This window comes from Aquarana catesbeiana, linkage group LG01 (assembly GCF_042186555.1).
Source record: "Aquarana catesbeiana isolate 2022-GZ linkage group LG01, ASM4218655v1, whole genome shotgun sequence".
NCBI classification, from domain to species: domain Eukaryota; kingdom Metazoa; phylum Chordata; class Amphibia; order Anura; family Ranidae; genus Aquarana; species Aquarana catesbeiana.
In genome coordinates, this window is record NC_133324.1 from 550363735 (window position 1) to 550652092 (window position 288358).

Here is a 288358-nt window from a genome sequence, read left to right on the forward strand (position 1 = left end):
CGGAAGCGTCGTCAAACGTCACTTCCGCCCAATGCTCTTAAAGGGGAATTTTTATTTCTTAATGACATTTTTATTATTGCATTTTAGTGTAAATATGAGATCTGAGATCTTTTGGACCCCATAGCTCACATTTAAGAGGTCCTGTCACTTTTTTTTCTATTACAAGGGATGTTTACATGGAAAAGGAATAAAAGTGACCAAAAAAATTCGTTTTTTAAAAGGACAGTGTCAAAATAAAAAATAAAAAGTAAAATAAATAAGAAGCGAAAGCATACACAAGTCGCGCCCGCATATGAAAGCGGTGTTTAAACCACACATGTGCGGTATCGCCGCTATTGTTAGAGTGAGAGCAATAATTCTAGCCCTTCTCTAACTCAAAACTGGTAACCTGTAGAATTTTTTAAACGTCGCCTATGGAGATTTTTAAGGGTAAATGTTTGTCGCCATTCCACGATTGGGTGCAACTTTGAAGCATGACATTGAGTATCAATTTACTCAGCCCAACATTATCTTTCACAATACAGAAAAAAATCTTTTTTTTTGTATTCTTTCCAAAATAAGCGCGCTTGTAAGACCGCTGCGCAAATACGATGTGACAGAAAGCATTGCAACTACTGCCATTTTATACTCTAGGGTGTTTGAAAAAAAAAAAAAAAAAATTATAATATAATAAATAAAATAACCCTCTTACTGAAGGTAGGTGCTAGACTAGTTTTTTTTGTAGCTCAGGGTCCAAGTACAGGTAAATTTAGCCAGGCCTGTGATTTAGGCTGGGCCTGGTTGTTTTGGTTTGGGACTGGGAGTGTTTGGTGTAGTGGGGGGGTGTGGCCACCTGTTCTGACTCAGAAGCGCCTCCTCTGATTTCAGACAGATTGTTCTGGAAGAGAGGTTGGACCTGAGGTTTGAGTGACAGGCAGCTCATGTGAGGAGCTGTGACCAATTACCCTTTGGTGTTGGCAGGGGGCAGGCCTCCCATATAAGCTGAGCTCACATGCTGCCAGGGAGGAGTTCTGGAGAGCAGGAAAAGACAGAATGGAGTGTTGAGCTGCTGTTCCGGCCATACCCACATGGGAGGAACCGCTAGGAGGGAGTCCTAAGTAAAGATCTTAATTTCCGAAGTGGTGTCAAGTTGCTGTGACCGGGGAACACGGGACTTGTATGCTGGAGAAGATCAGTCCGGAAGTAGCAGCAGCAAAGCGGAGGAGAGTTGATCAGCGTTCTGTGACCGGGGACACAGAACTATCATTTTGGAGAAAGGTCAGTGTGAGAGTAACAAAAGAGGAGAAGCTATCGAGAGTAGCGCAGAATGCTGTGGCCAGGGAACGCAGCATTGACAGTTGTGGACTGGCTGGAAAGAGTAGTCCGCTCATTACCATGTGTCAGGCCGTCGGGGGGAGGTACCGTGAATCTCTAATCTGGTTAAGCGCATTGGTAATACCTTCCAAAAGACTGTGTGGCTGTCTGATTCGTTGAGCCATCGGGGAGAGGCTGTGTAGGCCTCTGGCTCCTTGATTCCTGGAGGCAATAACATTATGGTCTGCAAGGTGGAATTATTCAGAGTGATTCTTTCTTGTCCCAATGGAAGTGAAGAAATAGTATTTCAGTAGTTTTGCAGTGAAGGATTTGTACAAGAAAAGAAGGAGCAACAGTTTGCAGAGAAGTTATTCAAAGGAAGGAGACTGGGGGTGCAAGGTGTGCATCCATTCCTGCAAGGCCAGGGCCACTGAATAATGTCTTACAATGTGAAAAATGCTATGGGCATCTCATATCGTCCTTTATCCCACCCAAGTTGTATTCTGCAGTAAACATAACAAAACTGCGCAAATGACTGTTCATTGTCTTAACTGATAGATGGGGGTCTGGCAGCAGGGTGATTGGCGGATTGCTAGTAACCAAGTGGTGACCATACCGCTATACATTTTAACTTGTAAACACAGAGTCTGAAAAATAGGCCCTGTCTAAGTGGTAAAAACTGCGTACGCTTGTAGAATGGTGACAAACTATGGTACTTAAAAATCTCCACAGGTGACGTTTTAAGCGCCTTTTACGGGTTACTTGTTTAGGGTTACACAGAGGAGGCCTAGTGCTAGAAATATCATCAAATTTTAATAATTTCAGTAATTCAATTCAAAAAGTGAAACTCCTTATATATAGATGCGTTACACACAGTCATATTTCAAGCATCCCTTTTAATTTTGATGATTATGGCTTACAGCTAAAGAAAACCCAAAGTTCAGTATCTCAGAAAATCAGATTATTACATAATACAAAAACTCTAAGCTGCTTTTTTTTCGAAACCAGTTTAGCAGCATTTAATATTTGGTTCATTGGGCAGAAATTGAATTAATTCTGGCTATTAAAATGAATAAACGCTAAACGTGCCTAGCGTTTAGGTGCATCAAGCATGTTGTCTTACTGAAAAGTATGTCCATATACAGTATAGTATGCACTCAATACTTGGTCGGGGCTCCTTTTGCATCAATTACTGCATCAATGCTGTGTGGCATGGAGGCAATCAGCCTGTGGCTCTGCTGAGGTGTTATGGAAGCCCAGGTTTCTTTGATAGTAGCCTTCAGCTCATCTTCCTCTTGACAATACCCCACAGATTCTCTATGGGGTTTAGGTCAGGTGAGTTTGCTAGCCAATCAAGCACAGTGATATCATTAATCCAGTGATTCTCACCTCCTGTCCTCGGGACCCACTAACAGGCCAGGTTTTATGTATTACCTTGGGGAGATGCAAACTAGAATACTGCAATCACTGAGCAGCAAATGATATCACCTGTGATTGTATTTCAGTTATCCTGCAAACCTGGCCTGTTAGTGGGCCCTGAGGACAGGCGTTGAGAACCACTGGGTTAATCCAAGTATTGGTACTTTTGGCAGCGTGGGCAGGTGCCAAGTCCTGCTGGAAAATGAAATCAACATTTCCGTAAAGGTGTTTTTTTTATTTTTTAATTGGTCGTGTGTAAAATTTGAATTTTCTGAGTTTTGGGTTTTCACTAGCTGTAAGCTATAATCATCCAAATTAAAAGAACTAAATGTTTGAAATTTATCACTTTGTGTGTAACACATATATATACACAATGAGTGTCATTTTTTGAATTGAATTACTGAAATAAATGAACTTTTTGATGATATTCTAAATTTGATGAGATGCACCTGTAATAGAAAAATAAGGATGGAAGGTCCTCATTATAGAAAGATCTGGGGTCAAAAAGACCAAAAAAGTCTCTTCTTTTTAGTCCTCATGCACACGGACGTTTTTACAGCTGCTTTTTTGAGCTTTTTTGCAGCTTAAAAAGGCCTGTCTATGTTAGTCTATGGCTTCATGCCCACCTAGGCGTTTTTGAGCTGCAAGTGGCATAGGCGTTTTTAAGCTGTAAAAAAAACCCAGGACCAGTGGGTTCTGAGAGACGTTTTTCAGCTGTAAAAATGCTCTAACGCTGAAAAACGCTCAAAAACGTCATTCACCAACGTTTTTTAGCGTTTTTTGATCCATTGAAAAAAAAAAAAAATGTGAAAAAAAAAAAACGCGGAAAAACGCTCAAACGCTAAAAAAACGCTATTGCAAAAACGCTGAGAAAAGTTAAAAAAAATCACTGCAAAGATACTGGCGTTTTCATAACGTTTTTTTTAACAGCCTGTGTGCATGAGGGCTAAAAGCAATGTATATTATATGCACTCCAAAGACATGCTGGTAGGTTAATTGGATCCTGTCTAAATTGTCCCTAATATGTGTATGTATGAATGTGAGTTAGGGACCTTAGATTGTAAGCTCCTTGAGGGTAGGGACTGATGTGAATGTACAATGTAAAGCGCTGCATACATTGACAGCGCTATATAAGTACCAATAATAATAATAATAATTATTGTGATCTACAAGTGGATATGGTTATGGGTTATCTCGTCCTGACAGTCTCAGAGGACATGTACTGTGAAGATATTTCTGTACTTACATTGATACCTCTCATGTACACTGTCCTGCTTTTTGTTTGGTGTGTTATATTGATAAAATCTGTAATGTTAAATCCTATTTTATCAACTTTTTTTTTTTTTAAGACGAATGCTCTGCTGTGTTGTATGTATTGTAGACAGACAGCTTGGGCTGATTTTCCTGTCACCAGTATAATCTCTCCTATCTGGTTGTGCTGGTGGGGAGATCAATCCAGGTTGCACCTCTAAACCCATAGCGTGCCTTATTGCCATGTCCATGGGGGCACAGCATACCTTTAATGGCAGACTGGAGATGGGGTTATTAATATTGCATTGCTGTCATTCCGAATACAATGACATTGCCGCTCTGGTAAGCGTATTACAAAGTCGGCACAGTACACTGGCATGACCTGACCCTCTCATACCTGCAGGCACCAATGTCACCTTCACCCAGAAGTCGGGGGACACAGGCTACCCCCGAGTCCTACCGACACCCCACCCCCACCGGGAGGTCACCCCACACTCACCTTGATGAGCGGGGACACTTGCACGGGAGGAACCATCTTCTCTCCACCAATAACACCGCTCACACAGCACACCGGGGAGAGCAGGAAGGAGCCTGACGTCACCGGAAGTGTCTGCAAAGCCCTTCCTATGTGCCAAGGTTAACAGAGCACGTGACTGGGAGAGTGGGAGGGGGAGTGGTGGGCGTTTGGTGTAAACCTGTCACAGAGTAGTGGGAGTGTAATAATGCCTTCTTCATCCGCTTTCCCCTGATAGAAACCACTGCCCTGATACAGGATTTGTTCGTTTTTGAATACATGTTAAAGTCTGCATTTTGGGCTATGAAATGACATAAAGTGGATCTGAAAGCAGCACTTAACTTTCTTCTAAAAATGTATTTTCATTTTCTCCATCGGCTCATCAACCCCCCACAGTTATTACCTTTTACATAGCTCCCAACTGTCCCTGATTTCAAGGGACTGTCCCTGATTTGGAGCAATGTCCCTCTGTCCTCCTAATTTCTCCCTCATTTTGGTCTGATCTATATAGTTGTATATAAAATGCACTTTTTATCTTTCAAAAAGTGTTTCCCAGTGCTAAACCTTTCATCCGATTTCTAAATTGCTGCATTTATAAATTTAGTAGTAGTGGTAAATAAAAAGCAATCGATACGATTTAGAGATCGTATTAGTAAAATGCCCTGTATACAAGATAGCCCCTTATATAAAAAAAATATGCATTTATTGTACGCTTCGATGAAAGCATACATGGGCTTACACATATGTGTTTATAACCAGTGTCTCGATTCTAATTTATTTTATTAGTTCATTTTATATACTTCTTTCACTAAGAAAGTATGCTTAATTAGCATGTGTATGCTTATCTTTTATTTTTATTTTTATTCCTATTTATATGTATATTTATATCTCTTTCCTTGGTGTATATGTATTGGCCTCTGTGTCTACATATAGAGATACCCCAGCTATAGCTACACCTGAAATAATGTGCATAATAATATGAGTGGTTTTTAATAACCTTGTATAATGTATCGGTTGTGTACACAAGGACTGGTCCTGTTACCATACTGGAGTCTAAGTGTGCGCACCTTTGCACATATATACGGAAGTTTCTGCTATTAAGCTTTTATTATTTATTATATATTTGTGTGTGTGTGTGTGTGTGTGTGTGTATATATATATATATATATATATACACATACATACATACATACATACATTTTTTACTACTACTATTTTTTACCAATATGTTTTATTATTATTATTATTATAGTGCACCTCTTGCTCATCTTTTTATACATGTGTCCATTAGTCTATCTAGCTATAGGTATATTCCTATTGCTAGCCACTATCGCTGATAGAGTATATTCAATCAAATCCCCAATCCAATTTAATTTAATCTTATCAATTTGTCATGTGTCCATTTTCACCAACACGTGCGTGCACACTCCGAGTGCATGTATACTTTGTGCCATAAAAGTACAGGCTATAACTTTAGTGCTATAATGCAAGTTCTAAGTAACTGCTACAAACCACATTGCATAAAGGGCCCATAGTTGTAGAAGCAGATGCATACATGCCTTTGCTATATATATATATATATATATATATATATATATATATATATATATATAAAACATTTACATATAGGTCTGACCACGCTCCCTCTTTCTCTCTTTTCTATAATATTAGTATTAATATTTTTATTTTAATAATTTTATTTTTATAATGCTATGTGCATTCAATATCAGGTTACTAAATATATAACTAATTACATTCAAATAAATTAAATAGATGAATCTACTTCCCCCCCCCCCCCCAAGAGGCACTTCAGTGAGCTAGTTGTCCCTTATGTTATTCCCCTAATACATTGCCTCGACGCTCCTGTCCAGCTTTGCCCTCTACCTTTTTCTCTGATAAAATAGCGGCTACTGTTTACCATTGGACATCAATCCCACGCGCCAATGGACGCACGGGAAATTACGTCATGATCGCACTTCCGCCCAGTGGACCGCAACCAGGAAGGGATGGCGCGGCATGCGTTCCACCCGCCAAGACAGTGCATCGGGACATAGGATTGGATGGAGGCTGTCGGCTATGGACGCCGGAGCAGCGGTGGTTCCCGCAGGGGGGCCTTTTGAGAGGATGAGAGCAGTGGCTTTTCTTTTCTACTACTCGGTATGTCTTCTGATATGTGGTGGTTCTTAATTATTACTGTTTGGTATGCCAAGGCTAGTAGGATGTGCGGTGTTCCCTGGCGGATCCTAGTCAGCTCGCCGCAGGATGCATGCACTCCTAATGTGCGCTTGTCAAATCAAATTAATAAAATATAAATCCAATTGATTATCATTTTTTAACAATATGGCTAAGGTCCACCCCCCCTTTGTAGAACCTCCCACCAATTAGGGGAGGGGTCCCAGTATTAAAGTGGTTTCCAGATAGACACATGTATAAATAGCTGCAAGAGACTAGCCCTGATAAGGCTCTGATGAAGAAGGGACACCTTCGAAACGCGTTAGCCAGCGGTGGTTCGTACGTCCTCTTCCTAGGACCTGGAGACCGCTACCAGTGGACCAATTGCCTTGTGACTGTATATAGTGCGATTTTTATTTTATTTTTTTTCTTCCTACCTTTTGTGAGTAGATTTTAATCTTGTTTTTATTAATAAACTTACCTTAGGATAATGCACTAGGCTGGTGCGCTCTCTTTTTTTCTTATCATTAGCTCCCAACTGTCCCTGATTTCAAGGGACTGTCCCTGATTTGGAGCGATGTCCCTCTTTTTTCCTCATTTATCCCTCATTTTGATCTGATCTATATAGTATATAAAATGCACTTTTTATCTTTCAAAAAGTGTTTCTCAGTGCTAAACCTTTCATCCAATTTCTAAATTGCTGCATTTATAAATTTTAAAAGCCAATATAAAGGAATAGTAGTGGTAAATAAAAAGCCCTTGTGGATTTAATTAACTTTTTTTTGGGGGGTTAATTCTCCTTCAAGGGGGTGTGGCAGGGGGCGTGTCCTATGCCTACATACATTTGTTAGTAGGTGTCCCTCATTCCCATCTCAAAATGTTGGGAAGTCCGTCTTTCGTTCCACTTGACCCTCCTTTCTAGCCTGTAAGCTCTAAGGAGCAGGGCCCTCTGATTCCTCCTGTATTGTATTGTATTATAACTGTACTGTCTGCCCTCATGTTGTAAAGCGCCACACACACTGCTGGCGCTATATAAATAATATTCCTATAGCGTATGCTAAAAAAAAGAAAAAAAAAATGCTGTGCACCGCTAAAGTGTTCGGGTTTGGGTTGAAGAAAAAGTGGCAACCCTATTCCTGCACACAGGATCGGGTTGGCTGTTGTAAGCTGAGTTGCATACGCACAACTCCATTTACATGTCTGTGTTCCGTCAGAATAGACGACCTGTCAGATTAGGTAGCGGAAGTGACGTTCCGTCAGCTGAGTACTTAGTGCTCATGCCCAGGTTTGCTAAACAGACAGCACACCTGCAGTCATAAAGGCGACATCTTACTACACCCAGCTACTTCTTGAATTTCAAAGTCCGGGGCTTAGAAATCCCCCGCAGCTTAATCTCCAAACAGCACCTCGTCAGGAGGTATGTTTAGGAGCATTTTAATTGGTTGGTACCGTCACATGGGCTGTGCCGACCAATCAAAACCCACGTAGCCCGTCCTGTCACTGCTGGCGAAGAGAGAAAGCCGCAGGAATGTCAGATCCCCTGAGCAGCACAATGGCGATACGAGCTGTCAGTGCGGGGGATCACCAGACTCCAGGTTAGCGGGACGGGGGGGGGGTCAAGTGTAGGTTCACTTTACAGATTTTCTGTAAAGGTGAACTTACACTTTAATGTTACATTTTGAAAGAAGCTGGACGCCAGCAGTAGGAAGGTGGTGGAGTCCATGTTGTGGGAAGGGGTGTACCACTGCTCAGCGCTAAACCTTTAGGCTTTGAAAATGTAACATGAAAACAGCATGACAGATCTTAATATACTATATTGATTTATATATGCCCACTTTATTTGATAAATGACTGAAATTCAAGAAGTAGCTGGGTGTAATAAGATGTCCACTGGTGCCTTAGGACTGCAGGTGTTCTGTCAGATTAGCAAACCTGGGCATGCACAGTAAGTATTCAGTGACGGAACGTCACTTCCATTACCTAATCTGATGGGTTGTCTATTCTGATGGAACACCGGAGATCGCTGTTAGCACGCAGGTGAGGGTTTTTTTTTTTTGTTTTGTTTTGCAGAAAAGACAATGCATGTCACTTCTTCAATGAACAGCTGCCTGCTTGCAATGAATAACAGCAAAACTTTAGTTCCACTTTAAGGGCTCCTTCTCACGGGCAGTTGGGAGGTTGCGGTTGAGCTGCACTTTTACCCCTGACTTCCCCCCACTTAGTTGAAGGACACATGTGGCTGCAATGCTTTGATGCAAGGTTGCAGCAGGAATGATGCCACCTGCCAAATGCAAACTATTCAAGTGAATGGGGCCACTCTATAACCACCCCACAAAAACATGCAATGCATGTGGTTGTGGCATGCTTGTGCAGGCTGAAGGAGGTTAACGCAGGCTGTGAGGAGGCAGTACAATGCCTCTTTAATGCCTGTCAAATGCTCTCTGAAGAGCGATCTAAACAGATCAAAGTTGGTGTGAATGAGTCCTAAAGCTGAATACACACTATACAATATTTGTTGTTCGATTTAGATTTATCTTCAACTATGTAGTGCAAGGGCCTGCCTGATTGCATACAAATTGAAAGTGTTTAGGTTTGACCTCATATTATATGATTTTGGTAAATCTAAAGGAAAAAATCTAAAGAAAATTGTATAGTGTGTATTCAGTTTAAGGCTTGGTTTACACCAATGTGTTTTTTAGTGCTTTTTGCAGAAACACACTACAGTCTATTTAAAATGCTTTCCTATTGGACACATTTACTTCTATGCTTTTTTCAGTTGCTGCATTTTTGGAAAGGGTCAGTGACTTTTTTAAATGCAAAACGGTGCGTTTTTGGTTAGACTTAAATGGAGAAGCTGCAGTAAAGCATGTTGTGTGTTTTTTGCTGCAATTTTACCACAATTTGTGTTTTTTAATCAGCCCAACAAATTGGCCCCCAAAAAATTAAACCATAAAAAATGCAAAATGCATCAAAAAATGCGTATGCAAAAACACACTGCAGAACGTGTTGACCAGGCCTAAAACCCCCAGAACGTTATACTTTGAAAACACAGGTCCTGCAGAATAAAAAGAAGGTTGTTGCAATTTATGTTGTGCGACATTTGTGCAACGGTTTTGTGTAGCACCCTCTGGTGTGCTACTAGCGGTAGTAAAGGCAAATTTATCTGGCCCAGGGATAAATCTGAGGCATGGAATCATCTGTACCATGTGATTACATTTGACCAATTACAGCTAATCACAACAAAACAAACTGAATGATTCAGTTTCATTCAGTAAAATGCTTGCTTATAACAATGTAATTCACTGTTATAAGCAATCATAATGTGTAAAAAAAAAAAAAAACTTCCCTTAAAGTAGTACAATGTTACTATGGTAACATTATACTGTGTTAAAAAAAAGAAAAGAATGTAATTTTTTTGTACTGTCACGCTTCAGTGTCCTTGATCACTGCAACATTTGTTATGATAACACTGTACTGCACTGGTGACAGTATGTAATAATCATTTTTGAAATTTAATTCTCAAAAAAATGTGAAAAAATGTACAACTTCAAAAAACCCGCCATGCCTCCTACTAAATACCTTGGACTGCCTACTTTCCAAAAAGGGGTAATTTGGGAAGTATTTCTACTGTCCTGGCATTTTTAGAGCCTCAAGAACACAAGAGATCGGCCATCAGTACATCAGGATTGATCAATTTTCAGATATATACCATAGTTACATAGTAGGTGAGGTTGAAAAAAGACACAAGTCCATCAAGTCCAACTTATGTGTGTGATTATATGTCAGTATTACATTGTATATCCCTGTATGTTGCGGTCGTTCAGGTGCTTATCTAATAGTTTTTTGAAACTATTGATGCTCCCCGCTGAGACCACCGCCTGTGGAAGGGAATTCCACATCCTTGTCACTCTTACAGTAAAGAACCCTCTACGCAGCTTAAGGTTAAACCTCCTTTCTTTTAATTTTAATGAGTGACCACGTTTCTTGTTAAACTCCCTTCCGCAAAAAAAGTTTTATCCCTATTGTGGGGTTACCAGTACAGTATTTGTAAATTGAAATCATATTCCCTCTCAAGCATCTCTTTTCCAGAGAGAATAAGTTCAGTGCTCGCAACCTTTCCTCATAACTAATATCCTCCAGACCCTTTATTAGTTTTGTTGCCCTTCTTTGTACTTTCTCCATTTCCAGTACATCCTGAGGACTGGTGCCCAGAACTGAACAGCATACTCTAGGTGTGGCTGGACCAGAGTCTTGTAGAGCGGGAGAATTATCGTTTTATCCCTGGAGTTAATCCTCTTTTTTAATGTATGCCAATATTCCGTTTGCTTTGTTAGTTATGGACTCTACAGACTAAATAATATACACAGTTTTGTGTTGTTTTCACCAAAGAAATGTAACAGAATACATTTTGGGCCAAATTTTTGAACAATTATTTATTTGCAAAATTTTATAACCGGAACAAAGAAAGATGCGTTTTTTTTAATTTTCAGGTTTTCTTTGGTTCATTTAGCAAACCCAGTGGCGATTAAATACCACCAAAATAAAGCTCTAGTTGTGTGACCAAAATGCTAAAAATTTTGTTTGGGTACAATGTAGCATGACCTTACAATTGTCATTCAAAATGTGACAGCTCTGAAAGCTGAAAATTGGCCTGGGCAGGAAGGGGGTAAGAGTGCCCGGTATTGAAGTGGTTAACAGTCGCACACATGTAAAAGTTCAAAGCTATGTGTAGCCACTCCTTAGCTTTAGAGTTGAGCAGATCAGAAGCAAAATACTTTACTGGCTTATCAGAGCAGATTTTAGACACCTGGGGGGGAATAACCGTCTCAACTGGAGAGCTGACTGCAAGCATTTCAATTTCCTTTTATAAGCTGTGTGGAAAAGAATGAAAGATAGAAGCTGATTGGTTGCTATGGTCAACAACAGTTGATACAGAATTTCTCTTAGACGCTTTTTATTCCCTTTACTCCACTCCCCCCTTGTATCTGTTGTAAAGATGCAAGATTTGGGGTGGGCATAAACATCCAGCATGTTTCTCTGTTTCCTAGGACTGCACAATCCTTCCGGTGGGATCCCAAGAACAATAAGGATCCCAAATCTTGTTGAAAGACGCTCCGGTACAGTGCAAGAGTGCGTTTTTACAAGAATTGGGATATTCAGCTCTCTAAAGTTCTCATTGAAAGGATTGTGACATGACCCCCTCCAACATGGAGGCCAAGCATAAGTATATTTTCAAAATTTCCTCCATTTTTTTTTTTTAACCACTTCCCATCCAGGCCAATTCTGACATTTCTCTCCTACATGTAAAATTCATAATTTTTTGCTGGAAATATGCGATACCTCACGTGTGGTTTGAACACTGTTTTCATATGTGGGTGGGACGTACGTATGCATTCGCTTCTGCGTGCGAGCACATGGGGACAGGGGCGCTTTAAATTTTTTTTTTTTAATTTTTATTGTTAATTTTTTTAAAGTGTCAAAGGAAAAATAAAATTTTTTTTGATCACTTTTTATTCCTATTACAAGGAATGTAAACATCCCTTGTAATAGGAATATGGCATGATCGGTCCTATTTACAGTGAGATGTGGGATCAATAAGACCCCACATCTCACCTCTAGGCTGGGAAGCCTGAAATAAAAAAAAATTTAAAAAAATTAACGATCACGGCTTCTCAGCCGAGGTGGCGCCATTCGTTTGAATGCAGAGGCCCGGCCTCCGAACGATCATAGAGACTCCAACGACCATCTGGTCCGCCGGAAATCTCTATGATCACCATCCGGGGTCCCAGGATCCTGTCTCAGACTCACCGATGGAAGCAGTGAGTCGGTAGTAAGAACGATCAAGCGGCGGAACAGCCGTTATGATCTTTCTTATGGTGTAGGGAATCGCCGGCACTAAAAGATGATATCTGAATGACGTCTGTAGCTGCAGGCATCATTCAGATATACCCCCGCAAAGTCAAGGACATCCCTGGACGTACCTCGAGCGGGAAGTGGTTACAACAGGTATAATGCAGCATGTTGGCATGGGAGTGGGAGCCTTATGTAATTGGTGGAACTTTGCATTTCAGTCAAAGTCACTCTTCATAAAAGTATTAAATGTCAGCATATAATTTTTCAATCAGAGGGTCTAGAGAAAAAAAATGTGGGTTTTGCAATTTTTTGTGTCACACGGTATTTACGCAATGTTTTTGGAAAAAATACACTTTAAAGAATTTTAATGCACAAAAACACAATATGATACCCAACTGTTTGGTAAAATATAAAAGATATCATGCCAAATAAATTGATATCAAACTCGCTTTATAATTGCATGTCTATGAAATGGCAACAAGCTACATAAATTATATTATCCATAGGCGACGCTTTAAAAGCCTTTACAGGTTACCACTTTAGATTTACACAGGTCTGGTGCTAGAAGTATTGTTCTTGATCTGATGTTCATGGTGTTACCCCACGTGTGGTGCTATCGCTGTTTAAGTATGACACGAGACCGACTCTTCGCCTTTGTGTCTGAGCACAGGGGACTGGGGCACTTTACTTTTTTCTTTTACACTGTACCTTTACATTTTTTTAGATGACTTATTGCTATCACACGGAATTGTAAACATCCCTTGTGATAGCAATAGACAGTGACAGGTCATATTTAGCGAGACATCTGGGGTCCATTAGGCCCAAATGTCTCCTCTGTCCTTAAAAACTTTGAATCACTAACGGTTTGTTTACAACTGGTGAAGCTGTAATTGACGAAATATTAATTGCTTCCGGTTTCGTAGACCACAGAGGTGATTGGTGCCCATTCCGGAACTGCCAGCTACAATCCTGGGCTCCCCGCTGGGATGGGAGAACCCTCTCCACTGCTTGTAAAAGCAATCCAGAAGCTATTTAGCCGCTAGTATTGCTTTTACAAGAAAGTTCTCCATCAGCTGAAAAAACAGTACCAGGATGATGCCTGTGGTTGCAGGCATCATCCTGGTATAACCACTTAAAATCAGGCGAAGTACAAGTACATCGCCTGGCGCTAAGTGGTTAGAGTGCTTTTTAAAAAAAAAATAAATAAATAAAATTCTGCTTGCATCGCTTCCTGTAGAGCATATCCCAGCATGCATTGGCTTGCTGCATCACAGAATAGGCATGTATTATCAGTCTGGACCACTCCTCCCTCATTACTATACTACCACTTGTTTTATCCTACCCACTTTCTGTACAAACTGATTGTACAATCTCCTTTAGACCCTTTTCACACTGAGGCGGTTTTCAAGCATTTTAGCGCTAGAAATAGCGACTGTAAAGCGCTTGAAAACCACCTCCTATTAATTTTAGTGCGACTAAAGCGAGTGCCGCTTTACCGCTAAGGACCGTCGCGTCCAGTGTGAAAGCAGCCTTAGATCTACCAAGGGCTTGCCTGATTTGGTACAAATTGAATAAATTGTTTAGGTGGTTCATCCTATTCCATAGTTTTAGTAAATCTAAAAAGATTTTACAATCGGATTGCATAGTCATACCTCCCAACTTTTAAAACTTCAGAATGAGGGACACTGGAGGAGTGAAAAGACCCGCGGCGTACTACGTCGCAGTAAATTGTGGGCGTAGTCAAGCGCCTAGCTGTGGGAGGGGCTTAAGGGATGTGGATAAACAAAACCTGTGCTTCCTTGTACCTATAAAATATGCTTTGATTGCTTTTTGTCAGAGCCAGAACTTAATTAAGTCAGGGACTGCATAGCAGAAGTATGGACATAATACAGAAGATGGTCAGAGACTGCAGACATGATACAGGAGACTGTCAAGAGACTGCAGACATGATGATAGAGGAGACTAGGGTTGTTCCGATACCGAGCATTTGCATGAGTACTTGTACTTGCACAAATGCTCCCGATGCCCAATCCGATACCTGAGAATGAGGCGGCATTGCTTGCCACCGGAAGTCAGTGGGCGGAGAGGGCAGAGCGGAGAGCGAGTCCTCAACAGGCTGGCAGCAGTGGAACTAGGTAAGCTGGCCGGAGCAGGGGTGCAGGACGCAGCCGCATGTTCCGTCATGTTCATCAGAATTGGTGACCGGAGCCATGGGCATTCGCAGAACTTTTTTCAGGGGGGGGGGGCATCATTTTAAGGTCATCCATGCTCCGCCCCTTTTTGACAATTTAATGAATAGGAGGGGCTTTATCATTATCACATAAAGCGTGATAACCCTCCCCCCGTGATGTACCTGGTTTTGCTGTGGCGATCTGAGCCACATACAAAACCATGCAAAATATGCTGTGACCACGCGAACAAGCGAAGGTATAAACAAACATACAGTCAGATCAATTACAACAAAAAAAACTACACCTGCATGGTGCAGCATTGGCTTAAGCCAGTGGAGATCTTAAATTCTGGGCATTCCGGGACTCAGGGACAGGGTCCAATTTGCAGGATTGTCCTGGCAAATCAGAGATGATTGGGTGGTATGCATAGTGTATGGCCTTTTTTTTTTTTTTATAGAAGTACATAGGACAGAGTGGATGGAGGTAGGGTTCCCACATGTCCCGGATTGCCCGAGACAATCCTGCAATTAGCAGGTCTGTCCCGCCATAGCGCTGGCACTCGCTCTGCTCCACCTGAGACCTGAGACTCTGGCCACTGGTTGCCTAGCAACCAGTGACCTCACAGCCGCAACTCTGTCCAGCATGCAAAGTGGAGAAGTTAACTTTCTCCTCCTCCGCGCCTAACACTTTCCAGTCTCCACCATGCCGAACAGAACACCTGCACTGCAGTCTGGGTTAGGATCTCCGTGGCTCTGCCCCTGGCTGTATCCCTGCCTGATACCACAGAGCGGGTCGAAGCCACCTCCCCCTCCTCGGCTGTTTACATGTACACAGGAGCCGGAGGAGGGACACTGATCTGAGGTCTGTTGTTAAGCTTATATTATTTTATGTCTCTAGATGGACTGAGGACAGTGATCAGGAAAAAGGTAAAAACCGCCCCCCCAGCACATTTTCAACCTCCACCTCTCTACTAGCACAAGTGGAAGAGGAGGGGGTCAGTACTGGGGGGGGGTCTGTACTGAGGGAGAGGGGTCTGTAGTGGGGGGGGGGGTCTATACTGAGGGGGGTCTGTACGTACTGGGGGGGTCTATATTAAGGGGAGTACATACTGAGGGAGGTCTATACTTAGTGGAGAGGGGGGGTACGTACTGAGGGAGGGGGGTCTATACTTAGTGGAGAGGGGGGTAAGTACTGAGGGAGGGGGTTTTGTACCTAGTGGAGAGGGGGGTACGTACACTAAGGGAGGGGGGTCAGTACGTAGTGGGAGGGTGGTCTACCCATCAACCCCGAGACTACATTCAACACCACAACCCCCCCCGGTCCTTGGCAAAATGTGGTCACCCTAGATGGAGGTAGTCAGCTGTCAGGCCCCGTTCACATCTTGGCATAGCAGGAACTCACGTTCCCACACACTTTTTTGGGGTGACGTTTTGAAGCGTTTCTGATAGTCATGAATAGGTCAGCCCATTCACTTGAATGGGCTGCCCTACAAGCAACAAGCACCCCAAAGAAACTTCAAAACTTTTTTTTGGAGCGGAGCGTGATGTGTTTTTTACTGCGCCCTTTGGTGCATTTGCCTGCTACCCACACTTGGGGTGCCATTAACATTTAATGACCATGCAAACATGATGCACATTTGCAGCACACATTTCTGAAATGCACAGCAAAGCATGCGTTTTCTGTGCAGTTTGCCATGCGTTTGAAAAAGCGTAGATGTGAATGGAGCCTTATTGTTCTTTTATAAACACACCAATTTCACATTCAGGCCCCATTCACACCTAGCGCAGTGGGGGTGCATATTTTTGGCTCATTCTTTTCCACAACACGCATAGGGCAGCCCATTGATTTCAATGCACTGCCCTATACGTGGAAAAATGGCTCATGGAACATTTTGGCGTGTTGCAGTTTGAACATTTTTTTTTACTGTGCGGTTTGCTGCGTTTGCTGCTTGTTTCTTCACATGGCAAAACGTGTGTTTGATTCTGTGTTTGGGGTGCCATTAACAATTAATGGCACCAAAAAGCACAATATCTTCATTTTGGGTGTATAAGAACGGTGTAAGGAAGAACCAGCCCTTCTACTGGTTCTTTGGTCCTGAATACCAAATTCAAGTTGGCCAATGGATGAGTTTTCACCAGGATACTGAGGCTGAGGTAATGCCTGGTGTAGGACAAATAAAAAGCTTTTTCTTTTCTGCAAAAGAGGTACATTAATGGTATATTGGTACATAGGGGAGCTGGAATTTAGAAGGAAAAAAAAAAGGTGAACTTCGCCTTTAGTTTCTAGATAAAAGCACAAATTTTGGTTAATATAAGGTTGATGAAAATATAACTGCTTCACCAGCTTGGAGGATAGGCATATTAGGTAAATATATCTCTGTTCTCCCTCACCCCTAGACAAAAACGAGCAGCTAACCCATGCAGTGGGGCTGTGCCCAAAAATGTTTTAATTCCTAGAATTCATCCTTAACCACTTCAATACTGGGCACTTATTCCCTTTCTCCCTTTAAGTGTGGACGCACTTTGAATGACAATTGCGCGGTCATGCAACACGGTACCCAAACTACATTTTTACTATTTTGTTCATACAACTAGAGCTTTCCTTTGGTGGTATTTAATCACCACTGGGTTATTTTAATTTCATGCTAAATGAAAAAAAAAAATACAATTTAAAAAACAAAAAAACCTCAAACGAGTTTATCTTTATTTCTGTTATAAACCTTTGCAAACGAATTGTTCTTCATAAATGTAGGCCAAAATGTATTTTGCTACATTTCTTTGGTGAAAATAACCCAAATCAGTGTATATTATTTTGTTTGTAGCAAAGTTATACAAACTATGGTATATATCTGAAAATTGATCAGTCCTGATGTACCGATGACCAAAACTAAGGATATGTGGCTGAGATGGTAAGCCAAGGTGAGGAAAGCCAAGAGCTGGACAGACCCACAATGGTTGCAAGAACTCCCACTGATAGGAGTAACTGCTCCACTAAGTATATGGTAGGCTAGCAAAAACAAAATAAGACTTGTAGCTTCCTGTCACATCTGAGAGTATGTGTAGGTCAGTGGGTCCCAGCAGCAAGCACCAGCAGTGTGGTACTATCTCAGCCACATATCCTTAGTTTTGCACCGCAAGTCAACACCTGCACATATCCTTAGTTTTGCACCGCAGGTCAACACCTGTACAGGCATTTTCCACACTGCCGTCGCCCTCTGTCCTGGGTAGTAAACAGCTCAGCCATAACATGTATGCTCTTGATGACAAAAAGCCTATGAAGAAGGACATTTGAGTCTGAAACATGTCAGGCATCATCCATAACAGCTGCGTGTATCAACTCCTCATTAATTAAGAGGGCAATTACTACTATGTATACAATTTTTTGATTTTAATGTTTCTATTGATAATTAGTTTCTCAATAAAATTTATTAATTTTTAAATACTTTCCTGGTCTGTCTTCACAATCCTGAGGGGTTATGCTGTGCCTTGTGCACTAGGCCTTTTTCTTCATTGGTATATGTAACAGTTTTTTCTCGAATCTGGTTCATTCAGTGTCTTCTGTTGTGATTAGCTGTGATTGTCCACAGCTAAGATCACATGGTACAGATGGGCTGTGATTGGCCCTGTCTGTACCATGTGATCACTGTGACCAATCACAGCTAGCAACACAATTGTATACAATGGATGGCATGAAAGGAAGCCATCCATTGTTTACAACTGGCATGTGATCTGCTGTGATTGGTCACAGCCATCACATGGTACTGGCAGTGGGCCGGTACAGTGATCAGTCATTGGCTGTGTCTGGTGGACACAGCTAGTGACAGGCTGCGCGGCCCTGCGAGAAGCACGTTCTTGGAGGATGCCATATGACGCCCTCCCAGAACAACAGTGCTCCCGCCTGGCTGTCATTTTGCTATAGGCTGAGAAGGAAGGTGTTAAACAAAAATCTCTCTCATTTTTCTGTATAACATATAGAACAAAACAATACTTGGAGAAAAAGTGTTTTAATTATGTACACAATGCAACAGTAATGATTACATATTTACTGGGACTGAAACATTTACATCTGGTAAATCTTAGAAAAACAAATGTGTGAAGTAAATCCATCAATAAATTTGCTTGAGTTCCTTGTTTTGATTGTAAACAGTATTGTTACTACTCACCACCAGGCAAGTCCACTGGTTTGGTCTCATTGACAGTATGGATAATGCCCTAAACACATGATGTCCATGGAATGCACTTACATGACAGAGAAAGGTGCATGTCAACAAAAATAATTAACTTTGTGGCTCTCCTAATTCTACACTCCTATGTACAATTATGCTGTATTTAGAAGAACAGTTTAAAACCATAATAGAAGAGACTAAAACAAAGCAGTTTCCACTCTGAAGTCCGTAGTTTAAAAAAGAGCTCGTGATCCTTGATTTTCAAATTCTGACCAGGCATCCTTTAATTCCATGAAAATCATTTTAGCATAATGTTCATAGGGTTTTCCAGTGGCCTAAAAAGAAATAACAAATAATGTGAATAAATACAAAACAATGTATCTGTTTTGTTACTAAAGGAATGACAAGCTACATTACTGCAGTTTTTAAATCACATCATGGTTGTTTTCTCTGTATAATTTTTAAGCTCTGAATAGTGCACGGAATATTAAAACTTTTCTGGTAGAATAATTTTTATTAAAAACTCAGGGGAAATAGAATGCAGGGGTCACCCACGCAGGGGGCCATGTATAAATTACATTCATTAATTTATTTCACGTACTTATATAGCACCATCAATTTACATATATATTATGCATTCACATCAGTCCCATAGTAGTTACTATGTGGGTTATAGACCACCTTCAGGTGATGGACACTGGCACACCCTAAACAGGAAGTTGCCTCCCTATATAACCCCTCCCATACTGGAAACACCTCAGTTTTTGTAGCAAAGCAATATACATATACCGCAGAAGAAGAGGGGCGGGACCTCTGTGTCCCATGATGTACTCCAAGAAAAGGATTTTACAAGTAAGTTGTTATAAAAATTCGATTTTCTTTATCGTACATCACGGGACAAAGAGCACCATAGTAATTACTATGTGGGACGTCCCATAGCAATGCTATTTGAGGGGAGGGAGACACAACCCGTTTGGCGCCAACAGACTTGAGGACTTATACTGCTGCCTGCAGCACACTACGCCCAAAGGCGATATCCTCATGCCCTTTTTTACATCCACTTGATAAAATCTGGTGAATGTATGGACTGCAGACCAAGTTGCGGCCTTGCAGATCTGAGCCATGGAGGCTTGTGATGCACTGCCCCAGAAGCACTAACCGCTCTAGTAGAGTGCACTTTGACATGAAAAGGTGACATTTTACCTTTAGGCCTGAATTATAACTTGTCGAATCCACTTAGCAAGAGCGGATTTCGATGCTGCCTGTCCCTTCCTAGGACCCTCTGGCAGCATAATAAAACATCAGTCTTTGAGACCTGAGCAGTCGTCATTAAATAGACCTTGACCTTCTCACTACATTAAGACAATGTAGTGAGTTCTCTACCCTAGAACCTGGTTTTGGAAAAAAACGATGGTAGGACAATATCTTGGTTTAGGTGAAAACCTAAAACCACCTTTAAAAATTAAATATGGCTTCTTTACAGGAAAGAGCAGCCAACTCTGATACCCTTTTGCAGAAGGTATAGCAACCCGAAACACTATTTCCCTTGTCAGAAGGACCAAGGGAGTAAGCTGTTATGGTTCAAAGGACTGTTTTTGCAATACCGACAAAAAACTAAGTTCAAGTCCCAAGGGTTCAATTGTGGTCTAAATGGCGGAATAAGCCGTATAAAAACCCTGGACCAAAGAATGCGAAGCAAGCGGTCTTTGAAAGAAGACCGATAAAGCCCAGACTTGCCCCTTAATAGTACCCAAGGTCAGCTTCATTTGTACTTGTAGGAAAAAAACAAGAATTCTACCTATGTTAGATTTCCGAGGGTGCCAACCCTTTGATTCACACCAGGAAACATAAGCCCTCCAGAGTCTATGATATATGACTCTGGAAGCTGGCTTCATTAATGAAGGTAGAAATAACTGACTCTGAGAGACTACGTCCCTTCAGAATGTGGGCTTCAAATAGCCAAACCGTCAAACTTAGAGTTTGTAAGATAGGATGGAATATCAGCCCCTGTGAGAGTAGGTCTGGCTGTAGTGGAAGGGACCATGGATCCTCCACCGCCAACTTTACTATTTCTGCATACCAGGACCTTCTAGGCCATGCTGAGGCTACAAGAATTACCGGCTTTCTTTCCAGCTTGATCCTGCAAAGAAGCAGTGGCAGCAACTGAATAGGGGAGAAAAGCCCAACAGTGAAAACTGACACAATGGGGTCACCACGCATCTGTCTTGCATGCGAGTGGATCACTTGTCCTTGACATAAAGTTGACCAACTACATGTTGAACCTGGACGCCAAAAGACCTAAGTCCGGGATCCCCCATCTTTGGCATATAGCCAGAAAGATTTTGGGGTGAAGAGACAATTCCCCTGTGAACAACTGCTGGCGACTCATGTAGTCTGCCTGACAATTCTTTATTGCCGATAGGCAAGCTAGAATATGGTCCACCACTCTCAGAACTGCGTGACCCTTGGCGATTGATGTAGGCCACAGCTGTGGCATTGTCGGATTGGATCCTGACAGGACAATCCCGTAACCTGAATGTTCAGGGCTTTAGAGCCAGATGCGCTGCCCGAATCTCTAGGATATTGATGGGCAAGGCTTTTTCGGTTCTGGACCACTGTCCCTGGACAGTTGTCTTTTCCAGTACTGCTCCCCAACCTAAAAAGGTTGGCATCTGTCAATACCACTTTCCAGGTAACTGGTATAAAGGTTTTTCCCTTCTGCAGATTCCCGGATACCGAGCACCAACTGAGGCTCTGGAACACCTTTGGGGACAGCGGCATTGGCAAATCTAGAGCTTGAACCGTTTAGTTCTAAGCAGACAGGATACTTTTTGTAAAAGTCTCGAATGGAACTGGGCATAGGGAACCGCTTCGAATAAAGCCACCATCTTTCCTAACAACCTTATGCAAAGGCGAATGGAGGGATCTCTTTTTGACCTGACCATCTGCACCAGCTCTCTTATGGCGTTGATCTTTGCCTGAGGCAATAACACCTTTTTCTGGGCTGTGTCTATGATCAGACCCAAGTACTCCAGCCTATTCAGCGGTTTTAAGGAAGACTTCTCTAGTTTGAGAATTTAACCCAGATTTTTCAGGTATTTAATTGTAACGCGCACGCTTTGCTCCAAACGAGCCACCGACTGGTCTATTAGCAATAGATCGTCTAGGTACACCAAGACTGTTATGCCCTTAACCTGGCTAGAGGTGGGGCCAGAACTCTTGTAAACACCCGGGGTGCTGTACCTAGCCCGAAGGGCAAGGCTACAGACTGAAAATGCTGCTGTTCTACCTTGAACCGCAGAAACCCTTGGTGAGAGGGAAATATAGGGACAAGCAAATATGCATCCCTGATGTCGATAGACACCAGAAGTTCTCCTTCTTGTAGGATAGAAACCACTGACCTGATCAATTCCATGCAAAAGGAGTGGATCTTCAGGAACTGCGGGAACTGATTTAGATTCTTTAGATCTAGAATGGGTCTGACATCTCCATTCAGTTTTGGTACCGTAAAGAGGTTTGACTAAAACCCCAAACCTTGCTCTTCTGTGGAAATTTGTATGCTTTTCCCTGGAACTTTGGGAACATTTGACCTCAGAAAAAACGAGACGGTGAAAACTCCTGAAATTCTAGTTTGTACCCTAGAGACACGGTGGAGATGTCCCATCTGTCCAGAATTTCCTCTTGCCAGATTTCTGAGTACTGCAGAAGTCTTCCCCCCACTCTGGAGGGGGGGGGGGGGTCACTTCATAATGAGGCTTTAGAATTCTGTTTTGCAGGTTTCCGCCCCCAGGATTTCTTTTGTGCCTGGGCCTGACCCTGAGGTTTTCCTCTAGAGTCTGACGGCGGAGGCCGTGGCCACTGCCTAGAGGCGGATGTCCCTGGCATAGGAGAAAGTCTGCTTAAATGAAGGGCGTGTATTCTGGTAAAAGAGTACTTTCCCACTGAAAATCATTTGGATGTATTTGTCCAAATCATCCCCCAAATAGCCAATCCCCATGAAAGAAAAAGCAGTCAGGAGCTTTTTGCATGGTGCTCCGGTTTAACCACAGGATTCTACGCATGTGTACTAGCACAAGCGAAAGGCGGGATGCCTGGAGAATAGAATCTTTAACGGCGTCTATGGCAAACATAATGCTCTTCTTGGTAGTTCGGCCAAGTCCCGGGCTTATTGTGCAGGAACCTCTTTAAGGGCCTGTCTAAACTGATCCTTTAGGGATTGACAGATGCCTATTGCAGTGACTGCGGACTGAGTAACCGCACCTGCTAAAGACAAAGAGGATTTTAACAGGAATTTCCAACCTTTTATCTGTTGGATCCTTAAGCATTTGTGCATTGTCTACTGACAAGTTAAACTTTTATTCACACTGAAAATCGCAGCGTCAACTGCTGGTATAATCCATTTTTTTGGTGAATTTCTCCTTCATGGGATAGAGAACTGAGAATCTATTTGGAGGGAGAAAATGCTTAAAAACGCGTGCAAAGGCTGTGAGGGTTTTAAGGAACCCAAGGAAGAAACCAAACTTTCATGCTACCCCTAATGGAGTCAGCTGAAAGTGGAATGAACCAGCAATTTCTCAGATTGCGAGGCTGAAAAGGGTTCATCTACCGTTGTTTCCTTCGCAGAGGAGTAATCGGTTTGTCTTTCCTCCTGATCGCCTGAGGGTAACACCTCATCCTCTACCCACCAATCTCCTTGCAAATAGTCTAAGGTGCGGGAGGGGGATTAACACGCTTCCTATCTATTTGGATGGGGGATGCGATTAAAGCCGCTAATCTTCCCTTTAGGCCCTACGGGGCGGAGGAAAAGGCATCTTTAGTCACGTATACAGGGATACAGGGGCTGAGATGTGAGAAGCAGCTGCCCCACCAATTTGTTCCAATGACTCACCGTGACTTGCCCCAAATGGTATTTCAGGCGAGATGCAGTGTGGAGGTACGACTGGAGTTCCCAGCGCCTGGGAGTGAAATCTTTGGTACCTTTTATGAGGTTTTTGTGGTGTCTTTTTTGGCAAAGTCCTAAGCACAAAGAGCAGAGGAACTATTTAAATGCACAAATCGCTGAACAATAGTCTGACAGAATAATGCCGCTACACAAGTTCAGTCTAGTGCTGGGAAAAAATGTCCTTCCATATTAGGAATGCCTGTTTTTGCACCCTTACATGCCCCACCGCTCCTGTGTCCCGAGTCTAGCCAGCTTGCTTTCTCCTTGCTGCACAGCAGAGAAACAGCTCCAAGTAATATCTCCTCTCTATGCTGCGCCTAGGCCCCGCTTCCTCCGTACAACCCGCCCCCCTTTCATTTGAATTTTCAAATGTTCCTGCGCGCACACAGGCGGCCTTCGGGTCCCGCAGACCCAACACGAGGGGGGGGGCGGGGGGAGTGGCAGATCTCTTACCTGCAAGAGAAATCCCCACTGTGCAAGCTGCTGCTGCCACACATGGACTGACACTGAGCTGAAGTAAAGACAACAGATAAAATATGTGCATATACTCCCTCTAGTGGAGGATTTAAGGCATGACAACATTTTTCCCTTAAGGAAGAAAAATCATAGGTGGACTTTTTCAGTTGCTAGGCTTCTTACCCTACCTTATCTTTGCCACAGGATACTGCTGAAGTCAGACAGATCCAAACTTCACCTATCACAGTGGGCTGTGTTTAGCAAACCTTCAAGGACCGGGTCCCTTTTTATCGGGGTTCCACTCCCTTGGACCTGTAAAAGCACCCCGCCAGGAAAAACTTTAGGTAATGTAGCATGGCCAAAGCCCTGGGTCCCGGGGTCCAGCCCTGTGAAGAGAGGCGTTACAGGCAAAACCTCGTGCTTGGGATACAAGGCCCAGGTGCCAGCCACTTTGGCCTCAATGGCACTTTGGATGGATTTGGTCTATGGAGGCTATTTTAATCCAGCAAGGATCCCTCCTGGAGCTCCTCAGAGCACATCTTCACTCGTGACCAACACCTCAGACACTGGCGAAAAAACTGAGGTGTTATATGGGAGGGGTTATATAGGGAGGCAACTTCCTGTTTAGGGTGTGCCAGTGTCCATCACCTGAAGGTGGTCTATAACCCACATAGTAATTACTATGGTGCTCTGTGTCCTGTGATGTACAATAAAGAAAAAGGTGGGTGCATGCATGGCAGTATAATGAACAATGTTTTAAAGATTGAACAATATGTGCACAAAGCAGGGTCGTCGCCCCGAACAACTGGCTGGGTCAAAATACTCAGGCATAAGACTGTGAGGAGAATGTTAAGAAGCCAGGAAGGGAGAGCGGGAAGAGAGGGATACAGAGTAGGAAAAGGAGAAAGAAGAGAAGAAAATTAAAAAAAAAATAAAATGAAACTCAACAAACTCATATTAAACACTATAGGTACCAGGTTTAATAGGATAAATTTGCATTGAGACAGATTTATGGTGCACAGGGGATACCCTTTTCCAAGGTCCTCTGTATATCCACCTTGTGTGGGTAAAAAAAAGACATAGCACACCAGAAAGTATATCGTTGTCCAGATATCTTTTTTTGTCACAATAAAAAGGTTCTTAGAGTGGTTCTTCGCCCCGGTTTAAAAAAAACAAAAAAAAAAAAAAAAAAAAACAAAACAAAAACACAACAACAAATACTGTAGATGCAGACGTTTAATAAAAGGACACCCTGCGCCGGCATGTTTACGGTGGGCAGCTGGACCTCTACATTGGAGACGAATGGTTAGTCCCACATGGGTATCTGATGGGGCTGGGTGCGATAAGGGTGGAGTTGGCTTTCAAAGGAGCCAGTTCACATATGCAGGCCGGTTGCGGTGCATAGTAAAAAGGGGTCCTGTGCCTTTTTCAGTCCAGTTCAGGTGTGATTTAAGTGTCAAATTTGCGCATGAATCACTGAATGAAAACTGGACTCTGCACTGAAACCAGCCCCACATATAGGTGAACCCAGCCTTAAGCAGGTAATTGGCCCTCAGGCTACAGTTTTTTTTTTTTTTTGTATGCATGGACTACTCTAAAGACCTCCGATAGCCAGTATGGGATCCAAATAGTTTTCTATATTACTCTCCTGAACATCTGTGCACTGTATGCTCTGTTTTGGAATGTTGCGAGGTGGCGGTCTATAATCTCAAGAAGAGGGGCAGGGGATGGGAGGGGGGATATTCTATGGGGGCTGGATTTTCCTGCATCTGTTTTTGTTTGTATTGTACGGTTTTACAGTTGTGCTCATAAGTTTACATACCCTGGCAGAATTTATGATTTCTTGGCCATTTTTCAGAGAATATGAATAACACAAAAACTTTTCTTTCACTCATGGTCAGTGTTTGGCTGAAGCCATTTATTATTAATCAACTGTGTTTACTCTTTTTAAATCCTAATGGCAACAAACTACTCAAATGACCCTGATCAAAAGTTTACATACCCTGGTGATTTTGGCCTGATAACATGCTCACAAGTTGACACAAAGGGGTTTGAATGGCTATTAAAGGTAGTAATTCACTAATTGTGTGACATATCGCTCCACATGCTGTAGAAGCGCACCAATCATGAACCAAGCCTCCAAACCAGCTTATTTCTATACAGAGAGCATAACAGCCACACAGTATACATCCTGTTGTAAGCCACCACATTCTGCTACACCTGGAGGTACCGCTATTGACTGTGCTGTTCAATTTGGATCATAGATCACACTGCCAGTGCCATACATATACTCAGGTTTCTTTTACCCCTGCTCAGGTTCTTATCCCCCCCCCCCTTCCTCCCTCTAGGCTCGAGCTTCCAGGGGGCTGGTACATGTTTGCTCCACATAGACAACTGCATTGCAAATAGACAACTGATTGAGCCGAGTTAATGCCACATGTTCCAATTCACCTGGCGTCCCGATGTTTTATGTATTATGTTATATGTTTTATGTTGTACATAGTTCCTGCATGCTGTTGAAGAATTTGGCCTGTCCTAACAGACAAGCTGAATAAATGTTTGCACGCCCTTTATGTTTTTAAACTATTTGTATTACAATAAAGTATTTATACCTTTTATACTGTGCCCTGCACCTCTGTCACTAAGGTAGCCCCCTCTTTTCTCTCCCCCCGGGGAACTTTTTGCCTTTATGCTTTAGGGCGGAGTGAGTGCTTAAAACTAGACTGAGGTGTATGAACATAATGTGTTTTTTTGAATTAAGCCTTTTTTAACAATATTTTTCTGCATGTCAGAGCCAGCTGTCCAATGTACATGCACGAGCTGCAATTTGTGAATGGTCTCGCAGCCTTCTGGGACCTGTAATGTGTCCTAGAGGGTTGCAGGCAAGGAAAAGGGGGAGAAGAACAGTCAGTGCCATTCTGGGTGAAGTTCTGCTTTAAGAACAGTCAGTGCCATTCAGGGTTATATGAAGGTCATTGTGGCCTAAGCATATATTTGCAAATGTGTGCAAACAAAATAACGATTATTTAATTGGTTAAAGTTTTAAAACAACAAATTATTCTTGAATATCTGTATGCAGTGGTAAATATAAGTAACCAGCTACATAAGGAAAGAAAGAAAAAAAAAGAATGTATAAAAAGACCTAATACACTGTTGTGCAGATTTTCAGGCAGGACTATATATATATATATATATATATATATATACATATACATATATACACGTTCAAAGGGTGAGGTGCACAACGGTTTAACACAGTCATAAGTTCTCAGGCACTTACACACTAGTGTGTTGCACTGTATATACTGACATGTGTAAATGGTGTACTGAGCTGTATGCTCTATTTTTGGATCTCCGATCGAAGATTTTTAGATCGGCCAATCTATTTTTAGATCCTGGTCTCAACTAGTCAATCCATTTTTAGATTGCCAATGTATTTTTTAGATCCTGATCTCAACTTGTCGATCTATTTTCAGATCATGGATCTATTTTTTGATTGCCAATCTAATATACATCTTTTTATATTAAAGCAGTAGCATTTTTAAATATAAATGCACAATACTGGTAAACATCTACTGTAATTTATTTGTAATGCCTTAATTTACCTCCAGTCTATTAGCCTTCAGCTTCTCTGGGTTCAGATGCTAATCTTCCCTACACAAAACCCTTAAGGTGATTGTAACTTTTGGATTTTTTTTTTTTTTAAACATATTATACTTACCAACTCTGTGCAATGGTTTTGCACAGAGCAGCCCAACCCTCTTATTCTGGGGTCCCCTGCAACAACCACTGCAAAAACGGTTGTTAATTTACATGAGTTTACCTCCATTCAGGTCAGCTTAAAAACAGAACAGGATGGAGACTTTTTCCTGTTTAAAAAAATGGACCTGAACAGAGGCAGATGTAAAATGGATGATCATCTGTTTGCCCATAGGAATGCATTGCTGTCCATTTTTCATCTGTCAATGGACGAGTGAAAAACGGACAAATGAAGCGCCTATGTGCAAGGGGCCTTAGGCAAGAGGTGAAGAAAAAAATAAATAAAAAATTGGGCAGAAGATGAAGTTCATATTTACAGACACTGAGAAGAGGTTATTTTCAACAGGCAGCCTTTGGGCTAAAAGGAGTACACCTCAGATCCTGTGTGGCAGGCGGAGAACAATGCTGGAGGAAACTGTGCCTCCCTGGATGGCCAGAAAGCCGGTAATCTCACAGAGTGGGAGAGATTTACTAAAACTGGTGCACACAAAATCTGGTGCAACTTTGCATAGTAACCAGTTAGCTTCTAACATCAGCTTGTTCAATTAAGCTTTGACAATAAAACCTGGAAGTGGATTGGTTTCTATGCAGAGCTGCACCAGATTCTGTGTGCACCAGTTTTAGTAAATCTCCCCCAGTAGGTTTTGATAACTTTATGGGACCTGTCCAACTGGGGATGGGTCCTCCTTCCTTGGCATTTCTGCAGCGTCCTTGGAGTCCTTCCCTTGTTCTGTCTATCAGGCAAAAGCTCTTAGTTTTACTGCAAAGATTCCTGCCCCTTACAAAGTGATGCTTTGCTGAATTTGGGAAGTCAATAGTTTTCTTAGGCATGTGGAGTCCTTCACACTGGCGATGACCTTTCTCTGGGCCCTGAGATCAGTTTAATTCTCTGTGCCCTCTTTAGTCATGTTGGCAGGTTTCCCTACTGCTATGGGGCTCATCCTCATCCACTTGAGATTTTGGTCTTAGTCCTTCAGACAGCTCTTGGGCTGCAGACAGTTCCTAGTTCTCTTGTCGGGCCTGTTAGCGATTTTTGCCGACTACGTTTGGATGTCCAGACTGTCACGGAACGTCCCACACTCCACTTGAGTGCTTCCGTCATATACCACTTCCTCCCAGTCTGTATACAGATATCCCAACCTCTCTGAGCACAACACAAGGCGACACTTGCTTGTTGCTACCAAGAACTGACTTTATTCAGAACCAGAATACAGTCTTATATACACAGGAGAAGATTACTCTAACAATACAAACATAACCTAATTAACATGAGCTAATTATCTAATCCTTTATACAGCCTAGGTGACTGAGACATGACCTTTCGCCCAGACTTGTGGTCACCGAGCTTCACACAGTTATATCAACACAATGGCAGTCGTCCCGTCTCGTACATTGTATAGAGGACAATGTCATTAGCTCATTCAATTAACATAAACACAGGTTGATGACACCAGCATCTCCTCACAGGATGTGTCCCAACAGAATGAATCCATTGAAAATCCAGGGCCCATAATCAAAAGGCAACAGGCTTGCATACAGTCCTCTCCAACAGCCTCTGTCCCGGCTAGGTCTGTGACATTTCTCCCCTTTTGGCAGGAGACTAACACAGGAGGAGACCCCAGACGGGTTGACTCCGAAGTTAGTCCATAGTTCCAGTCCTCTACTGCCTGTACCCACACAGTACCCCAAACAAATTGTTCCAAACAGGGTATTACTCACCCAGCCAACCTCTGCCTCTCTCAGAGAACATATCTGCCGCTGGGGAGAGGCCTGGACTGGCTCTTGTCCCTGGAATCCTTTCTGCCGCTGGAGAGAAGACAGGGTTGTCTGGGCTCACTCTGTCATGCTGTTGGGGATCGGGGCCCACTGCCCAGCATCCCTGGGGTATACAGGTGGAGACTGAAGTCCCATCCACCTTCACAGGAAATCCATCCTCTGTTAGTTAAGGGCAGAGTCCAGCAGTCCTCGGCCCTGTTGCCAGCCCTTCTGCTGGAAACCCCACACCATCTGTTCCGGCTAACTGTTGGAGAGGGAGGCTGACTGCTCCGCCTCCCTGGAACTCTGTAGTTGTTGCCGGTGCTGGGCAGAGGTTGGTAGCACTCTGCCCTGTTGCCAGCACTTCTGCTGGGGACTCCGCATCCTCTGCTCCAGCTAACTGTTGGGGCAGGAGGTTGGCTTCCTCCACTCCCAAACTGTGTAGCTGCCATTGGGGAGGTGAGCCGGCTGCTTCCTTTTCCATTCCCTCATCTGGCTGCTGGGACGACATGTCGATGGTACTGTCTCCCAGGTACACGGATCTTTGCTGGGGAGGAAAGCCCACTTCCTACACCCTGGCCAACTGTTGGGGAGGGACAACACACACCTCCTCTCCCTTCTCCCCCTGTATCTGCTGCTGGGAAGTGATTGCCATCTTCTCAGCCTGAGCCTCCACAATTGCTGTAGGTGTGGGGCAGAGGTCTTGGACCCTCTGTCCGGTTGCCAGCACTTCTGCTGGGGGTTTGCCAGGTGGTTCCTCCTCTACAGAAACGTCTATTAAATCCCCAGTCTCTGGAATTGGTAAAAGTGTGGGACAGAGGTCTTGGACCCTCTGTTCAGTTACCAGATCTTCAGCTGGAGAAGTTTGTTTTAACTCCATAGATGCTGCTGGCAGAAAATCACATGTCCCTGTCAGTGTTGTGGGAGAAAGGCCGACTACCTCTTCTCTCAGGAAGGCTGAAGCCACTGTTGGTGCTGGGCAGAACACAGTGAACTTTGGCCCTGATAGCAGCTCTTCTGCTGGAGGCTCATCAGGTTGTTCTTCCTCAGCAGAAAAGTCTATCAAATCCCCTGTCTCTGCAACTGATGTCTGGGGATAGAGGTTCACCATCTCCTGTCCATGGAACCCAGAAGATGCTATCATTTCTGGGCAGAGGTTAGCAGAGCTCTGCCCTGTTGTCAGCACTTCAGGTTTGGGGACGGCAATCTCCGGATTTTCCACTGCCGATTCTCTGGCATGCTGCTGAACTTGTTCTAGCAGTTTCCTGTATGCCCTTTCCAGATGCTGTTCCTTCCTTAGCAAATGGTCCAGATCAGGTTTGAGCTCTGAGACCCCTGCAAGACCGAGCATAGACTCTCTATAGTCTCTCAGGTCCTCAAGGTCAGGTTCCCCTTCATCGCCAAACATAAAAAGATCTGTAAGATTCTCCCACAGCAATCCAGGGCCGCCAAAGTCATATCCCTCCGGAGAGCATTCTGTTGTCTCCCCTAAATATCCCTCCTCTGCGTGCCATTGCAGAGCCCGATAACGATTGTCCAGCTCTATCTCCTGCTGGACCAACCTGTCCAACTCAGTCACCCATTGCTCCTGGGGCTGCTCTCCCAGGAATGCCATCTGCAATGCCCGTTGGTCACTGGCCCGTTTGCTCTTGGGTTGGAAAGCACTTGCCCTGTTTTATACCAGCGAGACGGAGGGCTGCAATCCAGAGCTCCACCCGAATTTGCTGCCTGAGCTCCAGGTATTCATCCTCAGACACAGTCCTGGTGTATGTTGAAAGGATGATCCGCAGCAGCCCCGGGAATTCTGATGGCAGGTCCATATCTCCGCTGGGGTGACTGAAGTCTGCTATGCTGATCTTGGATCCAGTTGGAGGTTTGGATGTCCCAGACTTCAGGAAGCTTTCCCGCTGCTTGCCACCAATGTCACGGAACGTCCCTCACTCCGCTTGAGTGCTTCTGTCTGTATACCGCTTCCTAAGTTCTGGAACACAAGTCCAATGGATCTGGCTATAGGAACCCCCAAGAACTAGACAACACCAGTCTTGGAGTACATCAGGACTAACTTTTTTTTAGAATCAAAATTACAAGACTTTATATGCTGTTGGAACCTCCTCTAACAATACAACTGTAACCTAATTAACATGAGCTAATTATCTAATCCTTTATACAGCCTAGGTGACTGAGACATGACCTTTCGCCCAGACTTGTGGTCACCGAGCTTCACACAGTTATATCAACACAATGGCAGTCGTCCCATCTCCTACATTGTATAGAGGACAATGTCATTAGCTCATTCAATTAATATAAACACAGGTTGATGACACCAGCATCTCCTCACAGGATGTGTCCCAACAGAATGAATCCATTGAAAATCCAGGGCCCATAATCAAAAGGCAACAGGCTTGCATACAGTCCTCTCCAACAGCCTCTGTCCCGGCTAGGTCTGTGACACAGACAATATCTGAATTCCTGTGTTCCTCAATAAATGAGAGAGAAAAAGGATTTTAGTACTTACAGAAAAATCCTTTTCTTCGAGTTCATTGAGGATCACTGGTTCCACACCTCCTTTTTATGTTCATACTGCTACTATAAACTGATTACTATAAACTAAGGCATGCTGGTTAGAGAAGGGGATTATCCTGAGGCTGGGCTACATTTTTTTTTTTTGGTTGTTTGGTTGCCAGTGTCCAACCATCCTGTAGGTGGCAGTAAAACCCGACAGTATCTGAATACCAGCTGCCGATCACTAACTGACGCAGAAGTGACTATAGTGGTTGGCAGATGGAACAAAAGTACCCAGTGGGGGACCAGACAGCAGACATACCTAGAAGTGTGTTGAATGCAGATTTTTCAGTAAGCTTAGCTCTGCAACAGTGAAAATCAGTGGCACTGTAATGGAATTGGTAAGTATAAACTGTTTTAAAAATGTTTCATCTGGTAACATTTCACCTGTGTAGAAAAGTCATGGCAATCTGGCAAATCATGTGCATTCTTTTAAATTATTAATCTGCGGCACCACTAGGAAACAGGGTCAACTCCCGGATTAAGATGCTACCAAAAAAGATGCAGCAGAACAAATTATTTTGATGCAGAAAGCTTTTCAATTACATTTGTAATAACAGTCCAAGATCTTACCTTATCAGGATGAACCACAAGCACTGCTTTCCTATAATATTTTTTCACTTGATCAGGGGTTACCAGCTCAGCCATGTTGACAGGCTTCCACTTTGTTTCTCCTTCCCAAAGTACAGTGTGAAGGGTAGATATCAAAGCTCTTATATTCCTTTCTTTACCTTCTATCCAGTCTAAAATCTACAAAGTAAAATAAGGGTTTTAATCTCTGCACAGCCAAAAAAAATCACTTGGCAGGTCTTTTCCCTCCAAATCTCAAAATGCATCACATAAACTCAATTCAAACATTTTTTCTCATAGTAGAATAATTATAGTATTTCTTTAAGAAGTTTTGTGAATTGCATGTAAATGTTGTTGCCAGTGGATGCTTGAATTGTACTTATACAGTCCAACACTGCTATTATCATATGGAAATCAGTTCATAGAGTATAAAGATCACAAAAGAAAAAAAAAAAAAAAAGGGGGAAGCGAGCATCACCAGCAGCCTTACCATGAACAAAAGCCTACTACTGCCCACTTTAAACCTCCTACAGTTGTCAGTGGTATTAATTAATTTGTTTGATAAATCCTTTACATTACTATACCAGGCTGGTGCACTCTTCTGTATGTATTATTTCAAACTAAAAGCAATATTTCAATAAACACTAGGAGTGTCAAAACATCTATATGAAAGTTTGAGGTTAAAGAAGTGAACGTTCTTGCACTCTAAATTAGGTCAGATACTAGTCTCTTAACTGGTTCTGTGCATTCTTAGTTTTTTCTGTTGTACATGGCACTATGTACTGTACAGTCTTTGCCAGTCATTCATATGTAACATTCTCCTGTTCATTAGTAGCTGGGCATAAACCCTTTGGAGCTCATCCGCTTTTAGCAAAGGACAATGTCAGCTCTTAAAACAACGTATGAGGTTTTAAACAATCACTGCCACGTGAATGTCAAAAATAAAGAGATTCTGTACTTCCTGCAAGAACCTTCCCTTCAGTCGTTAATTGTGGCAAACAGCAGACCGCTCTATATGTCCTGCCACTAGGAGGTTGGACACTAAAAGCAGGCTTGGACCCTGCTACTGATCATAACTCCCATGCACAGGCAACTGGCCTCAGGAGTAACCAGCAGTCAAAAGGTAGATTGAGGCAACCACACACCTAACACCGGAAATAGGCCTAACCACTATGAAAAGTAATTCTGGGCGAGATCTGTTTACCTATGAACTACTAAAGAAAAAGATTTTAGGACAAGTACAAAGATCCATTTTTTCCCTTAGCATTCGCTGGAGTAAGAATTATAGGGCATACACACGGTCGGACTTTGTTCGGACATTCCGACAACAAAATCCTAGGATTTTTTCCGACGGATGTTGGCTCAAACTTGTCTTGCATACACACGGTCACACAAAGTTGTCGGAAAATCCGATCGTTCTGAACATGGTGACGTAAAACACGTACGTCGGGACTATAAACGGGGCAGTGGCCAATAGCTTTCATCTCTTTATTTATTCTGAGCATGCGTGGCACTTTGTCCGTCGGATTTGTGTACACACGATCGGAATTTCCGACAACGGATTTTGTTGTCGGAAAATTTTATCTCCTGCTCTCCAACTTTGTGTGTCGGAAAATGCGATGGAAAATGTCCGATGGAGCCCACACACGGTCGGAATTTCCGACAACACGCTCCGATCGGACATTTTCCATCGGAAAATCCGACCGTGTGTACGGGGCATTAGACTGAGACATCCAAAAGCAATCCCACATAGGGATTGAAAATATGTCATACCTTAAAGTACTAGGGTCCAGCTGATCACACAGCCGTCAGACCTTCTGAGCAATGGAGGCCTTGGATGTCACTATCATTTCCACATGATAGAACATGAATGAAAGAAAGAGTGAATGTATGGAACAAAGTTCTAAGCCAATACAGTCAACAAGGATAAAGCAAGGTAGGACTGATCTGACACACATAAAGTAAATAAATTGATAGCTCACTGTGTGCTCCCAGCATAGAGCCCGAGCTGTAGAGGACAGCTTTCTGTCCCCACTAATGATTGGTGGCTAGCCGGACCACCATAATAACCAATCACACAGTGATCACATCACGGCTGGTGCAAGGATTTTTGACACCCTAGGTGAAACCTCATTTTCCCCCCAATTGGCTCCGCCAGTCACTGAGATTTTTGCGGCACCTCTTCATCTATTTCTTCAGCCGTAGTCCACAGGCCTGGACCTGCACATCTGGGCCCGGCCTGAAGACAAATGGTGGCGGCACCGGCTCGCTTCCTCACGGCAGCTGTGGTCCACAGGCAAGGGCAGTATACAGACAGGCAGTGTAACTGCCTGTCTGTACGAGCAGACAGATCAGATACACTGACAATACTTTACAGGCTCCTAGTTAAAATAATATTAAATGCACATTTTTTTAACCGCAAAAAGATCTGCATTTTTTTTTTTTTTTTTTACAAAGGTGGACTTGAACCGCCACACCTCAAATCACCCCAATCCCTGTATTTTCAAGTCTCAGATCACCACAATTCTTCCACCTTCACACCTCAGATCACCCCATCACTGTATCACTCTGAACACATGTTCCCCTCTGTGCACACCCCCCCCCCGCACCTCTGTTCCCCTATGTACCCCTCAAATCCCCCCCCCCCCCCACACACACATCGGTTCCCCCTGCACATCTGTTCCCCCCCCATATTGATTCCTCTCTGTACCCCCCCCTGCACACGTGTCCCCCCCCCCACACACGTTCCTCTCTGTACTCCCCTGCACATCTGCCCCCCACACATCAGTTCCTCTCTGTACCCCCCCCGCACATCTGCCCTCCACACATCAGTTCCTCTCTGTACCGCCTGCACATCTGTCCCCCACACACACACATCAGTTCCTCTCTGTACCCCCCTACACATCTGTCCCCCCAAACACACGTTGGTTCCTCTCTTGTACCCCCCTGCACACGTGTCCCCCCCCACACAGTTCCTCTCTGTAACCCCTTACACATCTGTCCCCCCCCCCCACCACACACACCAGTTTCTCTGTACCCCCCTGCACATCTGTCCCCCCCCCCCTCCCCAACACACATTGATTCCTCTCTGTACCCCCCTGCACATCTGTTCCCCACCCTCCCACACATATGGGTTCCTCTCTGTACCCCCTGCACGTGTGTCGTTGCCTCCCCCCCACGCAGTTCCTCTCTGTACCCCCCCCCCTGCACATCTGTCCCCTCCCCCACACAATCAGTTTCTCTGTACCCCCCTGCACATCTGTCCCCCTCCACACACATCAGTTCCTCTCTGTACCCCCTGCACATGTGTTCCTGTCTCCCCACACACATCTGCCCCCCCTCTGTACACAGTGCAATGCACTATAATCTTGACAGCAGAATAAAGGGTTTTATTTCATGTGGATGGGTGCAGGCTACAGCACCGAGCATGCTGCCTGTGCTTCCATTATACCTGAGCCAGTGGCGGCGATGGCTTCACCTCCAGGAGAGCGGCACTGCTGCTGCCCATCCTCCCGCAACAGATCCCAGACCGTCCAGGAGGAGGGGGAGTTGATAACGCAGAAAGCCTGTAGTTACATGCAGGGCTTCCCTCTTATCCGCTTGGCCGGTTCCATCAATCATGCAGCACAGCACTTCCGGCCGGCTGCTCCTTGTCCCGGCTCTCTCCCCTCATCTTCTCACTGCTGCAGCTAGGGCGGCACTGCAGGCTGGGAAAAAGAGTTGTCCGGGATGTCTTCACAGGCGCAACCGCCCCCCCTAGCCTGGCAGCTGGCGCCTTAAGGCATGTATTTAAAAAATGCTGGTTCTGCAGGTATTTTTATAATCCAAATCCCCAGCGAGTGGCTGGGGATCCGGATTTTGCGGGGGATCTGAAAAACGCCCAACAAGCAAAATCCCATTCAGTTCAATGGCGCCTGTTCACATCTGAGCGTTTTGCCACCTGAAGCAAAACGCCTGAAAAACGCAAATAAGAACATGAGCTTCTTTGGGGCAGATTACAGGCGTTTTTCTGCCTTTTACATTGATGACCTGATCAAAACCGCGGTAAAAACGCGCGACTTTGAAACGTTCAGGTGTGAGTGCAGCCTCAAGATTAAAAAGAAGAAGAAGAAAAAAAAAACAAAAAACAAAACACACTTTAAAATGTTCTACTTTTTATGCCTACTTTCAGTTTCAGTGGATCAATTTCTCGTGTCAATTCTTGTCTCCTCATTTCAGCAATAGTTCTGGGACCCTTCTTGTCAGTTCTAGCTGAAAACCCTTGGGTAGAAAGCAGGTCTCCAAAATCACTTTCTGAAACTTTTGGTTTTGGCCCTGAAATGAAATACAGTATTATGTATAAATTATAAATATGCGCAGACGTGTTAAACCTCCTCTCCCTTTTGAACAGCAGGTATCTTACCAAAACCTGGAGCCCTGATGCCCCTTTCTTCTCTGCCTCCAATAACACTGATATTTACACCGTAGTTAGGTTTGATGTTAATGCCAGTTTTAGGTTGGGACTGCCAAGAGTTACTTGTGGTTTGAGGCTTTGGAGACGGTCTGGGGGTGCTTTTTTGAAAAGACTTTTCACTGGATTGTGAAGAAGACTGGGACGATGATCCTGATAACAAGAAAATTAATTATACTAACATTTACTAGTGTTAAAATACATTTTGTATACGTAGTATTACTAAGTCAGACCTCCCACTTAAAAGTACAACTAAAAGGTAAAACTTTTTTTTTTTCAGTTTTGGATAGATTGGAGAGGGATTACAACACCTGTCTGTTTTTTTAATTCCTGTCTGTGCCCTTGTTAAAGGAGATTCACTCCCTCCATTTGTACTGTTTACCATTATCATTGAAAAAGTGAAGTAAAAGAAAATCCCACATTTTAAGTTGTCCCCAGAGAAGTAATAGAGGGGAAATCTTCCAATGGGGACACTAACTCTGGTGACCCGAGAGTCCCCAAGAAATTCAAATTTAATTTACAGGGATTTCCTCTCTTTTCCTGTTTGGCTACACCTACAGGTCAGTTTTCTTCCCAAGCCTGTGCATAGACAGTGAAAAGAGTAACCGGGGTGGGGCAGCTGCTCTAATAAGGTGGTAAGGGGTGTTCTTCGTCACCCACCAGAACAGGCTGACAGGAAAGAGAAGACAGCGCCAGCCTTGTAATCACTCCCAGCAGGTACAGCAGTCACAGTAGGCGGGCGATGGCATGTTAATTGGGCAGACTGATCCTGGAGAGGGCGAGTTTCTCCCAGTGAGATGGGCTGGGCCAGACACAGTGGAGCAGTGGATCGGCTTCTTCAATACCAGCATAGTATTCGGGCTCAACCTTGAGGTAGGCTTTTCTCCCTCCCCAATCTGCTCCTCGTTGCAGCAATCTGTGTGGCTCAGGCTGGCACTGTCCTGGGTGCCTGGAACCCTTCTCCAACAGGAGAATGTGGCACGGCATGCTCGACTCAGTCCTGATGTGTATTTCTCTTATGTTCAGCTACATTCCTCATTCCAGGCTGTGTCTCCAGAGTGCCTTCTGCTGGAGGGACAGCTCATTTCTACAGGTTTTCTTTTTTTTATATATATATATTTTAACAGTCATTTTTGCCTACAAATTACTCCTGGGCTATGCAAGACTTGAATTTTATAATAATCTCTTAGACCGGGTAACAACTCAGCATGATTTTAAAGCCAAACTTCAGGAAGAGTTAACATTCTAACCTTGCGGTGGAACTGCACCCACACTGCCAGTTTCTGCTGGGGCTGCTCTCTGCAGAGGCTGTTCTCTGGAAATTACATGAAAATGGCCATGTGTGAACCTAGTCTTATTGCCCTGCATAATATACTTTATGATTTAAAATACTTGCCTTGCCTTAATACTTGCTGCGCGTCCTCTCTCCTACTGGGTGCAGTGTGGAAATTTTAGTTTGCTTCACCTGCCAGCTGCCCGTAGCTAGTGAGGGGAAGTGGGGAATACATACCCCCTACCCCCCAATTTAGTGGCGGTTCAGTACAGCTCAAATTTCAATGCTGTGTGATGGCCTTCATGCTGTGCCACATTACATTATGTGCGCAACGTGAAGGAGGCAGCAAAATGCATCTTCGCCTATGTAGACAAAAATCATTGTACCGGCCCTGCACTCAGCTTATTTTTTTCCCTGAACTGTTTCTCTACCTATCTGAAGAACAGCTGGTTCCCTTGTCAACACTTTGCTTGTTTTCTCCCCATCTGACGATCTGTTTGTTTATGCAGCTCTCCTCTTATTGTTCCAGCATGCAGTATCATAGCTCTGTTATTCTGCTGCACTACTTGAAGCTGTAAGCATCCTGAGTTGCTAAGCAAGGACACTGCAGACTTTGGCAGAGCAGCTGGCAGGGAAACAAGCAGAGTGGCAGGTGGATGCTGCATTGTGGGTGCTGATAGGGGAGCAGAGAACTTGCCTGTCATCTATGAAGCAGTACGATAGCCCTTCTAAGGATACAAACTAGTAGAGAAGCAGCTGAGGGCAGAGTAATAAAGCTTGCGATGGTGCTGGGCCGGGAGAAGCTGCCTATACTGCTGCTCTCAGTCTATGCAGACAAGGTGATGTTAGCATTTTCTAGTTTTAATCTCAATGGGTTGGTCAGGTGACCAGTCGTCCTGAAAGGAAGGGGGTCGCCTTCACAGGAAATGGGGTTGAAAAAAAAAAAAAAAAACACAAGTGTGAAAGATATGCAAAGCTCTAACTAAATATCAAATAAGTATTTTGCCTGGAGTTCAGCTTTAATGATTACAAAGCTGCATTCATTTATGTCTTTTATATCTAATTGAAGTACAGCTTTAATCTAAAACGTGGTAACTTGTTCCGGTCTTATAAATAATGCAGTCATTACTAGATCTCAGGTGCCAAAGTTCACCTTTTTTACCATTTACTACCAAACCTCTGTAAAGGAATAAATGGTGTAACCAAAAGGTTTTCTGAAGCATAATCCAAATCATTACCTTTAGTCTGGAAAGAACCAAGATTGTCAAGATCAGCAAATGGGTCAAGACTTGAGGACTTTGCCTGATTAAAGGATGAGCTTGAAGATGTACTCATTTGACTGGCTGGCGTCAAGACAGGACCTACATATTATACAAAAAAAGTCATAACTTTGAGGAGAGATCAGTAAAAAACAAAGTTCATTAGCATTTTTGATGTTTACGAATGCAAGTCTGAAACATATTAAAGCATTTTATAGTACTGTATAGCGCAGAAAAATACCAGTTGTGCCTACTAGAAAATCAACGAGTCATCAGCTTTGCCCAGTTCTCATCTTATAGAGTAAAGAATACCTCCTCCTATGTTATGCAGGTGTGTGTGTGTGTGTGTGTGTGTGTGTGTGTGTGTGTGTGGGGGGGGGGGGTGTTTTGTAGTCCGTCAGAGAACTCAGGCAGAGCTTAGAATGCTGTTTGAGATTTCAATGCAACAGAGGAGGCATTGTCAGATCACTACAGGAAGTTAGGAGCCAAAGGGATTTCTGGCCAGATCAACAGGCACTTTTTTTTTCCCAGTGTTTTTTTATGAGGCAAAACATAAAAAAATGTGCATGCCTTGAATGGATATACTGAATATATGTTTGTTAATTTGTCCAGACATACATTAAGCTCTCATACGACCTAGTTTATTTAAAGTGCACCTTCAAATGCTGGTTTACTGGGTTTTGGAAGAAAGAGATTGTTGGTTTTATTAGTCTCTTCCCATGAATTCCATCCTCCCAGAAGATCTGGATTGCTTGCAGATGAAACCATTTTTAATGGAGGTGTTGGTAAATGATCTGAAGGCAAAAATACAAAAATAAAAAAACACATATTTGCAACACAGAAATTTAAATAATTACAAAAAAAGGTGACTAACTATATAGGCCTAGGAAGTTTTCGATGATGGACTTTACAAGGCACAATACTAACTGCATAGTTTTGTATCACAGAGATTAGAATACTTAGTAGTGAGAAACCAAAGGGCACTCTCCAAGGATTAATATTATATTGTGAAATATGAAAGGCGGTGTGTTGTGATTCAACTCAGCTCTACATGTTACGCATACTCAAAAATGCTTCTTCAGGAGGTTAGGGCATATTCTATGAATAGAAAGTCAACAATAAATTTGTAACATCTAATCATAAAAACACAATAATGTTAATACAGTAATAATATTAATTTGCTGTTCAGCTTCCCCAGACCACATTGTACCAGGTACCACAGGTCTAAGCCCACAGAAGGACATTAGGACTATGGGAACAGGCATAACTAATTAGAGTATTGTTATCTATAACAGATAGTGTATACATGATTTGACACTATATACACACACACATACATAATATATATATATATATATATATATATATATATATATATATATATATACACACACACACACACACACACACACACAGTATCTCACAAAAGTGAGTACACCCCTCACATTTTTGTAAATATTTTATTATATCTTTTCATGTGACGACACTGAAGAAATTACACTTTGCTACAATGTAAAGTAGTGAGTGTACAGCTTGTATAACAGTGTAAATTTGCTGTCCCCTCAAAATAACTTAACACACAGCCATTAATGTCACAACCACTAGCAACAAAAGTGAGCACACACTGTCCAAATTTCCAAATTGGGCCCAAAGTGCCAATATTTTGTGTGGCCACCATTATTTTCCAGCACTGCCTTAACCCATGACGACATCACGGAACTGGTGGATGTTAGAGACCTTGCGCTCCTCCACCTTCTGTTTGAGGATACCCCACAGGTGCTCAATAGGGTTTATTTCTGGAGACATGCTTGGCCAGTCCATCACCTTTACCCTCATCTTTTTTAGCAACGCAGTGGTCAACTTGGAGGTGTGTTTGGGGTTGTTATTATGTTGGAATACTGCCCTGCAGCCCAGTCTCCGAAGGGAGGGGATCATGCTCTGCTTCAGTATGTCACAGTACATGTTGGCATTCATGGTTCCCTCAATGAATTGTAGCTCCTCAGTGCTGGCAGCACTCATGCAGCCCCAGACCATGACACTCCCACCACCATGCTTAACTGTAAGCAATACACACTTGTTTCTGTACTCCTCATCTGGTTGCCACCACACACTCTTGACACCATCTGAACCAAATAAGTTTATCTTGGTCTCAAACCACAGGACATGGTTCCAGCAATCCTTGACCTTAGTCTGCTTGTCTTCAGCAAATTGCGGGCTTTCTTGAGCATCATCTTTAGAAGAAGCTTCCTTCTGGGACGACAGCCTTGCAGACAAATTTGATGCAGTGTGCAGCGTATGGTCTGAGCACTGACAGGCTGACTCCCCCCACCCGTTCAACCTCTGCAGCAATGCTGGCAGCACTCATATGTCTATTTCCCAAAGACAACGTCTGGATATGATACTGAGCATGTGCACTCAACTTCTTTGGTCGACCATGGGCAGGCCTGTTCGAGTGTAACCTGTCCTGTTAAACCGCTGTATGGTCTTGGCCACCGTGCTGCAGCTCAGTTTCAGGGTCTTTGCAATATTCCTATAGCCTAGGCCAGTGATGGCAAACCTTGGCACCCCAGATGTTTTGGAACTACATTTCCCATGATGCTCATGCACTCTGCAGTGTAGTTGAGCCTCATGGGAAACGTAGTTCCAAAACATTTGGGGTGCCAAGGTTCACCATCACTGGCCTAGGCCATCTTTATGTAGAGTAACAATTCTTTTTTTCAGATCCTCAGAGAGTTCTTTGCCATGAGGTGCCATGTTGGACTTCCAGTGACCAGAATGAGAGCGTGAGAGCGATAACACCAAATTTAACACACCTGCTCCCCATTCACACCTGAGACCTTGTAACAATAATGAGTCACATGACACCGGGGAGGGAAAATGGCTAATTGGGCCCAAGTTGGACATTTTCACGTAGGGGTGTACTTACTTTTGTTGCCAGTGGTTTAGACATTAATGGCTGTGTGTTGTTATTTTGAGGGGACAGCACATTTACACTGTTATACAAGCTGTACACTCACTATTTTACATTGTAGAAAAATGTCATTTCTTCAGTGTTGTCCACATGAAAAGATAGAATAAAATATTTATATATTCAAAAAATATAAACAAAAGGACAAAGTTCACGGCACAGCCAGAGATGCAGGGATATTTCATCAAATGAATTCCAAGCTAGTCTGTATATATGAAGAGATTTTTAGGGATATATAATCGGTATTAATAAGGGCAACAATGTACGCAAAGTTGATCCTGTCATTACAATAATCTCTAAATAGAGGCAGGGCAGGCTTACCTGTGAGGTAACGATCACACAAAAAACGTATGGTGATTGAGGGTTAATTCCATAGCCAGCAAGGAAAACCTATTGAGGATATTTCTGAAAAACTTGTATGATAATTCTGGAAATGCAAGGGGTGTCCCCCCCAACCCCCCCCCCACTAGTCATACATCTCCATTATTCATCAATTTTTATTCCCATGCTGAACCTATTTGGACAGGTATAAAGCAGACATTGAAGCAATTGATCAGAAATGCCTTTGGTCAACAAACAAAATCCCCTTAAAGAATCCCTTCTCAAGCTAGCACGTACCATCAAGGTGAAAATCCACTGCAGAGCTCCGCTCCACAAAACGTGGTAAGAGGTGGCTGTATGAGAGGCCAAAACGGGCGTCCCTTTGTATGCCTGTCCCGGTCGTAACATTAGAGCGGCGTGGCCGGAAATGATACACAGCGACCCGGCCATAAGCCACTGCGCATGCGATTGACAGCAGAGCTGCCTCGCTGTGACCATTAGATGGCAGTAGGGCAACATGACACCAAGCTAAATGAGGTAGAGCACATAGAAAACAGAGGGGGCCAATGTATGCCCTCCTCCAGATGCTAAAAGCACTGCAGAATGCCACTCAGAAAGAGGGTAGGTCAAATGGCGCTTTGCGGCCCCCCATAGTCACAGGAGTAATGCCCAAACCTGCAACCGGGACCCATAAGGGCCAGGAGCAATCAGGAAGCTGGACAGCAAACAATACCAATACAGCAAACAATAGAGTAGGAATACCAATATATTCCTTATATAACCTATAATATAGAAAAACAGCATAAGCAAAATATATCTTAATGCCTTATGATTTTTTTCTCTTGATGCTAATAGTTGTGTCATAATCGGACACAGTATGTAAAAAAGGAAGAAGAGAGAAAGAAGAGGAAAAGAACTGGGGAAATGATCGATCAGTTTGTAGTCCACCTGGATCTAGGTTACAAACCTGGCCACTAATAAAAAGAGAATTACAGCCGCAAATTATGAGATGTATAGTAGAATAGAATTATTCATCATGGATCTATAAAAAAGGGTTTGTACAACTGAGTCTTATTAATTCCAGGGGCACGAGTGGCATCTAATCGTTCGATCCATAGGGTTTCTTTTTGCAGAATGATTTTATCCCAGTTTTCCCCTTGGGGTTTTTTTGGGACTACAGCTAATGCAATAAAGGAAACACATGACGTGTCAAACCTATGATCCTGATCTAGATGTCTGCTTACCGGAGTAAGCATCTTGCCAGAGCTCTGATGAATTTCGCTTGCCGATAGAAACGAGTCAGCTACACGCCCCTGTTTTTACAGTGTCCACCACGGACTTCTCACCCCTTTATCTCCCACCATCCCTGCCCTGGGAGCAGCTGTCTCTATGAGAGCATGGGTAGCCGCACTGCCTATTGATGTCTGCAGCCTAAAAACAACTAGCACTCTCCATGGATGAATTGATCTCATAACTTGATAAATGAGTTTATTTTGGGTCCATTGGCTTTCAAGGAGATAATCTATCTGGGATTATCAAGTCCTCACACACACCTGAGCACCAGCGTATAGTGGATGTGAACTAAAGCCTCCTCTTGGAATCTCATCACGTGGACTTTCCTTTCAGCGCTGTACGGCCAGTGTGTGGTTTCGCTTGTTAGCTGAGCAGTCCGGTCCCTGTGAAATCGCTGACTACTGCTGCAAGGACCGGTAAGCTTGTGCTGAGACCCCTATCTAGTGGGCTTCATCTTTAGTGCTGTACGGCCGGTGAGTGAATCTGCTTGTGAGCGGAGCGGTCTGGTCCTGTTGAAACCGGCAACCAGCCATGCACGGACCAGTAAGCTCCTTAACACCAGATCCTGTCTGGATGTTCTGAGCTGGAGCCCCCGAAGGGATATCTGACTGTGGGTGTTTAACATACACTTACCTTTGTACCTGAGTATGTGTTTCAGCTATGTTAATGAAGTTAGCTTCCATTGAAGCCTCCATACACAGATTGTGACAGAGGAAGGAGTTTTACCTCCCTAGTCACTTGCTATTTCAACCAACATATTTCTATATTTAATAGTGCTGCTGCATCAGGTATATTTACCGTCCTTAATTGCTCTCATATCAGGGGACCTCTACTATCATTCAGGGCTACTCCTACAGCCCCCTGCTCATTTCTTTGTCTGCTCCCCTTGAGATTTTTTTTTTTTTTAATCAGGGCAGGCTCTATACTACCTGGTGTATCAACTACATTGCTTTCTATGAACTGTTGACCTTTATTTAACTTATTATAGCCAATCATTGCATTAATTTTCTTCAGTTTGTAGTATTAGCTTTGTATGGTGGATAAATGCATGTATGACTGAGGGGTGTTGTCCGTGGTGATCACCTGTTTATGATAACGCTATCATTAATTTTATATTTACGGTGGAGGTATTGATATCTCATATTTATTGTGGGTGTAATTTTTTGTTCTTGTGTTTTTTCTAATAAAGAATCGTTTATTATATTACGTGGGTGTTCCTCCCTGAAGAATCCTTTTCCAGCCCTTTGGGCTTCTTTCCTGGTCTCTTCCCGTCCCTGGAATTTTGTTTATACTTTGGTTTGATTCAGAGGAACTTGCTTTATTAGCCTTATTATCATGATTTAATTATTTGGGCTATAGGCAATAGACCCCTTATCCCTGGGTGGCTTTAGTGTTCATATTTTTATTTCTGATCAGATATTGCTACACTCCCCTTCCACTGGATTATCCATACAGACGGTACCTCCTTGTCGAGTCATCGTTTTTTTCCAGGTACAGGGAGTTGCCATGGGCAAATGTTGTGCCCCGGCATACACCAATCTGTATCTGTAGGGGTGGGAAAGAAATATTTTTTCAGATGAAACGTTATCTATATTTACTGACCAAGTGCTGTGTTGGATGCGATACAGCGACAATATTTTCCTTATCTGGACTGACACACAAAACCAATTGACCGCCTTTTTGGAGGCATTAAACCAGAACTCGTTTAACCTCAAATTTACCGTTAGTTCTGATGTCCAAGAAGTTACGTTTTGGGATTTAATAATTTTTAAGGATCAGGAAGGCTGCCTAGCAACCAGCCTTTTCCACAAGGAGACTGCTGTAAATACCCTGCTGCATGCAGCCAGCGCACATCCATCATCATTAATCCGTAGTATCCCTTATGCGCAATATATCAGACTTTGCCGCAACTGTACACACCTAGCTGATTTTAACTCTGAAACCAATCTATTGCGAACCTCTTGGGTAGGGGTTACAGCAAATCACTTTTGCACAAAGTCTAAAATAAGGCATTGCAACAGGCAAGAAACACCCTGCTTTATCAAAACAAAAAACCCGAATCTAAATCTACATTAAAGATAGTCACACAATTTTCATCACAACACCTTGAGGTTAGAAACATACTTGCTAACCATTGGCATTTATTGCATCAGGATCCCATTGTGAGGAAACACGTGGGTGTGGGACCCGAACTAACATTTAGATTGGTATCCAGCCAGTAACGTGACAGATTGGTATCCAGCCAGTAACGTGACAGATTGGTATCCAGCCATTATTCTCCAATCCCCATCTCCATGAACAAAAGTATGGGCATCCACAAAAGTGGGAATTGCAACTTTTGCTCATGAGTTTGCCCTGGTACCAGGTTCACCCTTCCCAATGGGGAACAATTCTGTCCTATATTCAGGGCAGATTGCAGTACACAGGGGGTTGTCTAATGTCCTGTATATGCTGGGTTTTCTACATTGGTAAAACGGCCCAACAATTCTGGCAACGAATCAAAGATCATGTCTACTATTCAACTAATGGCAAGATGCTTACTCCCGTAAGCAGACAACTAGATCTAGCATAGGTTTGACACGTCATGTGTCTCCTTTACTGCCTTAGCTGTAATCCCAAACCCCCCCCCCAGGGGGAAACTGGAATAAAATCATTCTGCAAAAAGAAACCCTATGGATCGAAAGATTAGATGCCACTCATGCTCCTGGAATTAATAAGACTCGGTCGTACAAACCCTTTTTTATAGATCCATGATGAATAATTCCGTTATAAGAATCTACTATACATCTCATAATTTGCGACTGTAATTCTCTTTTTGTTAGTGGGCATGTAATAGAAATCCAGGTGGACTACAAACTGATTGATCATTTCCCCAGTTCTTTCTCTCTTCTTCATTTTTTATACATACTGTGTCCGATTATGACGCTATATATATATGACTATTAGCCTCAAAAGGAAAGAATTCCTAAGACATTAAGATATATTTTGCCTATGTTGTTTTTCTATATTATAGGTTATATAAGAAATATATTGGTATTGCTACTCTATTATTATTTGCTGTGTTGGTATTGTTTGCTGTCCAGCTTCCTGATTGCACCTGGCCCTTATGGGTCCCGGTCGCAGGTTTGGGCATTACTACTGTGACTATGGGAGGCCACAAAGCGCTGTTTGACCTAGCCTCTCTCTGAGTGGCAGTCTGCGGTGCTTTTAGCATCTGGAGGAGGGCATACATTTGCCCCCTTCTGTTTTCTATGTGCTCTGCGTCATTTAGCTTGGTGTCATTTTGCTCTGCTGCCATCTAATGATCACGGTGCAGCAGCTCTGGTGTCAAGCGCATGAGCAGTGGCTTACGGCCGGGTCGCTGTGCATCATTTCTGGCCATACCGCTCTGACGTCACGACCGGGATAGGCATACAAAGGGACACCCGTTTTGGCGTCTCATACAGCCACCTCTTACCATGTTTTGTGGCTGCAACACAGCGGAGCTCTGCAGTGGATTTTCACCTTGATGGTACGTGCTAGCTTGAGAAGGGATTCTTTAAGGGGATTTTGCTTGTTGATCAAAGGCATCTCTGATCAATTGCTTCAATGTCTGCTTTATACCTGTCCGAATAGGTTCAGCATGGGAATAAATATTGATGAACAATGGAGATGTATGACTAGTGGGGGGGGGGGGGGGGGGGGGGGGGGGGGGCCTTGCATTTCCAGAATTATCATACAATTTTTCAAAAATATCCTTAATAGTTTCTTTCCTTGCTGGCTATGGAATTAACCCTCAATCAGCATAAGTTTTTTGTGTGATCGTTACCTCACAGATAAGCCAGCCCTGCCTCTATTTAGAGATTATTGAAATGACAGGATCAACTTTGCATACATTGTTGCCCTTATTAATACCGATTATATATCCCTAAAAATCTCTTCATATATACAGACTAGCTTGGAATTCATTTGATGAGATATCCCTGCATCTGGCTGTGCCGTGGACTTTGTCCTTTGTTTATATTTTTTGACTACAATAATGCAAGTTATCTCTCTTACACACACACACACACACACACACACACACACACACACATATATATATATATATATATACACACACACACACATGCACACATAGTGCCAAATCATATACACACTATCTGTTATAGATAACAATACAATGTTTTGCCTGTTCCCATAGTCCCAATGTCCTTCTGTGAGCTTGGACCTGAGGTACCTGGTACAATGTGGTCTGGGAAAGCTGAACAGCAAATTAATATTATTACTGTATTAACATTATTGTGTTTTATGATTATAGGTTACAAATTTATTGTTGATTTTCTATTCATAGAATATGCCCCAAGCCCCTGAAGCGTAATACGTAGAGCAGAGCTGAATCACGACACACCACCTTTCATATTTCACGATAACATATTAATACTTGGAGTGCCCTTTGGTTTCTCACTACCAAGTATTCTAATGTCTGTGATACATAGGTGGTGTGTTGCATGTTTCAAGGCACAATTGTGGATAGTCAATGCTTTTAAAACTGTTTCACATGTGTTTTTGTAAATAAAATGTATATACTTTTTTACAAAACTATATAGTTAGTTTTGTGCCTATAAAGTCCATCATCCAAAATTTTCCAATACAAATATATCGGGACGTGGCATATGTTTACTTATTCTCCGTATCCACAGTACCACTCTGTGATGATGCAAATCTAATTTATCTATAGGCCTAGGAAACTCCCAAAATATAGGAACCAGCACAAAAATTGTAAGAGCAACAACCCAACTCTCACCCTTCAGTGTCCATAAGTACAGGTCTCACCTCCCTTTGCAGCAGCCATATTTATCATTAACCCACATTGTCACCAACAAACAGAAGGAAAACAGCGCTGTGTACTCCTCCCTCTTGTAGAACAGCCTTTGCTGTGTTTCATGAAAGGAGTTGACTTCAAGCCACATGATGCAGAATGCAGGTAAAACCAGGTCATGCTTTAAGCAAGTAGGTATAAATGGGAAAAGCTTATGGGCAACATGTCCTCAAGGGATCCCCCCCCCCCCAAGTCTCATATATGATAGGTAAGATTTTTTTTTAATATGGATCAATAAAGTAATTTTAGTGTATCTTTCTGGCATTTTAACGATATTGTTCGGAACAATAAAATTTGTATAAAGTTTAAAACTATTTAGCATACACAGCTGCTTATGTATATCCATAAATCCTGAAATAAAGCTTTTAGATTTTTTGTTACTGGCCAGAACCCCAAAAGAGTTAAATACATTTACAGGACATTTTCTAAACTCTCCTAGAAGCCTTACTCCTGACAGCAGAGGTTTGGCAAAAAAACACACCTGAAGCTTGTAAAAGTGTGTAATGCGTTTACCTACGTCAAGCGTTTGGGTGTTGCTTAATTTCGCTGGCCAGTATAAATAATTTTTTTTGGCCACTGAAATTATTAATGCTTAAGCACTAAACGTGCCTAGTGTCAACAAGTGTTTAGACACGTTTGCAAGTGTCAAGAGTTTTCCTGCTGTTCCTGGACACACTGGCAGTGTTTTTTTTTTAACCTGCCTCTGCCTATGTGTGCATGGACACATAGGCTAACATGCAGGGGAGCTTAGAGGCAGGAAAAAAAAAAAAAAAAAAACGCCAGACGCCTCTAGGAGCAGTTGTAAAAACATCCAGTGTGCATGAGGCCTAAAGTGTACAGTGTTCATAGGACTCACTGTCTATGACTCTTACCTAGGTTTAAGAAGTCCACACTGGAGGTAGAGGTTGGAGCATTTTTTTCAGAAGGATATACATTAGGAGTGGAAGCAGAGTGTGGGCTCAAGAAACAATCAAATAGCTCAGGACCTCCTGACTTGCTTTCTGATGTATTTATGCCAAATGGGTCAAATAGATCTGTTAACAAAAAACATAATCCATCTACATTTCACACAGAACCCAAAAAAAACATGAATGTAAAATTATTATCCAGAAACCGTTAACATGCCAAATGAATAAATGATTTCCTTATTGCAAAGCTAGATTTTGAAATTTGCTGCTTTAATAAAACTACTGCAAGAAATCATAGTGCAGTTAACTTATACCAGTCATGTAGCAGCAGGGCTGTAGATAACAATTCCCCAAACATGTTTAGTATTTAAAGTGGATGTAAACCCGATTCATGAAATTTGAGCTGGACACAGATGTCTGCAGTGTTTTCTCCTCTCTCTTCAAAGCACTAAGTCCTGTGGCTTTCTCCTGCTCCGATCTTCTGCTATCAGCCTGATAACTTCTGACAATTTCTCAGTAACAGGAGATAAAACCAGCCTGAATTTTGTGTCGGGGAGGTTGCTATAAATAGATTAGCAGACAGCTAAACCAGGGGTAGGCAACCTGGGGCCCTCCAGCTGTTGCAGAACTACAAGTCCCATCATGCCTCTCGGAGTAATTGTAACTGCCAGACTTGCAATGCCTCATGGGAAATGTAGTTCCACAACAGCTGGAGGGCCCAAGGTTGCCTACTCCTGAGCTAAACTATTCACAGAACAGCTCTGAGAGTCTCTGCCTATGAGGAGAGGGAGTGTGTGCCTTTTCTCCAATCAGCTGTCTTGGCCTTGTGCCCAGACTTCACTCCCAGTGGTGAACAGGAAGAGAAAATCTATGTATTATCTGAGGCTGTAAACTTCACTGGGTATATGTGAGGGTTTACATCCACTTTAACCTCTTGCCAACCAGCCGCCGCAGTTATACTGTGGCAAGTTGGCTCGGCTGCGCAAATCACTGTCCGTTGGTTTGTGCAAGAGGTTCTATGGACGCGCGCGCCGATTGACCAGTTGCAAAAATTGAAGGCCAAAACCCAGCTACATCTAATCAGATGCAGCGGATGTTAAAAGGTATCCTGACAGCTAGCAGGCAAGCCTGTCAAAATACAATAGGCACAGCAGAAGGTTTGTCCATCCATGCTCTATATAGGAAGGCTGAAAAAAAAAAAAAAAAAAAAAGCTAATTAATCTCTCAGGTAGTACATACTGAATATGTTGATTACCTGGTGCAGTTTCCAACTAGTTTCAGTAGGCTGTGATAATGAAGTCTAACTGAATGTAAACACTTGCATACAAGTCTTACAGATGGCAGATTAAAAAAAAAAAAATCTACCTATGTATTCATTACATAAAAACAAAAACAAAAAAAACACAAATAGTACACTTACATATGACTAGTATAAACACCTGAATCTTTTTACATTACCTTAGCTCTTACGTTTACATTATAAAGATGCTTCAAGAAGAGAATGCATGGGGTTCAACTCATCACTGTGCTGCTGTCATTTTTCCTTATACATAGATAGCTACCAAAACCAGGAGTGTGGTTGTTGAACATGGAGTGTATGGAATTTTATCTAACTGATCTCTTCCACATGCATATATAAAAGATCGCATTAAAAAGACTACAAACATAATGCTGCTGCATACCAGAAGTAGAATTTGAGGCGTTGAATAAGGAACCAGACTCAGCTGAGGTTTGTTTGCTGAAGAAATAGTCCTCTCCAGATCCTAGTAAGTTATCAGTTTGGATGTCAGTTTTTAAATCATCCTTGAACAAATTGTCAGAGAAAAGATTGTCTAGTAAAACTGCATTGCTGGATGAACCCTTCATTTCTCCAGGGACAGTACTGGTTTCTGCAGTTACAGGGCCTGAATGAAGTCCCAACAAATCTGCTTCTTCTTCTTCTGGCTCTGGAAGCTGTGTATTAATGTCAGCCTCCAACATATCGTTAGTGTTTTCTTCATTTACTACATTGTCTAATCCTCGTTCTTCACTTTCCAGTGCGCTGTGCACTTGGGAAAACTCAAAGAACTCCTCATCAGAGGGTTCACTTTTGTTATCACTTGTGCCTTCTTCATGTTCCCCTCTAGAAGAACGCTCCTGGGCTTCAATGTGAACATCCCGTCCTTCCATTTGATCTGAAACAATAGTCCAAATAAAAGTTTTTTTTAAGACTTACAGCAAAATATACAAACGCAATGCTCCAATTATAAAATCCAAATATGAAATTCCATCAGTTCTATGAAAATTATAGTTTGTGTTGGGGTTACACTCCCTGGAATTATGCATATCCAGTAGAACACAGTTGAATTACTACAAGATGAATTATAAAAAAAAAAAAAAATACATCTTTTAAGATTCACACTTACATAGGTGGATGCAGCATTGGTTCAATGCTGCATCTGTCCCCCGGCGCCTCTACACTGAGAACCGAGTGATCTAACACCGCCGATCATTCAGTTCTCACAGCTCCATGAGCAGAGAGCTGCAGACTGACAGGCTCGCTGAGAGCCTGAGCCGGGTGTTGATCCAGGGATCTAGTGGATCCCGACTCCGTGGTCGTGACGACGTGGAGCCTGGACTGACTTTTGTGACATCGGCTGAGAGTGGACTTCAGCCTGCTCTCTGCTGAAAACAGGTCATGGAAGTGCAAAACAATCTGCACTGCTGTGAACCACAGGAGAAGTTCAGAACAAAGCAAGCTTTGGCTATACTTGTCCTTTAAAATTACCTACTTTCCTGCAGGGATATAAAAGGTGATCTAACAGGTCTACTATTAGGAATGCAAAGGTTTACACAGAACCTGTAAATGTACCATGCGCAAGGCGAAATTAAAGCCAACCGACATGTCCTGTGCTCTGTACTCCAAAAAATGGGTTCTCAAGTAAAAAGTCCTTTTATTTTTAATCTAGAGAAAAGTAGCTTGAAGCACCTCACGGCTGAAACTGGGTGTCAGCACGGACCTGAACATCCATCTGGTAAAACTTCACAAATGTGATAACAGAAGACCAGATGGCGGCCTTACAAATTTGAGAAACGGATGTCCATCACCGAAAAAAGCCCAAGAGAAACCAACTGAACAAATCAAGGGGGCCTTAAAAAGGGAAAGCAGGGTTCCTATTCTTTAAAGGTGTAAATCTTAGCGATAACCTGTCTAATCTGCCTAGAGCTAGTGGAACAAGATGCAGGACAGCCTCCTGTGAGAGTCCACAGGCAAGATGAGCAGAGAACCCGAAGTTTAGATGGAAGCCATGGCCCAGAGATATACTTGTACTGTGCATACTACAGTGCGTATAGAAAATAAATCACCCCCTTTAACCACTTGCTTACTGGGCACTTAAACCTTTCCTGCCCAGACCAATTTTCAGCTTTCAGCGCCATCACTCTTTAAATGACAGTTGAGCAGTCATGCTACAGTTTACCCAAATGAAATTTTTATAATTTTTTCACACAGATAGAGCTTTCTTTTGGTGGTATTTAATTGCCGCTGTTTTTTAATTTTTTTGCTAAATAAAAAAAGCAAAAACAAAACTGTTTCATAGTTTGTTATAAAATTTTGAAAATGGGTAATTTTTCACTGATGTGCACTGATAGGTGGCACTCATAAGGCGGCACTAATGGGCACTGATAGGTGGCACTGATAGGTAACACTGATAGGCAGCACTGATGGGCTTGGATTGGCAGCACTGGTGGACATTGATGGGTGGCACTGGTGGGTACTGATGGGTGGCACAGTGGGCACTGGCTGACAGCTGATCACATGGTAAGGGGCTGGGATCGACCCCTTACTTGGATCTGTGATCAGCCGAGTCTCATACTCGTTGATCACAGAGCGCGCGACCCGCAGCGTCGCGCAGACAGCGCTTACTCGGGAGGACGTCCATGGACGCCCTCCCGGCAATTAACGCCCATGCTGCAGTCGTTTTTTGGCTATAGCGCGGGCGGCAAGTAGTTAAAATAATCACAGTTTGTTGCTTTGCAGCCTGAGATGAAGAGAGACACACTTTTTGTTTAATCCAGCTGTATTTACTAGTGCAATTTAGAACATCCAAGTGGAAGATAGAACACCAACATGTCAGAAAAAAATATTTACAAATAGAAATGAGTTGGAAAAAGGATCACCCACCCTTATGTCAGTATTTTGTTGGACCACATTTTGCTTTATTAAAGCCTTTAGTCCGTTGGGATATGTCTCTACTAATTTTGCTCATCTAGACTGGCAATATTTCCCCACTCTTCTTTGCAGAACTGCTCAAGTTCAGGTAAAATTGATGCTGACCATTTGCAGCCTTCAAGTCCTTCCACAGATTTTCAATGGGGGTTTAATTCTGGGCTCTGACTAGGCCATGCAAGAACATCCACATTTTTCTCCTTCAAACTACTGTGTGGCTTTGGGTCATTGTCATGTTGGAAGGTAAACCTCCTTCCCATCAACAACTTTCTGGCAGAGGGAAGATCATCTGACCATAACACCTTTTTCCATGTGGCCTCGATTCTTCAAGGTGCATTTAAGGTGGTCAGGTGAGACTAAAATTGAATTATTTGGCTTCAACACCAAATGATATGTCTGGCAGAAATCCAATACAGCTCATCATTCAAATAACACCATTCCTACAGTAAAGCATGGAGGTAGTAATATCCTGTTATGGGGGTGTTTCTCTGCAGCAGGGACTGGAGCACTTGCCAGTATGGCCTGGACATGGCTGACTGAGGACATACAGTGGGGACGGAAAGTATTAAGACCCTCTTAAATTTTTTACTCTGTTATACTGCAGTCATTTGCTAAAATCATTTAAGTTCATTTTTTTCCTCATTAATGTACACACAGCACCCCATATTGACAGAAAAACACAGAATTGTTGACATTTTTGCAGATTTATTAAAAAAGAAAAACTGAAATATCACATGGTCCTAAGTATTCAGACTCTTTGCTGTGACACTCAGGTGCTGTCCATTTCTTCTGATCATCCTTGAGATGGTTCTACACCTTCATTTGAGTCCAGCTGTGTTTGATTATACTGATTAGGACTTGATTAGGAAAGACACACCTGTCTATATAAGACCTTACAGCTCACAGTGCATGTCAGAGCAAATGGGAATCATGAGGTCAAAAGGAACTGCCTGAAGAGCTCAGAGACAGAATGGTGGCAAGGCACAGATCTGCCCAAGGTTACAAAAAAATTTCTGCTGCACTTAAGGTTCCTAAGAGCACAGTGGCCTCCATAATCCCTAAATGAAAGACGTTTGGGACGACCAGAACCCTTCCTAGACCTGGCCGTCTGGCCAAACTGAGCTATCGGGGGAGAAGAGCCTTGGTGAGAGAGGTAAAGAAGAACCCAAAGATCACTGGCTGAGCTCCAGAGATGCAGTCTGGAGATGGGAGAAAGTTGTAGAAAGTCAACCATCACAGCAGCCCTCCACCAGTCAGGGCTTTATGGCAGAGTGGCCCGACGGAAGCCTCTACTTAGTGCAAGACACATGAAAGCCAGCATGGAGTTTGCTAAAAAACACACCTGAAGGACTCCAAAATGGTGAGAGATAAGATTCTTCGGTAGGATGAGACCAAGATAGAACTTTTTGGCATTAATTCTAAGCGGTATGTGTGGAGAAAACCAGGCACTGCTCATCACCTGTCCAATACAGTCCCAACAGTGAAGCATGGTGGTGGCAGAATCATGCTGTGGGGGTGTTTTTCAGGACAGGACGACTGGTTGCAATCGAGGGAAAGATGAATGCGGCCAAGTACAGGGATATCCTGGACGAAAACCTTCTCCAGAGTGCTCAGGACCTCAGATTGGGCTGAAGGTTTACCTTCCAACAAGACAATGACCCTAAGCACACAGTTAAAATAACGAAGGAGTGGCTTCACAACAACTCCGTGACTTTCTTGAATGGCCCCATCCAGAGCCCTGACTTAAACCCAATTGAGCATCTCTGGAGAGACCTAAAAATGGTTGTCCACCAACGTTTACCATCCAACCTGAAAGAACTGGAGAGGATCTGCAAGGAGAAATGGCAGAGGATCCTCAAATCCAGGTGTGAAAAACTTGTTGCATCTTTCCCAAAAATATTCATGGCTGTATTAGATCAAAAGAGTGCTTCTACTAAATACTGAGCAAAGGGTCTGAATACTTAGGACCATGTGATATTTCAGTTTTTCTTTTTTAATAAATCTGCAAAAATGTCAACGATTCTGTGTTTTTCTGTCAATATGGGGTGCTGTGTGTACATTAATGATGAAAAAAATGAACTTGACTTTAACAAATGGCTGCAATATAACAGAGTGAAAAATTTAAGGGGGACTGAATACTTTCCATCCCCACTGTACATCTACAGAGCTCCCGGTCCTCTCCCGATATACCCCGGCCTGATACATTACTTTTGCTATGTCATGCCCTCAACTAAGAGGAAGGTGAAGGGCAACACTAAAGCAGCCAAATTGGCTATATCTGGAGGGGAAATAGCCCATTACTTCACACAGCCCCAGGCGGACTCCCCTACGCTCAAGATGGCGGAGCCATGCGGCCCGATACGCGAGGACTGGCACTCTCTCGACCATCCTGCCACCTCTGTGGAGTCGGACTTGTTTACAGACACTTCAGCGGCCCTGCACTCGGGAGCAGGTCCCTCGCCCCACCCTTTTACCTTGAGTGTGGATGCAGAGCTGCGGGCGCTCCTCCATGCCCTTTCGACCAAGACGGACATAGAGTCTCTAACTGATCGCTTAGAAGCACAACGCCGTAGAGACCTCCTGGTAGTCAAGAAGGATGTACAGTCCCTCTCTTTCCAGCTCACCTCTGGGGAATCATCGCAGCAACCGGTGACCACCCTGGAATCCCTTCAGGATACCCATGTCAGTGACCCTGCAGCTTCACATGGAGGACAGGAGCTGGTGTAATACCTCCGGCTGCGGGGTCTACCCGAGGTGACGGGACCTGAAGACCTGGCGGTGACGGCGGTGGCCATTTTCCGCAGATAAGATGATACCTTGATTATAGGACGTGGATCTTGACAGGATCCACAGAGCCCTGGGTCGGTCAGGACCCGCCGATCCTGACCGACCGCGGGATGTGATCTGTAGAATCCACCACTACAGGCATAAAGAGTTCACCGCCCGCAAAGCGTGGGAAGCTTGAGACATCGAGTTTGATGGGGCGGTTGTCAAAATCCTGCCCGATCTTTCAAAAGCTACCCTGCACAGACGTGCCTTGCTCTGCCCGGGCCTGGAGCTGTCCCGCAGACTTGGCGCTATGTACAGGTGGGGGTTCCCCCTCTTTGTACATTTCAGGAAGAATCAACGATCTTTCACCCTCCACACCCCTGGTGACCTCCCGGCTCTTTCTGTTTTTAAAGGCGGATCCTATTACAGTTCCCAATTGGCTGCTGTTTCTCCTACAGCCTTCGGGCCAACCAGGCTCGGAGGCACCTCTGAGAAATCCTCATTCACGGGCACACCGATCCAGATGGAGATCAAGGCTGCACTCCCCGGAGGAGCCACGCGAGTCCTGAAGGGGCTATTGCTGCTCTCTGTGCACCTTACACTTGCTAACCAAGGTAACTGCCATCACAATACTTGGTGACACATATTCTGTTTTGGAGTGCCGCAGAGCCCTGCTATTAGACGTCATTGGCGGCGGGTAAGTGCCGGTGCACCGGAAGTGCTGCAACGGCTTATGTAGCAATGTTTTTGGTGGGCTGGATTCCCAAATATTTTTGCCTTCCTCGGGAAGGTGTATCTCATTCACATCTCTTTACCAGTGAGGAACTTACTCGCCAGAACTTTTTGCAGTCGCTGCCCGGAAGTCGCTGACATATTGCTCACTCCCCTATACCCTTAAGCTCAGCGGGGTTCTTAGTGCCTCAATGTTTTTTTGACTGTCCCAGTCGCTTTATCTCACTACAGCTGTATTGCAGGATATGATGACTTTCACACTCTCGCCTTGTTACTGATCCTTTGATAATTTTGATTATATGTTGTAATGCAGGGGTTAATTTTCAGAATAGGCATACAGAGATTTTAGCCATCCCACCATGCATGTGTGGCTACTGGGGAAATGGGACGGACTCCAGTTGTTCCTCCTTCTCCCCCCTGGTTGCTTGAGGAGGGAGAGGAGTGCATCTCCTGTGATGGTGTGGAGGGTGATCTCACCCCCCCAATATAGCTACCACCGGGGGGAGGTGGACGGGCCTGCCTTGTCCCCGATATGCTGTACTATGCATCGGCCCCTATGACTGGCGTCAGGATGACCGGAGCTACCGCCCTCCTTCTCATGGTGATGTTCCATGCTGGGGCTACGAGCAGGACCATCAGAGGGTTATTACTGTATCTTCTTTCACATATGCATAGTATTCAGGTGATGCCACTCTGTGATGCCTCCTAGGACGATATACCCCTCGTTTCATCCCTAATGCTATGATACTGATATACCTTTATATGCATTACAATGTCCTCACTAGCTATTGAGACAATGATAGCTCACAGAAAGCCTTCTGTCTTGTCTATTGCATTTTGCAGGGTTAGATGCCGGCTGGGAGTTGTGCGGTGTCTGTGCTTCGCCCCCGGGAGACCGAAATCCCCCTCTCTCCTCGAGGTGGTGGTCTGTTGAGGGGGAGGCGCAGACGTTGTTAACCCCTGCTCTGTTGTGTTCCTTGCTATTACCTCCTCAGATACTGTTTTACTGTTAATGCCGTATGCATACCCGTTTTATGTTAACTCATCTTGGCTGGGGTGGTTGGGGTGGTCTGGGGATGCTCTCCCGAAGCCTGATCTGACTGCTCCCCCACATAGGCCATAGCAAGCTTAGTCGACGATAGTCGGGGAGTGTGGTTTTTTGTTTTTGTTCAGCAATTTGCGGCTGCCAATTTTTAGTATTAAGGAATAGTGAGCGACAAACTTTACCTCCGTCCTTCACTCCTCTTGCCTTTTTTAAAATTTTTTAATTTTTTTTATTTTACACCTTCAACTTTTCTTTCTCCCCCACCAGCAATGGATCAACTAAAGATCATCTCCCTAAATGCAAAGGGTCTCAATACACCTGAAAAGAGAAGAATGGTGTTGCATGATCTGGAGAGCTCTCGTGCTGATATAGCATTTATTTAAGAGACCCACTTCAGGGATGACAAATTACCAATACTGAAAAATAGACACTACCCCCTGACCTATCACTCTACTAACAGATCCGCTAAATCTAAGGGGGTTTCTATCCTACTATCTAGTACACTCCCATGGACCTGTCGTGGGACTATGCTGATCTCTTCGGCGGAGACTTTAAATGTTCCACTGACCCCTGCAGTTGATACCTCTTCGAGCTCTTCCTCTATCCCCCCAGGCTCCCACAGACGAATCACGCAAGCCCTACATAAAGCCCAACTGATTAACTCGGGGGAAAGAGACTACACGTTCTACTCATCCCCTCAAAGTCTACACAAGAATTGATTTCTTCATGATCCCACACAATCAACTGCATGCTGTAAGAGAAACCTCCATTGGGTCGATAACGTGGTCGGACCATGCCCCTATCTCATTGACCTATGCCCTGTCAGAGATTGCTTCCCCGGTGACATGCCTATGGTGACCCAATGAAAGCCTTCTACAGGTGCCAGAAATTCTGGCAGAGATCACTAGAGAATTGACATTATACTTTCTGACGAATATTACACCAGACAGTGAACCGGGGATAGTGTGGGAGACTCACAAAGCTTTGGTCAGGGGTATATTCATTAAGCACGGTGCCCAAATCCAACGGAAAAGAGGGAAACAGTTGACTGTGCAACTTTCCAAGCTTCATGTTCTGGAATCCCAACACAAACATAACCCCTCCCAGACCCTAGACAACAAACTTAACTCTCTAAGAAGTCAGGGGCCTCACATGTTGAACCTGCTCAATGACCTTGGAACATCAGTGGTCCTCCCCAGAGACACATTGTGGGCGTATATCTCCGTCATCCATAAAGAAGGAAAGGACCCGTCCTCGTGCGCCAGTTATAGGCCCATTTCTCTCCTGAATATTGACCTTAAATTGTTCACCAAGATCATCTCGACCCATTTAGCACAACACTTACAAGACTTAGTCCACTTGGACCAAGTGGGTTTTGTCCCCACCAGGGAGGCAAGGGATAACACGACTAAAGTTCTCAACCTTCTCCATGTTGCCAGTTCAACCCGCACGCCATGTGTTTTTCTTAGTACAGACGCGGAGAAAGCGCTTGATCGGGTGAATTGGCAATATATGTTCTCGGTCCTTCGACACCTTGGCCTAGGGAACACTATCATTAATATCACTGGATCACAAGACTTTACTCCAATCCTACAGCTCAAGTTAAGACCAACAGAGTCCTGTCCGAACCTTTCCCCATTACGAATGGGACCAGACAGGGGTGCCAGCTTTCCTCCGTTATTTGCTCTATCATTTGAACCATTTCTCTGTAGAATCCGTATGAACCCCCCCTCACTAGCCAGAACCCATAGTTTATTAGACCCCTGGCATAAGGGCCTACACTCTTGGTTTGGCAGATGCAACCTACTAAAGACGTGCATCCTACCAAAATTCCTCTACTTATTACAAGCCTTGCCAGTTAAAATACCTCTTGCCTATTTTAACCACTTAAGGACTAGCCTCGTTTTGGATTTTAGGTGTTTACATGTTTAAAACAGTTTTTTTTGCTAGAAAATTACTTAGAACCCCCAAACATTATATATGGTTTTTCTTCTAACACCCTAGAGAATAAAATGGCGGTCATTGCAATACTTTTTTTTTTGCACCGTATTTGCACAGCGGTCTTAAAAGCACACTTTTTTTTGGAAAAAATTCACTTTTTTGAATAAAAAATAAGACAACAGTAAAGTTACCCAACAAGTCACGCTTCAAAATTGCGCCCGCTCGTGGAATGGCGTCAAACTTTTACCCTCAAAAATCTCCATAGGCGATGTTTAAAAAATTCTACAGGTTGCATATTTTGTGGTACAGAGGAGGTCTACGGCCAGAATTATTGCTCTCCCTCTACCGGTCGCATCGATACCTCACATGTGTGGTTTGACCAGCGTTTTCATATGCGGGCGCTACTCGTGTATGCGCTCGTTTCTGCGCGCGAGCTCGTCGGGATGGGGAGGTTTTAAAATTCTTTTTTATTTATTTATTTTACATTATTTTATTTATTTTTACACTGTTTAAAAAAAAATAAAAAAGTAATTTAAAAAAATGACACTGAAAAAAATGTGCCTTTAAGAGGCGTGGACAGAAGTGACGTTTTGACGTCGCTTCCGCCCAGCAGTGTCATGGAGACGAGTGGGCGCCATCTTAGCCTCACTCGTCTCCAGGCACACCACAGAGAAGGACGCGATCGCCTCCGCCGCTACCGACGGCTCCGGTAAGCGGCGGGGGGCACCGGATCGCGGCAGGAGGGGGGGCCCCTCTCCCGCCACCGATAAAAGTGATCTCGCGGCGAATCCTCTGCAGGGACCACTTTTATCTGAAAGCCGGCCACCCGAAAACGGGGATACCGGGGTAACAACGATATCCCCGTTCAAAGTTTGGACGTACATTGTCGTGCGGCGGTCGGTAAGTAGTTAAACAGGTCCATTCCCTCTTCATTAAGTTTGTATGGGCACATAAAAAAAACGCGCCTCCCTCGCCATTTGCTGTCCTTACCCAAACAATATGGTGGCCTAGCCCTACCTGATATACGGCAATACTATCAAGCGGTTTATCTTGATAGGATTATTGATTGGTGGCGTCACCGCTGCTCTAAGTTATGGGTACAGATAGAGCAGGCTCAAACTAACATCCCGCTGAAGAGAGCTCTATGGTGTTTCGACCATATAAATCCCTCTTTGAAATCTCACCCTCTACTGGGTATGACACTACAGATAAGCTCACAGGTTAGCAGACAGAATTCCCTCTCTTCTCCAGACTCCCCATTGCTCCCTATTACGGGAAACCCACAATTCACCCCTGGTCTTGACCCCCATACACTTCAAACTATGCAACAATTAGGTAGAGTTCAGGCATCCCATTTTTTAATGGGAGGATGATGGCCTTTCATAGATAACGCTACGGGCCCCTTTCAATCGCCCTTCTGGACAGCACTCCAATTGCGGCATTTCCTCCATATCTTGCCTAACCTGCAAAGCTTTGATCGTCCACTGACCATCTTTGAGGAGTACTGCTCCAAGGAGGGCACTCTCACACAAGTCCTATCCAAAACATAATCCCTACTGAATTGTCTGACCACACAACCACACTCACCGTTTGTAGACAAATGGGAAATAGAACTGCAACGTAAATTTTCACCCAGCTACAACATATTCTCAGATTCTCGCTAAAATCCTCGGTCTGTACAAAAATTCAAGAGACCAACTATAAGCTTTTAACAAGGTGGTATCCAACTCCTCACCTCTTACGTAAATACTACCCTGCTACTAGTGACCGCTGCTGGAGATGCCTAGGGATAGAGGGACGTTGCTCCACGTATTCTGGTCATGTCCTAAATTGACCCATTTTTGGGCGACAGAGAAGTTACCAAAAAATTCACAGAATACAAGATTCCTGGCGAGCCAGCCTTTTTCCTGTTGCACGTCTCTACCATTTCAGCCAAACTATATTAAAAAAATCCATCATACACCATCTCTTGAATGCTGCAATGTCCTATATCCCACTCAATTGGAAAAAGCAATTTCCACCAACTACTGCTGACTGACTCCATAAAGTGGAGGATATTAATAGAATGGAGGATATGGTTCTCACCGCGCATCAACAAGAAAAATACTTTAAAACATGGGGCTTTGGAATCAGTTTGTCCTCTCTACAGAGGGTACAGTCCTCTTTGGAACTTAATGTAATGAATGAGTTTCATGACCTGTTCTCCTTGGTTGTCTGGAGCTAATGTAACCCCGCCCCCCTTCTCCCCCCTTTCACTTCCTGTCCTTCATGTTCCCCCCCTCATTTCTCCATCTAATTGTTTCTTGTTTTATTAAATAAGAGAAAATAGGTAAGAGGCGATATCGGATCCTACCTCACTATTAATTTTTCACTTTTTTTTTTTTTTTATATATATTACGGACAATGAATACATTTGCATTAAACCATCTTGCCATTATTGAGAGAGGCTCTGTTCAGAATATCTACATTACTCTATTTTAATCGTTCTATGATCTTTACGTCAATGCATTGTCTGATGTTATACCCGATTTCACATGTCTGTAGTGACCTGTTTTTGCCTGTTGCGGGCTTCAATAAATATTATATTTGAAAAAAAAAATTATGGGGCATAACACTCAAATTCTTGGAAAATCTACTGCCTTCTGCCAGAAAGTTGTCAATGGAAATAAGGTTTACCTTCCAACTTAGTAATTGTTTTTCTTTCTTTTTTTTTTTTTTTTTTACATGTTGGTGTTAAATCTTTCCTTTGGATGTTGTTATAAGTTGCACTAGTAAATATATCTAGATTAAACTATCTTCATTTCAGCCAGCAAAACAGCAAAATGTGATTATTTTAAAGGGGGGTGATTTTCTATACCCACTGTACATCTAAACAATGTAGAGAGATCCCATTGGGTTGCTTTGGAACAGGACAAGAGAAGGCAGGACCTATGGCCTGATTAATACGGAAGGAGGAAATCATTTTAGGGAGAAAGGGTCCCAAGGACCTTAGAATCACCTATTTATGAAGAACAAGGAAGGTTTTTTTTTTCACAAGATAAGACTGCCAGTTCTGAGCCCCATCTTGCAGACATGATAACTATGACAAAAAGAAAAAAACCTTAGAAGTAAGGTTGGCCAAGAGAATTTCCTTTATGGGCCCAAAGGGAGGCATTTGTAGAGCCAGCAGAACCACAATTAGGATCCCAAGGGCAAGACAGGTATACAAACAGGGAATGCAATGAAACAAAAGGATTTTATCACAGAATGAAAGGCCAGCAATCTCTGAAAGAGAATAGCCAATGCCAGGATATGCCCCTTTAGGGTATTTAAGCACAATTGTTGCTCCAGTCCAGACCAGAGAAAGGACACAATACATCCCACAAAGTATCTTCTAGGGTGAAATTGCCAAGCTTCATACCATGCGAAGTGCAATGATAGACCTTGCAAGAGGTCAATTTCCTAGTGCTAAGCAGCACAGGCATAATGGAGAGCCCCCGATCTCTCAGTACTTGGATTTTAATAGTCAAGCTGTCAAAATCAGCAACTGTAAAAGCAGAACAGTACACCGGTGCTCGAGACAGTAGGACTGGAGGAATGCCACCCCATCTCGATCCTGGGAAGCAGTCAAGAAAGAATCTGTAGGATAGAAGGCATATCATCAGCTAGAACAGATTCCCGGGGGTCACCAGTGCATCCAACGCAAAGGCCTTTGGATCCTTTATCCGGGCCAGAAACCGGTCCACCTTGTTGTCAAAACAGGATATCAATAGATTTACTGCCAGGGTCCCCCAGTGGTGGCATATGTCCTGGAACACCAAGAGTTGGAGGGATCATCTCCCCACATACAGGCTGGCAACTAAGGTGTAATGACTAAGTGCACGTAAAGTGTGCAAAACGCGTCTACCCAGCATTCTGATGCCTGTAATTTTTGGGATGTCCAATTAAAGAGGATTTTGATCTACAGTGCCATGGTGTGCGCCCATTTCTTCTAATTTCATTGTGTGCGGAGGCGAGCCGAGGCATGCACCTGCTGATCATTAGGCTTCCTTATCTCACCTGGAATGGCGGGTTTTCTTTTTTCCACAACTAAGAAAGCCTGCTTACTACTTCTGGACAAGGCTGGAACATGCTTTTTGGCCTAAGCCAGAACTAGATCTGTTTCTCTAAGGGCTGTGTTGTTTCTGGTGCCCCCCTGATTGGAGTAAGCCATGGGGCTTGTAGGGGTGTTGTCCAACAGAACCCTCGGCAGTTGCCACTAAAAGGTGTTTGTTACAAAGCAGTGAGGATAGATGAATGGTCCTTCGTTAAGGAATGCTGTTGGGAAGTCTGGACTTAGAAACGACATGCCCTGGACTGTGTTCTCCCCAGCCTGTAAAGCTGGAAACCATTGTGAGAACCATTCAGGTTAATCGGGCGAAAGCTCTTCCCTGATTCCAGCGCTGGGCTGGTCAAATCACCATAGGGAAATATAGGAAAATGGGCTCTCCAGAAATTAAGGGAGCTTGTCCAATGCAGTCACTACATTGAGCCTTGGATTGCAACTGGGTGATCACCAACACCCTGAATTAGGCCACCATGAAGCTGCATACCCTCACGCAAAATTGGAGGACTGGAAGATTTTTGGATCACAGGTCCAAACATGAGCTTGAAGGGTCAACCCATCTGATACAGGTAGAAATCAGCATCTTTTTTTTATACAGCACAGGCACATAATGTTATTTAACATACGGGATGGCATGCTTATGCTATAGCAGCAGGAGGGGAGGATCATGGAGTGGATGGAGCTGACAGGCAGAGAAGGGAGGGGGGAGGAGGACACAGGAGGAGAGCAGAGAGGAGAGCTGTGGATGACAGAGGCACATACACTGACCACTGTGTCAGGGCTCAGCAGCCATGATAAACCATGGTCTGTATACAGAGGGGAGGGCATAGCCAGGCAGGATCAGCCAGGTATTTCAGGTGATATGGGGGGCCAAATTACAGAGCACAAGCACTGGGCTGTTATTCATGCTTTAAAGGAACAGGATCTATTTTTTTTTATTAGGTTAACAAACACTTTAATGTCTATCAATACTAGAGATTCCCCTTGACACAATTACAGATTGGACCAATTCCATTTCCATTCAGAACTTTTGGACCCACAGGAAGGTGTTGAGGACCATCAAATATAGGATGGGGCAAACGCCATCATTGGGCTTTGGGACCATAAACAGGTTTGAATTTAAGCCCTGAATTCATTCCTTGGAGGAAACTGGAACAATCACTCCCAAAGAGGGTAGGTGCTGCAAGGCAGTCTGAAGGGCCCACAAACTAGCCAGAGAGGGATAAAGCGGGGGGAGTATAAGAACTGACCCAAGCTCTACTGCAAAAAAAAAAAGGATGATGGGCTGTGTGTCGGTGGTCTGGCTATCCCGTCCAACATGAATCCATAGAAATCAAAAGCCAGCACACAATCGCTCCTTCTTATGAAAAATCTGGAAGTGGCAGACTTTGCTGTAGGCATCTAAAGCTTTCTTCCTAGAAGGCAAGAAAGCTCTTTCTGCCTATGACTTCCGTTATAAAAGTTGTCTAGCGACTCTCCCAAGAGTTGATCCCCATCAAACGGAATTCTTTCAAATTGTTTATTTCAATTTCACAACCAGGAGGATCCTGCGCATCTGTACTGACAGGAGCTCCAGGAGAACCTTTTGACACTGGGAGTCCGCCAAACAGTCTATGCAATAGCAAAAGGCAACTGGGAGGAGCTCCATCTTTTGAAAAACTGACCTATCAGCCAGGATCAATCTGGGGTTGTGTACCATGCACTTGGCCCAGACTGCCAGAATTTGGCATATGACCATTGGCGCCATCAACAGTTGCACGGTCAAGCTCAACAGAGTAAAATGTGCAGCTTGTCCCCTAGCCTCTGTTCTATTAGGAGATGGGTTGGGGACTTTGGAAGAAGGAGAGGAACAGAGAAGATAGGATCAAACAGCCTTTTTACACAATGCAGATTAACCCATTAGGTTCCACAGTGAGTATAACGAGCATGCTTTACTGCATATACAGGTTGATTTTACTGCTGTGGCTTTAGTAGCACTTTAATATATTGCAGCTTACCAATTCTAAGATGTGAAGTCTGCATTGGTTTTCTTTTTTAGGCTTTTTTTCCCTTCTATTTTAATCTGGTGATCCAGCCAATAAAACGGTTTTTCAAAAGAACAAGCTCTTTTCCAGATGTATCAGTTTACAGGGATACAACAAGCCATTTAACACTCCGCTTTAAGACTGACAAAACTGCTGTCTGTTGTGTCCCCTGTGCATCTCCATCCAGAGTATGGGCACTCTAATACAGGAAGTGTGTTACTGGCCAGATCAAAAGCTGAAAACAGAGGGAAAAAAGCAGAAAATGCAATGATTGATTGCATTAAGTACTGTCCTTGTGGTGTTTCTGCCAAGTAATGGCACCTTTTGAAAAAGTGCTCTAAAACTTGAAGCGCCTCAGTCCAAAATGGGATCTTCCCTTTACATCAGAGTTCTTAGTCTCCTTTACAACATAAAAGACCATGCATTAAAAGATACCTGTTGCTTTGCCTACAAATCGCACAATAAAAAAAAATTCAAGTGTATGTAAACTCTAATAATACATTTCTCTTATATGCTCCCTTTTGGCAAGGTAAATATACAATTTTATTATATCTAAAGATTAGGAATGTACGGATATGGGATTTTTAGCAGCAGCAGCGAGTGCGAGAACCAATACTTTCGGTCAAGTACTCGCCGATACCGAGTACCAATACTTTACAGGAAATTTTGTGCCCATTTTATTTTGCATGAAACCAAATCGCACTGCAAAGAATCAAATGCGATTTGTACAGGAATGCTGTGGATTCCTGTCTGAATTGCATGCGACTCCCCCCACTGCTCCTGTGTGTGCGAACCCAGTAAAGATAGCGAAGCACCAGGTAGTGCAGCAATAGGCAGTTTATTAAAATGTTATAACAACTCACAAAGTAAAGTCAAATCCATAGCTGTGTCCCGTCCTGCCGATGATAGCAAATCATGGCCACTGGTGGTGCTCACAGGGCTGGAGAAGTTACAGGACTCCTGTGGGTTTAAGGCAGAAGTGAGGTCAGCTTGGGGGCGGACCCCCGGACATCTCCTTCAGCAACCATGGGTTACCATCATCGGTGGGAAGGGGACATTGAGGATATGGATTTGACTAGATATTTGTCAGTTATAAAATTTTCATAAACTGCCTATTGCTGCACTACATGGCGCTTTGCTTTCTTGTACAAAGGGTTTTTATTAAAGTTCAGTTCAACATAACAATACAGTAGCATTGATGGTCATAGCATGGAAGAAGACTTCAAAAAGTGAAAAGGCTAATCTAAGTCGTAGAGATTTGAGCAGGCCCTTGGAAGTCCAAGGACGATCATGTATAACCGGCAAGAGGTTACTGTCACCTTAAGAGACCTGGGGATATGAGAGCACGCTGCACCAGGTATAAGTAATAACGATCTTACAGAGTCATAAGTGAAGCGATCAGGAGATATCTACAGTACCTGTCTTTTCTCAAGAATTAGTATATCTATTTGTCAAAAAGGAATGGTTTTTCACCAAGTAACCATCACATCCAGGGCTGAGCCCGGTGGGCCAAATACGAAGAAAAGCAAGGAAGAAAATGGAGGAGAGGAGGAGGAAAGGAGAAGTGATAGGATAGGAGTGTAGAACAGAAAAAGTGAGTGAGGAAAGGGGGTGAGGAGTGGGCGGGGGGAGGGGGGCAGAGGCATACTGGAGTGAAAGGAGCGGTGGATCAAATCTTGAAGGGTGATTATGAGCTACCCAAGGTTGCCAAACCCGGAGGAATTTATCATGGGTGTCTGATAATATGGCTGTCAATTTTTTATTTACATAATGTCATTTACGCAGACTTTGACTGCTTCAAAACTGAGAGTCTGATGTCCAGGCCCTCGCTATGATCAATTTAGTTGCAGTAAAAAGGTGCAACGCCAACTGGCGTTCTGGGCAAAGTAGTTCTGCAATTGGTTTCTGTGATGGACTCACCCGGAACAGAGGCTTTTGGAGGGGACTGAATGCTGGCCTCTTGCCTAATTATGGGCCTTGGATTTTGCCTATGTGAGATGTATGCCTGGGGACCCTTGAGGTGATGTTACTTTGGATTCAGGTCCATGTCTCTCTCCCCCCCCCCCCCCCCCCCAAGACACACAGACTCTGGGAACCCTGTATATGCCATATTAGAAATAGTGACGGATTCATACTGTTGGGACACATACTGTTAGAAGATGCTGATGTCATCAACTCTAGCCACCTTTCTGTCTGTTGTCTGCTATAATGTAAATAAGTCTAGTATGGCTTCTAAGAGTCTTTCACCCATTGTTGTTTGTGCCAATTAACCCTGCTTTTGTGTGAAGGATTTCTGTGTTGATATTTATAATATGTATTGTATAGTCAGTGAGCTAGAAGACTGCAAGTCTACCCTGAAAGGTCATATCTCTGAGTCACCAAGTCTGCGTAAATGATTAGTAAACTAGCTAATGTTAATTCGGTTTCTGGTTACAGTTTGTATTGTCAGCCTGCTATATAGATGTGCGTCCTCTCAAATAAAACAGTTCATATTCAGCAACCAAACGAGTGTTGTCTTGTTTTCTGGTTGTTAGCAGTTGGAATATCTAATATCTATATTCAGACTGGGAGGAAGTGGTATATGACGACAGCACTCAAGCGAAGTGTGGGACGTTTCGTTAAAGTTTCCACAGAAGAGCCTTAGGTTGGTGTGGAAAAGATTGCGAAGGAGTGTATAAACCCTGACCCACAATCTGCACACTTTTTGACATGTGTACCAGATGTGTGCCATTGTTCCCTCTTGAGAACACCCACGGAAACATAAGGGGGAATAGGATGGAATAAAACCTGCCAATCTGGCCGGTGTGTAATACCATCTGTAAAACACTTTATAAGCATTTTCCAAGAAGAGAACATTCTTGGAGCATTTGGATAGTGCAATAGTCATGACCTGCCAGTCCTGCCGATCTAGCTGTTTTCCGGGCTCCGTCTCCCACTGGAGATGGTAAGGTCTCAAAGGTGTTTTTTTTGGAACAAATTATGGCTGCATAGATTAAAGAGATTAGACCAGAAGAATGGGGACGTGATCTGCAAAGGTTTTCAAAAGGGGTCAAAGTATAAGGGGTCAGTCGAGATTTTATAAGTTGTTTGAGAAAATGATGAAGCTGTAAATAGCTTTAGTGGTCTCGAAGGGGGATATCATGTGAGAAACGAAGGGCTTCAAGTGGAATTATCCTGGTGGGGGTGAACAAGGAGTGAATATCTACAAAACCATTCTCAGCCCACCAAGAGAAGTGTAGTGGGTTATCGTGCCCTGGTGGGAATAATGGACAATGAATGAGGCGGAGTAAGGGAAGATGAGGAGAGATCAGGCCCACTGAGTATTTAACCGAGTCCCACAACCGAAGGGAATGTGGCAGACGTGGCTTGATAAAGTTCTGAATACGCTGGGGTAAGCCTAATCCCCAGATAGGGCAATGAAGGCAACCACTGGAAGGAAAATGCAGTTTGTAGGGATGCCAGTTCTGAGGGTGGAAGGTTGATCGACACAGTTTTAGATTTGGCAGGACTGACGGATAGCCCGAGAACATTGCAAAGGTATTTAAGAGAGAAAGTAGGTTAGGGAGGGTGATTCTAGGTTTAGTTATGGACAGAAAGATATCGTCTGCGAACAACGATATTTTGTGCGAGGTACCCGCTACTTCTACCCTTGTTATGTCTGGATGGGTTTGGAGTGCCTCCGCCAAGGGTTCCAGTGCCAGGATCAATAGAAGTGGGGAGAGTGGGCACCCTTGTTGCGCTTTGCTTTCTTTACTGGGTTCATGCACACAGGAGTGGTGGAGGAAATTGCATTCGATTCAGACAGGAATTGCACTGCTCTTCTGTTCAAATCGCATGCGAATGCGAAACTATCGGTTTCGGGAGCATCTTCACGAGTATTCGATATCAGTGCATCCCTATTGAAGATATTGGAAAGGCTGAAGCCTTTACACAAACAGACAGCTTTGTGGACTACAGGTACTCAAACAATCTGTTAATTTATATACAATACTAGGCACAGACACATACATTTGTCAAAGACCGCCTCTTTCAACCAGGGTGCCTTCTGGGTTCTTCAGGGGTGCCTTGGTAAAATTGCTAAAAATTACTACAAATTGCCCAAAAGTTGTTAACAAGCCACCAAGTGGATCAAGCCTGCATTTTTGTTACACAAAGCCACAGGTTTTTATAGTGCAGCTATTAAACTCTGAGCATCGCATAGGCCAGCCACTAGCATCCTGACAACCAATGATGTAATCGGTTGATAAGGAGGACATCAGGCGCCAGCACACCATCCTTATTTGACCCCCCCCGTTAGCACTGTGTTTACATTGGCTAAGAAAGGGAGAGAAACTGAGGGAGAAGAGACATGCTAGAATACTAGTTAGTAGCAGTGTGCAAAGGTGAAGGAATAATTGCATCTAAGGTTGGGTGACCCACATGCCTGGATGTTGCTGCTTTAAATAAAACTACTAGTTTGGTTTCTACATTTTAGAATGGGGTGTCTCAAAGGTTGTGCATAATTTTAAAGAGTTAAAGGTGAATAAAACACTGGTCTAAGATAATGCAAGGCAAACAAGCACTGCACAAATATTATTGTGTTCTCCCCTTTGCCCTTCTTTCCTCCCTTTTCTACTTTACTGTTAGTCGTCTTTATCTTATTTCTCCCTTCTGCCTAGTTTCTGATATTTCATAATGAATACAAAAGAAACTGCTTCAAATCAACATGCTTCATATAGTAATACCCTGAAATAATAAAATATTCAAACTTTCAAACTACCCTATAAAACATTTTTGTTTAGTTACCGTGCCAATCAAGTGTCTGGAAGAAGTTCTTCTTTAGCGCATCAGAGTTTGGTGGCTCTGGAGAATGTTCTGCTGGGCATGTGTCAGCTTCATACTGTGCAGTTGATCCTGGCTGTCTGGGTAATTCAGGTTTTCCTAAAAGAGCAAGTTGTATTGTTCACAATCTCTAATCTTTATTAAATGTCTTCTTCTTTCACATGCAGAGTACGTATTAATAATCAGTTATCCAATTCACTAATCCTCAACTTGTCAAAAAGAGCAACCTTAAAAGTGTATTTTTCCTAATTCTAGATATAGTGGGGATGAATTAAAATCCTGTCACGCTTTCATAGTTATCTGTGTCTCTGCTGATCCATCCACTATGTGTTCTGTCACCAAGACAGAAAGTGATGGGAAATCAAAGATTTTACAGCTGTCACCAGAACGGGAGGTGAGACTAGGACACCCATTTGAATGGCAAGTGAGGAATTCCCCTCACTTTTCAGCCACTCCCGGTTACATATCTGAGCGAGCAAGTGAAGGAAATCTAACAGGACACAGACAGCAAAAATAAACTGACAGGAGTTTAATCCTTTCCTACTCTATCTAAAGTTATATATAAGGTTTAGCTATACATAAACTTTAAGAGTTCCGCAGCAGCAAACAAGTCACGCTGAGAAAGCAAAGATCAGGAAGGTTTTAGAATAATAAAATATGTGGTTTTAAAGAACCCTCTATTCCCATGTCCCTTTACCAAATTTTGACAGGATTTCTTGTTGCTCTTCCCGGCTTGAAAACAGTATTTTAGGCGTCAATCTCTTGGTGTTGAGGTTTTCCCATGGTGGAGTGACACTTGCAGGTTTGTCTCTAGAAGACACTTCAACTTCCAGATTTACTTGAAATAAGTCTGGATATTTTTCTTGTATGTCACAGGCATCCAGATCATATCTATAGGAAAATACAAAATGAAATTAAACATGTCGTTGTCAAACATAAAAAATACATTTCAGAAAAACCATTACAGAGCAGAAAAAAAATGTATATCCCGATTCCAAAATAGAAATGAAACCAAAATTGGACAGATCACATCCCATTCCAGATAGAAATGTAAGATACCAGTCTTCTGTCTTGCCTTCCTCCTGTTCTTTGCTCAGTCATAACTTTTGATATTTAATGCAGATAAAGTAAAAGAATTCAAGAATAAATAAAAACAGCAGATTCCAACTGTTACACTGCAGGAAAAACAGGAAGTAAAAAAAATGTTCGGGAAGTGCAAGGTCAGCAGTACATGGAAAAAGTTAAAGTAGGAAATATTTAAACAACAGGATTAATGATCATATGACTACAAGTCAAATGTTGCCAGGCTCTGGAATATTATACATGAAATGTATTTAAAGGGGGAAAAAAAAGTTATTTGGGCAAGTTTAGAGAAGGCTTTGTCAGTGACCGCACTAACAAGGCAGGTGACATAGTACATAAAGAAAATAACTGCATTCAGGAACTGTATGTGCTTCGTAAAAGACTGAATACAAAACATACAGTACCTGACCGCGAGATTGTGTTTCCAGCGCGATACCATCGCACTGGTTCTCGGCGACAGGGTACTGTGAATATCGCGCTGGCTCGCTCATCGGGAAAGGAAAACTTTGTTTTCCTTCCGCGATGAGTGACAGGCAGTGCTGACAGCTGTCTGGTATGAATCCTGAGGCGGGAACACCGCGCCAAATTTTAAATGAAAAAACCGGCGTGGGTTCCCCCCTCGGAGGCATACCAGGCCCTTAGGTCTGGCATGGATTGTAAGGGGAACCCCCTATGCCGAAAAATCGGCGTGGGGGTCCCCCCCAAATCCATACCAGACCCTTATCCGAGCATGCAGCCCGGCCGGCCAGGAAAGGGGGTGGGGACGAGCGAGCGGCCCCCCCCCTCCTGAGCCGTACCAGGCCGCATGCCCTCAACATGGGGGGGTGGGTGCCTAGGGGGAGGGGGGCGCCCTGCGGCCCCCCCACCCCAAAGCACCTTGTCCCCATGTTGATGAGGACAAGGGCCTCTTCCCGACAACCCTGGCCGTTGGTTGTCGGGGTCTGCGGGCGGGGGGCTTATCGGAATCCGGGAGCCCCCCTTAATAAGGGGGCCCCCAGATCCCGGCCCCCCACCCTGTGTGAATGAGTTTGGGGTACATGGTACCCCTACCCATTCACCTAGGGAAAAGTGTCAATATAAAAAACACACAGTACACAGGTTTTAAGAGTAATTTATTAGTCAGCTCCGGGGGTCTTCTTCCGACTTCGGGGGGTCCCCTTCCGACTTCTCCCGGTGTTCGGCCTCTTCTCCCGGTGTTCGGCCTCTTCTCCCGGGCCCCACCGCTATCTTCTTCCAGCTCTATTGCCAGCGAGGGGCCCGGTCTGCTGCCGCTGTCTCGCCGCCGCTGTCTCGCCGCTTCTTCTCTTCTTTTCTTCTTCCCCGATGTTGACACGACGCTCTCTCCGACTCGAATGCTGTGTGGGAGCTGCGGAGCCATTTATATAGGCGGTTACCCCGCCCCCTTACGACGTCATGGTCCCAGCATGCGCAGGGACTCTGGGGTCACGCCCCCTTATGACGCCAGAGTCCCTGCGCATGCTGGGACCATGACGTCGTAAGGGGGCGGGGTTACCGCCTATATAAATGGCTCCGCAGCTCGCACACAGCATTCGAGTCGGAGAGAGCGTCGTGTCAACATCGGGGAAGAAGAAAAGAAGAGAAGAAGCGGCAAGACAGCGGCGGCGAGACAGCGGCGACAAGACAGCGGCGACAAGACAGCGGCAGCAGACCGGGCCCCTCGCTGGCAATAGAGCTGGAAGAAGATAGCGGTGGGGCCCGGGAGAAGAGGCCGAACACCGGGAGAAGAGGCCGAACACCGGGAGAAGTCGGAAGGGGACCCCCCGAAGTCGGAAGAAGACCCCCGGAGCTGACTAATAAATTACTCTTAAAACCTGTGTACTGTGTGTTTTTTATATTGACACTTTTCCCTAGGTGAATGGGTAGGGGTACCATGTACCCCAAACTCATTCACACAGGGTGGGGGGCCGGGATCTGGGGGCCCCCTTATTAAGGGGGGCTCCCGGATTCCGATAAGCCCCCCGCCCGCAGACCCCGACAACCAACGGCCAGGGTTGTCGGGAAGAGGCCCTTGTCCTCATCAACATGGGGACAAGGTGCTTTGGGGTGGGGGGGCCGCAGGGCGCCCCCCTCCCCCAAGGCACCCACCCCCCCATGTTGAGGGCATGCGGCCTGGTACGGCTCAGGAGGGGTGGGGCCGCTCGCTCGTCCCCACCCCCTTTCCTGGCCGGCCGGGCTGCATGCTCGGATAAGGGTCTGGTATGGATTTGGGGGGGACCCCCACGCCGATTTTTTGGCATAGGGGGTTCCCCTTACAATCCATGCCAGACCTAAGGGCCTGGTATGCCTCCGAGGGGGGAACCCACGCCGGTTTTTTCATTTAAAATTTGGCGCGGTGTTCCCGCCTCAGGATTCATACCAGACAGCTGTCAGCACTGCCTGTCACTCATCGCGGAAGGAAAACAAAGTTTTCCTTTCGCGATGAGTGAGCCATCTCGGCGCTGGCCCCTGCGATGGGGCTCGTAGGTGTCAAATCTCGCCGAGAAGTGCGGCGAGATTGACACAATATCGCGGTCACCTACTGTAAGTGGTACACAGTTCTAAAACCCAGCAGTTAAAACATATCTACATACTTTGAAAACTTCACAGTAGTGGCATTTCTAGGAACAAAGCCTGTGTGAAACTGAATCTGGAACATCTTCATTGAAGTCATCTGAAACAAACAAAAACATTTTCAATACCTGGAGTTAAATCACTATACAAACATACATAGTAAAAAGGAATGTGATAGATTATTGCATACAGGGACGCTAAAATGTTATACAAATATTAACATTTTGGAGGCCAGATCCCCCTACTACCACTTTACTGTTTGTAAAGAGCCCCTTTTACACCAATGCATTGCAGTAATGCATGTTAAAAGAGAAGTATTTTTTTTTTTTAAACCAAACAAAAAACCTTAAAGCAGGCTTGACATTTTTGCTTTGAATCTAGGAGCCAGCTAAAAAAAAAAATTGCCTTGGGAGGGATACTTTACCTAGGTGTGTGGAAGCAATCAGGCGGCAGCAGAGGCAGAACAGGGCTAAAAGTAGAAAAAAAAAAAAACACCTGCCATGAGCCCAAAGCTGCATGTTCCGGGCGTTGGTCAAAATAAAATTTTCATGCCTGCAACAGTGATTGGCTGACAAAAGCACAGGTACCAGGATACAATTTCTAGTCGCCATGGTGACCTGGGATTTGTCAAGCCCCAAGCCCTAGCTTATACTCACCTAGGTGAATTCAGCATTGACCCGATGCTGCATCTGTCCCCTGTCATCTCTGCAGTGAGAACTGAGCGATCAAACACCACTGAATGCTCAGTTCTCCCCCTCCGCTGCGAGCAGAGAGATGTGACTGTCAGTCATTGGCTCTCTGCTCTGCCCCCCAGTACTCATAGGAGTGTTGGAATGGGGAGGGAAAGAAGCGGCTGGCTCAGTCTACCAGCAGTGCAGCCGAGAGGCTGAGCCAGCTGCCGATCCAGGCATATGGGTGGATCCCAACTGTAAAGTCAGGATCTTTTCCCAGCCTGGACCTGGTGAGTAATGTCAGCTCACAGTGGGCTTTAGCCTGCAGAACGTGTGTGCAGAACAAACTGCACACCTATGATCCATAAGAGATGTATGCAAGAAAGCTTTGGCCATACTTCTTTAAACAATTATTACCTTATTAAGCTAACACATCAAAAACATTTTTGGTACTAAATTAGCAATAATAGGATTTAGAAGTACATCACGGGACACAGAGCCATAGTAATTATTATGTGGGTTATAGTCCACCTTCAGGTGCTGGACACTGGCACACCCTAAACAGGAAGTTGCCTCCCTATATAACCCCTCCCATACCGGGAGAGTCTCCGTTTTGTAGCAAAGCAATACACGTGTATACTAGAAAGAGGGGCGGGACCTCTGTGTCCCGTGATGTACTTCAAAAGAAAAGGGTTTTACAGGTAAGCTGTTAAAAAAATCCTATTTTCTTGATTCGTGCATCATGGGACACAGAGCCATAGTAATTACTATGTGAGATGTCCCAGAGCAATGCCAACTGAGGGGAGGGAGACACAACAAAAGTAGGGCACCATGAGATCAGAGGACTTATACTGCTGCCTGCAGTACACTGCGCCCAAAGGCAAAATCCTTGTGTCTTTTTACATACACCTGATAGAATATGGTAAATTTATGGATTGAAGACCAAGTTGCGGCCTTGCAGATTTGAGCCATGGAGGCTTGGTGGTGCACTGTCCACGAAGCACTAACAGCCCTAGAGGAGTGCGTTTTGATTTGAGAGGGTAGAAACTACCTCTTTAAACAATAAGCTAGAACAAATCCATTTAGAATAGTAGATTACCATGCTGCCTGTCCTCTTTTAGGACCTTCAGGCAATACAAATAAAACATCCGTTTTCCGAATCTGAGCAGTCGTCTTTAAGTAGACTGCTCTCACCACATCAAGAGAATGTAGTGATTTTTCTTCCATAGTACAGGGTTCTGGAAAAAAATGAAGATAGAACAAGATCCTGGTTTATAGAGAAAGAGGTTAATTAATAAAAAGTTAATTAACAAGAAGGGTGGGACTTTGTGTGAAGCATGTAGCAGCAAGGAGGTAAAACATAAAAAGATCTTTTGTTAATAATAGTTTATTAAGAGCTGAATAATAACCATACATGATTCCGATAATAAAGATATAAGGTAACATACCGTATATACTCGAGTATAAGTCGAGGCCCTAATTTACCACAAAAAAATGGGAAAAAACGTATTGACCCGGGTATAAGACGAGGGTGAGAAATGCACTGTAAGTGGAAAGAGGGTCAACAATGCCCATTTGCAGCCTCACTGTGCCCATTTGCATGCCTCACTGTGCCCATTTGCAGCCATAGGTCCCCTGAACTTCAAACTCGGTAGTTAAGGGCTCCTAGATGCCCCCTAGCTGCAGCCAAAATTTGGGGTCTCTGAACCCAAAGGGTCCCAAAAGGACATTGCTGCAGATGGACACAGTTGACTGACTTTGGGGCCCCCTATCTCGGGGCCACTTAGTGTTAAGAACCCCAAATTTGGTGTGCAAACCCAGTGGAACTAGCACCATAAAATTTCCAAAGCTGGCATTTCTAGTACCAAGTGGCCCCGAGATACAGGGCCCCAAAAATCAGTTCAGAAAACGTCAAGCACTTTTCTGCAGCAGAGAATGACATTTTCCGAACCAGGTTTGGGGCCACGTATCTCGGGGCCACTTGGTGCTAGGGACCCTAGCTTTGGATATGTTGTGGTACCAGTTCCACTGGCTTTGCACACCAAATTTGGGGTTCCTAGCACCAAGTGGCCCTGAGATATGGGGCCCCAAATTCGGTTCAGAAAATGTCAAGCACTTTTCTGCAGCAGAGAATGACATTTTCCAAACCGATTTTGGGGCCCCGTATCTCGGGGCCACTTAGTGCTAGGAACTTCAGCTTTGGATATGTTGTGGTTCCACTTCGTTGGCACACCAAATTTGGGGTTCCTAGCACCAAGTGGCCCTGAGATACGGGGCCCCAAATCGGTTCGGAAAATGAAATTTTTTGCTGCAGAAAAGTGCTTGACTCGAGTATAAGTCGAGGGGGGCACTTTCAGCACAAAAAAAATGTGCTGAAAAACTCGACTTGTACTCGAGTATATACGGTACATGATGCATCTTGGCACATAGCACAATACATACATACATGTGACACTAGTAACAATGGTAAGAGTATGGGGGGGGGGGGGAGGAAATCCAAATAACGTTACCTCACTCCTTGCTACCCATGTTTGGGTCCTTCATTCTCATGAGGTAACATTATTTGGATTTCACTTCCAATTGGTTTATCACTCTCATGGTTTCATTCCCCACTTTCACTTTCCTTCTACTCTCACTTCCGTCACTATGCCTTCCATCACTCTAATAATTTTTTTCACTCCTTCCACCTTAACCCAGGCTACTCTCTTGTTTGCTGCTTGGTCTTTTGTTATTTATCTGCACGGCCCTTTGCCCTCCACCCCCCCCTCTCCTTTATCCCCTTTTTCTTTCTTCCATCTCCCTCTTCAATTTCCCCACTGTCCCCATCATCTCTCGCCCATCCACTTTTCCCTCCCCTCCTTCCCCTTCCCTTCCTCTTCTCCTTTTTTTTTTTTTTTCTATTTCTTTATCCTTCCTCCCTTCCTCTCCTCTTCCCCTTCTTTCCCTCCACTTCTTTCGCTCACTAACTGTCCACTCATCATTTCGAAGGTCCCCACTGCCGTGCTCGCCCTGGATATCACCCCTTATATCCCCGTGGGGGTGTCCGCCTCAGCTCCTGGCCGGAGATAAGCCCGGAGCGCTTGTGATGCGTTGCCACTACACCACTGACACAATTAACTTCAACAAGTAAGCCTTGGTTTAGGAGGTCCTGCATTTTACCTCCAATCCTAATTTTTTTACTTTTTTTTACTTTATTACCTTTTTGCTCATTTCCATTACCATATATTTACAGATCCTACACGTGTCTGCTCCTGACGAATGGCACTTTAAGCCACGAAACGCGTAGAGCTACTGGTTGCCGTGTCTCTATCCAATTCACCAGATTATTTAAGCTACTATGTATTATGAACCCCCACAGGTATAGCGAGACCGTAGGTCCTGCAGGCAATACGTATGAATCATTTTTAATCAGGTTCCCATGTGGTGAACTAAAATATTTTGTGTGGCTATTCCATGAGAAACCAATTTTTATTGCTACCATCTTACCTACTGTTACCATTGTTACTAGGGTCACATGTGTGTATGTATGTATTGTGCTATGTACCAAGATGCATCATGTATGTTACCATATATCTTTATTATCGGAATCATGTATGGTTATTATTCAGCTCTTAATAAACTATTATTAACAAAAGATCTTTTTATGTTCACTCATTTACCTCCTTACTGCTACATGCTTCACACAAAGTCCCACCCTTCTTGTTAATTAACTTTTTGTTAATTAACCTCTTTCTCTATATGTCAATGGGATGGATATCTATGACCTTACCAGGCCATGATGTCATTTAAAGTCCCTAGGGATGGAAAAACTTGACCTTACCAGGCCATAGCTTCCTGAAAGTCCCTACCCCCAAACCCCCTTTACTTTATTAAATATCCTGGTTTAGATAAAAACCTGATACTACCTTCGGTAAAAAGTTAGGATGAGGACCCAATACTACCTCATCCTTGTGAACAATGATAATATGGCTCCTTTCAAGAAAAAGCAGCCAATTTTGATACCCTTCTTGCAGCAGATATGGTTACCAAAAAAAAAAAAAAAAAAGTTTCCTTGTCAAAAAAGACCAAGGGAATATGTCGCATAGGCCCAAAAAAAGGCTGTTTTGTAATGCAGACAAAACGAAATTCAAGTCCTAAGGGTTCAGGGGTGACCTAACCGGGGATTAAGCCGCGTTACCCCCTGAATAAAGTTACGGACCAAAGAATGCGAAGCAAGTGGTCGTTGAAATAATACCGATAAGGCCGAGACCTGTCCTTAGAAAGCACTCAAGGCCAGCTTTATTTCTCACCCCATCTGCAGAAAGTCAAGGATTCTACCTTTGACCCATTTCCTTGAGTGCAACCCCTGGTTTCACACCAGGAGACATATGCTTCCCAGACTCCATAATATATAATTATAGAGGTCGGCTCCCTTGCATTAACCAAGTTAGAAACCTGACAGGCCACGTTTCTTCAGAGTGTGGGTCTCAATAGCCAAACCGTTAAATTTAGCGTTTGTAGAGTAGGATGGAATACCGAACCTTGCAAAAGAAGGTCTGGCCATGTCGATAGGATCCATGGGTCCCCTACTGTCATCTTTACGATCTCTGCATACCAAGATTTCCTGGGCCCTGCTGGGGGCCACCAGAATCACCGACTTCCCTTCCTGCTTGATCCTGCAAAGAAGTCGTGGACGCAGGCAGAATAGGAGGGAATGCATAAATCAGTGAGAACCGATTCCACGGGAATAGCAAGGCATCTGTTCCGCATGCTAGCGGATCCTTTGTTTTTGACACAAAGTTGTTGAATTCTTTGTTGAACCTGGACGTAAACAGATCCATCTGGGATCCCCCATCTTTGACATATTGACAGGAAGCTATCGGGGTGAAGGAACCATTCTCCCGGGAACAACTGCTGGCAACTCAAGTAGTCCGCCTGCCAATTTTCTATTCCTAGAATGAAGACCGCCGATAGGCAAAGTACATTGTTTTCTGCCCAAGAAAGGATATGATTCACCTTTCTCTGGGCCGCACAACTTCTTGTGCCCTCTTGGTGATTAATATAGGCCATTGCTGTGGCATTGTCGGATTGAATCCTGGCAGGACAATACTGTAAACTGAATGTTCATGCCCTCAGAACCAAGTGCTCTGCCTAAATTTCTAGAATGATAATGGGCAAGGCCATTTCTGATCTGGGCCACTTCTCTTGGACAGTTGCCTCTTCCAGGACTGCTCCCCAACTCAAAAAGAAAAGGCTGGCATACGTTGTTACCACTTCCCAGGTAACTGAAGGATTTTCCCCTTAGCAGATTTTTGGCTCCGGCATACCCAGCCTACAGCACCTGGTATTTCCAGGTGGTCCATCTGGGTACTAACCAGGCCCAACCCTGCTTAGCCTCCAAGATCAGACAAGATCGAGTGCTTTCAGGGTGATGTGGCCGTAGGCTTTGGAGTCAGACACAGTGGGAATCTAGAGCTTGAACCCTTTGTTCCAAGCCTATAGGATACTGTTTTGCAGCAGTCTTGAATGAAACTGAGCATAAGGAACGGCCTCGAATGAAGCCACCATCTTTCCCAACAACCTCATGCAAAGCTGAATAGACAAATTAATCTTGCTTCGACCACCTAAATCAGTTCCTTTATGGTGCTGATCTTTGCCTGGGGCAAGAATACCCTTTTCTGGGTGTACCTATGATCAGACCCAAGTATTTTAGCCTTCTTCATGGTTTTAAAGAAGATTATTCCTAGGTTGAGAATCCGACCTAGATATCCCAGGTAGTTGAATGTGGTGACCATACTTTGGTCTAAGCGGGCTACCGACTGGACTATCAAGAACAGATCATCCAGGTAAACCATAATTGTTATACCTTGGGCCATTAATCTGGCCAGAAGAGGGGCCAGAACTTTTGTAAACACTCAAGGTGCAGTAGCTAGACCAGAAAGCAGAGCTACATACTGAAAATTAAGATTTGCCACCTTACAAAGTAGATATTACTAGTGAGCGAGGAAATAGGCATATGGAGGTATGCATCTTTGATGTTGATTGACGCAAGTTCTCCTCCTTGTAGGGTGGAGATAACTGATTGGATTAACTCCACGCGAAAAAAAGAGTGGTTATATTCAGGAATTGAATTTAGATTTTTGAGATGCAGAATGTCCATTTGGATTTACCAAACCCCAACCTCTGCTTGGAGTTCCAACTTTTTATCCATTGGATCCCTAAGCATTTGAGCATTGTCTGCCGGACAAGTCAAACTCTTATTCACAGAGGATATAGCAGCGTTAATTGCTGGTATACCCTACTAGTGAATTTTTTCCACCATAGGATGAAGTGTGAAAACTTTTTAGGAAGGAAAATAATGCTTATCTGGGTGATCCTCTCAGATACAAAAAAGCTTTTCCAACAATGAATGGACAGGAAAAGGCATGCACAGCTTGAGGAGGCTTTAGTGAACCCAAACACTCAGTTAAGGGTACATAAATGTGAAGCGGACCATTCAGCAAGTAATTGCACCATCAATCTTAAGATTGAAAAAGCTGATTCTCCCGCATTTGACGCCTCAGAAGAGGAGTCATGAGCCTCACCAAGATCCCCTGATGGAATTCATCTTCTCCTGCCCCTAGTTCCTCAGTTTGAGGGGCCTGGGTAATGGAAGGGGAACCTGTCGCATTCTGACCCACACTGGGATGGGATTAAAGTCTTTTTTTTTTTTTTTTTTCAAAACCTATCATGGCTGAGGAAAAAAGATCCTTTTAGTAAAAAAACAGGGACTGCAGTGTTGAAAACCGTTGCAAACATTTCATGGCCCCGATGCTCACTCTGACCAGCCACCCCCTCTCAGGGGAGGATGCCATTTGTAGAGATGAGTAGGCTTTGCAGAGCTTGAGGGAGACCCTTTTAGCTCTTTCTTGGGGGTGTTTCAACCTGCCCTTCTGACCTTAGCCCGATGCACAAAGCAGAGGTACTATCAGAAGAAATCACATCCACTGCTTGAGCAATAGACCAGCCATAGCCTGATGCAAATAGCAAATGTGTCAAATAGGAAATGCCTGTGTCACCAACGTCTTTCATGTTCCTCTTTGCGCTTATGCCTCTCCGACAATTTTGCAGCCAGCACAAATGGAGTTTTTTTTTTTTTCTAAAACACACTCCAGCGTTGGACGCCAACGACGAGCTAAGCTCCGCCCCCACCGTCGCATTACGCCCCCCTCCCCTCCTCTCTCTTTAAAAAAAAAAAAAAAGAGTTTTCCCGCGCAAGCACGGGCCTCCGATCCGAAGGGATCGGCTTGTGAGTGAGGGAGGGATGACGTGGAAGAGACCTGGAAGCCACCGCCACGTAGGGGCGGTGAAAGAAAACGGCATTGCCGATCGTTTTTAGTTTTTTAGTCCAGGCTGAGGGGGAGACCACTCATTCGTGGCCACCCCCTCGCGATCGCTGCCAACGAATGAGATTCTTCCTCTGCTGTTGTATAGTAAACAGCGGCAGAGGAAGTGATGTCATCGCTCCTCGGTATTTTCCGTTCCGGCGTCGAGGAGAGAAGACATCGATGTGAGTGCACAAACACTACACACACAGTAAAACACACCAGGCATACTTTACACCCCCCAATCACCCCCTAATCAACCTCCCCCCCCCCCCCCCCGTCACAGTGACACCAAGCAGTTTTTGTTTTTCTGATTACTGCATTGGTGTCAGTTTGTGACAGTTAGAAGTGGTAGGGCAGTTAGGGTAAGCCCCCTTTAGGTCTAGGGAACCCCCCTAACCCCCCCTAATAAAGTTTTAACCCCGTGATCACCCCCCGTCGCCAGTGTCACTAAGCAATCGTTTTTCTGATCGCTGTATTAGTGTCACTGGTGACGCTAGTTAGGGAGGTAAATATATAGGTTCGCCGTCAGCTTTTTATAGCGTCAGGGACCCCCATATACTACCTAATAAAGTTTTTAACCCCTTGATTGCCCCCTAGTTAACCCTTTCACCAGTGATCACCGTATAACTGTTACGGGTGACGCTGGTTAGTTTATTTTTTATAGTGTCAGGGCACCGGCCGTTTATTACCTAATAAAGGTTTAGCCCCCTGATCACCCGGCGGTGATATAAGTTAGGTTTTAGGGTCAGATAGGGTCTGCGTCGCCCCAGGCAGCGTCACGTTAGCGCCAGTACCGCAAACACCCACGCACGCACCATACACCTCCCTTAGTGGTATAGTATCTGAACGGATCTATATCTGATCCGATCAGATCTATACCAGCGTCCCCAGCAGTTTAGGGTTCCCAAAAACGCAGTGTTAGCGGGATCAGCCCAGATACCTGCTAGCACCTGGGTTTTGCCCCTCCGCCCGGCCCACCCAAGTGCAGTATCGATCGATCACTGTCACTTACAAAACACTAAACACATAACTGCAGCGTTCGCAGAGTCAGGCCTGATACCTGCGATCGCTAACAGTTTTTTTGGTAGCGTTTTGGTGAACTGGCAAGCACCAGCGGCCTAGTACACCTTGGTCATAGTCAAACCAGCACTGCAGTAACACTTGGTGACGTGGCGAGTCCCATAAGTGCAGTTCAAGCTGGTAAGGTGGCAAGCACAAGTAGTGTCCCGCTGCCACCAAGAAGACAAACACAGGCCCGTCGCGCCCATAATGCCCTTCCTGCTGCATTCGCCAATCCTAATTGGGAACCCACCACTTCTGCAGCACCCGTACTTTCCCCATTCACATCCCCAACCAAATGCAGTCAGCTGCATGAGAGGCATTTTCTTTATGTCCTCCCGAGTACCCCTACCCAACGAACCCCCCCAAAAAAGATGTCGTGTCTGCAGTAAGCGCGGATACACCCGCTATTATTGTCCCTCCTGTCCTGACAATCCTGGTCTTCGCATTGGTGAATGTTTTGAACGCTACCATACACTAGTTGAGTATTAGCGTAGGGTACAGCATTGCACAGACTAGGCACACTTTTACAGGGTCTCCCAAGATGCCATCGCATTTTGAGAGACCCGAACCTGGAACCGGTTACAGTTACAAAATAAAGTGTAAAAAAAACACAAAAAAATATAAAATAAAAAAAACAAAAATAGTTGTCGTTTTATTGTTCTCTCTCTCTCTATTGTTCTGCTCTTTTTTACTGTATTCTGTTCTGCAATGTTTTATTGTTATTATGTTTTATCATGTTTGCTTTTCAGGTATGCAATTTTTTATACTTTACAATTTACTATGTTTTATTGTTAACCATATTTTTTTCAGGTATGCCATTCAGCTGCAGCGCGGATTTATTTATCTTGACAGCAACAGCGTTTGCTCCCACGATATATAAAGCCGTGACTCCAGCGGAGGTGATATATGCCCAAGCATGGGGGCAGCAGGGGCGGAGGAGCGATTTGCTCCTAACTTTTGGGGCGGATGCCCCCATGCTTCAGCATATATAAATGGTGCATGTATGCCCATCCTTAGAAGTGGGTGGATGGAGGGAGGTATTCTAATGGTGGGCATACCCACCAATCTCTTTTTTTCGTTCAGCCCACAGGCTGCATAAAAGAAAAAAAAAAAATTACAATATCTGCCTAACAAGGACCAGCAACGTACTGGTATGTTGCTGGACTTTGAGTGGTTATACCAGAATGATGCCTGCAAGTTTAGGTATCATCTTGGTATCATTGTTTTCAGCCAGCGGTCAGCTTTCATGTAAAAGCAATCCTAGCAGCCAATTAGCCTCTAGACTGCTTTTACAAGCAGTGGGAGGGAATGTCCCCCCTCCCACCATCTTCCATGTTTTTCTCTAGCTCTCCTGTCCCAACAGGGAAACTGAGAATGCAGCCGGTGATTCCGCCAGCTGACCATAGAGCTGATCAGAGACCAGAATGGCTCCAATCATCTCCATGGCCTAAGAAACTGGAAGCTACGAGCATTTCAAGACTTAGATTTTGCCGGATGTAAACAGTGCCATTGGGAAATTGGGAAAGCATTTTATCACACTGATCTTGGTGTGGTCAGATGCTTTGAGGGCAGAGGAGAGATCTAGGGCCATTGAACAAAAAGAGTACCTGTCACTACCTATTTGCTATCATAGGGGATATTTATATTCCCTAACATAACATAAAAAATTATAAAAAAAAAAAAAAATGAAAGGAACAGTTTAAAAATAAGATAAAAAAGCAAACAAAATAATAAAGAAAAAAAAAGCACCCCTGTCACCCCCTGCTCTCGCACAAAGGCGAACGCAAGCGTCAGCCTGGCGTCAAATGTAAACAGCAATTGCACCATGCATGTGAGGTATCAATGCGAAGGTCAGATCGAGGGCAGTAATTTTAGCAGTAGACCTCCTCTGTAAATCTAAAGTGGTAACCTGTAAAGGCTTTTAAAAATGTATGTAGTTTGTCGCCACTGCACGTTTGTGCGCAATTTTAAAGTATGTCATGTTTGGTATCCATGTACTCGGCCTAAGATCATCTTTTTTATTTCATCAAACATTTGGGCAATATAGTGTGTTTTAGTGCATTAAAATTAAAAAAAGTGTTTTTTCCCCAAAAAATGCGTTTGAAAAATCGCTGCGCAAAACACTGTGTGAACAAAAAAAATTACATACCCACTATTTTAATCTGTAGGGCCTTTGCTTTAATATAAAAATAAAAATATGTAATGTTTGGGGGTTCAAAGTAATTTTCTTGCAAAAAAAAAAATATTTTTTCATGTAAACAAATAGTGTCAGAAAGGGCTTTGTCTTCAAGTGGTTAGAAGAGTGGGTGATGTGTGACATAAGCTTCTAAATGTTGTGCATAAAATACCAAGCCAGTTCAAAACCTGCCCAAATGACCCCATTTTGGAAAGTAGACACCCCAAGCTATTTGCTGAGAGGCATGTCGAGTCCATGGAATATTTTATATTGTGACACAAGTTGCGGGAAAAAGAGAAATTTTCTTTTTTTGCACAAAGTTGTCACTAAATGATATATTGCTCAATCATGCCATGGGCATATGTGGAATTACACCCCAAAATACATTCTGTTGCTTCTCCTGAGTACGGGGATACCACATGTGTGAGACTATTTGGGAGCCTAGCCGCATACGGGACCACAAAAACCAAGCACCGCCTTCAGGGTTTCTAAGGGTGTAAATTTTTGATTTCACTCCTCACTGCCTATCACAGTTTCGGAGGCCATGGAATGCCCAAGATGGCACAAACCCCCCTCAAAATGACCCCATTTTGGAAAGTAGACACCCCAAGCTATTTGCTGAGAGGTATGGTGAGTATTTTGCAGACTTTGCTTTTTGTCACAAAGTTTTGAAAATTGAAAAAAGAAAAAAAAATACATTTTTCTTTTCTTTCTTCATTTTCAAAAACAAATGAGAACTGCAAAATACTGAGAGATAGGCAATCAAACTAAAAGCTGTGTAAATTCCAGAAAATGTACCCTAGTTTGTAGACGCTATAACTTTTGCGCAAACCAATAAAAATACACTTGACATTTTTTTTTACCAAAGACATGTGGCTGAATACATTTTGGACTAAATGTATGACTAAAATTGAGTTTATTGTATTTTTTTTATAACAAAAAGTAGAAAATATCAGGCAGAGGTGATCAAATACCATCAAAAGAAAGCTCTATTTGTGGGACCAAAAGGACGCAAATTTTGTTTGGGTACAGCATTGCATGACCGCGCAATTAGCAGTTAAAGCGACGCAGTGCCAAATTGTAAAAAGTGCTCTGGTCAGGAAAGGGGTAAATCCTTCCGGGGCTGAAGTGGTTAAAGGAGACATTTCATAAGAAAATTTAAAAATTCCTTAGAAAACTCCACTTACCTTTCCCGCCGCAGGGTTTTCTGTGGCAAAACCAACAGACCTAATCTTCAGCCTTCACGGTGGGTTCTGTTAACAAACCTTCAGGAATCTGGGACCCTCAGGGAACCCACAATCCTGGACCTGTAATAGCACACCGCCAGTAAAACTTTATGGCCTTAATACCAAAAGTACTGGATCCCGGGGTCCATCTCTCTAAAAGAGAAGCATTTACAAGCAAAACCTTGTTTCTTCAGATACGAGGCCCGAGCACCATTCAATTTGACCTAAAAGACACTTTGAATGGATCTGGCTGCATAGCTAGCCCCAGCAAGGATTGATCCAGTGGAGCTCAGTACAGCACATCTTCACTCGTGACCAACACCTTAGACGCTGGTGAAAAAACTGAGATGCTCCCGGTATGGGAGCGGTTATATAGGGAGGCAACGTCCTGTTTAGGGTGTGCCAGTGTCCAGCACCTGAAGGTGTACTATAACCCACATGGTAATTATTATGGCTCTGTGTCCCAAGATGTACGATTAAAGAAAGGAGAATATCTTCTCGAAATAAAATGAATTACCTTGGCTTGCAGTCTACCACCCAGTGTAGATCTGGCATGATAAATGACTATTAGGACATCACCCTGTACTGTAACATCTAATGGAATTTCTGCTCTGCCATCTTCAGTTTTGAAATCCCTGTAAAAAAACAAAAAAAAAACAAAAAAAACAAATTCATCCTATTTCCAAATAAAATCCTTTAGAACGAATTCTTCTATACAGTAATTTCGGAAAATAATAAAGCCTATTTTACAAATTGTTAAATTGAGCTTCAAACAAATAACCCATCTACAGAAGTAGAGAGTTGCATGTCAGATTCATAACAATTTAAAATGGACACTTACCTCATTTTATCATATTCCTGGGAGGTAGTAGCCACTCTCTCATCTCCAACATACACTTCACAGAAAGGCCGGCAACCAATGCGCAGTTTGCTGAACAGTGGCACTGGCGTCATAGATATAGACTTTATAAGAATTGGTTTACTGTGAGGAATGATTGGCTCCTCCGCCATCATGTCACACATGTATTCTATATACCTGAAACATAGAAAGCTTTAAATTTCGGCCAACCAGAATATGCTAAAGCAATGATACATCTGAACATCTGATTCATCTGGCAGAGGAACTTGTTGACTTAGCTTTAATGTAATAAGGCAGAAGTAAGAGCAAGAGACCTCCTCTGTAACTCTAACCTGGTAACAGTTACATTTTTTTAAAGCGTCGTCTATGGATATTTTTAGGTAACGTAGTTTGTCGCCATTCCACAAGTGTGCGCAATTTCAAAGCATGACATGTTAGGTATCTATATACTCGGCGTAACATTATCTTTCAGATTATACAAAAAATTAGGCTAACTTTACTGTTAAGTTTTTTTTTATTCACAAAAGTGTCTTTTTCCCCCAAAATTGCGTTTGAAAGACCGCTGCGCAAATACCATATGACAAAAAATATTGCAACATTTGCCATTTTATTCTCTAGGGTCTCTGCTAAAAAAAAATAATGTTTGGGGGTTCTAAGTAATTTTCCAGCAAAAAAAAAAAAAAAACGGATTTTAACTTGTAAGCAAGAAATGTTAGAAATAGGCTTAGGCATGAAAGGGTTAAGTAATCAATACAGTGGTATATGTTATGCAAGACCTCAGAGCGATAATGTAAAACATACCTTTTATAAGAAGGCCATATGCCAGGCGGACATCTCTTCATACTGAACATATACACAGCAGCTTCAGCAGTGGAAAACAGGCGGCAGAAGCATAGGAAAGAACATACCACCACAGCAGATGCAGCTCTTCCATCCTACAATGTAAGTGCACGTTAAATTAGCATAATACATAAAAACTAAGCATCAACATTTACAATCATTGTCAGATTAAAATGATTGCTGCATAGTCCGACGATAATCAACAAACGGTAAAATAAAACATTTATACAAACACCATTGCAAACTATACTTAGTAACAGGGTTTTATTTAAGCATATTTAGGAGATAAAATACATGAAATGTAACATATCTAAAAAAAAAAATAAAAACTAAAGAAGTGTTAAAAAAAAGTAATTTGTAATAGAATAATAATAATAATAATAATAGCCTTTTGTATTGGTGATAACTTGCCTATTCATCTACAAATGTTCTGGGGTTGTAAAGTGTTTGCATAAATACAGTGGAACTAGTCAAGTGATTATATTAGGAAGGCTCTCTGTCTCAGCTGAGAGATTGAGGAATTAACAGTCTTAATATGTTCTGTACAGAAATAAGACTCAGCAGTATATTTTGCTTAAAGTGTAAATTCCCACTGCTGGCCAATCAGAATCACTTTAACCCATTCCAAAGGGAAATGGGAATGGGAATTTCAAATCCCTGGACAGCTTCACTGACATTCAAGGAGGTAAATTCAGCAGGGATGGCGGAAGGGAGGAAGCGTTGAAGGTGTAGAGCAATAGTTCACCTTTTCATTGTTTCTGAAAAGGTGAACTTAACCGGTTCAATACCGGGCATTTTCACCCCCTTCCTTCCCAGACCAATTTTTAGTTTTCAGCGCTGTCGCACTTTAAACGACAATTGCGCGGTCGTGCCACGTTGTACCCAAACAAAATTGATGTCCTTTTTTCCCCCACAAATAGAGCTTACTTTTGGTGGTATTTGATCACCTCTGCGGTTTTTATTTTTTGCGCTATAAACAAAAGAAGAGCGACAATTTTGAAAAAAAACACAATATTTTGTACTTTTTGCTATAATAAATATCCCAATTTAAAAAAAAAAAAAAAACAAATTTTTTCCTCAGTTTCGGCCGATACGTATTCTTCTACATATTTTTGGTAAAAAAAAAAAAAAAATCGCAATAAGCGTATATTGATTGGTTTGCGCAAAAGTTATAGCGTCTATAAAATACGGGATAGATTTATGGCATTTTTAAAAAAAAATTATTTATTTTTTTTTACTAGTAATATCGGCAATCGCAATTTTTTTTCGTGACTGCGACATTATGGCGGACACATCGGACACTTTTGACACATTTTTGGGACCATTCACATTTATACAGCGATCAATGCTATAAAATGGCATTGATTACTGTGTAAATGTGACAGGCAGTGAAGGGGTTAACCACTAGGGGGCGGGGAGGGGTTAAATGTGTTTCCTAGGCTTCTAACTGTAGGGGGAGGGGACGCACAAGGGGAGGAGACCGATCAGTGTTCCTCCGTTCTGGGAACACAGATCGCTCTCCTCTGAGCTGACAGGACGTGGATCTCTGTGTTTACACACAGAGATCCACGGTCCGGCCCGGTTAACGGGCAATCGCGGGTGCCCGGCGGACAACGCGGCCGCCGGGCACACGCACCGGGTTCCGAGCAACGCGGCGGGCGCGTGTGCCTGCGACCCCTAGGCGGCCGGGAACCCGAGGCCGTCATATGACGTCCACCCAGGATGGGAGATCCCATCTGTGGACGTCATATGTCTATAGGCGGGTAGGGAAGTGGTTAAGCTATTCTCAGCGGCTAGAAATAATCGCATGTAAAAATCCGACAGGTTGGTTGTACCGAAGTTGATTGATCGGTCAACAAGGGTCCATTCAGCCTGCCCATACATGGTTCCGACTCTGGGCCAGTCCCTGCTGAACCGGATTAAATTCGAACCATCTACGGTTGGCTTAACACTTTAAATCCTTGCAAAGTACATAGATGCCCTAGAGAAGATTTTACTTCCTCAAAAAAGTATTGTTGCATTTTAACGAAGGTTTGTAATCTGAGAGGAAAGTTATTCACAAGCAACAACAAATAAAGGAAAACAAACTTGAGAAAATGCCACCTTATGAAGTTTACTTACAAGACAGTGTACAATGCAAACATTCTTCTGATCCTGTTTAAGCCATAAATGCATATTTTTACAGATGCTGTAAAGGTTCACGAGATTTGGAGCACGTCTTCCAGACCAACCACATTCAGAGACCTGTGAGGAAATTACAGTCCTATAATTATTAAAAGCTGATATTCTGCCAGCATTTCCCGCAAATTTTCATAACAAAGTGCACAATTCAGATCTCAGTGAGCAGCCTGACAAAGCTGTTCACAGCACACGAAGATTAAAAAGTATCTGTAACTTTGTCTTTACAATTTTAGAAATAAATAAAAGCAGGAATTCAGCCTCTTTTTCTTGCAAAGGAGAGGTGCCTAGCACACACATTATTACACAAGTACACTCTGGTAAAGAGATTCTTTTATTACCAGTCTACTCGCCAACTGCAATACACTCTTCACACCCCTTTCTCCAATGTCTGCAACTAGCTTTTGCTGCAGCCCATCCCACACGATTTGCACTACGTTCATGGACATTCAGGGTCAATGTTATTTTCTGTAGATGTTCTCTAAATGCACCCCCCTCCCTCATCTACATTATGTTTTTCTGTGCATCAAGAATTGCTACCTACACTCAAAATAGAGCTGCACGATTAATCGCTGAAGGATCACAATCTCGATTCTGTCCCCCCCCCACGCACACACACACACACACTCTTGAGCCAGCATTTCCACAATTCATGTAAAAACTGCAGTTCCCCTGCTCACAGCTGTCAAAAAAATGCAGCTGGCAATGTTTATTAGAAACACTGCTCAGTGCTGAAAGATAAAAAGAAACATTGTATCTTTCTGTTTATTCATTTACAGATCAAAGGGATGAACTTCAGTCTGCAAATGAAGTCAATTTAAAGCAACCTTGTCAAGTAAAAAAATAAAGTTTAACCCTTAATTTATGCTAATCAGCCTTATTAACTCATTCGCCTTCTTCATTTAAATATGTTCCCGACGATTTTTTTTTTTTTTACTTCTATTTTATAAACTATTAATAATTAAAACTTTGTTTGCTTTGTTCATTAATATTTTTACAACTTTAACATATATTTACACGTTTCACATTGAAAAAAGCGCAAATTTATTTTATTTGTAAAATAACTTTTCAATGCTTTGCTAAAATTGCGGACCGCTGAAGTGTAAACAAAAAAAAGTTGCGGTAGGTATCGTTAATTGGTATCGGCGAGTACTAAAAAAGACCCTAATATAACTTAAAAAGGTATTTTTTTATTTCTTTACAAATTACATTATTTTTCATTACATTTCTTTAAATTTGATTAAAGCAAATAATCTTATTTTATCACCATCTTGTTTGATAACCTAATGTTCAGGGGTTGTATATCTTTAAAACAAAAGAGTTCTTCAGAATCATGATCTTTATTCTAATCAAAAAAATTGCGATTCTCATTTTATCCAGAATCGTGCAGCTCTAAGACCTCTTTCACACTGATGCGGTTTTCAGGTGTTTTAGAGCTAGAAATATCGCCTGAAAACTGCCTCCTATTCATTTGCATGAGTGCTTTCACACTCGGGCGGTGTGCTTGCGGGATGTTAGAAAAAGTCCTGCAAGCAGCATCTTTGGGGAGGGTTTGGAGCGCTGTAAAAAGCACTCCAAAAATGCCCCCTGTCCATTGAAATGAATGGGCAGCGCTTCCGAAGCTCCCTAAAAGCGTTTAGAAAGCGCCGCAAAGTGGGTATTTTTTAAATTGTTTTCAAGGTCACGTCACGTGACCTTAAAGAAACCGCCCCGCTAACGCCCGAAAAGCGATGCAAAAACTACTGGCGCTTTAGCAGCGCTTCAGTATGAAAGGGGTCTGTGCATGCGCTTGAGCCGAGTAGGGAGAATTACCTCCATGGTAGCAGGGTGGTGCATAGGTGTAGCCTGGGGGATTGTATCAAACTGAAGAAAAAATGGTGTCAACGGGAGTAAACAATGTCCCATAATTGGCATTTGTGGGATGAATAATGCCTCATTGTTGGTATCAGGGGAAGGAATCGCGCCACAGTGTGCTATTGTTAGTACCATTGACAAGAGTTATGCCCTGTTATTGGTGTCAAAAGAAATAGTGCCCCAAAGACAGGATAAAGGCATGCAAAGGGCCACATCCTGCCCCCGAAGCCATAGTTTAAAGAACGATACTCTAAGGCACAGGTGTCAAACTGGCGGCCCTCCAACTGCTGCGAAACTACAAGTCTCTGGAGCTCAGCCACAGTGATCTTTGGGTTCCTCTTTACCTCTCTCACCAAGGCTCTTCTCCCCTGATAGCTCAGTTTGGCCGGACGGCCAGCTCTAGGAAGGGTTCTGGTTGTCCCAAACGTCTTCCATTTAAGGATTATGGAGGCCACTGTGCTCTTAGGAACCTTAAGTGCAGCAGAAATTTTTTTAAACCTTGGCCAGATCTGTGCCTTGCCACAATTCTGTCTCTGAGCTCTTCAGGCAGTTCCTTTGACCTCATGCTTCTCATTTGCTCTGACATGCACCTTGAGCTGTAAGGTCTTATATAGACAGGTGTGTGGCTTTCCTAATCAAGTCCAATCAGTATAATTAAACACAGCTGGACTCAAATGAAGGTGTAGAAAAATCTCAAGGATGATCAGAAGAAATGGACAGCACCTGAGTTAAATATATGAGTGTCACAGCAATGGGTCTGAATACTTAGGACCATGTGATATTTCAGTTTTTCTTTTTTAACAAATCTGCAAAAATGTCAACAATTCTGTGTTTTTCTGTCAATATGGGGTGCTGTGTGTACATTAATGAGGAAAAAAAAAATTAACTTAAATGATTTTAGCAAAAGGCTGCAATATAACAAAGAATGAAAAATTTAAGGGGGTCTGAATACTTTCCGTCCCCACTGTTCCTGACTGAACCTGCCTGGTTCTTCCCTCCTCCCATGTAAACTTACCACGGTTTATCATGGCTGCTGAGCCCCGACACCGTGGTCAGTTTACATGCCTCCATCATCCGCAGCTCTCCTCTGTCCTCCTCTCCCCTCATCTCCCCTCCTCTTCCTGCCTGTCTGCTCGTACCAGTGCCCACCCCTCCCTTCCTGCTGGTATCATAAGTTAGTGTTGTTGCTACAATCCCCTCTGTTATAACAAATGCTGTGCCCCAGTGTAGGTTTTTTTTTTTTTTTTAAATCCACCGATAAATACAGTACCTTATTTTATAGCGCTGCTTGGAGCTCACGTAACTGGCTGCCTCTCTCCTCCTCATGGTTGATGTCAGGGGGGGGGGGGGGGGGGGGGTTTCTCGGCCCCTCCCGCTTTGCTGTCAGATCGAGAGAGGCGGACAGTCACAGCACTATAAAATAAGGTATTTAATCGGCAGATTTAATACAAAACATACACTGGGGCACAGCATTTATTATAACAGAGGGGATTGTAGCAACAACACGAAGTGGCTTAACCTTAAAGGGGGTCTGAATACTGTATGAATGCACTGTATAAGCACCAAATACATGTAAAGTCTTGGCAACAAAGTTTGGGCCTTCCAAAGGAACGCAGAAACAGATCTGAACACACAGTTACTAAAGTGTTACTAAACCCAGGACCCTGCATTCACTATATCTGGTCTCCCACAGCACACAGAACATGGAAATGCAATCATTTTAGGAAATGTAAACTGTTAACCACTTCAATACCAGGCACTTACACCCCCTTCCTGCCCAGGCCAATTATCAGCTTTCAGCGCGGTCACTTTTTAAAATGTCAATTGCGCGGTCATGCTACAATGTACCCAAACTAAATTTTTATAATTTTGGTCCCACAAATAGAGCTTTCTTTTGGTGGTATTTGATCACCTCTGTGGTTTTTATTTTTTGCTAAACGAATAAAAAAAGATTGAAAATTGAGGAAAAAAAAAAAATTTCTTTGTTTCCGTTATAAAATTTTGTAAATAAGTACATTTCCTCCTTCACTAATGGGCACTGATAAAGCGGCACGGACGATGGGCGGCACTGGTGGGTGACACTGATATGTATTGATAGGTGGCACTGATAGACGGCACTGCTGGGCATCACTGGTGGCACTGGCAGGCATTTTTAATTGCCACTGATTGGCAGCTGCCTGGGGACTGATTGGCATATCCCTGGTGGTCTAGGGTGGCATCCCTGGTGGTGTAGGGTGGGTATCCGAGGGGGGGCTGCGCTGATAATCAGCACAGACCCCCCCCTCAGGAGAGCAGCCGATCAGCTCTCCTTTAGCCGATCAACGGCTCTTCCTGTTTACATCGTGATCAGTCCTGATTGGACACGGCTGATCATGTGGTAAAGAGCCTCCATCAGAGGCTCTTTACCGAGATTGGTGAGATTGGTGTAGCGGTGTGTCAGATTGACACCGGCCGTCATTCTGCTATAGGCCGGGTGGAAAGTGGTTAAATACCCTTTCTCATCAGCAGTATATAGCATTCTAATGACTTCCATCAGTGTCTGGTTAAAGCTAATAGGAAGAGTTTTCATTCTACTTTGACTGTCCTATGAGGCTGCAGGACCCTTCACCCCATGTTTGGACGGTGCTGATTGGCCCTGTGCCGATCGCATGCACCCTCCCAAAAAAACACCTCTATCAATACACACCAAACTGAGCATGTGCAGATTGCACCCAAGGAACTGTACTTTCAGGAGATGGACCGGGGACAGTGGAAGAAGAGGAGGATCAGAGAAGACTGAATCAAATAGCCTTTTTACACAATGCGAAGGAGTAACCCCTTAGGTTCCACAGCAAGTAAAACAAGCATGCTTTACTGCATATACACACACATTGATTTTACAGTTACATAGTAGGTAAGGTTGAAGAAAGACACAATTCCAACCTATGTGTATGATTCACCCAGTTGGGGGTTTAGTAACATTTTAAGTTGTGTATACTTCAGCTTTACACATTTTTAAGGCCGTTACTAGATCACTTTGAAGCCCAAGTCCAGGGTAAATTTCACTTTAAATAATTTGTTTGGTCCAAATAAACAATTTCCTAGGTTATGTGACTGCAGTCAGCACTGTATCATACTGTAGCAGCATCAGTTACATACAGTATGCAGCACTGTGTACAGGCAGTGTCTCAGGAGACTTTGTTGGCTGCTGAGCAGAGGACTTCTGACCCAGAGGAAGGCTTGTGTTTTTATGAATGCATACAAGGCTTTCTCTGATTGGCTGAGGTGGAGAGGCAGGCAGACGACATCATGATTTCATTCACTTTCAACAAATTTTATAATACAGAATGTATCCCATACAAATATAGGATGTAGTAAAAGATAACTGTAAATGGAGCTCAATAAGCATTCTGGATAAGAAACACATATTGCAAAGGAAAAGAATATTGTATATAAAAGCGTGGACCGAGCTTTGCTGTATGTGATGAATCAGTACACACGATAGGACCATAACACCATGATTTCATTCATAAAAATCCAAGGCTTCCTGTAAATGACGGAGAAGCACAACTCAATTTCACCCAAGATGCTGCTGGAACAAAGTGCTGCAATGCAGTATGTAGCTGATGCTACTACAGTTTGGTACAGTGCTGACAGCAGACGCACCACTTCATAAAGCAAATAGTGTGGTTGGGCCAAACTGGCCTAAACTATTTAAAAGTAAACCTGGACTTATATTTTAAGAGTACAAAAATCAAATCTGTACCGATCATCTTCAGCAGTCATTAGTTAGCTATAGCTCCCTTTTATTAATACACAAATTTTATATATTTCAAGGTTTTTCACTAATAGTTTATCTTAAGAACAGCCACGTTAATACATAAAAAAAGGACACTGAAGAGATATCCACAAATTAAAACAATGCAAATAAAAAAAACATGTTCTATAGTGCCTTGCAAAAGTATTCACCCCCTTTGCATTTTCCGTGTTTTGTTGCCTTACAACCTGGAATTAACATGGATTGTTTGAGGATTTGCATCATTTATTATAACAGAACATGCCCACAACTTTGAAGATCTTTTATTTTTTATTGTGAAGCAAACAAACAGGACAAAATAACAGAAAAGGTCAATGTGCATAAAGCTGCAGATGAGTAATCCGTGCCCGGATAGTTCAGATTCCCCACTACTTGGAAACACACACCCTAACCCCCTTCTGCAGCCCCTGACACCCCAGAAGTGAAAAAAGGTATTGCTTCACTTTAAGTACATTTTCGTTTTACATACATGCTCTGGTCCCATTGTGTACTTAAAAGTGGGGTATGCCTGTACTTTGTAGAGCCACCTTTTGAAGCTATCACAGCTCCAAGTCGCTTTGGATAAGTCTCTATGAGCTTGCCACATCTTACCACTGGAATTTTTGCCCATTCCTCCTTGAAAAACTGCTCCAGCTCATTCAAGTTGGATGGTTTGCGCTTGTGAACAGCAATCTTTAAGTCTGACCACAGATTTTTTATTGGATCTAGGTCTGAGCTTTGACTAGGCCATTCCAACACATTTACACGTTTCCTCTTAAACCACTCAAGTGTTGCTTTAGCAGTGTGTTTGGGGTCATTTTCCTGCTGGAAGGTGAACCTCTGTCCTAGCCTCAAATCACACACAGAGTGGTACAGGTTTTGCTCAAGCATATCCCTGTATTTAGCACCATCCATCTTTCCCTCAACTCTGACCAGTTTCCCAGTCCCGACTGCTGAAAAACATCCCCAGAGCATGATGCTGCCACCACGTTTCACTGTGGGAATGGTGTTCTTTGGGTGATGTGTTGGGTTTGCGCCAGAAATAGCGTTTTCTTTGATGGCCAAAAAATTCAATTTTAGTCTCATCAGACCAGAACACCTTCCTACATACATTTTGGGAGTCTCCCACATGCCTTTTCGCAAACTCAAAACGTGCCACTTTGTTTTTTGCTGATAGTAATGGCTTTCTTCTGGCCACTCTGCCTTACAGCCCAACTCTATGGAGCATACGGCTTATTGTCGTCCTATGTACAGATACTCCAGTCTCTGGCTGTGGAACTCTGCAGCTCCTCCAGGGTTACCTTAGGTCTCGGTGCTGCCTCTCTGATTAATGCCTTCCTTGCCCGGTCCGTGAGTTTTGGTGTGCGGCAGTCTCTTGGCAGGTTTGCTATTGTGCCATGTTCTTTCTATTTGTTTATGATAGATTTGATGGTGCTCCTAAGGATTATCAAAGATTTGGATACATTTTTTTTTATAACCTACCCCTGACTTGTACTTCTCAATAATATTGTCCCTTACGTGTTTGGAGAGTTCCTTGGTCTTCGTGGCAGTGTTTGGTTAGTGGTGCGTCTTGCTTAGGTGTTGCAGCCTCTGGGGCCTTTCAAAAAGGTGTGTGTATATGTAATGACAGATCATGTGACACTTAGATTGCACACAGGTGGACATCATTTCACTAATTATGTGACTTCTGAAGGTAATTGGTTACACCAGAGATTTTTATGGGCTTCATAACAAAGGGGGTGAATACATACGCACATGCCAATTATCAGTTTTTTATTTCTGAAAAATAGTTTTATTGACCGTATATATTTTTCGAATTTTACTTCCCCAACTTAGACAATTGTGTTCCGATCCATCACATATAATTCAGATTAAAAAAACATTGAACTAAAGGCTGCAATGTAACAAAATAGGTAAAAGGCCGGGGGGGGGGTGAATGCTTTTGCAAGGCACTGTATGTGGGGACACAGTCCACTATACAGAAGAAAAGCAGCATTTGGGGAGCAGGAACACTGTAGGAAAAAGTAATAACAACTGGCAACCATAAAAGGGTGCCCCAACTTACTACCATTTACTAAAAATTAAAGTACGGTGTTATTTTTAGTAGAATGCCCCTTGGTACACCTTCTAGCATTAACAGTGCTAAGAGTTCAATTATTCTTACTCTGTTATGGAACCTGGCAGGTCTGTACTTCCTTAAACTTAGGTTATAAACTGCATAACTCCCAGGATGCTTAGCATCCAGATACAAGCGCACATCTTCAATGTTATTTTTGATGGCAGATTCTACACCTTCTGCAGGAAAGGACATGACTAGGATATAAACAAAGAAATAAATCACTATTAAGTGCATAAAAATTATTTTGAACAGAAATTTTAGAATTTATAATGCACTATAAGATGAACCCATCACAAAAAACTGGAGTTAGACTTACCAGTAACTGTTTCGAGAACACTTCCAGGACAGCCCATGAGAGAAGCGCCTCCTCCAAAAGGAATAGGGAACACATCACCAATACACTTTAAAAGGCAGCCCTCTGCTGAACTGGTCAGTTTTAAACAAGAACCGAAGGACAAAATCTTAAAGCATATACAAACATAAACATTAACATAAGGACGGGAACCAGGCTGTCCTGGAAGACTCCTGGAAACAGAGCTACCAGTAAGTCTAACTCCGGTTTTCCCCAGTCATCTTCCAGGACAGCCCACAAGAGGATTAGTAAGAACTTACTATATTAGGGAGGGTCATTAAAATCCAAAGACTTTTACCACCCTTGGAAATACCATGATTATCATAGATATGGTGGGCCCAGTTATCTTAAATTCTCAATATAGACTAGCCCCAACTACTATTCTGGAGATATATAAACCACCATCCTATATATGATATAAACATAAGGATCTGCTACAAAGACATACGTCTAGTGACTCTCCACCCCCCCCCCCCCCCCCAAATCTACATCCTTATAAATGAATGTGACAAAGCGCGTGCCTTGAGACATTTTCCCTTCAGGGACCCATCTTAAATTTCCACAAATAACATGTTATATACACACACACACCTTTGTTATATGGAGACAGCGCTGATATTCCAAGCAATGCCAAAACCCCAAGCTAGGGTGCACCCACTGCCACCTAAAAAAGACTAAGCAGTAGGTAGGGGGTTTGCCTAAAATGCTGACCTGACAACTGTACTTTACAGATTATGGGATGCCAAAAATCCACTAGAACAAGCCTCCAAATGCACCCCTCTTTCTGCTAATTGGAGCACATACATGCTTAATTGCACATGCGCGTATTTATTTGCACCTGCAACCAGATCACTTATTGCAATCATTGCTGAAGATGAGGAAGCGCTGCTGCTTGCTGTGTTTGTCAGAACCTTATGTAAAGTAGTAGAAGGTATGCAACCAAGTTGCTACCCTTATGTTCTGCCTTTGCCAGCCATGACTTTTAGCGCCACTTGCATGCTTGGAAAACATGCAGGACTCTGATGGCATGGTTGGATCTGAACCGATAACCCCAGGGCCTCCAGGTAGAAGCACCAAGCCACTGCACTGCCTATGCAAATATGGTTATACCCCTGTACCAACATTTCTTTTGGCACAAGGACACACTACATAAACGCAGCAATAATAGGACTTTTCTAACAGCTTACCTGTAAAATCCTTTTCTTCGAGTACATTACGGGACACAAAGCCACAGTATTTACTGAATGGGTTATATAGGCACCTCTAGGTGATGGACACTAGCACACCCTAGACAGGAAATATAGCCTCCTATATAACCCCTCCCCTTACTGGGAGTACCTCAGTTTTGTAGCAAAGCAACATACTTGTATTAGAAGAGGGGAGTGACTTCTGTGTCCCGTGATGTACTCAAAGATAAGGATTTTACAGGTAAGTTGTTATAAAAATCCTATTTTCTTTTTCGTACATCACGGGACACAGAGCCACAGTATTTACTGAATGGGATGTCCCAGAGCAATACTATCTGAGGGGAGGGAGACACAAACAAAAGTAGGGCGTAATCAGACCTGAGGACCTCGTACCACTGCCTGCAGCACACTGCGCCCAAAGGCAATAGCCTAATGCCATCTCACATCCACCTGATAGAATATGGTTAATGTATGGACAGAATACCAAGTTGTGGCCTTGCAGATTTGAGCCATGGAGGACTGGTGATGCACTGCCCATGAAGCACTAACAGCCCTGGCGGAGTGCGCTTTGATTTGAAAAGGTGGAACTTTCCTCTTCAAACCATAAGCTTGAATAATTACCTGCTGAATCCACTTAGCAATAGTAGATTTCGACACTGCCTGTCCTTTTTTAGGACCTTCAGGCAACACATAGAAAACATCCGTCTTGCGAATCTGAGCAGTCGCCTCCAAATAGGTTTTGACCGATCTCACTATAGCCAGAGAATGTAGTGACTTTTCTTCAGTAGAACAATATCCTGGTTTAGATGAAAACCTGAAACCACCTTCGGTAGAAAGCAAGGATGAGGACGCAATACTACTCTATCCTTATGAATAATTAAATATGGCTCTTTACAAGAAAGAGCTGCCAGTTTTGATACCAATCTTGCAGAAGAAATGGCTACCAGAAAAATTAGCTTCCTTGTCAAAAGGACCAAGGGAATATCTTGTATCGGCTCAAAAGGCTGTTTCTGTAATGCCGACAGAACTAAATTCAAGTCCCAAGGGTTCAGGGGAGCTCTAACCGGTGGATTAAGCCACGTTACACCCTGTATAAAGCTTCGGACCAAAGAATGCGTAGTAAGCGGACGTTGAAACAATACTGACAGGGCCGAGACCTGGCCCTTGATAGCACTCAAGGCCAGCTTTATCTGTAACTCCATTTGCAGAAAAGCAAGGATTCTCCCTATGACATACTTTCTGGGATGCCAACCCCTGGATTTACACCAGGAGGCATATGCCTTCCAGACTCTATAATAAATCACTCTGGAAGCTGGCTTCCTTGCATTAATCAAGGTAGAAGTTACTGAGCCTGAAAGCCCACGATTCCTCAAATTGTGGGTTTCAATAGCCAAACCATTAAATTTAGCGTTTGTAAGGTAGGATGGAACACTGGTCTCTGCAATAGGAGGTCTGGACCCTACCGCCATGTTTACTATTTCTGCATACCAAGATCTTCTGGGCCACACTGGGGCCACCAGAAGCACCGACTTCTTTTCCTGCTTGATCCTGTGAAGAAGTCATGGTAGCAGCAGAATAGGCATTTATATGCATAAATTAGTGAGAACTGATCCCATGGAGTCACCAACGCATCTATCCCGTATGCAAGTGGATCCCTTGTTCTTGACACAAAGTTGTCGATCTTGTTGTTGAACCTGGACACAAACAGATCTACATGCGGTATCCCCCATCTTTGGCATACAGCCAGGAAGATGTCGGGATGAAGAGACCATTCCCCTGGGAACAACTGCTGGCGACTTAAGTAGTCCGCCTGCCAGTTCTCTACCCCTGGAATGAAGATTGCCGATATGCATGGCACATGCTTTTCTGCCCAGATTAGGATCTGGTTTACCTCTCCCTGGGCTGCACGACTCCTGGTGCCACCTTGGTGATTGATATAAGCCACTGCTGTGGCATTGTCAGATTGGATCCTGACAGGACAACCCCGCAATCTGCATGTCCAGGCCTTTAGCCGCCCGAATCTCTAGAATGCTGATGGGTAAGGCCCTCTCGGTTTTGGACCATTTCCCTTGGACAGTCGTCTCTTCCAGAACTGCTCCCCAACCCGAAAGGCTGGCATCTGTTGTTACCACCTTCCAGGTAACTGGTAAAAAGGATTTCCCTTTCCGCAGATTCTCGGGTACCAACCACCAACTGAGGCTCTGACGCACAATTGGCGACAAGCGCAACGGAAAATCTAGCGCCTGGACTTTCTTGTTCCAGGCAGAAAGGATATTGTTTTGCGGCAGTCTTGAATGAAACTGAGCATAGGGAACCGCTTCGAATGAAGCCACCATCTTTCCCAACAACCTCATACAAAGGCGAATAGAAGGACCCTTCTTTGCCCTGACTACCTGAACCAGCACCTTTATGGCGCTGATTTTTGCCCAGGGTAAAAACACCCTCTTCTGGGTTGTATCTATAACCAGACCCAAGTATTCTAGTCTTCTTACAGGTTTTAAAGAAGACTTCTCTAGGTTGAGGACCCAACCTAGGTATTCCAGGTATAGAAATTGGTGGAAAGAGGTCAGCACCAAAGGACATAATATACAAATGTACCAACATCCCTGAAATTAGTAAGCAAGAAATTCATTGAGAATGGGTTTTTAAGGGTACTTCATATTCAAAGCAAAACAAAAGTTTTGTAAAAATATATAAATCATTTTTTCAAAAAAAAACAAACACACAAAACATGATAAAAATATGACTACAGTTGCATCCATGGTCCTGGGTATGCACACCTATCTCAACCCTGACCTAATGAGAGAACTGAAGTTGCATATAAATGATTCCTACGTCCTGAAGTTTCGACATGTTTTGCTGGAGCGGCTTCATCAGGAAAGGGACGGAGGCATTCAATTAATAAATGTTAAAAAGCAGCAAATTGTGCATAACCTTAGGTGTATAAAGAGAAGACAAACAAAAATGAATGAAAACATCACAATACATAGAGGAATTTTTAACACAATATAACATTGTTAACATTGTAGATGCATGGTTCATATTGGTGTGCAAAGAGAGAGAGTACCCCCAACCCAAAAAACAAACAAAAAAAAAAAAAAAAAACACCAGAGCTCAAACCCCGTACCTTAATAGGTCCTGGAGTGAGCACCGTGGGGGGGGGGGGGGGGAATGATTTCTCGCTTATATTGACCGAGTATTGATAAGTGTGATGTACATGCATGGCCTTATTTGACTTGTTTGTTATTCAAAGTCTCGGAGAGAGGGGGTTTTGTTTTTTTGTGTTTTTTTTTTTTTTTCAGGATAGACATCTGCCTTACCTGGATCCTATCTTGTCCTTGTCTTTTGACTCCCGTACGGAAGCCCAAGGGTGTGCACCGGGACTAGCAGCATACCCTAATGGGTGATGCTGTCCTGCTGCATGCACGTCCTGAGGTGCTCTGTCCTCTACGGCGTCCCGGCTATATATTACACCTTCCAACACTGCAGGACAGCTTCCCTGTCCTGCACTATCTGCAGGGCTTGTATTTTCGCCCTGCTTGACTGGTAACCAGATGTGGTCATCTATTCCGGTTTCCGTGTATCAGTCCGTGTTGCTTGCACCTCCCCCTTTGCATCCGAAGGGCGCCTCTGCGGCGTGACGTCACACGCCGTTTTATGGCACCACGGGGGGGGGGGGATATTTAAACCACAGACAGTGCAGATGCTTTTAGACACTGCCCGGGAGCTCATGAGACTACACGGCTGGGATTTTAAGGTAAGTTATTCATTTTGATGCCCAAACTGACTATTCCTGTTTGGAAGTTTGAGGGACTTTACATTGATAAATATACATCTCTTATGTTGCAGAGACCGTCTTGAGCCAACTTTTCTTTTTGGAAACTTGGCTTTGTCATTCTCTGCTATCCCCATGCATCTTCTCAGTTTATGTGTCTGAGAAAGACTGGAATAGCTCGGGAGTTAGTCGTTTTGAGGTGAGAAGGTCTTTGTTTTACATACTTTGAAATTGTGAGGTGGGGTTTGGTGACTCTCGTACAGTATAGTGCTTGACAGACAGATATATGCTTTACTAGTTTTTGTAGATGGCGTCTATCCAGTCACACAGAGTAAATACACCGACGCCCCTAGTGGCTGCCCTGTCCGTATGAGCTCCGGGCGTGTACATCATTATAATTACAGAGATACGGGAGTGTGGTGAGTACGGTTCATTCATAATTGGTTTTGGACTGGTGCTCCCTTCACCCCTAAAATGATTTACCCTTACTTTGATGTATAATTTATTGCAGACACTGCTGCACCTTTATCTACTTTACCAATTTGAAAATTACATCCCTCCCTACGGGAAGTCTGACACTTTAAGGACAAGTCTTGGGGCCTAGGCAGCAGGGTTGCCCTGTCTTTCCCCCCCCCAGCGGTGCTCACTCCAGGACCTATTAAGGTACGGGGTTACTCTCTCTCTTTGTACACCAATATGAACCATGCATCTACAATGTTATATTGTGTTAAAAATTCCTCTATGTATTGTGATGTATTCATTAATTTTTGTTTGTCTTCTCTTTATACACCTAAGGTTATGCACAATTTGCTGTTTTTTAACATTTATTAATTGAATGCCTCCATCCTTTTCCTGATGAAGCCGCTCCAGCGAAACATGTGGAAACTTCAGGGCGTAGGAATCATTTATTTGCAACTTCAGTTCTCTCATTAGGTCAGGGTTGAGATAGGTGTGCATACCCAGGACCATGGATGCAACTGTAGTCATATTTTTATCATGTTTTGTGTGTGTTTTTTTGAATAAATGATTTATATATTTTTACTAAACTTTTTTTTTGCTTTGAATATGAAGTACCCTTAAAATCCCATTCTCAATAAATTTCTAAGTATTCCAGGTAGTTGACTGTGGTGACCAAGCTTTGGTCTAAGCGGGCTACTGACCGGTCTATTAAGAGCAGGTCGTCTAGGTACGCTATAATCGTTATACCCTGGGCCCTTTATCTGGCCAGAGGAGGAGCCAGGACCTTTGTAAACACCCAAGGTGCAGTAGCTAGACTGAAAAGGTAGAGCTACAAACTGAAAATGACGTTTTTCCACTTCGAAAAGCAGATATTTCTGATGAGCGGGGAAAATAGGTACATGCAGGTATGCATCCTTGATGTCTATTGATGCCAGAAGTTCTCCTCCTTGTAGGATGGAGACTACTGATCGGATTGATTCCATGCGAAAAGATCAAATTTTTAGGAACTGGTTTAGATCTTTGAGATCTAGGATGGGTCTGACATCTCCATTTGGCTTTGGCACCGTGAAAAGGTTTGACTAAAACCTCAAACCCTGCTCTTCCATGGTAATCACCATGATTACTTTTTGCTACAAAAGTCGCTCCAATGCTAGAAAGAGACTTCTTTTTCTCTGGGTCTTTGGGAACATTTGATCTGAGGAAACGAGGAGACGGGAATTCTCTGAACTCTAGTTTGTAACCTAGAGTTATTGTGGAGACCACCCATCTGTCCTGAAAATCCTCCTGCCAGACCCTTGAGAACTGTAGCAGTCTTCCCCCTACTCGAACGAGCGGGGGCGCCCCTTCATAAAGAGGCCTTAGCGTTCTGTCTTGTAGATTTCCTCCCTCAGGACTTTTTTGTCCCTGGGTTGACTCTGAGTTTTACCTCTTGAACCTGGCGGTGAAGGCCGTCGCCACTGCCTGGAGGCCGATGCCCCTGGCACTGGAGAAAGAGCTAGTTTAAGTGAGGGACGTTTACTCCTTTTCTTAACTGGCAAAAGGGTACTTTTCCCTCTTCAGATTTTGTGGATATAACTGTCCAAATCATCCCCAAACAGCCTTACACCACGGAAGGGGAAACCAGCCAGGTGCATTTTGCATGGCGTTTTCAGCTGACTAATTTTTCAACCACAAGATTCTACGCATATGCACCAACCCAAGCGTAAGGCGAGAGGTCTGAAGGATAGAATCTCTGATTGCGTCAACTGCAAAACACAAAGCCGCTGGCAGGTTGGCTATCTCCCGGACCTGCTGTTCAGGGAAAACCTTGAGCACCTGCTTCAAGTGATCTCTCAATAATTGAGAGTTTAACAAGACTCATGGCCACTCATTAAAATTAGAATAAAAGAGGTTTAACCTTAAACTACCTAGAGGGTTCTTTACTGTAAGAGTGGCAAGGATGTGGAATTCCCTTCCACAGGCGTTGGTCTCAGCGGGGAGCATTGATAGTTTCAAGAAACTATTAGATGAGCACCTAAATGAACGCAACATACAGGGATATACATTGTAATACTGACACATATTCACGCATAGGTTGGACTTGATGGACTTGTGTCTTTTTTCAACCTCGCCTACTATGTAACTATGACATACCCCAGTTGCCGCCACTGCAGGTTAAGCTACTGAATCTGCCAAGGAAAAAATGTTTTTTAACAGGAATTCCAATTTTTTATCGGTTGGATCCCTAAGCATTTGAGCGTTGTCAACAGGACAAGTCAAACTTTTATTCACAGAGGATATAGCGGCGTCAATTGCTGGTATACCCCACATCTTTGTGAATTTTTCCTCCATAGGATAAAGTGTTGAAAACTTTTTAGGAGTGAAAAAATGTTTATCTGGGTGATCCCACTCAGAATAAATAAGCTTTTCCAGCAAGGAACGAACAGGAAAAGCATGCGCAGCTTTAGGAGGCTTCAGTGAACCCAAGACGTGGGCTTTTCAACCGACTCAGTTACGGGTAACTTAAATGTGGAGCGGACCATTTTAGTAAGATTGCACCAGTAATTTCTCAGCCTTTAAAGCTGAAGAGGGTCCTTCCCCACTTGATTCCTCAGAAGAAGAGTCATCAGTCTCATCCCAGTCCTCTGAGGGGGATTTGTCTCCCCTTTCCCAGAGTTCCTCTGTTTGAGGGTCCTGGGAGTTAGAAGGGGGCCTAATGCGTTTTCTTCCGTTTTGTGAAGATGTGATTAAGGCCATTACATCTTTCCTCTAATCCACTTATGGCAGAGAAAAAAAAATCTCCTGAGTAATATATACTGGGGATGAAATGACAGAAGCAGTTGCAGCCCCTGACCCCGACGGCTCACTCTGACCAGCCTCCCTAGGTCTTTCAGGGGGAGATAACGTTGCCAAGGGGGGGTCCTCAGAGCCTGAGGGAGATCCCTTTGAGCCCCTATTTTTCAGGGTATTTGTACCTCCCCTGCTGCCCATAGTGCTAAGCACAAATGCAGAGGTAATACCAGAAATGCACCCACTGCTAAGCAAAATAGTCCAGCAACTGCCGCTGCTATCAAGGCTCGGTCTGATGCTAAGTAAACGTTGCCTGGGAATGCCTGTGTCACCCACACTCACATGCCATCCATCTGCTCTGTGTCCTTCCTTGAGCTGAGTGCACCTGCAAGAAGGGGCACCTTTATAGCCTTGTAAAGCCCGCGTTGTGGGCGTTAAACCATGCAGATGTCGCGCTAATGCTCCGCCCCCCTCCTCCGACCACCCCTTCTGCCCCCCCCGTCTTTTTCAAACAAAAAGACCGCTTTTCCCACGTGAGCCCAGGGCTCCGATCGGATCGCACATGGAGGGGAGGCTGGGGCGGAGGAGAGAGAAGGGGCGGAGGAGAGAGAAGGGCCGGTAGATGAAGAGCTGCCGTAATGGCGCCTCTAGCCTGAAGGAAGCTGTGGGGGGACATTCCTGGAAAGAAAAAAAAACCCCTTCCCATATCCTACTTGGAGCATGGGCTTGGAGGAAGTGTGTGGCTTGTGACACAGACGAGACTGACAAGCATGGAATCAGGTATGTGCTCTTGACAGCCCCCGGTGGCGACTTTAGGCATAGCAACATTTACTTAAAGGAGAAAACCCACAAGAATTAGAAACATTCCTTAGGAATCTCCATTACCTTATCCAGCTGCAGGGTTCTGTGGTAACAGACCCAATCTTCACTGCTCACGGTGGGCTCCATTAAAAAAACCTTCAGGAACCGGGGCCCCTTGTTATCGGGGGATCCACACTCCTGGGCCTGCACCCCGCCAGGAAAGTATGGCTGAAAAAAACAAATACTGGATCCCGGGGTCCAGCTCTCTAAAAAGAGAAGCGTTACAGGTAAAACCTTGTTTCTTCGGACAGGAGGCCTGGGTACCAATCAATTCGGCCTGGAAAAGGCACTTTGAATGGATCCGGTTGCATGGCCTGCACCAAAGATTTCTCCAGTGGAACTCAGCACAGCACATCTTTACTCGTGACCAACACCTTAGACACTGGCGAAAAAACGGAGGTACTCCCGGTAAGGGGAGGGGTTATATAGGGGGCTAAACTTCCTGTCTAGGGTGTGCCAGTGTCCATCACATAATGGTGCCTATATAACCCATTCAGTAAATACTGTGGCTCTGTGTCTCATAATGTATGAAAAAGAAATCAACTATCATATCCTCTACACATGAGGCCACGGAAAAGGTATTACATTTTGATATGAATGCATAAGTACAACGCATGACCTTCAGACTTAGGGTTGCAAATGTAAATTTATTGCAACACTCTACACTAATTAAAGCAAAGCAATTCCATAAAATGCCTTAAAACATTGAAGAGACAGAGTTTCTATCCATGTGCAAGGAAGCACTGAAGAGGGAACCACTGTGGTACAAGATATGAGTGCTGGGGGTATCTAAGTAGAGCGCATGTAAAAAGCTGTAGCGTTAATGGTTCTAGCATTACACTAGTGCTGCAGAGCAAGCACATGACATGCTCTATATGTTCTAAATAGATGACACGTTCATTACAAGGAAGTCATGCAGAGTTCTAAAACTGTGATCTAGGATGGTTAACGCCAAAAGAGCCCAAGAATCACCCATGGCCTTTCAGGCCTAGTGTTAAAACACTAATTGGCTGCAGAACTTTGTTACCAAACTGTATAAAACATTACTAAGATGGTTAACACTGTGGAATGGGATGGACATCAGAAGTACATGAGTACAACACATATCCTGGCAAGGGCTTATAGTGTAACTAGCTGCAACACCAGACTAAACCAAGTGCTGACATGCAGTAGGGGACATTACATAAATATATTAAAATCTATGCAATATATCAGTGCACACACATATACATAGACATAGGTTAATATGATGGCGAAAAAAAAAAAGTTAAATATCCACTGCTGACACTTAAAAGCCCTGCACTAGACCCCTGCTGTGCCCCATTGAAGACATAAGCCTCTTCTGCAGCCTTAGCTACAACAGATTATTCAGAGAAACATCCAACCTTTGGAGTACCTCTAGAGGCTACAGGTTGGCACTAAGCAGGGGTGAAATACAGCAGCCAGATGTATCAATAAACCCTGGACCTGAACAACTTAGGGTCTTGGCCAGAGTCTAAGCATAAGAATGCCATGTAAACATTATGTGACTCCACATACAAAACTGGTAGCACAAAAATGGTTACCACACATCAGGCCCAAGATGTACAATATACAATCTTAGGCTCAAAAGAGACTTGTGCCAAGGCTGTACTAGAATGTGTATTGAAAGATAAACCCCACATAACTACTGAGGTTTGTATGGTCAAATCCCAAGTGAGTGAAAGCATAGTACACTAGGGGACAAGGTTCATCAAAAAGCTCTGGAGTTCACACTTCCTTCCTCTCAGCTCTGCACTAGTGGAAATGGAGGGCTCTGTAAGACAAGTGGAGATTAAACTTCTGCCAGCTGAGTTGTTAATCGACTGCAGATTGCCCTGTCTGTAGGAAGGCAAGCCAAAACACCTGTGAGGCAGCCACACCCAGGTAACAGATAACAATGCAACTCCACATGCAAATCCAGTAGCGCCAAAATGGTCATCACACTCAAGATGCAAAGTATAACATTAAACCTTAGGTCTAAAAGACAGTCTTGTGCTAAGGCTGTAAATTTACCATGAGACAGACCTCTCCACTGAGAGTTGTATAGTCAGATCCCAGGTGAGTGAAGACAAAGTATACCCAGTAACCAGTCCTCCATCAAGAGCTTAGGAGTTTACACTTCATCCTTCCCGACTCTCTAGTGGGAATGGAAAGTTTCTGTTAGACAAGTGGAGATTAAAAACTTCTGTCAGCTGAAATTACCAAACTGCAGATTGTACTGTGTGTAGGGAGGTAAACCAAACACCGGTGAGGCAACCACACCCAGGTAACAGATAATAGAAACAATTAGGGCTAATTAATGTGCTCTGTGAGCCTAGAGAAGATTGGGGGAAAAAAAAAACACCCCAACTTTCTTCTCTCTAAAGCCTCGTACAAACGATCAGATTTTCGTCCGGGAATTGTGTGATGACAGACTGTTTGCCTAAAATCCGACCGTTAGTATGCGCCATCAGACAATTGTAGGCCAACTTTCCGACGACAAATGTTGGATAGCAGGCTAGTAAATTTTTGGAGGACAACGGTCTGTTGTCAGATTTTCCCATCGTGTGTACACAAGTCCACCACACAAAAGTCCAAAGTACAAACACGCATGGTCAGAATCAATGCTCACCAAACACGACCTTAGCAGAAGGTACCAAAAGGGTGGTGCTCAAGAGCTGAAATTCCTCGTAGAACGTCACTACGTTCGTGTTTGTTGGCCGACAATTGTGTACTGTTTGTATGCAAGACAAGTTCACAGCACACGCCCTTCGGACAAGTCTGATGCTTTGTCTGCGGAAAATCTGATCGTGTGTAGGAGCCTTTAAGCTCTACACATGTTATTATGCAAACAAACTAGTATAACTAGCATAACTAGCATGCAAAAACACTGGCACTTTCCTCTAAATGTCAAGTCTACTGGATAGTCCCAAAAGACATCCACATCTTCTAGGGACAATAAACCCTGAAGATTTACTGTACTGTGTTCCCTTACTGCCAGGGCATTTAGCAACTATACAGAAAGAATCAACATCCTCTCCCCTTAAAGCAGAGGAAGATGTCTTTTTACTGGACCTATTGCATGAATCCAGCTGAGAAGGCGTAGTGGGGCCAGTAAAAACCCCACCCAAACCACCTTCTAGGGATCCCCTACAGCCTGCTGCACAGGGGTAGGGGATCTTGGCACTAGTCAGGTTCATTATCCTCCCTGGTAAATAGGGGAGCCCAACGGTGCCCTGTCACATTAACCCCAACTCCAGGGGACCCAGGTGACAAATTACAGGCTAGGTGAAAACCTAGGAGCAAACAGATGAAAGTAGGTAGGTACAGCAACCTCCATCTTACCTGTGTCCTGCTGGTGCCAAGGGCGCCTGTATCTGCCTGAGCTGTAGTCTGTATTGAGCTCAAAATGCAGCATTGGCTCCTCCACCTGTAGCTTCCTGACAGCCTGTGCTTGAAAGAAATGCTATTGAAAGGCACCAGATAGCCCTTCCCCTGCTACTGCGCCGAAAAAGAGGCTTGGAGCTAGAGCCTCTGGCGCCTGGAAATGACTTCTCCCCTACCAGGATTACTTCCCGTGCATCATCCGGTCACATAGGAACACAGACAGGCCACATTCCAACATAGCTACTGCGTGAGCCCCTGCCCAAAAATGTCCTATAGTGCAGACAGTGAAGGCACCCAGACACTTGGACAAGGAACCCACGCTGCCTATGTCGGTTCCTGTCAAGGGGGTATGCCACTTCCACTCATGGCCTTCGCCAGGCACAGAAGGAGAAAGGGAGCCAAACTACCACCTTCCCCCGAGGAGTGGTCTTGGAGGGTCATCTTGCAGAAAATCCTACTAGCTGCTCCCATTGGAGTCAAGTAGGTAAAGATGTGGGTGGAACAAAAAGAAAGCCAAAGAACAGAGGCATCCCTCACCCAGGTACCGGGTGATGCATCTCCTCCATCTGGAGGAAACACAAAAAACTGACCAGTTCAGCAGAGGGATTGCCTTTTAAAAAGTGTATTGATGTGTTTCCTGTTCCTGTTGGAGGAGGTGCTTCACTCATGGGCTGTCCTGACAGACTGGGGAAAGATGTGATTTTTTAGGCATTTCTAAATGTACAGTAGATGAACTAAGATCACAGCTATATCACTTAAAGAGGATCTGAACCCAAAAAATAAAACATTTGCAATGTTATAGGGAACATTTACAAATGTTAATTGTTTCTAAGCATTACTCTGAAAAAGTATACCCTAAATAGAAGTATGTAGCGTTTTATAATACTTAAAGTGGATGTAAACCCCATTCATGAAATCTGACTTGGGCACATAAATCTGTAGTATTTACCTAGCTCTCGCCAAAGCCCTTAGTCCTGTGTCTTTCTGCTGCTCTGTTCCTCTGTTATCTGCATGATAAGTTCTGACAAGCTCTCCAACACAGGAGATAAAAGCAGCTGGAAATTTGTGTCTGGGAGGTAACTAGTGCCTCGTTTCCACTGAGCGGAACGGTTCAGTACAGTTTGGAAGAGTTAGAATGGTCTGGCCTATTCAGGTGAGCGTTTCCACTGCAAGTCGGACCGCCAGGGGCCATACGGGGTTTAGAAAAAATGCCTTTGACGTGAGCATGGACGTTTTTTCTGTCCACCAATCAGTGGAATGTATCGTGTGATGCCAGTAGCTCCGCCCTAACCGTACCGTACCATTTTCTTGGCCCCACATCTGAAGCAGGACCATGAATGGTGCGGTATGGTTCGGTTGTATAAGCCGCTTTTATAATGAAAACACTCAAAATAGCGTACCGTACCAAACCAACCCGAACCGATCCGCTCAGTGGAAACGAGGCATTAGAGACAGATAAGTAGAGAACTTGTCTATTCACAGCACAGCTCTGCAAGTTTCTTTATCTGCCTATGTGGAGTGGGGGGATGTGCCTTTCCTCCAATCAGCTCACACACAGTGTATACCAAGACTCGCCTCCCATTGCTGAAACAGGAAGAATTTTTTTTTTAACACTATGTGCACTTTCTAAAGAGTCTAGAAAGCTGAAGAAAGTAGATATACATGTAAAACTTATGTAGGGAGATATGTTTCATCTCTGTGTATCATCTGAGGCTGTTCACTTCACTGGGTATAAGAGAGGGTTTACATCCACTTAAACTATTTTGGCCATACTTCTCTTGTAGGTCCCAGGAGTGCAGTACCCATTTTCAGCCAACAGTGGGCTAAAGTCTGCTGTTGGCTGACGTCACTCAGCCAAAACAGGCTTCATTTAGTCGGGATACACCCAGATGCCTGGACTGGCACCTGGCTCAGCCTCTCAGCAAGCAACTAAGAGCATGAGCCATCCACTCCTGCCTCCTTAACAGCCTAGTGCTCCAGTGAGTACTGGAGGAGAGAGTACAGAGCCAGTGACTGACAGTCACGGCTCTTTGCTCAGAGGGGAAGGGAGAACTGAGCAATCAGCGGTCTTGTATCACTCAGTTCTCAAGGCAGAGCCGGCAGGGAACAGATGAAGCATCGGATCAATGCTAAATTCACCCAGGTGAGTATAAATGTTTGTTTTTTTGAGAGTCCATACATCTCTTTTAAACTTTCCTGTGTCCACACTCTCATAGCTGTATATCTGCAGGTTTAGATCAAAATCACTGCTGCCTCTGACTGCTAGTCTCACAATATTTAGAATGAAATTTGTCACTACTGTACTGCGCACTGTTTTTCTAGCTGAAGACTGACATGACGAAGCACAACCCTGCCTCTACCAAGATGGCCAATATAGCACAACGGGAATTGATGAGAAAATGCTGCTTAACAGAAGAGTGGACACTGGCAAATAAAAAACCGTAGGCCAGCCCAGGACTACTAGTAAACCTCCGCTTTGTAGTAAAGCAGTAAACACTAAAATTTTATTGAAGAAAAGAGAAGAAAAAAAAATGCTAGCTAAAACTAGGTTAGCAGAGCTGAACAAAAGGGGGGCCATACTTCTAGGACAGTAGTAAAAACTGTAGCATGCTGGTAATAGGAAGGGTTATCCTGAGTTGTCGAACAATTTTTCTGTTTGCCAGTGTCCAATCCTCCTGAAGACAGCAGTGTAACCTGAAAGTGAAAGACTTCCTGTGTTCCTTAATGAATGAGAAAAAAAAAAAAAAAACAGCAACTTTTTTTTAATTGACATGTTTCTGTGAAACACAGTCTTTCCAAGAGGTGGGCTGCATCTCACGAAATGTCAACTGTATTTGTTTTTTTTCCAAATCGACAAAGCTTGTGTCAAGTTTTGTGAGTGCCCTTCTAATCAAATATTTTAAAGGAAGCATAAGATTTTAAACAACTGGGTTAATGGTGGGTTGCACCCATTCAACGGACTATGGATCTCAGTGGAAAGTGTTAAAGTGCTCACTAAGTAAGCAACTAAAGCACTTGCAAAGTAGCTATGCTGAATACAGCACATGGTTTTTTTCCCTCCGATTTACATTCCACCATGGAAATGAAAGATCTCTATGATCGTCTCAATTCCCCTGACATGGACATACACTACACCATTTAGCAGGCTCAGCTAAATGTATCCAATATTTTAAAGCCTTTACATTTTTTTTTATAATACTAACTAAAGATTATAAAACCACACTGAACATACCAGCAATTCTGGAAGTGATGTAAGACAAATCCAAATCTCCTTTTGCATAGCTGAAAGATAGAACAAAATTAAATAATTCTATTGTATCATCTTCTATTACATTCAAAGAAAAAAAACTTCTTTTTTATAATCATTATTTAAGTAAATTTCGTACAGACAGATGTGGGAAAAATAGAAATCACTGTTCTTTAGGTTTACTTTTAATCCTTTTAAATCCTGGGGTAAACAAAACCTTGGTCACAGACGAAATTCTGCATTATTGGTATGCAGCAGTTTACTCACAGTTAAACGTTAAATCACAGTTTTTATTACATATGGGGCATTTATTTAGTAAATTATGTTCCCTCAGCTCTCTTTCACCCTTTGGCGATCTTAAAAGTCTCCATAGCGGCCTCTGGCTTATCTGCCTGTTTATGATTCTCACATTGGTTGTGAATAGAAGCAAAAAACACATTGGTACTATCAATGAGCACCTTAATTAAGCAAGTGTTTTTAAACAGCTTTGCTAGTGATCAAAAGCTCTATACCAATCAGGATTCTACACCTGTATAATTGAACCTTCTGAATACATCCCTATATATTTATTTTTATGTGGATTTTTTATGTGAATTTTTTACACATTTGGTGTCACTAATTTTTTATAATTTTACACTATTTTGATTGCTGGATTTTATAGGAATTTTTACTCACCGCTGGATTTATTTGACTATTTATATTTATTCTTATATATTCATTTTCATGCACATTGTGAAGCGCTTCAAATATCATTATTTAGTGTTCCATTGTGGCATCAACATCTGTCAGTGTCTGCCGGTAGACGAGCAACGTCTGTCATAGTGTACAAGTGCACAAAAACACCTGTCAGCGTACCAGTGTCCCACCAATAGATAAAAAATGGAAAAGCGCCGCGCTTTTCTTTAGTAGATTTTTACTTATAAATAAAAAATCGGAATAAGGTCTGATGTTAGATAATGTAGATAATGGCTGAAGGTACTACTTGGATGTTGCGCCTCTCTATGTGGCTAGGCTGGGATAAAGTTTCACTTCTGGTATTGCAGAATGTGTTTTGGGGTGTAGTTGCAAGTATGCCTATGCCGTGTGTGAGAAATAACTTGTTAATTACATTTTTGTATATGTAAATATATATATTTTAATAATAATAATAATAATTTCTTTATTTTCCGAAGAATTGTGGGAAAAATTACAACGTCAAAAAATTTACAATGCCTCTTACTAAATACCTTGGACTGAAAAGGGGTAATTTGGGGAATATTTGTACTGCGTTGGCATGTTAGGGCCTCAAGAAATTAGATAGGCCGTCAGTACATCAGGTGTGATCAATTTTTAATGATTGGAACAATAGCTTGTAGACTCTAATTTTCACACAGACCAAATAATATACACTCATTTACCAAAGAAATGTAGCAGTGTAAATTTTGGTCAAGATGTATGAAGAAAAATTACTTATTTGCAAAATTTTATAACAGAAACTAAGAAAAATAGGATTTTTTTTCGCCATTCTTACCTGTAAAATCATTTTCTTTGAGTACATCATGGGACACAGAGTTAGGCTAATATTCATTACTTACTGGGTTATACTTCATCTCCAGGTGAATGGACACTGGTAGACCAAAGGTCTTTAGACAGGAAGTGATCCCCTATATAAACCCTCCTATACAGGAAGTACTTTGGTTCAGTAGCAAGCACTGAATCCCCAAAAAAGAGAGGAGGAATCTGTGTCCCATGATGTACTCAAAGAAGGGGAATTTACAGGTAAGTATGACGAAAAAATCCTATTTTCTTTTTCATACATCATGGGACACAGAGTTAGGCCAATAGTAATTACCTGCTGGGACGTCCCAGAGCAATAGCCTTGAGGGGAGGGACACACCCTGCCAAACAATAGCTATCAAACCTTATACGGCAGCCCACCCTCGGTTGCTCGAACATCCACTTGATAACATTTTGTGAACGTATGCACTGAAGACCAGGTAGCATCCTTACAAATCTGAGCCACAGATACCCAATGGTGGAAAGCCCAAGAGGTTCCTACACCCCTGGTAGAATGAGCTCTCACCCTAAAGCTTTATGTTTCAGACCATAGGCCTGAATGACCAATTGATGGACCCAATTGGTAATGGAAGCTTTGGAAACTGCTGGTCTATTCTTGGGTCCCTTTGGTAAAACAAAAAAGGAATCTGATCCTCGGATCTCCGCAGACCTTGACTGCTCGGACAACGTCCAAGGAATGCAGTTGTCTCTCTTCAGCCGAACAAGGCTGAGAGAAAAAAAAAAAAAAAGAGGCAAAATAATGTCACCAATTTTGCAAAAAGGATGGAACAGGTCGTAACAAGACCCTGTCATGGTGAAGTATCAAGTATGGTTCCCTGCACGAAAGGGCCGCCAACTCCGACACCCTTCTAGCCAAGGTGATGACCATCAGGAAGTCTAGCTTGCGTGAGAGCAGGTCTAATGGAATTTCCTTGATGGGTTCAAATGGTTGTTTCTGTAACACAGACAGCACCAAATTCAAGTCCCAAGGACACATAGGTGACCTAATTGGGGGAAGCAAAAAAGTTACACCCTGCATAAAGGTTTAGACCAACGAATAGGAGGCTAAAGGCCTTTGGAAGAATACTGACAGGGCTAAATTCTGACCTATGATTGTACTCAAAGCCAATCTGATTTCCACAGCTGACTGTAGAAAAGAGAATTCTCCCAATCACATATTTCCGAGGATGCGATTTTTTGGCTTCGCAACAAACAATAGAAGTCTTCCAGACCTTATGATAGATCTTCCTAGTGACAGCTTTTCTAGCATTCACTAGGGTAAACACCACTGGTCCTGAAATGCCACGGTCCTTTAACACCCTGGCTTCAATAGCCATGCTGTCAAATTTAGAGACTGTAAATTGGGGTGGATTATAGGACCTTGAGACAGTAGATTGGGACGACGTGGAAGCGTCCAAGGACCGTCTATTGTCAGTCTCACAATCTCCGGGAACCAGGGCCTTCTGGGCCAGGCTGGTGCCACCAGAATGACTGGAACCCCCTCTCTCCGAATCCTGCGCAACAAATGTGGAAAGATAGGGATCGGAGGGAAAGCATAAACTAGGGAGTACTGGCTCCATGGAACTACCAGAGCATCTGCTCCGATTGCCAGAGGATATCTTGTTTGGGACACAAACTGCTATAGCTTGTTGCTGAACCTGGATGCCAGTAGTACTGCAGTGGCATTGTCGGACTGAACCCCACTGTCCAGACCGTAGGGCCAGACGTACTGCCCGTAATTCCAGGACGTTGATGGGCAGGATCTGTTCTGTCCTTGACCATTTCCCCTGAGCTGTGAGCCCCTCTAGGATCTCTCCCCCGGCTGAGAGACTGGCATCTGTAGTCAGTACTCTCTAAGTTACCAGGAGGAAGGATTTTCCCTTTCGCAGGTTCTGATCCTGCAACCACCAGTTTAGGCTTAAGCGTGTCTGAGGAGATAAGAACATTGGATAATCCAGGACTTGTCCTCTCCTGTTCCAAGCCAACAAGATGTCTTGTTGTAAAGGCCGGGAATGGAACTGGGCATAGGGCACTGCCTCTGAGAACACCATCCTCCCTAGAAGACTAGAGAGCCGAATGGAGGGTTGTCTGGTGCCCTTTATCTGACGCACCTGATCCTTCAGGGCACAGATCCTCACGGGTGGCAAAAATACCCTTGCTTGGACCGTATCTAGGATCAGACCTAAATACTTCAGACTTTGAGCTTGTCTCAAGGCTGACTTTTCGGTATTTATGATCCAGCCTAAGCTTTCCAAATACCGCACTGTGCATGTTATGCTCTGTTCTAGAGCCTGTAGTAAGTGACCTCTGTGCAGGAGCTCATCCAGATACCCGAGCACCAAGATTCCTTGGGCCCTTAAAAGACCCAATACTGGTGCTAGGACCTTTGTGAACACCCAGGGAGCTGTGGCAAGACCGAAAGGTAGAGCCACAGAATGAAAATGACGATCCTGTACTGCAAATCGCAGGAACCTCTGATGAGGCTGAAAGATAGGTACATGTAAATACGCGTCTTTTATGTCAATGGAGGCTAGAAAGTCTCCCATCTAGAGCGAGGCTACCATTGAGCAGACAGACTCCATATGAAAGGACTGGATTCGTAGATACTGGTTCAGGGATCTTAGATCCAAAATGGGCCTTGTGTTCCTGTTTGGTTGTTGAACCGTAAACAGGTTCGAGTAAAACCCACGCTTATTTCGCTTACAGGAACCTCTACAATCAGTCCTTGATGCACTAAATGATGTAGTGCCTGAAACAATAAGCCTTTTTGGAGGATCCGAGGGAAACCTCTGAGGGGGAACCCCCCACAACACCAGGTTGTAACCGCGGGATATAGTTGAGGTGACCCACTCGTCCTGAACTATTGTTCTCCAAATGTCCGCAAAGTGCAGCAGCCTTCCCCCCACCCAATAGAGTGGGGGCGTCCCCTCAAAAGGAGAGCTTGGTGCTGGGTTTAGAAGAGTTTTGGACCCAGGGCTTTTTCTGGCCCTGGCCTTGTGGCTTGCCCCTGGCTCTAGTGCCCTGTTGGCAGTTCAACTGCCATGGCGCCAAGAAACTTGAGGAAGGAGTCCCTGAGGTTTTAAACGAGGGACACCTGGTGCTTTTCTTCACAGGAATTAGAGAACTCTTCCCTCCGCAAATCTTTTGGATATATTTATCTAAATGATCACCAAATAAAACGTTTCCCATGAAAGGGGAAACGTGCCAATAAACCTGGGGGACCCCAAAGAGGACCAAGGGGGCTCAGTAACCTCTGTAAGAGGCAACTCAAAGGCAGAATGAACCATCTCGGTAAGAGTCTGGATCAAAAGCCTCTATGACTGAGAGGCAGACATCAATTGGCTATGTTCTTGTCCAGATTGCTCAGAAGCAGACTCATCCGTCAGGCCCTCCACAGAATCCTGAGCTTTTAGCTCTTCCCCATCCTCAACCCATTCCTGCTCCAAGCTAGGAGGCTCTGGGGAGGGGGATCTGTCATGCTTTTTGCCACCCTGCAGGATGGAGGCAATCATGCCAGCAATCATGTGCTCTAACCTGGCTAGGGCTGAGGACAGTTCATCCTTAGTGATAAAGGGTGAAGCAGCAGCGTTGACTGTAGGCAATACCAGATAGGCGCAGCGTACCTGGTTGTAGTATTAACACACCTCAGAAAGGAGACCCTTTAATAGGGCTCACCAAGCCCCTATGCAACAATCCTGCTAAGCACCTTTAGCCTGCCAAGCAACACCTGGTGACACATGTGACCCGGGTAAGGAGAAATGAACAGCTGCAATTGCCTAGTTCAGAGCCTGCTCTGTGTCTCACAGCTGCCTTCTGGAAAGCATGGCATACACAGCTTAAATAAGCTGAGTGTGCGGCGGAACGTTCTGCGCATGCGTGCACGCACACGGTCCAGGCGAACGGGCGCGGCTGTATGACGTGAATCTTCGTGCACCCAGATAAAGACTATGGCACATGTGTGGCTTCACGAAGCACCATGGGCGCCAAACAAACTGCTGAGAAAAGCAGCACTCTTGCGAATACACGGGCGCAATGGCGAACCAAGGCAAAATGGCGCACCAACGTTATACAGGTAAAAAGACAGCCAGAAATAAGCAATGGCTTGGGTACCATTTATCTAAGCATATAGAGCCTGTGTCAAATGGATCCGATCGGTCAATCCCTTGATTTATTTAAGAAGCGTTTGTGGGACTAGAGAACTGGAGCTCAGAGAGCGCAAACAAACGTGCCCATCCACCTTGCAGACACTGGTAAAAAACTGAAGTTCTTCCTGTATGGGAGGGGTTATATAGGGGATTACCTCCTGTCTAAAGACCTTTGGTCTACCAGTGTCCATTCACCTGGAGATGAAGTACAACCCAGTAGGTAATGAATGTTAGCCTAATTCTGTGTCCCATGATGTATGAAAAAGAAAAGGCATTTTTTCCAAAATGTTCAGTCTTTTTTCATTTGTAGCGCAAAAAATTAAAAAAAAAAAACCCAGTGGTGATTAACTACTTGCTTACTGGGCACTTATACCCCCTTCCTGCTCAGACCTATTTTCAGCTTTTAGCGCTCGCACACATTGAATGACAACTGCGCGGCCATGAAACACTGCCGTTTTTTTTTTAGCCTCATTTGCAGCCTCACCATCTCTCAGCAAAGCAGCCTGAACATTAGGAAATCACCGAGCCGTCATCTCCCGCTTACATCGGCATTGGACCAGCTCCTGTGATAGACAGAACACTGGTCCAATGGTGGTGGCGGAGGCGGGAATGTGTGTGAGAGAGACGTGAGAGCCGAGTGGAGAGGAGATGACGGCTCTATGAATTCCGGCGGCGCTTGTCCCCCTCCGAGGTACACTATCGGCATATAGCATGATTTGCCCCCTATTTTCAGGGAAAAAAAGCGCATGTTATACGCCGATAAATACGGTACTTTTTCTCTTTCACTGATGTGCACTGATGAGGCTGCACTGATGGGCACCGATAGGCTGCACTGATAGGCGGCATGTTGAGGTGGCACTGATCAGTGGCACTATTGATGAGGCATGGATGAGCAGCAATGATAGGCGGCACTGGTGGGCACTGATAGATGGTACTGATTAGCAACACATGCTGGCGATAAGGGGACCGATATCTCTCTAATCCCTCTATCAGAAGCCCGCAGCTTTTTTTTCCTTCACGCTGATAGGGAGGGAGTGAAAGGGATGACAGACCATATTGGCCCCATAAAGAATGAGGAAGGAAATCTGGCTACAAAGGATGATGGGGAGATGACGAAGGTATTGAATTTATTCTTCTCCTCAGTCTTCACAAGGGAATCGGGGGGGGCTTCAGTAACCAAAACTCCATTGTTTATCCTCATGACACATCACTGGAAGCACCCTCATGGCTAACAGAGGACAGAATTAGAAATAAACTTGGAAAACTTAACATTAATAAGGTCATCGGGACCAGATGGCTTGCACCCTTAGGGAACTCAGTCAAGTAATTGCCAGACCATTGTTTCTAATTTTTACTGACAGTCTACTGACTGGAATGGTACCAGCTGATTGGAGAAAAGCCAATGTAGCACCAATATTTAAAAAAGGGCCAAAATACATCCCTAGGAATTACAGACCAGTTGGCCTAACATCAATAATATGCAAGCTCTTGCAGGGGATAAGGGACTATATACAAGATTTTAGTAATGAGAATGGTAACATTAGCAGTAATCAGCATGGATTCATGAAGAATCGTTCTTGCCAAACCAATCTATTAACCTTCTATGAGGAGGCGAGCTGCCATCTAGATAAAGGAAGGCCCGTAGATGTGGTGTATCTGGATTTTGCATGGATCGAAAACTGGCTACAAGGGCGAGTTCAGAGGCCGTTGATCAATGGGGAGTACTCGGAATGGTCAGGGGTGGAAAGCGGGGTCCCCCAGGGTTCTGTGCTGGAACCAATCCTATTTATTTGGTTCATAAACAACCTGGAGGATGGGATAAACAGTTCAATCTTTGTATTTGCGGACGATACTAAGCTAAGCAGGGCAAAGACTTCTCCGCAATCTACTCACTAGGGGGAGAACCTCTGGGGGAATCAGGGATGGAAAAGGACCTGGGGGTCCTAGTAGATGATAGGCTCAGCAATGGCATGCCATGCCAAGCTGTTGCTAACAAAGCAAACAGAATATTGGCATGCATTAAAAAGGGGAGTAACAAGCGATAATTCTCCCACTCTAAAAAAAAGCTGAGTTAGACTTACCGGTAACTCCTTTTCTGAGAGTCTTCCAGGACAGCCCATGAGACCTTGGGCTCCTCCTACCAGGACAGGAAACACGTCACCCCCACCAGATAAAAGGGCGGTCCTCCAGGCCCATGTCAGTATTCTCAAGAACCGTAGGACCCTGCAAAACATATGCATAATACACATAACTTCAGACAATACCGGGTGGGAATCCGGCTGTCCTGGAAGACTCTCAGAAAAGGAGTTACCGGTAAGTCTAACTCAGCTTTTCTCCAAGCGTCTTCCAGGACAGCCCATGAGACGATGAGCCAGAACTTACCAGTCTAGGGAGGGACAACTGCCTGAAGGACCTTACGACCAAACGCCTGCTCCTGAGCTGATAGGAGATCCAGGCGATAATGTTTAATGAAGGTCGAGTAACTGGACCAAGTGGCAGCCCTGCAAATTTGTTCCGGTGAGGCACCAGCCCTCTCAGCCCAAGACGTAGACAAGGCTCTAGTTGAGTGCGCAGTAACAAAAGGTGTAGGGACCTCCCTAATTTTGTAAGCTTCCAAAATGGCTTGCTTTATCCATCTAGCCAATGTGGCTTTAGATGCACTATTCCCCTTGTGAACTCCAGAAAAGAGGACAAACAAGGCATCAGTATTCCTAAAGGTCTTCGTGACCTCAAGATAGACCAAGAGAATCCTTCTTACATCTAGGAAACTAAATTTTCTTTCTAAGTCGCCCTGTGGCGAACTACAAAAGGTTGGCAATACAATGTTCTGAGATCGGTGGAATGTACTTGCCACCTTGGGCAAAAAACCTGGATCGGTTCGTAACACAACTCGATCCTCAAAAATCATGAGGAAGGGCTCCCTAACTGATAGGGCCTGCAACTCACTTACCCTACGAGCTGAGGTAACAGCTATAAGGAACACAGCTTTTAATGTAAGTAACTTAACTGACATACTTTCCAGAGGTTCAAACGGAAATTCTACCAGAGTTTGAAGTACTAGGGACAGATCCCACGTTGGACAACTTCTCACCACTACTGGTCTGGCCCTAGAGATAGATTTGAAAAATCTGGCTATAGTGGGATTTTCCAGGAGAGAAAACTGGAGGAACACACTAATAGCTGCCGCCTGTACCTTTAAGGTACTAACAGAAAGACCTTTGTCGACACCCTCTTGGAAAAATTCCAAAATAGACGGAATATCATGAGCTAATCTATCATTTTCAGATAACCATGAGTTAAACCTTTTCCAAACTTTGGAATATATGGCTCTAGTAACTGGCTTCCTGCAATTCACGAGAGTCCTGACTACTTTGTCAGAGAACCCTTGGGCGCTCAGTATCTTTTCTTCAGATACCAGGCCGTTAAGTTTAAGGAAACCACCTGAGGGTGTGATACTGGACCCTGCAATAATAGGTCTTCCCTTTTCGGAAGACTCCACGGAGGCTCTGAAACCAGAGACTGTAGCAGGGAAAACCATGGCCTCTTGGGCCAAAACGGGGCAATTAGAATCAGATCTGTCTCTTCCAGCCGAAACTTCCGGAGGACTACTGGAATCAGCCTGATTGGCGGAAAGGCATAACATAGGCCTGGAGGCCACGGGTTTGCCAGAGCATCGATCCCCAAGGCTTGATCTGCCGGGTTCATGGAAAAGAATATCTCCATCTTGCGGTTGTTTCGGTTTGCGAACAAATCCGCTACCGGATAACCCCATCTCTTGGTGAGGTCTGCAAAGACTTCGGGATGAAGGGACCAGTTGTCTCGGTCTATCCTGTGACGGCTGAGATAATCTGCCAGGCAATTGTTTTTCCCCTTCAGGTGTACAGCAGAAATGGAGGCTAGATTCCCCTCTGCCCATGAAAGGATCTCCTGGGCAATGGACTGAAGCCTCCGGCTTCTCGTGCCTCCCTGCTTGTTGATATACGCGACTGTCGCTATATTGTCTGACAGGATTTGGAGGTTGTGACCCCTGACCTCCATCTGAAAAGACTGGAGGGCTCTCTGGACTGCAAGCAGCTCTCTTTGATTGGATGAGGCCCTTGCCTCCTCTGGGGACCACTCTCCTTGTGCTACTGCATTGCTGAGGTGGGCCCCCCATCCCCAGGAACTCGCATCCGTGGTAATCCTTCGGGAAATGGGAAAGGACCATGGGAGACCTCCTGCTAGGTGCTGACCAGCTCTCCACCACCACAGGCTTCTTTTTATCCTGTTGGGAAGCCAGATCCTTGACTCCAGGGACCTTACGTCCCCGTCCCAGTTTCTTAAAAGAAACCTTTGTAACGGACGCTGACGGAGTCTCGCCCATGGTACTGCGGGAAAACATGAGGTCATAAGACCCACTGCCCTCGACACCTGTCTCAGAGAGACCGACTGGTTGGTCTGCAATGTTGACATAGTCTGGAACACTTTGGTAATCTTCTCCTGAGGAAGAAAAACTCTTTGGTTCACGGAGCAAAAATCGTAACCCAGATAAGTTACTTTCTGGGCCGGAATCAAGGACGATTTTTCTTTGTTTATTAGCCAGCCTAGGGACTGTAAGAAGTCCTGTACAGCCTGGAGATCTTCCAACAGCCTTTGGTATGATTTTGCTACTATCAGGAGGTCGTCTAAGTAAGGGATAACCGTTATTGCCTTTAATCTTAGAGGAGCCAGCGCTTCCCCCAACACTTTCGTAAAGATGCGTGGGGCTGAGGAAAGACCGAAGGGGAGGGCCTGAAATTGAAAATGTCGGGTCCCCATACCCGTCTTCACTGCCAATCTCAAAAACTTTTGGAAGGCTGGATGGATAGGGATGTGAAGATAAGCATCCCTTAAGTCCAACGTGGCCATAAAGCAGTTTGGGTATAGTAGGTTTTTGATTGTAAAAACCGTCTCCATACGGAAATGCTTGTATCTGATGGACTTGTTTAAGGTCCGGAGATTCAGGATAAGTCGAAACTTTCCTGCCGGCATTCTGACCACAAATACATGGGAATAGAATCCCTTGCCCCGGTCCGATCGAGGAACAGGAATCAGGACTTTTTGATCTAATAAGTCTCCGATCTGGAGACCCAGAGCCCTCGCTTTCTCCCGATCTTGTGGAGGAAATGTGACCAACAAACGTTCTGGTGGTTGGTGAACAAACTCCAGCCTGTACCCGTTGGTCACTAGGTCCAGGACGAAGGGGCTCAGAGTGACTGCTGCCCACTGTGGGATGAAGGCCCTCAATCTCCCTCCCACCGGGGAACACAAGTCACTGCGGCTTGGCGGGCTGTTGAGGAGGGTTAAATAGCACTCCCCTTTGCCTCTGCCTTTGTGCCCAGTCCAATGCTTTTTCGGCCTGCTGTCCTTTTCTCTAGGACTCTGTTGCCTGTTTTGGCCACGAAAAAATTTTCTGGCTGTCTGAACTCTCTTTCTCTCTGGAAACGCCTTTTTCTTATCAGCCGTGCGTTCCAGTGCCTCCTGTAGACCTGGGCCAAATAAATGATCGCCAGTTAAAGGAAGGCCACAAAGGCGCAACTTGGAGGCCGAGTCCCCTGACCAGGTCTTAAGCCAAAGGCTTCTCCTGGCCGAGTTCACTAGAGCCGAAGTCCTGGCTGACATTCTTACCGACTCAGCGGAAGAATCTGCCAAAAAACCCACTGCCTGAAATAGGAGAGGAAAAGACTTTAAAATTTGCTCTCTGGAGGTACCTGCTGACAGATGTGACTGAATCTGAGTCAACCAAACCTCCAGATTTCTGGCCACACAAGTGGAAGCCAAAGCTGGTTTCAGGTTTCCAACTGCTGAGTCCCAGGCTCTGTGGAGAAGGATATCCCCCCTCTTGTCCATCGGATCCTTAAGCGTACCCATATCATCAAACGCCAGGTCCGAGTTTTTTGAAACTTTTGAAAGAGGTGCGTCTAGCTTGGGATTCTTATTCCATGGCTGCGCAGTGTCCTCATCAAAAGGAAACCTCCTTTTTAGGTTACTAGAGAAGAATGGTTTTCTCTCAGGATTATCCCATTCCAGTTTAATAGTATCAACCAAAGAACTATGAACTGGAAACACTCTTGATTTTCTCTTATGTAATCCCTTATACATAAGATCATGTTTGGATAACTGAACCTCTTCCTCTTTTAATTCAAGGGTAGTATAGATAGCCTTTAATAAGTCATCTACATCCTCAACAGATAACTTAAATCTTGAGCCTCGAGTGGATTCTCTATCTCTGGGCTCTGTATCTGACCCTGATTCTTCCAGAGAAGAATGGGTAGATCTGACCTCAGCCTCAGAGTCTTCACTCTCTGCCTGCTGCGGAGTGCTTACTGACGCCTTCAGTGAAGACGGACTCTCTGCTGGAGTCTGGAGCTTGTCAATAAGCGTTCTAAAGGAACTGAAGGTGGACGCAAGCTCATCCCTAACAGAAGTAAGCATCTTCTGGCACGAGGCAACCGGGTCATCCTTTACTAGGCCTTCTATACAGGTGCGACAAACTGCTTTGCTCCATGAGGAGCTCAATTTGTTTGCGCAAACCGCACGTTTCCTTTTAAGTGGCTGCGCTTGGGCCTTGTCCTGAGTCTTGGTCTGCAAGACAAAATAAATGACCCACAATGTAATTAAAGCCACACAATCACTCCGTAACACCACGTGCAGGAGGGAGGAAATGTGTCCCCTTACACCCACTACTACAGAGGGGGGAGGGGAAGGGAACACTCACAGGGATAGTAAGGTGGTGACAGAACACCCCAGGCTTACCTGTGAGGTGCTGGTGTTGGGAACTGCATCCGCTGCCTGTGCAGGTACTGCAGGAGGATCCATTCTGCCCCTCTTGGTCATCCACAGCCTGGCTGCTTAACACCAAGAAACACCAGCAGCCAGCGTTCTCTGTTCGCGCCGTTTATGAAGACTGGAACCTCGTCTCCGGCGCCCGATGATGATGTCATATGCCCCGGAAGTAACCCTCTCCAGGCACTTCCTGTGGGCCAGCTTGGAGCGCAATAGCTCCGCCCCCTCTAACGCTGCGGCTTCCTCCATTCCTTGCTCAGATCAGCCAGGCTGTCGGCAGGGAAGGACAACCGAAGCTCAGCTGAGCTAGAGTGCAATGCACTGCGCTAGGGGCACGACCTCACACCGGTCCTGGCCCTCTCCAGGCACTGAGGACAGAGAACAGCAACACAGCCAACCTCCCCAGCGGTGTGCTGCTTCTGGTAGAGGAAGAGGTAAGTGATATGCCCCAGAAAAAAGCCATACAAAGCCCCTGCTTATAAGGCCTATGGGAGCAGGTTCCATGAACATGTTACCCCCCGTCCGGAGGAAACACAAATAACTGACATGGGCCTGGAGGACCGCCCTTTTATCTGGTGGGGGTGACGTGTTTCCTGTCCTGGTAGGAGGAGCCCAAGGTCTCATGGGCTGTCCTGGAAGACGCTTGGAGAAAATTCTGGTCCGGCCTCACCTGGAGTATGCTCTCCAGTTCTGGGCACCGGTCCTCAGAAAGGATGTACTGAAAATGGAGCAAGTACAGAGAAGGGCAACAAAGCTAATAAAAGGGACTAGAGGATATTGGTTGAAGAAAGGTTATGAGCACTGAACTTATTGTCTCTGGAGTAGAAACGCTTGAGAAGGTATCACATATTGGTGTGACCCCACAATAGGGAAAAAACATTTCCGCGGAAAGGAGTTTAATAAGACACGTGGCCACTCATTAAAATTAGAAGAAAAGAGGTTTAACCTTAAACTGCGTAGAGGGTTCTTTACTGTAAGAGCGGCAAGGATGTAGAATTCCCTTCCACAGGCTGTGGTTTCTGCGGGGAGCATCGATAGTTTCAAAAAACTATTAGATAAGCACCTGAACGACCACAACATACAGGGATATACAATGTAATATTGACATATAATCACACACATAGGTTGGACTTGATGGACTTGTGTCTTTTTTCAACTTCACCCACTATGTAACCTACTTTTAAGCCCCATAGCTCTTTGGAATTCTGTGGTCGAAGGCCTGGGCCCTTTTCTTCACTCTTCTTACGTTCTCTCTCTTCTTATGATTAGCGCCATAATATGGATGTACTAGGAGAGTCTCTCATATTTTAATATTAATGTGCCTTGAGGTGCTAGATTAATTCTGGCCATAAGTGCTCCCATATCTTTTCATGCTACTGAGTTAACACTTGACCATCTGTTGCAGTAATGTTTTTCGAATCAATGTCCTTGCTCTGTTTTTGCTATAAGAGTAATTATATTTATCTTGCTTATGCCCTGGACGAGCTATATCCTAATTTGGTAGGATCAACCTTTTAAACTTGGTTTCTGTATTATGTTTACAATGATCTAACCCTTGATTACCTTTGAGGGTGCATTTATCTTTTCATATCTGTTTGTATCCCAAGAATCTTGTTAAACCTTTGAATACATTTGTAAACCAAAAACCCAGTATAAGTGAATATGTACAAATAATTATGCTGTTTTTCAGGAACTTCAACACATATTTAAAATTAATAAGAAATTGGAATTTTTTTATTTGCTTACTTGGTGACTGACTGAATAACCTTCGAAGACGTATCTTTAATATTACTAAAAAATCGTTCTGTGCCACCTTTCAAGATGTCAAAAAAACCTCCTGCATTTTGGTCATCATCGCCAAGAGTAACACCTGTAGCAAATTACAAAAATATTAATATTTAGGTGGTTGTACAGGTAAGATACACAATCACTAGCATTAACAGAGCAGTTTTTATATTGCTAAGCATCCCTGCACCGCACGTAACAGTTTAATTACTTGTTGATTTAGCCAGACTCTGTTCATCTCTTCTGCCATAAAATCTACCTGCACTTTAAGATGTGAATTAGAGTAGCATTAAAGATTTGCGCTTTTTCCCTTTAAAATAATAAACATGTCATGCTCGCCTGCTTTATGCAATGGTTTTGCACAGGAGCAGCCCCATCCTCTGCTTCTGGGGTCCCACCGCCGGTGCTCCAGGCTCCTCCTCTTCAGCAGCTGCCCCATAAGAAGTCAGTTCCTATGGGGGCACTCGTGGGGGCTAGCTCTCGCGCCGTTTTGTCTGTGTCCATTGACACAGACCGAGTGACTCGGCCCATTCCCCTATCACAGAATTTATTTGACAGCAGAGTGGGAGTTATCGCTGGATCGGGATTGGGCTCAGGTAATTATAGGGGGGGGGGGGTAAGGGGGGACACATGCAGCACAGAAGGTTTTTTACCTTGATGCATAGAATGTATTAAGGTAAAAAACCCTAAGGCTTTACAACCACTTTAACCACTTCCAGACCAGCCACCGCTGTTATACTGTGGCAGGTTGGCTCCCTTTGGGCGAACCATTGTAGCTATACATCAGCTCGCTTTCAGACCACTAGTGCGCACCGCTGGAGCCGATGCGCATGTCGGCGGTCGCGATTACCGCCGGGCACCAACGATCTCTCCACACAGAGACAGAATGGAGATCTGTCAATGTAAACAGACAGATCTCCATGCTGTCAGAGGAGAGGAGATTTATCTGTTGCTCATACTAAGTATGAACAACGATCGGTCTCCTCACCCAGGCAGTCCCATCCCCCCACAGTTAGAATCACTCCCTAGGACACAGTTAACTCCTTGATCGCCCCATAGTGTTAACCCCTTCCCTGCCAATGACATTTATACAGTAATCAGTGCATTTTTATAGAACTGATGAAATATTTAGAAGTATGCATATTGGCCTAAACTGAGGAAGAAATTTTTTTAAAAAATTTTTGGGGAATATTTATTATAGCAAAAAGTAAAAAATAGTTTGTTTGTTTTTTCAAAATTGTCGCTCTTTGTTTACAGCATAAAAAAAAAAAAAAAAAAAGTTAAATTGGTGATCAATTACCACCAAAAGAAAGCTCCATTTGTGGGGAAAAAAAGGACGTCAATTTTGTTTTTGTACAAAGTCGCACGACCGCGCAATTGTCAGTTAAAACAACGCATTGCCAAATCGCAAAATGGCCTGGTCATTAAGGGGGCAAATCTTTTGGGGTTGAAATGGTTAACGAATATGTGAACTCTTGCAACCCATTCAGTGCAAAGTAAAAATGAAAAAGCAAAATAAAACATTTGAGCTGAGCTGGAACACTCGCCCCCAGCTTATTTCCTCTCGCCAAATGTGAGAGGAAACTTTGAAGGGTGTATGTGAGATACATATATATATGTGTGTGTGTGTGTGTGTGTGTGTGTAAACTTTGAAGCAAAATAAGGGTCAGTGCCCATCTACAGCTTCATCATTGCCATCAATGCAGCCTGATTAATGCCCATCTGCTGCCTCACAAGTGCCATCAATGCAGCAGCCTCACCATTGGCATCAGTGCAGCCTGATTGATGCCCACCTGCAGCCAAGAGGGGACAGGGAGGGGGGCGGGACGAGCGCCGACAGATTACATACAGTGAGAATCTTCTATGATACACAGAACAGTGGTCCAATGGCGGCCCAGGAGACGGGACTTCCTATTACAGGCAAATAAACAGGAGATTCTCACTGTGTGTAATCTAACGGCGCTCGTCCCGCCCCTTCCCTGTCCCCTCCAAGGCAGCTAAAATTGAAGTATTGGCGTATATGCTATTTGCACCTAATTTTCAGGGTGAAAAAGTGCGTGTTACACGGCAATAAATACTAAATATATACACGCACGCAGCCCAGCAGGTTAGGAAAGGGAGTGGGGACGAGCGAGCCCCCCCCCCCCCCCCCAAACCATACTAGACCACATGCCCTGAACATGTGGGGGTTGATTCTTTGGGGCACCCCAAAGCACCTTGTCCCCATGTTGATGAGGACAAGGGCCTCTTCCCGACAACCCTGGCCGTTGGTTGTCGGGGTCTGCTGGCTTATCGGAAGCTGGAAGACCCCTTTAACAAGGGGGTCCCCAGATCCCAGCCCCCCCCCACCCTGTGTGAATTAGTATGGGATACATTGTACCCCTACCCATTCACCTAAAAAAAAAAATCCCAAAAAAACATATTACACATTTTTCAAGTAATTTATTAGGCCAGCCCCGGCATCGCTTCTGATGTCTTTTGCCTCTGACGATTCTTCTCCCCTCTCCGGGTCTTCTAGCCCTCTCTGGGTCTTCTCCCTTTGCCAGCTGTCTTCTGCCTCTGCCGGGTCTTCTCCCTCTGTTCTTCTTCCGATGTTGACTCAACGCTCTCTCCCGCTCCAATGCTGGGTGTGCCACTACTTATATTGGCATGGGGCAGGGTCACCTCATGATGTCATCACCACCCGGGGCATGATGGGGCGGGGCCTCTGGATGACATCACACGGTGACCATGCCCCATGCCAATATAAGTAGTGGCACGCCGCACACTCAGCATTAGAGCGGGAGAGAGCGTTGAGTCAATATCGGAAGAAGAACAGAGGCAGAAGACATCAGTGAAGGAGGCAGATGAGCCGTAGAGGGGGGAGAAGAGATCGGAAGCGACGCCGGAGCTGCCTTTTAAAGCGGAGTTCCAACGACAATGAATATTTTTTTTTTTTTTTAAACAATTCATTAGTTTATAACATTGCAATGTAACACTCACTTCTTTTGTTAAATTCATCCCCCGATGTCCGGTTTCATATAAATAATGAAGTTATAAAATTAATTCCTGACCGTTTTCATCTTGCTTGTGGGCATGTGAAGCCCACAAGCATACAGATCTTGGACACGGTGCTGCTGAGCTACCAGCATGCACCACCCAGTTCTCGTGCATGCGCAGTAATGCGCCGTAGCGGCGCTGTAAAGTATACAGGCTGCCATAACAACGGGCAGCGTAGTCAGAAGTGTCCGCCCCGTTGTTATGGCAACCTAGCCCTTGGCGCAGCCCAATGACTCCTGGGAAATGATGACATACATCTCCCAGGAGCAGTAACGAGCGGAGGCGCCGAGGGAAGTGACTTCAGGAGCCCAAGCACTGAAGGGGGCAGATTTCGAGGGACCACATAGCAACAGGCATAAAAAGGCAAGTAAAAAAAAAAAAAAATTCTCCAAATGTTTTCTTTTAATTTATTTCAAGGACATTAATGCAATTATTTTTTTGGGGGGGTGGAACTCCACTTTAACTACTTTAAAAACATGTGTAAATGTGGTTTTTTTTTTTTTTTACACTTTTTTATGGGGAAGGGGTACAATGTACCCCATACTCATTCACATAGGGCGGGGATGTGGGTGCCCCCCTTGTTAACAGGGGCTTTCAGATTTAGGATAAGCCCCCGCCGGCATACCCCGACAACCAACAGCCAGGGTTGACAGGAAGAGGCCCCGTCCTCATCAACATGGGGACAAGGTGCTTTGGGGTGGGGGGGCCATGTTGAGGGCATTGGACCTGGTAGGGTTCGGGGGGGGGGGGGGGGGCACTCGCTCATGGCCACCCCCTTTCCTGACCTACCGGGCTGCGTGCTCGGATAAGGGTCTGGTATGGATTTGGGGGGGGGGGGGGGCTACACAGTTTTTTGGCATAGGGGTTCACTTTGAAATCCATGCCAGACCGAAGGGCATGGTGTGCTCTTGGAGGGGGAACCCATGCCATTTTTTTTTTTTTATTTGGCGTGGAGTTCCCCTTCAAGATCATCAGAGCACAAGTCGCATGCCAAATTTGGATCAGTTAAGACGTTGATCCGACTTCAGTGATATTCAATGGGCTGAAGTAGGATCAAAGTCGGACCAAAGTACTGCAGGGAGCCTTTTCAAAGTCAGACCGACTTGTGTCGGACCAGGTAAGATGGCTCTCATAGGGAAACATTGATTTTTCACACGTCATGTGAACCCGGCCTTAAAGAGGACATAAACTCTTTTTTCTTACCTGCAAAGTAAAGGCATAATGTGCTAGTATGCACCTCATACCAGCATATTATGTTACACTTACCTGCAAACGAAGCCCTCGCCATTCCAGCTGGAGGCCACATCCATCTTTGCCCGTTTTCCTTCCGGGTCCATGGACTCCGGCTTTGTGATTGGCCAGAGCCGTGTGACGTCATGCATGCGGGAGCTGCTGGCCACTGCACAGGGCTCTGAAGAAACGTTACGGGCCACCGTTCCTTCAGAGCGAATGCGCCGATGACATCATTGGCGCAGTATACAGTAAACATCTTCTAAACAGTGCACGTTTAGGAGATATGTACAGTACCTATAGGTAAGCCTTATTATAGGCTTACCTAAAAAGTACAAACATTAGAGGGAAGTTTACTTCCTCTTTAAAAAAAAGTAGCACTCCTAGCCCGACCGCAGTGTGGATGTGGATATTAAACGGCCTCAGACATCTCTCCTTTGCAGGCCATGACCCCTTCAACATCCACATGGCGGTTGGGCTGAGAGTGCGGCTTCTTAATTGGCAATATTATACTGGTGGGTTATAAGCTCTCACATTTAAGAAAAAAAAATTATATATATATATATATATATATATATATATATATATATATATATATATATATATATATATATATATATATAGTTCATAATACATGCATACCTGGCTGCCCAACAGGTTTAGAGGGTAACAGCACTTTCTGATTCACAGTATTGCCATATCCACCATTTTGCTCCAGCAGCTGTGAAAAAACACACAACAAAATGAACCATTGAACATAGACATTTAAGTAAAATAGGATTTTCACCATGACATCTTTTTCTCAGTCCATTAAGGGACACAATTTTATGGATAATAAGCAATCCTGGGTTATGCTTTCACCTACAGAAGAAATGGACACTAGGCACATAAAAACTGCAGGCCAGCCCCCTGTAAGCTATAACCTCACACCTGCTCAGTTGAAGTAAGCAGTTAAGTGGGAAAGAATAGTATACGAAAAGAAGGAGCTGTGTGGATTTTAGTGTCCAGAGGTTCTGTCTCCATTGGGGAAAGTTGTGAATGGATTCCATCAAGCTCTATTTGATCATTAGCTGTAGTGATCCATCATACCTGGTCAGTCCATTCACTTCGGGGAGAGCACAAGTGTTCTGGACATAACCGGATGAATTATTTTTGGAGTGCATTTGGACACGTTTTTCAGTTTATATTATATGCTGAACTGAAGACACCACTGGGACAGAGCACATGACCTTTTACATCAGACTAATAGAAGAAAGAGCAAACACTGCTGCAGCTCTGGTCCCAAAAACTTAGCAAGGAATACCCACAAGTACTGATCTGCCCTCACTAGTGGAATCTTGCACCAACTGGATCTCAGATGGGGTGTCACTTTTGACCGCAGGACCATCGCAGAGAGAGCACTAATTTACTAAATGAATTGGGATATTCCGCACTCAACAACTGCTAACTGGAGAGACATCCAGGACTTTCAATATCCAGTAAGAATTGGTTGAAGTGATTGACTGTGAAAAATCTTACAATTTATGAAAAAAATATAACAGAAAAGAAAGACATTCCCCGCATAACTGAGCAGGTGTTATGGGTTATAGCCTTTGGGGGGCTAGCCTTTAGTTTCTAATTGTCTATTTCTCGTGTTGATGGCAGTGTGACCCTTGGTTACCTATTATTCAAAAGACCGTTTCTTTCAGCAGATGATAGAGAAACAGGTTTAAATTACTTGAATATTTTGAACATAGGCAAATATTGTCTCCTTACAATTTGTCATCATACTTTTCTTTTTAAGTTGAACACCAGCCTCACCTTTAGTCTTGCACTGGTGAAAAGGCTCCTCTTCTGTAATGAAATCGCTTACTCTGCTGAAGCAAGTCAACAAGAGCCCACTTCATTTACTGATGGGAGAACATTCCTACCTTGTCTCTGGCTCGCTCCTTTCATTCATTTGACTTAAGTTTTCTCAACCATGGAGGCTCAGAATCACATGTTGGTATTGCCTAAGAAGGTCTGCATACAAATACAGTGTGCCTAGAATACCCACTCCTTCAGACTGGCATCTACCACTCAAGACATTTTGATATATACGCAAATCAGCCATGCTCTCTCTGCATTGCATAGAGAAACACAGAGACCAAGCGATGACATCACTTGGTCTAAAATAAGGTACGTAATGAAAACAACGGTTTTTTTTTGTAAAATCCTTACTAGCTTGTCAATGGGCAAAGGGGAAAAGGAGAAGGCAAAATTGAAGCAGATTAAAGTGGGAGTAAATTCCCATGTATGATTTTTACCTATAGGTGAGCCTATAACAAGGCTTACCTATAAGTACAGTTGAACAGAAAAAAAGAGGAGATGGCACAAGAACCAACCAAGCAATGTCTCTGATAGTGTTAAAAAGTCCAATAGATTAAAAAAACGATATATCTCGGGAAGGGGGAAGTGGAATATAGTCAATATAGGTGTATAGTCAATATAGGTATACACTGGTGGCAGCAACCTTGAGAATAGAAGCACAACTCTGAAAGACAAAAAAAGAACAGAAACAAGGTGCGCCAGACTCAGTGTAGTATTTACGAATTCAGTTTATTAAGATAAGACAGCCAAATGGCTACTCACAAAGGGATGGTGATTTCAGGCATATAGGTAATACAGGGTCTTGAGTCACTGTGCAGTCCGTGACGTAAGGAGCTGTGTCCCAATGATGAAGATGACAAGCCACTATACGATGTAGCAGCGGTGCAGCCTCTATGGAGGTCCGGGGACTAGCTGGCCTGCAAGCCGTTGTTCTCTGGGGAATCCGGCGTCCGGAAACCAGAAGACAGGAATCAGAAGTGCGTTTCAGCGTGGAACGCAAGCTCCGTGGGCCGGAAGTGACATGGCGACCAATCAGATGACGCGTTTCACAGGCTCCTCTGAGTACAGTAAATATCTTCTAAACATCAACAGCGCATTTGCTCTGAAGGAACTGCATACCCGTGCCATTCCTTCAGAGCCCTGTGCCACAAACAGTGACTCCCGCACACATGCACTGGAGTGATGTCATCACAGCTCGCCCATTCATACTGCCGAAGCCTGCGAACCCAAAAGGAAGACTGGGTGAAAATGGAAGCACCTACAGCGGTGCCACTGGAGGGCTTAGTTTTCAGTTAAGTTTGTCATAATGTGCTAGTATGCAGTGCATACTAGCACATAACGACAAACTGCCCGAGGCCCAATTTTATTTACTATCGCTTTAAACTTCAGATTTAAAGCGCTTCAGAGTTTACAACAAATACTCTGAACTGTTATAAGCACTGGCTCTAGGTTTGTATACCAAGGCTGGCACGCTTATAAGTGCTGTTTCCATAGAAAGTAAAATGAGCTGTAAGAGTGCTTTGGTGATAACAATTTTGAAGAATTGGTCACAATGGCTACAGCTACAGGAGGTGAGATGGCTTGTTTAAACATATATTTAAAGCTTGTTCAAAATATGTAAATATTCTAACGTTCATAGTCTGAGGACAAATTTATTTTAACCCCCAGCCAATCACATATATCTGTTTGTATTGTCTACTCTAGACAAATGAGAGCTCAAATGGTTAGGCAACAACTGTGATTTATACATCATACCGAATACAGCTCTTTCCAAATAGTCCCATTAGATGCTTGGATGTTAACTTTCTATTAAATGTTATGAAAGCTAACTGCAGAGATATACAGTAAATCTCTTTAGGCATCAACTTGCCAGAAAACAACTAAATTATGCTGAATTGCTGGAGAACATAAAAGCATGTTTACTGCATATAAAAGGACTTTATAGAATAGAAAGTTCAAATACCTCAGTAATAGGCGATTTTGGGTTTAAGTTTCGCGCTGTAGCAATTTCTTGAAGTTGACCAACTACTTCGGTTATAGACAATCGTTCCTCTGGATTCATCTTTAACATAGATTCTGTAAAAAAAAAAAAAAAAAAAAGAAAGAAAAAAATCAAGCAATGGTCACTGGAGGAAAAAAGGAAAGTGGTTCACTTCTAATTGCTATAAAGAAGTTGAGCCAGAGTATCAAAGTTTAAAGTTCCAATGGGCTTACCAAATACTAACATTAGTCAGCAACTTTAGGCAAATGGGGGAGAAAAAAAAAAAAAAACTTCTTTTGAACACTTCATAAAAAAATGGAAATGGACATTTTGAAAAAATTACAGATTACATTTTTTCTGTCCATAAAGCAGATGTAACGTTCAAACGTTTCTGAATTTTGATGATCCTTTCTATAATATGAAATTATTCGATCATGTGGTTGTTTTGTAAAACTGAAGGGAAGGAAAAGTAAAGTTGTCTATTCCAAATGGGTTGCTTTCTCTTTTCTTGCTTGCCCTTAAAATGACACTTGTGATCATACAGGTTGCTATAGGTAACTAGGAAGTAGTGTTAACCTTTCCTATACTTTTATTGAAAGAAGTTTTCCTTTTTGAGGCTTAATAAATAAGGCAGGACAAGGTGCATTATTGTGAGTAAAGTGACATAACCAAGCATCAAGTCCATAAGGTTGGACTTGTGTCTTTTTTTTTAACCTCGCCTACTATGTAACCAATTATTCTAGTCAAATAGTGAAATAGATGAACTTAGAACATTTCCTTTCACTTGTAAAAACAAGATAGTACTAATCAAACTGATTAAAAAGAATCAGTCACCAACTTGAAAAACTGCAGGTGCAAGCACAGAAAAAAAACAAGTATTTTAAATGCTTACTTGCAGTGTTTTCCTTTCCATAAATCATTTTTATTGACTTGAAGTGTTTCTGAACTTGCTAGAATATCTGCCTTTTCCAGGAGAGTCAATTCCCTAGAACACTACCTTTCCTCCTTGCACATCATAAAATTCTTCTCCTCTGGGAGTGTCTAATTATCCTCTGTGCTGACTCTGCATTTTTACCACTCCCCTCCCCTTCCTACATATCCTTTAAGGCTTTGTTCACACGGGCGTACTATAGATGTTTATTAATTCACTCACTAATAAGTTCATGAAAGACCGTGTATTTAGTGTCGTTCAATGGTATTGAATATTTCCCATTAACGATACGCAGCTTTGATCCATCTTCAAAAGGATGTTGTTTAAAGCATAACAGGTATAAAATACAACCAAGTGCCTAAAAAGGAAAACGGAATAAAAAAAAATTAAGATTTTAGCTCAGATTTTGGTTGGAAAAAAAAAAAAAAAAAAAGACACCAACAATGACAGGACATCAGTAGGGAAATACTAAGAAAGAATCATGGCTGCATTAAACATATTTCTGTAACTTCAGAGATTGTACCATTTCTCAATTATGCTAGAAAAGCCACTGTAGCTAAACCAACTAAGTGTGATTATTTTACAAATAAATGAAATGCCAAGTATAGAATTCTCTCCATTATATAGAGTAGTGCTCTTCAAGATATTTGCATACATACACTATATTCTCAAAAGTATTGGGACAACTGCCTTTACATGCACATGAACTTTAATGGCATCCCAGTCTTAGTCCGTAGGGTCTAATATTGAGTTGGCCCAACCTTTGCAGCTATAACAGCTTCAACTCTTCTGGGAAGGCTGTCCATAAGGTTTAGTGTGTCTATGGGAATGTTTGACCATTCTTCTAGAAGCGCATTTGTGAGGTCAGGCACCGATGTTGGACAAGAAGGCCTGGCTCACAGTCTCCGCTCGAATTCATCCCAAAGATGTTTTATCGGGTTGAGGTCAGGACTTTAGAGGTCAGTCAAGTTCCTCCACCCCAAACTCACTCATCCAGGTCTTTATGGACCTTGCTTTGTGCACTGGTCCAAATCACTTGGTGGAGGGAAGATTACATTGTGGTGTTGTTTTTCAGGGGTTGGGCTTGGCCCCTTAGTTCCAGTGAAGGGAACACTTAAGGCGTCAGGTTACCAAGACATTTTGGACGATTTCATGCTCCCAACTTGGTGGGAACAGTTTGGCGATGGCCCCTTCCTGTGCAAACATGACTGCGCACCAATCCACAAAGCAAGGTCCATAAAAGACATGGATGAGCGAGTTTGGGGTGGAGGAACTTGACTGGCCTGCACATAGATCAACCTGATAGAACACCTTTGGGATAAATTAGAGCAGAGAGTGTGAGCCACTGCCTGACCCCACAAATGTGCTTCTGGAAGAGCAGTCAAACATTCCCATAAAGACACACTCCTAAACCTTGTGGACAGCCTTCCCAGAAGAGTCAAAGTTGTTCTAGCTGCAAAGGGTGGGTCAACCCAATATCGAACCCTATGGACTAAGACACCATTAAAGTTCATGTGCGTGTAAAGGCAGTTGTCCCAATACTTTTGACAATATAGTGTATATGTGAATCAAAGATAATTACCAAACATATATTGCCAAAATAATTATTCATGCATAAAAAAAGTGCACACAAGCACATTGGTAGGAAAATATATTTTATTTCTATTAGTTTTATTTGTATATGCATTTTTTTAAGTATGAATAATTATTTTGACAATATATGGTTGGTAATCATCTTTGATTCACATATACCTATGCAAATATATTGGGGAGCTCTGAGTTAAAATATAATTTTTTTATTTTTGTGTTTGGTGATTCACTAGAGTGAGAGCTGTTTCTAGAGTATATAGGTTAGAGTATTTAAAGGAGAAGCACAGGAATATTATCATACAGGATTTATATAGCGTCGACAGTTTACGCAGCACTTTACAACGTAAAGGCCAGAAAGTACAATTAAAATACAAATTTATACAGTAGGAATCAGAGGGCTCTGACCTTTAGAGCTTACAATTTCAGAGAATATTTGTTTGACATATAGAATTGTGTTGACAGCTTAACCACTTGCCGTCCGGCTCACGGCGATATAAGTCGACAAAGTGGCACGGGTGCACAAAATCCCGTATGGGTACGTCGGCCCTTTAAGAGCCGCCAGAGGGCGTGCTCGCTGCACGGTGGGGGACCCGATGCGCGTGGCTGGCCAAGCGCTATCACGTGCACGAGCGCCAGCACAGGGATTTGTGTGTGTAAACACACAAATCCCTGTGCTGTCAGGGGAGAGGAGACATGTTTGTTCCTAGTAAATAGGAACGACGATATGTCTCCTCTCTTAGTCCAATCCCCATACAGTTGGAACACACATTTAACCCCTTGATCGCCCACTAATGTTAACACCTTCCCTACCAGTGGCATTTACACAGTAAATCAGTGCATTTTTATAGCACTGATCGCTCTATAAATGTCAATGGTCCCAAAAATGTGTCAAAAGTATCCGATCTGCCCACCACAATCCTGATGAAAATCGCAGATCGCCACAATTACTAGTAAATAAAAAAAAAATTATAAAAATGCCTTAAATCTTTCCCATAGTCTGCAGGCACTATAACTTTTGCGCAAACCAATCAATATACGCTTATTGCAATTTTTTTTTACCAATAATATGTAGAATATATATATATATATATATATATATATATATATATATATATATATATATATATATATACACACACACACACACACACACACACACACACACACACACACACACACACACACACACACACACACACACACACACACACACCTAAACAGATTAAGAAATTTGTTTTTTTTAAAAACATTTTTGGGATATTTATTTTAGCAAAAAATCTTTTTTTTTTTTTTTCAAAATGGTCTTTTTTGTTTATAGCGCAAAAAATAAAAACCGCAGAGCTGATCAAATACCACCAATAGAAAGCTCTATTTGTGGGGAAAAAAAGGCCGCAAATTTAGTTTGGGTACAGCACTGCATGACCGCGCAATTACCAGTTAAAGCGACGCAGTGCCAAATTGTAAAGTGCTCTGGTCAGGAAGGGAGTAAAATCTTCCGGATTTGGTTAGTGGTTAAAGCATAACAACCCTTGGCACATTTATACGTGCCCTGCAGCCTCTGAAAAACACCATTACTAACATGATGGGTCACTTTTGCTGCAGACAAGCTTGTTTTCAGAACAGTGGTCTGGCTCTGCATTTACATCCTGCTTTGTTATGAACAATTTAGTTCATAACTAAAACAGTAAAAAGGTACTAGCTGGTGTTACCATCATAACATAATTTTACATGAGTTTCCATAGGGAGAAAGTTGGAGCAAACTTTTCCCTCTGCATGACCAGGAATTTGCAAATTGTTCTTTAGTTCGAGATGATCCCAACTCTCTTTCCCAAGAGAGGACTTGGTGTGCAGTTAGATTTTTTTTTTTGTATTAAATAGGTTTACACTGTGGACTATTCATTTAGCTTTGCAAACATTGCCATTGAGGGAGATTATTGTAGACTGTGGAGATGACTTGCTGGCCATCATACAGATTTTGTGAAGGGGAGAACAGGGAATAGCAGCAGGTGTTTGGAATTGATGAGAGGACAAGGAGTGTGAAAATTGCTTGATGACCAACAGGGGAGAGGGGCTTGAGCAAATCACTGGTATGCTTTAAAAACTATAGGAATGAATCAGACTCCCACAGTCTCACGTGGATGGTGTGGAGTCATTTCCGGTATTTTCATACTTTTACCTCCTCCACGGTTTAACCCTGTGCTTTCCTCTGGGATCCTCTCAGAAAATGGCATTGCCTTCCCATTGATTCTGTCAATACCTGGGGTTCTCCCTCCCCTATGCCCATTCTACACCTTCTGTATATGCTTTCCTCCAGAAAATTGCCAAGTAGGGCATGGGATATGCTCTCCCTCTGTGCTACCCTCATGCTCTCTCATAGCCCTTGCTATGTTTCTGCAGGAAGGTTGTTATTTTTATTTTTTTCCTTTTCTTTGAACAACATGTGCCTACGCTCCTAGTCTATGTTCAGATACCTTCTGGAAGGGTTTCCTTGCCCATTTTACATGAATACTCATATTTATGGATACTGTTTGTACTGCTGTTATGTAATACCTATATATGTGGAAACAGATTGCAAGCGCTTTGTTTGCACCCTCTTAGTACAATTCAAGTTTTGTCTACTCTAAGTGGATTGTTATATTTGCAAAAAATGTAATAAAACAGATTCAAATAAAAACTATAGGATGATTTTTGATGGCTGCAGGGATACTTTTTCATTTAGGTTTCATACTGTATTGCTTGCTGTTGGTAAAATGTTTTTCCTTTAGGTTTCATTTAGCTAGACCCTTCCTTCAATAATTCATCCTTATTTCAAAAAGTGATACATTTGTCATATTAGGTTGCATTACCAAGACTGTAGTGTAAAACGAAGGCAAAGCTATAATCTTTACCCATATGTCTTGCTTTTCTCCAATTGGAAAGTTTGAATACAAGTCTATAATTTCTGGAGTTCTATACATTGGAGTGGTATTTCGAGTCACCTGAAAGAAAAATCAATAATGTTTTGTATTATTCACAAAGTTAAAGATTAAAGCAGTAGTAAATTTAGACAATGCAACTACAGTTCGCAATATATAACTAAATTTAGGTGTTTTCAAGTGCCGTATATAGTATGCCAAAAAAAACGTATTTGTTATAAGATTTTGTGAACGCTCCTGCTTGCATCTTGCCGCCACCATTACTACTGCTGTATTCCGTGTCTATACAATAATATTTTTACGCCCTCAGTATGTAGCTGTGGCTATAATTCCGCACGTGCGTATTATTCCCTGAAGCCAAGCCTCGTCTCCTCTTCACAACCCCTGTGACGTAGCGAGTCACGTGGGGTCCAGGCTCAGCTTCTCAATGGAAGTGTCGTGGGATCTGGGGGCTGACGCCGGCATTAGGAAATGATGCAGCCCTGGCATACACACAGCATTTTTCCGGCAGCATAAGCTTTCCGGAAAATAAGGGCTAACAGCGCATGCGCCAGTGACATCATTTAATAGAAAGATAAGGATTACACCAAAAGCAAGCAGATAAGAAACAATAAAAACATAGCAAACAGTACTATAGGCTGCACTTATTAGTTTTATAGAAACTGGTTGGAATGGGTTTACAACCACTTTAAAATATACTCAAGGTAAACGGCAACTGCAGTGTGGTAAAGCTCATAAGACCAAGGTAAATTCTCTATTTTTATGGTATGTGGTATTCTCCAACAATCAAAATTCTCTGAAGAAAAAAAAAAAAAAAAGTGATGACCACGTTTTAAACGCAACCTTGGTTTTTCTCACATTCTACCCAATTTCTCGCAGACTCCAAGAATCAGCAACCTAAGTTATACACGTTTAGGGCTCAATGAACACAGGGCGTTAGCAAAAATGAGCTGCAAAGACACTACCAGCACAAGCAAAAAGCAGCTGTAAAAACATGCTTTTAGTAGCTTTTTGTATTGGCGTTAATGCACGTTTAACCGCACTAGGTTTTAGCAGCGTTTCTCTGGCTCTATTCAAAATCAATGGTTCCCTACGACAGTCCATTGACTTGAATAGAAGTCACACCAGAAGTCAGATCGTTATGATCTGACTTGCGGTGCGACTTGTGCGATGAGAAACTCCACTGCAAAATGAGAAAAATAAATAAAACTGGCGTGGGGGTCCCCCCCAAGATCCATACCAGACCCTTATCCGAGCATGCAGTTCAGGAAATGGTCCCTCCGGACCATACCAGGCCACATGCCCTCAACATTGGGGGGTGGGTGCTTTGGGGCGGGGGGGGCTCTGTGCCCCCCCCACCCCAAAGCACCTTGCCTCCATGTGGATGGGAACAAGGGCCTCTTCCCGACAACCCTGGCTGTTGGTTGTCGGGGTCTGCGGGCAAGGGGCTTGTCAGAATCTAGGAAGCCCACTTTAAAAAGGTGGCCCCCAGATGGCGACCCCCTACCCTATGTGAATGAGTATGGGCTACATCGTACCCCTACCCATTCACCCAAAAAGAAAGCATCAAAAATAAAAACAGTACACAGGTTTTTCACAAAGTAATTTATTAAAGCAGCCCCAGCCTCTCTTCTTCCGATTTCTTCTCCCTCTGGCGATGTCTTCATCCTCCGGTCCTCCTCCTCTCACCGCTGATGACTTCTTCCGCCGCCGGGTCTCCTCTCTCCGCTGTCTTCTCCTGCCGCCGGAACCGTGAGGGTTCCCCTTAAACTCTATACCAGACCCAAGAATCTAGGGAGGGACCCCAAGCCATTTTTTTCCCCCATTTTGGAGTGGGGCTCCTCTTCAAGATCCTGAGCGCACAAGTGGCAACGCAAGTTGGATCATCAAATAAATTGGAACCATTGATTTTGACATGTTAAAAAAAATAAATTAATTAATTAACAACGTCTAGCAGCATTAAGGCACTTTTAGCGGCGTCAGACATTTTTACAGCTCAACAGCCTCTGCTCCTGAACGCACAGGCTGTCGTTTTTTTCTACTGCCCCTAAATGCCTCTGACAGTTTGTGTGCACATGGACACATAGGCTAACATGGAGGGGCATGAAGCAGTTTAAAAAAAAAAAAAAAACACCTCAGATGCCCCTAACAGCAGCTGTAAAAACGTCCTGTGTGCACGAGTCCCTATTTTAATGGAAAAAGGAAAGGATGTTGATCTTGAAATAATAAATGTGATAACTTCCGCGCTACCTTACACCCTAATGTGATAACCTAAATAAATGTAAAGATGTAAAAATTATAACATTTGTATATAAAAAGGAGAGTGCCGCTCACGTACATATGCGTTCCCGCATGTAGATAACATTAATACACAAATTATGCGGCACACCCTCTTTAGTGAGAAAACACAAAATTTATGTGATTGATACTCTATGTGACACTAAACATTTATACTGAGCTGCACATCAAATTATAAAAACAAACAGTCCACATTCCCATAATATAAGTCCATAAAGATTCCAATGATAATGACACTTCACTGAGGAAGTCACGAGAATGGTGACGTAACCAATTTTGTGATTTCACTAAAGAGGTTACGCCACATAATTTAGAATATTGACCTTGTCTTAAAGTTTTTTTAAAAAATAAATACATTATCCCTCCTACTGAGTGCCCCTACAGTCAGCAGCTTCCTATAGGGGGGCACCCGAGCTGAGTCTAAGCTCCGTGTATCCATTCAGAAATGGATATCCAACCCGGCCCTCTATCCCCAGATTGGCTGACTGACTTTGACAGCCATGGGAGCCAATGGAGCCGCTGCTGTGTCTCAGCCAATCAGGAGGAGTGTCAGGGATGGCTTAGACATTCGTGGACATCACTGGAGAGAGATGGGGCTCAGGTAAGTAATTAAGGGGTGCTGGGGAGGCTGCCACACACAAAAGGTTTATCTTAATGCATAGAATGCATTAAGATAATAAAAACCTTCTGCCCTTACAACTCCTTAACATTTTTGCTATACAAGCCATTTGGGCATATGGACAAAGCAGACAAAAATTGCTGACTATAGTGTTTCTTACCTCATCCATTCATTTCATAGTGTGCTCAGAATGGACAATGCAAGTTTAACCTGACTGATTTAAATTTACAGAATTGCATTCAACAATGAAAAGTAATTTCTCACAAAATATTTGATGTGGATATAGCTCAATCTAAAAAGCAACATGCAGATTGATTAAGTAAAATAGGAGCTGAAGAAACTCAAAAATAGAGACAGGGGAATGCAACTATGGATTACTAGTACTAAAATATTTCTCAAAAAAAATTAAAGTATCTATAAATTGTTTTTATGAAGAGACATGATATTCTTACAGCAAGCATTGCATCAACGTCTCTTAAAAGAGGATAACAGATCACACAGCAGGTGGTGAGAGTATACTTTAAAAAGCTCCCTGGCATCTTGTGACATAACCGTTAAAGTGAGGTTTGTTTTAATACAACAATTTTAATACAACTGTATTCACTGTCTTTTCTAATATAATGGTACATCACTAGGCACCTCTTCTGCTTACCACACAGCCTAATTCAAGTGTTTATACTATAGCATACTTTTTTGGTAATCTTTATCCTCAAACAATTGTACAGATTACAATTAGATCTGACTGCAGGCCCTTTCCTTTCATTTGCTGACCATCACCTGCAGTATAGAAAGTTAAAAAGCTTGAAATTTTGAGCTGTCACTGGAACAGGAATAAAATTTTCCAAAGGAGAAAGCTAATTCCAGGGAGAGTGAGTTTTCCCCTTTCTTCCTTTGTTACAGTGGCATCCTAAAAAAGGTAGAAAGTTAAAGCGGGGTTCCACCCAAATTTTGAACAATATCTGTATGTATTCTCTTCCTTGCCTAGATGCTGACATGCCATTTAAAAAAATTTAAATCGCCGTAATTACCTTTTATTTTTCTATTCTTCTTTGCACTTCCTGGTTCTCCTCCCGTGGGAGTAGGCGTGTTTCTAGCCTCTCCCAGACTCCTGGGAGCTAGTCTCAGGCTTCCCAGGATGCCACTGAGCATGTGCGGGAACGAGCAGTGAATGCTGGGAGCACAGCATTCACCACATCCAGGAAATAAATGCTTGTGGGCTTCAAATGCCCACAATGAAGATGGAAACCGCCTGCAGTGAATAATATAAGTTATTCTTTCCGACGAAATCTGACACAGGCGGACATATTACACACAATATGTGAGTATGTAATGCTGAGAAGAAAAATTTGTGAATGAACTAAAAAAAAAAAAAAAAAAAAAAAAAAAAGATAGATAGGTGGACCCCCGCTTTAAAAGGAAAATCTCCTTTAAAGTGACAGACATTTCAATCAAAACCCCCCAACAGAAATTGAAAGCACAACTCCGGGTACAATTTTTTTTTACCATGCAGTGGGGCTGTGGGTTAACTGCGTTTTGGTATAGGGGTTCGTAAAGCCGAGATATACTCACCTAATCCTCGGATCCTCCCAGCGCAAGACCGGTCCCCTTTGGCTCCTGCCCCCCCCTCCCCCTCCCCCCTCCCATAGACTCCAGCACTCTTGTGCAGTGGACTATTTCTGACATTCTCACGCCCATAGACCAGTTCTGGATGTGAAACCGTCAGGAACCAAGGTTCTGACGCCTTTGGCTGTTCCATTTGCTGTAGGTCAACCAGAAAGCTGCACCCCTGTTGTCCCGCCAGTGACTTACTTCATCTTCAACAGTTGCTCTCCTCTGTGCAGTCCAGCTGTAGTCTGGGTAATGTGCAATGGTAGTTGCACTACCAAAGTCACACAATTTAATTGTTCCTTGGTTACTTACTAGTAAATTTTCTACCTGCATGAAAACAAAACATCTGTAAACTGATTATGCACAATTTATGTCAGGACACATCAAAGTAAATGTTAGAAGCTGAATAATTTGCTTATATCTGGACTCTACCCACACATTTGGCTAACCCATATTTATTTTGTCTTAACATAAAACTCTAATATATACCATGTGCAGAGTAGACAAGACTTATTCAAAACATAACCAATACTTTTGGTGCTCATGAATTTCCATACCAAGTGCTTCTGGGCCCCTTGTTTAAAGTGGTTGTTAACCCACTTCTATTACATCATCCCATCCTCTTTGCACCATTATAAGAAGTTTCCCTGTGCCTGCGCTCTGTATAAAAAAAACAAAAAAAAAAAAACCCTGCACGATTCTACCTGTATGCGTGCAAAATGTGGTTCCTCGCGCTACTAAGTGAACAATATCTAACTAGATGAAAATGCCACGCCCTACGCGTTGTCATGTGACTTCATCAGGTCAGTTGCCGTGATGTAACGCATAGGGCGTGGCCAGATGTTGAACAAACCGGACGTGATGTAAATGTCGTGTTTTACTGCAATCGCTTGCCATTTTCTGCTTCTATGTAAGGATTCACTTGGCATTTGAATAAAATAGATTTGTTTTACATACTACACTATGGGAGGCGCTATTTTAGCTTTCCTCTAATGGTCTGAACTGGAGTGGCACCAGTCATTGTAGGGGCTAAAGAAGCGGCGGACCATCAAGCAAAGCGGGACTATAACCTGATTGGATACTACTAGTACCCTAAAAACATCTTCTGGTACAGCCATCTACTGGAGATCCACCGCGGTGTACCCACCTCCACTACAGGATACTATCAAGGCTTTTTATACTCCTAATAAAAGGTAAGCGCTGTGTGAGCATTAAGCTTTTGCAAAGATTTATATATTGAGAAGAATCTGTTATTACTTTTCAGAAGAATCACTTTATTTTCACTTGATTGGACATTTTGTTCGCATTTCACTTTATTGGACTATATTATTGCTTACTGGTATTTTAGACTAAAACAAACAACTAAAAAAGGACACTCAAAACTCCAGCTGGCCAGGGGCATGTGCAGAAATATGCATAGCTAAGTGGGAGGCAGTGCAGATCAACGAGACTTGGAGTGGCACTGGGCAGGGAAAGACAGTGTAAGCCTTTCTAACACACGAGCCTCATATACACCAACTGTACAGGTAGCACCATCATGGTGATGTCAGTGCTGTCTGTACTGAACTCTTGAGGGTAAGGAGTCCCAGCACATATGAAACAGGCTGTGGTCCCCTAAAGAAAATGTTTTCTGACTGTCGTATGAGAACCTATTCAGCTTGTTCATGAGAACCAGGGACAACAAAGGGAAAAAAAGAAGTGCAAACTGTGTAAAAGTGTATATATACACATATATACATACACACACACACACACACACACACACACACACAAACTTGGTTGCCCATAAAACTATTAATTGACTCTGGTAGAGCATTAAAGGGAATTAGGCCAAATAACTGCTTGAAGAATGCTGGGACATTGCTTTTGCTAGCACTATTACATAATAGTTTCAGGGCAGTAAAGCAACTATTCAGCACTACTGCCTAGTTTACAGTTTGTGAACAAGACAACTGCATCTTCCACAAGACAAGCATTTAGAGTAATGACAGATTCCCTATGCAGCAGCATTCCAGACTCTCCTGTCACAAATGAATGGCAGGCTAAGCTCCGACACTTCCAGGGAGAAAAAAAGCAAAGCGACCTCCAAGCTGCATCTTACCTTCAGGAGTTCATGCCTGCCTCCTCTCTGTTCCACAGCAGCCCCAAAAGTTGATTTAAAAAAAAAAAGAATTTTATTTACCAATGACTTGAACGAAGATCAAAAAAACCCATTCATGTAGAAATCCAAGAAATTTCCTAAGGTGCCCATATATGGATATTGAAATTTGGCCAGTTTAGTAGGGACCATCCGAATTTCATTCAATGTGTGGTCATCCCCCTTCAACAGAAGTCGATTGTTAGATAGACTTCTGTTGAATAAACAAGCAGGAAAACGTTTGTTGATTAGCAGCTGTAGCCAACCTGTGTATTCTGGCAGTGCCGAGTCTTGATGTCCGAATACAATGTCCCAACAGAGGGAATTCCTCCATCCACCTCGTTTGTGTGAATGGAGGAATCCGTTTATTTTTTATTTTTTCCCGTTCAGCCAGCTAATCATCTTTGGCCAGCTTTAGGGTTTATAAATGTCTCCTTACAACAATACAATCAGACAGTAGGTTCATAAAACATTTTACCTTCAGATCCCTATGAATTAGTGGTGGTTTCTGCTTGTGCATATGCTGAACTGCTCGACACGTCTGGTAAAAAATCTTCAATATGGTATCACAGGACAGTGGTCCCTTACTTTCAGCTCTGTTCAAAAATTCTACAAGTTGACCTAAAGCATAATGGAAAGTAAAATAAAAATACAAAAAAATGATCAGGAAACAAAAGTAGATCTATGCATTGCCCATGCAGGGCCTCATTACTTCTGGCCATGAGAACAGGTGGGTCACTTGTCTTTCTCCTACATGACAGCACTGGTACTTGGTAACTGGCTGCTCAGACACTCAGTGCTGTGATATGAAGGTGGAAAGACAATGCTCAGCCCTGTGGAACCCCAGGCAATTTATCTAACCCCAGAACAAAAATGTAAAATACTGTAGCTTACCAGTCCTTAGGCTGCATTCGTTTTTTTATTTTTTATTTCCACCTGGTGATCCAGGACCAGGCTTACTGTTCTAGAGTGACAATGCTCACTCTCTGTACTGTACTGAGAGGCAGTGTGGAATGTCTAGCAGGGTCAACAGGTGTTTTTTTGTATTTAATGTGTTTTTAGAAACAAAATAACATGGAAATGTGCATGTGTTGAAGCATATTTATGTACTTTTATATACCAATTTTACTCAGACAGACTTCAATTAAACTGCACAAATAACCTCAATGGTGATTCTAGTATAGGGACTTTTCAGTTGCAGGGAATTTGGAGGAGAAGTGGTTTAATCTTAAACTGTGTAAGGGGTTCTTTACTGTCAGCATGGCAAGAATGTGGAACTCCCTTCCACAAGCAGTGGTGTCAGTGGGGTCTGTCAGTCATTTCTAAAAACTATTAGATGGGTAGCTTATTCTTCTCCTCAGTCTTTACGAGTGAATCGGGGGGCTTCAGTAACCAAAACTATAGTGTTTATCCTCATGACACATCACAGGAAGCACCTCCATGGTTTACAGAGCACAGAATTCAAATTAGACTAGGGTATATGTCTGACCCAGATCATGTAACCTCTAGCTTAGACTTGGCTCTGCTGGAGTTAGCAGAATCATCCTTGAGATCCCGTTTAGATAATGGCAATAATGTCCAATGAAAGCCATTCTCCACCCCTGCCTGCTATAAAGAGGACCTGTCCTTAATGGAACTCGCTCGACGCAGATCTACAAGACTTCTTCAGGACTAAAAGGTTTGCTCCATCTCTCCCCCTCCCCCTTCCCCCTGTTACCTTTTTACCCCTCTAATCTTTTACCTCTACCTCTCTTTCTCTCGTTCATTCTCTTTGGTTCCATAACTACCTAATGCCTCCTTGATACCAGGATGTAACCTTTTTACTTGTTGCACTGCCCAGACTTAGGGTCACGGTTAGCTGGGGGGATGGAAGTCTCACCTTATTGGGGTAGGCTTTTACTTCCGCCTCCTAGTGGCGGGGGACTGAGGGGGCGCCCTCTCCTGGAGTGGCGGGTCGGGTGAGGTTGATGGAGGCGAATAGCCCCCCTCTACTCGGGCCGCCGCCGGGGGAAGTGCCACCCCTGCCCTGATCATTTAGAGTAGCACATCGCGTGGGAAGAACCTGGCATCTCACCAGATTCCCATCCCTTGGTCATCCTGATTCAGGGTGTTGATTATTGACCACTAGTTATGCGGTCACCTTGAGTCTAGAATAGTCACTTGCACTGGCCTGTATCAAGGTATAATCTCTACATGTTTTGTTCTGTATATCTATAATGTGTGTAGTTTTCCTCTAAAATGTTGCTAGATGGCTTGCACCCAAGGGTAGTTAGGGAACTCAGTCAAGTAATTGCCAGACCATTGTTCTTAATACTTTACTGACAGTCTACTGACTGGAATGGTACCAGCTGATTGGAGAAAAGCCAATGTGGCACCAATATTTAAAAAAGGGCCCAAAATAATCCCTGGGAATTACAGACCAGTTAGCCTAACATCAATACTATGTAAACTCTTGGAGGGGATGATAAGGGACTATATACAAGATTTTAGTAATGAGAACGGTATCATTAGCAGTAATCAGCATGGATTTATGAAGAATCGTTCTTGCCATTTGAGGTGAGCTGCCATCTAGATAGAGGAAGGCCCGTAGATGTGGTGTACCTGGATTTTGCAAAAGCATTTGACACAGTTCCCCATAAATGTTTACTGTACAAAATAAGGTCCGTTGGCATGGACCATAGGGTGAGTACATGGATTGAAAACTGGCTACAAGGGCGAGTTCAGAGGGTGGTAATAAATGTAATAAATCGGGAGTACTCAGAATGGTCAGGGGTGCGTAGTGGGGTGCCCCAGGGTTCTGTGCTGGGACCAATCCTATTTAATTTGTTCATAAACGACCTGGAGGATTGGGTAAACAGTTCAATCTCTGTATTTGCGGTTGATACTAAGCTAAGCAGGGCAATAACTTCTCTGCAGGATGTGGAAACCTTGCAAAAAGCAACTACATGGCAAATGAGGTTCAATGTAGAAAAACGTAAAATAACGCATTTGGGTGGCAAAAATATGAATGCAATCTATACACTGGGGGAGAACCTCTGGGGGAATCTAGGATGGAAAAGGACCTGGGGGTCCTAGTAGATGATAGGTTTAGCAATGGCATGCAATGCCAAGCTGCTGCTAACAAAGCAAACAGAATATTGGCATGCATTAAAAAGGGGATTAATTCCAGAGATAAAACAATAATTCTCCCACTCTACAAGACTCTGGTCCGGCCGCACCTAGAGTATGCTGTCCAGTTCTGGGCACCATTCCTCAGGAAAGATGTACTGGAAATGGAGCGAGTACAAAGAAGGGCAACAAAGCTAATAAAGGGTCTGTAGGATGTTAGATATGAGGAAAGGTTGCGAGCACTGAACTTATTCTATCTGGAGAAGAGACGCTTGAAATGGGATACGATTTCAATATACAAATACCATACTGGTGACCCCACAATAGGGATAAAACTTTTTCACAGAAGGGAGTTTAACAAGACTCGTGGCCACTTATTAAAATTAGAAGAAAAGAGGTTTAACCTTAAACTACGTAGAGGGTTCTTTACTGTAAGAGCGGCAAGGATGTGGAATTCCCTTCCACAGGCGGTGGTAATAAAGACACACATAGGTTGGACTTGAGTCTATTTTCAACCTCACCTACTCTGTAACTATGTAATTATTGTATCATACAGGGATATGGGCATTATTATTGATATAAACTCACACCCACACAAGTTGAACTGGATGGACTGGTGTCAACCTTCAACTATGTAACTAAAAACGATCAGGCATTGTACATAACGTCATTGGGTAAGTGGAATAATATATCTTTTTAAACATAATAAAAAATAAAAACTTTGTAAACCCCTTCCCACTGCCAACTTCCAGCCCTGTAATAGCTTCTACATGCCAGGAAGCGGAGGCAGGCATTAGAGTCATGTGACCGCTATGACTGGCTATCACAGGGGCCACATGATCGGAAAGCTCCCGATTGCAAGTATGCATTTGGAGCTTTCTGATCCCCATCCACAACTGTGCTTGGATTATGCAGGGCGTGCACTCTCAGCAGAGGAATGTTTACATTTAGGCTGCATATATTTGGCCTCTCTGGGCTAAAGCCCAACTACAGAAAGGACGCATATATGCGTACTGACAGCGGGAAGAGGTTAAAGTATATGTGAACTATCACCTTGTAAAATAACCCATTCAGTTTAAAATAGACAGGCAAATGAAAGGCAAAACACTTGTGTACACATATAAAACTATTACAAATAACTTTTTTTCTTCTTTTTAAAAGTGATCGCAAACCCTCTGTTCTCAGCTGCATAAGGGGTACCATGTACAGCTGCACCAGATTTTGCACTCTCCAATTTTAGTAAATCAACCCCACAATCAAGAGTAGTTGATCTGCCAAGGCTGGAAAGGGATACAGAGCAGAACTTAAAGTGCTTAGGTATCCATCCGTTAACAGTTAGACAAATTATGTAAAAATGGAGACAGTTTAGTACTGTGACTACTCTTTCTAGAAGTGGGCGCTCAGCCAAGATGACTCCCAAGGCATAGTGCAGAATCCTCACCGAGGTAAAGAAGAACCTACAAGTAAAAACTAAAGGCTTGAAGACATCACTGGAACAGGCAAACATCCCCGAGTCTACCACATGCAAGTCTTTGAACGGGCAGTGTCCCTGGCAGAGCACCAGGGAGGAAGCCTCTGCTCTCCAAAATAACTTTGTAAAGAGCACCTTGGCAAATCGTAATGCTACTGGGAACTGTTTTGTGGACCATTGAACCAAAAGTTGAATTGTTTGGGAAGAATATTCAGCACTATGTATAGCACAAAATGGGCACAGCTCACCAATTTCAAAGCATCATCCCACCGTGAAGTATGGTAGAGCGAACATTATTATTTGGGCTTACTTCACTGCCTCAGGGCCTGGACCACTTGCCATCTTTGAAGGAAAATTAATTGCAAAGTTTACCAAAATATCCTACAGGATAATGTCAGGGTGGCTGTTCACCAGCTGAGGCTTAGTAGAAGTTGGGTGATGCAGCAGTACAATGACCCTGACATCGAAGTAAATCCACCACAGACTGGCTTCAGAGAAAGAAAATGTGTCTTTTGGAGTGGCCCAGTCAGAGCCTAGACCTTAACCCCATAGTGATGCTGTGGAAAGACCTCAAGAGACTGTTCACATCAGATGTCCTACAAAATGTGTCTGAAGCAGGGAAAAAATTCCCATACAAAACCCATACGAAAATCCTGAAGGTCCATGTAATCCAATCCCCCAACTGGTCAGGGGCAGTAGACAGAAAAAATTGCTCAACACATACCAGGTGGAGGAGTCCCATATAAAGCTCATACAAAAACTTAAAAAATTAAAAAAAGAAAAACACCTGGCTATGAAAACAGGAGGGAACACACCTAGGCATATACAGTTGTGTGAAAAAGTATCTGCCCCCTTCCTGTTTTTTTTTTTTTTTTTTTTTTTGCATATTCGTCACACTTAAATGACGCAGATCATCAAACTAATTTTATTACTACACAAAGATAACCCAAGTAAATACAAAATGCAGTTTTTAAATGATGGTTTCATTTATTAAGGTAAAAAAGCTGTCCAAACATGCCTGGCTTCTGAAAAAGTAATTGTCCCCTAAACCTGGAAACTGGTTGTGCCACCCTTAGCGGCAACAACTGCAATCAAGCATTTGTGATAACTGGCAATGAGTCTTTCACATTGCTGTGGAGCAATTTTGGCCCACTCTTCTTTGCAGAATTGTTTTAATTCAGCCACATTGGAGGGTTTTCCAGCATGAATGGCCTGTGTAAGGTCATGATACAGCATCTCAATTGGATTTAAGTCCGGGCTTTGACTAGGCCATGCCAAAACCTAAATTTTGCTTAGTTTGAACCATTTGGAGGTGGACTTGCTGTTGTGTTTCGGATCATTTTCCTGCTGCATAACCCAAGTGCACTTGAGCTTGAGGTCCCGAACTGATGGCCGGACATTCTCCTTTAGGATTTTCTGGTAGAGCTCAGAATTCATTAGTTCAACAATTATGTTAAGTGGTCCAGGTTCTGAAGCTGCAAATCAGCCCCAGACCATCACACTACCACCACGTCTGACTATGATGTTCTTGTTAGGAAATGCTGTACTAGTTTTATGCCAGATGTAACGAGACGCACACCTTCCAAAAAGTAAAATGTTTGTCTCATCAGTCCACAGAATATTTGCCTAAAAGTCTTGGGGATAATCCAGATGTTTTTTTGGAAAATGTGAGATGAGCCTTTGTGTTCTTTTTGGTCAGCAGTGGCTTTGGCCTTTGAACTCTCCCATGGATGCCATTTTTGCCCAGTCTCTTTCTTATTGTTGAATCAAACACTGATCTTATCTGAGGCAAGGGAGAACTGCAGTTCTTTAGATGTTGTTCTGGGTTTTTTTTTATGACCTCTTGGATGAGTCGTCGTCATGCTCTTGGAGTATTTTTAGTAGGCCGGCCACTCCTGGGAAGGTTCACCACTGTTCCAAGTTATCTCCATTTGTGGATAATGGCACTCCCCATGGTTCACTGGAGTTCCAAAGCCTTAGAAATGGCTTTGAAACGCTTCCTAGACCGATAAATGTACATTACTTTGTTTCTAATCTGTTCTTGAATTTTTTTTAGATTGTGGCAAAATGTGTGTCTTTCTGTGATCTGTTAGCGTGCTTCACTTTGTCAGACAGCTTTTATTCATGTGATGTCTTGATTCAACAGGTCTCGCAGTAATCAGGCCTGGGTGTGGCAAGTGAAATTTAACTCAGCTTTCCAAAAAAATTGTGGTTAATCACAGTTCGTTCATGATTCAGCATGGGAGGGGGCAATTACTTTTTCACATAGGGCCACAGGCAGGTTTGAACAGCTTTTTTCCCTTAATAAATTAAATAATAATTTAAAAACTGCATCTTGGATTTACTTGGGTTATCTTTGTGTAATATTAAAATTAGTTTGATGATCTGAATCATTTAAATGTGAGAAATATGCAAAAAAAAAAAAATAAAAATCTCGAAGGAGGCAAATGCTTTTTCACACAACTGTACAGTATATGCCTAGGTGGTGGGCAGAGCAGACAGCGGTGACCGACAGTCATCAATTCTCTGTTCACGGAGCACTGACAACAGAGCAAACAGCGGTCTTTGATCACTCAGTCTTAGAGCTGGGGGACAGATGAAGCATCCACCTAAGAAGTATGATTTCTAAGAAAAAGAACAAAAAAAAAAAAAAAAAAAAAAACCAAAACACCTTACATTTCATTTCAAGGGGTTCCCATACTTTCGCTTGCCACCATAAATAATTCCAAACATCATCAGAAGTGCTTGTCATTGCACAAAGATCTTCAAATTCAATTGTGCTCAAAAAAGGCATGCAAAGGGCAAAAGTCCAGCACCAGTGTTGCAAGAGTTCTCCCTGCAGATGATCTTTCCTTGTGCCTTGGCCTGCACTGTCTCTGTGTGGAGGCAGCCATCTTGCTTGAAGCAGGGCTTGGCTTACTCATGTCAGAGCCTCCAGCAAGGACAATCAAACAAGACAATAGCGCATTTGCAAATCTCTATTTTTTAAGTGTGTGTGTGTGTGTTACTTCTCCTAAGGAAACACTTCAAAAGGCAATGGATCTGAAGATGTGTAGATGTCCAATTGGCAGTTCTCACCAAGACATCCATCTTCAAAAACCCAAAAAGGAGTAGGCCAGTTAAAGCGGAGTTCCACCCAAAAATGGAACTTCCGCTTTAAGTGCTGGTGACCCCTGACATGGCATGTAATTTTTTTTTGGGGGGGGGGGGGGGGGAGCAGGTACCCTGTTTTTACGGGCACCCAGCTCTCACTCCCCTGGCTCTGCGGCGCCGGAAATTCACCTCTCCCACCTTCCTCCCTGCAATCTTCTGGGACACGTCACAGGTCCCAGAAGATTGCCCGGCCATTCATAGCGCGCAGCGCGGCTCGCGCATGCCCACAGTTAGGACGCCGGCACCTCGGAGAGTAGAGAGGAGAGGAGCGAGGCTTCCTGCACCCGCATCGCTGGACTGTGGGACAGGCGAGTGTCTGATTAATAAAAGTCAGCAGCTATACTTTTTGTAGTGGCTGACTTTTAAATAGGTGGAACTCCACTTTGAAATAAATAATAATAGAGTCACAGTGAGAAGACTTGGTAAATAAATAATAATACTATTTAAACAAGCCTGACAGAGAATAAACATTAAAAAACGTGCACTTTAAAGTGGTTGTAAACACACAAAAAAAAATAAAACAAAAACCTGCAAGACAAAAAGGCATAATGAGTTAGTATGCATACTAGCTCATTATGAAAAACTCACCTTAGATCGAAGCCCCCGCAGAGGTCCACCGTACACCGTTCCGGCTGGCGACATCGCTCCCGGAGTTACTTCCGGGTATCGCGGGCACTGCGGTTGGCCTGAACCGCGATGACGTCACTCAGGCGGATGCGCATGGGAGCCGCCGGTAACGGTACGAGTGTGCCATTACTTTAGTGCACATGTGCCAATGACGTCGGCACATGCAGATACAGGGGATATCTCCTAAACCGTGCGGGTTTAGGAAATATCCAGGGAAGGTACAGGTAAGCCTTATTATAGGCTTACCTGTAGTCAAAAGTGGATTGTAAAGGTTTACAACCACTTTAACACTAATGATCATCTTTCATCCAGCTAAAGGTCCTTGTAGGCTCTAAGACATGGCAAAGTATTTTTATTGATTTATTCAATGCGATCCCAGACCATGCAATAATTGAAACACGTTTACTCACCTTTACATAGTTCTGTTAGAAGCAAGAATTCGCCTTGGCCAGTATCCGATTCTTCTTTCCCTATTGAAGCTGCTGAACTAAACTGGACTATGTTTGGATGTCCAGATAATTTTTTCTGTTAGCAATAGCTTAAGGAATTTTTGCAGCAAACACATTTAATTGCACATATTTTTCTCTAGAGCAAAACAACATTTGTAAACACAGGTGTATATTCTAAAAATGATCTGTGTCCTAAAATGATTGTACAGGATTTATTTTTTTTTAATAACTAACATTATGCTTACCTGCTCTGTGCAACAGTTTTACACACAGCAGCCCTGATCCTCCCTTTCTGGGGTCCCCTGCTAGTGCTCCTGGCTCCTCCTGCCTTTGAATATTGAGAAACAAAAACAGAAAAAACCTGCGCTAAAGAGCAAAAAAAGTTAAGTGGGGCTGCAGCTGCAGCAAATTACCTCAAATATCGGTGAAGTGTAGACAACTTATATACCAAAAAATGTGCGCTTGCATAAATTGTTTTGTATCATAAATTGTAGTTTACAGATGAGGATTCACAAAAAACACTGTAACCCACAATGTATATAAATGTGACAAAACAGTGCAGAGTGATTATACAAATATTGCATATTCAATATAAATCCGTGTGCCCCAGTCTGCAGTAATAGTTTGTATTCAGTGTTCTGACTGTGCTGTGTGCAGGTACTTGTTGTGTGAGTTGGTGCTGGAGGACCCCCGCCAGAGGCAGAACCTGTTCGCAGGGCACGGTGCTGTACAATGTGAAGGAGGCAATGGCTCGTCTGCATGGGGACTTCGGGGCTGTGGCTGCGTCTATAGCCCTCTCAGGAGTGAGTCTCCCTCCCAACGCTGAAGCACTGGAGTCATCTGCCGCTGTGTGCATCGCGTACGAGTGGACCCAGACAACTGCATCCATCTGTCCCCGCAGAGGGCTATATCTGCAGGCTTGTATGACCTTGCTATACAGGAGGTCCGACGTGTCCGGTAAGGGTACAGCTCTAACAACTCTTTGGAGCCACTGGTGGTTTGGAAGTTTCCTCTAATCCTCCTACTTTCCCTCTTCACTCATATGGGATACACCAAAGGAACTGTTTAATGCGTTTTCTCTTTTGGGATTTTGATTCCCATGAACTGATGAATGCGTTTTTTGTGCGATTTGGATTTTTTATGTAAATTCATTTCCTATCTTTACAAAAAAAAAAAAATGTATATTTTGGTTGAACTTTTTACACCCTTTTTTTCACTTTCCTTCAGGGATTTATATTGAATATGCAATATTTGTATAATCACTCTGCACTGTTTTGTCACATTTATATACATTGTGGGTTACAGTGTTTTTTTGTGAATCCTCATCTGTAAACTAAAATTAATGATACAAAACAATTTATGCAAGCGCACATTTTTGGTATATAAGTTGCCTTTGAATATCCCCCTAAAAAGCTGCTTGCTAGGTGGGTTACTTGAGCAGGCTTGATCCTGAGATGCACTCGCACTGTGTGCATCTTAACACACACAGTGCAGCTTGGCCCCAATCCCTGCTCCCTTGCCATTGGATTTGATTCACAGCAGCAGGGGCCAATGGCTTTCTGAGAGAGAGAGAGAGAGAGAGAGACACAATGCTCTCAGGCACAGAATTGGACCCAGATCAGGTTCAGGTAAGTCCTTGCACTGTAGGGCTAAATATTCATTAACTCTGGGAGTAAAGGAATAAGGTATTGAACTTAGCTCACTCCTTGCACTGGCACTCTCCTCTGCTCTCGGTTGTGGGTGTACTGTCATTGTCCTCATTAAGAATGCATCGTTTACCTTAAAAGAGAAGGTCCGCCCCCCTCATGAAAAATTAAAAGTCAGCAGCTGCAAATACTGCAGCTGCTGACTTTTAATAAATGGACACTTACCTGTCCTGGGAGCCTGGGATGTCGGCACCGCAGCCGAACTTTGGATCGGCTGTCGGCTGCAGCCGCCATCAATGCCAGTAAGGGAACCCGATAGTGAAGCCTTTTGGCTTCCAAGCCAGGTCCTACTGCGCATGTGCAAAGCGCACTGCACTTTCTAATTGGTCCGGCGGTGGAGGAGGAAGGAGGGGGCCCCACTCGGAAGTGGGGGCAGGTACCTGTTCCCCCCTCTCATGAAAGGTGCCAAATATGGCACTGGAGGGGGGGGGGGATTTAGAGACGGACAAGCAGAAGTTCAACTTTTGAGTGGGATTCCACTTTAAAGAAAGTTGTTTGGGGGAATGGTCACATAAAATGGAGGAAGCCTGTTGGAGCAAAGAGTGAGGTTATATACCTGATTCCTTATCTTCCACTTTTGTGTGGAACTCCGCTTTAACTTCTGCTCCACATAGCGGTTGCCGCTGGGTAGAGGGGAAGGAGGAGTGAGGACACACATCCACTCTCCTCCCCTTCTTGTTGCAAACCCGAAAGCGATGTGTATGACCGTCCGGGTCCCGATGACAGTTTGATGTGCATTGCATTACATTCAGTGGAGCACAGGGTGGATATGCAGGGTCTTTTAGACCCTGGATGTTTCATTAAAGAAAACCTGTCACCAAAAAAATGATCACTAGGGGACTTTTTGTGGCGAAAAAATGTTAAGAAAAATAATATATATATATTTTTTTTCCTAAGTTGCAAAAAATTTAAGTTCCACCCAAGCACATAAAATCCCCCACCCCCACATATACACACGTACAAATGTAAAAGCACATATCGGGGCTCCTACGCCTGAAAACGCTGATTGCGATACACGTTACATATCACCGCACACTCCAGAATGAGAGCAAAAATTCTAGCACCAGACCTCCTTCATAATGCTACACTGACCTATAAGGGGCTTTTTAAAGCACCGCTAATGGAAAATATAGGGTACTTAAGTTTGTTGCCATTTCACGGGTGCACGCAAATTTAAGGTTTGACGGGTTAGGTATCCATTTGCCAGGTGCAACTTCGGCTTTTATATTTTACCAGAAGAATTGGGTAATTTATTGAGTTTTTTGTGCCCCCTAAAATCAACTAATGTGTTTTTAACTGAAAATCTGCAAATCCTACACCTTTGCAGTCAAATCAGGGGACATAAAAAATTGCAAGTACTATTTTATTTTCTAGGGTGTCTGCTTTCAGAAAATATATCATGTATTGGGGTTTAGCAAAAAACACAAACTGCTTTGGCACGGTTAAAGGAGAAGGAGAAGTGGTTAAAGGAGAAGTTCACCTTCGGGAACATGTCACATGTTTACCTGTAAGCTTTGTTAGTTAAAAAACAAAACCAAAAAAAAAAAAAACGGACTCTTAACATTTTAGCTAGCTCCTAGATTCAAAGCAAATTTGGCAAAACCTGATATAAAAGGGAGATGCTTTCCTCATATTTCATGTCTGAGGTTTACAACCACTTTAATGCTTCCATTTCAAACTACTTGTTTTTCAAATGGTAGATCAACTGGTCATTTGAAAGGGTACGTAAACAAAACCTACAGCACCATATATCCTATACACTCAATTGACATAATGAAAAGGATACCATGAAACAGATTTCTTGAATAATCGCCTTATTCTTTTCTTCTTCATTGGAGAGCAATCGCTGCAAATGAAATAACAATTTTTTTGCAATTCTTTATATAGTATGTACATAAACAGCAGCAATTTAAAAGTTAAGAAAACAGACGAACATGCAACAAACAATAAAACTAAAGGTTGCACGTTATTCACAAATTGTTCAATTGTGCATTCTAGACTTGCCAAGCACAACTCCTTTCACACTATGCTGGAAATGAGCTCATTCAATTCACTTTATGGATTGCTGGTTTTAGACAGGGGTGGAAAGCTGAACTTTACTGATTTACAGGCCGTTAGGGAAAAAACAAAAAAAAAACAAAAAAAACAAAAACACAACTGTAGGTACAAAGAGCATCTATAGTATAGCAATTGTGTATGCCCTTATACAGAGAAAGTTGATACCTTTGCAGAATACCTGTCTTGTAATCTCTGCCACTTTGACTGCTAGACACTAACAAAATGCTTTAACGCTCTTTCAAGTTCGTTTAGGGGCCATCATATTCGTCACCGTTGCTGCACATGCACACACACACACACACACACACACACACACACAGGTGATTCCTCAAAAACATGAATTACTATGTATGTATGTAAATATGTAGTATTTCTACTGCCCAAATTAGAATACTTGTAAAGTGATTGTAAACATATTTAAAAAAACAAAAAAAAAAAACAAAACACCAAACATGTCATACTTACCTCCAAATAATAATATTTAGGCCTCATGCACACTGGACATTATAAAAAAAAAGCCAGTAACGTTAGCTGTAGAGTGAGTTTTTCAGCATTTTTGTCGTAGCGTTTTTCCATGTTTTTTAGCAAAACCATACTCCCATAAAAGCTTATGGCTCAAAAACACTGATAAACACAGAATAGACACTTTTTTTGCATTTTTAAGCTTTTTTTTCAAAGTTAGAGCATTTTTACAGCTGAAAAACTCCTCTCAAAACCCACTAGTTCTGGGTTTTCCAGCTAGAAAACGCCCCTGACAAAAACAGCCTATTTGTGCATGGACACATAGGATAACATGATGGAGAGTTTATTGGCTGCAGAAAAAAACATCTGAAGCCAAAAACAGCAGCTGTAAAAATGTCCAGTGTGCATGAGGCTATATAGTGAGCGCACCAAATTAATACAGCAGCTAGCACTCAAGGTGACTATACAACCTTTGTAAAACACAAAGACCAATAGATGTGCAGCGCTTAACGGAGGTGTTATATTAAAAATATAAACGTTTAAATAGTTTATACAAAAGGCGTAAACAAGAATACAATGGCCTTCAGGTATGAGAAATGTCAAAACAACAGTCCATATATGAAGATAATTTTCTCCCTCTGATAGGCAGTAATCAGTTCCTATATATTTTACAGCAACAGTCCATGCAAAAGGAGAAAACCTATCAACATATACAGTCATGGCCGAAATTGTTGGCACCCCAGAATTTTCCCCAGAAAATCAAGTATTTCTCACAGAAAAGTATTGCAGTAACACATGATTATTCCCTTTGTGTGTATTGGAACAAAACAAAAAAAGGGAGGAAAAAAAGCAAATTGGACATAATGTCACACAAAATTCCAAAAATGCGCTGTTCAAAATTCTTGGCGCCCTTTCAAAACTGTGGATAAATAAGATTGTTTCAAGCATGTGATGCTCCTTTAACCTCCCTGGCGGTATGATTATTTTGGATTTTAGGTGCTGAAAGCGGTACCATTATTTTGCATGGAAACTTGGCGTTTTGTAAATCTTAACAATAACACACTTAAATCTGTCCAAACCAGAGTCTAGTAGATATCCCGGGTATGATAAAGTTTGAAACACAAAAACATAAATTATAATATAATAAATAAAAATAAATAATTAAAAAAAAAAAAAAAAAAAAAAGTAATAAAATAAATTTCCCCACAATTCACTATCGCTCAATTCTGCAAGTGTTCTAATTTACTATCGCTGTTTTCTAGCTGGTCTAAAGCCACTTTTGACGTAAAGGGACACTTTTTGGTTGCTATGGACAATCTCCAGTTTCCAGGCAGAAAGAACAGTGTATATCACATAAAACTGCATGCAGGGCATGGGCCAGAGCACTGGGGACAAAAGGGATGTGAAATAATTTCATACAGTACTGTAATCTGTAAGATTACAGTACTGTATGTGTTATGATTTTTACTTTTTTTTTAATTTGCCGCCAGGCTCCGCCCCCGTGCGTCGCGCCGCTCGCAGGGAACGGAGCCTGGCACGGAGAGGCTTCGGAGGAGGACGGAGCCCTCGGACACTGCGGGTGACATCGCAGGATCCCAGGGACAAGGTAAGTAAAGCCGCCCCAGGATCCTGCAATGCGATCCCGAGTGTGGCTCGGGGTTACTGCTAATGGTACTGAATTTTAACCCCGAGCCACACTCGGGAATACCGCCAGGGAGGCTACACTCACCTGGGGCAAGTAACAGGTGTGGGAAATATAAAAATCACACCTGAAAGCAGATAAAAAAGGAGAGAAGTTCACTTAGTCTTTGCATTGTCTGTGTGTGCCACACTAAGCATGGACAACAGAAAGAGGAGAAGAGAACTGTCTGAAGACTTGAGAACCAAAATTGTGGAAAAATATCAACAATCTAAAGGTTACAAGTCCATCTCCTGAGATCTAGATTTGCCTTTGTCCACAGTGCGCAACATTATCAAGAAATTTGCAACCCATGGCACTGTAGCTAATCTCTCTGGGCGTGGACAGAAGAGCAAAATTGATGAAAGGTTGCAACGCAGGATAGTCCGGATGGTGGATAAGCAGCCCCAAACAAGTTCCAAATAAATTCAAGCTGTCCTGCAGGCTCAGGGAGCATCAGTGTCAGCGTGAACTATCCGTCGACATTTAAATGAAACGCTATGGCAGGAGACCCAGGAGGACCCCACTGCTGACACAGGAGGCATAAAAAAAGCAAGACTACAGTTTGCCAAAATGTACTTGAGTAAGCCAAAATGCTTCTGGGAAAACGTTTAGCGGACAGATGAGACCAAGATAGAGCTTTTTGGTAAAGCACATCATTCTACTGTTTACCGAAAACGGAATGAGGCCTACAAAGAAAAGAACACAGTACCTACAGTGAAATATGGTGGAGGTTCAATGATGTTTTGGGGTTGTTTTGCTGCCTCTGGCACTGGGTGCCTTGAATGTGTGCAAGGCATCATGAAATCTGAGGATTACCAGACGATTTTGGGTCGCACTGTAGAGCCCAGTGTCAGAATGCTGGGTTTGCGTCCGAGATCTTGGGTCTTCCAGCAGGACAATGACCCCTCCAATAAGAGAGACCTGGAGCAGTTTGCAAAGGAAGAGTGGTCCAAAATTCCCGGTGAGAGGTGTAAGAGGCTTATTGATGGTTATAGGAAGCAACTGATTTCAGTTATTTTTCCCAAAGGGTGTGCAACCAAATATTAAGTTAAGGGTGCCAAGAATTTTGGCCAGCCCATTTTTGGAGTTTTGTGTGACATTATGTCCAATTTGCTTTATTTCCTCACTTTTTTTGTTTTGTTCCAATACATACAAAGGGAATAAACATGTGTATAGCAAAACACGTGTTACTGCAATACTTTTCTGTGAGAAATACTTTATTTTCTGGAAAAATGTCTGGGGTGCCAACAATTTTGGCCATGACTGTAATTAGCAATAGTCTTATTAGCCCACCAGAAGCAGTTAAAGTGGAGTTCCACCCACTTTTACAACTCTTCAGCATCCCTCACTAAACTGTGCACTGTAAACAAATTGGATATTTTTTTATTTTTTTTCTCAGCACCTACTGTATATCTGCTGTATTCATTTTTCACGTCCTCCTCCCTGGCCGCGGCCCATCGCATCATTTCCTGTTTGCAGTGCCTTCTGGGAACTTCCTCTGAAACTGCCATTGCTATGGAAACCTGACCTGAAATCTATTACACGGCTTGTGCTGCACTGAGCATGTGCGAGATCTGCAAGGATGACAGCCAGGAAGAAATACAGTCTGGCTTCAGATGCCCACACTTAAGATGGCCACGGCCTGCTGTAAGTTTATAAAATAACAAACTACTGCTATAAACTAACAAAACAGACCTTAGTTTACATTCTAACTTTACTAGAATACATTAAGCTTTATTGGGGTATTTTTATTTAAAAAGTATAATTTCGTCCGGAACACCACTTTAACGATAGAGCAGAATAAAACATTCATCGAGCATCACCACGTGCATAGGAACATCTGCATGCGTGAGCCTTCACCCAAACATTATACGGACTGTCTTGACATTTCTCATACCTGAAAAACATTGGGTTCTTGTTTACCCGTTTTGTATAAACTATTTATACGTTTATATTTTTAATATAATACCTTCGTAGACATAGACACACACAGTGCAGCTCAGCCCTGCCCACTGCTCACTGGCTACAGTTCACTTCACAGCAGCAGAAGCCGATGGCTTCCTCTGCTGCCTCCATGTCCATTGATTGTGAGAGAGAGAGAGCATGAAGTTAAAAAAAAAACCTAAATTTACAACTATTTTAACCATATCCCGCACCGGTCTATAGCAGAATGACGGCCAGGCAGGGGAATCAGTTATCCTGACTGGGCATCATATGACGTCCAGCAGGATAAGAAAGGGGCACGCAGAGCGGCGAACAGTGGTACGGGGTGTCGCTCCCACACAACGCATCTCCGATCTCGGTAAAGAGCCTATGACGTAGGCTCTTTACCATGTGATCAGCTGTGACTGCAGCAGTAACCAGGAAGTGCCGGTAATCAGCTTTTCTCAGTTCACACTGACAAGGCGTAGGTAGAAAAGAGCTGCTCAGCGGCTCTAATGACGGGGGGGTGTATGCTCTAATAATCAGCGCATTGATTATCAGCGCAGCCCCCAGAGGTGCCCATCACAGATGCCAATCAGTGCCAGTCAATGCCGCCTCAGTGCCCGTTAGTGCCGCCCCATCAGTGCCCGTCAGTGAAGGAGAAAACTTTTATAATAGAAACAAAGGAATTTTTTTTTTTTTCTAAATATTTCAGTCTTTTTAAAATTTCTTTAACCATTTGCCTACAGGGCATTTTCACCCCCTTCCTGCCCAAGCCAATTATCAGCTTTCAGCGCTGTCGCACTTTGAATAACAATTGCGCGGTCATACAACACTGTACACATATGACATTTTTATCATTTTTTCCCCACTAATAGAGCTTTCTTTTGGTGGTATTTGATCACCTCTGCTGTTTTTATTTCTTGCGTTATAAACAAAACAAGAGTGACAAGTCTGAAAAGAACACAATATTTTTTACTTTTTGCTATAATAAATATCCACATTTTTTTTTTTTAAACAAATTTTTTCCTCAGTTTAGGCCAATACATATTCTTCTACATACTTTTGGTAAAAAATATCGCAATTAGCGTATATTTATTGGTTCGCGCAAAAGTTATAGCGTCTACAAAATAAGGGGATAGATTTATAGCATTTTTATTATTATTTTTTTTTTACTAGTAATGGCGGCGATCTGCGATTTTAATCATGACTGCAATATTGCGGCGGACATATCGGACACTTTTGACACATTTTTGGGACCATTCACATTTATACAGCGATCCGTGCTATAAAAATGCATTGATTACTGTATAAATGTGACTGACAATGAAGGGGTTAACCAGGAGGGGGCACTGTAGGGTTAATCATGTTGCTAGGGAGTGATTCTAACTGTAGGGGGAGGGGACACACAAGGGGAGGAGATTGATCGGAGTTCCTCTGTACAAGGAACACACCATCGGTCTCCTCCCATCTGACAAGACGTGGATCTGTGTGTTTACACACACAGATCCATGGTCCTGCTCGGTTACCGGGCAATTGCGGGTGCCGGGCACGCGCAATGGGACCCGAGTGACACGGCGGCTGCGCGTGCGCTACCTGGGGGACCTAGAAGGGCCGCCAATCACATGATGGCGGCCCAAGATAACAGCTGCACCGCCCCACCGTCATATGATGGTGGGCGGGCAGCAAGTGGTTAACAAAAAAAAAAAAAAAACAGTGGTGATCAAATACTACCATAAGAAAGCTCTATATGTGGGAAAAAATTACAAAAATGTAATTTAGGTACAGTGTAGCATGACCGCGCAACAATGGCATCCCTAGGGAGAGCCAGAGGGGACCCTGACCCTCCCAACATTATGCTGTGCCCCACCATGTGCCCCCCCCCCAAATTTTTTTTTTTTTTTACAAAAAGGCAATGTCTAAGAGGGAGAGCGTCCCCAGTCAGCTCCTGCGGGTGATTCCTCCTCCCTCCCTCTGCTCGCTGACACTGCATAATGCGAGCGCTCACAGAACCACGGCCGCCCGATCTGCTCCTTCCCCTGCATCCTCATTGGCAAGAGCAAGTTGCAGGAAGGACTCCACCAAGATTCTCAGTTACTGAAAAAACAGACCGACTTCTTAGGACAGGAGAACCAGCCTGTAAATTCCAAGAGATGCCAGACCAGCGCTGTCAATAGCAGGGGCAGGACAGCAAGAGGAGGCTGGGGAACCCCACAGTGGCAGAACACCAGGGCCCGGTGGCAAGACATCCTTTGCAACCCTGATAATTCTCCCACTGCTTTGGACCCTTATATTTTCTTGGTATGCTGGTGACATATATCTCTTGAAACGCCACTGCCGCGCAATTGTCCTTCAAAGTGTGACAGCGCTGAAAGCTCAAAATTGGTCTGGGCAGGAAGGGGGTGAAAGTGCCCAACATTGAAATGGTTAAAACTTACCAGGAATTTTCCACAGTAAACCCTCTACAAAGTGTATTGGGCCCATTTCAAAATAAAAAGGTTTGTAATTTACACAAATCACAAAATTTTTATGTAAGATTTAAAACAGATATGTTACCTTTAATGCATACTCTTTTCCAGTGACAACATCCTGAGCTTCATAGACAAATGCAAATCCACCTAAAAATATAAAAGCGAATGGAAATGCCAGATTTAATTACTTTATCTTGTTTAAACATATGCAAGATAATAAAGACATTTAAAGCAGTTGGGATAAGGTACCATTAAATTACCATTAATCACCTTGAACATTAAAAGTTAATTGGTGCTCATTCATTTACTGAATGCCGGTATTCCTAATACTATGGAGATAGGACTTACCACTCATCTACATAGCTCTGGCTTACTAAGGTCATTGAGCCATGAGTTGGCATTGGCCAGTTCACATACTCCAGGGACTATAAACATCTTGTTCCCAGGTACATAGACCATAAAGAAATAAATGCATAAGTATACCAAGAACTACAAATTTTCACTTTCTGCATCCAGACCTGCTTTCATACCTCATGGCTCCCACCTCCCCCAATGCTTATCGTTTTTTTCTATTTATTTATTTATTACAGGTACTTATTTAGAGCAGTCAATTTACACACATATATAAATTACATACATTCACATCAGTTCCTGCCCTCAAGAAGCTTACAATCTCAGATCCCAATACACATTCATATTAGGGATCGACAGATTATCAGTAAGGCCGATTATTGCGGGCTGATATCAGCATTTTTAGAAGTATCGGTCACAAACTAGATTAATATTACTGATAATGGTCTCCGCGGGCATCTTTTTGGGGCCCAGAAGCCTGCAGACCCTGTGCACAGGGACGCGCGGGACACGCACACAACGTCATTACGCCTCCACGCACTGGGCCTAACGTTCTGAATCTGACAGGCTTCCCTTGCCTCGAGGCTCGAAAAGACATGCCAGCCGACCAGCCATCCACAGTGAGGTGTCAGGCCACTGAGGCCAGCCAGCCAGCCAGAACCCACCCGCAGCAAGGCGCCAGCCAGCCAGCAGACACCAACCACAAGGTGCCAGCCAACCAGTAGCCACCCACCCACAGCAGGGTGCCAGCCAGCAAGCCCACCCACAGAAGGGTGCCTGTCATTTTAACCTTACTCTTTCAAAATCCGATGCAGAGAGAAAAAGTAAAAGTGTGGTCTGGGACTATTTCTCATCTCAAACATCTCCAGGGAAAGCAGCAGTGTGCAACACATGCACAAACAATGTGAGCATGGGATCAACAACTGCAAAAAACAAAAATAAGTCAAATCTTTGGGCCTAAGAGTTCATCATGTTTAATTACATAATAATGCACAGAGAAAACAAACTGAATCACAAAGTGAAATACCACAATCCCACCAAACAACAATAAAAGATATGTTTCAGAAAAAAGCTAAGTGGCTAAATTCGGAAGGAAGATCCCAACAGCTAGACAAAGCAATCGCCAAGATGATGGTTATGGATAACCAGCCATTTACAATGGTGTCTGACTCTGGATTTCAGCGGTTGATGTACATAGCTGAGCCAAGGTACCCACTGAAGAGTGAAAAGTATTACATGCCACTTCATTGGTGTTGAATACAAAGGTGATGCAAGAATCCCACACTGGGGAGTACATTAGAGAAATTTTTCTAGGCATGCTTCAAGACTGGGGAACAAAGACCGGGTGATGCTTGTGCTTCGTGACAGCGGCGCAAACATGGTGAAAGGAATGAGGCTTGCTGAAGTGTCAGACCTCAGTTGCATGGCACACACCCCACAACTTGTGGTAAATGATGGTCTGTTAAGCCAGAGAGCTTTCATAGATATAATTGGCGTGCTGAAGAGGTGTGCAGGCCATTTCCACCATTCAGTCCTTGCCAAGCAGCGACTCAGATGCATTCACAGACCTTGGCCTACTCAAAAACTCCAATTCATGGTGGTCCAACACGTTGGAATTCAACACTTCACATGCTGCAAAGAATGCTGGAACAGAAGCAAGCTCTGAGCATCTATTCAGGCGAACATGTAGGATATAGTTGTCCTACTGCTGATCAGTGGGACACTGTAGCCAATGTCATGGAGACCCTCCACCCCATAGAGGAACTGACACTAGAGGCGAGTCATTACGACTCATCTGTGTCATCTGTCATCCCATGTGTGAGAGTGAAAGTGCTGAAGATGCTTCTTCAAGAGAATGAAGACCCAACACACGTGGCATTAAAACATTTAGGCAGGACATGAGATGAGGGACAGCCTCACCAAACGCTTTGAGAAGCATGAAGAGAATAAAAATGTTGTGCTGGCATGTCTTTTGGATTCTCGATACAAGAATCATGCTTTCTCTTCTGATGATGTATTGGCCAAGGCAAAATAATGACTGACAGAAGATCAACATGAGCTGCTGGAGGTTCCTGCAGAAAGGTCAAGTTTGGAAGAGCATGTTATTTATCTGGAAGAGCAGGATGCTGCAAATACAGACAAACGTCAAAAAAGACAATGAGCAGAAAAGAATCTTTATCGTGGTTGAATTGATGCCATGTTCAGCGTGTTATTGGGGCCTCATGCGGAGGATTCTTCTGAATGTGCATCAATAATCAGCATGGATGATGAACTTCATCTATTTGAAGGAACCAGTAATTGACAGAAGAAGTGGTGATCCTCTTCAGGCCGGGTTCACACCTATGCGAATTAGATGCGGGTTTCTCCACATGCAACTGGCATAGCAGGAGAATGTGACTGGCTTCCTATGGAACCGGTTCACATATCTCCGTTGCGGCTGCGGAGCACACTGCACAGAAACGCTGTGCATCTTTGGCTCCATTTCAGGGCCAAATTCAGGCATAGATTCGGCCCTGATTTGTCCCTGAAACGGGGAACAGGGACGCACAGCACTCCTGTGTGATTCGCAGCTGGTTCCAATGTGAACCGAGCCTAAGTGGTGGAAATAAAAATGAGGCAAGCTACAAAAGACTTGCCCCTTATGCTAGAAGATACCTCTCTGCTCCTCCTTAATCTGTACCAAGTGATCATGTTTTCAGTGAAGTGGCAGCAATTTATGAAAAAAAAAAAAAAAAAAAAAAAAAAAAAAAAAAAAACAGAACCCGCTTAACAGGTGAACATGCTGAAATGTTATGCTTTTTGCACTATAATATTGTTTTACTTAAATACTGGGAGGTATTGAAGAAAGTTTAGCGTCAGTGTGTCCCGTCCACTGTCCAGCTTTTTGCACTGCAGTTGTGATTTAAATGTAATCAGTGCAGTGCAATGCACTAGTAACAGTTATACTTTTTCTATGTTTTGGGAAGTAATTTAAGAATGTATTGTTTTTCAAGCACTTTATTTTTCCCTGTTTGCTTTTAGGCCCGGTTCACACTGATGCGAGTTCATGACGAATATGATGCGTCAAAAACACTTTAAATTCGCATGTCATCCCTAAAGTCATTGTTTTCAATGACGGTCGTTCACATACATGCGTTGCGATTACTCTACGAATGCGATGCGATTAAAAAAAAGGATCTTGTGCGAGTTTACTGCGTTGCGAATTTAGTCATCATAGATATGAACGTAAATTGTTCTTGAATCGCATTCATGGTTCACATATGTGCGAATTCCACCACACTACTCTCCACAAAAACCAGGAGTTACACAGGAAGTTAACACCTTTTTTTTTTTTTTTTTTACATTATGATTCCATTGGCTAGAATATCAATCGCAGCTATGTCCAACTCCTGAAATTCGCACCTCACAAAAGGACAAAAAACGGAGCAAAAATCACAGCGCATCAGTGTGAACCGGGCCTTAGACCTCGTTCATCACACCATGGGTCACTGCAGACAGAGATGACTGAAAACCTGTGTGCGTTTTTCTTCCATTAGTTTTCATGTGAAGAACAAGCCCTTAATGTTTAAATTTTAATAAACATTAACATGTTCAGTTTATACCAGATTTGTGCATAAAATTGGTGTTATTTTTGAAAAGTTTAAATATACAAAACATCGGCAAATAATAAATCGGCAGGAGAGGTGGCCGAAATTTTGGTATCATATTGGTTTCGGCACTGAAAAAACAGTATCGGTCGATCCCCAATTCATACATACACATACTAGGACCAAATGAAACAGGATCCTATTAACCTACCAACATGTCTTTGGAGTGTGGGATGAAACTGGAGAACCCGGAGAAGACCCATGCAGGCACAGGGAGAACATGCAAACTCCGTGGAGGTAGTGCCATGGTTGGGATTCAACCGTTTATTCTTCAGTTTCTTCTTACAGTGCTTTAAAAGGTTAATTTTTTCTGGCTTAATATGAAAAATGAATGGAATGTCCATCACAAAGTAAACAGATTAAGATCCATTTGTTAGATTTAATAATGGTTACTTGCATAATGCTGTCTGCTTTTACCATTTATACGGTTTTCAGCAAGCACGATTGTGTCGATATGTCATGTGCATGTTAATGGCAATTTGACTGTCCTGCCCTCAGATAAAGAATTTACACAAAAAATTAAAAATCATCCAATGCACAAGACAGCATGCAGGGAAAATTGGAAGTTGCAGGTCCTTCTAAACTACTTTATTGTGAAAGGCTTTCCCACCCTCCGCCATTACTAGGTTATGTGCATTATTTATAATGCAATCCTATTATTAAATAATGACTTGCAGTGAGAGTCCTCCACTGCTCTGTCCAACTCCTGAGCAGATCTGAGAACTGCAAGGCACAGATGTGGCATGTACAAAACTATGGATTCCAAATAGCTTACTAAGGCTTAATGTACACGCAATGTTTTTACAACCTCTCCTGAACAATTTAACTTGACAGATAGTAACTCACGTTTAAAAACGTCCGTTTTCCCACGTTTACGAGCATATTTTTTTTTTTTCAAAATAGCCAAAAATGAAAAACGCATGTAAACGAAATCCAGCTAAATGCAAGTTACCACGCTTTGAAGCGTTTGGCGCTTGAAATGCCTCTAAACTCAGTGTCTGAACTCATTTTTTTGCTTTTCAAAAAAGGCCTCTAAACTCAACTGCCTAAAAACGACATTAACCACTTCCCGTCCGGCCTATAGCGGATTGACGTCCGGGAAGTGGTTCCGTTATCCTGACTGGGCGTCATATGACGTCCAGCAGGATAACATGGGGGCACGCATCGCGGCGATCGGTGGAGCGGTGTGTCAGTCTAAAATATTTTACAGCGCACACATACAAGAATGACATTTCCTGCAGGGCTAGTTAAAAACACCTGAACACCTGAACATATTCAAAAAATACGGGGGTTTGGTCACACTATATGGTCATATAGTGCTAAGCCCACTTACTGCGACAAAGTACCCCGAATTAGTGGGTCCTACACTAGTAATAGAATGGAAGATCCTCTGTCTCAACCATGGGAGCTGAACTCCTCTATGTGGGAGAACTGAAAGGGATACATCCTAATCACTGGTGGCCACTAAATAGGAGGTAATGACCTATAAGACCTATTATAGGTCTTACAGCAGCACCATCTTGAATTTAAATGCATTGTATGGTGTGCCCCCCAAATATGTACTTGTATGTTGTAATAGGCCCTGACCAGGTTTTTGGGCTGGAGCACCCCTCCCCCTCCTCATTACCTCCTATTTAGTGGCCACCAGTGATTAGGATGTATCCCTTTCAGTTCTCCCACATAGAGGAGTTCAGCTCCCATGGTTGAGACAGAGGATCTTCCATTCTATTACTAGTGTAGGACCCACTAATTCGGGGTACTTTGTCGCAGTAAGTGGGCTTAGCACTATATGACCATATAGTGTGACCAAACCCCCGTATTTTTTGAATATGTTCAGGTGTTCAGGTGTTTTTAACTAGCCCTGCAGGAAATGTCATTCTTGTATGTGTGCGCTGTAAAATATTTTGTACTGTATTATAGGTCTTACAGCAGCACCATCTTGAATTTAAATGCATTGTATGGTGTGCCCCCAAATATGTACTTGTACGGTGTGTCAGTCTGACACACAGCTACGCCGATCTTGGTAAAGAGCCTCCGGCGGAGGCTCTTTACCACGCGATCAGCCGTGTCCAATCACAGCTGATCACGATGTCAATAGGAAGAGCCGTTGATCGGCTTTTCCTCACTCGCGTCTGACAGACGTGAGTAGAGGAGAGCCAATCGGCAGCTCTCCTGACAGGGGGGGTCTGCGCTGATTGTTTATCAGCGCAGCCCCCCCCTCAGATGACCACACTGGACCACCAGGGATTGCCACTAGGACCACCAGGGAAGGGGCAACATGTGGATGGCCAGGTATGTACCCCATGGCCATCCACATGTGCCCAATCTGTGCCAATCAGTGCCCACAAATGGACACTGGCACCATAATATTGCCTAGATGCCCAGCAATGCCACCCTTAGGAGCATCAGTGCCACCCATCAGTGTCCATCGTGCCACCTGTCAGTGACCATCAGTGCCCACCTATCAGTGCCCATCATAAGTAGCCAGTGCCACCCATAAGTACCCATCAATGCCACCGAGTGCCCATCGGTGCCACATATCAGTGCCCACCAGTGCCCATCAATGCCACCTCATCGGTGCCCATCAGTGCCGCCGTATCAGTGCCCGTCAGTGCAGCCATATCAGTGCAGCCATATCAGTGCCCATCATTGAAGAAGAAAACTTACTTATTTACAAAAATTTTTAACAGAAGCAAAGAAAAACTTGTTTTTTTTCAAAATTTTCGGTCTTTTTTTATTTGTTGCGCAAAATATAAAAACCACAGGAGGTGATCAAATACCACCAAAAGAAAGCTCTATTTGTGGGAACAAAATGATAAAAAAATTGTTTGGGTACAGTGTAGCATGACCGCGCAATTGTCATTCAAATAGCGACAGCGCTGAAATTTGAAAATTGGCCTGTGCGGGAAGGTGTCTAAGTGCCTGGTATTGAAGTGGTTAAACAAACCTTTGTACACATAAGATAACATTGGATGAGTTCAGGGGCAGCTGAAAAAAGCAGCCAACTGCCTCTGAACGTCCGTTTACCAGCAGCAGTGTACATGAGGCCTCATAGTACTGCATCTATGGAGAAGCAACATTTCCACCCTAGGATGGACCACAATAACTACTCCTTTTCTTCCTAAAGCTTAAGGCCAGGAAATTTGAAAATGATCCCTTGCAGTGGGGCTGCACCTCAACTACAAAAGTTAATTATTAGTTTAGATCTAGTTAAAGTAGACTTTCTTACTAGATTTTCTGCTCCTCTGCACTGCTAGACTGGTCCCTGCATCATCTTCGCTCCAACGGTCTAAGATCCTGATGTCATTAAGACCAATGCAGGGTCCACAGTCCTTTATTGGGTGTGATGACGTCAAAGGACAGTTCACTGAGAAGTGCCACCTGCCAGGAGAGTGGAGGACCAGGTAAGTAAAAGGGCTAGACAAAACAAGCGATGCAGGTGCAGCCACCAAGGCATGATTTGCAAGTTTCCTGGGAGTTGGGTTTTAAAGATGGGGGGGTTCTGCAATAGCATTGGTATGCGGCCGTACCCGGGTGACACGCCAGAGGGCGACGCCAGGCTCACACTGGCACCGCATTGAGAGGGGCGCCGCGGCTCCCTCCTTTCCCTCCGGGGATCTCCTCTGCTCCATGCGATGTGCTGGGAGAGTGGGGGAGGAGGAAGTGAGGAAGAGACAGACTGGGTGCCCGGGATCCAACCGTCCCCACAGGGCGCGGCCTCAAATCATATCTCTGTCCCCGCCGGCTGCACTCACTGCCACTTCCTCCTCGGCTCTGACGTGTACACAGAGGAGGGAGGGAGAGCCGAGGATGAGGAGGGACACCATCCAGGGAGGGGGGCAGATTTGAAGTTTGACCCCCTCACCCCAGCGCAATTCCTCTCACCTCCCAAAAGCACACATCCTCTAACCCCCCCCCAATCAAAGATCCCATCTCCATCCATCTCCCCCCGATCCCATCCAGCATCCATCCCCCCTGATCTTGATCCCATCCCGGCTCCATCCACCCCCCCGATCTTATACCCGCGTCATCCACCCCCCCCCCCCCGATTCTATCCCCGCTCCACCCATCCCCCTGATCCCAATCCGGCTCTATCCATCCCCCCCCCCCCCCGATCCCATCCCCGCTCCATCCATCTCCCCTGATCCCACCCCGGCTCCATCAATTCCCTGATCCCATTTACGGTCAGGGTTTAAAGTGTGCATTAAAGCATAACTAAGCCCAAAAGCAAAATATAACATATTGTGGTTTACCAGTTCTTGGATGAGGAAGCTGCATTTATTTTCTTATTACTTGCCAATTTCCATTTTACTCAGTAATTAGCTTTTACCTAATTTTGGTAATCCTGCAAATATATTTTCAGTCCCTGACTGGCTATACTCACATCTCCACTGTATCCATGGAGGGAATCATGGTTGGCCACCTAGGCTGGATTTCAAACATTGCTGCTTTTGTTCATCTTTGTTACATGAGGATGATCCGTTTATGTCACAGAAAGTACAGTGCCTTGAAAAAGTATTCATACCCCTTAAAATTGTCCACGTTTTGTCATGTTACAACCAAAAGCGTAAATTTATTTTATTGGAATTTTAGATGATAGACCAACACAAAGTGGCACAGAATTGTGAAGTGGCAGGAAAATAATAAATGGTTTTCAAAATTTTTTACAAATAAAGATCTGAAAAGTTTTGCGTGCATTTGTATTTAGCCCCCTTTACTCTGATGCCGCCAACTAAAATCCAGTGGAACCAATTGCCTTCAGAAGTCACCTAATTAGTAAATATAATCCACATATGTGTAATTTAATCTCAGTATAAATCGTTGTTCTGTGGAGCCCTCAGAGGTTTGTTAGGGAACCTTAGTGAACAAACAGCATCATGAAGTCCAAGGAACACACCAGACAGGTAAGGCAGGGTTAGGTTGTAAAAAGAATATCTCAAGCTTTGAACATCTCAAGGAGTACTGTTCAATCCATCATCCGAAAATGGAAAGAGTATGGCACAACTGTAAACCTACCAAGACATGGCTGTCCACCTAAACTGACAGGGCGGCCAAGGAGAACATTGATCAGAAAAGCAGCCAAGAGGCCCATGGTAACTCTGGAGGAGCTGCAGAGATCTACAGCTCAGGAGGGAGAATCTGTCTACAGGATAACTATTAGTCGTGCACTCCACAAATCTGGCCTTTATAGAAGAGTGGCAAGAAGAAAGCCATAAGAAGTCCAGTTTGCAGTTTGCCAGAAGCCATGTGGGGGACACAGCAATCATGTGGAAGAAGGAGCCCTGGTCAGATGAGACCAAAATTTAACTTTTTGGTCTAAAAGCAAAATGCTATGTGTGATGGAAAACTAACACTGCACATCACCCTGAACACACCATCCCCACCAAGAAACATGTTGTGATGCTTTTCCTCAGCAGGTCCAGGGAAGCTGGTCAGAGTTGATGGGAAGATGGATGGAGCCAAATACAGGGCAATCTTAGAAGAAAATCTGTCAGGGTCTGCAAAAGACTTGGGGCAGAGGTTCACCTTCCGGCAGGACAACCACCCTAAACATACAGCCATAGCTACAATGGAATGGTTTAGATCAAAGCATATTCATGTGTTAGAATGGCCCAGTCAAAGTGCAGACCTAAATCCAATTGAGAATCTGTGGCAAGATTTGAAAATTGCTGTTCAGACACTCTCCATCCAATCTGACAGAGCTTGAGCTATTTTGAGAAGAAGAATGGGCAAAAATGTCACTCTCTAGATGTGCAAAGCTGGTAGAGACATATCCAAAAAGACTTGCAGCTGTAATTACAGTGAAAGGTGGTTCTACAAAGTATTGACTCAGGGGGGCTGAATACAAATGCACGCCACACTTTTCACATATTTATTTGGAAAATATTTTGAAAACCATTTATCATTTTTCTTCAACTTCACAATTATGAGTCACTTTGTGTTGGTATATCACATAAAATCCCAATAAAATAAATACATTTACGTTTTTGGTTGTAACGTGACAAAATGTGGAAAATTTCAAGGGGTATGAATAATTTTTCAAGGCACTGTAAAAAAAGACACAGCAAAGTTAATGGAGCCACCACATCCAAGGACTGGCAAGTTTAGAAATATCAAATTTTTTGTTTTTAATGTTTACTTCTCTTTTAACGGCTTGCCGACTGCATCACGAAGATGTACGACGTCAAAGCAGCCTCCCTGCATGGAATCACATACGTAGCATGCTCGAGTAGGAGGCGCGCCCGCTGGCCCGGCTGTGCTGTGATTTAGCAGAGCACATGCCAATCAGCGGGTCCCAGCTAATGATCGACTGCTGGCACCCAGTGATCGGTTTGGAACTTTCCCAAACACAGCTCTGTGAATGTAAACACAGGGCTGTGTTCAGTGGCAGGGAATCTCGTTGTTTGTTCATTCCCTGCTAAGCAGAGAATTAAAACAACTATATCCCCAGTAAATGCAGCACACATACACACACACAAACACTAATTAGGCACACATTTAACCCCTTGATTACTACAGATGTCAACCCCTTCCTGCCCAGTGTCATTAGTACAGTGACAGTGCATATTAGCACCAATCACTGTAATAATGTCACTGGTGATGTCAGTGGCAGTTAGGCCCCTTTCACACTTGTGAAACCTGAAAGTCACATGACTGACGTGACTTGAGGCAATGCTTGTCTAATCTTGAGGTCCATGGACCTCAAGTCGCATGAAAGTCGGACCAATGTAGTGCAGGGACTACTTTGAAGTCGCACAGGTATGAACGGTACCCATTGGAAATCATGGGGTACGACGTGTCATGAGACTTTGCAGTCCCAAGTCGAAGGACAAGCCGCACAAGTGACACACACACACATACATACATACATACATACATACATACATACATACACAGTGGGGATCGAAAGTTTGGGCACCCCAGGTAAAAATGTGTATTAATGTGCATAACGAAGCCAAGGAAAGATGGAAAAATCTCCAAATGGCATCAAATTACAGATTAGACATTCTTATAATATGTCAAAAAAAGTTAGATTTTATTTCCATCATTTACACTTTCAAAATTACAGAAAACAAAAAAATGGCGTCTGCAAAAGTTTGGGCACCCTGCAGAATTTATAGCATGCACTGGCCCCTTTGCAAAGCTGAGACCTGCCAGTGTCATGGATTGTTGTCAATCATCATCTGGGAAGACCAGGTGATGTCAATCTCAAAGGTTTTAAATGGCCAGACTCATCTGACCTTGCCCCAACAATCAGCACCATGGGTTCTTCTAAGCAGTTGTCTAGAAAACTGAAACTGAAAATAGTTGACGCTCACAAAGCTGGAGAAGGCTATAAGAAGATAGCAAAGCGTTTTCAGATGTCAATATCCTCTGTTCGGAATGTAATTAAGAAATGGCAGTCATCAGGAACAGTTAAAGCAAGATCTGGAAGACCAAGAAAAATATCAGACAGAACAGCTCGCAGGATTGTGAGAAAAGCAATTCAAAAGCCACATTTGACTGCACGATCCCTCCAGAAAGATCTGGCAGACACTGGAGTTATGGTACACTATTCAACTATAAAGAGACACTTGTACAAATATGGTCTTCATGGAAGAGTCATCAGAAGAAAACCTCTTCTACGTCCTCACCACAAAAATCAGCGTTTGAACTTTGCAAATGAACATATAGACAAGCCTGAGGCATTTTGGAAACAAGTTCTGTGGACCGATGAGGTTAAAATAGAACTTTTTGGCCGGAATGAGCAAAGGTATGTTTGGAGAAGAAAGGGCACAGAATTTAATGAAAAGAACCTCTGTCCAACTGTTAAGCATGGGGGTGGATCAATCATGCTTTGGGGTTGTATTGCAGCCAGTGGCACAGGGAACATTTCACGAGTAGAAGGAAAAATGAATTCAATAAAATTTCAGCAAATTTTGGATGGTAACTTGATGCCATCTGTGAAAAAGCTGAAGTTAAAGAGAGGATGGCTTCTACAAATGGATAATGATCCTAAACACACCTCAAAATCCACGGGGAATTACATCAAGAGGCGTAAACTGAAGTTTTTGCCATGGCCTTCACAATCTCCTGACCTCAACATTATTGAAAATCTATGGATAGACCTTAAAAGAGCAGTGCGTGACAGACAGCCCAGAAATCTCAAAGAACTGGAAGACTTTTGTAAGGAAGAATGGGCAAAGATACCTCAAACAAGAATTGAAAGACTCTTGGCTGGCTACAAAAAAAGTTTACAAGCTGTGATACTTGCCAAAGGGGGGCAGTACAAGATATTAACTCTGCAGGGTGCCCAAACTTTTGCAGATGCCATTTTTTTGTTTTCTGTAATTTTGAAAGTGTAAATGATAGAAATAAAATCTAACTTTTTGTTTGACATATTATAAGAATGTCTAATCTGTAATTTGATTTTGATTTTTGCCCAAACTTTCGATCCCCACTGTGTATAATTAGAGATATATATATATATCTCTTTCACATAAACCAATCAATATACCCTTATTGGGATTTCTTTTTTACCAAGGACATGATTTTAATATTCCAACACCTCAACCACTTCTCAAATACTCAAACTAACCTCCTCTTTTAATCTAAAGCAATGATGGACACAAACCTCCACTTACTCCAATGAAAACACTCTCGACCTTGTATTCTCCCACCTCTCTAAAACCCCCTTTCCCCTCTCTGATCACAACCTTATCCATTTCACACTTTCCCAGTCTCCTACCTCCCATGCTGCCAACTGGCAAACCATTACTCGCAGGAACCTTCGCCACCTCAACCCTTCTTTTCTTCATTTTGCTACTGACTGCCTTTATGATAAAATTGCACCCCTGTCCTGCCCAGACCTGATCACTTCCATCTACAACAACATACTGTCATCTTCCCTGGATACAGTTGCTCCTCTTTCTACATGCAGAACCAGGCCTCATCTGCTACAACCCTGGCAAACACAGGACACCAGAGTCTTAAGTGACGCAGCCGTGCTCTTGAGCGAGAGTGGCATAAAATGAAATCCCTGAAAGACTTCACAAATCTAGCTTTCTCAAAATACAACTCCTGCCTCCACAATGCTAAACAAACCCACTACAACCCCCCCCCCCTTAATCAAAACCCTCTCACCCAAACCTCATCAACTCTTTTCTACCCTTTAATTCACCCCCACCCATCAACTTGCTTACTGCCCACGAGATTGCCAATAATTTAAAAAAAGAAAATCAACACAATTCATGATGAGATAGCTAGCACCCAGCTTCCTCCCACAACCAACAGATTAGGTTCAACGCCGGACTCAATACTTTCCTCTTTCAGCCCTGTTACCACTGATGAAGCTGCCAAACTCCTTTCCACTGGCCCACCTCACCACCTGTTCCCTGGACCCTGTCCTCTCACAATTATTGTGACCACCTTCCTGCTCTCTCTTAACCACTTCAATACCAGGCACTTATTCACCTTCCCGCCCAGACCAATTTTCAGCTTTCAGCGCTCTCACATTTTGAATGACAATTACTCAGTCATGCTACACTGTATCCAAACAAAAATTTTACCATTTTCTTCTCACAAATAGAGCTTTCTTTTGGTGGTATTTAATCACCGCTGGGTTTTTTTATTTTTTGCGATATAAGCGAAAAAACAGCGAAAATTTTGAAAAAAAAAAAAACACACTTTTTTTAGTTTCTATTGTAAAATTTTGCAAATAAGTCATTTTTCTTCATAAATTTGTGGCAAAATTTATACTGCTACATATCTTTGGTAAAAATAATCCAAATTAATGTATATTATTTGGTCTTTGTGAAAGTTAGAGAGTCTACAAACTATGGTGCCAATCACTGAAAATTGATCACATCTGATGTACTGAAGGCCTATCTCATTTCTTGAGACACTAAGAAGCCAGGAAAGTACAAATACCCCCCAAATGACCCTTTATGGAAAGTAGACAGTCCACGGTATTTACTAAGAGGCATGGTGAGTTTTTTGAAGTTGTAATTTTTTCACACAATTCTTGGGAAAATTATTTTTTTTTTTTTTTTTTTTTTTTTTTTTTACACAAACTGGTCATATTAACAGGTTATTTCTCTCACACAGCATATGCATAAGTTCAACTACACCCCAAAATACATTCTGCTACTCCTCCCGAGTATGGCGATACCACATGTGTGAGACTTTTACGCAGCCTGGCCATATACAAAGGCCCAACATTGAAGTAGCACTTTCAGGCGTTCTACAAGCATAAATTGCACATATCCTTTCTCAACCACCTATTACACTTTTGAAGGCCCTGGAGCACCAGGGCAATGGAATTGTCCACAAAATAACCCCATTTTGGAAAGCACACACCCCAACGTATAATCTATGAGGCATAATGAGTGTTTTGAACGGTTCATTTTTTTTCCAGGTGGTTTTGAAAAATGTGGGGAAAAAAAATGAAAATGCATTTTTTTTTTTTTTTTTTTTTTTTTACACAAAGTTGTCCATTTATAAGATATTTCTAACACATAGCATGTACATAGCAAAAATGACACCCCAAAATGCATTCCGCTACTCCTCCTGAGAATGGTGATACCACATGTGTGAGACTTTTACACAGCCTGGCCACATACAGAGGCCCAACAGTGAAGTAGCACCTCCAGGCATTCTAGCAGCATTAATTACACATATAATTTTCTGACTACCGATCACATTTTTGAAGGCCCTTCATATCTCTAACACATAGCAGGTACATACCAAATAACAAAAGATTACCTGTGGTTTTAGAAGTGCAGTGGTCCACAGAGGAGAGCATCGGTCCAGGCAGCAGGCAGGAATGAGGTCAGCGACAGCAAAAGCAATCATCCAGGCAGGAATACTGTCCATAGTTCAGTAGATACTGTCAGCACAGCCAGAGCACAGCCAAAGCACAGCCAAAGTACAGGTCCAGGTAGCAGGTAGCAGGCAGAGGTGTCCTGGCAGAAATACTATCCAAAGTCAGTAGAGGCAGCAGGCAGATATATGTCAACACAGCCAAAGTATTGGTCCAAGCAGCAGGAAGAAACATGGTCCATAATGTCATGGGTCATTACAGGCAGCAATATGGTCAGCACAGCCAAAGTATTGGTCCAGGCAGCAGGAAGGACCATGAAGCTTAGGGCCAGGGGGACAGGGGTAGAGGCTTCTCCCACCCAAATCGCTTTGAAGCCTCCGGGCAACCAGACCCTGTTCTGGGAGCACAGAAAACGAAAAACTGTTTTCCTCTACTCAGAACGCTATTCTGAAGCCCCTCACATATGTGAGACCCCTGTGTACTGAAGTAGATAGCCAAAAGATCAGTCCAAGTGGCAGGCAAAAACATGGTCGATTAACAGGCCAAGTTCAGTGCACGTGGAAGTCAGAAACATGGTTTAAATCGGCAGGCAGAGGCATCGTCGGTAAACAGGCTGAGGTTGGTGCACGTGGAAGTCAGAAACGTGGTTTCAATCGGCAAGCAAAGACATCGTCGGTAAACAGGCCAGGGTCAGTTAATTAACACAGTAGCAGGCAAATGGGGAAATGGCAGTCTGCTAATAATAAGGGGAAATAATATTGGATGGATGTATGATAATTTTTGAAGCAATCTCTGATGCACAGGCCAGGTTGGGAGGGACATTGGGGACAATAATAGCTGGTATCTCTTCTTACTCCTCCTCTGCTGCATACACGGCATTTCTTTTGGCGTCTTCCTCCAGATTCTGTGGGGGGAATGTGATAGGGAAAGTGTTGCTCGTGAAGTCGACTCACGCTTTCAGAACTAATGCTTACTGGGGGGGGCGGGACCTTGTTGGTAAATGAGGGCAGCGACGATATCTTCAATATACTTCAGGTAGGTGACTTGTTGTTTTTGAGTTGCTTTTTGGTAGCAGACAAACGAATTAAAAAGGGCCAGGTGAAACGCAACTTTCTTATACCAATAACGGGACTTTCTGGTTGATAAATAGGGCTGTAGCATCTGATCGTTTAAATCCACCCCCCCCCCCCCATGTACATATTATAAAATCGTGGACACATTCTGGCTTTACAATGGGGCTGCCTCTTCTTTGGCTCTCCACCATGGTGTCATTGTGGATGGTAGAGAGGATGTGGACATCTTTCTTGTCCCTCCACTTCATGGCCAACACTTCCTCGTTCCTCACAAACGCCGATTCACCGTTTTGCAATTTTTTGGTCAACAAATTTTGTGGGAATCCCTTTTTAAAGTACCGCAGGCCGGGGTTTTTTTACTATAAAAGGTGACGAAAAAGGGGCAGGCTGGTATAATAGTTGTCGACATATAAATGGTATCCTTTGTCGAACAGGGGGTATGCCAGCTCCCAGACAATTTTACAACTGGTTCCAATATATGTGGGGCAATCATGGGGCTGGAGCTGGGAATCTTTGCCTTCGTAGATCCGGAAATGTGAAGACATATCCAGTGGCTCGATCGCATAATTGATTTAATTTCACCCCATACCTGGCTCTCTTGCTTGGTATATACTGCTTGAAGTGCAGTCGGCCAGTGAAATGTATGAGGGACTCGTCCACACAAATTTTTTGGTCTGGGATAAAAACGTCTCTAAATCGCTGGGAAAAGGAATGGATTAGGGGGCGTATCTTGTACAATTTATCATGGTTGGGATGATCTCGGGGAGGGCACTGTGAATTGTCATTGAAGTGGAGAAAACGCATAATCATGTCGTATCTTGTCCTGGACATGACAGCGGAATATATGGGCATGTGGTGGATGGGGTTGGTGGACCAATATGCATGGACTTAGTTCTTTTTTGTAAGCCCCATATTAAACGTAAGGCCCAAAAATAATTTAAATTCGTCCAGTGTTAGACGTCGCCACTGGAACATGCGGGCTTAGGAAGAATTAGGGTTGGCAGCAATAAATTGGGATGCATACAGGTTAGTTTGATCCACCATATTCTGCAGCAAATCTTGTGGGAAAAATAAAGAAAAACAATCACATTGAGAAAAATGTGTAGTGTCGGGCTGCACACCTGGCAGTGAAAGGGGGGATGATAGCGGATCCTGAGTTGGCAGGCAACCATAAGGGGTTTGCCAGGGCATCGGGAAGGTAGAACTGGGGCTGGGTTCTTCGGGTTGGCCGTGTGATTCCAGTGATTGTACTGGGCTCCTCTTACTGGGGCCTGGCGCTGCTAGTGGTGGGCAAATCTCGTGATCTCGGTCCTGATCTCATTCTTTTGGGAGGGACGGTTTCCTCCAAGGACTCGGACTCCGATCCACTATCCTCCACTGGCTCGTATTCTGAACCAGAATCGGATGATGGGAGCTCCCCGCTGCTCTCATCATCCGACATGGTAAGAAGGGCATATGCCTCCTCAGGTGTGTAAACCCTTTGCGACATTATGGTAGTGCTTTTTGGCAGGCCTATGTAATGGTACTGCTGGCGGTAGTGGTGGTACCGATGTGGTATTAGTGGCGGGCCTGTGTGGTGGTACAGGTGGTGGTACCGATCGTGGTACAGGTAGCGGTACGTGTGGTGGTGGCAGTACGAGTGGTGGTACTGGTAACAGGCCTGTGTGGCGGTATAGATGGTGGGCCTGATGGCGGAACTGGCGGTGGTACCGATGGCGGTACCGATAGTGGGCCTGATGGCAGGACAGGCTGTGGTACCGATGGCGGTACTGGTAGCCTGTGTGGCGGTACCAACGGCGGTACTGGTAGCCTGTGTGGCGGTTCCAATGGCGGTACTGGTAGCCTGTGTGGCGGTTCCAATGGCGGTACTGGTAGCCTGTGTGGCGGTACCAATGGCGGTACTGGTAGCCTGTGTGGCGGTACCAATGGCGGTACTGATAGCCTGTGTGGCGGTACCAATGGCGGTACTGGTAGCCTGTGTGGCGGTACCAATGGCGGTACTGGTAGCCTGTGTGGCGGTACCAATGGCGGTACTGGTAGCCTGTGTGGCGGTACCAATGGCGGTACTGGTAGCCTGTGTGGCGGTACCAATGGCGGTACTGGTAGCCTGTGTGGCGGTACCAATGGCGGTACCGGTAGCCTGTGAGGCGGTACCAATGGCGGTACTGGTAGCCTGTGTGGCGGTACCAATGGCGGTACTGGTAGCCTGTGTGGCGGTACCAATGGCGGTACTGGTAGCCTGTGTGGCGGTACCAATGGCGGTACTGGTAGCCTGTGTGGCGGTACCAATGGCGGTACTGGTAGCCTGTGTGGCGGTACCAATGGCGGTGCTGGTAGCCTGTGTGGCGGTACCAATGGCGGTGCTGGTAGCCTGTGTGGCGGTACCAATGGCGGTGCTGGTAGCCTGTGTGGCGGTACCAATGGCGGTGCTGGTAGCCTGTGTGGCGGTACCAATGGCGGTGCTGGTAGCCTGTGTGGCGGTACCAATGGCGGTGCTGGTAGCCTGTGTGGCGGTACCAATGGCGGTACTGGTAGCCTGTGTGGCGGTACCAATGGCGGTGCTGGTAGCCTGTGTGGCGGTACCAATGGCGGTGCTGGTAGCCTGTGTGGTGGTACCAATGGCGGTACTGGTAGCCTGTGTGGCGGTACCAATGGCGGTGGGCCTGTGACAGATGGGCTGACTGACAGATGGGCTGGGCTGTGTGAGAGGTCGTGTTGTGCACAGTATACAGACAGAACACTGATATCTCACTTACTGATCCCTGCTCTCTCCTCACACAATCGGTGTGTGACGAGAGAGCAGAGATCAGATGGTAACTGCTCCTCTGTGTTTACATTTGTGACCGACTGATTGGACACAGCCGGTCACGTGGTAAACAGTCAATTTCATTGGCTGTTTACCTTGATCGTAGAAGCGCTGTGTCCGAGAGGACACATGCCGTTCCTGATCGCCGCGCTGCGCACCCCCCGTGGGCGTGCGCTAGGGGGTTATCCTGCTGAACGTCATATGACGCCCAGTCAGGATAACACAACCACCGCCCAGCCATCATCTGCTATGGGCTGGGCGGGAAGTGGTTAAACTCTCTAGACCACATCTTCAACCTCTTCCTCTCCTCTGGCACCTTTCCATCTCCGCTCAAACATGCACTGGTTACCCCCATACTTAAACTCTCACTGGACCCCATCTGTTTAACTTAAGACCCATCTCCCTGCTTCAGTTTGCCTCCAAGCTTCTTCAACACCTTTTTCCACAACCATATAAGTTGTTACTTCACCGACAACAACCTTCTTGATCCCCTACAGTCTGGCTTACGCCCACAACATTCCACAGAAACTGCCCTACTAAAACTCACCAGCGACCTACTAGCTGCTAAAACCAAAGGCCAGTGCTCCATACTTACACTCTTGGACCTTCCTGCTGCCTTTGACACAGTTGACCACCCGCTCCTCCTCAACAAACTCCACTCCCTCGGCCTCCGTGATTCTGCTCTTTCATGGTTCTCCTCCTACCTATCTCAGCGAACTTTCAGTGTCGCATAAAACACCATCTCCTGCGCTCCTATCTCTTTCGGTTGGGGTACCCCAAGGCTCCATCCTTGGGCCCCTCCTATTCTCTCTCTCCACCTCTTCCCTCAGCCAGTTGATAACCTCCCATGGCTTCCAAAACCACCTCTTTGCCAAGGACACCCAGCTCTCTCTCCACTCCTCAACTTACCCCCTCAATCTCATCACGTACCACAAATTTACTGAGCGACAAATCGGTATGGATGTCACACCACTTCCACAAACTCAATCTTTCTAAAACTGAGCTTGTAATATTTCCTCCTCCCCGATCCCCTCTGCATGACTTTACCATCAAGATCAATGGCACAATCATTGGAGCCTCCACACACGCCAGGGTGCTGGGTGTTAACCAATGCAACACAGAGTTCAGGCATAATGCAGAGTTTAGCAGTAATTAACAAGTTCAGAGATCAGAAGTAATGCAGCATTCAGGGGTCAGAAGTAACAGAAGGTCAGAGGTCAGTAATAATGCAGAGATCAGAGGTCAGTAGTAAGGCTCCATTAACACCTGGGTGTTTTGAGATTGCAGAAAAAAAAATCTATACGATTCTGCCTGTGTTCTAAAAAGGCACTACAATAGGCAAACAGGTTCAGGTGCCATTATATTCAACGGCACCTAAAACGCGGTGTGGTTTTGCCATGATTTATCGTGCTTCAATCACAGCAAATCGCCTTGGTTGAAGCTTGATGCCCAAAAAAACCTCCTGCTCTTCTTTGGGCAGCAAGCTTCAGGTGATGCGATTTGCCACATTTGCAGTGCGACAGTCACGTCAGGATTAAGTGTTGCATGAATTTAAATGGGAAAGTGATTGCTGATATGTAACAGAGACTAAAGCAGCAATGATGAGAACCCCTTGTTAAAATGTTTTGGGGGTTGTGTGTCCTGCCAGGTGTGCAGAATCTGCTCTCCTGTAAGACTGGAAAATACTATGGATTCCTTTTAAAAGCTTGTAGGTGTTCTATCAAGAACTGCACTGAATAAATAGGTCAACTGGAGCCCAGTAGGATCCTTTCCATAAAAGTTTTTTTTTTGTCAACATGGGACTTTTAAAGCCGAACTTCAGGATAAGCAAATATTTCCTAGATACATTTCTCATGTCTATTCTTCCTTTAGTTTCGGTGTGATTTGCGCATTTCTTCCAGACCTGTGCAGTAATCCAGTGTAAAAAACTTTGCTTCTGTGCAGGAGCTTGAAATAAAGAGTGGCCACTGCTGCGCTCTCTCCTTGAGCAGGGTGACTGGTCTTGTCTCCACCCCCTCCTGTAGTTTTCTGTACTAGGTTGACCTGCTGGGCCCCTCCCACAGTACTGCTCTCTACGCAGTGATGTCACGGCTACTTTCAAAAGGTAATACCCTGTTTCCCCCAAAATAAGACCTAGTGTGATTGTCAGTGATGGCTGCAATATAAGCCCAACCCCCCAAATAAGCCCTACCCTGTGTCCCTGAAAATAAGCCCTACCCTGAAAATAAGACCTACGAGGACTTTAACTAGGGCTTATTTGGGGGGTAGGGCTTCTATTGCAGCCATCACTGACAATCACGCTAGGTCTTATTTTCAGGGAAACAGGGTAGCTGGGTTTGCAAAGGCAACACAGCAGCTTATATTTACCTTTCCTTTGTTCTTTCTATAGGGTCTCTGCTTTAAAAACATTTACAATTGTTTGGAGGTTTGAAGTCATTTAGCAAAAAAGGCAGGATTTTACCATATGTGTGAAACATTTAAAAGTTGCCTGTTAGAAAAGTCTCTGTCTCTCAAATGGTCTCATGCATGGTCACTCTCTCACACAGGCTGCCAAATGAAAACTACAATGGGCAATTTCAACAAACATTACCCAGGATTGGTCCACTGTTGTCGCCAACATGAAACCCAGCCAGAAAAATGTCAAGCAGTCAATGCTGGAGGTGCATGACAGGAAATGGTTGCTAAGAAGCAGCAGAAATTCAGTGGAATTCAGATGCAACAATGGATGAAAAAGGTCAAATCAGCATTTTGTTAGAATTAAAATGACAATTGTTTATAATACACAATGCTTTTGCAAACTGAATTGGGCAGCACAGTAGTGTAGTGGTTAGCACTTTTGCTTAGCAGCAAAAGGGTCGCTGGTTCAAATTTCCCAACCACCACTCTACCTGCCTGGAATATGCATGGTTTCTCTCTGCCTGCGTGGGTTTCCTCCGGGTACTCTGGTTTCCTCCCAACTCCAAAAACATGCTGGTAGGTTAACTGGATCCTGTCTAAACTGGCCCTAGTATATATGAATGCGAGTTAGGGACCTTAGATTGTAAACTCCTTGGGGGGCAGAGATTGATGTGAATATACAATGTATATGTAAAGCGCTGCATAAATTGACGGCGCTATAGAAGTACATGAAACAAATAAAAAAATAAAATTAAATAAAAATGTTATCCAGTAAGAGTTTACAGCAAAAAAACTTTTACTTCTATTTCTTCTCAGAGCTCATAAGCACCATCCCACACACTAAATTGGCAGGGAGGGGGAGGTATGATGCGCTGTTACAATACATTGCACTTTACTGTTTTCTTTGCTCTTTATTGAAGTGTCACAAAATGAGACATGCGCCACAGAGCATTGCAGACATGCTGCATTTTTGCACTGTGCCTAAGGGCCAGTTCACACCACATGCAGTCCAGTGCGTTTTTCTCTGCATCAAAAATGCATGGAAAGTAGGTTAAATGGTTTTCAATGGCATAGTTCACACCAGTGCAGTCAGTTCCAATGCGTTCCAGCTCCAGAAAAAAAGTAGAACATGCTGCATTTTTTCGTACTGTACTGGAACGCTGTAAAATCAAAAACGCACCGGAACGCACCTAAATGCTCCAAAAACGCACTGCAACACACTTGTCTTTATTTAAGGTTAAGAAAAAAAGAGGGGGGGGGGGAGAAGCACTGGACTGCATCAAAAACGCACCATAAATGCATCAAAAACGCGCATGCAGAAAAGGACCTGGAAGGCATCCGAACTGCGTTTCTATGGTGTGAACTGGCCCTAAAGGCTAGTTGCATATTGAGTTTCCCTGAAGAAACGTAGATCTAGCTCTGCAAAACGCATTGGACGACTCAAGAATTTCTGCCATGTGTTATTCACATGATTTTATTTACCTTTGTAAAATAAAAATATTTTAAATCTATTTTTGTTTTTGTGCTCACCTCAGTGACAACTTCATACCCTTAAAAAACCCTACCTTTTGTACGGGAGGGAATCTTTTCTCCCTAATTTCTGACTTTACTAGATATATTGGGATGTGGATATGATTGTTTGTCCCCGAAATGGGTCAAACTATTTATGAGAAAGGCTTGATGAAAAGGAGACCCTCGAAATGCATTTCTGCCCCTAGTGGCCACACAGAGAATAGACTTGGTACACAGCTTTCAGCCACAGAGCTCGAGAGCTTAACTTCATGAGCGGTGCTCCTAGAACAGGAGTCAGCATTGCTATGTTTTTCTAGTGTGTCTCCCTCCCCATTGGAATTATACTGAAGTACCTTCCTCCTACACCATCCAGGGTTGTATTGAATCAGCTTCCTCCTGCAGGTTCCCAGCCGGCGCTGTGTATCTTCAGCCTGAGTCTCTCATGGCATGAGAGCCATCCATCACTCCAATGATTTTATCAGTAAAGCCTCGTACACACAATCGGATTTTCCGCAGACAAAACCTTCTACTTTTGTTTGAAGGGGTATGTTTGGATTTTGTCTTGCATACAAACGGCAAGGAATTGTTGGCCAACAAACACGAACATAGCGATGTACTACATGGTAGTTCGGCTCTTTAGAGCCACCCTTTGGGCTCCTTCTGCTAAGTTTGGCGAGTGTTGATTCGCGCTTTTCAGTTCACGCTTTTCAGTTCACGCTTTTTAGTTTGTTTCTGAACGGCCGTTCGTCAACCAGCCATGTTGCAGAATCGGCGGTGATAATGTGTTATTTATTATTGGCCTTGGAGTTATTGCTTTGCCCCAAGTCCAGTCCAGGAATATGAGGAGGAGGAGTTCTTGGACCAAAAATTGGTTGCTTTATTAATCGTGACCAATTATGTCATATGCCTTTGCTGCGGGAGCTCCAGGAGAATAATCCGGATGATTTTTGGAATTATCTCTGGATGACGGACCCCTGCTTTCACCAACTCTTAGCATTATTGACCCCCTATATTAAGAAGCAGGAGACATGCAGGAGGCTTTTATTTTATTTTTTGGTTGAATAATAATGATTTGATTTGTTATATTTTCTATATTTTTGGATGTATAGGATGCACTTTTTGGTTAAGTTCTATTGGCAGATAGCATGTCTAATTTTATTTGTTTTCTTTATTTAATGCACAATAAAAAAAATTGTGGAAAATACTTGGCTATGTGTTTTACTTCAAATGACAGTTTTGGAGTAGGCAGTAAAAAATACAATGTAAAATTAACAAGGAACACCAACATTGTTGTATTTTTTATCTTAAAAACTACAGAATAATTGTGCTGTGGTAACTTGCACCAAAAAAAAAAAAAAAAAATGATATTATTCTTGATATCACTAGAAAATAAAAGCCTTTTAAAATACATTTGCCATAACTCCATCAGTATCACCAGCAAAGCAGCTTCATTATCATCCCATTAAATAAAGAAGAGAATGTGCACTGCATGTTGAGATTTCATAGTTTGCCGCATCACGAATGTGAATTCTCCATTACAAACGCTAGTTTACAAGACCGACCGCTTCTGGCTCGTCCTTGCTTCCGAGCATGCGTGTTTGTACTTTAGACTTTTGTCGGACGCACTTGTGTACACACGCTTGGAAAATCCGACAACAGACATTTGCCCACAGAAAATTTTAAAACCTGCTATCCATTTGTCCACGGAAAATCTGACAACAATTGTCCGATGGAGCATACAAACGGTCAGATTTTCCGCCAACAGCCTGTCATCACACATGTCCCATCGGAAAATCCGATCGTGTGTACGTGGATTTACAATTAAATTTACATAATATTATGTTTTGTTGTCGCCCTGATGAAGAGGGGAGTTCCTTTGACTCTTAAAACGCATTGCTTGTCTTTTAGCACAAGACCAATAAATGAAATTGGACTCTTTTGATCTGGTGTGCCTTCCATATATACACTTTTGGTCTGGTAACCATGCCTGCCGTGGCTGTTAATCTATGTGCGGTGCACTCTTGTCTCATGATCCCTGTTCATCCCAGACTATAGATACTGTATGTGAGTGAATGCATTATTTCACAATAAAATGTTTGTATATGCCTTTGGTTCCAACGCTTCAGTCTATACATTTGTAAAATGTTTTGCCATACACAAGACTATCCCAGATCTATACTGAAGCTGGCAGGATCCCTCCCAACTGTCACCGAAATCATTAGTTCAGGTCTGCAGTTTTGTGGGACCTCACTGGATAGACAGAGCAGCGGGAGCCATTAGCTCCCGCTGCTGTCAATCAAATCCAGTGACACAGGAGTGGGGCCAAGTCCTCCTGTCTGTGTCAATGGATGCAGCAGCAGGACTCAGGAGCGTGCCCGCACGAGTGCCCCCTTGGAAAGCGGCTCTCCGAGGGGGCACTCGACAAGAGGAAGAGCCAGGAGCGCCATGTGGGGACCCCAGAGAAAGAGGATCGGGGGCCACTCTATGCAAAACCCTTGCATAGAGGAGGCAAGTATACCATTTTTTTTTTCTTTTTAAAATAACAAAGAAAGCTTTACAATCACTTAAATGTGATTTCACTTTTGTGTCCTCATTTTGACCTCACAGAGGGCTTTTTGTTGTTTTGCATCCTACTCTCCCCTGTGGTCAGGGCTTGAAGAATCTTCTGCTACGTTTGGGTGTGTGATACTCACCTTACCAACCCACAATGCAGTATGCTCTGGCTATGTGGCCAATCACCAGACCTCACCACGTCAGCATGGAAACATGGGGAAGAGTGCACAGCCTTTTTAAGTTGGCCAGACTTCAGAGAACTTTAGTGCAACTTGGTGTTCACATCCTGACAATATGCCATTAAGACAGTTGGAGAAATATTCTGATTGTAAATGTCACATTACATTAGTGTTACCTGGGCAAACAAGTATATCAAGAGAGTAAACTGATGTGAATTCAGAGCAAAAGGCAATCATTCAATAAAGACTTCCTTCTAAAAAACAAACATACATACAGATGATTTTTCTGCCAAGCTGCTAAAAATGTGTTGTGTCATAGGCGATCACCTGCTATTCTTGCCAGCATTCAATTGTTCATGCTCATCAATGCATTACAGTAATCAGATCATAGGGTGCACAAAAAGCAGCTACGGTAACTAAAGTTCAATAATCCCAAAAACAGAATCAAGAAGCTGTTTCTGACATACACTGTAAAGTGAAAAAGTATGAAAGGAGTAGTGTTTTAGCATCCATTTACATCTGTGCACCTTGGGTAAGTATGCAAAATTGTATGCGTTCACGTGGCACATTGAGTGATTGTAAAGTCTCAAGGTTTTTTTTTTTTTGTTAAACTAACAAACATTTTATACTTGCTTGCTCTATGCAAAGGTTTTGCACAGAGCAGCCCTGAACCTCCTCTTCTGGGGTCCCCTGCTGGCACTCTTGGCTCCTCCCCTTACCAAGTGCCTCCATAGCAAACCACTTCCTATGGGGGCACTGGTGCATTCTCACTTCCGAGCCGGCTGTGTGTGTCCATAAGAGACAGAACAGGGCTCAGCCTTGTCCCCAGCTCCCTCATCACCAGTTGTGGCTCCCGCTGCTGTATCTCAGCCAATGCAGAGGCTCTTGTGCACATCGCTAGAGTGAGATCAGGCTTAGGTAAGAATAGAATGCAGTAAGGTTAAAAAAAAAAAAAAAAAAAACTGCCTGCCTTTACAAAACACAATCCTAATGATGCTCCAACACACCTTGATAACATGTACTATTTTAGTGCAATGTCTGTGTGTTGGGCAGCTGATTCAAATGAATAGGCTGTCCAATGCAACTCATATAAAACAAACAAAAACATGCATTTATGCACACGCAGTCGCACAGTAAGCTGTGATAATGTAGAATAGGCTCCTTCTGGAGTACTGGATACTAAAATTGCTAGGTAAAGTTGATCCAGGGAATATTCGATTGCCTCAAGGGGGATCAGAAAGGATTTTTTTCCCCGTTAGACTAAATTGGATCATGCTTTATTGGGGTTTTTATTGCCTGTCTCTGGATCAACTGTGGGTATTGGATTGTGTATATGGAGGTTTTCTATTTCAGTGTGTTGCTTTTCTTTTTTTCCTCTGTTGGTTAAACTGGATGGACTTTTGTCTTTTTCTAACCAGATTAACTATGTCTGCAATATTCCACACTGCAACGTAAATGCAACACAAAAGTATAGTCATGTAATGACACAGGGAATAAAAAGTAAAACACTAGCACATCAACAGATGCCATCACATAAAAAAATACACTGAAACATGCACAAAAAGGCATGTAAACACATATCAATGCACTATACTAGGCCTTTGGGAACAATCAATACATGTTATCAGAAGCTCCACAGTTGTGTGTATAAGCCACTCCCAACTTTGCCACCCAATATTTATCATTTCAATACAGCTTGAGGCCTGCAATGGAACTTAAGTGCACTTCCTGCGTTACTCTTTTCAACGTCCCATGAACAATATGTGCAGTTAGAAAGGGACTACTGAACCAACCATATCTGTCACAACTGGCCTTCACATACACAGGAGGAAAGTCATAGACACTCTTTAGACTTCTATCTGACCCTCCCACCAAAATGGCTGGTGCTTGTGTCTGACTCATGTGCATGTCAGAGACAAGGACACAAATCTCTCAGAGACCAGCATTGAAGTAAGGTTGTGTCATTACACCTTACTCAGCCACTAAGCCTGTCACAAAGACAGTCGCATGGCCGAGAAATTTTGAGGTTACCTTGCTTCAGTCTAATGGCACCTTTCAAATCTGCCCATTGCCATGCACTGTTCCCCATCAGGATCCACCCACCCAGCATCAAGACTGATGCAGGAACCATAGCCCTGCATTGCATGTGAAGATGCTGAGGGGCAATCCATTGCTAGAGTGAAGGTGAGTGCTGTATCCTCAGCTGGGGAGCCGAGGATCAGGCAAGTAAAAGTGCTCTTCCCGTCCTCTACACCAAACAAGAAGTTTATATTTGCAGTGCAGGTGCTGCCTCCCAGCAAAAGGGGCAACTTTCAGGCTTAGTTTACACAAGCATTGCTCTTTAAAAGGGCAATCAGGGGGTGCATTTCTTTTTAGAGAGTACAGCAGGCATATTATATAACAATATTAGTGCAGTGCAAATAAATGGCTTTAAAAACAGTCCATATAATCAAAGTTAAAAGATCCCTCGTGGTGCAGGGGAAAACAAATTCTTCTGTATGAAATACCGATAATTTCCACCCCAGACACATAAATGTGCTTACCGGATAAGGTGGACCTCTTGTTACAGGAGGTCATACAAGCATAAGTCCTATGGGAGCTGGATAAAAGCTGCATGGCCCCTCTGGATGTCCTCTGTGATCCACAAGACAGCGCTTCAGTGCATTGCTACCTCTGACCACCCAGCCAGTGCTGAGGACTTCTACCAGTTCAGGTGAAGGTTTTCCAATATCTAGCAGAAGGTTGAAAAGAGAAGTAGAGGTTCTCCTCAAAGGGAAGATGGATTAATCACCTGTATAGCGCTGTCTTATGGATCACAGAGGACATCCAGAGGGGCCATGCAGCTTTTATCCAGCTTCCATAGGACTTATGCTTGTATGACCTCCTGTAACAAGAGGTCCACCTTATCCGGTAAGCACATTTATGTGTCTGGGGTGGAGATTATCGGTACTTCATACAGAAGAATTTGTTTTCCCCTGCACCACGAGGGATCTTTTAACTTTGATTATATGGACTGTTTTTAAAGCCATTTATTTGCACTGCACTAATATTGTTATATAATATGCCTGCTGTACTCTCTAAAAAGAAATGCACCCCCTGATTGCCCTTTTAAAGAGCAACGCTTGTGTAAACTAAGCCTGAAAGTTGCCCCTTTTGCTGGGAGGCAGCACCTGCACTGCAAATATAAACTTCTTGTTTGGTGTAGAGGACGGGAAGAGCACTTTTACTTGCCTGATCCTCGGCTCCCCAGCTGAGGATACAGCATCCCTCTGGATGTCCTCTGTGATCCATAAGACAGCGCTATACAGGTGATTAATCCATCTTCCCTTTGAGGAGAACCTCTACTTCTCTTTTCAACCTTCTGCTAGATATTGGAATACCTTCACCTGGACTGGTAGAAGTCCTCAGCACTGGCTGGGTGGTCAGAGGTAGCAATGCACTGAAGCGCTGTCTTGTGGATCACAGAGGACATCCAGAGGGGCCATGCAGCTTTTATCCAGCTCCCATAGGACTTATGCTTGTATGACCTCCTGTAACAAGAGGTCCACCTTATCCGGTAAGCACATTTATGTGTCTGGGGTGGAAATTATCGGTACTTCATACAGAAGAATTTGTTTTCCCCTGCACCACGAGGGATCTTTTAACTTTGATTATATGGACTGTTTTTAAAGCCATTTATTTGCGCTGCACTAATATTGTTATATAGTTTGATACATAGGCTTGGTGAATCCTTATAGTGTTCAGTTTGCATTAATTTCTTTTCTATAGTTTGCGCTGATTGTTCCTGTTTGTTTTAGTACAGCAGGCATGGCTGACAAGCATTCAGGTGGTGATACGTTCACCTCTTCAATGACAGCCACAAAGGGTTATTTTTAAACCACTTCCACTCCGGAAGATCCTAGCCCCTTTATGACCAGGCCATTATTTGCCATTCAGCACTGCACTATAACTGGTAATTGCGCAATCATTTTTCTTTTTTTCACAGCAGCAGGTGAGCGGATGCCCGCTAACAGGTGCTGCCATGATGAATCTGAAATGACAGATGCTCTTTAAATGTAAGGACTTATTCTTACTGGTAGTTAGAATCTTTAATATTTGCAAACAAAATGAAGGTTTACTGTTTAGAATAATAAGCTGTCAGGTTAGTAAAACAGCGATATCAGAACCGATTAAATCATACAGTTTGTAGTGTACATAGATTTGCAAAACAATGGGATAAAGGAATATTCCTGAACTTTGATTTATCTCATGGTTACTGTGACATTGTGTGAATGCATCAATACAGTGCATGTTATCTCAGTTGCATTCATTGAATGAGTTTACCAAAAATGTAAATATTGCAGAATATACAGCCTTATGCTACATAACTAAGCTCCATTTCACGCTGAATAAACTAAATTATTAATGTATCTTAAATAGAAAACTATCTTTAGATAGATTTTTACTCCAGAAGAATCTAATTAAAATAAATTTGATATAAATCAAAATAATCTGATTTAAATTAAAAAAAAAAAAAAAAAAAAAAAAAAAAAAAAAAAAACCCTCATTGAGTTTTATCCACCCTGGTTTACATACGCAAAGCTCTGTCCTGTCATTCGCTTTGATGATCGGTGGGTCCTGGCCATAAATCATTGGCATGTGCTGGAGCTAATGACAGCACAGCCAGGTGCGTGCCCCCTACCTGGGAATGCAAAACCACATTATATATATATATATATAACGTCATTCTGCGCAGGCGGCCCACACTGTAGCAGTAAAACGACAGTGCGTGGTTGGCAAGTAGTTAATGGGAATACCATGCCACAACTGTGAGCACAGCATTTAGCTCCTGGTTGCAGCACCAGCTAATACTTTATAATCAGTTACAGCAAACAGTTTTATTCCTTTTTGGGATAACGGCGTTACATGAATAAATAAAAGCTGATCATTGCAACCACCCCAGTCAGTGGTAAATGGTTTGTCTCATCTCTGTAAACTGATTGGTCTGCAGGAGAGCTTGTGTTTTTAAAAAAATCAACAGACTTACTGGCTGGATCACCAGATGAAAATAAAAGGCGAAAAAAAGCAAAACGAATGCAGCCACTACATATAAGAATTGGTAAGCTACAATATATGAAATGTTTGTTGTTGGGTTTAATACTGCCTTAATGCGTGGAATGTGTTAAGGTAAAACAATGGAATTTGGAACTACTTTAACTCTTTTTTTTTATGTCACATAGTGACACTTCATTCATTAACAGAGGTGTGTTGTGTTGCGGTGCCATCCAGTGCATCTGATAGCAGCTCATCACACTAGCACTGTGGGGTGAATGGGGCACATAACAAAAGATTGTTTTCTATGTGCCCTAGTGGTGACCTGCGGGGGGGACACAAGCACTAGGGACGTAGTGTCAGGAAACTGGTGAATGCTTTATTGATCCCCCCACCTGTCATCAGGAAGGAAAGGGTTCAGGTAGGTCAGTCTGCTATGACAGGTGTCAGTGATGACCCGCCCCAGGACACACACGTAGAACAGGAACAGGTGTACAATGGAAGCTGTATAGAGATCCCCCTCCCCTTATTCTGGGATAGGCTCCTTACCCTCTGCGATCACCCGCTTCACTCGAAGCTTCAGCTCTCCCAGCTCCACGGTCTGCCCTACGAAGTCATGCTGGTCTCGCCCGGTGGCCCCCAGGGAGCCAGGCCCGGCCAGGAAGTCCAGAGCGGACTGCAGGAGAGACATGTCCCGGCCGCCTCACCCACACTTCCGGAAGGCCCCCGAAGAGTTAGCGCTCGGTGCCCGGCCGGTTCTCACTGCCCAGTTTCCGGCCTCTTTCCTGCTTCCGCATCCGTGACATCATCCGCCGCTGACGTACAACGACTTCCTCCTCCCACTCAGGGCCGGTGTTGTGCTCAGTGATGACGTGTACAGAGCACGGTGTTACTGGGAGCTGCACCTGCAGTAGAAGAGGAGGAGAAGGAAGAAGAAGAGTAGAAGAACGCCAGTGTACAGGAGATGTCAGTGGCTGGAAAAGGTTCCTTTCCTGAGTGGCCTCTTACATTCATAATGTGTTGTATGGAAATAATAAAGATTTTTTAATAAAGATTTCATATAAATCATTCTACAGTGGCATTCTTGCTTGAGGGGATGCCGAATAAATGGATAGTTTAGGGCAGTGGTTCACAATCAGTGGGCTGTGGCCCATTGCCGAGCCGTGGCCTCCTCCCTCCCGGGTGTCCAGCTAGCTGCAGAACTCCCACAGTGCCTCCCAGCTGCCACAATGCCAGACAACTTCCCAGAGTGGTCTGTAGAGTCCCTGCAGTACCCCATAACCTCTAGCTCCTCAAAGTGCCCTTAACAATTATACCAGTGTACTGCAGTGCCCTCCAGTCTCCTACATTGCCCATGCAAAACCCCCAGTCTTCTGGACAGACCCCCAGCCCCTATCAGAGACCCTATCTCCCACAGCTGCTATCAGCCAAGTCCAAAAATATTATCCCCTACAGGGCAACCAGAGTCTTCTGCAGAGCCCCGCATAGGGCCCCCAAACAGTGTCTCGTAGTGCCCTCCAGTCTCCCACATTACCCCTGCAAAACCCCCAGTCTTCTTGAAAGACGTCTAGCCCCCACAAAAGACCCTATCTCCCACAGCCAACTCCAAAAACCTCATCCCCTACAGGGCAACCATAATCTTCGGCAAAGCCCCGCATAGGGCCCCCCAAACAGTGTCTCATAGTGCCTTCCAGTCTCCCACATTGCCCCTGCAAAACCCCCAGTCTTCTGGACAGACCCCCAGCCCCAATCAGAGACCCTATCTCCCACAGCTGCTATCAGCCAAGTCCAAAAATATTATCCCCTACAGGGCAACCAGAGTCTTCTGCAGAGCCGCACATAGAGCTCCCAAACAGTGTCTTATAGTGCCCTCCAGTCTCCCACATTACCCCTGCAAAAACCCCAGTCTTCTTGAAAGACGCTTAGCCCCCACAAGAGACCCTATCTCCCACAGCCAACTCCAAAAACCTCATCCCCTACAGGGCAACCATAGTCATCTGCAGAGCCCCTTGCCCCCAGCAGTGTTCCACAGTGTCCTTCAGTCTCACACATTGGTCTTGCTAAACCCCCAGTCTTCTGGAGAGGCCCCCAATCCCCTCCAGAGTTCCATCTCCCACAGTTGCACCCAGCCAACTCCAAAACTTTACCCCTACAGGGCAACCAGAGTCTGCTGCAGAGCCCTTAGCCCCCATAGTGCCCCCAACAGTGTTCAACAGACCCTGTAATGCCCTCCAGTCTCTCATATTGCCCCTGCAAAATCCACAACCCCCTCCAGAGACTCCATGCATCATAGTTGTCCCCAAAAGCTAAAGCACCTGAAAACCACCCAGTGTGAAAGGGGCCTTATTGTGTGAGTATGAACTTTTTTTAATTTTTTTTTTTTTTTTTTTTTTTACACTTGAGGCACGGAAGGTTTTAGAAGAATCTTAAAGTGGAACTTTAGTCAAAAAATAAAGTCCTGCTAGATCACTTCAGTGGTCCCTTTTGCAGGTATAGTATAGCTATGTAAAACATTAAAAGTAAGTGTTTATACTGTTTAACCTCTTGCTTACTGGGTACTTAAACCCCCCTCCTGCCCAGACCAATTTTTAGCTTTCAGGGCTGTCACACTTTGAATGACAATTGCGCGGTCATACAACACTGTACTCAAATGAATTTATCATTTTTTTCACATAAATGGAGCTTTCTTTTGGTGGTATTTAATCACCATTTGGGTTTTTATTTTTTGCTAAACAAACAAAAAAAGACAGAAATTTAAAAAAAAAAAAAAATTTCATAGTTTGTTATAAAATTTTGCAAACAGGTAATTTTTCTCCTTCATTGATATTAGCTGATGAGGCTGCACTGATGGGTACTGATGGGCTGCACTGATAGGCACAGATAATGCGACACTGATAGGCACTGATAAGACAGCACTGATGGGTGGCACTGGTAGTTGGCACTGATAGGCAGCACTGGTGATGAGGCACTGATAGGCAGCACTGGTGATGAGGCACTGATTGGTGACATTTTATAGGTGGCACCGTGGGCACTGATAAGTGGCACTGTGGGCACTGATGGGTGGTACTGTGGGCGCTGATAAGTGGCGTTGGTGGGCACTGGTAGGTGGCACAGAAACTTCTGCAGAGGCTCTCCACGATCGGGACTGGTGTCCCTCTCACAACCGCCAGTGATCAGCTTTTTTTTTCTCCTCACGCTACGTGAGGAGAAAAAATAGCCGATTACGGGCTTTGTTTACATCACATGATCAGCTGTCATTGGCTGACAGCTGATCACGTGGTAAAGGATCGGGATCGACCCCTTACTCCAATCTGTGATCAGCCGAGTCTCATAGACTCGCCGATCACAGGGCGTGCAGGCTGCTCGAGCACGGGAGGACGTCTATGGACGCCCTCCCGGCAAATTAGGTCCACGCAGTAGCCATCTTTCGGCTATAGCGCAGACGGGAGGTGGTTAAAATCCAGTAATATACAGTGGGATTTATTCAATAAACATGGAGAGTGCAAAGTCTAGTGCAGCTGTGCATGGTAGCCAATCGGCTTCTATCTAAAGCTTGTTTAATTGAGCTTTGACAAAGAAACCTGAAAGATGATTGGTGTCTATGCAAAGCTGTACCAGATTTCGCACTCAACAGTTTTTGTAAATCAACCCCACTCTCATCCTGTTTTGCACATGCTCAGTTGCTCTCCATTTTTAGGTACTGCTGAATTTGTAGAGGCTGACCTACTGACAGCCTTAAAGCGGAATTAAACCCTCCTATCCTTTACAGCCAAGGAAGCTGCTTTTGCTTAATCTGCAACTGCCATGGTGCTGCACATGTGATCAGTTATGACACCAGCCATTGGATGTATTTGACAGTTGGTTGGGGAGACAAGCAAATGTGACAATTAGCTATGCCAGCATTCCAGAAATGTAACTGTTTTTTGGAACTTTTTTTAATTTGACATTGAGTTGCGGGCGCTGGCGGTAAAGCTTTACTGTCATTTTAACGGCACTATTCGCCTGCTAATGGGGCAGTTTTAACCCCTGCTAGCGCCTGAAAAAGGGTTAAAACCGCCCACAAAACGCAGCTGCAGCGGCGCTTTGCAGGCGGGTTTGGAGCGCGGCCCCATTGTTTTCAATGGGAGGAGCGCTTTAGGTGCGATAAATACACCACTCCTACAGTGCTCCAAAGATGCGGCTTGCAGGACTTTTTAGATCACCCTGCAAGCGCACCGCTCCAGTGTGAAAGCCTTTGGGGCTTTCACATTGGAGTGCATTGAGCGGCTCTTTCAGGGCGCTTTGCAGGCGCTATTTTTAGCACTTTGTGAAAGGGCCCTTAGTGCTCACAATTACTGCCAGCCCTGATTATCATGGTCAGCATACCTAGGGGGACACATGAACAGGCAGGTTCAACTAGGTTTTTTAAAGCATACAAAAGGGACAAATTATGTTCCACAAGCACTATGCGGTTTAACATGTTTTAAAGGAACAGGATCTTTTTTTTTTTTAACCTCTTTAGGTTCCACTTTAGGATCTACTGCTGTTCAGGGGCTCTGGGCTTTAGCAAAATGGCAGCCTCCAGTAAAAAGAAACAGGAGCAATGCTGGAGTCAATTTACAGCACACACTAATTCTGGTAGCATAATTATTAATGTGGAATGTATTTTCCTTGACAAAGATTTTTTTTTTCATCAAGTTGTTATGGATAAAATTCAGAGGACCATTGGTTTAGGGTACATCTAAAGAGCACTATACACAAGACCATATTCAGACATACCTAAAAGGTGACAAGCCTTTTCCACAAATGCTGTTCTTCTGTTACAAATGTAGACAAATTTCTTGATACCTTTCCACTCACAATTTTCTCTAAAATAACCTGAAACTAACCAAATTAAATGGCATCCACCATTGTTTATTCCACATTTAATACAAATCAAGCCTCACTTTTCATTCAATAATATTTTAAAGCTTAATTCCAGGAATTCAGCTCCTTTGTTAAAAGTGAAGGCACACTATACACCTTGAAGAAGGTGCATGACATCTCCTGGGCTTACAAGGAAAAAAAGGTGTACTATAACAGTAAACCTAGGTCAGACTTTAAAGGCATAGGAAACAATGAAGAGGTATGAGAATAAACACTATTTATTGAAAAATACACATCATGAATAGAACAATACAGAAAGATTAAAAATCATGTATACTGCTACATAATGTGCAGTGAGCCCTTGTGTATATACACGTTTCACCGTTAGGCTTCTTCAGGATACAGTCAAGGTTTTCAAGCAAATAAAGAGAACAGACCTCACTGTCTGAAAATAGAACATATAGGTTTTAAAATGGTGATATACCACTGTACATTTAAAAAATTGATTTTCGTCAACAGGAAATAAATAGGTTTTAAAATGGTAATATACCACTGTACATTTAAAAAATTGATTTTCGTCAAAAGGAAATAACCATAATGCAGGTGGATATATACAAGAAGAAAAAAAAGAAATAAAAGAAATCATAAAAAATCGATAGATACATTTAAACAGACGGCCATACCTTGCAGAGAGATATAGTCAGGTCCATAAATATTGGGACATCGACACAATTCTAATCTTTTTAGCTCTATACACCACCACAATGGATTTGAAATGAAACAAACAAGATGTGCTTTATACAAATAATGAGAAAATGATAATAACAAAGACCATGCGGAAAGGGTCAACCGGGTAGGAATACATTGCTCTAAGTACTTAAAGCATACAGAATCAAGCGGCCAATATCAGGAGAATATTGTACAAATATTATTGGCATCAGATGATATCTAGAAAAGATTTAAAACTTAGCATATCATTCAGGCCTGGGTACAGAGTTGCTCGTAAGTCATATACCCCCATTGGGTCTTCCTTTGGAGCACCCTCTTATCAAAGTTGCCCCCTCGAGGGTCCTCGTAGACATGATCGAGGGCGGCAAATTTGAAGACCCCAGGATCACATTTGTGTTTGAAAGCCACATGGTGGCCCATGGAGGCATTCAAAAGGCCATTGGTGGCATAATACACATGGTCCTTCATCCATTTCCAAAACGATCTAATCATCTTGCCAACGTAGAAGGCTCACATTGGCAAAAGATAATATAAATCACACCCCTCATTTGACAGGTAATATGATGCCGTAGGGTATGAGTATGGCCATTAGAAAGGGGGATAGAAGCCCCCTCCATCAACAGATGACCAAAATTACATGTGCCACATCGGAACAGCCCTGGTTGGTCCCTTTTGGTTTCTGATTTGTGGTAATGACTGTGTACCAGGCGATCTCTGATCGACCCCGCACGGCAAAAAGTGATCTCAGGTCTAGGTCCCAAATATTTAGCAAGTGTGGAGTCTGTGGATAATATGTGCCAGTGTTTTTGAATAATAGATCGTATTAATTGATGTTGCTCAGAGTACATTGTGAATAGCCTTACTACATTGGAATCAGTCTTTTTAGGTTTGGGGAGCAAAGCCACATTCCTAGGACGGCCTAGGGCTTTATTAACCACCTGCCGACCGGGCCAAAGCCGAAAGACGGCTACAGCACTGTCGGCTTGTTCTGGGAGGGCGTCCATGGACTTCCCTAATCAAGTGCTAATCTGTGCCCTACAGTGCCACTACACTACCAATCAGTGCCCCTACAGTACCCATCTGTCCACCAGTGCCACAGCAATACCCATTAGTGCCACTCCAGTACCCATAAGTGCCATTAGTGCCACTATAGTACCCATCAGTGCCACTAGTGTCTATCAGTGCCACTACAAGGCTCATCAGTGTCACTACAAGGCTCATCAGTGCCACATCGGTGCCACCAGTGCCCATAAGTGCCACTTTAGTGCCCATCGGTGCCACCAGTGCCACTACAGTTCCCGTCAGTGCTCCATCAGTGCCACACCAGTGCCACTACAGTGCCCAGTGCCACTACAGTGCTCATCTGTGCCACCAGTGCCACATCAGTGCCACCAGTGCCCATCGTGCCACCAGTGCCATCAGTGCCACTACAGTCTTCATCATTGCCACATTAGAGCCACCAGCACCACATCAGCGCCACTATAGTGCTCATCTGCACCACTACAGCGCTCATCAGTGCCACCATATCAGTGGATCCTCATCGGCGCCCATCAGCGCCGCCTTATCAGTGCACATCAGTGCCAGATAATCAGTGCAGCCTCAGTGTGGTGCATTAGTGTACATCAGTGCAACCTTATCAGTACCCATCAGTGCACCCTCATCAGTTCCCATCAGTGCACCCTCATCAGTTCCCATCAATGCACCCTCATCAGTTCCCATCAGTGCACCCTCATCAGTACCCATCAGCACCCTCATCAGAACCCAGCAGTGCACCCTCATCAGAACCCAGCAGCACCCTCATCAGAACCCAGCAGCACCCTCATCAGAACCCAGCAGTTCAGCCTCATTAGACCAGCCTCATCAGCACCCATCAGTGCAGCAATATCTGTCCCAGTGTCCCTACCACAGCAGTTTGTCACCACAGCCCACAGTCACCAGTATGGCAAAAAAAAAAATTTCCACTGAGGAGGCATTCCAACAGCTTAGCTTGACCGACAAGAGCAGCGGGGAGCTCTCTGAGTCTGATTCTGGTTCAGAATATGAACCCGTTGTAAGCAGTGGGTCTGCTGTTCGGAGGAAGAGCAAAGTGTGCCCATGAAACGAAGGCGTTCTGACATGGAGCAGCAGGCTGCCACAAGTGGCGCTGTGGCATCAACCAGCAGCTCAGTGCCATCCACCAAAAATGCAGTGGCATCAACTAGCAGCTCAGTGCCATCCACCAGAAATGCAGTGGCATCAACTAGCAGCTCAGTGCCATCCACCAGTAGCACAGTGCCAGCCACAAGAAATGAAGTACCACTGCAGCAAAGGCCAAGAACTAGAGGGGTGTCATCTCAGCCCCAAAGGGTTAGGACCCATGCCAGCCTTCCCTATGCCCTTGAAAACCCTCTGTGGCTTCCCCCTAATTCAGGAGCAGCAAACATCCCCCCTTTTACCGCCCAGCCAGGTGTTCAGGTGAACACAGAGAATTTTGCCCCTATTGATTTTTTTAATTTCATTTTTACCCAAGACCTATTTTCCTCCATCGTGGCCCAGTGCAACCTCTATACACAACAATTCATAACAAGCAACCCTGGTTCAAGTTACGCCCGTCCCTATGAGTGGAGAGCATTGACAGTGGAGGAATTTAAATTATTTTTAGGCCTAACGTTTAACATGGGACTCACAAAAAAAAAAATTAATTATACTCCTATTGGTCCACCAACCTTATCCACCACATGCCATTCTTTTCATCCATTATGCCAAGATCAAGATACCTTATGATAATGCGTTTCCTCCATTACAATGACAACACCCAGTGCCCTCCCCAAAATGACCCATCACATGACAAATTATTTAAAATTCAACTACTTATAAACTTTTTTATAAGAAATTCCCCCAGTTATTTATCCCCGACCAAAATATCTCCGTGGATGAGTCATTGGTCCACTTCACAGGCAGGCTTGGCTTCAAGCAGTTTATCCCCAACAAAAGGGCCGATATGGGGTTAAGCTCTACAAGCTATGTGACCAAGCCACGGGGTACATCTACGCCTTCCTGGTGTACGAAGGGAAGGACACCCAACTGCATCATCCTGAATGTCCAGAGTACATCGGAGCCAGCGGAAAGGTTGTTTGGGAGCTTGTATATTCACTCTTGGAAAGGGTTACCACCTTTATGTGAATAATTACTATACAAACTTGCCCCTCTTCCGCAACCTTCACCGGAAGGACACTCCAGCATGTGGTACAGTGCGAGCCAATAGAAAGAGTTTCCCGCAAAGGTTCGTTACTGAAAGACTACGACAAGGGGAGACGGCGTCTTTGCGGAATGAAGAGATATTGGCTGGTGGCGGGACAGACGAAACATCTACATGTTCACAACGATCCATAACGATACCTACATGGAAATCCCCAGAAGAAACGGCCCTATCCAAAAACCAGCATGTGTTCATGACTATAATTTATTCATGGGGGGAGTCGACTTCAATGACCAGATGATTGAACTCTACCTTCCCACAAAAAAAAGCCGCTATTGGTATAAAAAGGTCTCCATATATCTTTTCAGTTTGTCCATTTACAATACTTATGTTATTTACTGTAAATCTACAGGGACCCCCGTATGTTATCTTCAGTACCAAGAACAAGTTGTCTCCATCCTTTTGTACCTTGAAGGCTCACCAGAAAGCATTCGCTCAGATTCAGTGAGCAGACTCCATGAACACCACTTTCCTGAGAGACTCCCCCACCATTAAACAGACTGAAACCGTCAGAAGAAATGCCAGGTGTGCACCAGAGGAGGAACTAGAAGAGACACCATGTATTATTGTCCCCAATATCCTTCCCAACCAGGCCTTTGTATTGGTGAATGTTTCCGCCATTACCATACTTCTCTACATTATTAGGAAAGTATGGTAAACATAATTGTCATTTGCCGCCACACCCCTTATGCCACTGTACATACCGCTGCCTTCTCCAGAACTGACCCCGACCTGCTAAATGACCACACTTCTCCCTAACGCTAAACATACCTCTGCCTGCTTCAGGAACTGACCCTGGCCTGTTATACGACCACACTTCTGCCTAACGCTAAACTGTACCTACCTCTGCCTGCTCTGGAACTGACCCAGGCCTGTTATATGACCATGCTTCTGCCTAACCTTAAACTGTACCTACCTCTGACCTCTGTACCTACCTCTGCCAATAAAAATCGTAAAAAATCGATAGATACATTTAAACAGATGGCCGTACCTTGCAGAGAGATAAGTCTCAATTATAAGTATCCAGAAACTGGTTCAGAGGGTACCATCCACTACACCACAGTCAGGATCTATGCACAGATAGGTCAGACCAGCCCAATCTAGTAAACAGTGTGAGATGATATAAATATATAACTACCATCACACAGAGTAGGTTCCTTTAAAGTATGTTAGTATACAGCACCTAATGACAATGATGATAGGAGAGGGGTACCTGCTAGTAAGAGAGGAGCAGGAAAAGCCAGACGGTTCCAGGGACAGGGACAAAATAATGCACAAAGAGTGGACTCAGTATCAAAGAGGGAGGGGAGCCAACTATGGGCTTCAAAGCCCACCAAGCAATGAGGACACCCACCAGGAAAAATAGTCCAAATATGAGACTGAGAGATTGTCCACAATGTGTAGCAAAATCTATAGAACAAAAAACAAAACCAAGAAATATAGTAAGCAAGAGGTTAAGTAACCAAGTGATGCACTAAAAGTATCCATTTATAGCTACAAAGCAAAAGTACTTACTTTAATATTTAGACAATGATGTATGGCCCCTGGGAGACAGCCTTGTGCTAGTCACATGTCCCTGTGTGTGGCGGCCATTTAAAGCCCACATTTTCACCAAAATTGCAGGAACAACTGTGCCAAAATGATGACATCATAAGAGGACGACAAAAAAAAAAAAATTTTTTGCATAATATCCATGATACATTCAGCTAATCTATCCTGTTTGATAAGGATAGACGAGAGAAACAGACTGAGGTTGCCAATCAAGAGATATGGAAGGATTTCACAGTGGCTGAATTTAGAGCACTGAGAAATCTGGTCCTCCTATTGGAGGAGAATGAGGATGGGTTAACACAAGTAACCCAACAGGAGTCTGATGAAGCTAGGGGTCTTCAGGTCCAATTGACCCTTTACCAGAATGAAATCAATTCATTGGGAAATGCGGTAAAAAAAAAAGTCTACTCAATTTCCCTCCTTACACACCAACCCCAATATTTGGACTTTTCTTACTCAAATAATTAAGGAAATTGAATCACTTACCTTTCCCAAACCGACGGGCCACAACCTTAGTCGTTCACATAGGACTGCACTTCAGAACCTTAGTAAGAACTCCGGTTTGGTGATCAAACCCTCGGACAAGGGTGGAAACGTGGTAGTAATGGATGAGTTACAATACAGAAATATGTGTTGGGACATCCTGAAAAACCAATCTTGGTATAAACCAATATCGGAAGATGTCATTACTAGATTAATTCAACAGTATGATGACACCATTGCTTTCCTCCTTTGCCGACAGCTTGATCACCAAACAGATTTTTGAGGGCTTGCAGGTTCCACATCCCAAGACCCCTACCTTTTATTCACTCCCTAAAACACATAAAAATCTTTTACACCCCCCAGGACGCCCGATCGTTTCGGGAGTAGGTTCCAAGACCGAGAGAGCTAGCAAATTTGTTGACGAATATCTTCATCCCCATGTAATCACATTGCCCTCATACATTAAGGACACTTCAGATCTCCTTCGGAATCTGGATGGTCTGACGGTACCCGTTGGATGTTCTCTTGTAGCTATCGATATTGAGGCCCTTTATTCATCCATTCCACATAATTACGGCATTGAGGTCATCTCTAGATTTTTGGTGGAAAGAGGTCCTAAGTCACAGGGTCTCAACAACTTTGTATTACAACTGTTATCTCATAGCTTGACCAAGAACGTGTTTTCCTTTGACGAGTCCCACTTCCTCCAGGTGCAGGGTGTCGCTATGGTCACGTGCTGTGTGCCCTCCTATGCGAACCTGTACCTGGGGGGGTGGGAACATGATCTGTTTTCAAGTGAGGAGTCTGTGGAATTTTTGGCCAGTGTTCTGTGCTGGTTCCGCTACATAGATGATGTTCTCATGCTGTGGGCGGGGCCAGTGGAGGCGCTGGATCAATTTATTAAAATGCTTAGTACCAATGGGTACAACCTTAAGTTTACGATGCAATCAAGTACAACTGTAATTGCCTATCTTGATATTACCATTAACATTGGAACGGATGGTACTATTAGTACATTACTTTATCGCAAGCCCACTGCTGGGAACACGATATTACATGCATCAAGTGCACACCCACACTCTCTGGTCTAAAGTATCCCCTTTGGCCAGTACTTACGCCTGAGGCGGAACTGTTCCAATGAGGCATATTTTAAGCAGGAATCTGACCTTCTTCATGAACGTTTATTGACTAGAGGATACAGCAGGACATCTTTAAAAAAGGCTTTTAATAAAGCCCTAGGCCATCCTAGGAATGTAGCTTTGCTCCCCAAACCTAAAAAGACTGATTCCAATGTAGTAAGGCTAATCACAACGTACTCTGAGCAACATGAATTAATACGATCTACTATTCAAAAACACTGGCACATATTATCCACAGACTCCACACTTGCTAATTATTTGGGACCTAGACCTGAGATCACTTTTCGCCGTGCGGGGTCGATCAGAGATCGCCTGGTACACAGTCATTACCACAAATCAGAAACCAAAAGGGCCAAAGCAGGGCTGTTCCGAAGTGGCACGTGTAATTTTTGTCATCTGTTGATGGAGGGGGCTTCTATCCCCCTTCCTAATGGCCATACTCATACCCTAGAGCATCATATTACCTGTCAATCGAGGGGTGTGATTTATATTATCTTTTGCCAATGTGGAGCCTTCTATGTTGGCAAGACGATTAGATCGTTTTGGAAACGGATGAAGGACCATGTGTATTATGCCACCAATGGCCTTTTGAATACCACCATGGGCCACCATGTGGCTTTCAAACACAAATATGATCCCCGGGTTTTCAAATTTGCCGCCCTCGATTACGAGCAACTCTGTACCCAGGCCTGAATGATATGCTAAGTTTAACATTTTTTCTATAGATATCATCTGATGCCATTTATTCTGTATGCTTTAAGTACTTAGAGCAGATTATTGCTACCAGGTTGACCCTTTCCGCATGGTCTTTGTATATATTATCACTTTCTCATTATTTGTATAAATTAGGTATATCTTTATTTTTTTTTTATTTTTTTTAAATGTGCATTTATTTTTTATTTTTTTAAAGTAAACTTATCCTTTAAGCTGGTCACACACTGGCAGATTTTTGAACAAGAGTGTCCCCTTTATCAGGGCTAGAAGGAAAATAAGAACATCCCCAAATCAATCTGATATCAATACAATAGGAGGTGCTCTTGGACCCCCAAAAACTTAGTGGTGGTGTGGCACTTCAATTTTAATTTGTGTTACAATGCACAAATCCAAGGCACCCTGCAGCCAGGTGCAGCAAGGTATACCCAAAACATAACTAAGCCTCCTCTATGTTTTTTCAGTAGGTACGATGTTCCATTCTTCGAAATCCTAAGTTTAGCAAAAATGAAAAACATAAAAGGCAGCACACTAGCACATTATGAAATGCTTATCTTGTAACAAAGTCCTACAGCGGTGCGCTTTCACTGCTGACAGGGCTTCCATCTTCCCTTGGTCTTCCTTCTGGGTTTGCTGGCTTTGGTCCTGTGAATGGCTGAGCCGCAACTCCCGCACATGTGCACGAGAGTCAGGGTTTACAGCACAGAGCTCTGAAGGGAGGGCACAGGTATGCCGTTCCTTCAGAGTGCATGTGCTGGTGACGTCACTGGGTGCATCATAGGCATGCGCATGGGGTGTGCCTGGGCACACCCTAAATCACCCCCTGTGCATACCTCCCAAGTGCTCTGGATTTCAACTAAATCCCTGTGTCCTGCCAATCTAAGCTGACAGATGTTCCGGCACTTGGCTCCTAGCCTCTCTGTCTCCCTTGCAGCTGTGCTTGTCACAAGCAGCTACAGAAGAAACAATGCTTGTTTATTCCGGGGAGGGGGCAGGTATTAAAGGGCCATCACAGGGAGTAGAGGAGGTGGGGCTATGACTGAGTGATTGGCTTTGTACGGGAGGGTGCTAAAGGCCATAAAATGTAGTGATAATCACATGCTAACAAATGTGTAATGAATTGGGCTAACTGTTGCAAACACAAAAATGGCCAATTCGTGGCCAAAAAAATTAAAAAGACAATGTGAATGGTACTGCGCTGTTATAAGTGAAGAGCAATATTGGATCGGTGATAAGATAAAAATCCAACAATATGCATGGTGTTAAAACAAATCCACATACATATCGAATAAAACAATGAACAGTGAAAAAATCCAAAAGGTGCAATAGAACAAATAACAGTGGTACAATATTGCATGACAGAACAAGTCCTGAGTGACAGTGATGCCAATAGTAAGAAAAAATGGATGAAAATGGTGTTTTCCCTCTTTCACTCTTGTGCAAAGTAAAACAATAAAGGTGGGTGTCTTTTCTTTTCTGTGTAGTGATCCCTAAGTGCAGGGTGGCCTCTCACCTTACATACCTTATATAGATAATATTGAAGATCCTGGGTGGTACGATCACTCTCGCTGTGGGCTTCTGTGAATGGATGCAAACAACTTACTCTAGGGGCCCTATATTCCTGGTAGATGATTCCCATTCGAATGGATATATCAAGTATACTAATATGGAGCGAATATATCTTTTGGGTATCCCTCCCGGGCTTACCCATATGATATAGAAGAAAAAAGGGGGGTTCCAGATAGTGTAGTATTGTAAAACAAACGGTAGTTTATTTAAAAAATAAAAGCTGATGTACTCACATAAATAGTGAATGCAAAGAACATAAAATCCATGAGCAGCGAGCTCGTATGCCGATGTCACTTCCGGTATGCATGTGACTTCATCAGGGGATATGGAGTGGCATAGGAAGTGTCCTTAAATAGGCCGAGTAATCAAATAGTAGAGCGGCCATTTTCTTGAAGTTCATATTGGGAAGTATTGCAGCGGCCATTTTCTAATGGACTCCCATATAGGTCAATTAACCCGGCCATTTTCTTGAAGTTCACATATAGAGACCATATATGGCCATTTTCTATCAGCTTCTCATAACAACACAGTGGCATGGCCGTTATCTCGTAAATCGAAACAAGGGGCTGGGACACAGGAAATGATGTCGGCGACACCACACAAAAAAAAGGGCTAAAGACATAAATATGAAAACATACAGTATCTCACAAAAGTGAGTACATCCCTCACATTTTTGTAAATATTTTATTATATTTTTTCATGTGACAACACTGAAGAAATTACATTTTGCTACAATGTAAAGTAGTGAGTGTACAGCTTGTATAACAGTGTGAATTTGCTATCCCTTCAAAATAACAACACACAGCCATTAACCACTTTAAGACCAGCCTTGTTTTGGATTTTAGGTGTTTACATGTTTAAAACAGGTTTTTCTGCTAGAAAATTACTTAGAACCCTCAAACATTATATATGGTTTTTCTTCTAACACCCTAGAGAATACAATGGCGGTCATTGCAATACTTTTTTTTGCACCGTATTTGCGCAGCGGTCTTATAAGCGCACTTTTTTTGGAAAAAATTCACTTTTTTGAATAAAAAAATAAAACAACAGTAAAGTTATCCCAATTTTTTTTTATATTGTGAAATATAATGTTACGCCAAGTAAATTGATACCCAACATGTCATGCTTGAAAATTGAGCCCGCTCGTGGAATAGCGTCAAACTTTTACCCTCAAAAATCTCCATAGGCGACGTTTAAAAAATTCTACAGGTTGCATATTTTGCGCTACAGAGGAGGTCTAGGGCTAGAATTATTGCTCTCGCTCTACCGGTCGCGGCGATACCTCACATGTGTGGTTTGACCACCGTTTTCATATGCGGGCGCTACTCGCGTATGCGTTCGCTTCTGCGCGCGAGCTCATCGGGACAGGGGGGTTTTAAAATTTATTTTTTTTATTTTTATTATTTATTTTACAATATTTTATTTATTTTTACACTGTTTAAAAAAAAAAAAAAATTGTGTCACTTTTATTTCTATTACAAGGAATGTAAACATCCCTTGTAATAGAAAAAAGCATGGCAGGACCTCTTAAATATGAGATCTGGGGTCAAAAAGACCTCAGATCTCATATTTACACTAAAATGCAATAAAAAAAAAAAAAAAAAAAAGTCATTTAGAAAAATGACATTTGAAAAAATATGCCTTTAAGAGGCGTGGACGGAAGTGACGTTTTGACGTCGCTTCCGCCCAGCAGTGTCATGGAGACGAGTGAGCGCCATCTTGGCCTCACTCGTCTCCAGACACACAACGGCACAGGACGCGATCGCCTCCGCCGCTACCGACGGCTCCGGTAAGCGGCGGAGGGCACCGGATCGCGGCGGGAGGGGGGGGCCCTCTCCCGCCACCGATAAAAGTGATCTCGCGGCGAATCCGCCGCAGGGACCACTTTTATCTGAAAGCCGGCCGCCGCACGAAAACGGGGATACCGGGGTTATGGCAGCTAGCTGCTGCCATAACAACGATATACCCCTTCAAACTTAGGACGTACATAGTCGTGTGGCGGTCGGGAAGTGGTTAATGTCTAAACAGCTGGCAACAAAAGTAAGTACACCCCTAAGTGAAATTGTCCAAATTGGGCCCAAAGTGTCAATATTTTATGTGGCCACTAGAGCTGCATTAATAAAAGTCTGGTAATACTGGTACAAAATAACATATATGAATTGATTGAACCATTTAGGATCATCCAAGTAAGCATGTATAATGATAACAGTAATATATACTGGACAACATGTAAAAAACGATGGTAATCTCACATATTATAAAACATAAAATTCCTTAGTTCATCATAAGACAAAAGGGTATATGCACTAATTTATATGGTATAACTTGCGGGACCTATGGTCTCATTGGACCTGAAAATGTAAATACATAGTAGCTTGAAAAATCTTGGTAAAGTTGATAAGAACATCGCAATTGATAGCTCTACGCGTTTCGTGGCTTTATACCACTCATCAGGAGCAAGCATGTATGATATTGAAGTTTGCTGTAGTGCCCATATGGTGGTAGGGCCGCACAAGCAATCCGGACACAACCCCAAACGGGAGCTGAGGTGGAAGCTCCCGAGGACTGGGGGAGGGGCGATACCCGAGGCGGTCACAGCAATCGAGGACAGACTGGTGAGGATGAGGAGCCCTATGGGGAGGGAACCATGAAGGTAGTGAGTTACCGTGATGTGTAGAAATCTGAGTGTAGGAAGCCTAGAAGGCTTCATGGTTTCACACGTTCCTCTCCAAACGTATATGGGATGGATATGCATGACCTTACCAGATCATGATATCAATTAAAGTCCCTAGGGATGGAAACACATGACCCCATCATGTCATGCATTCCTGAAAATCCTTACTCCCCCAAACCTTTTAAAGTATAAACATTGTAACAATTTGTCAATGGAATAGACTTTGTGTGTAAGTGAAAAAAGTTTAACCACTTAAACACTAAACCTTTTTCTGACATTTGTTGGTTTCAAGTTAAAATCATTTTTTTTTTGCTAGAAAATTACTTAGAACCCCCAAACATTATATATTTTAGTAGACACCCTAGAGAATAAAATGGTGGTTGTTGCAATATTTTATGTCACACTGTATTTGCACAGCGGTCTTTCAAATACAAACTAACCAGTAAAGTTAGCCCATTTTTTTTTCTATAATGTGAAAGATTTTACGTCGCAAGAATCGTGTTTTTTTTTAATTCTAAGCAAAAAAATTGTGATTCTCATTTTGGCCAGAATCGTGCAGCTCTAGTAACCACCATTATTTTCCAGCACTGCCCTAACTCTCTTGGGCATGGAGTTCAACAGAACTTCACATGTTGCCACTGGAGTCCCCTTCCACTCCTCCATGATGACATCACAGAGCTGGTGGATGTTAGAGACCTTGCGCTCCTCCACCTTCCGTTTGAGGATGCTCCACAGATGCTCAATACGGTTTAGGTCTGGAGACATGCTAGGCCAGTCCATCACCTTTCCTCTCAGCTTCTTTAGCAAGGCAGTGGTTGTTTTGGAGGTGTGTTTGGGGACCTTATCATGTTAGAATACTGCCCTTTGCCCCAGTCTTCAAAGGGAGGGGATCATGCTCTGCTTCAGTATGTCACAGTACATGTTGGCATTCATGGTTCCCTCAATGAACTCTACCTCCCCAGTGCCGGTAGCACTCACACCCCTGACCACGATACTCCCACCACCATGCTTGACTGTAGGCAAGACACACTTGTCTCTGTACTCCTCACCTGGTTACCTCCACACACGCTTGACACCATCTGAACCAAATAAGTTTATCTTGGTCTCATCAGATCACAGGACATGGTTCCAGTAATCTATGTCTTTAGTCTGTGTCAGAAACCATGAACCAGACCGAGACAGAAGTACAGTAAAATCACACTTGTTTATTAATAAAAATAAAAAGGTAAATAGAGTAAGCGTAGTCAAAGCATAGCCAGAGTCCAGTAACCGGATCGGGTAGTCAGCCAAGCCAGAGTTCAGTAATCAGATCGGGTAATCAGCCAAGCCAGAGTTCAGTAACCAGATCAGGTAATCAGCCAGGCCAGAAGTCAGGGATCCAAGTAGAGGAATAGCAAACAGGATAACCTAGCCAGAAGGGATGTCAGCAAAGCCAGTCTTTAAACAGGATCGAAGGAGATGGTTTCTTGTGATGTGACCAAGGCGAAGGCAGAAATTAAGTGAGCTGGAGATCTTTAAGAATAGACTTTGTGTGTAAGTGAAAAAATGATGGGGGCATTTTCCCACTGATCACCAATGTTCGGGGCCTTTAAGAAGACCTCCAACTGCTTGTTTTCAGAAAACTGTTTGCAGGCTTTCTTGTGAGTCTTTAGAAGAGGCTTCCTTCTGGGATGACAGTCATGCAGACCAATTGATGCAGTGTGCGGCATATGGTCTGAGCACTAACATCTGACCCCCCCTTCAACCTCTGCAGCAATGCTGGCAGCATTCATACGTTTATTTCATTTCCCAAAGACAACCTCTGGATATGACGCTGATCACATAAACTCAACTTCTTTGGTCGACCATGGCGAGGCCTGTTCTGATTGGAACCTGTCCTGTTAAACCGCTGTATGGTCTTGGCCACTGTGCTGCAGCTCAGTTTCAGGGTCTTGGCAATCTTCTTCTAGCCTAGGCCATCTTTATGTAGAGCAACAATTCTTTTTTTCAGATCCTCAGAGAGTTTTTTGCCATCAGGTGCCATGTTGAACTTCCAGTGACCAGTATGAGAGAGTGAGAGCGATAACACCAAATTTAACACACCTGCTCCCCATTCACACCTGAGACCTTGTAACACTAACGAGTCACATGAAACCGGGGAGGGAAAATGGCTAATTGGGCCTATATTGGCCATTTTCACTTAGGGATGTACTCACTTTTGCTGCCAGCCGTTTAACACATTAATAGTTGTGTGTTGAGTTAATTTGAGGGGAAAGCAAATTTACACTTTTATACAAGCTGTACACTTACTACTTTACATTGTAGCAACATGTAATTTCTTCTATGTTGTCACAGGAAAAGATATAATAAAATATTTACAAAAATGTGAGGGATGTACTCACTTTTGTGAGATACCGTATAACTAAAAGAGCAAAAGAAATCCTAAAAAAACTAGTAATTATGATGTTAAGGCAATGGGTATAAAACTGAGCCTATGAATAAAGTGGTAATAAAAGTAAGGTCTACCGATATCTAACTATGGGGACACAAATTAACCTTGACATAGTCATGGGGCATGCAGAGCAGGAAGTTATTAGATCAGGAGAAATAAACTAGAAATCATTAATAAAGCAATTTAAATCAAATTCAATGTTAAGTCCTCGAGGTGCAAAAGTATCCATTTTAAAGATCTATTTAGATTCAAGCTGGCTAAGTAATCTCACTTTATGACTACCTCGCCAGTGTTTTTTGTATGGTTCTATCCCCCAAAATCTTAGGTGGGTGGGGTCTTTATTATGACATATGGCAAAATGTTTAGATACGCTATGCTTGTCATATCCTTTAAGGATGTTCTGTACATGCTCTTTAATGCGTATTTTTAGGGGTCTTTTTGTCCATCCTATGTATTGTAGTCCACAACTACATTCCAAGGCACATACCACCCCCTCTGTATTACACCCTATAATTTTTTTTTTCTCATATGTAATTCCTGTACTTGTTGATGTAAAATTGCATTTGTTCTCATTCAAGCATTTTGTTCTTAAGCATGCGAAACATCGTTTACATGGGAAGAAAACCTTTCCAGTGAAAAAAGTGAAACCTCTTTTGGGTAGATCCAATATGCTTTTTATGATTTTGTCACGGATCATAGGTGCTCTCTTGAAAAAAAAAATTGGGATTTCTAGGTAGTCTATCTTGAAGGTGTCTATCTGTTAATAGTATATGCCAATGCCGTTGTATGATCTTCTCTATTTTCTTATACTGGATGGATGTTATAGTCGAGGATGATCAGTGCTGTAGAAGATGCTGTTTTTTCTTATCCTTAATTAGCTTGATACGATCCATTTCAGCTACTTCTGTCATTCTTCCTGTATACATTGCCTGTCATAGCCTTTCTTGATAAACCTATGTCCCATTTGATCAGCTTGGGTCTAATAATCATCTAAATTGGTACAGTTACAGAACAAGCAAACTTTCCCCTTTTTCTGTGTTGCTAGAGGCAACGGCCAGCAGGTTAACCGTGAAGGTGGATCTCGGTGGGACCTCCAAATGTAGCGATGGCCCAGCGGGGTTGCTACGTGTTACAGCATCCACACATTCCACCCTGCTGCCAGACCTTCATTAGACACACTTCTCAGTCAATGAACAGTATCTTGCTTGTTTTTGTTGTTTTTATTAGGGGATTGAACTTGGTTGGGGAAAAGGGACATGGGATGCCCATAGGATAAATTGTACTTTGTAGAATAAAAGTAACTGCGTCACACTTCTCAGCAGAACAAGATGGTTGACCCTAAACTTGACAGACTTTTACCTCAGAACACGTCTTCCAGCACACTTCCTGCAGCACACTACTTCACTGTCCAACTTTAGTACTCCTGTCACACCATCAGCACATGACTAGGCCTCACTCTGAATAAGTCACAGTCTTTACTTCGATAGCCCTTTGTAGGCCAGGGCCTGCAGTACCCCTTTGTGGTAGCAACCGATTCACTTGAGAAGAATAAATGTAGATGGACTACTGATCCCAGCAAATCCTGCCTGCCCTCCTGGCTGCAGCGACTTGACACAAGACTCCCACAGTCTCTACATCCAGCTCCCCTGGCATGTCTCTTCCAGAGCTTTCTACTGTGCTTTTCACTCACGGACACCTGCCCTGGATCCTTCCTGAATGACTTCACTCGGGACGTGCTGACCAACTGTCTCCTCCAGCTCCTGTTTCAGGACACCTCTCCATGACCATGTAAGGAGAGGCTCCCTCCCAACTCCCCGCCTGAGGTACACCCCCAGAAAGGGAGTTCTCGACATCGCAGGCTCCCAGGACAGGTAAGTGTCCTTGAATTAAAAGTCAGCAGCTATTTTTAGCTGCTGACTACATTTTGTTTTTTTACCCAGTCGGAACTCCACTTTAACGGTCAGCTTGTCTTTCAAACTAACACAGTGCGATTTTCCCACACCATGGGTGCAGCGTGCTTTTCCTGTAGGTAAGCTGCACTTTGCAATAGACTTCTATTATGTCCCACGGTTTTGATGCACTTTCAGAAAGCACATCGAAATCATGAGTCATAATAGAATTCTATTGCCCTGTACACACGATCGCACATTCCGACAACAAAATCCATCGGATTTTTTCTGATGGATGTTGGCTCAAACTTGTCTTGCATACACACGGTCACACAAAGTTGTCAGAATTTCCGAACGTCAAGAATGCGGTGACGTACAACACGTACAAAGGGGCTATAAAAGGGCAGTTCAATACCAAGCACGCCACCCTTTGGGCTCCTTTTGCTAATCTCGTGTTAGTAAAAGTTTGGTGAGAGACGATTTGCGCTTTTCAGACTCGTGGTTTTCAGATCGTTTTTCTGGTGTTCAGTTTGTGATTGTGGGTTTGTATCTGCTTTTCAGTGCATGCAATGAGTTCGTATTTGATCATCAGTGTGTTCTTGTGCGCTCGTTGCTGATTTTCAGGTCGCTCTTCACAGGCCTTGCTGTTCTTCAGTGCATTCTGACCAGCCAACCATTTTGAAGCCATGATGCGTGTACGTACTCGTCGTAGAGTTCTTGCCATGCAAGGGGTTGGTGTTGGGCTTTTAGCTTTGACACAAGCCCAGTCCATGAACAGGGCGAGGAGGAGTTCATGGATGAAGAATTGGTTGCTCCAATTCTCGCACATGCCTTTGCTCCGTGAGATCCGTGAGAATAATCCTGACAATTTCAGGAACTTTCTCAGGATGACGGACCCCGTTTTTCACCGTTTGTTGGCTTTGCTGATCCTGATGCTGATTATATCAGCAGGCAGGATACCTGCATGTGGCAAGCCATCACTCCGGAGCAGAGGCTAGTCGCCACGTTGCAGTACTTGGCGACTGGGAGAAGCCTGCAGGACCTTAAGTTCTCGACAGGCATCTCCCCCCAGGCTCTGGGGATCATTATCCCAGAGACCTGTTCTGCCATCATTCAGGTCCTGCAGAAGGACTATATTAAGGTAAGATTTATCCTTTAACATCACATTCTATGTATTTAATGTTTGCTAATGTTTTGTATTTCTTTCATCATTCCCTAATTACCATGATTTTAATATGCTGTGAATGTCCCCTTTGTCCTCATGCATGCTGGAATTTTTTAAGGTTTGTTTTTTGTCTTTCATGCATATTTACCTTCACTAACCTCTACAGCATGCTCTCCTGGGCCCATATCCACCTTTCCTAGTCACTTAACAAGGTATTTTGTCAGCTCCATTGTAGTGCTTTACCCTAAACACCCCCTAAAATGTGTACAAATGTTATTTGTGTCCTTAAATTCATGCAGAGTGCCAGAGGCTTTTTTTGGGGTTCCCAAAATCATTTGGACCCCCCCCCCCAACCGCTAAGTCAGCTGATACCAATCATCTGCTGACTTTGCCAAACCCATACACACTATACCTACCTCTTTGTGGTCATATTTATGGCTAAATTCACCAAAACATGTAGCAAAAGGGCCTGCCTGAATACTTTCAAATGGTACTGTTTAAAGTTTTTTTCTCCTATTATCTTGATAGGTAATTGCAGAATGTAAAAATGTGCTTCAATTTGTACAGTATGTATTTATATTTTTGTATTATGACACTTCTTACCTGTCCAGTGGGCTGCCAATAGTATAAGTAAGGAGGGACTGGCTAAAGTAACACACATTATTCATGCATTCAGCTCTCAATGAAGTGGAGACGGTTACCTGTCCAAAACATCTCCTCCCCCCATAAATTTTACAATGGGCCATCACAGGGGGTGAGGAATCTGATAGGTGGACCTTATACTTTTGTCTTTAAATACTCCCCAAAATAAATGTATACTGATGTTGGCCAAGAATGTTTGTGTCTAATCTGCTTTCAATGTTTATGTGCAAAATTACTTTTTTTTTTTCTTGTTTGACTCCACAGTTTCCTTCCATGCCACAGGAATGGCAGACTGTGGCCTCCCACTTTGGCCAGCATGGGGACTTTCCCAACTGCAGAGGGGCCATTGATGGGAAACATGTCCACATAGTCCCACCCCCCAACTCGGGGCATACTATTACAACTACAAGGGGTTCAATAGTATTGTGATGTTGGCCGTGGTGTCGGCTACTTACGAGTTCTTGTATGTGGACGTGGGGAAGAATGGCCGGATGTCAGATGGTGGAGTCATCGCCCAGACCGAGTTCTACAAGCGTCTCCAGAATGGCAGCTTGGGCTTGCCACCTCCAGAAGACAATGCGGAAGGACTCCCATTCGTCTTTGTTGTGGATGAAGCGTTTGCACTGGGGGACCATCTTATGCTGCCATTCCCTATGAGGACCCTCACCCCGGACCAGAGGGTTTTTATTTACTGGCTGGCTAGGGCCAGAAGAGTGGTAGAGAATACGTTTGGAATAATGGCCAGCCGGTTCTGCCTATTTCTTACACCCATACACATGGCGGAATATAAACTGAATCACATCATCCTGTCTTGCTGTGTTCTACACAACTTTTTAAGGAGAAATTCTGTGAACTATGCTGCCTCAGTTGGGCCTGAGGCCGGAATTCATAATGAACCAACCCTGACGGCGCTTGAAACTGGCCGTCCTGGCTTGCCCCCCCCAAAGAGCCTGCGAGGTCCGTTTAAGATACCTTGAATGCTTTGCAGGTAGGGGGGGCCATCAATATGCCAGACAATATCTGAGACATTTTTTAAATAAAAATATCTTTGAAACTGAACTAATATTTGCTTTGATTTACTGCTTGGCTTTCTTTCAACTGTCTCCTTGGTTATCTTTTAATGGTATTCATTTTTTTGGCCTTTTTCTTCAACAGTGCAAACGAAATTTGTTTGAGACATGAGCTGACAATCTCTTCTTCGGCTAACTATTATTATTATGTTGTGGGTCTGCTACACACACCTTGTTTTTGTTGTTAATGTATGTAATGCATTACTGATAAAAATATTCATCATTTTCAGCACCATGACCAAAATTTGGGGAGCCCTGAAAATGGCGTGATTGTGTAAAATTGTGTAAAATTATAAAGCACTGTGGGTGTTATTTATTAAAGGTAAATACACTTTGCACTACAAGTGCACTTGAGACTGCACTGAAACTGCACTTGTAGTGCAAAGTGGATTTGCCTTTAGTAAATAACCCCCTTTGCCACTGAAAAAAACAACTTTACTCTAAAAACTGCTTTTGAGCATTGAAAGAAGAAGCCACACATTGTTGATTATCAAACTTTTTACTCAAAGCACAATCACATGTGCATTTATAAAAAGGTTTTTGAACAAACCAACATGTTTGTTGTATAATGTATGGCCTTTTATAGGTAAAACAGTTCAACTTTTATAAAGTGAAGGCAATATCATACATGTCGAAACTGGGTTGATATTGCCTTCATCAAATGGGGTGATGTCACCCCTGTAACAGTCAAATTTTGAAGACGCACACAAATTGTGATTCAAAATGCTGATTTCCCTCCTGATCCCACTCCTAATGTCAACATGTGCTAGCTCCCATCATGGGGGATCAATGGATGTGTTTTGGGGGGTGCAACCCCTTCCTCTCAGCTACTTTAGTAGCGAGGAAGGGGTTGCACCCACAAAATGCGTACATTGATCTTCTGTGATCTTCACATGTTGACACACTGCGTGCATCTTCAAAATTTGGCTTTTAAAATACGTAAAAACCACAAAAAAGTAGAAAAAATGTAGGGATTTCTGGGTGTTTTAGATTCTCCCTAAAACATCAATGATGTTCTTCATTTTTTTTTGAACATCATTGATGTTTTCCTTTAGCTGTTCTAAATCGTGATTGCACCCTATTATCTCCCCGATGAGGATCTGGGCACTTTCACTTGTGAAATGCAATTCTTCTTCCACAACATCCCCATCACCGAAAAATAAACAAAAAAACACTCCATGTATTATAAATATGCAGGCATACATCTATTACCTGAAGCTGTGGTCATAGACACTCACCTGTTGTGGTGACAATTTCGCCAATTTCAAAGACGTCTCCCTCCTCCTCCTCTGGTTGGGTTTGGGGGATTTACCCTTCTTCTGGAGTTGTGGAGTCCCTGATCTCTGATGTCCCGAGTCTTTTCTCCCCTATGTGATAAAAAAAGGTATACTTAGCACACAGATATTTGATGGCAGAAATAGGAATATGAAGCATTGCTTAGAAGTGGGGTACAATTGTCTGTTTTAGCAGAGTTTCAAACTGAAACATTATTTTTTTCCCTTTCTAAAGCTGGAATACTTACCTGTTTTGTGGAAGTTTCACAGATGGAGACACCCCTATAGTATTCACTGGAGCACCTGTGTGGGACACCCCAATAGAAAGGGTGTTCTGGTGTCCCACACTAGTGCTCCTGCGTCCAGATGTGTAAACAGCTGCTGAGTGTCCTCTCCTTACACTGAATCTAGTTTGCATTTCATTCTAGTTACAAACCCATCTAGACAACAAACTTTTTTTAATAGAAGTAAGCCAGAAAAAATGTATTGAACTGCATCTGCCCAAAACATCGTATTTTAGTGGCCGAACGAACAATGTTTTTTACGAATGATTAATGTGCCCATGAACATGAAAGTTGCTATTTTAAACTGTACAACAGTAAAGAAAAGCACATGGAGCAGCACAATTGTAATAATAATAAAGAATAGGAACACAGCACAAATACTTACTTTTTTGCAGCACTCTCCTGATCCTTCTACACTGATCGTGCTCCCTCAATTTCAGGTCTGACCATCGTTTCCTCAGTTGATCCTTGGATGGTCGTACCCCAAAATTCCTGCACAGACTCTTCACAACTTTAGCCATGATCTTGGCCTTTCTCACATTTGGGTTTGGGTAAGGTCCATACTTCCCATCATAGTCGACCCTTTTCAATATGTCCACCTTCTCCACCATCTCTACAAAGGCCATATTCGATGCCTTAAATCTCCAGCGGGATCGGGATGTTTCTGGCTCCGGGCTTTCGTCGGCCTCCTTGTTGCTGCTATTATCATGCACCTGCTGGCTCTCCGCCATGTGCTCTCCCCCACTGCGCCGAAAGAGAAGAGGCAGGGAATAGACTAGAAAGAACGACAGGGGTGGGCGGAGTTTCACGCATGCGCAGTGTATATAAAGCGTAACATGCGTGCGTCGTATATACGATCTGTGGGAGGAGGAAGGAGTAGCTGAAGCGCCGATCGTGATAACGAAGCTACAATTTTAACTTGGGCCTATACTGCTTATAGATTGAGGCCTATATTGGGACAAGATTAGGAGAGTTTAGCCTGATATTAGGGTTTGTCTTGTGTTGTGTCTTGCAGATAAAATGGATGGGTTCAAAGACCACAGCTTTCTCCTAATATTCCTAGACGAGTACAGGGAGCTGCCCTGTCTGTGGCAGGTCAAACACCCGCATTATAATCATAAACAAAAAAGGCAGGCAGCGGAGGAGAAACTGCTGGAGTTGGTGAAGACGCAGCAACCATCCCCTATTTAAAAGCCAGAATCGGTGGCCTGAGGAGCACATATCTTAGGGAGCGTAAGAAGGTCCAGGATTTCCAGAGATCAGGAGCTGCCGCAGATGACGTTTATGTCCCCAGGCTGTGGTACTATGAGAGACTGCATTTTCTGTCAGACCAGACTGAAGTCAGGGAATCCCTCTCAACACTACATTCCATTCTTCCTTCCACCCCAGCTGAGGCTTCCGATGTCCAACCTGGGACTTCCAGCCGGGAAGAAGTGGAGGAGCCCGGCTTGAGCCAGGTATAGCATTGTTCTACAGATTTCTTGTCAAAAAATAAATGATGTTTACTAGATGTTATTATCGATCACTAATTGCTGATTTAATAAAGGCGTTTATATATCAATAGACAGTAGCGGCCAAAAGCGATTGGGACAAGAATGAAAAATGCTGGGGTCAGAATAATAGTCTTTTCTATTTATTAACATTCGTGAGCTGAAAATTGTGTGCGATTGATGAACCAAAAACTAAAACTATGTCCCTTTTTCATACACAGGAATACCTCAGCCAGGAGGAGGCTGTGGAATGTGGCACACAGGAGGAGGCTGTGGAATGTGACACACAGGAGGAGGCTGTGGAATGTGGCAGCCAAGAGGAGGCAGGGGTTAGTGTCAGCCAGGAGGTGGCCAGGCCCAGTAGGAGCCTCACAGAATCGCAGGTGCCTCCCCTCCGCCTTCCAACCAAAAGACCCAGGAAGAGGAGTAACGTGGAGGAGTCAGCGCTCAGGCTGATTGGGGAGGCTTCTGCGGCCCTCAGAACCACTCCCACTCGTGAAGAGGTCTTTGCCTCCATGGCTGCCACCAAACTGCAGGACATGCAGGAGGGCCAACGCCTCATGTGTGAGGAAATCATTTATAAAACATTAAATAAGGGGTTGAGGGGCCAAATCACACACAATACCCACCTGTGTGACGTGTATCATCCTCCTCCTCCTGCCACACCTCCAACACCCCAGCCACGGCCTGGAAGGAAGAGTGGAAGGAAGACAAGAAAGTGATGACCTGCGTTCAGTCTGGTCTGACAAAAGATGCAGGCTCTTGTATGACCATAGCCTGGGGACATAGATGTCATCTGCTGGTGTTCATGATCTCTTGGATTTCTGGACCAGATTGTACTCCCTTAGATAAAGGACTCCTCAGGCCACCAATTTTGCCTTAAAATAGTTGATGTGTGCTCTGGGGGCCAAATTTCAGCAGTTTCTCCAGCGTTGCCTCCATCTTTATTTGGATATGACCCCTAATAAAGGTTTTTTATAACTAATACTTTCCTATGTATGTTTTCCTTCAAAAAGGACTGTTTGTTTGTGAGGAGGCACGTACATTTCAAAAATACAATGTCTAATTAACAAGGGACACCAACACCAAACAACCTCCTTGAGATTAAAAAATACAAGATTATAATGGTGTTGTGGCAACTTGACACACAAAACACACCCAAAAGAATTATGGAGATCACCAAAAAAAAAAAACAGGAGATCTGGATTAAAGAAACAAACAACAAATAATAAAAAATCTAAAAACATAAAACCCAAAAAATTATTTGGTGGATCTGATGAATAAAAATATTATATTCATGAAGTCACAAGAAATAATGAAGAAATAAGTTTGTGAGAACTCTGTGTGAATATGAGTAGCAAAACAACTTCATTCTTCTAGCATTATAAAGAAGAAGAGAGTGCGCTCCATTAAACAATTTAAAACATTGCAGTGTGACGAAAGTGCTATATCCATTACGAACGCTAATTTTACCAGACCGAGCACTTCTGTCTCGGAATTTATTCTGAGCATGCATGGCACTTTGTGCGTCGGAATTGTCTACACACGGTTGGAATTTACGCGAACGGATTTTGTTGTCGGAAAATTTTATAGCCAGCTCTCAAACTTTGTGTTTCAGAAATTCCGATGGAAAAAGTCTGATGGAATTTCCGACAACAAGCTCATTTTCCGTCGGAAAGTCCGACCGCGTGTACAGGGCATTAGGCAAACCACAGTTAACCCTCACAAAAACCACAGGTACACTGCAGTGCACCCATGGTATGGGAAAACTGCACCACATCAGTGTGAAAGCGCTCTACTATGGGGAGGGAGGACCAAAAGCATATTTTATGGGTACAGAAAGGCTTTCTTTTTAAAGTCCCTCCCACTGTAAATGCAATTTGGAAACAACCACCATTGCAATAGGCTGAATCCAGTGTGAATATCTCCTAAACATCAGAAGTTTAAGAGCTATGCACTGTACCTTATTATAGGCTTACCTGTAGGTACAAGTTCAAAAGCAGTACTTACTACCGCTTTAAAGGTGAAGCATAGGAATATAAAATAAATACAATATAAATGGAACAAACAAACATACTCAACTTGTATGCTCATCTGTCCCCCGCTTGCTCTATATCGGAGAACTGAGCAATCACATGATTAGTTATTGGTCTTCTCTGAGCAGAGAGAGGTGACTGTCAGCCACCGGCTCTCTGCTCTGCCCCTTGGCTTGGCTTGGCTTGTGTGTAGGAAGAGGCAAGTGTATCCAGCATGACCTTGAAATAGGTGTTGATCTAATTTATTGTCTTCTTACTTCAGGAATAGACAGGCCTGTGGGAGAACAGGACAGGGCTTGACAAAGAGGCGGCTTGTAACACATTATCCTAGAGACGAGTAGACATTCCCCATCACCTGGAAACAGTTTGGAGTATTAGTGGTGACATCACCTCCAGTTCCTGTGAGAGCATATCGGTTCCGACAGTACCTGGAGCTTGACCAGTAGTTGCCCTATCATTTACTTTTTGCTGACAGTGCAGCAGCACACCTCATCTTGATTGGCCACAAGTTATGGGGCATTATAGAGCAACAAAACATCACAACACCACCTGGTGGATGGTTTGGAAAGTCCCCCTTTCTTCCTTATGCGAGTGGATTTCATGTTTGTCATTGTTTTCTATTAAAGTGGAAACCTTCATAACACTTGTTTTTTTTTTTTTATTGGGAAATACTTCCTGGGACTGTACATTATCATTTTGATTAAATTCTCATTATGTGGTTCAAGTTATCTATGGGTGAACAAGGACAGTTGACATGTGGGTTTGATATCTAATTCTCATCGTCCTTTGGAGACACAGACACACAGGCCTAGCAGTGGCATCAGAACATTTATTATACCATGAATTACTTCTCTCTATGCCCACACATTCCTGAACTTCCTTTGTTCATTATACATTCTTCAACTGCAGATTCAGTTGGCTTTCATAGCAGCACACACACTGGATGGACTTTTGTATTTTTCAAGTCTGAGTTTGTTGGTCCCTAGCTACTGGTACAGTGCACATGTCAGTGTCCTTTAGCCTAATAGATTAAGGCTAGAGTGTATCGTGAATTTGAAGACTTAAATGTTGACATGACTATAAAGGGATTGAGAAACACTGGCCTAATATGTGCACTTTGTCACAGGCATGTAGAGATACATGGAACTAGCGTTTCCTGTTCACACCTGCAGCCACCTCTGCACTATCCAGAAGTAATGTCAGACATTATTTCTGGGTTGTGACTTTTGGTACAGAAGTGTGCTGAGTGAACAGTGAATAAATGGTTCTCTGCATATCTGTCACACTGTGTGACAGACTGTCAGTGATTCACACACAGCCAGGGAGACTGAAAAACAGGGAAAGCTAGCTGGACAGGATAAAATGTGTATGTGTTGACAGTACGCTACCCTCACTTATTTTACTGCACCCCCAGGTCAGACAGGCTAGACCTGCCCCTGGGGATTCATCAAAACTGGAGCAGCTGTGCATAGCAACCAGTCAGATTCTATCTTCAGCTTGTTCAGGTAAAGCAGTATTAAACCTATAGCAAACTAGGAGCACAGAGAGAGCGCACGCGAGGCAGAGCACATGAAACTTGACAGGTGGGCATTTATTGGGGTGCTTGGGATACGGACAGTATGTGAACTAGTCCACAGAACAACCCAAAGACACAGCAATGGAGAGGGATCCTCAGGGCAGCAATATGGAACAGCCAAAGGGGTGATAGTCCACAGGGCAGGGTTTGATACAACAGGGAGTAGGGCATTGGCACATGGGCAGAACAGGATTGGCCCAACAGGGATGTAAGTCCTCAGTGCAGGTAAGGCACAAGGGCAGAACAGGAGTGGCCCAACAGAGATGTAAGTCCTCAGCACAGGTAGGGCACAGGGGTTTAAGTCCTTGGCACATGGGCAGAACCGGGTTGGCACGGCAGAGATGTAAGTCCTCAGCGCATATAAGACAGAGGGGATCAAGTCCTTGGCACACGGGCAGAACAGGAGTGGGTAAGGGTTAAGCCAGCACACAGGGTAAGTCCAGCAAACAGGTAGAGATCCAGGCAGTAGAGGGTTAAGCCAGCACCAAGGCAAAACGGGGGTTAATTCCTCAGCACAGGCAGAATGAGGGTTCTGGGCTCCAGGACAGGGGCTGTGAGCAGTGGTGTATTTTGGTTTTGTGCTGCCCTAGGCAAGACTAAAGTCGGGTGCCCATCCATCTGAATTTGCCACACCCCTTCCTATTTAAGGTCCCTCCTATCTGTAAATGCCACCCCTTCCTCTTTAGGCTCCACCTCTTCATTTTAGAGCTCCACCTCAGGAGTTGGTCAGAGACTGCAGACATACTACAAGAGTTGGTCAGAGACTGCGGACATGATACAGGGGATGGTCAGAGACTGCAGACATGATCAGAGGCTGTGGACATGATCAGCATCTTCTCTAACATGATCATCGTCCTTCTTCTAATACATTTGCCGGTTATCATTACTTACATCACTGTGACCATCCCCTCCGCCTGAGCCCAGCCAAGCTGAGGTGAGTCACGCCTGCCCGCCTTCTGCCCACGTAGCACAACCGAGCCGAGGTGAGCTGAGACTGCCCCTCCGCTCGAGCCCAACCGTGCGGAGACCCCCCCCCCCCCATCCGAGACTAGGTGGGCTGAGACCACCCCTCTGCTCGAGCACAGCCAAGCCCAGTCAAGCAGAGACTGCCCCTGCCAGTCACTTTATGCCGCTTTATGGGGACTGTATTTGTGCGGCCATGGGGACTTGGTGAGGGGCTTTTTATTCGTGTGTGGGGGGTGGCTTTTTTGCTGCCCCCCTGCAAAGTGCCGCCCTACGCCTGGGCCTTGTTGGCCTAGGCCAAGAAACAGCACTGGCTGTGAGGTCTGGCCACAGCTCAGGACCACACACAGCTCAGCAGAGCAGTGAGAAGGACAGAGAGCAAAAAGGCAACACCCCCAACCCAGGCGCCACCCCAGCATTTTATCCAGCAGTTGGGCACTTTGCGGTGCCCAGGTAACCCAAGCTTCTGCGTTAGGTTACCCTGGCAACATGCCCCGCCCCCTACGTGCCAGGCCCGCATAGGGTGTGCAGACTTTGTCCCTGGCGGGCATGGATCATGGGAATACAGGGCCACCCCGTAGCCACTGAGACAGGGGAGAGGGGAGCCAGTGGCAACAGGTCTGTAGCCAGCATGTGGGGAATCTACATGCAGGCACAGCAGAGTGGAAGACTGCCTGGCACTCGGCCAGGATAAGAAGAGGGAGCCCTCGGCAGTGGGCAGCTCACTGGCACCCTGCCTTGATCTGGGGGAGGGAAAGAGAGGATGGGGGGGCCTGTGACATAGCAGTTTATTTACTAAAGCTGGAGAGTGCAAAATCAGACTCACTGTATAGAAACAAATCAACTTCTAACCTCAGCTTGTTCAATTTAACTTTGGCAATAAAACCTGGAAGCTGATCTTATTTGGTTATGGTTTCTATGCAGAAGTGAGCCTGATTTTGCACTCTCCAGCTTTTGTAAATAAATCCTGCAGTGTAGCTTACCAATCATTAGATGCGGTAGCTGAATTTTTCTTTAGGCATTTTCCCCCTCTTTGTAGCTGGTGGTCTGCCCACTAAGACACTTTCTACATTAGTGAGACACAACCTGGGATAAGGTGACCAGATTTTTAAAATGCAATCCGGGGACATATTTTTTTTTTTTTACTTGTAATGGCAGCAATCGATGACTTTTTGCCCGTCTCCGCCTTCGCCGCCCGCCTCACAGCCTGTCAAGTCTAAAGCCCCATACACACTATCAGATTTTCTGCTGATTTTTTTCCTTCAGATTTACCAAAACCATATAATATGAGGTCAAACCTTAGGAGTTTCAATTTGTATACACCACTACATGGTTTTGGTAAATCTGAAGACAAAAATCAGCAGAAAATCTGATAGTGTGTATGGGGCTTTAGGCTCGATTCACATCTATGCATGTTGCTTTTGAGCGTTTCTGCAGTGCTTTTTGCGGTGCTTCCCACGTTTTTGAACATGCGTTTGTGCCGCGTTTTTTGCAGCTTTTTTGCCGTGTTTTGCATTTTTTTTTACAGTGTTTTTTTTATACTGTATACAGTGAAAAAAAATTAAGAAAAAAATGCAAAACGCGACAAAAACGCGGTACTTGCATTTTGGATGCGGGTCCATTGAATTCTATTACATGCAAAACGCTGCATTTTGCATGAAAAAAAGTCCCCGACCCTTTCCAAAAACGCAGAGGCACAAAAATGCATTGATGTGAATATGTCCCATAGGAACCCATGTTAAAAAATTCCCATGCATTTCTGCAAAATGCATCAAAAAACGCATTAGTGTGAATAGAGCCTTACTCTTCGGGCCCCAGCTACTACTGGGTGGGGAGCAGAGGAAGATCACTCCACCAGGGAAGGCAAGGAGATAAGCAGGCAGGCGGCTGGCAGGGACTTGAGCCAAGGCAGAAGAACATGCGAGTGGAGCTGAATGGGCATGCGCCCGAAACTGAAGAAATAGTCCCTCCGCTCCGACCAGCAAATGATCATCAGAAAGGGGCACAGATAATGGAAAAAATAAACCCCCATAAGCTAGTAGGAGCGGCAGAGGAGGGGGGGGGGGTGCAATTCAGATTTTTTTCTTTTTATTCTGCACGGGCTGTCTTTGAAATTGCCCCAACCCCTGTTCAAATCCAATCCGGGGACAAAACTGGGGACAGACTTGGTCCGGGGACAGTGTCCTCAATCTGGGGACTGTCCCCAGAAACCGGGGATATCTGGTCACCCTAACCTGGGAGGAATGAGGACAGGAGCAAATTTAGATATACTAATAAATTTAAGCCAAACTCCAACTCACTTTTTAATCAGTTATAGCAAACAGTTTTTCTTTTCCTTTTGGGATAAAGGTTTTACATAAATGAATAAAAGTTGATCATTGTAAGCACCCCAGTAAGTGGTAAATGATTTCTCTTGACCCTACACTGCTACCTCTGCAGGACAGCATGTTCTGTTAAAAAGCAACAGACTTACTGGCCGGATCATCAGGTGACAGTAAAGGAAAGAAAGCCTATGAAAGAAATTAAATACAGCCACCACATTGAAGAATTTGTAAGCTGCAATAAAATAAATGTTTGCTTTTGAATTTATTACCACTTTAAAGTGGTTGCAAAGGCTCAGGGTTTTTTTTTTTCTTTTACCTTAATGCATTCTATGCATTAACCCCTTGTTTTTTTTTTTTTTTGACAGTGGGGGTGTTTTACACACAATCCGGTGGCTGACATCACAGAGCCGGACCAGGCTCAGGAAAGATCACAACCATATTGTTGGGATCGGCCTACATGCCAGGAACGGCACCCGGCTCAGCAAGCTGCTGAAAGCCTGAGCCGGCCGCTCCCATCCCTTCCACAGCCTAGCGTTCCAGCGTGCGAGGTGGGAGGGAATCGCATGGTTCTCAGCCTTAGAGCTTGTGGGGGGCAGATGCAGCATCGGACCAATGTTGCATCCACCTAGGTAAGTAGGATTCTAAAATAAAATAAAAAAATCTCATACTTCTCTTTGAAAATGGAGTACCACCTGGGAAAAAAAAACAAACTAATAGTCAGCAGCTACTAATACTGCAGCTGCTGATCTTTAATATAAGGACACTCACCTGTACAGGGCGCCCACCATGTCCTCACCTGAAGCCGACCCGTCCCTCGGCTCCGGGCGCCCACATTCTTACTAACTTTACAGCCTGTTTCCTACTGCGCATGCACGATCTGAATGGTCCCTGCTGTCTTCTGGGACCTATGTGTCTCCCAGAAGACAGTGGGGGGAGGAGGGGCGGGACATGGCTTAGTTCGCAGCACAAAGTGTGGCAATCTATGCCCGGAAGTGGGAGCAGATACCTGGATTTGACAGGTATCCGCTCCCCCCCTGAAAGGTGCCAAATCTGGCACCGGAGGGGGGGAGGAATCATTTCAGCGGAAGTTTCATTTCTGGGTTGAACTTCGCTTTAAGGTGAAAAACCTTCTACTGTAACACTTACCTGACTCCTGTATCAATCCAGTACTGTGCCAGGGTGCAGGTTTTCTCTCCCCCTCATCCTGATCTAACAGTGGCAGCTATTGACTCCTGCTGCTGTCAGTCAAACCCAAGGAGCAGACAGCAGGGCTGAGCCAGGCTGTGTGTGTCTATGGACGGTTCAGGAGTCAGCCTGCAGATGTGCCCCCATAGAAAACAGCTTGCTATAAGGACACAGACAGAAGAGGAGGAGCAGGGAGCGCTGGTGAGCGACCCCAGAAGAGGAAGTAAGGGACCACTCTGTGCAATACTATTGCACAAAGCAGGCAAGTGTAAACCTGTTTGTTATTTTAATAAAAAATGTGTTTTAGAATCTCTTTAATATTAATTTAAAGCCAAAACATTTTGGATGGAGTAGGAAAGGGTTAAGTTTTATTTTTGTTGTTTGTCCCACTGGAGAGATTTTGTTTCACTTTCTACCCCATGTTGATGGGGACAAGGGCCTCTTGCTGACAACCCTGGGCAGTGGTTGTGGGGGTCTGCGGGCAGGGGGCTTCTGGGAATCTGGAGGGCCCTTTAACCAGACCCCTGTGAATGCGTATGTGGTACATTATACGCCTACCCATTCACACCAACAAAAAAAAGCAGTGTGGTATAAATAAAAACAAGAGAGTTTTCACAAGTATTTTATTAAATATATTCCTCTGGTGTTCTCCCTTGCTGCCTTCTGCGCCAGCGACCAGGTTTTCCTCCGACACTGTCTCCCATCATTGTGCCAGCTCGGATCTCTGACGATTCCTATATAGCAATGGGGTGTGGCCATCCGGTGGCATCACAGTGAGACCCCGTCCCTTGTGACATCAACAATTTGAGGCATAACATGGAGAAATACAAGACCCTTACATTTCAAATGAGAATATATGTAAACATCATGTATTACTACATCCAAACTCTTTCTAAAAACCTGTTATGCTGTAGAGAAGTTAGTTGTAAGAATCCTATTTTGTATCAGGAGTAAGTGTTTAATGGATTCTGAAGGGTACATTTAAACATAGAGGAGGAGGTGTGAAGATAAAGCAGGGGGAAGCAGAAAGATTAGTAATAGAAATTGCTGCCTTCTGCCCAGGAGATGAAGTCCGATGAGTATCGGAACATGGACCGTGAAGTCCAAGTGAAAGAGAACCGTTTGTCTTTATTAGATCCCTCAGCCAACAGACGTTCAAGGTCCCTATTACGGTCCACTTCCCAGGGAAGGTACAATCATCGATCTCCAGTAACGTGGAATCACTATTCTGCTGCAGCCAAAAAGTGATGCAATACATGTTTTTTAATGGACTTAAAAGTTCCCAGGAACATGGATAAAAGAGCTACCTCAGGTGTAGGAGAGAGAGGTTGCCATCAGTTTGCAGTATAGTTGGAAGATCTGTTGGCAGAATTTCTGTATGGGAGGTCAATCCCACCAAACGTGGAGTATGGTACCCCTGGAGCTTAGACACCGCCAGCTGGTATCAGGTGTTGTCGGGTTGATATGATCCATAGTCGAACGGCATCTATACCGTCTCGTCACCAATTTGAACCCTTTTTCTTGAGTTTTAGTGGCTAGAGAGAGTTTGTGCATCAGGATAAAAATTTTTTGCCAATCAAGGAGGGAGACGGAGTGTTGTAGTTCTTCTTCCCAGGCCCTCATATAGGGTGGGGAATCAGTGTAAGAAGCATTCAGCAAGAGAGAAAGAAAAACAAATACCACATGCATTGGAGGATCGGCTTGGAGGAGCATATCTTCGAGTCCTGTCAATACAGCTTAAATATTTGATACTGATGGGAAGGTTCGGATATAGGAAGTTAATTATGGTCTCTGGAGCCACTGCATAGGATACCGAGAGAACAATCCAGAAGGTATACAGTGGGGACGGAAAGTATTCAGACCCCCTTAAATTTTTCACTCTTTGTTATATTGCAGCCATTTGCTAAAATCATTTAAGTTAATTTTTTTCCTCATTAACGTACACACAGCACCCCATATTGACAGAAAAACACAGAATTGTTGACATTTTTGCAGATTTATTAAAAAAGAAAAACTGAAATATCACATGGTCCTAAGTATTCAGACCCTTTGCTGTGACACTCATTTAATTAAATCAGGTGCTGTCCATTTCTTCAGATTATCCTTGAGATGGTTCTACACCTTCATCTGAGTCCAGCTGTGTTTGATTATACTGATTGGACTTGATTAGGAAAGCCACACACCTGTCTATATAAGACCTTACAGCTCACAGTGCATGTCAGAGCAAATGAGAATCATGAGGTCAAAGGAATTGCCTGAAGAGCTCAGAGACAGAATTGTGGCAAGACACAGATCTGGCCAAGGTTACAAAAAAAATTCTGCTGCACTTAAGGTTCCTAAGAGCACAGTGGCTTCCATAATCCTTAAATGAAAGACATTTGGGACGACCAGAACCCTCCTAGAGCTGGCCGTCCGGCCAAACTGAGCTATCGGAGGAGAAGAGCCTTGGTGAGAGAGGTAAAGAAGAACCCAAAGATCACTGTGGCTGAGCTCCAGAGATGCAGTCGGGAGAAAGTTGTAGAAAGTCAACCATCACTGCAGCCCTCCACCAGTCGGGGCTCTATGGCAGAGTGGCCCGACGGAAGCCTCTCCTCAGTGCAAGACACATGAAAGCCTGCACCTGAAAGACTCCAAGATGGTGAGAAATAAGATTCTCTGGTGATGAGATGAGACCAAGATAGGACTTTTTGGCCTTAATTCTAAGCAGTATGTGTGGAGAAAACCAGGCACTGCTCATCACCTGTCCAATACAGTCCCAACAGTGCAGCATGGTGGTGGCAGCATCATGCTGTGGGGGTGTTTTTCAGCTGCAGGGACAGGACGACAGGTTGTAATCGAGGGAAAGGTGAATGCGGCCAAGTACAGGGATATCCTGGACGAAAACCTTCTGCAGAGTGCTCAGGACCTCAGACTGGGCCAAAGGTTTATCTTCCAACAAGACAATGACCCTAAGCACACAGCTAAAATAATGAAGGAGTGGCTTCACAACAACTCCGTGACTGTTCTTGAATGGCCCAGCCAGAGCCCTGACTTAAACCCAATTCAGCATCTCTGGAGAGACCTGATAATGGCTGTCCACCAACGTTTACTATCCAACCTGACAGAACTGGAGAGGATCTGCAAGGAGGAATGGCAGAGGATCCCCAAATCCAGGTGTGAAAAACTTGTTGCATCTTTCCCAAAAAGACTTATGGCTGTATTAGATCAAAGGGGTGCTTCTACTAAATACAGAGCAAAGGGTCTGAATACTTAGGACCATGTGATATTTCATTTTTTCTTTTTTTAATGAATCTGCAAAAATGTCAATATGGGGTGCTGTGTGTACATTAATGAGGAAAAAAAAACAACTTAAATGATTTTAGCAAATGGCTGCAATATAACAAACAGTGAAAAAAAATTTAGGGGGTCTGAATACTTTCCATCCCCACTGTATCTGGCCTTAAAGGGGGGTCTGCTTGGAGAACCTGGGCGAGCCTCCTATGGTCTTCTTTTCGCTATTGGTCCAAAGTTAGTTACATGCATAACCGGTGGAAAGGCCGGAGTCCCAAACAAGGGAGTCATAGGCCTCAGATTTGATATGTTCCTGCTAGATAACAAGCGATCCCAAATTTGGATCATTTGAGTAAGGTCACAGAGGGGGTAAGAACCCCTATGATGTGCGGGTATAGTCCATGGAAAAGCTGAGAGTTCAATGGGGTTTCATATGGCTTTCCAAGTGAACCCAGAGCTTAGTTTTCCATTTTGGTGTGTGGTTTCCTTTCAAGATCCATACCAGACTCAAAGGGCCTGGTATGGATCTTGGGGGGGGGGGGTGGGGGGTGGACCCCATGCCGTTTTATTTTTTTTAAATTTTGGTGTGGGAGTTCCCCTTCAAGATCCTCAGAGCACAAGTCGCACCACAAGTCGGATCATATTGATCTGACTTGGATGCGACTTCCATTCAAATCAATGGGCTGAAAGTCGGATCAGCTCTCAGAGAACCATTGACTTTGACATGTAAAAAAAAAAAAAAAAAAAAAAAAAAAAAGGCTTGACGCGGCTAAATGCTGTATCGTAACATTTACAAGCAGTTACAAACATTTGGTGTTTGAAATGCTGGTAAACTATCGTCCTGAACGAGATTTATCTTCTTTCAAAATTATGTCAGTAAGCTCAACTGCCTCTAAACTACTATAAACGACTGTGTACAAGTACACATAAGATAACAGAGGACAGTTCAGGGGCTGCTGAAAAAAATACCAAACTGTTCCTAAACTTGAGTTTAGCAGCTGCAGTGTTCACGAAGCCTAATGCCGCGTACACACGATCGGTTTCTCGGCTTTTTCCGACGGGATTCCGCTCAAGTTTGCCTTGCATACACACGGTCACGCAAAAGTTCGCTGAAATTACGTCCGTCAAGAACGCGGTGAAGTACAACACTACGACGAGCCGAGAAAATGAAGTTCATTGCTTCCGAGCATGCGTCAAATTATTTCCAAGCATGGGTAGGGATTTTGCGCGTCGGAATTGCCACAGATGATCGCATTTTTGGATAGCAACTTTTCTCGACCGAAAAATTGAGAGCATGCTCTCAATCTTTTGCTGGCTGGAATTCCGCCAGCAAAAGACCGATGGAGTATACACATTTTCTGATGAAAAACTCTCATCGGTCTTTTGCGGGCCGAAATTCCGATCGTGTGTATGCGGCATTAGTCTAAGTTCACACTGTTTTACTACCTGAATTTAACCAATATATGTTGCGGAGCTGCACTGTCATGCATTCTTAATAGTACTCCACCACACCCAACAAACATGCTTTCAGCACATTAAACCATAAGGTAAAGGACTATGTATTGTGGTGCGCAGCGTTACAAAAAATAGTACATGCAAATTTTTTGGAATGTTCAGCAGCTTATTCAAATAAATAGGATGCCTTACAGTGGTATTAAACTCAAAAGCAAACACTATATTGCAGCAATTCTTAGATGTGATGGCTGCATTAGTTTTCATTTTTAGGCTTTCTTTTTTATATTTTCACTTGGTTATCCAGCCAGTAAGTCTGTTGTTTTTCAAAAGAACAAATTCTCCAGAAGAATGTATCAGTTGAAGAGATGAGACAAACCATTTATCACTGACAGGAGTGCTTACTATGATCTGCTTTTATCTATTTACGTAAAACCTTAATCCCAAAAGGAAAAAAACTGTTTCTGTAACTGCTTATAAAGTTTTGGATATAGTTTGTCTTCAATTTGTTAGTGTATTTAAATCTGCTAGTACATCTCCCCCAGACTGACAGTGCTGCTGTCCAAAGGTGCCCCCTGTGCTCCTTTATCCAGAGTGGGGGCACTCTAACACAGAAGATGTGTTACTGGCCAGATCACCAGGTGAAAACAGAGGGGAAAAAAACCCTAAGGATCGGTTCACACTACAACGACTTGGGAACCGAGTTGTCAGCCCTCAAGTCGCTTGACATTGGGAATTGCATTATAGTCAATGAGAGCCGCCTTAATGTACACTACTGAAGTCGCTCCGACTTCAGAAAAGGTTCCTGTACTACTTCAAGGCGACCTGTACCCATAGAATTCAATGGAAGTCGCCTCCAAGTTGGATCCTCATCTATAGTGAAGCGACTTTACAGGAAAAAGAAAAGATCGTGAGGGGGAACTGTACGCCAAATTTTAAATAAAAAAACGGCATGGGTTCCCCCTCCAGGAGCATACCAGGCCCTTAGGTCTGGTATGGATTTTAAGGGGAACCCCCTATGCCGAAAAAACAGAGTGGGGGTCCCCCAAAATCCATACCAGACCCTTATCCGAGCACGCAGCCCAACCCGTCAGGAAAGGGGGTGGGGATGAGCGACTTACAACATGACTTCAAGTCGCCCCCAGGACAGGTGACTTTGCCTGTGGCCAATCAGAGATAATCAGCTCCTGTGACATACAGTACCTGCCCACGAGAATGTGTTTCAAGTGTGGATCGTGCTGGTTCTCGACGACAGAGTACTGTACATCTGGCGCTCGCTGCAATAGGAAAAACACATTTTCCTATTGCAGCAAGCGCGAGAGGGAATTCCCCTCCAAGAACATACCAGGCTCTTAGGTCTGGTATGGATGTTAAGGGGAACCCCCTACGCCGAAAGAATGGCATGGGGGTCCCCCCCAAAATCCATACCAGACCCTTATCCGAGCACGCAGCCCGGCCACTCAGGAAACTGTACATCTGGCGCTCGCTGCAATAGGAAAAACACATTTTCCTATTGCAGCAAGCGCGAGAGGGAATTCCCCTCCAAGAACATACCAGGCTCTTAGGTCTGGTATGGATGTTAAGGGGAACCCCCTACGCCGAAAGAATGGCATGGGGGTCCCCCCCAAAATCCATACCAGACCCTTATCCGAGCACGCAGCCCGGCCACTCAGGAAAGGGCCACTTGTCAGCCCTCAAGTCGCTTGACATTGGGAATTGCATTATAGTCAATGAGAGCCGCCTTAATGTACACTACTGAAGTCGCTCCGACTTCAGAAAAGGTTCCTGTACTACTTCAAGGCGACCTGTACCCATAGAATTCAATGGAAGTCGCCTCCAAGTTGGATCCTCATCTATAGTGAAGCGACTTTACAGGAAAAAGAAAAGATCGTGAGGGGGAACTGTACGCCAAATTTTAAATAAAAAAACGGCATGGGTTCCCCCTCCAGGAGCATACCAGGCCCTTAGGTCTGGTATGGATTTTAAGGGGAACCCCCTATGCCGAAAAAACAGAGTGGGGGTCCCCCAAAATCCATACCAGACCCTTATCCGAGCACGCAGCCCAACCCGTCAGGAAAGGGGGTGGGGATGAGCGACTTACAACATGACTTCAAGTCGCCCCCAGGACAGGTGACTTTGCCTGTGGCCAATCAGAGATAATCAGCTCCTGTGACATACAGTACCTGCCCACGAGAATGTGTTTCAAGTGTGGATCGTGCTGGTTCTCGACGACAGAGTACTGTACATCTGGCGCTCGCTGCAATAGGAAAAACACATTTTCCTATTGCAGCAAGCGCGAGAGGGAATTCCCCTCCAAGAACATACCAGGCTCTTAGGTCTGGTATGGATGTTAAGGGGAACCCCCTACGCCGAAAGAATGGCATGGGGGTCCCCCCCAAAATCCATACCAGACCCTTATCCGAGCACGCAGCCCGGCCACTCAGGAAAGGGGGTGGGGACGCGTGAGCGCCCCTCCCTTCCTGAACCGTACCAGGCCGCATGCCCTCAACATGAGGGGGTGGGTGCTTTGGGGAAGGGGGGCACCCTGCGGTCCCACCCCAAAGCACCTTGTCCCCAGGCTGATGAGGACAAGGGCCTCTTCCCGAAAACCCTGGCCTTTGGGGTCTGTGGGCGGGGGGCTTATCAGAATCTGGGAGTCCCCTTTAATAAGGGGGCCCCCGGATCCCGACCCCCACCCTATGTGGATGAGTATGGGGTACATCGTACCCCTACCCATTCACCTGGGGGAAAAAGTGTCAATAAAAAAAACACACTACACAGGTTTTTAAAGTAATTTATTAGGCAGCTCCGGGGGTCTTCTTCCAACTTTGGGGGTCTCTACCGACTCCTCCGCTCTCTCCCGGTGTCCGGTTCTTCTGCCGGGTTCCTCCGCTATCTTCTGCTCTTTTGCCGCTCTCTTGCTAGTGGTGGCCCGGTCTTCTCCGTCATCTTTTTCTCTTTTCTCCTCTTCCGATGTTGACACGACGCTCTCGCTGAAATGCCGTGTGTGCGGTGCGCAACGACTTGTATAGGCATGGGGCGTGGTCACCGGGTGATGTCATCTGGTGACTCCGCTCCTTATGACGTCACCTCCTGGGCATGATGGGACTGCGATGTCATAAGGGGCGGGGTCACCGGGTGACATCACCCGTGACCATGCCCCATGCCTATATAAGTCATTGCGCACCGTGCACACAGCATTACAGTGGGAGAGAGCGTCGTGTCAACATCGGAAGAAGAGAAGAGGGAAGAAGACGACGGAGAAGACCGGGCCAACGCTAGCAAGAGAGCAGCAAAAGAGCAGAAGATAGCGGAGGAGCCCAGCAGAAGAACCGGAGAAGAGGCCGGAGAGAGCAGAGAAGTCGGAAGAGACCCCCAAAGTTGGAAGACCCCTGGAGCTGCCTAATAAATTACATTAAAAACCTGTCTAGTGTGTTTTTTTTATGGACACTTTTTTTCCCTCAGGTGAATGGGTAGTGGTACGATGTACCCCATACTTATTCACATAGGGCGGAGGGCTGGGGGCACCCTTATTAAAGGGGGCTCCCGGATTCCGATAAGCCCTCCGCCCGCACACCCCGACAACCAACGGCCTGGGTTGTCGGGAAGAGGCTCTTGTCCTCATCAACATGGGGACAAGGTGCTTTGGGGTGGGGGGGCCGCAGGGCACCCCCCTTCCCCAAAGCACCCACCCCCCCATGTTGAGGGCATGCGGCCTGGTACGGTTCGGGAGGGGCGCTCGCGCGTCCTCACCCCCTTTCCTGAGTGGCCGGGCTGCGTGCTCGGATAAGGGTCTGGTATGGATTTTGGGGGGACCCCCACGCCGTTCTTTCGGCGTAGGGGGTTCCCCTTAACATCCATACCAGACCTAAGAGCCTGGTATGTTCTCTCGCACTCGCTGCAATAGGAAAATGTGTTTTTCCCATTGCAGCGAGTGCCAGATGTACAGTACTCTGTCGCCGACAGGGGCGGATCCAGAGCCTAGTCTCGGAAGGGGCACTGACAGAAAATTGACAGTTACTTACCGATAACTGTTTTTCTAGGATATCTTCCAGGACGGCATAACCTGAGAGATGACTGGTCCACCTGACAGGAAACACAATCAACATACAAGGTTAAAAGGCCCCTCCCTTCCCCCTGCACCTCAGTTCTCCCAAAGTAATAGGTTATCCGGGTGACAGAGAGAAACTCTTCCCGTAGTACTTATATTAAAACATGGGTGGGAAGTAGGCCTGCCGTCCTGGAAGATATCCTAGAAAAACAGTTATCGGTAAGTAACTGTCAATTTTCTCTAGTCATCTTCCAGGGCGGCATAACCTGAGAGGATGGACAAGGAGTTCAAGGCCTACCTCAGGGCGGGACCACCGCTTGTAGCACCTTTCTTCCAAATGTCAGATCCTGGGGCGACAGCAGTTCCACTCTATAGTGTTTCAAAAAGGTATCCTGCTTCGCCCAAGTGGCTGTGCTACAGACCTGTTCTATCGAGGCCCCAGCTCTCTCTGCCCAAGAGGCCGCCAAGGATCTTGTTGAGTGGGCCTTAAGATTCCCTGGTACTGGGGAACCGGTCTGCTCATAGGCCAATGTTATTGTCTGCCTAATCACCTAGCCACAGTAGATTTAGACGCCTGCCCTCCCTTTCTAGGGCCGCTAAATAAAACTAAAAGATGATTCGACTTTCTGTAGTCCTTTACTCTATCTAGATATGTCAATAAACATTTCCTGACATCTAATAAATTAAATTTCCTCTCCTTCTCATTTTTTGGTTTATCACAGAAGGAGGGTAAAGTGATCTCCTGAGATCTATTAAACTTAGATGCGACCTTGGGAAGATATAGTGGGTCCTGTCTAAGAACCACTCTATCCTCCAGAATCAACAGAAAAGGCTCCTTAACTGACAGGGCCTGTAGGTCGCTCACCCTTCTGGCCGTGGTTATGGCCAACAGAAACTCTAACTTAAGAGTCAAAAACTTAACTGAAATCTCTTGCGCTGGTTCGAAGGGCGCTTTCGTCAGCGCCTCCAAAACCAGAGATAAATTCCATGGAGGAAATACATTCACTCTGACAGGGGTTACACTCTCCCTTGCCAGAAGAAATCTCTTAATCAGAGGTTCTAGTGCGAGCCTCTGATCCAAAAATACAGATAACGCTGTTATCTGTACTCTCAAGGTGTTCGGGGAAATCCCCTGATCCACCCCTGCTTGCAAAAATTCCAGTACCACTGGTACTGAAGGGTAAGACACCTCCTTATCACGGCACCACTGTGAGAAGCAATTCCACACCTTGGAGTAGATCCTCCTGGTGACCAGCTTCCTGCTGCCCAAGAGGGTCTCAATTACCCTATCAGAGCACCCCTTACCCCTGAGGATCTCCTCCTCAAGAACCATGCCGTCAGCTTGAGGAATCCCGGGTCGGGGTGGAGGACTGGCCCCTGTAGGAGAAGATCTCGTCTGATTGGAAGACGGAGCGGAGGAGAAATTGACCACTTTTTCAGAGTGGCAAACCAGGTCCTTTTTGGCCACCATGGGGCTATAAGGATCAGTCCGCAATCTGAGCGGGCCAATTTTTGTAAGACCCGTGGTATTAAGACTAGTGGGGAAAAAGCGTATGCTAGATGAAAGTCCCAGTCCTGAGACAGAGCGTCCACTCCCTGGGATCCCCCTTCTCTGTTGAGAGAGAAAAAACGATCCACTTTTTTGTTCCCTCTGTGGGCAAAAAGATCTATATCCGGAGTCCCGAACATCTGACTTATCTGGAGAAAGACCTCCTGATTTAACTCCCATTCCCCTTGGAGGATGGGTTGCCAGCTTAAGAAGTCTGCCACCACATTGGCGGTTCCTCTTATGTGACCCGCCGATATGGACTGAAGATTCTCTTCGGCCCAGTTTAAGATGTTCAGGACTAGACTCAGTAGTTTCCTGGATCTGGTGCCCCCCTGATGATTCAGGTAAGAGACCGTTGTCACATTGTCTGACAGGACTTGGATCTCTAAGCCCTGAATCCTGTCTCCAAAGGATACTAACGCCTGGCCCACCGCCAAGAGTTCCCTGTGGTTGGAGGATGCCCCTGCCTGAGAAGGCGTCCAGGCCCCCTGTGCCTGGATGTCCCCCAGGTGAGCGCCCCAACCCCAAGCGCTTGCATCGGTAGTGATTCTTGTGGGATTCCACTGGTCCCAGGGTAGACCCACCCTGAGCTTGTCCTGATCCAGCCACCAATCTAGGGAGGTCCTTACTCTTGTTGGAATAGACACCCTTGCATCCAATGACTCTCTCCTTTTGTCCCAGGAAGACAAAAGGAAGAACTGCAGCTCCCTGGAGTGGAGCTGAGCCCAAGGAACCGCTGGAATACACGAGGTCATTAGACCTAGAACCCTCATGATATGCCTGCGAGAGCACTCCCTGGCTTCTTTTAAAGAGGATACTGCTGTAACCACCTTTAACCGTTTTTCCTCTGGAAGAAACAGTTTCTGAACCTCTGTATCCACCAGATATCCCAGGAACACTTTTATTTGGGACGGTGCCAGAGAAGATTTCTCTCTGTTTACTATCCAGCCCAAGGACTCCAGAGTGAAAATCACTCTGCCTACGTCTATCTCCACCTGCTCTAAGGATTGCCCGTATACCAAAAGGTCATCTAGGTAGGGCATAAGGGACACCCCCTGTAGGTGTAGGTAAGCTACAACCTCCGCCAGGACCTTTGTGAAGATCCTTGGGCTTGCAGCTAATCCAAAGGGAAGAGCTTGGAATTGCCAATGCTGAATCCCTTCGCTCGTAAGGACTGCGAATCTCAGCAGGGACTGGTGTTCCCTGGTGATCGGGATATGAAGGTAAGCATCCCTTAGATCTATTGTGGCTAAGAACGCACCCCTTAATAGATGCCTGCGCACCGTGTATATACTCTCCATCCGGAAGCTCTTTTGTCGCAAAAACCTGTTCAACTTCCTGAGATTTAATATCAGGCGAAATTTCCCTGACGGTTTTTGAACGACAAATACATGGGAGTAAAACCCTTGGTAAAGCTCTTCCGGTGGAACGGGGATGATCACCTCCTGGAACACCAATCCCTGCAAGCTGTCCAACAGCCCTGCAGCTTTTGAAGTTTCCTTGGGGAGACGGGTCAGAAAAAAGTTTTGAGGGGGAGGGGAGAGAAGTTCCAGACGATATCCCTCTGTTACAATCTGCAAGATATAGGGGCTTTCAGAGATTCTCTTCCACTGAGGGACAAAGTGGGATAATCTCCCCCCTACCCTGATGCTGGCGTCACTTAGACTGCTTGGTGGCGTCTTTAGGTCCAGAAAAGAGCAGACTACCTTTTTGTGCGCTCTTTCCCTTTCCCCACCTCCTATTTGCATCCTTTTTTCCTTTGAATTGACCCTGGTTAGGAGGAGGGACGAAAAAACTTCCTGCCCCTTCCTCCTTTAGCTTTGACCGGGAACTTTTTTCCCTTTTCTGCTGACCTTGACAGCACCTGATCCAGGCCAGGTCCAAAGAGTTGTGAACCTTCAAAGCGCAAACCACATAGCCTTGATCTAGACATATGGTCCCCTTCCCATGATTTGACCCAGACTGCCCTTCTTGCGGAGTTAAGGAGGGCCGCAGATTTGGCTGTGTTCCTGACAGACTCCACAGCCGCATCTGCCAAATATGCCACAGCCTTACCTATTATTTCTAACGAGTCTGTGATTTCTTTGAAATCACTGCCTTTAGAAACATGGTTGGAAAGTCTGCCTAACCATGCGTCCACGTTTCTCGCCACGCATGCTGATGCCAAAGCAGGAGCCATGGCAGCCGCATTGGAATCCCATGCGATGCGCAAAAGCGCCTCCGCCCTTCTGTCCATTTGGTCTTTTAGGTTCCCTGAATCCTCAAAAGACAAGTCAGATTTTTTAGAAACCTGCGACAGAGCTGCGTCTAACTTAGGGGTTTTAAAGAATTTCTGCTCTTCTTCCTCCCCAAAAGGAAACCTTCTCTTCCAAGTTTTGAGTCTAAGAACCTTTCTTTCCAGGTCTTTCCACTCTCTCAAAATCACCTCCATTAGGGCCTGATGAACTGGGAACACCCTGGACTGAGGCTTTCCCAAACCCCTGTACATCTTGTCCCGGGCCGACGCCTGAACCGGAGGTTCTGGGATATCCTCAGAGGCATAGATCGCCCTAAGTAACTGCCCCATGTCTTCCACGGGAAAGAGGTGGCTACTAGCTCTAGGACTGCCACTATCCTGGCTGTCAGCGTCTGTGTCTACACCTTCCTCTAATGAGTCCTCCTCTGACTCCTCTGGGTCCTTAAACTCCTCAACTCCCGAAGTGACAGATGAAGGGGGTCCTTGCAAGGTTTTCTGACCCCTGTCTGAAAAACCTTCCTGAGAGGAAGTGCCTTCTCTAGAGGACAGGATTTCTCTATCCTCCGCTTTAGGTGCTATAGCAGTCTTAATAGACTGTAGGGTAGAAAGCATCTCCGACTGTACCGCAAGGAAGTCCCTCATAACCTGTGAAGTTTCCTTACTAGACAGTTTCTGTATGCACCTATAGCAAAAAGGTTTCCCATGGTCCTGTGGGAGCTTATCATTACAGTTCCCACATCTTTTTGACCTGGGAGGAGGGGGATTTTTGCCCTTCATCTTGTGAGCCCCTTGAGCAGAGCCGCCCGGATCTAGGGAGACAAAAAAGACAAAGTCCAAACTTTAACCAGTTTCCAAAGACTTTCTGTTTGTCTCTCTCTCTCACCCCCCCCCCCATGGTGTAGGCAAGACCCCTCTTACTTCACCACAAAAACGGAAGAGGACTCACCACCACAGGCCTCTTCCTGGGCTAAGGTTGCAGCTGTTACCTCCTCTCCATCCATATCTGCTGCTTTGTGAGGTTTTCCGACCCCAAGAGAGGAGTATCGTGAGGCCTCCTGCTTTTCCCTGGAGCGCTGAGTGTCTGTCTCCTATACACCGATGATCGGCGCCATTTTGTTGGAGAGCCGCTGTCTGAGGGAGGATTTTGGCCTCTAGTGTCCGAATCCGCCATTTTGGCATAGACCGGAAGTCGGAGGTTACAGCGCCCGGAACCGGAAACGCCGCCATCTTACTCCACCCTGGGATGCCTGCTCCATACACAGGAGCTTCAGCATTCCCTATGAAGTCCAGGACCTCCACCAGCCCTACAAGGCACCAAGGTACCGACCTGGCTGGCGTCCTCTACCCCCTCTGTGGCTTAGACACCAGCCTGAGCTCCAGTTCCTTCATCACCTCCGTACCTGACTGGGTGGAAGGAAAAAGCATGAGGTATGTGCTCACAGGAGTTCCGGGCTACTCCTCTGTACCCAGGAGGCTCCTTGCCGGGGAAGACTCTCTCCTTTGGCCATTGGGGGGACCCCCTGAGAAGAACAGGGCCATGGCTGGACCTGCCACCCTCCCCGGTTTTGGCGTCCAGCCCTCAGGGGGGGACCATCCGCTACCAGTTTCAGGTCTGAGAAAAAACAACAAACGTTTCGCTGCCGGGAAACACAATCAAGAACTGAGGTGCAGGGGGAAGGGAGGGGCCTTTTAACCTTGTATGTTGATTGTGTTTCCTGTCAGGTGGACCAGTCATCTCTCAGGTTATGCCGTCCTGGAAGATGACTAGAGAAAATACGTTTTTTGGGGGGTAAATTTAACGGGGAAATGGCTGGTGTTAGCGCTTCAATCATCACAGCACCATGGTTGTTATGGTGTCAGGATGATTGAAGCGCATTATTACGTTGTTATCAAAAATTAAATGGTTCAACTCACCATAGAATCAGTGGGAGCCCCAAGCGTGTCACTTGCCACACGCTGCAGATTGTCACTTGCCACGTCGCCTGTCACTAGATGCGGATTGTCACTTGCCACGTCCCATGCCACACGTTGCAGATTGTCACTTGCCACGTCCCATGCCACACGTTGAAGATTGTCACTTGCCACGTCCCATGCCACACGTTGAAGATTGTCACTTGCCACGTCCCATGCCACACGTTGAAGATTGTCCCTTGCTACGTCCCATGCCACACGTTGAAGATTGTCACTTGCCACGTCCCATGCCACACGTTGCGGATTGTCACTTGCCACGTCCTATGCCACATGTTGCGGATTGTCACTTGCCACGTTCCATGCCACACGTTGCCGATTGTCACTTGCCACGTCCCATGCCACATGTTGCAGATTGTCACTTGCCATGTCCCATGCCACACATTGCAGATTGTCACTTGCCACGTCCCATGCCACACATTGCAGATTGTCACTTGCAACGTTCCATGCCACACAGTACGGATTGTCACTTGCCTGCTATAATTGTCTGCTGTGTTCCAGAGTCAGGCTTATTCAACTGTTGACCCCCCTGTGTCCAAATCATGCTGATTGGCTGCCCGCTGCCCCCCTTGTGCCCAGATTGCGCTCTGATTGGCTGGCCGCTGCCCCCTGTGTCCTGTGACAGTGAATGAACTCCCAGGACAGCGCTGAACGCAAGCCACGCCCACCCCTTCGACAAGCACCATCTACCCGAGCCACCACGGGCTGAGCGCTGAGTGTCGGTCCCTCCCAGCCTGCGCTGACATCAGTGCTGGGTAGGGAGGAATGGGCTGGCTGCTGCCACTGGGAGAGCGGAGAGAGAGAGCAGAGCGCACAAAGGGCTCATCCTGAGCGGACGTGTCAGCGCTGCATCCCGCCCCAGGGGCAGCAGAGAGATAATGTAATCTCTCTGCTGCCGCGGCTGCCTGTACATTGCACAGTGAGGGCAGAACTGCAGGGCGGCCGCTGGGCAGTGAGAGATGATGTTATCTCTCTGCTCCCCCGCCCGCCGGCTCCCTGATTGGCCAGCAGCCACTCACACACTGTCACTGAGCCGCACAGCTGCTCACCAATGGAGCCGCCCGTGCTCTCAGCCGTGGAGCCGCCCGCCGCCTCTCTCACCCACAGCGACGCCTGCCCGCCCACTCACCCACATTCTCGGAGGGGGCAATTGCCCCGTTGCCCCCCCTGGATCCGCCCCTGGTCGCCAAGAACCAGCGCGATCCACGCTTGAAACACATTCTCGTGGGCAGGTACTGTATGTCACAAGAGCTGATTAGCTCTGATTGGCCACAGGCAAAGTCGCCTGTCCTGGCGGCGATTCGAAGTGCGTTGTAAGTCGCTCAAAGTCGTCTTCAAGTCGCCTTGCCAAGTCACACTGAAGTCGTTTTTTGTGATTTCATACATTTTTGTGTGGAGTAAGCTTCATCTTGATCAGCCTAGATGAGAATACTTTTGTCTTTGAAAAAGCCTGTTCTCTTTACCTATTTCTTACGTGCCTCTACTTTAGTATATGAGCTTATTGAGTAGTGTCGCTAGGGCCAGGGAGTTGGACCAGTGATGTATTGTTTTTTTCCCCATTATCTTCGGGTTTCTGTGTTGGTTTTCCGCTCTTCCTTCCCAGGGATTTCACACTGCTGTGGGAAGCCATATCAGTCACCACCAGATGGCGCAACTGGTGTATGAGCTGCGGAAAACACAGATGTCAATGGGACATTAGATTAACTAATTTTATTTTAATAGTATATGCTGTATCTTTTGCTGAGTCTTGTTTTTAATAAGGATTATTGATCATGTAATAAGAAATTTGAACTAATTGTATCGCTTATACCTTCCACTAAGCGCATCTAATATGTACGGAGAATCGTTTTAATGTTTGTGTATGCCGTTGCCATGACAGCGGCGTCTGTTTTAACTGGCTAGCAGGCACCGGACTCCTCATCCCTTTGAGAAAGTCACGTGGTGTGACGCAACGCGTCAGGGTAGGAGGAGCCAGGTGCCGACGCTTCCCGGGGACGGCCGAACCCGGAAGCCGCAACATTGCTATTACTGCTTGTTTTAATACTTCAAAGTAAGTTACTACGTTTGTCTCAATAAATTGGTATCTTAAATACTACACTATGGGAGTTTTTTCCTGTCTTTTCAACTACTGCTGTGGGACTGCTGTGAGAGGCGAGTGGTGAGACAGAGAGCCAGATCCACGGGCATCCCCCAGGAAAGGTGCATTGCTGCAGGAAACCCTTCTACCATTACATTATCCATCTGCCTTACTCGGCTCATTTGGGGGCCGCTACTGGAGGTGAGAGGCTGGGGGGAACAATTGGTGTGTGCACCAGAAGCTAATTAGAAGAACAGCACAAGTCACTGCCATTTGCACCTTTTAAATAGACTTATTTGTGTGAACACCAGAAGTCACATTTTGCATGACAATAACATTGGTGTGGACTACATTGCACTATTGTCACTTTTTGGACTGTATTTTAATTATTTATACATTGTTGCACTTATGTCACTTTTTGCTTAACATTATTTATGCGTTGCTGCGGGGAATTTTTTCCGCATCGTTAGTTGCGACTTTTATTTATGACTTTTTCTGCATATTTTGGTTATCTGCATTGTTTTATTTTGAGGAGATGAGATATTTAACACGTAGCATCTGATTTATCTGCACACTTTATATTCTTGCACTGTAGTAAGTGTTTTGGGTTATATTTGTAGTCACGTATTGATGTCACTACATATTGATATATATTTTTTTGACACTATGTCATTCATTTGATTTGGTCATTGCATCAGGAATCACATTTGTGCACACAGTCACTTTAGTATTTATAGTTGGTATTTTAGATTTCTACACAATGTATGTATTATCAAGGTAGTTTTTGTCACCATTATTTAGATACTGGAATTCTTCGCAGATTCCCTTTGTTGAATGGTAGGAAGTTGATTGACATAATTAGGAGTGTATTTGCTCTCTGCAGTGTGGTACAGGGGGGGGTAGAATAGCGCCACATATTATCTTATTTTATTTTATTATTCACACACTGAAGTCGTGTTGCCCCTGTGTGAATCGGCACTTACAAAAGAAAATACAGCAACCACATCTGATTGGTAAGCTGCAATATATTACATTTTTGTTTTTACTAGTGCTATAAAACAAGGCACCACAACAATGTGAATCGAACCTCAGACAATGCTGTCTGGGGTCATATTGTGTGCTACACAGGTGCTGCTTGATTGCCTGTAGCAGCACAATTAGGGGACCTATCTGTATGTATTGCTGAGAACTTATTCAGACATGCTAGTTGCAGTAATGTACAGTAGAACATGTGCATTGTCGCAACCCACGTTACCACGCCCTCTTTTGGGCAACACGAGTCAAGCAAGGGAAATCAAACACAACATGTCACCATAGATACTGAAAAATACACTTTGGGTTTACATACACTTTAAGTGAACAGCCTCTACTTCTTTAGGGCCCGTTTACACATTTATATTGCGCTGACGCATACTGTAGTATTGTATTTAGGCAGAACCAGTAAGAAATAGGGACTAGCCAGGCAGATGATGCCCAGGCTGTACGACTCTGGCATCTTAAAGAGGAAGTAAACCTTCCTGTATACTTTGTACCTATAGATATGCCTTATTCTAGGCTAACCTATAGGTACTGTAAATATCTCCTAAACGTGCGCCGTTTAGGAGACATTTACTGTATACTGCGCCAATGATGTCATCAGCGCATGCGCTCTGAAGGAACGGCTGCCAGTGCCATTTCTTCAGAAGCTTGTGCTGTGACCGGTGGCTTCGGCAAGTCAGTCACACAGCCAGAGTCCGCAGACCCGGAAGGAAGACGGGCAAAGATAAATGCGGCCTCCAGTGGGGACGACGCGGGCTTCACTTGCAGGCAAGTATCACATAATATGCTAGTATGTGATGCATACTAGCACATTATGCCTTTACTTTGCAGGGAAGAAAAAAAAATTTAATCAGTTTACATAGTTACATAGTAGGTGAGGTTGAAAAAAGACAAAAGTCCAAGTCCAACCTATGTGTGTGATAATATGTCAGTATTACATTGTATATCCCTGTATGTTGTGGTCGTTCAGGTGCTTAGCTAATAGTTTTTTGAAATTATCGATGCCCCCGCTGAGACCACCGCCTGTGGAAGGGACTTTCACATCCTTGCCGCACTTACAGTAAAGAACCCTCTACGTAGTTCAAGGTTAAACCTCTTTTCTTCTAATTTTAATGAGTGGCCACGTGTCTTTTTAAACTCGCTTCCGCGAAAAAGTTTTATCCCTATTGTGGGGTCACCAGTACGGTATTTGTAAATTGAAATCATATCCCCTCTCAAAATTTTCCCCTTCTCTTGCAAATTTGTATATGGGTTGGTGGTAGGAGACCTTCCTCTTCTCTCAAAGTAACCCATATGGAGAATTCATTGATTGGTATTGTCGCTTTTTTGGATGATTTGATATTTGTATGGAGGGGCCAGCCAATGTATTGGATTCATTTTTGGCTTATCTCAATACCAATCATTTGAATTTGGAGTTTACCCACACTTCAGATCCAGTCAGTATTGATTATCTGGATTTGACTTTGGTGGGATGTGTGGATAGTGGAATAGTCTCTACCAGAGCCTACAGGAAACAGTGTGCAGGTAACTCACTTTTGTCGGCATCAAGTTGTCATCCAATGCATCTAGTGCGGGCAATGCCAACGGGTGAGTTCATCAGAGCAATTAGAAATTGTTCCTCTGATAAGGATTTTGTAAAAGAATGTAACACTGTTTCCCGTAGATTGAGAAAGCGAGGATATAGCAGATAGTTAATAGATAGAGCAGAAGACTGGAAGAAAATAGAGAACGTGGTGATCTGATTGTGAATTTTTCTTCTGCTAGTAAGAAGGCACGGTCCAGTGGGAGGAGAGGTGTTCACTTTGCGACCACTTACTCACAACAATATAACCAGATTGTTTCCATCATAAAACACTTCCTCCCTGTCCTATACGCGGACAAAAGTTTTTCTAGTAAGAAAGCTCCTACTTTGGGTACTATGCTTTCGCCTTCTCTATTTTGTTCCACTTCCCCTTCCATTTCATCTTTGGGGACAGTGGGCTCCTATCCCTGTGGTTATAACACCTGCAAACAGTGCAAAAGACACAGAAAAAGCAAGTCTGATTTCATTTTCAATAGGTAGAACATATCCAGAAAAAGTTTTATAGATTGTAATTCAAAGATGATTGTTTACCTAATTGATTGCAGAACTTGTAGAGTACAGTATGTGGGATGTACTATCCGCAATCTATGTATTAGAACAGGGCTCAAAATCCTGAGCTACTAGCCAGGCCTCAAGGGTTACTCGCCACCAGTTGCCCCCCCAACCCCTACCATGCCCCACCCCTAATACCACCCATAAAAACGCCCTCATAAATTATCTCATGAAATGACACTTAAATGTTTTATGCAGAATTACGTTATAAAATAGATATTAACAACTACATCTGTGTCCCCATTGCAGCCATGTGTCTGCCAGTGCAGCTCTGTGTCCCCAATGCAGCCAAGTGTCCCCATTGCAGCCTACCTGTGTAGGGGAAGGGAGAGAAGAGCTGCCGCCTGGTTGATCAGAGCGTGGAGAACATAACAGCTTTCATTTCAATAGCTGCGTGTTCCCCACCGCGCGCCATCATATACAGCCCCTCCTCCTTGTCCGGGCACTTTGATAGGCGGGTGATCTGTCTGTCTATCAAAGTGCCGGACAAAGAGGAGGGGCTGTATACGATGGCGCGGGGCGGGGAACACACAGCTATTGAAATGAAAGCTGTTATGTTCCCCACGCTCTGATCAACCAGGCAGCGGCGGCTATCCTCTCCCTTCCTTCCCCTACGATTGCTCTGACAAACCCAGGCTGCCGGCGGTGCTCGCCCCCCCGCAACCCACACTCGCCAGCCCTCAAAATCCACTCGCAAAATGCGAGGAGAGTGGATTTTTTGAGGGCTGTATTAGAATATCAGAACACTACAATGACACTTTACATAGTAATGTAAAAAATATTTAAAATGTATCTAAACAATTTAGAATAGTTCGTGGTGGTAATCTGGAGTCCATTTCTTTTTGCGGTCTGGAACAGGTGAGAAGATCGGTTAGGAGGGGAGATACACACCATACCCTACTTCAGTGGGAGGTGTGGTGGATACACAGATTGAATACTCCATTTGCTAGTGGAATGAACAGTAGAATGGAAGTGAACTTGTTTTTAAAATAAAATAATAGGATTTTTATAACAGCTTACCTGTAAAATCCTTTTCTTTATCGTACATCATGGGACACAGAGCACCATAGTAATCACTATGTGGGACGTCCCATAGAAATGTTATTTGAGGGGAGGGAGAGACAACCCATAGGGCAACCCCAGACTTGAGGACTTATACGGCTGCCTGTAGCACACTGCACCCAAAGGCGATATCCTCATTAGGGATGAGCCGAACACCCCCCCCGGTTCGGTTTGCACCAGAACCTGCAAATGGAACGAAAATTCGCACGAACGTTAGAACCCCATTGATGTCTATGGGACTCGAACGTTCGAAATAAAAAGTTCTAATTTTAAAGGCTAATTTGCATGGTATTGTCCTAAAAAAGGTTTGGGGACCCGGGTCCTGCCCCAGGGGACATATATCAATGCAAAAAAAAGTTTTAAAAATGGACGTTTTTTCGGGAGTAGTGATTTTAATGATGCTTAAAGTAAAAAAAAAAAAAAAAAGTGAAATATTCCTTTAAATATCGTACCTGGGGGATGTCTATAGTATGCCTGTAAAGTGGCGCGTGTTTCCCGTGCTTAGAACAGTCTCTGCACAAAATGACATTTTTAAAGGAATAAAAGTCATTTAAAACTGCTTGCAGCTTTAATGTAATGTCCTGGCAATATGAATGAAAATCAGTGAGACAAACGGCATGGGTACCCCCCAGTCCATTACCAGGCCCTTTGGGTCTTGTATGGATATTAAGGGGAACCCCACACCCAAATTAAAAAAAAGGAAAGGAGTGGGGCCACCAGGCCCTATATACTCTGAACAACAGTATACAGGCGGTGCAAACAAGACAGGGACTGTAGGTTTGTTGTTAAGTAGAATCTGTTTGTAATTTTGAAGTGGTACATTTTTAACGTGTTTAGCTCCAGCCAAAAAATCTATTTTAAGCTTTTTGGAAATCATAGGGAAGGATTATCACCCCTGTGACATTTGTTTGCTGTCTGTGCTCCTCTTCAGAAGATTTCACCTCACTTTCTGTCCAAATGACAAATGTTTTTTGAAAATTTGGGGTTTTTAGTGAGACAAGGTTTGGTGATAAAGCATCAGTGGAAAGGAGAAACGTTTTTCCCATATTAACTCTTACAGGAGAGAATTTCCCTTCCTAGGGGTAGATTTCATGTCACTTCCTGTTGTCTCCTTCTGTTTGCAAGTAGGAGTCGTTTGTAAGTTGGATGTTTGAAAGTAGGGTCCTACCTATATACTAAATTTGGGCCTTAGGTGTTGCCACAACACTGTAAGCCCTCACAGGGCCCTGCTGTGAAATATTAGATCAAGAATTGTAATTACATGCCCCTGTTGAACAGGGGCAAAAAATTGGGCCTTTGGTGGTGCTGATGCCACAACACTGTAAGTCCTCACAGTTACTCTTGGTGGGCGCTGGAATGGGCCCGGCTGTGAAATATTAGATCAAGAATTGTAATTACATGTCCCTGTTGAATAGGGGTAGAAAAATTGGGCCTTAGGCACTGGTGTTGGTGCCACAACACTGCAACCTCTCACAGATACTCTAGTTGGAGCACAGGAACGAGCCCTGCTGCGAAGTATTGCATCAAAAATTGTAATTACACGCCCGTTAAACAGGGGCTGAAAAATTGGGCCTTAGCCACTGGTGGAGGCGCCCAGAACCAAAAATGTTCTTACAAGCTATCAACATGATCATTGAGGAAGAAGAGGAAAATCACTCAGCATAACAGGATAGTCACTCAGCATCAGCATAGGCAGTCTTGAAGGGATCTGACATTTCAAAAAAAATTATTCGTTTACATCAGCATCAGGTGCTTGGTAGCTGGTGGTGATCCAAGACTGATTCATTTTTATGAAGGTCATTCGATCGACTGAGTCGGTGGACAGACGCACCCTGTGATCGGTTACAAAGCCTCCAACAGCACTGAATGTGCGTTCCGAAAGAACGCTGGATGCAGGACAGGCCAGTAGCTCAATTGCATACTGTGCAAGCTCTGGCCAGTGATCCATCTTCAAGACCCAGTAACCCAGAGGATTTTCGGTGGGAAAGGTGTCCAAGTCACATCTTGCCCCTAGGTATTCCTGCACCATGTAAAACAGACGCTGGCGATGGTTGCTGGAACCGATCATACCTTGGGGCTGCAGACTAAAAAATTGTCTGAACGCATCGGTCAGACGGCCACCTTCTCCACCGCTCCTTCTTTGACCGAAGCCTCAGCAACACATTGTCCAGGAACAGGAGTTTGTAACCTCCCAGTCTCTGGGAACGCGTTGCACAGACCTTTCTGCAAGGCCTCCCGAAGAGGTTTCATCCCCTGCTCCCTCTGCGACGGCAAGATAAGGTCCGCAATCTTACCTTTGTAATGTAGATCAAGGAGGGTTGCCGGCCAGTATTGATCCCTCTCCTTGATACCACGAATACGAGGATCCTTCCGCAGGCTTTGCAGGATCAGGGAGGCCATGCAGCGTAGGTTTGCTGAGGCATTCGGTCTGGAGTCCTCTGGGTCACTAAGAACGACACGATCCGCAGCCACCTCCTCCCAGCCACGTACAAGTCCATGGGTTTCTTGGGACTGTAAATGATACCTTAAAGACTGATGCTGAGTGCCAGGCTCCTCCTCCATGCTGACACAATCATCCTCCTCCTCCTGTGTGATCGGTGGGCACGCAGGAATACTGTCTGGATAAAGGGGGCCTTGAGAGCTAAGGAAGTCCTCCTCTTCCTGCCTCTGGTGCCCTGTCCATTATTCCACGCAGCGTGCGCTCCAACAGATGGACAAGGGGGATAGTGTCACTGATGCATGCACTGTCACCATCCTCGTGGCCTCCTCAAATGGTAACAGGACAGTGCATGCATCCCTGATCATGGCCCATTGGCGTGGGGAAAAAAAACCCAAGCTCCCCTGACCCTGTCCTGGTGCCACAGTCGCACAGGTACTCATTGATGGCCCTCTGCTGCATGTGCAGCCGCTGCAGCATGGCCAACGTTGAGTTCCACCTGGTGAGCATGTCACAGATTAGGCGGTTCTTGGGCAGGTTAAATTCCTTTTGGAGGTCTGCCAGCCGAGCACTGGCATTATATGACCAGCAGAGGAAATGCACACAGACTTTCCTGGCCTGCCTTAGGACATCCTGTAAGCCTGGGTACCTGCCCAAGAACCGCTGCACCACCAAGTTAAGGACGTGAGCCAAACAGGGCACATGGGTCAGTTGTCCCTGTCAGAGGGCGGAGAGGAGGTTGGTGCCATTGTCGCAAACCACCATTCCTGCCTTAAGTTGGCGTGGTGTCAACCACCTCTGAACCTGCCCCTGCAGAGCTGACAGAATCTCTGCCCCAGTGTGGCTCATGTCCCCAAGCACACCAGCTCAAGCACCGCATGGCATCTTTTGGCCTGCGTACTTGCATAGCCCTTTGAACGCCTATGGAGCACCGCTGGTTCCGAGGACAAAGCACAGGAAGAGGCCATGGAGGAAGAAGAAGAGGAGGGGGTGGAGGAGAGAGGTGTGTCAGAATCACTAGTAGTGGCATTTTGGAGGCGTGGTGGAGGAACAACCTCCAACACCTTGCAGGACCTTGTCCTGCATCCTTCCCAGCTGCCAGCAGAGTCACCCAATGCGCCGTGAAACTTAGGTAACATCCCTGTCCATGCTTGCTGGACCATGAGTCAGCGGTAATATGCACCTTACCGCTGACCGCCCTGTCTAGCGAGGCCAAGACATTGCCTTCCACATGCCGGAATCACCTTCTGTGAGAAAAAGTGGCATTTGGAAACCTGCCACTGAGGAACCGCACATTCCACAAACTCACGGAAGAGGGCAGAGTCTACCAACTGAAAAGGTAGCAGTTGAAGTGCTAGCAATTTTGCCAAGCTAACATTCAACCGCTGGGCATGTGGATGGCTGGGAGCGAACTTCTTTCTGTGGTGCAGCAGCTGGGGCAGGGAAATTTGCCTGGTACAATCTGACGTCGGTGTACCGATAGCAGATTGCCGGCCAGTACTTGGCTGTGACACACCTAATTCTACACCTTCATTCCTCTCAGTGCAGGTCTCAGAGAGGATTGAAGGTATAGTGGGGTTGGAGATCCCAGCTGATGAGGAGCAAGGAGAGGTCCTCTTTGTTCTTTGGTGTGGGTCTTTTAGGTACGCTTGCCAACGAACTGCATGGCAGGTCAACATATGTCTGGTCAAGCATGTGGTGCCCAAGTGGGAAACTTGATTAGGAAAGCCACACACCTGTCTATATAAGACCTTAAAGCTCACAGTGCATGTCAGAGCAAATGAGAATCATGGGGTCAAAGGAACTGCCTGAAGAGCTAAGACAGAATTGTGGCAAGGCACAGATCTGGCCAAGGTTACAAAAACATTTCTGCTGCATTTAAGGTTCCTAAGAGCACAGTGGCCTCCATAATCCTTAAATGGAAGACCTTTGGGATGAGCAGAACCCTTCCTAGAGGTGGCCGTCCGGCCAAACTGAGCTATCGGGGGAGAAGAGCCTTGGTGAGAGAGGAAAAGAAGAACCCAAAGATCACTGTGGCTGAGCTCCAGAGATGCAGTCGGGAGATGGGAGAAAGTTGTAGAAAGTCAACCATCACTGCAGCCCTCCACCAGTCGGGGCTTTATGGCAGAGTGGCCCGACGGAAGCCTCTCCTCAGTGCAAGACACATGAAAGCCCGCATGGAGTTTGCTAAAAAAAACACCTGAAGGACTCCAAGATGGTGAGAAATAAGATTCTTTGGTCTGATGAGACCAAGATAGAACTTTTTGGCCTTAATTCTAAGCGGTATGTGTAGAGAATACCAGGCACTGCTCATCACCTGTCCAATACAGTCCCAACAGTGAAACATGGTGGTGGCAGCATCATGCTGTGGGGGTATTTTTCAGCTGCAGGGACAGGACGACTGGTTGCAATCGAAAGATGAATGTGGCCAAGTACAGGGATATCCTGGACGAAAACCTTCTCCGGAGTGCTCAGGACCTCAGACTGGGCCGAAGGTTTACATTCCAACAAGACAATGACCCTAAGCACACAGCTAAAATAACGAAGGAGTGGCTTCACAACTCCGTGACTGTTCTTGAATGGCCCAGCCAGAGCCCTGACTTAAACCCAATTGAGCATGTCTGGAGAGACCTAAAAATGGCTGTCCACCAACGTTTACCATCCAACCTGACAGAACTGGAGAGGATCTGCAAGGAGGAATGGCAGAGGATCCCCAAATCCAGGTGTGAAAAACTTGTTGCATCTTTCCCAAAAAGACTCATGGCTGTGTTAGATAAATAATAATAAAAGGTGAGACTGTGCGGGGTACACAGTACAGTAACTGGAAATACTTCAAAAGAGCCTACACAAGCACCTGGCTGCAGGTAGCTATACTGTAGGTGAGACTGTGCAGGGTACACAGTACAGTAACTGGAAATACTTCAAAGAGCCTACACAAGCACCTGGCTGCAGGTAGCTATACTGTAGGTGAGACTGTGCGGGGTACACAGTAGAGTAAATGGAAATACTTCAAAGAGCCTACACAAGCACCTGGCTGCAGGTAGCTATACTGTAGGTGAGACTGTGCGGGGTACACAGTAGAGTAAATGGAAATACTTCAAAGAGCCTACACAAGCACCTGGCTGCAGGTAGCTATACTGTAGGTGAGACTGTGCAGGGTACACAGTACAGTAACTGGAAATACTTTAAAGAGCCTACACAAGTACCTGGCTGCAGGTAGCTATACTGTAGGTGAGACTGTGCAGGGTACACAGTACAGTAAAAACACCTGCCTGCCTGTCAGCATATTAGGAAGAGAAGAACAGGATCTAGCTAAACTGAATACAGTATAAGTATATATATATACATACATACACATGTACACACATACATATACACACACACACACACACACCACAACTGGGATGCATATATATTATATATATATATATATATATACACATATACATATATATATATATATATATACATACATACATACATACACAGTAACTGCAGCTAACTGACTTGACCTGCCTACTCTAACTTAAATCAAATGACACTGTCTCTCTATCTCAACGCCGCAACACACTACACAGGGCCGACGTGCAGGCGGCCTTATATGGTGTGGGGCGTGTACTAAACCCCCTGAGCCATAATTGGCCAAAGCCTCCTTGGCTTTGGCCAATTACGGCTCTCTGTACACACATAGTGCATGCTTGGCCAATCATCAGCCAGCAATGCACTGCGATGCCGCAGTGAATTATGGGCCATGACGCGCCACTCGAATTTGGCACGAATGGCCCATATCGTTTGTAATTCGGCGAAAGACCAAACACACGATGTTCGAGTCGAACACGGGTTCGACTCGAACACGAAGCTCATCCCTAATCCTCATGCTTCCTTACATCCACCTGATAAAACTTGCGGCCTTACAGATCTGAGCCATGGAGGCCTGGTGACGCACTGCCCAAGAAGCACTAACCACCCTGGTAGAGTGCGCTTTGACTTGAAAAGGAGGAATCTTACCCCTTAAATCATAAGTCTGAATTATAACTTGCCGAATCCACTTAGTGATAGTGGATTTCAACGCTGCCTGTCCTTTCTTAGGACCCTCTGGAGGAACAAATAAGACATCAGTCTTCCGAATTTGAGCAAAGTCTTTAGATAGACTTTGACCGATCTCACCACATCGAGACAATGTAGTGACTTCTCTTCCCTGGAACATGGTTTTGAAAAAAAAAGATGGCAGGATAATATCTTGGTTCAGGTGGAAACCTGAGACCACTTTTGGCAAAAAATCTGGACGAGGGTGCAACACCACTCTATCCTCATGAATCATCAAGTATGGCTCTTTACAAGAAAGAGTAGCCATTTCCGAAACCCTCCTTGCGGGGGATAAAGCAACCAAGAATACTAGCTTCCTTGTCAGGACTAAGGGAATATGCTGTATAGGTTCAAATGGCTGTTTTTGTAACACTGACAAAACTACATTCACGTCCCAAGGGCTTAAAGGTGATTTAACTGGCGGATTAATCCGCATCACCCCTTGCATAAAACCCCTGACTAAAGAATGTGTAGCAAGCGGTCTTTGAAATAACCGATAAAGTTGCGACTTGACCTTTAATAGTACTGAAGGCCAAGTTCATCTCTACCCCTAATTGTAGAAAGGCAAGAATTCTGCCTATGATATATCTCCGAGGGTGCCAACCCTTGGATTCACACCAGGAAACGTAAGCCCTCCAGACTCTATAATATATAATGCTGGAAGTTGGCTTCCTTATATTAATCAAAATAGAGATAACTGATCCGGAAAGCCCATGTTTCTTCAGAATGTGGGTTTCAATAACCAAACCGTTACATTTAGCGTTCGTAAGGTAGGATTGAATATCGGCCCCTGTGAGAGTAGGTCTGACCGTAGTGGAAGGGACCATGGATCCTCCACTGCCATCTTTACGATTTCTACATACCATGATCTTCTGGGCCATGCTGGTGCTACCAGAATTACCATCTTTCTTTCCAGCTTCATCCTGCAAAGAAGTTGTGGCAGTAACTGAATAGGGGGAAATGCATAGATCAGTGAGAACTGATCCCACCGGGTCACCAACGCATCTATTCCGCATGCAAGTGGATCCCTTGTCCTGGACACAAAGTTGACTAACTTCATGTTGAATCTGGACTCCAGAAGATCTACGTCTGGAGTCCCCCATCTTTGGCAAACAGCCCGAAAGATGTCGGGGTGAAGGGACCATTCCCCCAGGAACAACTGCTGGCGACTCAAGTAGTCCGCCTGCCAATTCTCTACTCCCAGAATGAAGACTGCCGGTAGGCACGGAACATTCCTTTCTGCCCAAGTTAGAATATGGTTCACCTCTGTCTGCGCTGCAAGACTCTTGGTGCCCCCTTGGTGATTGACATAGGCCACAGCTGTGGCATTGTCGAATTGGATCCTGACATGACAATCCCGTAACCTGAAAGTACAGGCCTTCAGAGCCAGATGCACTGCCCGAATCTCTAGGATGTTGATGGGCATGGCTCTTTCGGTTCTTGACCACTGTCCCTGGACAGTTGTCTTTTCTAGTACTGCTCCCCAGCCCGAAAGGCTGGCATCTGTCCTTACCACTTTCCAGATAACCGGTCTGAAGGATCTTCCTTTCTGCAGACTCTGGGTTAGTAACCAACTGAGGCTTTGGGACACTCTTGGGGACAGCTGCATTGGCAAGTCTAAAGCTTGAATCGTTTTGTTCCAAGCAGACAGGATACTGTTTTGCAACAGTGTTGAATGGAACTGGGCATAGGGAACTGCTTCGCATGAAGCCACCATCTTTCCTAACAACCTCATGCAAAGGTGAATGGAATGATCTCCTTTTGACCTGACCATCCGCACCAGCTCTCTTATGGAATTGATATTTGCCTGAGGCAAGAACACCTTTTTCTGGGCTGTGTCTATGATCAGACCCAAGTATTCCTTTTTAGCGGTTTTAGGGAAGACTTCTCTAGAATCCAACCCAGATTTTCCATGTAACTGGTTGTAATGCGCACGCTTTGCTCCAAATGAGCCACCGACTGTTCTATTAGTAATATATTGTCTATGTACACCAAGACTGTTATGCCCTGTACCCTTAACCTGGCTGGAGGTGGAGCTAGGATTTTTTTCTAAACACCCGGGGTGCTGTAGCCAGCCCAAAGGGCAAGGCTACAAACTGGAAATGCTGCTGTTCTACCTTGAACTGCAGAAACCTTTGGTGAGCAGGAAATATAGGGACATGCAGATATGCATCCCTGATGTCGATAGATGCCAGAAGTTCTCCTCCTAGTAGGATAGACACCACTGACCTGATCGACTCCACGCGAAAGGAGCGGATCTTCAGGAACAGATTTAGATTTTTTAGATCTAGAATGGGTCTGACATCTCCATTTGGTTTTGGTACCTTAAAGAGGTTTGAATAAAACCCCAAACCTTGTTCTTCTATGGGGATATGTATGATCACCGCCTGAGCCAGTAATCGGTCTAGTCCCCAAAACAGAGATTGCCTTTTCCCTGGATCTTTGGGAACGTTTGACCTCAAAAAACGAGACGGTGGAAACTCCCGAAATTCTAGTTTGTACCCTAGGGACACCGTGGAGATGACCCATTTGTCCTGAAATTCCTCTTGCCAGACTTCTGAGTATTGCAGATGTCTTCCCCCCACTCTGGTGAGGGGGGGCGCCCTTTCATTATAAGGCTTTGGAATTCTGCTTTGCAGGTTTCCGCCCCCAGGACTTCTTTTGTGCCTGACCCTGAGGCTTTCCTCTAGAGTCTGACGGTGGAGGCCATCGCCACTGCCTAGAGGCGGATGCCCCTGGGGCAGGAGAAAGAGTCCGCTTAAATGAAGGGCGTTTATACTTTCTTTTGACTGGCAAAAGAGTACTTTTCCCACTAGAAATCATTTGGATGTATTTATCCAAATCATCCCCAAATAGCCGATCCCCATGAAAAGGAAAACCAGTCAGGAGCCTTTTGAATGGTGCTTCAGCTGACCAATTTTTTAACCACATGATCTTACGCATGTGTACTAGCACAAGCGCAAGGCGGGAAGTCTGGTGAATAGAATCTTTCATGGCGTCTATGGCAAAACATAATACCCTTGGTAGTTCGGCCAATTCCCAGGCTTGTTGTGCAGGAACCTCTTTAAGGGCCTGTCTAAACTGGTCCTTTAGGGACTGACAGATGCCTATTGCAGCGACTGCAGGCTGAGTAATGGCACCTGCCGAAGAAAAAGAGGATTTTAACAGGAATTCCAACTTTTTATCTTTTGGAGCCTTAAGCATTTGTGCATTGTCTACTGGACAAGTTAGACTTTTATTCACACTGGAAATTGCAGTCAACTGCTGGTACATTCCATTTTTTGGTGAATTTCGCCTCCATGGGATAGAGCTGTGAATCTCTTTGGAGGGAGAAAATGCTTATCCGGGTGATCCCATTCAGTATAAATAAGCTGTTTTAGTAATGCATGGACAGGAAACGCATGCAAAGGCTGTGAAGGTTTTAAGGAACCTAAAGAATCCCGACTCCATTAGGGGTAGCTTGAAAGTGGAACGAACCATCTCCGTAAGAGATTGTACCAGCAATTTCTTAGATTGCGAGGCTGGAAGTTCATCCGCCGTTGTCTCCTCCGAAGAGGATTCATCGGTTTGACTTTCCTCCTGATCGCCTAAGGGTAACACCTCATCCTGTACCAACTGATCCCTTGGTAAAGGGTCTAAGGTGGGGGAGGGGGGTCTAACACGCCTCCTATCCTTTTGGATGGAGGATGCGATTAAAGCCACTAATCTTCCTTCTAGGCCTTGCAGGGCAGAGGAAAATGCATCTTCAGTCACGTATACAGGGGCTGGGATGTGAGAGGCCGCTGCACCACCAATTGGTTCCAATGACTCACCATGGCTTGCCATATCTGGTATTTCAGGAGAGGATGACAGCGTGAAGGCACGGCTGGAATTCCCAGCGCCTGGGGGTGGAATTTTTCGTACCTTTGTGGTGTCTTTTTTGGAAGCCATAGTGCTGAGCACAAAAAGCAGAGGCACCAAGTAAATGCACAACTCGTTGAGCAATAGTCTAGCAAAAAACAATGCTACTAATAAAGTTCAGCTTTGTCGCTGAGTATAAATGTTATTCCTGTACTGGAAATGCCTGTATACATCCTTACGTGCCCCCAGCGCTCCTTGTGTCCTGTGTCAGACTGCAGCTATTAGCTGGAAGCGTCTGCGCTGTCTCTGCTTCTGTTTGTCTCCAGCGCTGTGTGCTCCTCATGGACTTACGTCCTGCAGACGGCGCCGTGCCCTTAAGCCACGCCCCCATTATTCAACACGTCCTCCCCTCTGTTAAAACTAGCCATAGTTCGCGTGTGCGCGAACAGGATCAACACGTTACTTTCCAGTGGAGACCCAGCGAGAGGGGAGGAAGGGAGGGCTGGATTTTTAAAAAGTAACGATCCTCTGTGGGGATGCGAACATAGGAAAGCCGCCGCTCCCCCCACTGTTGTACCTCCCTTCCCCACAGGGGAAAAGCAAACATGCTGTCTCTGGATGAGGCATCCCCCTGGTTTGCTGAGACCACACACATGCTGTTAGCTGATACACTGAGCTAACTGAGCAGCGACGTACTAAGGTATGTGCATTTACTCCCTCTAGTGGAGACTTTAAGGCATGACAGCATTTTACTCATGGAAGAAAACGCATAGGTGGACTTTTTCAGGTTCCTAGGCTTCTTCCATTACCTTATCCTCCCTGGAGGATATTGCTGAAGTCGGACAGATCCAAACTTCACCCATCACGGCAGGCTGCGTTTAGCAAACCTTCAAGGACCGGGTCCCTTTTTATCAGGGTTCCACTCCCTTGGACCTGTATAGCACCCCCTCAGGAAAAAAACTTTAGGTAATGTGAGCATGACCAAAAAGCCCTGGGTCCTGGGATCCAGCCCTGCAAAGAGAGGCTTTACAGGCAAAACCTCACGCTTCGTATATGAGGCCCGGGTACCATCCATCTTGGCCTCAGTGGCACTTTGGATGGATCCGGTCTGTGGAGGCTATTTAAATCCAGCATGGATCCCTCCTGGAGCTCCTCAGACCACATCTTCACTCGTGACCAACACCTTAGACACTGGTGAAAAAACTGAGGTACTTCTGATAGGAGGGGGGGTTATATAGGGAGTGAACTTCCTGTATTGGGTATAACAGTGTCCATCACCTGAAGGTGCCTATATACCCACATAGCGATTACTATGGTGCTCTGTGTCCCATGATGTATGATAAAGAAAATATAATTTGATTCCACAGGGGGTTAATAATTGTTTGCCTTTGAGTTTTCGGTCTGTTTCCATCCTTTCTCTCCCCCCCTTTTCTCTGGTTCTACCAACCTCACATTAATTTAATTGTTAATTGATTTTAAATTGGATTGTACCGCCCCCTTTTTTTAGGAGGAATGGATACTTTTTCCTATATAAACTTGATTTTATTGTAAATCTGTATGCTATGAGGAAGGCTTTTGCCGAAACATGTTAGCGTTTTGATGTCGCACTGCTGTCTGTGCTCAATAAAGATTTAAGAAGCAGCAATCGAGTTGTATTTATTTTTGCAATTTTGATGTATGGGACACAATGGCCTGAGCACCGTTATTCAGCTCATCATCCTATAAAACATGGGGTATAGCTTGGGTGAGTCTTTTTCTACATGCCCTCTCAAGCGTCTCTTCTCCAGTGAGAATAAATTCAGTGCTATAACCTTTCTTCATAACTAATATCCTCCAGACCCTTTATTAGCTTTGTTGCCCTTCTTTGTACTCGCTCCATTTCCAGTACATCCTTCCTGGGGACTGGTGCCCAGAAATGGACAACATACTCTAGGTGCGGACGGAGCAGAGTCTTTCTAGAGCGGGAGAATTATCATTTTATCTCTGGAGTTGATCCCCTTTTTAATGCATGCCAATATTCTGTTTGCTTTGTTAGCAGCAGCTTGGCATTGCATGCCATTACTGAGCCTATCATCTACTAGGACCCCCAGGTCCTTTTCCATCCTAGATTCCCCCAGAGATTCTCCCTCCAGTGTATAGATTGCATCAATAATTTTGCCTCCCAAATGCATTATTTTAATTTTTTCTACATTAAACCTCATTTGCCATGTAGTTGCCCACCCCATTAATTTGTTCAGATCTTCTTGCAAGGTTTCCACATCCTGTGGAGAAGTTATTGCCCTGCTTAGCTTAGTATCGTCCGCAAATACAGAGATTGAACTGTTTACCCCATCCTCCAGGTCGTTTATGAACAAATTAAATAGGATTGGCCTAAGCACAGAACCCTGGGGGACCCCAATACCCACCCCTGACCATTCCGAGTATTCCCCATTTATCACCACCCTCTGAACTCGCCCTTTAGCCAGTTTTCATTCCATGTACTCACCCTATGGTCCATGCCAACGGACCTTTTTTTTTTTGTACAGTAAACATTTATGGGGAACAGTGTCAAATGTTTTTGCAAAATCCAGATACACCACTTCTACGGGCCTTCCTTTATCTAGATGGCAGCTCACCTCCTCATAGAAGGTTAATAGATTGGTTTGGCAAGAACGATTCTTCATGAATTCATGCTGATTACTGCCAATGATACCGTTCTCATTACTAAAATCTTGCATACTATTGATGTTAGGCTAACTGGTCTGTAATTCCCAAGGATGTATTTTGGTCCCTTTTTAAATATTGGTACTACATTGGCTTTTCTCCAATCTGCTGGTACCATTCCAGTCAGTAGACTGTCAGGAAAAATTAGGAAAAATGGTCTGGCAATTACTTGACTGGGTTCCCCAAGTACGCTTGGATGCAAGCCATCTGGTCCCGGTGATTTATTAATGTTAGGAAACATTACTTCCTCTTAAAAGGAGCCACCAGCCAGGTATACACAGGATTACAAAATAAAAAAGGTTTTAAAGCCCAATTACAATGACAGCAGTCAGTACCCATTAAAGTAACTGGTCTAACATACCCCCTACTCTTCTTCTGCAAAACATGTTTTAAAGTGGAACCCAAAACAACTTGATAAAAAAATATGTTCTTTAGCTAGGAACATACATTCCACATTACTAATTCTGCTACCAATATTAGTGTGTGCTCCAAGGGTCCTTTCACACTGGGACTGTTTGCAGGCGCTATTGTGCTAAAAATAGCGCCTGCAAACCGACCCAAAACAGCCGCTGCTGTCTCTCCAGTGTGAAAGCCCTGCTAGCAGCATCTTCGGAGCGGTGTATACACCGTTCCTTCCCCGCTCCTGCCCACTGAAATCAATGGGACAGCGCGGCTATACTGCCGGCAAAGTGCCTCTGCAGAGGCGCTTTGCAGTGGTATTTAACCCTAATACCGACGGTAAAGCGCCGCTAACAATAGCAGCGCTTTACCGCCGACGTCGCCCCCCCGCGTGAAAGGATCCTAAATTTCCTCCAGCATTAGAGATAATTATGGGGTATTCCTGCGCTATCGTGATCGGGGTTGGAGAGAGAGGAGAGAGTGGACACCCAATCTCAATAAAGGCAAGGACAAGCAGCATACACCGAATGGGGTACAGCCTGTCCCCGGTTAAAACAAGAATGGAATAAAGTGTGGTGCTGCGCTAATCCTAATGAGATAGGCGCATAAAGGCTCTGTGCTCGTAAGCGTCTTAAAGTGCATCAAAATAGGCTTTGCAAATGTAACAGAGCAATAGAGAGATGACCTAATATGGCAATAGTGTCCTTATGTGCTAATAGTGTATATGGTCAAGAAAATCATAATAAAAATACACAATAAATAATAATCAATATAACGTGCAAAGTGATTGGTGCTTAAACATCACAATAGCAAACATAAAAGTATGAGTGAATATAGCTTGGATAGAAATATAGCTTGGATAAAAATAACAGCTGGCTAAGACTATCATCAATCGCCAACTGGCTAAAAACAATATAAATCAACACATTCGTAGGTGCGTATATAACCAAAGTGCATCCAGTGCAAGTTAAAATGTGATTAGGTCTCTTAAGCACCTAATCACATTTTGATTATTATGATTTTCTTGACCATATACACTATTAGCACATAAGGACACTATTGCCATATTAGGTCATCTCTCTATTGCTCTGTTACATTTGCAAAGCCTATTTTGATGCACTTTAAGACGCTTACAAGCACAGAGCCTTTATGCGCCTCTCTCATTAGGATTAGCGCAGCACCACACTTTATTCCTTTCCTCCAGCATTGCTCCTGTTTCTTTTTGCTAGAGGCTGCCATTTTGCTGAAGCCCAGAGCCCTTGAACAGCAGTAAATCATAAAGTGGAACTAAACCCATCAATTTAATAATTAAAAAAAAAAAAAAAAAAAAGTGACATTCCTGGAATGCTGGGATTGATAACTGTCACATTTGCTTGTGTCCTTGTGACCAAACTGTCAAACCATCAAATGGCTGGTGTCATAACTGATCGCATGGCTTCCTTGGCTGTAAAAGGATAGGAGGGTTTAATTCCACTGCATTCACACCTGAGCGTTTCGCTTTCAAGCAGAAAATCGCTTGTTTTTACCACAGGTCAAGAGGTCACCAATGTAAAAAGCAGAAAAAGCCTGTAATCTGCCCAAAACGAATCTTATGTACTTTTCTGAGCTTCAGGCGTTTTGCTTCAGGCTACAAAAGGCTCAGAACAGGGGCCATTTAAATGAATGGGATTTTGCTTGTTGGACATTTTACGAGCTGAAAACGCTCAGGTGTGAATGCAACCTAAGGCTGGCAGCAGATCGGCCTCCACAAATTCAGCAGTGCCTAAAAATGGAGAGCAACTGAGCATGTGCAGAGCAGGGTGAGACAGTATTACTAGATTTTAAACAATATGGGCACTTATTTTTAATGTTTTACATAGCTATACCTGCAAAAGGGGCTAGCCTTAAGTGATTTAGTCTAAATTGTCTCTAGTGTGTGTATGTATGAATGTGAGTTAGGGACCTTAGAGTGTAAGCTCCTTGAGGGTAGGGACTGATGTGAATGTACAATGTATATATAAAACTTTAAGTGTGAACACTTGTGATGGCTTTATGTCTTGTTACTCAGCTACAGTACGTCAGCATGGAACACTGAAATTTAAGGACAGTAAGCACCCTTTTTACTGACACTTTTGATGGATATATTTTAAAAGCATGTCCAAGCACAAATCGGTCACAAATCATAACATGTGGGAGTATAGGACCCAAAAGTGGAGTTCCACGCGTTTTTTCGTTTATTAAAAGTCAGCAGCTACAAAAAGCATAGCTGCTTACTTTTAATAAACCAACACTTACCTGCCCCACAGTCCAGCGATGTGGCCGCCCAGAGGCTAGCTCCTCTCCCCCTCTTCGGCGCTGTCATGGTAACTGTGGGCACCCGGCCATGACAGCTTACGGCTTCACGGCCGGGCATGCACTGCACATGTGCAAGTAGCGCTGCGCTCTCCTATTGGCCAGCCGATCTTCTAGGACCTGAGTTGTGTCCCAGAAGATTGCTGGCAGGGAGGGGTCGCCTAGGGCAAGAGGAGGAGTCGCCTAGGCGGCCGAAGATAGGAAGCAGGAAGTGGGACAGGAAGTCCCACAAAAAAAAGGGTACACACTCCCCTCCCAAAAAATGACATGCCAAATGTGGCATGTCAGGGGGCGAGGAGTGCTTAAAGCGGAAGTTCCACTTTTGGGTGGAACTCCGGTTTAAGGCCTCATGCACACAGGACATTTTGCAAACTCTCCTAGAAGCCTTTCCTCCTGGCAGCAGCGTTTTGTCAGGAAAAAAGCTTTTAGGCACGTTTACAGGAGTCAAGAGGTTGGGCAGTAATTCATTTTATTGGCCATAATTACAATTTATTCTGGCCACTGCAATAAATTAACGCTCAAGTGATGAATGTGCCTAGCATGAAAGCCCATTTAGGGGCGTTTAGCAGGGTTTTTCCTGCCAAGAGGCTGCTGCTCCTGGACGCATTGGCAGTGGGTTTATTTTCCTGCCTCTAAAAGCAATGGCCGCTAAACGCTGCTAAAAGCCTGTGTGTGCATGGACACATAGTCTAACATGCAGAGGAGTTTAGAGGCATGAAAAAAAAAAAAAAGACACCCGACACCGTTAGAAGCAGCTGCAAAAACATCCAGTGTCCATGAGGTCTAAGGGCCGGTTCATACTGCTGCATGGTGCGAGATGGCATGTGATTTGCACCGCACTGCAGTGCAAATCACATGCGTGCAATGCGAATTCAGCCATACAGATAGTATGGCTGAATTTGCATCGCATTCAGACCAAACTCGCACAGGACCCTTTTTTTGGTCCGCATGGGTGTGAACACCCATGTGATCTGATTCCTGTCCGAATTTGCAGATCGCCAACTGATTTGGGGGTGTCATTAACCTTTAACTGACACTCCCAGCAGTTCGCATAGGACAGTATGAACTGCCGCCGGGAGACATGCGATGCGGGAACCCGCAGTGGATTCACAGGGTTCCCGCATTGCAACAATGTGAACCGGCCCTTAAGCCTAATACACACGGGCTGAATGTGGGGTGGCATCAGCCAGTTCGATAGAAACCGGCCAACATTCAGCCCATGTGTATGGAAGCCAGTTCGACAAAAGCCGGCCGCTCAGCCGAAAAAGGGTCACGAAGAAGGTCTGCTGACCGGCTCCCGATCTGTGCTCTCAGCCAATGGCTGGGAGCGCTGACCAGAATATTCTCGCAGAACACAATAGCACAGCAGGGGAGTTTTCTCTACTAACATTGAATTGTTAGTACAGCGGCTCCGACCAGAGGTGTAAGGTTTTTTTTTTTTTTTTGTTTTTTTTAAAAAGACTAGTAGTGTGTACCAGGATTTAAGAGAAAAAAGGGTGGGGGGCTTCAATTGGGCTTTGAGACATCCACTCTCCAACCTAAAGCAGATAACACAAATGAATCTATAGATTAAAGACTGACAAGCAGGGATGTGCTCCGGCGTGTTTGCATGCTGCACATGCTGAGCCCGCCAGGAACTCGGCACTGCACATCGCTAATCACAAGCAGTGAGACATTTCTCGATGTGTGGCTGCAGAGATTGGGAAATGTCTCAGTGCTTGTGATTAGCGCAGCGCATTGCCGACTTCCTGACGGGCTCGGCTCATCCTTACTGACAAGTATCCACTGATAAGATGACTGCTTTGGTGTTTTTTTTTTTTTTTTTATCTCTACTGGGTACAGGGAAGTTAGCTATGTGGTTATCTATTTAGACAGTACTGAAAAACATGCAAGCAGTTTCATTCTTATCTTTTAATAAAACAAATATAAACAAAAGACAACAGACAAAAAGTTTAAGGTGGCAACACATAAGGAGAAAAGGACCCTGCCCACACAAGCATATAATCAGAGATGTAAAGTATGGCAACACAGTAAATAGTTAGGATCCTCGTTTATTTTCAGTCTCAGACTGTAGACGATTGGAACCCAATTGGCATATACAGCCAATAAAAAAGAAATTGCTGTTGGCACACTCACATACATACTTATATACAAACATAATATATATATGAAAATTGTAGGCATTTAGGATATATATATCCCAAATGCCCACAATTTTCATGAATCAAGAGTATGCCTACGTATCCAGTGCTTATTCATCTAACTTTAAATTGGGGAATGGTTTAAAAGATTAAACTGAGAAATGCTGTATACTCTTTAACCACTTCAGCACCAGAGGATTTTACCCCCTTCCTGACCAGAGCACTTTTTGCAATTCGGCACTGCTTCGCTTTAACTGATAATTGCGCGGTTGTGCGACGTTTTACACAAACAAAATTGACATCCTTTTTTTCTCCACAAATAGAGATTTCTTTTGGTGGTACTTGATCGCCTCTGCGGTTTTAATTTTTTGCACTATAAACAAAAAAAGAGCGACAATTTTGGAAAAAAAAAAAAAAACGCAATATTTTTTACTTTTTGCTATAATAAATATCCCCCAAAAATATATATAAAAAAATGTTTTCCTCAGTTTAGGCCGATATGTATTCTACATATTTTTGGTAAAAAAAAAAAAAAAAAAAAAAAAAAAAATCGCAATAAGCGTATATTGATTGGTTTGCACAAAAGTTATAGCGTCTACAAAATAGGGGATAGTTTTATAGCATTTTTATTTAAATTTTTTTTTTAATTAGTAATGGCGGCAATCTGATTTTTATTGGGACTGCGACATTATGGCAGACACATCGGACATTTTTGACACTATTTTGGGACCACTCATTTATACAGCGATCGATGCTATAAAAATGCATTGATTACTGTGTAAATGACACTGGCAGTGAAGGGGTTTTAATTACTAGGGGGCAGTGAAGGGGTTAAGTGTGTCCTAGAGAGTGATTCTAACTGTTAGAGGGCTGGACTTCATCACACAGGACAGCGATCACTGCTCTCGATGAGAGAGAGCGAGAGCGGTGATCACTGTCCTGTCACTAGGCAGAATGGGGAAATACAAATATATACACAATACAGCGCTAGTAAACACAATATAAGTGGGAAAAAAAACAAACAATTGATTAATAATAACCATAAAAGTTTATATAAAAGCGACTTTAGTGCTCCAATCGAAAAAGTGCATAAACATGGTGCTGTGAATACAAAAACGTTGTTCATGGCGTGCGTTCCACGATACCGGAAGTGACGTCAATAGGAACCGGAAATTACGTCTACGCATTTCACCCTCCCACAGGGCTTCATCAAGGACCTCATTTCCGGTTAACTGAGCCCTCTTTAAATACAGGAGGAAAAACACCTCCCCCTAAAAGGACCAAATTGGCACTGTGGCCATTTTGTTGGTGGGCTAAAAAATGTCGCCATTGTGGACAGAGCAAGAACCACAGGGGAGACAAAACCGCCATATTACTGGTTGGATAAAATTCCTAGAATTTCCAAGGACTTGACGTCAATTCTGGCTTAACACAATATAAACAATAACACTAATAACATTTAAAAAATGTTAAAAAATAACTCAATGAATTAACGTAACTGCAACAATAAATATAGAAAGTGTAAAACAACAAAAATAAGGATAAACAAAAAAAGTGTAAATAACATAAAAAAATTGAAATAAAAATAAAATTAAAAATGGAAAATAAAAAATGAAATAAAAATAATAATAAAAATAAACACAAAACAAAAACAAAATAAAAATATCAGAAAAAAAAAAAAAAAAAACACATGCGATAATAAAATGCTACCAATTAGACAAAAAACAGTTTAGATCCAATTCAATGTTCAACCCCAAAGAGTTCATTGTTCTAAGCCGATGGATCCACTGGGTCTCATTGCTCTCTTAAGGTTGCCTCCTCTCCAATGCCCTTCAATTTTGCCTATGCCACAAAAAGTCAAAGCACTCAGGTCCCTTCCGTGAAATAGTCTAAAATGATTGGACCAACAGGTCCTTGAATCCCTTTTTTTAACCTATTTACATGTTCCCGTAATCTGACTCCCAATGCTCTGGTGGTCCTACCCACATGGACAGGACAAAAGATACGTGACATGGGTGGTGCCACACATAATAAACTTGGTAATTTTAAAGGACTCACCAGAGGAGTGTGCTATAAAATATGTGGTCTTCCTCACCCTGTCTGGACGTTTTGCACATTACACATCTCCCACAACTAAAGAAACCCACCTGATCCAAAAAGGTGCAAGTTTTTTTTTTTTTGGGGGGGGGGGGGGGGGGGGGGGGGGTCAACGACATTAGGTGCAAGTTTTAAACGTAAAGTAGGGAGTTAGGTATAAAACTGTGGTCTACTAGGTAAGGTTTTAGCAAGATCGTTATCTTTTAATAACAAATGCCAATATTTGTGAATAATTTTTTCTACTTGTTCATGTTGACGGGTAAAGCCGGTCATGAAAGTGACTCCAAAGTCTCTTTCACTGACCTCCTTTTTAAACAGCTCGTCTTTATTCATACTTCTTACTATAGACAAAGTTTTATTCAACTCTTGTGGGGTATATCCTTTTTCTACAAATCTTTCAAATAGAACTTTAGCCTGTGTATCAAAATCCTCCATTCTAGCGCAATGCGCTTAACTCTTATGAATTGACTTTTGGGGATTGTGCTGAGCCATCTGGGGTGATGACAACTCCCCAGGGGGATATAACCATTTCTGTCCACATCCTTAAAATAAGTTTTAGTGGACAGTTGGCGATTGTCTTTAAAAATAACTAGGTCCCACTGTGAGTGGGGTGGACTCTGTTTGCTAGAATTGGTGAATATTTGGACTGGTTCTTACAGTCTTTGGCACAGAAGTGTCCAGCTTATCTTAAGGATAGCAGGAATCTTATGGAACTATTGCAGCAGGTAGAGGTCAATGAAGGTCATTTGTTGGCTAGTATTGATGTCAATTCTTTGTACACCAATATCCAACAGCATATACCCCAGCTTAAGTTTTACAAGCGTTACATTGATGACATTATTATTTGGGCAGGATCAAAGGAGTACTTTTTACATTTTTTGGCAAAAATTGGTGAGAACAGATATGGAATTTCCTTCTCAGCAACTTTTGACAACCAAAGTATCAACTTTCTGGGCCTAGTTATTTTTAAAGACAATCACCAACTGTCCACTAAAACTTATTTTAAGGAAGTCGACAGAAATGGTTATATCCCCCTGGGGAGCTGTCATCACCCCAGATGGCTCAGCACAATCCCCAAAAGTCAATTTATGAGAGTTAAGCGCAATTGCGCTAGAATAAAGGATTTTGATAGACAGGCTAAAGTTCTATTTGAAAGATTTGTAGAAAAAGGATATACCCCAAAAGAGCTGAATAAAACTTTGTCTATAGTAAGAAGTATGAATAGAGATGATCTGTTTAAAAAGAAGGCCAGTGAGAGAGACTTTGGAGTCGCTTTCTTGACAGGCTTTACCCGTCAACATAAACAAGTAGAAAAAATTATCCACAAATATTGGCATTTGTTATTAAAAGATAATGATCTTGCTAAAACCTTACCTAGTAGACCACAGTTTTATACCAAACCCCCTACTTTATGTTTAAAACTTGCACCTAATGTCATTGACCCCCCCCAAAAAAAACTTGCACCTTTTTGGATCAGGTGGGTTTCTTTAGTTGTGAGAGATGTATAATGTGCAAAACGTCCAAACACAGGGTGAGGAAGACCACAGACTTTATAGCCCACTCCTCTGGTGAGTCCTTTAAAATTAACAAGTTTATTATGTGTAGCACCACGCACGTCGTGTATCTTTTGTCCTGTCTATATGGACTTCAGTACGTGGGTAGGACCACCAGAGCATTGGGAGTCAGATTACGTGAACATGTATAAATAGGATAAAAAAGGGATTCAAGTACCACAGTTTGTCCAATCATTTTAAACTATTTCACGGAAGGGACCTGAGTGGTTTGACTTTTTGTGGCATAGACAAAATTGAAGGGCATTGGAGAGGAGGCAACCTTACGAGAGCCATCGGCTTAGAACGATGAACCCTTTGGGGTTGAAAACTGAATTGGATCTAAACTGTTTTTTGTCTAATTGGTAGCATTTTATTATTTTTATTATCACGTGTTCTTTCTTTTTTTCTGATATTTTTATTTTATTTTGCGTTTATTTTCAATTGTATTTCAATTTTTTTATTTACACTTTTTTGTTTGTTTATCCTTATTTTTGTTGTTTTACAATTTCTATATTTATTGTTGCAGTTATGTTAATTCATTGAGTTATTTTTTTTTTTATCTTTTTAAATGTTATTAGTGTTATTGTTATAGTGTGTTAAACCAGAATTGACGTCAAGTCCTTGGAAGTATTATAGGAATTTTATCCAACCAGTAATGTGGCGATTTTGTCTCCCACCAACAAAATGGCCGCAATGCCAATTTGATTGGTCCTTTTAGGGGGAGGTGTTTCTCCTCCTGTATTTAAAGACGGCTCAGTTAACCAGAAATGAGGCCCCTGATGACTCCCTGTGGGAAGGTGAAACGCGTAGACGTAATTTCGGGTTCCTATTGACGTCACTTCTGGTATCGTGGAACGCACGCCATGAAAGCGTATTCACAGCACCATGTTTATGCCAGATTTGATCTTGCTTCTTGTAAGTATCCTTCTCCATGCGCAATAAATCCTTTTTTTAGCGATACTTCACTATCAGTCCATACTTTTTCATTTTTGGGTACCTGTTTTTCTGGCTGAGCATCTTTACAAAGAAGTTTTGTCTGATGATCTGATGCCAAACCTGCCATTCCTGGCCATCACTATAAGCCTGAAGTGACCCCTAGACTGAAAAGCTGGGGGTCCATTTGATCCGGTGAGTGGGGACACAAGAGGGGGTGTTGTGGTACACCTTGAAAATTCTGGAGCACTTTGCAGGTTTGGATTGGAGCACTTCAGTCACTTTATATGGACTTTTATGGATATTATTGTTTTTATTTTTCACTTATATTGTGTTTGCTAGGGCTGTATTGTATATATTTGTTCAAGTGATTAGTACCTTGTGTACAGTAGCTGCATTTGTTATCGTAAGTTTTTTCACTTCATAATATTTTGTACACAATCAGCGCAAGTATATATATTTAGAATATATTTCACAGAACAGGGAAATGCTTTGTTTACAAAAGCATCTCCCAGTTCTTCCTCTCTGTGACACGATCGCGGGCACCCGGCGGAGATCGAGTCCGTGGGACCCGCGGTCATGCACCTGCACCGCTGGCGCGCGTGACACCGCTTCTTAAAGGGGACGTACCTGTACGTCCTTTTGCCTACCAGCGCCATTCTGGCGATGTACATCGACGTGCGCTGGTCGGCAAGCAGTTAAAAAAACTGTATCTTAAATTTCTTCAAAGTGTTATTTATCAGCATTGTTCCTTATTAAACGTTATTGTTTAAGAACTGTCTTAATCTTTAAAATTAACAATGGATAGTTTTGCAACTGTTGCTATAAAATGTATAACATGTTGTCTGTATACATGAGCAGCATTAGATTAGCAAGCATTAAACCAAACTTGTGTACAAAAACATTTGTCAGAAGGCATATGCTTTCATGCATAATTGAGTCGATTGACAATTTCTTGAAATACCTACAAGAACAAGAGAAATATTCAATGCAATAGCAATACTTTCAATTTAAATGAAAACAATAGGAAAATAATAATATATTAATTCTTTACTTACACAAAAATTTGTAAACAAATATGACATTGCTATGAAAAGGGTCTTCTCTTTGTCATCAAATCTCCAACAATGAATGACATGTCCTATCAAAAAAAAAAAAAAAATAGTGAAAGGATTTAAAATAGTTATACTAAATCACAAACTGATTACCTTCTGTTTTATATACTGTATTTAGGCCTGTTAGACATGGGCTTTAGCTTCTATAGCAGCAGTGTGAACAGCAAGCTTTTACAAAACTTTCAGCTAGCTTCAAGCAGCTTTCTCGATCCTTTAAGTCTAGGTTCACACCTATGCAGGCTGCAGTTGATGCGTTTTCCTGGTGCGTGTTTGATGCACTTTGCGGTTGTTGGGATGTGTCTGTCATGCAGGACAAACCAGCAAAAATGCCTCAAAAAATGCAAGCACTGCGTTTTTGAGGCATTTCCACTGAAGTCTATAGAACCAAAAACTACTGCAGGCAAAAAAGTCCCTGAGCCTTTCCAAAAAAATGCACCTGTTGAAAACGCATAGATGCGACCCATAGAAAATCATGGTAAAAATGACTGCAGTGCGTTTCTGCAGAACTGAAACCACATTGCAAGACGTATAGGTGTGAGCCTAGCCTAAAGCACCCTTCAGCCCCTGTTTGGAAGCATTATATGTAGATCTTACGTGGCTATCAGCGGCCGTTTACCACGTGATCGCTCCGTCAAATGAGTGCTATGTGCCCATTGCAGCCAGCCATCCATCCATGCTCAGCATACCCATCCATACTCACTCACCCATCCACACTCAGCATACTCACCCATCCATAGTCGGCATAATCACCCATCCATACATCCATGCTCACCCATCCATACTCAGCATACTCATCCATCCATGCTTGCCCATCCATACACAGCATACTCATCCATCCATATTCAGCATACTCATCCATCCATGCTCAGTATACTCATCCATCCATGTTCACCCATCCATACTCATCCATCCATGCTCACCATACCCATCCATCCATCCTCATCCATCCATACTCAGCATACTCATTCACCCATCCATACTAAGCATACTCATCCATCCATCCATGCTCAGCCATCCATACTCGGCATACTCATCCATCCATCCATGCTCAGCCATCCATCCATACTCAGCAATACTCATCCATCCATGCTCTGCCATCCCATCCACCCCCATCCATACTCAGCCGTACCCATTCATGCTCAGCCATCCCCATCCACGGCTCATCCATCCCCATTCATGCTCATCCATGCCACATCAGTTATCATCCATGCCACTACAATGCCTCACAAAAGTGTAATAGGTAGTCAAATTAGATTTGAAACTTATGCCCCTAGAACACCTGACGGTGCTCCCTGCATGTTGGTCCTCTGTATGTGGCCACGCTGTGGAAGTCTCACACATCGCTGTACTCAGGAGAAGGAGAATCTATTTTGGGGTGTAATTTTTGGTATGTACATGCTATGTGTTAGAAACATTGTGTAAATGGACAACGCTGTGTAAAAAAAAATAAATAAATAAATAAAATGTGTTTTTATTTTCTGTACACATTACACCAAAAACTTGTAGAGAAAAATGACATGTTGAAAAGACTTGATATGCCTCATAGATTTTACATTGGGTTGTTTTCTTTCCAAAATGAGGTAATTTTTGGGGCGCTTCCATGGTCCTGGTTCTCCAGGGCCTTCAAAAGTGTAAGAGGTAGTCAAGAAATTATATGTGGAATTTATGCTCCAAGAACGCCTGATGGCGCTCCCTGCATGTGGCCACGGTGTGTAAAAATCTCACATATGTGGTATTGCCATACTCAGGAGGAATAGTAGAATGTGTTTTGGGGTGTAATTTGTGCTATGCATATGCTGTGTGTGAGAAATAACCTGCTAATATAACAATTTTGTGAAAAAAAAAATCTCGATTTTGCAAAGAATTGTGGGAAAAAATTACAACTTCAAAAAACTCACCGTGCCTCTTACTAAATACCTTGGAATGTCTACTTTACAAAAAGGGGTAATTTCAGGGGGTATTTGTACTTTCCTGGCTTGTTAGGGTCTCAAGAAATGCAATAGGCCGTAAGTACTTCAGGTGTGACCAATTTTCAGAGATTGGCACCATAGCTTGTGGACTCTATAAATGCATTTTTTTTTTACAGAATCTTCTGTCTTTTTTCTTTTATAACGCAAAAATAAAAAACCCAGCGGTGATTAAATACCACCAAAAGAAAGCTCTATTTGTGTGAAAAAAAGGACAAAAATTTCATAAAGGTACAGTGTTGCATGTCTGAGTAATTGTCATTCAAAATGTGAGAGCACCGAAAGCTAAAAATTGGTCTGGTTATTAAGGGGGTTGAAGTGCCCAGTGGTCAAGTGGTTAATGGGACTGCCGATTGTCACTTTAAACAAGCTGTTATCAGGCTTCAGCAGGCTTTCAAGCAAGCTTCAGGTAGTGCTGAAGCCCACTAGCAACGTATTTAACCACTTCAAGTCCAGACACTTTCTTCCCCTTTCAGTCCGTGCCAACTGTCAGCTCTCATCACATGTAACTATGTAATTACTCGGTCATGCAACGCTGTACACAAATGAAATTTTTATATTTTTTTTGCGACAGATAGAGCTTTCCTTTGGTGATATTTAATCACCTCTGGGTTTTTCATTTTTTCTTATATGAAAAAAAAAAAAAAAAAAAAAAAAAAAAAAAAAAAAAAAAAACACACACAACACACACTTTTTTCCTTAGTTTTGTTATTAAATTTTGCAAATAAACAATCTTTCTTAAAAAAAATAAGATAAAAAATAAGGCCAAAATGTATTCTGCTACATTATTTTAGTAAAAGTAACCCAAAACAGGATGTATGTGATTTAGTCTGTATGAAGGTTAGAGTCTACAAACTATGATATACTGTATATATTTGAAAATTGATTAATCCTGATGATTAATATTGACTGACTCATTTCTTGAGACTCTAAAATGCCAGGACAGTATAAATACCCCCCAAATGACCCCTTTTTGGAAAGTAGACAGCCCAAGGTAATTAGTAAGAGGCAGGCTGAGATTTTTGTAGTTGTAATTTTTTTGTCAGTTTTTTTGAAAATGGAAGAAATTAAATACAATTTTTTTTTTTTTTTTACAAAGTTGCCATTTTCCAAGCTATTTCTCACACACAGCATAGGCATACTTGCAATTACATGCCAAAAATATATTCTTCTACGCCTTCCGAGTATGGGGATTCCACATGTGTGAGACTTTTTTTTTTTTTAGAGCCTAGATGCATAGAGGGGTCTAAAATCCCAGGATCACCTTCAGGCATTTCAAGGGCATAAATTACGCATCTAAATTCCTGACTACTTATCACATTTTTGGAGGGCCTGGAGCACCAGGACATCCACCAAATTACCTCATTTTGGAGAGTAAAACACCCCAAGGTATTTTTAAGAGGCATGGGAAGTCCTTTGAAGTTGTACTTTTTTGGCACAAGATTTGGAAACTGCGGAAAGAAAATGAAAATGAGTGTATTTATTACACACATTTATTTACACAAAGTTGGATTTCAATAAGATATTGCTCACACATAGCATGGGCATATTTAGAATTACACCCCAAGGGGCGTGGCCAGGACTGGCATGTGAGAGGAAGCATGTCTAACAGCTCCGCTCCAGCACAGGCAATTGATCCTCTCCCAGCAGCGATCCAGCGTTGACAGACAGCTTTCCAACTTCCTACCGACCCGGTCCACCTGCTGGCCCTCTTGCACCTGCGGAATGGTGAAAAAAAAAAAAGGATTTCTCGGGTCCCGAAATCAAAGATGGCACCGCGCGGCCCTGGCACAGCGCATGCCGAGGGGTGCTGAGGAAGCTAAAGAGGGCGGCAGCAAAAAGACACAGAAGAACCAGGGTAAGGAGTACCCGAGGGATATTCTGTACTATACCCAAAAGCTGGGGGGACATCAGGACCGCAAAGTCAGTACATAACACACTGGGGCAGTCTGCAAGAGACACAGCATGGCATGGAGCTGCTCCCCTCTCCGCCCACAGATCTTGATTCTGAAGAACCCGAGCAGCAGACTCTGGCTGAAATACAGTGCATGTGTGTACAGCTTCAGTGAATGCATTTAAGGAACAGTTTGGGGGCCTAAGAGAGGACGTATCCCTGATGAGGCAGGATCTTCAAAAGATCTGGGAACACCCTACTGCAGTGGAGAGCAGAGTAAGTGACACTGAAGCTCGGGAAGCCCATGTCGCCCATCAGCTGGCCAATGACACCATCAATAGAGCTGATGACATAGAAAATCGTCTGAGACAACAACATATGCATAGTGGGGAGGGGAGAGATCCAACCTCCTTTGTTGAAGGGTGGCTTATTGAAATATTCGTAAAGGACGCCTTTTCCCCGTTCTTTACTGTTGAGAGGGCTCATCGTACACCAGGTCGCCCACCGCAACCAGGCGCCCCTCCGAGGCCCTTCCTAGCTACATAGTAGGTGAGGTTGAAAAAAGACACAAGTCCAACCTATGTGTGATTATGTGTAATCCTAGCCCGTCTCCTACACTTCAGGGACAGGAAAGCTGTGCTGAGAAATACCCAGGAGCGGGCCAATGTCCAGTTCAACGGCGTCAGAGTGTCCTTTTATCCAGACTTCTCTGCAGAGACGCCGGGCTAAGTTCTCAGATGTGAAGAGGCGTCTGAGGTCTCTGCAATTACCCTATGCCATGCTGTACCCTGCTAAGCTCAGAGTCAGTGCTAACCAACAGGTGCACTTCTTTGAATCGGCCCAAGATGTGGCCTGATCGCAATGAGCAGGCCCTACGCCACTGCAGAGAAGATGGAGATTAATGTGTGCCACACTCCTGCAAGATAAGGCACCTGGTTCCTGTCTGCGCAGAGCTCTCTAAAAGTCCACTTTTTGTTCATTTTTTCCACTCTACTGGTTTTCTTTTTTTACATAATAATTTCTTAAAAGAAAAAGCTTACATTTTGTTCTGCTGGGAGACAATATTATTATGTGAACTTTAAGCTATCTCCTGAAGTCAACAAGAAAAAATGTGCCTTATCTACGTGAGAAGTAGAGAAAAATCGATTAATGTGTTTTTATTCAAAATTGGATTACAGTGGCCTGTCCCGTTGACTGCCTGTTTTTTTGTTCTTTTTCCCCTTCCCTCACCGAAGGCTTTTTATGGAGGATACTCGACCCTGGAACTGTTACTATGCAAGACTTGGCACACTAGTGCCATGCTGCATAAGGTTGGTGCTAGCAGCCCTTTGCCGGGAGAAGAGCCGGTGGACAGTATTCCCATCCAGTCTGCCCACTAGGGGTTCTTTAGACCTATTCAGACCTGTGACCTGAGAAGAGTTTTACAGATAATATACTGACAATATGTCCTTATTTGTGCCCATTTCTAATTGTTCCCAATGGCTGAAATACCGGTAATATCTTGGAACGTTTGAGGTCTAAGCTCCCCACTTAAAACGCATAATGATTTCTACCTGTTTGAAAAAGTTCCATCCGGCCATCTTATGTTTCCAGGAGACTCTTAAGTTATCCTGTTTCTCTAAGACACATGGAACGCTGTCCAGAATTGACCTAGCAATCGGTAACTCGGCCATGCTCTGTCAGGAAGGGCATGCCAGCACCCAAGATGGCTGCCGAAGAAGACGACCTGTTACCTCTGCCTGTCAGGAAGGGCATGCCAGCACCCAAAATGGCTGCCGAAGAAGATGACCTGTTACCTCTGCCCCTGTCAGAATTCCATTGGTGCACACACACCCTGTGACAGCTTTTTGACACCCAAACAGGCCACTTAAACTCAGTCAGTTTCCAGACTCAGTGCTGTCTGCTCTACAGCGTTCCCTGTGTATCCTGCAATTATCTACCTGACTTCTGTTCCTGTTGTGACCCGGCTTGCTTCCTGACGTTCCTGTTTCCTGCCTGCATCCGACCCCGGCTTGTCCTCTACTCTGCATCTGCCTGCTCCTTCTGCCACTTCGCTGCCAGTCTGCTGACGACCCGGCCTGTAATCGGATTCTGCTTCCGCCTCTGTTCCTGACGTGCCCGTTTGTGTATGACCCGGCCTGCCTGTACCTGCCTTCTCTTCAGCCTCGAGGGTGCCACCATCCCTTCTGCTGCACCTGCACTTCTGCCTGTGGGGACCGGTTGTCTACTCACTCCAGCTACCTGCCTACCACTGCTCTGGGATTCCTACAGACACCTCTACAGCCCGGCCGAGTGCTCCGATCCAGCTCCAGGTTCAGTGATCCCGCCAGGCACTCGTGCGACTCTGCATCTTGGTGCTTCCTGTCAGCTCTATCAGGGGCTCCAAGTCAGAGTTGTAAGAGAGGCCGTCCTCTGCATATCAGGCTCCATCACCAGGTACGTGACAGTAGCAGACAGCCATGTCTGAGCCTGTGCAAGGACCCTCTCCTATGGAGGAACTCTGCCAACACCTAGCCGGATTAACACAAGCTGTAAAAGACTTACAACAGGGTTATACCCAGCTGGAAGGCCAAATACAGACCTTATCTGCCTCTGCTGCTCCCACTTCTGGGATGCCAGCAGCTCCTGCAGTCATTATGCTACCACCTGAACCCAGAGTCCCAACTCCTGAAAAGTTCCACGGAGAACGCAACGAGTTCAGAGCCTTCCGCAATGCATGCAAACTCTATTTTTCGCTACAACCACGAACCTTCTCCCTGGAAGCCACCAAGGTCGGGTTTGTCATTTCCTTGCTTCAGGGGGAACCACAGGCCTGGGCTCACCGACTCCTTGAACAAAAGGCCACATCTCTGACGGACTTAGCCTCCTTTTTTGGATCCATGGCTCAGTTATATGAAGACCCCCAGCAAGCCGCCACTGCGGAAGCCGCCCTCCACACGCTTCAGCAGGGTCACAGGGCCGTGGAGGACTATGTTTCAGAATTCAGGCGCTGGAGTTCCGACACTAACTGGAACGATGCTGCCCTGCGTTACCAGTTCCGCATGGGCCTTTCTGATAATCTCAAGGACGAGCTAGCACGAACAGGTGTCCCCTCCACTTTGGAGACACTTATAAATTTGTCAATCCAGATTGACCGTCGCTTAAGGGAACGTAGGTCGGAACGAGCTACCGACCAGTCCCGTCCAGTATGGATGCTTCCACGAGTGTCTGGTTCTTTCAGTCCCGCTTCACCTGCTCCTGCCGCATCCGCTTCAGACGCACCTGAACCCATGAAGCTTGGTCTCCTCCGTCCTTCTCTGGCTACAGAAGAACGCCAGCGCAGACACCAGCTAAATCTTTGCCTGTACTGTGGAGGATCAGGACATTATGTGAGGTCTTGTCCGGTCAAGATCCGCAAGTGCCTCTCAGTTACATCCGCTTCTCCTCCATCTCTACCCAATCACTCTCCTCATCTTGCTCTTTCCATTTTGTTACAGCTCCCAGGAGGAACTATCCAGACCCCCGCTATAATTGACTCTGGAGCTTGCAGCTGTTTCATAGATTTAGCTTTTGCTGCCAAACATCAAATTCCTCTACTACCCAAGGCTCAGAGACTTTCTGTACATCTGGCAGACGGATCCACCATTAAATCTGGATTGGTTACTCATGAAACCATCCCATTATCTACCACTATTGCCGAGAACCATCAAGAGCTTCTACGCCTAGATGCAATCGCTTCCCCTCTGTTCCCAATCATTCTGGGTATGCCTTGGTTAAAAGCTCATAACCCTTACATTAACTGGGTTACAGAAGAAATCAAGTTTCTTTCCCCCTATTGCCTTCAGCATTGTTGGCAAGAGAATCATCAGGACCAATCTCCCCTGCTGTGCATTGATTTGGAGTCCGAAGCCCGCCAAGTCGTTCCAGCAGCATATCACGACTTTCTGGATGTTTTCAGCAAAAAAGGGGCAGAAACGCTTCCTCCTCATAGGGCTTATGACTGTCCAATTGAGCTCCTTCCTGGGGTTGAAGTTCCTTTTGGCAGGATCTTTCCTCTATCTGAATCTGAACTTGTTGCTTTGAAAGACTACATTGATGACAACCTTAAAAAGGGGTTTATTCGCCCCTCCACATCTCCTGCCGGTGCGGGGATCTTCTTTGTAGAAAAAAAGGACCACTCATTACGGCCCTGTGTGGACTACCGTGAACTTAATAAGGTCACTGTAAAAAAACGTTACCCTCTTCCACTTGTGCCTGAATTATTCCAGCGACTCGGTACAGCCACCATTTTCACAAAATTGGATCTTCGGGGTGCTTATAATCTGGTTCGCATACGAGAGGGGGATGAATGGAAGACGGCGTTCCACACACGGTTTGGGCATTTTGAATACCTTGTGATGCCCTTTGGACTTTGCAATGCCCCAGCTACCTTTCAGCACTTCATCAACGATGTCTTCCGAGATTTCCTGGATCTATTTGTTGTTGTTTATCTTGATGATATACTAATCTTCTCTCCCTCTCTAGATCACCACCGTAGTCACGTCAAGAATGTATTGAGTCGCCTTCGACAACACGGACTTTATGCAAAACCAGAGAAATGTGTATTTGAACGCCAAAGCATCCAATTCTTGGGTTTAATCATTTCCACCGAAGGCATCCAGATGGATCCCCAGAAGGTTACAGCCATCCTGGATTGGCCTGCTCCCAGTGATAAGAAGGGTGTCCAACGTTTCGTGGGGTTTGCAAATTTTTATCGAAAATTCATCAGAAATTTTTCTGCAATCATATCCCCCATTACAAGTTTAACCAAACAAGGTACAAGATTCTCTTGGTCTCTGGAAGCTCAGAAAGCTTTTGACACCCTAAAAAGACTTTTCACATCTGCATCTGTCCTGAAACACCCTGACCCAGCCTTGCCCTACGTCTTGGAAGTAGACGCCTCAGAAACAGCGGTAGGAGCAATATTGTCTCAGAGGCGGGGAGCTAAGGCTCTACTGCATCCAGTTGCTTTTTTTTCCCGCAAGCTGTCAAATGCCGAAAGGAACTACGACGTCGGGGACCGTGAACTTTTGGCCATCAAAGCCGCCCTGGAGGAATGGAGGTACCTTCTAGAGGGGGCCGCACACCCAAACTTAATCTATACCGATCATAAGAACCTCGAGTATTTAAGAACAGCAAAAAGATTGAAACCCCGACAAGCCAGGTGGGCACTATTCTT

At 44.0% G+C, this 288358-nt stretch overlaps 1 protein-coding gene and 1 pseudogene across 2 annotated transcripts; both read right to left on the minus strand.

The window, feature by feature from the left end:
- Window positions 1-18660: 18660 nt before the first annotated feature.
- GAK (cyclin G associated kinase) lies at window positions 18661-200414 on the minus strand. 2 transcript variants are annotated; one of them, XM_073595780.1, is made up of 28 exons: window positions 200110-200413; window positions 169296-169357; window positions 162402-162461; window positions 158871-158985; window positions 150580-150722; window positions 148166-148291; window positions 143413-143502; window positions 139157-139292; window positions 137986-138098; window positions 134817-134895; window positions 129867-129990; window positions 115621-115670; window positions 99644-99792; window positions 91794-91916; window positions 89634-89767; window positions 88815-89009; window positions 88491-88608; window positions 75513-75592; window positions 72536-72729; window positions 71803-71937; window positions 51898-52389; window positions 50180-50341; window positions 40521-40658; window positions 39844-39966; window positions 37285-37485; window positions 37048-37196; window positions 32886-33062; window positions 18661-19173 (listed from the first exon to the last, which is right to left on the minus strand). In XM_073595780.1, the coding sequence occupies exons 1-28, from the start codon at window positions 200249-200251 to the stop codon at window positions 19072-19074; spliced, it is 3912 nt and encodes a 1303-aa protein (XP_073451881.1). In that variant the 5' UTR covers window positions 200252-200413; the 3' UTR covers window positions 18661-19071. The 2 variants fall into 2 exon arrangements, with proteins under 2 accessions (XP_073451881.1, XP_073451887.1); XM_073595786.1 differs by lacking the exon at window positions 50180-50341 and having other exon boundaries at window positions 200110-200414.
- LOC141125161 (5S ribosomal RNA) lies at window positions 81472-81587 on the minus strand (annotated as a pseudogene).
- Window positions 200415-288358: the final 87944 nt, after the last annotated feature.

Bases quoted from the DNA above. Each gene is read 5' to 3' on its own strand.
- GAK (XM_073595780.1), bottom strand. From the start codon at position 200,251: ATGTCTCTCCTGCAGTCCGCTCTGGACTTCCTGGCCGGGCCTGGCTCC. The intron at 158,986-162,401 runs GTATCCTTTTCA...TATTGCTAACAG, and splicing joins TTCAAGAAATCTGTTTCATG to AAAAAATTATCTGGACATCC. The intron at 52,390-71,802 runs GTAACTAAACAA...CTATTGTTTCAG, and splicing joins CCAGACACTTGATTGGCACG to ATCAAATGGAAGGACGGGAT.